The sequence below is a fragment of the Lepidochelys olivacea genome, assembly GCF_965140295.1.
Source record: "Lepidochelys olivacea isolate rLepOli2 genome assembly, chromosome: 10".
Taxonomy (NCBI): domain Eukaryota; kingdom Metazoa; phylum Chordata; order Testudines; family Cheloniidae; genus Lepidochelys; species Lepidochelys olivacea.
This window is the reverse complement of record NC_140420.1, coordinates 12777866-13062950: the sequence shown is the minus strand read 5'-3', so window position 1 is coordinate 13062950 and position 285085 is coordinate 12777866. Positions and strand designations below refer to the sequence as shown.

Below are 285085 nucleotides of genomic sequence, written 5' to 3'. Positions count from 1 at the left end.
ATAAAGGAGTGGGGCGATGCCCTACTTTAACATATCCCTTCTCACATTCTCCTAGTAATGCCCTCAGAGCGTAAGTTACACTAACAGACTCCATTAGACTGGGAGGCGAGGGTGTGTAAGTTACACATCAGTAAGTGGGCCTGAGCCTAAGGGAGTCCAGGCTAATATCAATTTAGCTGCAGATGGGGTGGGAAGAAGATGCGCATTACACCAAATAGAAACCATCAGACACAGAGACTGTGAACCAGGCCGACAAGACTGAATGGCCCCTCGGTGCAGGAGGAGAAGTGGGTTTGGAGGAGAAGGGGATAGTGAGGGGTACAGAACTCCATTCCAATCAAACACAAGCTGCAAGGTCCCAGAGTGGAAGGAATAAATAAGGAGCAAGGCAGCAGCTGAGCCATACTATGTAGCTCCCCAGAGGCAGGTGCCAGATTAAAAAAACGAGGCATGGGCTGAACAGCCCTGTCAGTCCTGGTAAACAGAAGGAATAGAGGGAAGCAATGGAAATGTCCTCTGGCTCTCAGTTACACTGACACCCCTCTGCATGGCTCTGACAAGGACCTGAATGTGAGTGTCACTGTGACCTTACTGTAACTGAGCATCCAGGCCTAGGAAAACCCTGGCAAACACAAGGGCAACTTGAGTAAAGGAGGGGAAAGGAACAGAATGATAAAAGAAAGAAGCAGACAAGTGCAGAAGAGGAAAGGGGAGAGCAAAAGGGGATGTGGGGAGTAGTGCCCAGTGTAAGAGCATCCAGTCCTGTCCCAGCATCTTGTCTGCCTGAGCAAATGAAGGCAAAGGCTGGAGATTGGCAACAAAATTCAGAACACAGTTCAACCTCTGTATCAATCTCAGTTTTTGTGTTTCATTTCAGTTTTTCCAAAAGGTCCCATTTCATAGACTGTTGTCATTTTTCCACTAGAAAAATAGCCCAATTCTCCTATGAAAACAAGCCCATTTTCACTCAGAACAATCCTCTTCAGAAACAAAATTTCCTGACTTTGGAAGTTTTCCTTTGGACAGGAAAAATCACTTTGTCTTGCCAATATGAAGAATTTGAAATTGTGCATGTTTTTGACGTCATTTCATGAAACAAATGGAGAGCTTTATTCTGTATCTGTTTACAACCAGTTTTACAATCAGCATAATTCTACTGACTCTTGCGTGAGCTCAGAATCAAGACTTATGGGGATGATTTTCAAAATCTGTCTAAGGGTTTAGGAGCACACATCCTGCTGACTTTCAATGGAACTTGCATGCCAAAGTGGTGAACATTTTAATGTGAAATTTCTCAGAATGGTCATCTTGTTTTGCCCAGCTCCATCAATGATTAAAATCCGAGCAAGGAAGGACCCAAGAAAGGAACACAAGAAGCAAAAAGTGACCCAATTGCCCATGCTGCGAGGCTGGAGCAGAAAAGGGGGTCCAAGTGATGACACAATAGACGGATAATGGCTAACAGGCAGGAAGGCAATAACAGCCAGAGAGGAGGTGCTGAATATAAAATCTATAAAGAATAAGAGGAGCAGAGGATTCCAAATTCCAGCCTAAAATTGCAGTAACCAGTCATCTACGTATTAATAATAATGAACAGTAAAGCATTAACAGGAACGGAGAAGCATTTGTATGAGCGACAACCTCCACTGAATAGAAAATGGGAAAAAGTAGCCCCCAGGAAACAACCATGGTATAATCAAGCTTCACTCCCTAAAGTTGAGATGCTGTATAATCAAGCTTCGCTCCCTAAAGTTGTCTATCTACCCCCTTCTCTGCTCCAGAGATGTGGGTAGATAGACAAGCACTAGTTCTGCTCAGGCTAGCATGCTAAAAACAGCCGCGTGGCCACAGTGGCATGGGTTGGGTCTTGGGCTAGCCGCCCGAGTATCTAACCAGGAGGTCAGGCAGGACTGTGCTGCCACTGCCATATTGCTATTTTTAGTGCACTCACTCAAGCAGAGCTAGCGCCTGTCTGTCTACCCATGCTGGGAAGCGTACTCCCAGCTGCTGTGTAGATCTATCCAATGGCTTTAGCTATACAGTGGGGGCTGACCAGCCTGGACATGAAGGTCTCCTGGTGATTTTAGCCAGAAGAGGGAATGCAGGATTTCTTCGCTGGCCCAACCCTAAACTTCTTTCTCTCACTGAAGTTCATGGTCATTTTGCCCAAGTGTGGGAATTCAGGATTGATTCCCTAAAGTTCAAGGCAGCTGTGAGCTAAGCCTGGGTGTGTCATGGCAGCTACATTTCCCTCCACAGTCATTATCCTACCAGTACCTCACCTTTGAGTTTACCGGAGTGTGCCCCATGTTATGCAAACCCAACTCCTGTGTTTCTTTATCCTCCTCCTAGACAGCAGGAAGAACAATTGCTGAACCGCACAGTTGCTTGGGTAGTCCCTTTACCCCACAGTGTATACCAATCAAGGGAGTCTATATAAGGCAGAAGGAAATGACCCTATAGGTTTAGCTACAATAGCAGTTTGGAGGGTGCTGAGAGATGGAATATTCTGTCTTGTTATGAGAGGTGCAGGTGTGAAGTTTGCCACCAGCTCGGAAGGGCTGAGATGACCTAGCAACCAGTTGAGGTAACTAAAGCCTTAGTGTCACCCCTAATCTATCTGACTAAGGAATTTACAGGGCCCCATCACTGTAGTATCTGAGCACCTCATAGTCTTTAATGTATTTATCTGCACAGCACTCCTGTGAGGTACGGAAGTGCTGTTATCCCCTTAGCATCAGAACAATCAGTTTCTCTGCCTTGTAAGCAACAGCTGAGGAGGTTCTTGTGGCCAGTGGTGGGTAAAGATCCTTATGTTCAGTGCAGCTCAACCCAAAAGCCTGGATGCTGATCTGGGCTATCCACAGGTCTTGGATCTGAAAACCTGGACTGGAAATCTCACAAGAACAGCTTTAGATGGCCGCTTCCAATAGTGCCGGAAACACCAAGAGAATGAAGGCATTTTGGCATTGCTGGTTCTGGTCTGAGAAAGAACTTGCCAGTGAATAAGTTGAAAAATAATGGGGTGAGGGAGAAGAGGGAAACCACCTTTGCCCCTACTTCCTCCCTGAGAGGTTCTGTTTGACTTCAGTATGAGTCTGGGGCAGTGGCATGCTGGAAGGGGAAAGTGCTAATTTTTCCAACCCACTTCATCCACTGCCACTCATGACTTTGACCAGCAGGGAGATTATTGCTATTATAATTTGTATTGCCACAGCACCTGGGCACCCAGGTTCCAGACCAGGGTCCCATTGTGCTAGGCTCAGTACAAACATGAGGACATACAGTCAGAGTTAAGGGGATGCTACTGGCCTGCATGACACTCATAGTGGTCTCCAGCCAACACAGGAAGACCTTCAAGTTTGTCAGAGCAGAAGTGGGCGAGCCACCCCATCCACCTTCTGCAGAAGCCAATGGAGTCCCAAGGCCAAATCCTCTATGAACCGGATTTCTTGAGCTGGGGATTCCCCTGATGTGCCAGAGTGTGCAGCTGATGGAGTGTTGGCACAGCTGTCTCCTCTTTGACCTCCCTACAGCCCCCATATAGGGAGTGTTTCAGGGGCCCGGCCAGAGTGCTCCTGCGCTCCAGCAATCCGCAGCCGGCAGATGGCCCCAAGGAGCCACTATCAATGGACATGCCTCACAAATGCATACAGATGAGCACCTGCCTAAGGATTTCCTCTCAAAAATTAGTCACATGAGCCAGTCCTCAACCGAGCACATTATAGTGTGTCAGACATCCACTGGACTCTACAAACTACCCCCTTTCTAAGACGGATGGCTAGCAGGTGGGGAAATGTACAGCATCCTGTTTCATGAAGGATCTGTAAAAGGCCCAGTCCTGCTCCCATCGAAGCCAACAGCCAAACTCCCATTGCCTTGCAGAGATGCAAAAGGAGGCACCAGACCATCTCTCATTCCCATACCCTAACCATCCAAACTTGGCGCCTGAATGGAGATAGAGAAAAACAAAGGGAAAGAATAGGGGGGAAATTAATTCCAGGCGCTTGAGTGGGTTCCCTGCTCAGTCTCAGTTCGGAGCAGGTACACATAATAACAACTTTTTAATAATAATTTAATTTATAATGGGGCCCCCTACCAAGGCACTCAAAGCGCTATGCAAACAATTAAAATATGCTTACAATAAATAAACAACAATAATTAAAACATAATAAAACAGACAATATGAGAGCCAAGCCATATGCTAAACAGGAAAACAAAGCAGCATCTTTGGAGGAGAGGGATTCTCACACAATTCATCTTCCAAATCTCCTGTTGATGTTAGATTGAAATTCTCCCGTGAAGCTGTTTCTACATCTGCAAAGATTTTGGCAGCATCACAGTCATTTTAAAAAAATGGATTTTACACTGCCATAAATTAACCAGGGTTTCGCGAGGATGCAATAATCTAAGATTCACTTTAATCAGAATAAATTTCTGTCTGGAGCAATGGTGTCAGGCTTGTGTCATCAGCTCTGACTTGGGGAAAACACACATCGTTAGTTTTGGTTTTACATTGTGCAATGTGCCTAATGAGCAAAACTTGAAGCACAAGTGCCAAATTTGAAAGAAAAAATTAAAAAGCAGAGAGGGCCAAATTCAGCCTGGGTGTATGTCCCTTGGAGTCAATGGACTGACAGCAAAGATTGGCTTGACTCAGTTTGCACAACACTGAACCAAAAAATTCTTCCCCTGGAGCAAACTAAATTCCAACTCACCAGCCCCCCCATCATAGGCAAAAGCCATAGTGAAATGATGGGCCTTTCATGGAGTGCTAATGGTTAACAGAGCCAGGCTCGTCAGAGCGAGGTGGAAGTGAAATCCAGGCTAGAGGACCCTCTTCTGAGAAAGTCTGGCTACCAGCCCCCAGAGTGTTAAACCTAGGCTCTCTTCGCTGGAGTCCCCTAGCTAATATCAACTGTTGTGGCAGCACATGAAGGGAAAATCAGCCTCTCGAACTCAAATCAGACAAGACTTTCTCCATATTAGTAAAAACATGTTTGTTGTAAAACCAAGCCAGGTACTTTTGCTACCCAGGGACCACGGGACCATTTTCCTTGGTCTGACACACCTGAGTCTGATCTCCCAGGTTTTGCTTTGAGCTTCAGGTTCAATCAGAGCCAAAAAGTCCAAGGAAACTTCAGTTGAAAGTATGTGGCTTTGACACAAATCCTTAATCTGGCCTGAGTTCACTCAGAACTAGGCCTGGGATTTTTCACCTGGCCTAAGTTTCCTATTTGTAATGAAAGACAATACGAGGTGAGATCTATGCAGTCTGGGGCTTTGTTGCCAACATCTGGCACATAACAGCTCTTCACGTCTGCTTCCATTTTCGACTTCCAGGAGGCTCTCATTCAAGAATGGAACAAGCCAAGAATATCTGCATTCAGAACTACCTCAAGAAGAGCTTAAACCTTAGCTCCAAGTGTCCGTTGTAAAGCCCTCTCCCAGTACTTACAGGCAGAGAACTGATTCCAAGGAGGGGATGGTGCTATCTACTTGAGCACAGAATCCCAAATTACCACATTTGGGCATTGGGTTTCCTCCCCCACCCCATCTTGGATATAAAACAGCAACTCAGAATTTCCACTTTGCACAAAAGTTCCACCACCGTCTCTAGTGAGATTCCTCCCTTTATTTTTTCCTGCCCAAGAGGAATTCCTCTCGGACATCAGCATTGTGAGTTATTTTTCCAACTGTTCCATATGTCTCTGCAACATGGTACTTTCTTTAATCAGCGTTCCTGTAGCTGCACTGAGCCTTTCCACTCCTGGAGAGCAGTAGCTATGGAAAGTTTAACCTTCTCCTCCATAGATGTGAATGTGAGTTCCAAATCCTTGGTCTGTTGCATGTATACAGTAGGTCTATGTTTTCCTCCAGGAGCCTTAATAGCCTGCAATAATGTTTTCAGAGTAATTGAAGAGCCGCTGTCTCCCAGCGGAATTTCTTCTTATTTTGCTCAGTGGTTGAGGTGTATTCAGACTCAGGAAAGCACCTCTTGGCCTTCAGCTCTGCCTCACCTTGCGCCACTCAGAGCTAAGAGGAAAATAATCCCACCCCATTTTACGGCTGCCCTTCCCAAAAGCTTCCCTTTGCTTCCTTTCCACCAGCATGGCACATGGGTTGGAAAAGCAATTATGCAATGGACAGAACAAGCTTTGTGTCAAGCAACATCACATCACCAGTCCTTCCCCCAGAAGAGAAGAAAGGAATTGCGACAGGGTGGCCACAGATCTTCACAGAGATGGAATTAAACCAGAAGTTATCCCCAAGTAATCCTCTTCCCACATAATGAGAAACCTCCCCTGGTCATCATGATAGCAGCATTTGCTATCCCCCCAACAAGGGAGGAAATGACCCCTACATGAAACCACTCTGACACCAAATCCTACACTCTAAAATAAGGTCAGAGGAAGGACGATCCAGTGGTTATGATGCTGGCTTGAGACTCAGAGGATCTACCTTCAATCCCTTGCTCTACTCACAGGCTTCCTGTGTGACCTCAAGCAAGCCACTTCATCTCTCTGTACTGCCATTCTCCATGGGGCTAACAACATCACCAACTTCCCCAGTGTTCTGAGGGTAAATACGTTAAAGATTGTAAGGTGCTCAAACATTACACTGATGGGGCCATATAAGCATGTATATAGCCTTTCTTCCCAGGTTCTCTTGACATCCCAAATGGGACTTTTAGCCCAAGTTTGGGAAGACTCATGGTTCTTACTGTGGAAAAATTTCATCAAATGAGAAAAAAAAAAAAACCCCTGGTAGAGATGGCAAAATCTGGCTGTGAGTAAAATTACAAAACTCTGTCAAATGCACCTGACATTCCATGAGCAAATGGTTAGGTTTGGAAAGTTCTTCTGGAGTCAGGATCACCAGTCCTTCCTCTCCAAGTTGCAGTGACTGGGGTCATCATGTGTGGGACAGTCCATTAGCCAGACAGGATGGTGGCTGTAATGTCACAGGACCATCTTCTAGAAATCACAGCCAGAGAGCTTCCGGCAGTGTACTTGAAAAAAGGGGTGATGCCAACACAGTGAGGGAATTTTTTCCAACTCCCAGTGAGCCAGACTCCTGAGATCGACTCACAATGGTGTCACCAGCTCCTCTTCACGGAAGTAAAACCCCAGGAGGTGTTGGAAGTGTAAACAACACCTCTCTGTGCACTGGCATCTCTGCAATCAGCCCTCAGTTGCCCAAGAAAAGTGCTAGAATCCCAGCTGGTTAGAGACATTCAGAACCAGGCTGAACAAAGCACTCATGAGCAGCCCATCGGGAACACTCCGCATTGGGTGGGGCACAGATACATGTCTTATCCATGAGCTACTTTCTATGGGTCAGTTGCTTCCAGCTTTCGCACTCCATTCACAGGCAAAACAGGAAAGCGCCCCACAGATTCTACAAACTGCCTTGTTCACCAATCTCTGCTTCCAAGCCACTCTCCCTCCCTCCTCTCCCACTGGACTGCAGTAGCCTCAGTTTCTTAGGGAAGCAAATTGAACCCAACCACCTACACTAGCGGTCAAGGCCAGTGGCTGTCTGTCAACTTTTGGACGTTCTACCTCACTACCTCAGCTAGTGACAGGATGCAGGAGGCATCTCAGATGTTCTGAAACCTTGTCGGTTGCTTGGGGTGCAAGTGAGAAAAGGGGAAGATGCAGCAGGAGCAAGGAGAGGTGCTGGAAGCAACAGCTGCAGAACCTATTCACGCCTGGTAATATAAACGGGAAGCTAAAGGTGGTAGAATTTATTTTATGACAAATCCTAAAGGGAAATTATGCAAAGTAATAAAATAAAGAAGAATTATAAATGAGGAAGAGGAATGAGTGGAAATCGTGAATGACTTATGGGAAGGAGAGAAGGTGCAAGAGGAGAACTGAAGCAGAAGTACTGAGTTAAAAGGATAAGTCTCAGAAATTGGCTGGTGGACCAAAGAGAACTGATGGGCGGGGGGACTCTAGCCTGGGCACTAGCAAATAAGACACCCCACTAGGTCTGCTGGGTGATAGGCGCACAGGTTTGTTTGGTGAAGTTAGTAAACACTGTCACATAAGACTTCAAACTACCAAGGGGTGTGGGGCGGATGCTCTGTTCTTTTCTTGGTGGCGAGTGGCCAGAGATTTTGGGACACGTTTCCTCCTTCTTTGGCCCATAAATTCCCATCAAAGCAAGCATGAGCACTGGAACAAAAGGCCCGAGCTCCTGAACCCCCAATGGACAGTGCTTCCTGAGGAGTCAGTCCCAAAACAGCCAGGGGCAGCCTCTCTGCCTGCCCCTTACATCACCCTTCCAGCCCCCACCTGGATCCTACCCATTGCCTATTCCTGATAATGAGACCATTTCACAACTCCCATCTGTGCCTTGCAAAGCACTTTAAAAGCCGTTCTGTCCCCGGCGTAAATGCTTTTCGTCTCTGCTCCAGGGAATGCTTTAAAGAGCCTATGACCACAGAAGAACAATTTCAGTACTGCTCATAAAGTTTATCCAGAGAGAGTGAGAAAGAACAGGGCTGCTCTCGGTTTTGTTTCTGGAGAATCCTTCAGAGAGTTCATTAGCCTCAGGTGCAGGTGCAAGAGAAAGAGGAAGAGGGAAGCCCCTTGTTTAAGCCAGGGACTCTCGCAGGGTGCAGCCGATGGCAGAAGAAGCTGGTCCCAGGCCCACGGCCCCAGCTGTCAGTCTGAGCGATGAATTACATGCTATAAGAAGGTGTTGACAGGAGCAGCTGGACATCAGAGAGTGATGAAAAGAGAACAAAATTCATTCGGAGTTCAGACAGACTGGCTCGTTAGGGGCAGGGGAAGCAGAGGCCAGAGCAGGAGCACTGCTCCACCTTCTGGACAACAGGGGAGGAAGCATCTCCCAACTACTACAGAAATCCCTTCACTTCCATCCGCTGAGGTCAGTTTCTCCGACTCAGATCCTGGGTCTGAAGAGGAGCTCTGTGTAAGCTCAAAAGCTTGTCTTTCACATCAACAGAATTCAGTGCAATAAAAGATATTACCTCTCAGATCCTGGATGTTACTTCTGTGAGGAGTAAGGTCCTTCCTAAGACGCTCAGAGGTCTGAGAAGTTAAAGATGGAACAGATGTATCATACCACACTTCATTCTTTCCCCTGCATGAGGCAAGGCAGAATTGTTATCCTTCATCCAGTCTAGCCTTGTCCTAAGCCATGGACAGGAGTTAAATTCTAGATATCTCCAAAACAAATCCAATTAAAGGGTTTTTTATCCCTCTTAGTTAAGGATGTAACTTGCAGAAATGAGAGAAATTGGGGAAATATAATTTTGATTCAAAACAATTAGCTCCGTTTTAATGCAAACTAAATGATGTGCTAAAGAGGAATTGTTTCACATCTGCTTTACATATGTACAGCAAGTGAACATGAAAAACATACAGCTAATAATTAACTGGCTTGACAATGTCCTTGTGCTGTTGAATACACTAACTGTCCCCTTATATTTAATGTATGGAGAAGTTTGGGAGCAAAGAAGTCCCATCTGAGATTACTCCTAAAACTGAAAATAACAAAAAAGAGATTTTTTTAAAGCCAAGCTACTTCTTGGCATTCAGTGAAGTTGGCAGGGAGAAAAAAGTACTAAAATTTCTCCCTCCTCTACCATCCCTCCCTCTCTCCCCCCTACTTCTTCTTTCTGCCTCTGGAAAATATAAAGCCAAATTCAGAGAAAATTTCATTGAGGTTATTCAAAGAGTTTTCATGGAGTATTTACACAAGTGCTGTTCAAACAGCCTTTGTCTGTACATCCCTTGAAATCTGCACCCAATCTTTTCAGATTCAAAGCAACTCGCTCATGAGAGACAAAGGGGCAATGCTGACATGGCCCTCCCTGGAAAGTAAATTAGCGATTTCGGACTAAACGCAGGGGGGTTTCAGGATCACAGGTTTCCTTTCAGGCGCTCACATAAATACCAGCCTGGAGCCAGGCAGAGGAGCCAGGCAAGCTTTCTAGCTGTACCTCCGACCCCTCTGAGTGCAGCAGCACTGCCCCCATTCACAACCATAGAAGAAACACCACTGCCTCCTAGCTGGAGCAGGGGAAACACAGTTCATGCCACAGTTGCTAAAGGAATATTACTTAATAACCCTAGATCCTAATAAGTGGCAGAATCCTAAATCACATGCAGCAATGGTATCGCCACTCAGCCCCAATGCACTGACTCCTGTGAGTCCTAACAACAGGATAATAGCACCAGCGTCTAAATCAGAACAGTCAGAAGCAGGGCTCTCAAAGCAGACAGAGCGCAGTGCTGCCCGCTAACCAAGGGGAGTGATCACAGCAATGTCCTAACGCACCAGAGTAACAGCACTGACCCCTACAGTGCAAACTCTCATCTCACCCACATCTTCTGAGGGGCCGGGCTTTGCCCTTTACAGAAAGTAGGGGCAATTAAATATCTCCCCCTAATATCCTTCCTGTGGAGGAGGAGGAGGAGAGGCTATAAGGACCTTGGTAACATTCCCTCCGTTGATATACAATTTTCTCCCACTGGCAACCACCAGCATATTGAAAATGGACATCATGTCCCTATGTGGTACTTGACAGGAGATGCACCACTCATTTAATTAGTAAAAAGCTTTGGACACATCAACAAAACCAAGGTGGGGAAGGCCCTACCTGTCAGACATTAACTTAGGGGAGCTTTTGCCATTCATTGTGGATGATGCTTTCGGATACACAAGACATGTTTCTTCTTCAGGAGCCATTCTCTGTTGGACAGCTCCCCTCAGTGATGCTGAGCATAGCAAAAGGAACATCCACTGCTAGGCAAAGCAGGCTGGACCCTTGCATTCAGGCCTGTTTATTACAGACCCTATGGAAGTAGGACAGCAGAGGTGGGCAGCTTTCTCTTGTCTCTATGTTTGTCTCAATGTACTGAGCTTCCAGCCTAGAAGAGGGGATGGCTCACGACAGTTCACGTCACATTCTGTGTGGCAAAGAGCTGTGAATGGAGAGGGACTTTATTCGCAGCGATGGGGCTACGGTACATCAGAGAACAGTTCATTTGCACCTTTCTAACCAATGTCAAACTTCAGTGACATACCAGGGCTTTCTGGTATCCTCATCAAAATGTTTATATTGTAGACAAACAGATGTCCATCACCCAACTTTTGTGACTCTCCTAAACTCCTAGTGATAGAATACTATACTGAGAAAGCTTCCACAAGAGTCCCCTCTAATGTCTGTTTGAACGAGTATTCTCCCAGCATTTTCAAATGCATGGACAATTCCCCTTGGAGTGATCACAGGAAATACATGAATTGTCAGACTGGGTCAGACCAGTGGCCCATCCAGTCCAGTAGCCTGTTTCTGACAGTGGCCACCAGATGCTTGAGAAGACAGTACAAGAAACTCTTCAGCAGGCAGCTGTGGGGTAACTCCCACTGCGGAAAAGTTTTCCTCTTAACCTGCAATAGTCAGAGGTTGGCTAAACCCTAAAGCATGACGGTTTATATCCCTTTCAAAATGCTTGGGAGGTTCATTGGTTCTTTTTAAGTAGCCTGTGGCAATGAGTTCCATAAGCTAACTGGGCAATAGGTGAACAAGTGTTTTCTTTTATCGGCTTTGAATTTGCCACTTTTCAGTTTCCTTCTGATGGGTTTGTCATGGATCATTTAAATTTCTCTGCTTAGAGGAGTGACTTCATCTCCAGGAGTTAGTGGAAAGAGAGTCTACTATGAGGCTGCCTTGTTCCTCTTTGAGTCCCACAATCTTGGAGTCTTATTGAATTATCTCCTTTAATTCTGCTGGAGTGATTTTGTTTGTAAGTCACCTTTAGTGCAGAAGGAGTAGCCTCCCCTAGTGAGAAGATTAAAATCCCCTTACTTGGTATTCATGTGTTATTTAATGATATTTTTTCCATTATGTATTTATTTTAAAGTTGCTTGCACTGAATATAGAGTTTATGTTTTTAATATTTATTGTAGATTCCAGTTTGTTTTTCTAATTGGAATGAATTAAAAAGACAGTGGAATTTTTTAATGGGTGTTTTTATACATAGGCATTCAAAAAACCACAGCCTCATCATTTGAATTGCACAGGATAGTGGCAAGCAAGCAGCATTTTCACCACAGGGTGTATAGGAATTGCTGTCAAAGACAACCCTACCTGCAACTCATGTTCCAGGCTGTCTCTTGAAGCACCCCTATAATCTCCTTGGTAATGACTTACCATCCAGGCTACGCTGAAAACTCCTCTTCCTTCATACAAAGCTACCCTTCATCCCAGGGACAGTTGAAATGTCTCCGTTCCACTCTGCATAGATATCAAAGCAGCCAAAGCCACAGATTGCAGTAATACTTTACCCACCCAACAGACAACAGTGACCTGCCATCTTGCAGTGAATTTGGTTCTCTGCAGAACGCTCTCCCTACGGAGTGCTGTGCTTCAACCCTTGTCCAGAGACAGCTGCAATGCTGGAGCTGTGGTGGTTGGGTGGGGTGGGGGTAAATAGGGAATGATGCCCTACGCTTACTTCTCATTGCTGCTGGCTGGAAAAACGAGACTGTTAGGAGGGGAAGAATGTGATGAAAAGGTTCCAGTGTGGCATCAATTTTTGAAGGAGGCATTCCATCACTCTCGGCCCACCTGCTGTTTCTGATCCACTCACTGGACACTCTGAGGATGTGGTTCTAAATCCTCACCCCTAGACTTCGATCCTGTGGTCCCACAGAGTACCGCCCACTCCTCAGGATCCTTCATGTGAGGGGCTCCAGATAATGCCAAGGGGGCTGAAACAATACATTAGATCAGTGGCTTTCAACCTTTTTTCATTTACAGGCCCCCCAAAAATTTCCAAATGGAGGTGCTGATTCCTTTGGAAATCTTAGACGTAGTCTGCAAACCCCAGATTGAAAACCACTGATGCATGCAGGGCTTAATTTGTGCTGGGACTTGCTGGGGCTGAGTTCTCAGCTTGGCAGTTCATAGCCCCAGCACCTCTGGGCTCACTCTCCGGCTGCCCAGCTCTGAAGGCAGCGCCGCTGCCAGCAGCAGCGCCGAAGTAAGGGCGGCAATACACCATACCATGCCATCCTTACTTCGGCGCTGCTGCTGGCAGCAGCACTGCCTTCAGAGCTGGGTGCCCGGCCAGCAGCCGCCGCTCTCTGGCCACCCTGCCAGAGCTTAATTTGTGCCGGGGCTTGCTCGGGCTGAGCCCTGGCACCTCTTTCTTTACAAATTAAGCACTGGATATATGGTAACAACAACATTCCATGGACCCCTTAGACACAGTCTGCAGACCCCAGGGATCTGCAGACCACGGCTGGAAAACGATTCCATTAGAAACACGGACATTACTGCTGAGATAAAGAGAGGAATGGAAGGGAGTGACGAAAGGAGGAGGTGGACTGGATAGAGTGTGTGAGAGAGCTGGAAGAAGCAGAAGGGGAAGGAGAGACAGGAGGAAAGAGGTGGAAAGAAGAAAGTAAAACACGGAGATGGAGAAGAGAGTGATTCAGAGGGGAAGAGGGAGAGGGGAGGGGGCAGGAGAGAGCGAGCAAGGAGTCAAATGAGAGAGTTGGAGGGGAACGAATTACAGAGCGAAGTGGGAGAGAGCAAACAGGTAAGTGGGACAGTGAGCCGGAAGAGGAACAGAAGGATACAAAGGTGGCAGTGGGTGAGCTGGATGGGGGAAGCCAGATGGCAAAAGAGGAGAAAAGGCCAGCAGGGAAGGAGAAAAAGACAAAGGGAGAGAGAAAGAGAAGATTTTGCCAAACTCTGCTGCAGCACCCCCTGAAGCACTGGGATGCATTTAACAGGGGGCTGGAGGAATCTTCATTCATCAGGAATTCAATTAAGTGGAATAGTCATTATTAATTTTATGGGAATTATTTGTACGGGGGAGGCTGGAGTGCGGAAAGGAATCCAGGAACCATTTCTTCTGTCAACGCCCCAGGTCAGGTAGGCTCAGGCAGCGCGATCTCACCAGTTGAGATATTAATGAGATGCCTCTAGGTGCAAATGATAGTTTAATAGGTGTTACTTAACGGGAGTGCCCCTCATCCACACACGCCAGCCTGCACAGCTCCCGAAGAATTGGTCACCTTGTTAGAATAAGTAATTAGAATGTAGGAACACTTGCTTTGACACTTTAATAAAGTGTCAGTCGTCAGCAATTTAGTATTTAATAAAAATAAAATTAAACATTTATTACTTTTTTACAGCATTGTATTTAAAATATATATTATGCAAATTTTCAGGATTTAAAATGAACTTCTCGGTAGGACTGTGGTCCCGAAAATGGGCCCTATGAGTTATTTTTGTTTTGTTTAGCTGAGTGGGGAGGGATTTGGCTTTGAATTACAAGAGAGACAGAGAATAGGGGTGGTGGGGCTATTGGATTATGGGCTTCTGTGGGGGTCTTGAAGAGGTTCCCTCCTCCATCTCCTTAGCATTCCTTGCATTTTTCCTGGGCTCCGAGCATGGTTTTGAGCAACCCCCCCTGGTACCCTGACAGTGCATATGGGCTAGGCCCATTGACAAGATGTGCATGCCATCCAGTGCAATCATCTAGGAAGGCACCATGCAGCTGAAGGAAGGGGAACTCCCTCAAACACTGAGAAGAAATAAGAAACCTAGGACCAGCACCAAAGCTGCAACACCATAGGGCTGCAGGCCTGGCAGGATGACAAGAGTGTGTTCCACCCAAGCCTTTTGCCCTGCATTGAACCAGCTGCTAATTTAGGTGCAGGTGAGGTGATGTGCTCCTGAAACCGTGCCTATGTAGGTGAAGTGCTCAGAAGCAGAGGGAAAAGATGGGAGGGGACAGAGGACCCGAGATGTGGAAAGAGTGTGGCAGGGAACTGGATACAGATGGGACTGCACTGGGTGAGAGTAAGGAGTCACAGAGCGTGCTGAGCTCAGGTGGAATTGCCGCACTGAGGAGACCGATGGGTTGAGTGCTTGGGGCGGGGGGCGGGCAGTGGGCTCAAATGGGATCATGCTAGTGACCCTGGGCAGAAGTCAAGGGAACTGGGGACCAGATCCAAAGCCCACTGAAGTCACTGGGAGTCTTTCGATCAACCTCAGTAGACCATGGAGCAGGCCCTAAGCATTCATACACAGTGGGCACAGGCAGGATGTTTATTCTTTTCTCAGCTCTCCACCTATCCATAACACGCGCAACACCAAGGTTACTGTGTGGCTCCAAAAAGCCCCAATAACATGATGCCCCTGGCACCAAACTGCAGTTGCCTCCCCGGGGAGGCTCCCAGTGAGGCAGGTGAGAGATGGGAACTGGCCCCCAACAGTTCTGAATAGGTCTTTGTGGCCCAGCTGGATGACCAGTGAGTCCTGTCTCAGCCTGCCTTTCCCATGCCATGAGAGTGGGAAGGACACCAGCAGGGTTCTCCCCCAAGTGCTGCCCAAGTACTCTGAACTGCAATGAGGGGAAATGGGGTCATGCGAACTCCTGAGCTCAGCCTCCTCCCCACCCCCACATGCCCTGCTGCCCCCCTCCCTCGGCCCAGAGCAGAGAGCCCAGCCAGTGCAGGGGAAAGGGGCAGCTTTGAAACAAGTGAAATTCATGCTCAGATCACCCTGACTTTCTTCCACTGGCCCTTATCTCAGCTGAAACAGGACAGGGGAAATAGCAGATGCTGGAAAGGAACAGGCAAGGCAAACCACCCTCTCCCCTGCCTGTCCCCCTCCAGCTGCTGAAACAAAGAGCAGGGAAGTCAGACCCTGCCCACACCCCCTCCACGCCAACAAAGGCAAGCGGCCGCTCCTGGCAGTGGCCTTGTGGGGGTGGGTGTGTGTGTGTGTGAGAGAGAGAGAGAGAGAGCCATCATCTCTGTATCGAACAAGCCTGGAAAGAAGAGCCTAAGTCCCGCTCCACTCCCACATGTGCCACCTCCCCCCCCCCCGCCCCCCGGACACACAGATAAGTGGCCTGGGCCAGTTCTGCAGGGGCCCAGCAAACACACTGCCTATATTGTGAAAAACAAGATTCGGCAAGTGAGAAAGAACAGGAGGTGCAGGAACTCCCTCTGGTTTAGGTGCCTTGGCAACATAGGGGAGGGACATTCCCTGGATATCAGCCCTACTAACAAGGGACTCCTGTCTTGGAGACTAATGAGGTCATCAACGGAAACCTAGGCAACAATTATTTAAATCTAAGCTCAACTCCTCCTGCCGGTGTGGGGCGGGGGGGTTAGGGAAGAGCCTTGGTGACATCTCCCCTATAGATGCTCCCGTGGAGTCTGTTGGAGGGGCAGAGGAGAATGTCTCAAGTCAGGGAACACCAAATCCTTCCAGAGAGGCAGGCAAATGCCAATGACTAACTGAATGGAAACTCCTGGGGTCAGGATCCCACGGAAATCAGTTTCCACAGCCCTTCGCACCCACAACCTTGCTGATAAAGATAATAAATAACATGTCAGTGATACATGCTGATGAGCAAACAGATCTTCCAAGCCAAAGACAAGGGTCCGATAGGAATTGTCATACTGAGTAAGACCAGGGGTCATCTGGTCTTGTATCCTTGTGTGTTAGATCCCTTTCCGCTATGCTTCATCCATCCTCGCTCATTAGACTACAAGCTCTTTGGAAGAGTTGTCCATGTTTGGACACTGCCTAGCATAATGGAGTCAAGCTAGCACTTTGAAAGTAGCCGGGTGGATGTCACAGCTTGGCCTCTCAAGCCCATGGGTCAGGTGGGCTTGTGAGCTTGAGCTCCAGCCCAAACCACAACGTCCACATGGCTATTTTCACAGCCCTCGCTCAAGCCCTGGTAGCAGGAGTCTGTCTAGCTGGACTGGGAGGTTGGTTCTCAGCTGTGATGTAGACATACCTTATTTGATTTGTGGCAGAGCTGAGAACAGAAGCCAGGTCTCCCAAGTCCCAGGCTAGTGCTCTAACCACTGCACCATCCTTCCTTTCTGTGCTTGACTCCATCCTTGACTTCAGTGGGAGTTTTGTACAAAATCTGTGCTTGTAGAATTCACCAACCCAACTGGTAAGGACCAACTTTTTCATAAGACACTGACATCTGATACAATCTATAATAATACTTTCCAGTTGTAGAGCTCTTTTCATACAAGGGGATCAAAGCATTTTGGAAGCATAAATTAATTAAGCCAAACAATCCCCTTCCCCACCCTGCAACAACAAAGGCAAGGTGGGTATAACAACATTGGCCCGGAATTGATGCACTGACTCAGACTTGATGCACCCAAGGTCACACAGCAAACCAGTGACAGGGCCAGGCGCAGAATCCAAGTGCCTCAGCTCCCAGGGTCCTGTTGTAATCTTTAGAAACAACAATGCCTTCCTTTGACAATTACCCCTTTCTGTGTCTCTGTGCGCGCTTCTGCAGTCAAACGCTGGAAGTGGGCAACACCCCATCTAAGCCGTGTTCCTGCTTAAACATTTCCCAAGTTCTGAGGAGAGAAAATGTCCCCTCGGTCTGAGCTCTCAGGATGGTCCAGACGGGCTCTAAACATAGAGCTGGTTTCTGAGTCAGAGGATGCTGCTGACTGGCCAGAGAAGCCCTACGTTGAAAGAAGCTCTAGGCAAAACCCAAAGGGCCTGCGGATCAGGCCGAGAAGCATTATAAATAGAACACGTATAGGGACATGGGAGCCGAGCAAAGCTCCAATGAGAGACCCGGAGATGTCATTTGCATTTCCGGGCATGAGCTACGAGGTTACCAGGGCTGCAGTGGGAGCTGCGTTTGACTGAGATCCAGAGGTTTTGTTTATATTGCCCACCATCGGTGAGTTGGGGTCAGCGGTCAGGGCTTGACACTAGGCTCCAGGGTCGGGCTTGGGGGGAGGTTCCCTTAATGGTAGAGAGCGAAAGTGCCGTGCACTTGAAAAGGCTGCCACACTGTGGCTGTGCGAGGTCTGACAGCAGCACTGGCAGATCCCCTGGGAAAACCTCTCCCTGGTGTTTCTTTCACAACATTTTCCTCTCCTGGATTCTTCAGCATCCTTGTTAGACCATATTGGCGTCTGCTTTTTGCGGGGAAAGGGTAAGCAGGCTTCATCTGCCTTCTCACTTCTCTGCTCCCCCCTAGAGTGACCTGGTGTCCTAGGACGCTCTCTCTATTCACAGCCATCAGCACGTTTAATTCTGAGTTCTCAGGACATGGTTGGTAGGAAAGGACTGGTGGAAGGGATCCTGCACTTTCTGCCCCATCAACAGCAGTGCATGGCGCAATCTACAGTGGGGGCAAAACTTGCAGTGATCCCAGCACCAGCCAAACGAGGCTGCAGAGAGCCCTGCAGCTGTCGCACAATTGCCTCTGCAGCACCTGCAACAATTGCCAGCACCAGCCACAACCACAGCATCTCAGCACCAGCTGCAGTCACAGCAACAATAGACACAACCGGCACGACTGTGACAACTCCCCAAGCACCACCACTGACAAACGGCTGAAAAACCCACACGTAGAACCACAGAACCAGCAGCAAGCATCTGCAATACCTTCACTTATATCAGCAAGAGAAACACTCCCAGCCCTGCAACAACAAACCCACCACTGACTAGAGCTCTGTACGCTAAGACCCATATCCAGATGTGATTCTGGCCCGTAACCCCAATACAAATATGAACTACACTGAGTGTGTTTGGATCATGAGTCATTCCTCTCTCCCCTGCCACCAGCTTAACTTGGGAATGGTACGAGGCCCGCTGCTATTCAGTAGTTTTATCAATGACCTGGCAGTAAATACAAAATCACTTCTGATTGGTGATGTGATAAATAATGCTGAGAACAGGGCAGCCCCGTAGAGTGATCCAGATCGTGTGGTAACCTGGCCTGTTTCAACCAAAATGTGTTTTGGTGCAGCCAAATGTACGGTCATGCATGCAGCAACATGGGATGCAGGCCAGACCTACAGAATGCGGGATTGTATCCTAGAAAGCAGTGACGCTGAAAAGGTTTAGGGGTCAGAGTGGACAAGCAATGGAACCTAAGCTTCCAGTGCAATGCTGGGGCAAAACGGGCGAATGGATGTATAAACAGGAGTAGTGAGAAGGAGCAGGGCGGTGATTTTACTTTGTACACAGCATTGGTGAGCCCAGCACTGGAATGCTGCATACAGTTCTGGCGTCCACGTTTTTAAAAAAAGATGCTGAAAAATTGGAGAGGGTGCAGAAAAGAATTCCCAAAAATGATTTGAACACTGGAGCAAATGCCCGACAGTGAGCTGCTGAAAAAGCTCAATCTGATTTGCTTATTAAAAAGAAAATTGAGAAGTCACTTGATGCCAGTGTATAAGTGCCTTCCCTTCATGGGGAGAAAACATCAGGTCCTACAGCACCCTTTAATGTAGTGGAGAAAGACAGAGCTGGATACTGGAAGTCAAAGCCAGGCACATTGAATTTAGAAATGAGTCACAATTTTTTGTTTAACAGTCAGGGTGATTAACCATTGGAGCCAACTACCAAGGGAAGTGGTGGATTCTCCATCTCTTGATGTCTTCAGTTCCAGTTTGGATGCCTTTCTGGAAGAGCTGCTTTAGCTAAACACAAGTGACTGGGTTCAGTACCTAGGTGACAGGGTAAAATTCTGTGTCCTCTGTTACACAGGTCAGACTAGATGATCTAATGGTCCCGTGTGGTCTTAAGAATCTAGAAATCTATTAACTTAAATAGCCTCTCAAATAAATAATAAAATAAAAACTCCAGTGGCTACAGGTCAGCAATAAACTCTTCCTTCGTTTCTCCTCACACAGGCTATATCTACACCATAAGCTGGGGGTGTCATTCCCAGCTCTCACAGACAGATCTAGTGGCTAAACATCGTAGTTTAGCTGCAGCAGCATGGGCAGCCTTGAGCGGTAACTAGGTTAGCCCTGCGGAGTGCAAACCCACCAGACATATGTACACAAAATGGCTAGCCCGCTGCTCATCACAGCCCACGCGACCACAGCGACACTATTTTTAGCCTGCTAGCTTGATGATTGCTCGTACAAATCTGCCTTTGGGAGCTTGGGAATGACAGCCCCAGCTTATAGAGCAAACATACCGAAAGGCAGAGTTAGGTTGGTTGCTGCCATTCCATCATTCTTCAGGCAGACCATTGAAGGTGGGATGTTCATTCTGCACAAGACCACTCAGAATGGCCATAAAACACATACTGGAAAAAATGCCCCCTTAGAGGGACTTGTGTTCCCCCTCATTGTGCTGTTTGCTGTATCACTGGGTCCTTATGGCCAAAGGCTACCTTCTGAGCCTCTGAATTAAAGAGGAGAAAGCCTTCTCTTGGAGACCTGGAATGTCCTTTTCCCACAGCTGACATGACACCATCCAGCTTCCCACCTCACTCTGCCAATCTCTGGGCCACTTCCAGGGTGCTATAGCACTTACTCAGTATCAACTAACTTCATTGAGGCCTGCTGAAATACTGAACGCTATTGGGCTTTCCTTCAAACACAGACGAGGGAATGGAGGGCCCAGTGATGAGAGCACTCGCCAGGGAATCAGGAGACTGAGGTTCAATTCCTTACTTCCCCGATGGGCTTCCTGAATGGTCTTGGGCAAGTCACTTAGGCTCAGATCTTCAAAGCTATTTTGGCACTCCCATTGATTCTGGACCTTAGGGTATGTCTACACAATGATGTAAGCCCAGGGTTCAAACTCAGGCTCAAACCTAACCTCCCTTCCATCTACATACAAATTATACTGCCCCAGGGCTTGGACCTAGGGTCCCAGGACCCCACAAGGGTGGAGGTGCTGAGGCGAAGTCAAGCCAGGACCCAGGGTGCAAGTCTTATTGCTTTGCAGTGTACACGCAGTCCTGCTAGACCCATTGTCTGGGAGTCCCTGAGCCAAAAGCATTCCACAATCCCACGGGCTGACTTTCTTTGTCCTCTGGACAATCAAGTGTGGACAGTCAAGTTTCCCCACACTGCACCACAAACAAAGGGCTAGAGCGGCCACATTTTGGGAGGGCGCTAGGAAGACTGGGATATAGTTGGTTGGACTCAGACCCATATAATGCAGAGTAAATGCTGGAGCCCCAAGTTGGGACCCAGAGATCATCCATTCCTAACCTGGGGTTACAAATGAGTGTAGATGCTCCAGTCCTAGCTTAACAAACCCAGGGTCTGCAAACTTGAGTCCTACTAACCCTGGGCTTACATTGCAATGTAGATGTACCCTTAGCCTCTCTCTGCCTTAGTTCCCCATCTGCAAAATGGGATCATAGCACTGCCATACCTCACAGGGGAGCTCTGGGGGTAAATACATTAGAGACTGTGAGGTGCTCAGATACTATAGTAGTGGGCCCATATAAGTATAAGAGATAGATACATTTGTAATCAGATGGAAGGTACTGTGAGGTCTCCATGCACCCCCTTGTCTTCCAGCAGTTCAGCTTCCCTGTGTGGAGCTATCTGAAAGCATCACATAGGTGCTGGAACAAGGGGTCCTGGCTTGAAGTGATTTCCATCATACACAGGGTTTACGGTTTGGTTCAATGGCTCTCAGCATCCCCCACTCTACAAATTGTTCCAGTACCCCTGAAGCATCAGCTAAGATATAACTATGGAAGACGGCGTTAAGTGACACTAGCGTGAAGTAGAGGCATTGTGGGATATTGTATAATGTGTAGCCAATTGCTCAAGTACATTTGTGGTATAATATTAAAGATGTTCAAGAGACCAAATAACCAAGCTTAGCCAGAGTCACTAATTAGAGACACAGCAGTACTGTGCAGAAAGAAAAGAGTTAATATTTTACCAGTCCCCTAGGAAGCTTGTTTCTCATGCCGTTGACCATCCACAGAAAGTATGCTTCAAAACACCCCCACCCACTGCCAACTACCAATATTAATATCATAGCTGTTTACAAGCTAACCGCACTCAATACGTCACCCCAGGCTAAAATTTATCAATCAGCTTTTTACCTTCATTTTCAGGTACCATGATGTACCTTTCCGTATCTCTGGTTTGGATACTACATTCCAAACCAGTAAAGATACCTCCTAATGTGGGGCTGGACACAGAACAAAATGTATCTTGTCTTTGACCGGTTTCATATATTCCCAGTGCCAAAGCTGACTTCATCTTTGCAGGATGCTTTGGGATATACATCTTGACATGAGTGAACAGCATTGTGGGAAAGACCTAATATAATTTGATGAACATAACTGCCCAGGTGCTGGGTATAATACAATATTATAGTGGCATGCACTATGCTTATGTGTTGGCTAACAAGGGCCTGTTTAAGGAAATGGTCATTTTACCACAGGAGTTTAGCACAGGAGGGTAGAAGCACTGAGGATTCACAAGAACGGCAGGTAGATGAACACGTGTTCAGGCCCTAACCCTGTACACCTACAGGAGGCATTATTTCAAAGAGGAGCTTTGAGCCAGAACAGCTCAGTAGCTGCCCACTCTTGATTCGCAACACAACACGGCATCATTTGTCACTGAGAAAAGCATCCGCTTCTTGAATTGGTAATGCAGGCAGCCTTAGCACCAGTGGCTTCACAAGCAAATTTAGACACTTGCCTCACCAGCAAAAATTGCTGCAAATGCCTCTAGTCTTGTTTACATCTGCTGTGGGATCCTGTTAAATTCAGAACAAACCCTGTCAACGCTGACGTGGTCGCAATCAATAGAAAGAAAGCAGTTGGCAAAAAGAAATAGTGCTATTTTGCTACTGAAAGTTTTAACATTTTTCTTTTTTTCTTTTCTTTTTGAACACGCTGCCACCTCTTTTCATCCTTACACCGGGGCACTGCAAATGTAAAACTGTAAATTGCAAGACTGTGCAAATACCACTAGTATCATTTGCATGAAAATTGGTTGCAGAGAGCAATTAGCACTTCATTAATAATCAATGAAGTGGCAATTTACACATTGCCCAAAAGCAAATTGTAAATTCAATTTGGTCTATAATTGAGAATTTTGGTGCTTGGCAGAGATGGCTGCTCCAGCAAAGACTTGCGCAGCAGAGTTTATGAGTCAAGTCTCCAGTGAAGTCAGGTTCCTCAGTAATCTAAACACAGCTTCCTCTCAGCCTAAACTGGGACCCTGTCCACAAATGAAATGAAGCTCTCAGATGCAAATTCGTCTCTGTACCCAGGGAAAACACTTGTGAATTTCATTGTCTCTAAATATTCACCTCCTCTGCACAAACACATTGATTACTGTCAGGCAACATTATTATTATTAATACGGCAGTGGTACTAGGATCTTTCCAAACCCAGAGGAAGCCTCTGTCTCGGCCCCGAAGAGCTCACATTCCAGTAGTAGCCATGGCACAAATGAGAGCTACAACAATAGCTGGGGAGACTAGACTGAGGTCTGGAGGAGGGGTAACAAGGAAGAGAAGTGGTCATTTGGGCACTGCAGCAGACATAAAGACACTCCATCTATTTTGTGCCGTCTACAGCGTATCAGTTAATGTCCAGATGCCGCAAATACCCTTCCTTTACTTCTGATTTCTTTGCCTTGTGAGCATTCCTGACTCCTTTTCTCTTTGAATTTGAGCTGGTTCTTTCCTTAGGCAAAGCTCTGTCACCAAAAGAAAGTCGCTTTTATTTTCTCCCAGCGTTCTCCCTTAGGATGGATTGTGGCATCTGATAAACAGGTGCAGAAGAGGCCATGAACCCTCCAATGATTTTGTCCTCCATTTAATGCACACTGCAAGTCCTGCTTTGTGAAATGTGTCACTTTCCCATCTGAAGCCTAATGTTGTCTAATGAAACGCTACTTGGATCTTGTGGATCTTATGAAATGCTGGGTGACCACGTAATAGGGGCATTTTCCGTAATAATTTTATATTATGATTACAATGGCACCTTCCATCTTGGCAATGGATGTAAAGTGCATTGGTCCCCCTTCATGTTGCTGGTGAGCTGGAGAAGCATTTTTATCTTTATTGTACAGATGTAGAAAGTTGGGCAAAGGGAGGACTTGCCCCAGCCCACACAGGAAATCTCTGGCAGAGCTGGGAATAGAGCACCCGTCTCCCAGGGCTCAGCTCCATGTCTTATGCTTGAGAACGTCCTTCTCCCCAATCAGGATCAGCACTCCATTGTTCTAGGAACTGGAGATACCCTCTGCAAGGCACATGCCCTTCTGCCAAATTGCTCACCGTCAAAGGCCTTGACTTTACAATTGGATCTGGATAGGGGGACCTGATGCCCATGTAGAATCCCATTGAAGTCCATGGAGCGAGAGGTTCTGATTGCAGGACCAGAGCTCAAATGCATTTGCCAATGTGGCTCAGTTACCCTCAGTGAGTAAGTGCTGCTGTGAGGTTTGGAGTGCACTCTGAAGGAAGCTCCTTTGCACGTCCGGGGGGAGGGAGGACAGCTCTGTGATCAGTTTCCATCTGAAGTGGATGTTATTAGTTGGTGTAATTAGATCCCTGACATGGGATGTACACGACTTCTCAGCTTTCACCCAGCAACGTCTCTGCACCCTTCTTCCCGCCTGCTCAATCCACCTTTACCAAGAGATTGAATTTACAATGGACTTGAACACATTTAAATCCATTTATTGCAAAATTACTTTTCGATAATTACATCACAGCACTGACTGTGTTGCATAATGAAATTAGCATGAGAGAAATTAGAAAGAATATAAAATTATAAGAAATATTGAAATACCTCTTTCCCCATCTATCTTAGCACAGTCATAGCTTAACTAGAAAACGAGCACTGCTCCTGGATGGGATTTGAATGCATCAAGTGTAATTTTATAATGTCTTTTGTATAAATTAATTATAATGGTTATTGCTGCTTTACATTATTAGATTGAAATTTGCCTCCACTTCAGCGCATTGAAAGCAAGCAGCACCCATTTTTCTCCACAACGTCCTGAAAGTTCTCGTGGCAAGGAGCCATTCTTAGCGCTTAGAAACCACCAATGTGTGTTCAGGTGAAAGGTCTGGATTAACACTGGCCTGCCCCTGGGCCCCAATCCCATAATCAGAGCCACAGGAGCAGACTCTTGTGCTTGTGTGCAGACCCATCCACTTCAATGGGGTACCAAGCCAGTGCAAAGGCCTTGCCGCATGGATTCAGTTGTAGGACTGGGGCCTTTCTGAGGAACATGTCACTGAATGGTGTTGCCGGCAATAGAGTAGCTCTGGGGGGTTTAACCGTCACACAAGCTTCAAATCCTAAACCCATAATTTTTGCACCCCCAATCAATCATAGACACAAAACTGCAGGCAAAAAATCAATGGCCGACAAATGATATAACAGAGGAGTCTAACTACCTGCAGGCGCAATCAAATGGTTAAGCATCTATGTGTTATTGTTTGTGCCAGTAACTGATTACTGCCAAATTTGTTTGCAGGCACAAAATTGGAAGCTAAAAAGAGGCCCCTTTGAAAACGGTGCCATTTAAAAGTACTTTAGATGCAATGGTGAGGGAAGCTCTGGTGAGGAGAAAGAGAGATTTTGTTTCTGTAAGTTTTTATGTCGATGGTTTTACATGCACAGTTTGTTTTATAACTATGTTGTTACCGGCGCAAACTGCATTTGTAAATAGCAGGAGAGTACTTAGGCAGTTGTGGTGGTGTACAAATCACAGTTTTTGCATATACAAAAACTTAGACACAGAGTTCCAATTTTGCTGCTGCTTACTCCTTGCTAGGAATTCTAATACTCAGTTTGTGATGTTATTTCCACATTGAAGTCATCCAGAAACTAAAAGGTTAATGCATTATGGACTGTAGCACATGACTCAAACGTACTGACATGTGCCTGCCATGCTCCTAGTGGTTAGAAGAGCCCGCTCAGAGATGAAACTTTGTATCAGCTGTTCTATCCTTTACCTGTAAAACCAAAGTAAGCCTAAATCGGGGTGTGCCTATAGCCCAGTTTGAGAATCTTTTGGGAAACTTTTCATGGTAATCAGCCTATATTTTCCTTTACTTGATTTCAGCCATTATTCCTAATTATACCCCAGAGGTCCCTTAATTTTGTATGGAAAAATCAAGGATGAGAAATGAAAAATATATGCAAATTATTGGTTGAATTGCTTCTAAATGGAATAGAATGTAAAACCTTTCACCTGAGGTGTCAGCAAGTCTTCAAGCAGAGCTGGTTAACATTTTTCAAATTTCAAAATTTCAATGAAATTTCAAAATAAAAAGCAATCGGGGAAACATTTCCATGAAATTTTCACAAAACGTCTTCCTTGGTGCTTCTGGGGCGGAGGGGGGCGTCTTTTTGTTCTGTGTTTGTACAGCACCTGGCACAATGGAGTCCCGGTCCGTGACCAGAGCGCCTAGATGTTGCCACAATAAATAATAATAAATTTGGATTTAAAAGGTTTGAAATTTAAAATTTTGAAAAAACAGGGGGAAAAACTGATTCCCCCCCACCCCCCGAATTTCTCCCCTTTTCCCCCTGACCAGTTCTGTCTTCATATTTATGGCACCAAGGTTCCTCCTGAAACTTTAGGTCTTTCTACAACAGAAGGGAGGGAAGCAAATGCATGGGTGAGAAAACCTCCCCACACGCCTTTCTGAATCACCCACAGCGTACGTCCTGTCGTAGTTGTAACAGCTTCCAACGGAAAACAGCAGCTTCCTGTAATGATTCCAAGGGACCCCATGTCTTACAGACTCTCCCAGGAGACGTAACAGAGAGGGAAGATAAAAGCCTTCTGCGCTGTATCATCAACCCCCAAAATTCACAGATCACAGCCTCGTTCATGAGCTGACACTGTTTTGGTTGAGAGAGAGCTCTATGTCAGCCCCTGGGAAACGGGATCACCGTATTTTCCAGTAAACATCATAGGGTGACTGCCGGGAATATAGGACAATCCAATGAAAAATACAGGACCAAATCTATATCTGAGGGACAGTGCCCTGCACATAGTTGTGTGTGTTGTCCACAATCACAATTTGTATCCAATGGATAACCCCTTTGTGTGACTGCTGCTGAAGGCTTTGGGAGAAAGTGTGTCCTGTATTGACTTCATATGGGATGTGGGCAATACAGCAGCAAATAAGGGCCATCCCGTGGACTAGGAGTTAGGTGGGCATGATGTTCACTAACACACAACAAACAAGGAGTCCGGTGGCACCTTAAAGACTAACAGATTTATTTGAGCATAAGCTTTCGTGGGTAAAAACCTCACTTCTTCAGATGCATGGAGTGAAAGTTACAGATGCAGACATAAATATACTGACACATGAAGAGAAGGGAGTTACCTCACAAGTGGAGAACCAGTGCTGACAGGGCCAATTCGATCAGGGTGGATATAGCCCACTCCCAACAGTAGATGAGGTGGTGTCAATTGCAGGAAAGGCAAAGCTGCTTCTGTAATGAGCTAGCCCTTTTGATACCAGGAACTGGCTTGCTGCCTTGTTCCTAAACTGTGTCGGGGAGATCTCAGGGACCGGTGCCAGTCCAGAGACTGGTTGTTGAGAAACACTGCACTAATGTACTCTATTACAGGCCTGTGGAATTAGCCCCACATGCAGGCCCAAGCAAACTTCTCAACTGAGCAACATGCTCTCAAAGCCAGGAATTTCACAACACCGTCTTTTTGTTAAGTTTTCAGGTTCCAAAAACAAGCCACCCCCAGATCTGGACTAAGAAGAAAATAGTGAAGCCATTAACAATGAAGTACACCAAGCAAACCCAGCTCTGAACACCGAATGGCCTTTTTGGATGAATGCTAACAACATTAATCTAGGCCTTAGATTTCCCTGACTTCTCACTGCTGTTTAACCCTGTTCCTGTAATAACAGTGAGACAGATTTGCCAGTCAAGAAGATTGGAGCCCCCAAACCTCAGTTGGGGCTGGAGCCAGAAGCCCAGCAGTTTATGGAGCATAATAGAAAAAAAAGTTAATAAATCTAAACAGCACCTAATTTATTGATGAAGTAAGAAAGACCATTTAATGTGGAAAACATAAGCAAGATCAATAGGAGAGAACACAAATAAGTGAAGCTATTGACACATAAGTATTTTAAGCCTAATTGCAGGCATATGCACTTTCTAAGGGTATCTCACCTTCTAATAGCACCCAAGAGACTATGGGGTTAATTGATGCAGCTGTTTACTCCCGGCTCACGTGATCTGAATTGGAATTCCCTGGAGGATGTTATTAAACTAAAGTGTTTAATGAAGTGCTAAAGAGCGGAGTTTCTAATATTCTTCCTTTGAATAAAACTGAATAAAAAAGAACAAACTTCTCTTTCTGGGATGGAAATTTCAGTTTAGTATTAGGCTAAGCTGTCCCAACCCTCATGGTGGGGTGAGGCCGGCTGAGGGGTGCTCAAAGTGAAAGATCAGTTTAAATTTTTTATTGCGGTGAGGATTTGGTGAAACTCTCATATTGCTATTCTCAGGAAATTTCTCCTCCTCCCCCTCCACTTGAACATAGCTAGTCGGGAGGTAGAATCCTCTTCCGGAGCATCCGGGTAATTCACTCTCCATGTTTATTCAGTCCCAAGGTCCTTCAGACACTGTCCCTCCATCCCTGACCCACAGGAGCAATCCTCTCCCAGAGCAAATTCAACTTCCAAGCCCATTTGACTGTGTGGCCCCTCCAAACTGATTTACCACACACACACACACACAACATTATTACTCTTTAGTGAACATTCTCTTTGGGAGTGAAAAGGGGATTTGATCCTCACCTTCCTTCTCCAAAGAAAGAGAAAAGAAGGAGAGAGTGGAAAGTTGGATGGAAGACAGCAGCTGGGATAAAAATCAAGGGGCTGAAATGGTGTCAGCTGGAAGAGATACATAATTATTTCAGACTAACCTACACTCAACAGTGAATTAAATCACCTTTTCATACGCAACTAACAAAGGTATTGCATGTTAGATAAACTTCCAGCTGTATTAAGAGACACTGAGCCAGATGCTTCTCTCAGTCTCACTGGTGCAAATCTGGAGCAACTCCTCTGAAACATCAAACAACCTAGCCTGTGAGTTCAGTGGATTTACACCAGTGTTACAGAAACAGGAATCTGGCCCAATCTTCTTAAACCTCTCAAGCCAAATTCTCTTCCTTTACTCCAGTGTAAATCTACACTAACACCATCAGCTTCAATGGGGTTACTCTGTTATAACTGAGAGCAGAATTTGGGCCTTGCTCTTTTGTCGCTCCCATAAAAAGAAAACAATGAAAATATTTACTGGAGGAAAGTTGACAGGAAATGGGGAAAGGGGAAGCCTAAAGACTAGGAGAATTTCTGATGCCACAGGCCACATAAATATTGCTGCAAAACAAGCACCCAGTTTTTCATTTCATTTGAATTTTTTCCCAGATAACACTTCCCATATTCCCACCAGTCCTACTTAAACACGCGGTGGCAGGGCAGAGTCCATGAGGCTAACCAGCGTGCAAACACCGTTTGAGTACAGCCAGGTTCATGCTGTGTTTAAGTCTGATTTAACTCATTTGTAAGGCCTTGGATACCCTAAAGAGAGCCACTAGCTTCTTTACCCTGTGATACCTCACTATTGGTTAACTCCCTCCAACACCGATGATATACAGGCCACATCCACCTATCCCAATGGCGCAGAGCTCAGTTTATTGCCCCTCCCCTCTATACCCGGCACACAGAGAGTTCCCTTTCACCGTGTGACGGCCCCGATTTGGTATAGGAGGCGGAAGCAGCTACCACTTGGACACAACCCAGGAGACTGGAACAAACAGACCTTCACTGCAGCCTCTGAGCTCACACGGCCTGCACCCCAGCCAGGTCAGGGATTTATTTGACTGCCTGGTCCGTGCCACTGCTGGCTCTCTTAAAGGCAACAGCCAAGACGGTCAAAACTGGAAGCCTACAGTCAGACTCCTGAGACCAGATTTAAACACCGGCCTGATTCTGAACAGTGCTGAGCGCTCTCTCAATCCTACCGACCTTTGAAAATCAGACAGCTGCCCAAATATGGACGTAGGAGTCGGACTTTAGGCTCCAAGGATTGAAAACCTTGGCCACAGCATCCTTGCTGGACAGGCACATACCAATCTTATCCTGCCCCATATGCAGTGCTCACAGTCATCTCCCTCCCAATCTCTGGAGCATGGAGGTCTTGCCTCTCCTGTCATCTCCCCACCGCACCATCCCACCCTTCCAATATTGTAAGAGTGCTCACCTTCCTAGTCCTTGTCACATCCTCAGCCCTTGCTCTGCTATCCTCCCCCCACACCTGCTCTGTATATTGAGCTTTGACTTCTCACATTCCCACTTTCAGTCCCCCACACCTAATATCATGAGCATGGAGCTTCCAATTGCCCCCTTTCCTGATTCCCCATTCTACAAGCGGAGCTCTCCGGTCCCCGGTTTCCATTCAGCAGCCCTATACTATGAACAAGGAAATGCTGGCCTGCAGTCCTTTGTGTGGAGGGACCCCGATAGGAAATTGCTTGCTCTGTTTGGATTTTGCATTCTGAAAAGGGCAAATGGACGATGAATCTGATGAGGCCATGGGATTTCCCTGGAGCCGGAGGGTCTGTCAGGGTTCAGCAATCAGGCAATGAGCTGATTTTTACATCAGATGCTTAGAAAATGAGAACAAAAGCACTGCCCTCCAACTTTAACCATGGAATCAGATTCTGTCCAGGGCTGCTCTGAAATTACCTCTGTCTCCAGAGCGAGCTCTTCTGCCACAACTTGAGAAATGCTTTAAAAAAAAAATCAGTGATCTTAGGAATCAGTGTAGACACATCAGGTCAGTCACCACAAGCAAAAATCCCCTGTTTTCTCCATTCTAATTCTACCCCTGCCAGGAGGGCTTTGTCCCTTTTTAGAGCCTTCATGCTATTAAGTGCCCAGAACATGCTTCCTCAAAATAAAGATACTCTCCATCAAAGCAAATAAAACATCTGTATTGAATTCATTAGATGGGGTTTAGGAAGACTGGTCTGTCCCCTGTATCTATCCCCCGTGTGACAGAGCATGTGGATGGGAAGGGAGGGCGTATTTTCTTCCTGTTATTTAGGGATAATCTGTGACACACGCCCACACACATGCTCCTCTTAAAGCTGAACCCCATTACGATCATTCCAAGGGATGCTGATGGCGGATCATATTGCTGCTGACTCTGTCCCAGACCCGGGCTGGCTTGAGAGCAAGGCAGCAGAACTGGGAGCAAGACACAAGACGGCAATACCAAGCAGTGGATGGGAGACCTTTTTGAAAATCCAAATTAAATAACAAGAGAATGATAGGTATTGGGGGGTCTGCCTCCTGAGGGCTCTGAGCCTCTGCTGACATTCGCGGGAGCTGCGTTTATGCAGCACCTCTCAGGAGTGGGCCTCTGAGATGGAAATGTTTTATTAGCCTGCGTAGGTCATCCTCCTGCCTGTGCAGAGAGAGGGGCCGATGGTATTTCCTAGTTCTTTTGTAACCCGCTGGTGAATGTGGGTTGCTGATCTTCAGAGGGGCTACGTTGGTATAGCTCCCACTGCACGAGGATTAATTCAGGTTGTAGCAGCTCATGGTTTTAGCTCAGGAAGTCCCTGGTTCAATCCCCCACATGTCAGCAGTCATCATGCTTTGTCCAGTCTTGTTTTAAATAGCCCAAACACTGGAGCTTCCACCACTTCCCCTGAATGACCAGGCCTCAGTCCAATAGATCCCATAGTCCTGATAATCAATCTGAACTTCCATGTCTAGCCTTCCTGCTTCCCCCACCCTTCTTGTGCCACCTTCAAGAATGTCTCTCTTTTTCTGGTGTTTGAATGTATAGCTGGTTATGTCCCTGCTTAGCAACCCCTTTCCTCAGAAATCTCTCCTCTGGCTCCCTAACAGCGGCCCTGACTCAGGGAAGCAGCACTTAATGCATAGGGTTCGTTTTAAGCATGTGCTTGTGTCCCTTTGACCTCTGTCTGGAGTCAGGTTGGTTGCTCTTCTCTACCCACTTTGTCTCCACCCTCGAACTCCATCCCATTTGACTCCATATTTCTAATACTGAGCTGTCTAGCACAGCCACAGCCAGATACAGAGGCACCATTATTTCCCTGCCCCCCCATGGAATTGATATCTCGGCAGATGCAGCCCCAGATTGCATTGCCCATGTTTGTGTTGGAAACTCGCGCCCAACTGGCTCATTCCTCTCACTGTCCTCACACGCGGTCTGGAATACTTGCTGCTAGATGTATTCACTGCCAGGGTTCCCTGCTGAAAACAGTTAGCTAGTCCTGCTCACATTTCTTACCGTCCTTTGCATTATTTCTCTGTCCCCAACTCCTCCCCATTTACTACCACCTGTGAATTTTATTGACAAGACATTTTCCTTCTTTTGCGGATCAATAACAAGGAGGTGAAATCCCACTGGGCCCAACACTGATTTATGCCTCGAGTCTTATCCTGTGCCTCTCGCTGTAATATCTGTGCTCCTCCAGCAGCTACAAAACCCCACTGCCAACTCAGTGCATGGTCACTGCTCATTACCCTTCATTCATGACCCAGCCACCGGACTACTAGGCCAGGTCACATCTTACTCCAGACATTTATTTTCCAGTGTAGTTACAACTAAAATCAAACTCACCAACAAGCGATGTAGCATAGAACTAAGCAGCCTCAGTCAACCGGGGATCTGTAATCAGGGTGTCAACTTGCAATTGGAAAGGGGAATCTAGTAAGGCATTCCAGGCAATCTGTCTGCTGAAAGCACCAAGCGTCGTTATTACAAAAAATGATACCAATGAGACAAAAAAAAGTTACGGCCAAAAGCAGTGCCACAGAAAAATGAGGAGACAAGATTAGAAAATTAACTATCGAATATGAAGTCTTGATGTGCATTCATTGAAGAATATTTATTGGCCTGGTGTGTCTTGTTTGCCTTCATAACAAATATCATATTTTTAAATAACTGAAGTCTGTCTTGCTCTCACACCCTCCCTCTGTCTCGCTAGCTCTGTCTCTGCCTCTCTCATAGCAACTCTGACAAACCATGCGATTCTGATGGAAAATTCATTAGTTGTCTTTTTTTTTTCTCCCATTTTCCCAGTCAGCTTCGCGCCTGATCTGTCAGCCTCTTCCATCCTGATTATCTGGAGACGCCAATTTCAAAGAGACATCTTAATAGTGATGTCAACGAATTAATTAGATGTGTTAATGAGCTAAAAGCAACCCAAATTAAATTAATGCAGTAATAAGCACAGACAGCAAAATTAGCTCCAATTTCTGTAAATGATTCTGAACTGTACACAACATCTCATCCTGCTAGAACATCACCATCCCCCAAAGCTAATCAAAAACTCCAGTGCAATTAACTGCTTAATTACAAAACACACACACAGCTCATAGATCCAGCAGCAGGAGGGGTGTGCTCTGCTACCAGAGCAAGAGAGAGAATTCTCTGAAACAAACAACACAAACCTTCCCCTGCAGTCCTTCAGGAGGGGCTGCTCCCCCTCCTCCAATACAGGGGGTGGGGAGACAGCAGGGTATGGAAAGGAGCCTGAACTGAGTAAGGCAGATACATAGGCAGCTCCTTCTCTTCTCATCCTCTAAGCCAGGCTTTCCTAGTCTCATGCTGCTCCATAGCTGTTCAGTCCACAAGGAGCCCTCTTGCTGGATGGAACCAACTGTGGCAATAACCTGTGCAGCCAGGTGTACATCTACCTGAATCTCCTCCTGGAGGACGGGCCGGTCCCTGCAGCACCCACCTTGCTGGAGAACAGCATCCAGGGCTCAGGTTGTTTATGGTTTGTGTCAGAATCTTGAGTTCCAACTAAAAGCCTAATTGTCCAGCACTGCTGATTTCCCAAGGGAGGGGTAGGGGGGTGGGGAGCTGCTAATAGCTTTGCAGAGCAGCTCAGGTATCTGATTAGCTCTCATTGTAGCCAGAGAGGGAGAGGGAGAGACAGCCAGGGAAAGGAAAGGAACAGAGTAGTGATGGACACAGAGAAAGAGAAGGGGAGAATGGTGGCAAAAAGCCAGGGGGAATGAAAATAACCAGAAGAAAGCGATGGAGAGAGACATGAAGAGGGATAAGGAGGAGAGGGAGAATGAAAGGAAAAAAGGGGGAGGGATGAAAGGTTTACACTCAAAGAGGCATATGTGTTTTGCCAGTGCCATGTGGACGCCAGTCTGGAATGGGTACACCTGTCGAAACCCCACTCAGTTCTGGCCAGTTCATTAGCCTGCTTCCCCTCCCAGTCCCCACACTGCTGGAATGCCTTGGTGATGGCACGATAAGCAAGTAGCCTTCTTATCAAAGAATGACAGTATTGATTTGGAGGTTGTAGTCATTAGCCCATTTAGTAAATGAGGAATATTTGAGATAAAGAGGAGGGTAGAAATTCACTGTGACAAACAGAATCTGTGTTGGGGTTTGAGTTTTCTTACCTTTTATTGCAATTAGTTCAGTCTGTTAATAAGCAAAGGATATTTTTAGTTAATTTCAGTTCCAGTTAATTGATTCAAAAGGGAAACCCAGCAACTGAGTTAATTGATCCATGCATCTTGCACAGTAACAGCGAGGTACTCCCTTGGCAACTGTCATCGCTGGGACTCATAAAGGGAAGATATAAACATTGGATGGGGGCCCCATAAAACCGCTGCTGGGGATTATGAAGAGACAAAGCATTGGGGTTTGGATTCCACACACTTGATCGCCAAAACTGAACCTTGGAGAACTGCTGCTCCATCACTTAGCTACAATAAATCCTGTACACGGAATATCATCGAGTCGTCTATTATTTCTGCAGATCTGGTGTCAGTACTATCTCTACAGATCCGTATGCTTGTACTCTATCTGTACATTGTAGTGTATGTATTAGCTCTATAAATCTATGCCTGTTGAATGCTTAGATCTCAGTGTCTCAACACGGATGGTCTTTCCTTTTTCTCATTAGTGAAAAACGTATTTCCTCCTTTTCTGCCTTGCTGTTTTCTATATCAGTCGTTTTCAACCTTTTTTCATTTGCAACCCCCCAAAATTTTTTGAATGAGGTGCTGACCCCTTTGGAAATCTTAGACATAGTCTGCGGACCCCTAGGGGGCCATGGACCACAGGTTGAACACCACTGTTCTACATGGTTTGTGAATGGGCATGTGTGCGCAAACACACAGTCACATGTGTAGCCAACGACATGTGCAAACACACTCTCCCACTGGGGAGGCAGCAATTTTAGAAGCCAGGATGCTGGGCATTATGAACTTTTGTGAGACCATGACCCAGTGGAAACTTCACTTGAGCTGTATTTTGATTGGTGCCACTCTGCATGTAACACTGTACTAAATTTCTCCGTGGGTCTGTGGCTTCCTGAAAAACCAACGCACGTGTGAACAGATCACAAAGTAAGCCATTTCCACTGAGGATAATGAACTCTGGAGGACACTGTCAACTTTTTTTTAAAGTGACTAATTTAAAAGTCCGACGTTCTGGGAGAGGGCTCTTGAAGTAGATATTTTTTTTTATCCCTTTACAAATGTGAGAAGGACTTTTCTGTTCCACTGCTGGGTCTGTAAAGGTGTTTTGGACCAGCTCAAGACCACCACTGGACTTGTTCTGGCTAACCTTCCCTCCCCATTGTTAATATACACACACCTAGCAGCAGCCTCTTCCGTTTCAGCTTTGCTGCTGCTGCTGTCCTTGGTAAACACCCTCTTGCAGAGCAGTGCATGGGTGATGCAAATAACCGTCTACTGACCAGTGACGCTGACTAGAGACAAAATGCTATCTAATGCACAAAAATATTTTTGATTTAATGTCTTTCAGTGACCGTGACTGTAACTACAGTCGGTCCAGCATTTTCCATGATTCAGTACTTCAAGTTGACAGCACCCCTTTAATGCAAATAAATACATAGGAAGGCTTTTAGAGTTGTATTCAGAATTCCCAGCATTGATGCTCCTACAGCCATAGTGTACCTGTGTTTGACAGCGGTTTGCTCCAATTTCAAATGTAATAGAATGCTCTGCACACTCTTAAATCCAGGCAAAGAGACCACATCTTCTTAGAAACTTCTGATTGACTGCACCCACAGTTCTTCAGCCACAAGCCCCTGAATCTGCCATTGCAAATTACCCTTGTATGATCCAATCGATAGTTAGGTTCCTAGCTATCTGATTAGTATGTGCTTGGTGCACACTGAATGTGCATATTGATAAACTGGGTTAAAGCCCAGTGCAAATCTGGCTGCTGATGTTGTAGGTACTTTCCCCTAACGGGATCCAAGAGCTCATTTCCAATCACCATTCTGAAAAACTTGGTGCTACATCACTAATACAAATTCTCATAATTCACTGTTTAGAGACCAATGATGCTTTTCTGAACAATTTCTTTCGGTACTCAGATGAACTCACAACCTCCAGATCATTCAAAGGGCAAACCTCTGGTGTGTATCAGCTAGAACTATCAAACATGGAAGGAATGTAATCCATAAATGGGATCCCATTGCGATGGGTACTGTGTGACACAGAGTAAAACATGGCCCATGCTCTGAGGAACTTGCGATCTGATTTGAAACAAGAGCAGCTAGTGATCATGACAACCAACAGAAAGAGGCGGTGAGGTAGAAAGAGAAGGATTACCAAAGATAACCAAAATAGCATCACTCAGTTATACAGACAAGCTGTGCAGAATGGTATGGTTCAAAGTCATTGAAGGTTTTGTTAAAAAATAAATGTCTCCAACTGCTGCATCACCTGGCTGACTTCTTGTAGGCCTCACAGCAGAACCAGGAAGAAGGACGCTTAGGGCACTTGCCTTGGACTCAGGAAACCACGGTTCAATTCCCTGCTCTGCCACAGACCTCTTGTGTGACCTGGGCAAGTCACTTAGCCCTTTGTGCCTCAGTTCCCCATCTGTAAAATGAGGATACTAGAACTGTCCTACCTTCCAGGGGGCTTGTAAGGATAAATATGGTAAAAGTTGTGGGGCACTCACATACCAGGATAATAGGGACCTTCTAAATACCTTGGATAGACAGAAAAGGGTCTTGAGGTGGGAAATGGTTTTGTGGATTAATTCAGGGATGATGCTCCATGCATGAGGAGCACTGTGGAAGAAGCAGACGTTCAAGGCTGCCACCATTGGTTGAGGAAAGGAAGTGGAGGAGGTGATGTGATAAGAAACAAAGGTGGATACAGAAAGGCAGAGTTCTGCCCTGAGTAGCGGGGCTCAGGTTACAGGCCGCTTTGGCCCCACTGGGCTTGGGTTTTGCCCCCCCAGGCAGAGGGGCTTCAGTGAGCTCAGGCTTTGGTTCCCCCTCCTGGGGTCATATAGTTCTTTTTGTTGTCAGAAGGGGGTCATGGTGTAATGAAGTTTGAGAACCCATGCTTTAAACAATCAGTTTCTAGGAAATTTCTGTTTTACCCTTTGCTATGTCTTGCTTTACATAGGCCCTCTTCCCAAACCATGAAGCTGTCAGGGAAATTTGTGCTGCTTGGAATGGTATGAGGCAGATTCCCACACACATGTGAAGGCTGTTACATACCTCCTGAAATACAGAGCAGTGTGCCACTTACTAACTTCTTTTGCACTATTTCAATTTGTCTTCAAGACTATGGAAAGAAGCTCGTGAGCTCCTGTATTTCCTTTTGGTGCAGAAAACTAACATTGTTCTAAAGTGGCATATAATTGAACATACTTAAAAGACTTTTCGATTGAACAGTCACATCTGTACGCTTGGAAACCATCGCCCTTGCTTTTATTTTAACGATACTAGTTAAAATGGAATAAAAACAACAACTTACTTTCATGTGGATTTTAAACAGATTATTTCAACCTACAGAGGCTAGATACGAGGTAGACTGGAGCTAGAGAGAGGGAGAGAGCTTTACAACTGTGGTATAACTAAGGGCCTATTTAAAATTAGATTTTTCAAAAATCGCCACACTTAGGCCCTGATTCCACAAAGCATTTAAACATGTGTTTAAAGTGAAGCACATGTTCAAATGCTTTACTGAATTGGGGTCTTAGCATGAAACTCACAACATTAGAAGTATTTAGTTCTTTTGATGCATTTTCCCTCTCCACTCCTTTTTTCTAAGAGGACAACATGACACTTTGCCCATGTGGGAAATCAACAAAAGCCAAATTTTGTTAGATGCAGAGCACCTTCAACTCCAGTTGACTTCAATGGGCTGTGAGAGCATTCAGCATCCAGTGGGATCAGGCCCTAGTAGCTTTACTAGCCATCAATGCTAGACATGTTACCAGCAATCAAGACCCATTGCTGGTACTAATCTGATCACTGGAGGTTGGTAATGTTTCTAGTGGCACATGCTAGACCCATTGCTTGCATCTAGCATTGGACGTCCTGGGAAAAAGTTGAAGGGGAAAAGCAGAGTGCACTTAAATAATACCACAAGTTGCCCACATTTTAAAACACTGGCCCTCGATTCTGTTGCATATTTTTCAGTTATTTACGATGGTTTGGGCAGGTCTTTGTGATCTATAATGAAATACAGACAAAGCACTTTTGAAACTAATATATCTAATATAAGGAGATAATTGTGTGTGTTGAAACAAACCCACCTATTTCCTGATATACAGGATTTACAAACACAATTCCCATGAAAGCTAATGAGAAATACACATATAAATCTCTACACATCGAGAAGAAAATACACCCCACAAGTGCATTTCTTGAGGTTGTATTATCAATCTGCCATCTGGTTTTATTTATTCATGATTCCTCATTCTAGTACAATAATATTAAATAAAACTTTGGCTTATTAATATTTTTTAAATTAATATACATTTTAACTGGAATTTATTAACTTCCCCTTGGTTTGCCCTTTACCTGTTTCACCGTTCTCTCACTACGTTATACCAAGCTCACATGCATCTCACTATGGTTCACTCTTCAGGTCTTGGTTTCTGCTCAGTGTGCCTGGGGAGGCACCATCTTGCTCTTCCAAGTGCCATGGAAGCCAGCATTTGTAAGATCCCTTTAACCAAACTGAAAATTAGTTCAAACCAATCCACTCACAGGCTAGTTTTATTTATCCCAGAGCCGTCCAGGCTGCCATGCGACTGCTCCAGTTCTCCAGAACTGTCCCAAGAAGGAGGAGCTGGGACATCTATAGCTGTTGTAAGGGACCCACCATCTCCTTCTACATCCTGTACATGCAGATACGTCACCTATCCCCTATAACCACTAGGAGGATCATTACATCCTCCAGGATGGTCAATCTTTACCATGCCGTGACCCCGTTTTTCCACACCAGCGCCCTCTGAGACCTCTCTCCCATCTAGCTAGGATCTAGCTGGTAGCTCCCATACACCCAGTTAGCAATATGGGAATAGCAGGATGGTTGCTACCTCTGACACCTGTTCACAACCTGCCTGGAGTCACAACCCACAGGCTGAGCGCTTCTGATGCAGACCGGTGGTGTCAAAAATCTTTTTGGTCATAAAGGGTATGTCTATATAGGCCGCAGCAGCGAACCTCCTGGCCTGGGTCAGCAGACTCAGGCTCACAAGGCTCATACTACTGCTCTCCATACTGCTGTGTAGACAGTGTTTTGAAGTTGTGGCTTGGGCTGGAGTTCAAGCTATGAAACCCTTCCCTCTCCGTAGGCTTCAGAGCCAGAGCTCCAGCCAGATCTGCAAGTCTATGCAGCTATTTTCAGCATGGCATCGCGAGCCCCACAAGCCCAAGTCTTTCAACCTGGGGGTGGGAGGGAGGCGCCCCAGTGCTGCAGATTGGGTAAAGATTTTTGACACCACTGGTCAAAACCCAAAGAGGGACCCTGCCCTTTATAAGGGAGCCTGCCCTTCCAAATCTCCCAGGTTTGATTCTTCTCTTCATTATATCGCCTGCTTTAAAATAGCACTTCCAGTATCAGCTGACTGAAATAAGAGAAGGCCATAATCTGAAGACCTTGCTCAGTTTTCACTCACTCCTTTCTCCGTCAAAATTCCCATTGACTTCAATGGGTATTTTGCCTGAAAAAGGACTTTAAGACTTTGTCCAGAGTCTTCTACAGGTCCAACCCTTATAAAAAGTACTGTCCTTCTACAGTATTGATCCATAATTGTACACAAAAAGCAATATTTTTGGGGTATTACTGTAGAGTTCTGCAGTATTTTCTATAGGGTATTTGTCTCACATCCACAGTAATCTTTCTTTTTCCTCCATTTCTATTGAATGCTGTTTTGATCTTCTGCATATCCCTCCTGAGTTTATATTCCTTCTTCTTTGTGTTCAGTTCTCTGATCGTGGCTTCTCTGTCATGTCATGTGATTCATATTCTTAACGTGCAGAGTAGCAACCTGTCACATGCATAACCTCTTTGCACCAAAAATGATCTTTGATCTATGTAAACTCCAAATGATGCCGGAATGCTTGATATTAATATTTTTTGTTTGTATGTCAATGTTCTCTAGAATCTAATTAAGCAATGTTTTGAGAGCATTATAGATGTTTGAACAACTTGGCAGAGCAGACAATAAGAGCTATTGACCTGCGAAAATAAATTGTGCTTGCAAATTCTAAGAATTCACACGTCCACACTTCTTTATGCTAATTCTTCTGAAAATACACATTCAAAACAAGGCTTTATTTTGTAATCATCTTGGAAGGCTTAATTGAGTATCTTTTTATTCTCTTTACTTTTAGACACAGACACGGAAGGACAAAATAGAAGCACTGACGTGGCTAAAAGAAATGACAAAATAAAACAAAGAGCAGATCTACCCCAGCATTAGCAGCAGAATTATTCAATCACTTTGACCCTGTTATGACTGAATAGGTTAAATTGGCTTTGAATGATGTAAAGATTGACAGGGTATAGGTCATCCTCATACAGCTACTTACCCTAATTTGACTTTAGTAATCTAAACGGAGGTGTCAGATTGGAGTGATGTCGAGATATATATATATGCTGATGCCAGGTCTGCTGTGGGAAGGTAAGGAATTAATGGTCTACCACACGCCAGTTACAAGAATGAAGTCACTGCAGTCGCCTGCTCTAGCCTGGTAGAAATGGGAGGATAAGTGCTTAACACTTTTTAAGAGGATCCGCATGCCCACAATGGGAGTTGAGGGTGCTTAGTTGCTCTATGGATGCTCTGAGCCTGTTTGCTGAACTGGGCCCTCCAGGATTATAGAACAAACAAAGGAAGCTAAGCATCAGGGGAAACCAACGAAAGGTTAGATGGACTAGAAGAAAGAGTATAACGTACGAGGGTCACAGAGCTGTCACCAGATGTGGAGTATTCACATCAGCACTGCCCATCCATTAACTACTCAGGCTAATGTTCTGTACCCAGCGCTTGACCCACTGGGGCATCAGGAGCATTGCTAATGAAGGTAAGACAATCAGTTCATATTTCGGAATATATCTCATCAACCTGGCATTTGGCCCCTAAGGAGCATCAGCCCCCAGCTGAGTACTGTCACTGATTTGTTGAGACAGAATTATTGCGTGAACTCTTGTACGTTCTGCCTTTCTCCAGTCCTTCCCACCAGAGCCACTTGCTGGTCAATGGCCACATGTCCAAAGGGGAAGGGGTATCAAGTGCAGGATAGCGCAGGGAGCTTAGTTAGGTCCAAGCTTAATATTTAACATCTTCATTAGTGGTCTGGAAGAGAGGGAAGCAGCACAGTGAGGGACTCGGCAGGTGATCTGAAATGGGGTGGAGTTGTACACAGCACTGAGGACAGAGTAATAACTCCAAGAGACCTGGAGGAGTCAGAAATATGGGCAAAAACCAATCATTGAGGAATGGTTCAAAAATATGGGAGGTTGTGGTTATGGGAAAATTAACACACTAATTACCTATTCAGCAAAATAGAGAGAGGACAGATAGATACTTAGGTATTTTATTACCTTTTATTCAATACTCCGAGAAAGTCCAATTACCTGGGGGGAAAAGCACACCTGTCCAATTTTTTTGAATATTAACATTTGCTAGACATACCTAATCTGTTAAATATGTGTACATCAAGAGGTCACTCAATTTAATGAAATCACTAGAAACCACATAGGTGTAAAAATGCTCGCTCTGGAATGTGGTAACACCCTGCAAAATAGAAAGATCTGATGACTGTATTCCTGTAGAATGTCTTTTTTGAACAAAAGATAACTGTTGTCATGATTGTTTTCTATCTGATATTTACATGGCAAGGGTTTGTACACTTGTTAAAACTTCCTAAATAAAAAAAATAGAAGAGAAAGAACGAACGAACGAACGAACAGTTCGGAAAAACACAAAATTTGGAGATAAATCATCCAAACATGCCAGTGTGATTCTGGTATGCATCACCCACGTATTACTGCAGGCTGCACTAGACCGTCTACCATCTCTTGGAATATTGAATGCTACACCAGACAAAGCACTAGTATCCGTGAAATAAAGAACAATCCCGCATTGATAGGGAAGGACTAGATGACCTGGTAGGACTTACCTATCTCTAACATCTATGATCCATAGGTAGCCTTACCCCATCCCTTGCCTGAATGCTCCCTGTTCTCTAAAAATGGGAAACCCACCGCTCAAAGCAGCACAGCACAGATCCCTGGGGCTGAAGACAAGCTGAAGATGATGACCATCAGCTGATTGGATTGCCTTCCCAGAGGAATCTACACTGGTTCCTGCCAGGCTGATCGACTGTGAGTGATTGATTGCAATCGATTTCTTGGGGGCAGACACAGATGCTGGACCAGGGGTGTTGCTGTGTTAGCATTTAGTTTTAGGGAGGACAGATTAGGAGCAAATTTTTCTAGCCTGGGTTTGACGCCCGCTGTCGTTGGCCAGGCCTGAGCAGATGGAAGGAAGATTTTTGTATCCCAAAATGGTTTTACTGTGGCCCTTTGCATTAACAATTAACATTTCAAGTGAAACAACACACCGATGATCACATCCTGCCTTTCCTTAAAAGGGTGCATGAGACCCCCCAAAGCACAACCGATGCAGTTCTGCATAGCGGAGAAAGGGGGACAGGCCATGGGAAGCCCACGGCCTGGGGTGCTCTGCACTTTTCCACAGGGCCACCTTCTGACTGCCATCGGGGAAACGTTTGCAGAAAAGCTAGAGAGCAGCAAACTCTGTCGATCCACTAGCCAAATTCTCTGGGTCATAGCAGGCCGTGGCCCTACTTCATTCCGAAGGAGAGTAGCTGAGTTGTTCCGCTACACCCTAGCTCCAAACTGGGGAAGAATATTCCATCCCCCACCTGCACAGGTTCCTGACACAGGGCTAGTTGCTGTCCAAGCTGTGTTAGCGAATACTGTCCTGCAATGTTGGGAGCAGACACCTCCGACTACCCAAAATGAATTGCCGAAGTAATGCATGTCATACGCCTTGTGAGTACAACCACTTCCTTGACGGTTCTGCAGCCTGCGCGACCACCACCAACACAGCCTGACCTCTCCTTACTAAAGAGCTGTCCTCATGGCCTACGGATCGTTCTGGCTGCTCTAGCTGATTTGGCTCAGTTGCATGGAGGAAAGGTAGTCACTTGTGCATGTGGTGGACAAGAAGATTCCACGCAGCACTGAAATTTCCATAATAAAGTGTTTTAAACATCCCACAGAGGGATGTTTGTAGTTTAGCCTTGCCCTGACCCACAGTAGTACTGGCTCCCCAGTGGTTCTCAACCGGGAGTTTGCGTACTCCTGGGGGTACGCAGAGGTCTTCCGGGGGTACATCAACTCATCTAGTTATTTGCCTAGTTTCACAACAGGCTACATAAAAAACTCTAGCGAAGTCAGTACACACTTAAATATACAGACAATGCCTTGTTTATACTGCTCTATGTACTATACGCTGAAATGTAAGTACAATATTTATATTCCAACTGATTTATTTTATGGTTATATGGTAAAAATGAGAAAGTGCGCAATATTTCAGTAATAGTGTGGCTGTGACTTTTGTATTTTTATGTCCGATTTTGTAAGCAAGTAGTTTTTAAGTGAGGTGAAAATTGGGGGTACACAAGAGAACTCAGCCTCCTGAAAGGGGTACAGTCGTTTGGAAAGGCTGAGAGCCACTGCTTTCGGAAACAGCACAGTGCCATCTGTTGGCTGTCTCTCCTCCTTATCCAATGGAGCGAAACTTTCCTCAGGAGAAAGCTCTGGAAAGCAGATAAAGGCCAAGGAGAAGTGCTGCCTTTGCCCTGCAATTTCCGACCCTCCCTTTTCCAGATGACATGCGATGGGAATGTCCTTTCCTTACGCTGGCATTTCCCATTCAGTTGGCTTTCCCTAAGGACATGAATATGGGAGTCCAGCTTCCCTATCTCTTTCTGTGGCTCCATTACCTCACTTTGGGTTGATTCCGGCCCACTTTCGCATAGTTAATGTTTGGTTGTGCCTAGGGAATGTGGGTTTTGTGTGCAGAGCTTGATGTAGTGTTTGGCAGCCGGGCAATTTCAGTAAAGTCGGAATCATAAACAGTAAGGTAGCATTGTCTAGTGGGCTCCTAAATTCTAACAATCCCTTCTTTACCACTCGGTGTGTGATCTGGGGCAACTCATTTCTCTTCTCTGCACCTCAGTTTCTCCAACTGTCAGAAGCACAGTGATACTTCCCATTCCCACAGGGCTCGAGTGTAGCTGGATGATGCTTGTTCTCTTCTAACAATCTTTTTAAGACATGCATGTGGCCCAGACAATGAGCATTCCTACTCTGAAGGGCTGGGCAACCTTGCTTTGTTGCTGTGTTTCACCCAAAAGTGACTGCTTTTAAGTTGTGCACAGTCTTCTCTCTGTGCATTGTTTGCATATCAGTTGAAGTGCTCTGGGATATTTCAGGATGAAAGGCTCTCTATAAATGTAGAGTGTATCACTGCTCAAGCGGGTTCCAAAATGCTATGTATTTTCTGTGTAAAATTTGTAACGGAATGAAGCATTTTTATTTCATTTGAAAATTTGTGGGTCATGTTGTGGTTTTCTTTTGATTCTTCAATAAAATAGAAACCAAAAGAAAAGTGTTTCCCCACCCCCAACCCCTTGCATCACCCATTCCCCTTCATTTTTCCCACTGGAAAAAGCAAAGGAAAAGGGATTTTTAAAAATGAGCGGAAAATTTCAGATTTTGATGAAAAAATTGGAAAATTTCAACCAAACTGAATATTTTTGTTTTGGTGAAAAAGCCACTTTTCATTAATATAACCTTCCAACTACAAAAATTTCAATCAGCTTTACAGGAGCTAATCCTAAAAGGATGATTGTGAGACTCCAAAGAGGTCGATTTGCATAGGAGTTGCAGGGGCTCAGTACAGCCTGGGGACAGCCAGAAATTCCCAAGTTCTAATCCCACTCTGGCAGACTCCTCTCTGTCTCAACTTCCCCATCTGCAAAAGGAGGATAATGTTGAAGTAAAAAGAAAACGGTACAGAGTTTAAGCATAGAAGTTTCCGGTTATCAGGGAATAAGGTACAGATTATCAAGGGGTGTGAAATTCGGTTTAGGAACAGGTGGCGTAAGGAATACATAATCTGCAATCTCCCTGATTGGGGGTAAAAGTTTAATGGGTCAGAGTACAGACATTGAGATATGGGGGTATGATGTCCATATAATGGCTATGTTCAGGTGTGGAGGATAATGAGTGGATACGATGATGAGGATGGATCTACCCTCATTTGGTGGGATTTAACGTTCAGTGGGTTTATGGTTCCAGTTCATATGGTCCAATGGAAAAAGTCTCTCAGTCCCTTTCCCATAGTGGGTGCACGATGTCGTTCCGGCTCACACCTCCTGGTACTGTCGGTGGCCGGTGATGTGTTCGATGTAGATGTCCCTGGACCATCAAATGGTGTCCGAGACCATGAGGCGCCGCATGAGCCGTGCGTAGCGTCGACCGATCCCACAGGTCCACAGCACACGCCCGTTGCAGGGGTCCCAAGCGCCCAGGGCTCCGACAATCAGGGCGTCCATCTGCACCTTGTAGCCCTTCGCTCTCAGGGTGTTGGCCGGGGGGGAGGGCGTATTTTTCCAGCTTACGAGCTCAGGCTTCGCAGAAGGCCAGGGTCCTGTTCTCGAAGGAGACCATGATGTCGATGAGGATGATCTTTTTCTGGGCCTCGTCAGTGACTACCACGTCAGGTCGCAGCGGGCTGTCGGTACCGGGGATGGCGCAGTTCACAGTGACCTCCCCCAGGCGCGGTGCGATGGCTTTCACCAGGCAGTTCTGGATGGTGTTGTGGCGCAACTGCCAGGCTCTGGAGTGGGGCTTGCAGCTGCACAGGACGTGGGGCAGGGTCTCGTTGGAGTAGCCGCACTCCCTGCAACGCTTGTCTCGGTTCCCATGGCGGACGGCTCCATTGAGCGGGATGCAGTTGAGCCGGGCACGGTGGATGAACCGCCGGTCAGCGAAACGGGTGAAGCCGCCGCCGGCGAGGAAGTGGTTGCTGGCGTCCCACTTGCTGGTCAATTCGAAGGCTTTACCCTGGTCTGGTTTATGCTTCAGGGTTTCCATGTCCAGTGAATGGATGGCTGCCTTCAGGGTCCTCTCCAGCATGCCCCTGGCGCTCGGGGTGACGATGGTGTTGTCGTCGGACCTGATCTGCGGCACCAGGACTCCCAGCTCCTGGCACTCCTCGCACCACTCCCAGCAGCAGCTGACGTGCTTCCCCAGGCGACGCGTGGCATTGAGAGCGCGGGACCACAGTGAAGCGATGTCGCGCCCGTCCCATCCGAATTCGCCATCCAGGGAAACGCTCAGGAAGCTGGCAGTATCTTGGTTGGAGGGGGCTCTTCCAATCCGCTTCTTTGTTGCGTCATGGAGGGCGTTTGCTGCGATGTTTCTTACCATGGCGTCGGGACATGTCAGCAGGCAGAAGGCGTGGGATAGTACAGTACTTACTTACCCACCCCCATCACAGGGGAGGATGTTAATTAGTTAATGGCTGCAAATGGGCTTTGAAGTAGCAAAGTGCTCTATAAATGCTACATATTATTGTTATTACACCAAAGCAAGAAATGAGAGGAGACAGGGATACAGTTCAAATGAAGCTCTCTCTTTACTGATAAAATAGAGCGTCTTGAGCAGGAGGGCACTGGATTCTTAAGAAGTTTACACAGTTTCCAGGGATAGAAACAATTACCACCTAGAGCAGTAGCACTTGCTGAATTACAATTAATTGAAATTTATACAAAAATAGAAAACCAGCTACATTTTATTTTCTGTGGTCTGACGTTGAGAGTGCTGGAGAGATCCAGAATAACATTTATAGACCAGACCCTACTCATCCTAACCCCGCTTAATCCAAAACCTCAATGTTCCAAAATTGGGTTGCATCATATGTTCCCCCATGTGTGTCACTTGCACACGGATGTTCTGTGCTGTTCTCTTTGGATAGCTTGAATTCTTTTCCACTCACAAAGAAACAGCAATGAGCTGTTTAATATAAAGAGGCTGTGAGTTTTGACCTAGAAACCTTAGTGTCGCTCATATTCTGTGGCTAAGGATGACTCTGGTTTGACTTCACAGGGACATTCCAAACCATCTCAGCAGGCTTCATCTGGATTGTATCCATCACACAATCTTACCTAGGGCCTCATCCTGTTTTCCAAAGGTTTCACTGAAACCAGTAAAAAGAAAAGGAGTACTTGTGGCACCTTAGAGACTAACAAATTTATCTGAGCATAAGCTTTCGTGAGCTATAGCTCACTTCATCGGATGCATTCAGTGGAAAATACAGTGGGGAGATTTATATACATAGAGAACATGAAACAATGGGTGTTACCATACGCATTGTAACAAGAGAGTGATCACTTAATGTGAGCTATTACCAGCAGGACAGCGGGAGGGGGACGGGGTGGGGGCGGAAACCTTTTGTAGTTATAATCATGGTGGGCCATTTCCAGCAGTTGACAAGAACGTCTGAGGAACAGTCGGGGGTGGAGGGGAGCAATAAACATGGGGAAATAGTTTTACTTTGGGTAACGACCCATCCACTCCCAGTCTCTATTCAAGCCTAAGTTAATTGTATCCAGTTTGCAAATTAATTCCAGTTCAGCAGTCTCTCATTGGAGTCTGTTTTTGAAGTTTTTTTATTGAAGAATTGCAACTTTTGGGTCTGTAATCGAGTGACCAAAGAGATTGAAGTGTTCTCCAACTGGTTTTTGAATGTTATAATTCTTGACGTCTGATTTGTGTCCATTTATTCTTTTACATAGAGACTGTCCAGTTTGACCAATGTACATGGCAGAGGGGCATTGCTGGCACATGATGGCATATATCACATTGGTAGATGTACAGGTGAATGAGACTCTGATAGTTTGGCTGATGTGATTAGGCCCTATGATGGTGTCCCCTGAATAGATATGTGGACACAGTTGGCAATGGACTTTGTTGCAAGGATAGGTTCCTGGGTTAGTGGTTCTGTTGTGTGGTGTGTGGTTGCTGGTGAGTATTTGCTTCAGGTTGGGGGGCTGTCTGTAAGCAAAGACTGGCCTGTCTCCCAAGATCTGTGAGAGTAATGGGTCGTCCTTCAGGATAGGTTGTAGATCCTTGATAATGCGTTGGAGAGGTTTTAGTTGGGGGCTGAAGGTGATGGCTAGTGGCGTTCTGTTATTTTCTTTGTTGGGCCTGTCCTGTAGTAGGTGACTTCTGGGTACTCTTCTGGCTCTGTCAATCTGTTTCTTCACTTCAGCAGGTGGGTATTGTAGTTTTAAGAATGCTTGATAGAGATCTTGTAGGTGTTTGTCTCTGTCTGAGGGGTTGGAGCAAATGCGGTTGTATCATAGAGCTTGGCTATAGACAATGGATCGTGTGGTGTGGTCTGGATGAAAGCTGGAGGCATGTAGGTAGGAATAGCGGTCAGTAGGTTTCCGGTATAGGGTGGCGTTTATGTGACCATCGCTTATTAGCACCATAGTGTCCAGGAAGTGAATCTCTTGTGTGGACTGGTCCAGGCTGAGGTTGATGGTGGGATGGAAATTGTTGAAATCATGGTGGAATTCCTCAAGGGCTTCTTTTCCATGGGTCCAGATGATGAAGATGTCATCAATGTAGCGCAAGTAGAGTAGGGGCATTAGGGGACGAGAGCTGAGGAAGCGTTGTTCTAAGTCAGCCATAAAAATGTTGGCATACTGTGGAGCCATGCGGGTACCCATAGCAGTGCCGCTGATTTGAAGGTATACGTTGTCCCCAAATGTGAAATAGTTGTGGGTGAGGACAAAGTCACAAAGTTCAGCCACCAGGTTTGCCGTGACATTATCGGGGATACTGTTCCTGACGGCTTGTAGTCCATCTTTTTGTGGAATGTTGGTGTAGAGGGCTTCTACATCCATAGTGGCCAGGATGGTGTTTTCAGGAAGATCACCGATGGATTGTAGTTTTAGTAGTGATAGACTGCAGGATCAGGGATATATAATGCAATATAGGCCAGATACTGAGGCGTGGGTGAACCCTTTTGAAAAAAAAAATAGAGTGGTTTTAGTTGTCAATCATCCTTCACACGGAACTCTTCCAAGGAACAAAAAGTTCACCTAACTTTCTTAAAACGTAGATTTCATTTTCATGCCCATATGACCTTTCTGGCTGCATGTGGAAGTAGTAGGGGGCGGCTCTAAAATACCAAGAGGCAAGCTATTCTTGTGGCATTCTGGCCTGGAGACTGGAAGTAACGGAAATCTTTTTCTCTTAAGATTCCTCGATCAGTTTTATAGACCAAAGTTCAGAGATGCATCCAAATTTTTTGAGTGCTTATCTGACCTGAATCTCTGTTGCTGCCCAGAAGTTCAGGTTATTATAACTACAGAGATGGCACTGGTGTCTAGTAGTTAAAGCTGGGATCTGGGAATCAGGAAACCTTCCTTTTTATCCTCACTCTGAAACTGACTCCCCGAGTGACCGTGAGCAAGTTACTTAATCTTTTTGTGCCTCAGTTTTCTCTTCTGTAAGATGCAGTTAACACTTACTTACCTTTGTAAGTGCTTTGAGATCCTCAGATGACAAGATCTCTAGAAGCCATTATTAGTAATAATGATTATTATTATTATTCTTTTTGTAACTAAACCAGCAATAAAAATAATTTTTCAGAGAAACAAAGTACCCTGTCTCTCAATGACAGATTATGGTGATGGAAAAATTATTCACAATATGAATCTGTTTCCAGTCTATTTCATTTCAATAAATTATAGCACTGAACACTTTCACTTATATTTTTACCAAAAAGGAGCCCGCACATATATTCTCCCATAAACTGGGCTTGCATTTTTTGACTCTTTTGTAGCCTCTCCTGGTTATTACTTTAAACCCTTTCGCATTTCCAGATTATCTCCAAAATTAAACATATGTCCACTTTCTGTGTGCAAACTGAGTAGTTAGACACACAGTCACCCCATTTGCAGGCCCAAATTGGTGTACGTGCACAATTTCAGTGTGCAACAGGCTGTGTCAATAATGCCCTTGAATTCTGCAATGCACAATCATTTGCTTGCCCAGTCAAAACTGGGCCATATCCTTTGAAGTGAAGAGCAACTCTCTTGCAAGGTAATTAGCATTTCACAAGATCAAGTCTGTAATTTGCATGCACAAATTGGATTTATGTGCACAGATAAGGTCATTAGACTTTGTATTTTGCCTGCACAAATTCCTTTTGGACCTGCAAAATGTGTTAGTTGTGTACATCTCATCTTTTAAAGGATGACTCAGCTGGTGTAAATCAGCATTGCTCCACTAAGGCTGGTGGAGCTAAGGATCTGGCCCTAAACATTTAGGTTATTTGATGGCAAGCATTCCTAGGGAACCGAATCTGTGTTTCTCTTGATCAGTTTTGTAGGGCTCCATTGCACGGCATTAACACAGCATCATTGCACTGCTGAGCAGAGAGCCGGATTTGTACTTTTAAAAAATAAATAATAAACAAATATGGAAATTGGTTGCTGCTCCCCAATTTGTTTGTGTCCCTCTTCCCCATTTCATGGTGAAAACTAGGAGCCCTTATGGGACAATTCCTACAGTATCACCGCAGCCTGTCCTTGGAGCTTGACATCTGATCACAGAGGAGTGGTTCTATTCTCCACTACAGCTGATGCAAATGTGTGCTAAGCATTTTCTTGTGGAGGGTAAAATACAGGAATCCCTTCACACCCAGGAGCTGTGCAATTGCTCTCAGGTACACACCCACTTACACATACACACACACACACACACACACACTCTTTCCTATGGTCCTTCCTTTCCCCGCTCTTTCCTCTGGCTTTCCGTAGCTCCCATCTCTCCCACACCTCCCTCTCAACCTACTCTCCCTCTGCTAGGTCCCTTTGCTCACCAGCCTCTCCTATCAGCAATGGTCACCGGTCCCTCCATCTCTTTCTTCTCTTCACTGTTGTTTATCCATTAAATTCACTCCAGATGGGGCTGAGATTTTCCTCTTTCCTTCAAGTCAGGGCCACAAGAGCCGTGTGTGAATTCTACCCGTCGACAGGTGCAGGGCAGAGTGGAGCATATGCCATTGGTTTGGCAGGGCTTGCTGCAGAGCTAGCTTCTGTTAGTGTCTCCCAGGGCAGCACTCAGCTGGGACCTGGCACTGCTCAGAAACACCATCTGGCATTGGCAGGCCGGCACCATGGAACCATTACCCAAACAGGCAGCTAGGCAGACGGGAGCACCTCGCAGCTCAGCGCTGAAACTGCATACAGCAGCCCCCACAGGGCCCCTCTTAGCAGTATAATGTGGGTTTTCCCTACACTCAGAAGATGCTGCAACGCCGACAGGTTTACTTGGGCTGAGAGCCAAAGGAGAGGTTCCTTGCCAGGGCTCCAGTAACTCAGGGCTTTGATGGCAGCTGCAACAGTAGCCACTGGAGTGAGTGGATGTTGACCCCAGTTGTCTGACCAGGGTATTATATAGCAGTGCTTCATTCCAGTGTCTGCTGCTCATTTACAGGACAGCACATCTCCCTAGGTTCCTCTGCAACCCTTCCGCATTCCCTGGTGTGACGTCTGCTCAGACATTGGGACAGTTTCATAGGAGATGGAATCCCAAGGCCACGGGGACAAATGTGGATGCTTGTCTGGATACCACCCTCTAGAGCAGCGGTTCTCAAACTTCATTGCACCGCGACCCCCTTCTGACAACAAAAATGACTACACTACCCCAGGAGTGGGGACCGAAGCCTGAGCTTGCTGCTCTGGGTTGCGTGATCCAAAGCTCAAGCCCCAACCGCCCCAGGGGGACTTGGGCTTCAGCTTTGTCCCCAGGTGGCGGGAATCAGGCTTCAGCTTCAGACCTGGGCCCCAGCAAGTCTAATGCCAGCCCTGGTGACCCCCTTAAAACAGGGTTGTGACCCACTTTGGGGTCCCAACCCACAGTTTGAGAACCCCTGCTTTAGAGGGAGAGACTCCTGGGTCATGTGTCCTTAGCTGCTGACAACCTTCATTAGCAGGAGGAGATGGGTCCAGGACTGTAGCGTAAAAGGTTAAAACAAAGGCAGAGCTGGGCCCCTGAGCCTGATTCCTAAGCCAACGGATTTCAGGCAATAGGAAGGGGCCAAATTCAAACCCTGATTTATTGAGAGCAAAATAATAATCACGCACTCGGTAAGATCTCCCTTGGGCAACACCCAGCCATCCTCCTGCCCCGCGGGGCCACGCTCCCCTGAGTTCAGCTCTCTGCAGTACTCTCCGAAGCACGCTCCTGAGAGGAATGGGAATTCCTCATCCGAAACAGGACACTCTGCCTTCCTGTCGGAGCCCTGTTTATCCGGGACAATGGATCCCACAACAAGCCGTTCCTTACACGAATGGCCAAGACGTGGCCCTGCTCTGGAAGTGTGCAAAGGCTGCTGGGATGGCCCCCCAAAAAACCTGCACCCCTTCATTCATCACCCTGAGTCTTCTCTTCTCTAACACCCTCCGCCCACATTTCACTATATTACAGATAACTGGGGGGAAAATAGCCGGCATTGTTTTCATTTCCCGTTTTTCACTGCCATTCTGACCGCTTGTTGACCTCTGCCTTGCCTTCTCTGCCGTGTTAGTGGAATTCAGAGCCTGTGCAGTGCCATGGGGCATGGTCCGGTACGGGACCCACCTTGGAGCTAAGTTTGCCTGAGACAAGGCCTGGCTTTTACCAGGGACTTCCAATTGCTTGCATTTTATGCGGCCTTTTATTCAATTCAGGTATATGGCTCCTCTGAATGCATCACTGCTGCAGTTTTATTGGACTTAACCCTCCCCTTCTCAGGGCTAGTGCCACATCAAATGCAATGCGCCCATTGCCTGGGTGTCTGGATTAACCTGCGGGGCAAAAGCTGGGTGTATTCATCCTGCAGACTTATCGCAAGTGTGTGCCTCAAACGTGACCACTCAGATTCTAGGGACAGCACCAGCATCAGTAGGACATTCTCCCTACCTGAGTGTTTGGGTCTTGCAGCTAACGCCAGTACATTTGGGATTGGTCTTCCTGATCTCTGCATTTGCACTCTAAAAAAACCCTTCTAAAAAAACTCAGATATTCCTTCATCTCCCTTCTCCTTTATGAGATGTTCCCCTCCCAACACCCCCTTTGATTTGTTCTCAAAATACGCCATTTGTTCTCAAAATACGCCAAATCTCAAAATACGCAGACCATTGGGAAGGACTAGAAAGACCCATTGTTCCATATAATGTATCTTTCAGATCCTTTTAGATATGGGTTTGGCCTGTACAACTTGAACTAGATTTTTGTAAGGGGCCGTTGTTGGATAACACAGAAAGGCAGGAGGTACCCAGCCCACCACCCAATTTCTTAAAAAAAATAACCTGTTTTAATTGAGTTTTAGAAACGTAAAGGAAAAGTGTCTTGATTGTGTTGCTGGCAGCACTCGGCAAGCTTACCCGGGGAGTTCTTCTTGTGAGTGTGTCTCCCCTCCCACATGCATCTGACACTTAGCTTTTGAAAGCTGCTTGGAGCAATTGCCTTGCTGAAATGTGACATCATTTGTCACATACAGCAATGGAGACCGTCCAACATGAGAAAGTACAATAGCTCTCTCCAGAAATGGGCCCGACTCACCAACATGTTGCCTTCAGTAGAACAGTGAGTTCTTACCTTGTGTCAGCTAAGATGTGGTCACAAACAAGAGGTCAAACCCCAATGAAGACACAATAGTTTGTAGCATTAACATGAGTTATCAGTTCCAGGGAAACCCTGGGCTCTCCCCCGCCCCCACAGCCTTTACCTTGACCTACGAGCTCAGTGATTTTCAACCTGGGGGTCCACAGACTATATCTAAGATTTTGAAAGGGGTCTGCATCTCCATTAGAAATTTTTTAGGGGCTCCACAAATGAAAAAAGGTTGAAGACCACTGAGCTAGCTCATGTGACAACTACAAACTGCCTTGTCTTCACTAGGATTTGATGTGCTGTTAGCTACCATGCATTCGCAAACACAAGGGAAGAACACACCTTCTTTCCTAGGGTGAACACAGCCAAAGTTTGAAGCTGGAATTGGATCCAAGTCTGAACAGCCCCTCTAATCAAGGGTATTTGGATCCAGGGTTTGGGTTCAGCTCAGGTGAGAGAAAGGCCGGGGCTGAGAAGTTCAGATATGGAACTGGATACACATTTCCTAACATTAGAGAATGTTCAGATCTCATGCTCGGATCCACCCCTTGTTCTCTCTCCTCCTGCTTTCCCACCAGAGCTGCAGACCTTTGTCAAAGATTCATACCACACGAGACCTGTACCAGACAACCTACTGTGTCAGGAGGACATTTAAAACCTTCTATGATCCCGTCTAATGGCAAAGGAACTAAACCTCTGCTGCGATATCTCTAACACCTTTCAGAAGATAATGTAATAGCCTTGGTAGTTACATCCAGCTGACAATAAAAGCACTTGCAGTGCAGAATGATATATATCGCATTGGAAACTTAGTAGGAAATGAGTTTTTAGGGTTTCCCATTTTGCTATGGTCTTCACACATACCAGTTCACAGAGGTTTGACAATCTGATAATCCCACAGATTAATATCAATAGCCTTGAACGGGACTCCAAGACTGCACCTTTCGTTTCACATTGCACTCGCCTCCTCACTGAGTTTTCCTCACAGTCTAAACTGTGCTAACCTTTAGCAGAAGCCAAACAACAGCTCTGCACGTCTTTATACGGGGTCTTTGTTCTTTCCTAGAGGCTCCCCTGGCCGTACCCTGAGTTTCAGTTCATGTTCACTGGGTTATTGGGTTGCAGTTGGTCCATTTGCCTCAAACTCCCCCGCAGCCCAGAGAATAGGTTAACTGAGCACTTGTCTATTGCACTCAGTTCCTGGATGCCTGCTAGCTGTATAGGATGGTTTAGTGCCAGAGCCCAGATGGACACACAATCCCACACCACTCTGCAAAAATCTCATTCCTCTTTTAGCTATTGGCTTCCCCCGGCCCCTGCACACTGACCTTCCCTTTCTCATGTGTAGAGCATTCCCTTCGCCTGAGAGTTACCCATCCAAGTCTAGCCCTCTTGTGGCTGGCTCTGAGGAACAGGGGCACGGGGATTGGGCCAATGGTGGTCAACAGAAGCAACAGAAAAGTTTGTATAGAGACTCCAGTTAAAAATGAGAGAGTGATGAGATGAAGTAGGGCAGAAGGGGCAGGGAAGATGGGAAACAAGAAGAGGAGGACAATGGGGGGAAGTGGAGATGGCACAAGTGGCTCTGAAACACCGACGGAGTTTGGAAATGGACGGCAGTGGCAGCTGGCAGTGATTTCATAAAGGTCTGAGAAAACCCACGCTGGCGAGGTCTGTAATGCATCACTCTCCATCTCAGGGTGATAACCCCTCCCTCCATTTGGCCTCTGTGATAGCACCAACAAACTGAGAAGCTCATGAAGTTATTCCAGTCTCCTACCAGGCAGCCCAGAGTGAGCTTTAAAAGGTTATGTAACCTGATGGTCAGGGTGTGTGTGGTACATACCCCTCTTGGTGACTGATTCACAGAGGATCCACCTCGAGAGCCTGGCTCATTAGTTCAAGCTGTAGAGACTTGTCCTTTTTAGCACCGCAGGTCCCTTGTGCAATCACCAGTGCTGGCCAACATGGTGACTGTCACAACGCCAGCCTCAGTCGTTTTCGTGAAGAACTAGGTTATGTCTACACTTAAAAAAGCTCGCTTCAGTGTAGACACCCACTACAGAGATGGGAGGGGTTCTCCCACTACTGTGGGTAATCCACCTCCTTGAGAGGAGGTAGGGAAGTTGACAGAAGAATTCTTCCATCGACCTAGCGCTAACACTGAGAGTTAGGTCGGTCTAGCTACGTCTTGGGGGGGGGAAGGGTTTCACACCCCTGGAAGACATGGCTTATGCCAATGTAAGTTCTCAGGCCTGGTCTATACTAAAAAGCAAGGTTGAAAAATCTACACCCCCGAGTGATGTAGTTAAGCCAACCTAACACCCGGTGTAGACAGAGCTAGGTCGATGGAAGAGCTACCACCTCTTGGGGAGGTGGGTTACCTACACCAATGAGAGAACCCCTCCCGTTGGCATAGGGAGTGTCTACGCCGACGCTCTACAGCAGCACAGCTATGCCACTGTAGCATTTCAAGAGTAGACAAGCCCTCAGTATATACCAGCCCTTAGATTTCCTCCACGTCCAACCCATGTCCAACCCACGTCCGCCATGTCCAACCCAAATGGGCTCCAGCCGCAGGCTAACTCACAGCCAAGTAGCTGGACAGCACTACAAACAGCCGCTGCAGGTGACTCTTGTGCCTGGCAGGGGAGCAAAAAGCACCCAAAGCACTTGATCCCTCAGGACCGTGAAACCTGCCATCTTAAATACTAGTCACATTCACTTCTCATGAAATTGTAGAACAGTAAGAAGAGCATTTTAAATGACATTGCATAGGGTCTATTTCCTTTTAGTATGAGCAAATCCTGGTCTCAGTTACACCAGGATCCATCCAGAGAAAGTGTACATCCAATGGAGTTACTCTAGATTTACACAAGTGTAACTAAGATCAGAATCTGGTTTATTCCTCATGGGATGTTTTTGTCTAACTAAAGTATTCTATTTGTTCTTTGCCAAATCCTGCAATCCATACTTAGTCAAAACCTTAAATTCTAAGTAACAATCTAAGTACAACTGCTTTGAGCAGGGGATTGGACTAGATGACCTCCTGAGGTCTCTTCCAACCCTAAAATTCTATGATTCTATTAAAACAAAACCTTATTTCTAATATTTAGACTTGGCAGAATTCAATTTTCATTTTTTTATAATTCCAACTGATAATATTGATGTTTATTTTTAAGCATTTTTTAAATTTTTACTGATTTACATTTTCACAGTTGTGGAAATCATGGAAGGGGATTAGACAATAATTATTTAATGACAGGAGCGGTTGAGATTCAAAAAGTTATAGCTTTGTGACTGTTAAAACACAAATTGTCAACATCGCATGTCAAAATATACAAAGTAAATATCCTTAAATCGAATTTTAGTAAGTTCTCAAGCAGCACTTTTCTTACTTTAACTTTCTGTAAATTTAGATTATCATCACTGGAAATATTTTTTCATTAATTTGGGAGCGTGCGGTGAAATTGATGTTTATTGACATTTACCAATAAAAATCTAATCCTTCAAGCCTACTTATATTGCAGTAGCATCTAGGAAACCCAAGCCTATTGTGCAAGGCACTAGACAAACACAGAACAAAAGATAGTCCTTGATCTGAAGATCTTAAAATCTAAGTAACAATCTAAGTACAACTGCGGTTTAGCACTTGATGATGTGAATATTTCACTATGGCTAAATGACTGTTATTGGGTTGCTAGCTGTATCTAATGTATCTATCAAATATTCCATCGCATACATAGTACTGTGTATTATATAACCATGTGCCTTCAGTTATTTTGCATGCATCACACATGCACAGAGACATAGAATCATAGAAATGTAGGGCTAGAAGGGACTCAAGAGGTCATCAAATCCAGCCCCCTGCACTAAGGTAGGACCAAGTAGACTTAGACCATCCCTGACAGGTGCTTGTCCAACCTATTCTTACAAGTCTCCAATGATGGGGATTCCACAAGCTCCCTTAGAGGCCCATTTCACAGCTTAATTACCCTCACAGGCAGAAGGTTTTTCCTAACATCTAACCAAAATCTCCCTTTCTGCAGATTAAGCCCATCACGTCTCGTCCTACTTTCAGCGGACATGGAGAACAACTGATCCCAGTCCTAACAGCCCTTAACCTATATGAAGACTGTTACCAGATCTCCCGTCATTCTTCTTTTCTCAAGACTGCACACACTCAGATTTTGTAACCTTTCCGCAGAGGTCAGGTTTTCTAAATCCCGTATCATTTTTGTTGCTCTCTTCTGGACTCTCTCCAATTTCTCCACGTTTCCTAAAATGTGGCACCCAGAACTGTACACAGTACTCCAGCAGAGGCCTCACCAGCACAGAGTAGAGCAGGACAATTACCTCCCATGTCTTACATAAAACACTCCTGTTAATACACCCCAGAATGATATTAACCTTTTTTGCAACTGTATCACATTGTTGACTCATTCAATTTGTGACCCACTATAACTCCCAGATCCTTTTTCTGCAGGCCTACCACCTAGCCAATTATTCCCCAGTTTGTAGGCGTGCATTTGATTTTTTTCTTCCTAAGTGAAGTACTTAACCCTAAACTAAGTCCAAGCTCTTTAACACACAGGCCTCTATAATAATATACAGCAAGACACCTACGCAATACATCTCACCTGAGATAAAACTATCAAAAAGAGAAAAAAGAATCACAGATGCTCCACACGCGTATAGAAAGAAAGAAAGAAAGAAAGAAAGACCCCCCCACGCACACACACCTAGTGAGAGCTGTTTGCACTACCGTTTTTTAAATCTTTTGTGAGCTTTGAACGAGACCCAGTTTTCTCTGATAACCAGAATCCTGAAGCCAGTCTCTCTGATAAATATTTATCATGCCTGGCTCTCTAATACTTCAGATTAACCTCCATTCTTCCAACAAATATGTCCTGACCAATGCTCTGCCTGACATCCACATAGCCCCCTCCAGCCTCCTTCTCCATATCCCCTGGGGAATACGTTTCCATTAGCTTCAGAGGGAATTTCCGCTCCTCAATCAGAACCGGATTTCTCCCATGCCATGTAAATAATTTAGAAGCACAAGCATGCTTGTGTGCAGCCCAGATCCAGTGCCAGGAATCTTGGGAAAAGGGCCCAACAATATTGTACCAGTCCAAAGTAATTAAAGTGCATCATTACATATAAATTTGTAATTAAACACTTTAACGTAATCATCCCACACAGCACGATTCCTGATGAATTAATTAAAAGAACTCCAGAAATTAATGTTTTACTTGTCACTATTGTTGTGCTAGCCTTAGCCATCTCCCTGAATATTCCTGCAGCGTGTTGTGAAGTAATTATATAATTACTGGGGAATGGAAAGGCCCAGAGTCCCAACAGAGGAGAAATGGAAACAAAGTGGAAATAACACACTGCAAAAGGAAGAGGCAGATCAGGTCACCGGGCTGGAGAAAAAGCACCCCCTTTGCCTAAGAAAATGGGGATAGGGAAGGAGGACGGGCCCTGACCTAGCAGACCCTATTTTCCCAGGGCTCGAAGAATAGGGGTTCCCTCAGCTATGTGAGAGGTGCTCAGCTGTGTGTGCAGGTACTGTTCACCTGGGTGCAGGGGTGTTGATTGGATACTCTTCCCTACTGTGTCTGTTGGCGTTTGTGTAGTGTGCTTTGCATTTCTGTAGGGCTCGGGGTACACTACAGGGTGTACTCTGCATTTCCGTAGGGTATGGGCATTTGTGCACATGCAGGGTTCTGGTGTGTTGCTAAGCGCTGTACTGACTGCAGTTGTCCTGTGTATTATTATTTTTACTACCATAGCCCCAGTCAAGATCAGGGCCCTGCCATGCTCAGCCCTGTACATTCACACGCTGAAAAGCAGTCCCTTCCTAAAGACTTTACAATCTAAATAGACAAGACAGATAAATGGTGGGAGAGGAAAGGCAGGCACAGAGAGGGGAAATGACTTGACCAAGGTCATCCAGCAGGTCAGTAGCAGAGCTGGGAATAGCCTCTAGGTGTCTTGAGTGCCAGTCCTGTGGCCTATCCATGCTGCCTCTGAATACACACAGTCTGAAGAATGCCCTGCATGGCTGGATAGTCCTTATTTATGGTTCCAAACACAGAGAATAAAATGACAGGTTTCAGAGTAGCAGCCGTGTTAGTCTGTATTCGCAAAAAGAAAAGGAGGACTTGTGGCACCTTAGAGACTAACCAATTTATTAGAGCATAAGCTTTCGTGAGCTACAGCTCACTTCCTCAGATGCATATCTCATATGCATCTGAGGAAGTGAGCTGTAGCTCACGAAAGCTTATGCTCTAATAAATTGGTTAGTCTCTAAGGTGCCACAAGTCCTCCTTTTCTCTTTAGAGAATAAAATGTGTCTCTTCAGCCTAAAGTGACTTTCGAAACAAACTCCATGAGGGAGCCCAGTATGTGCATCTCCTCTGTCAACGGCTGCAGAAGCTCAGAGAACAAAACAACTGCCAACCTCTGCAGACAGGAGGAGTCTGCTCCAATACCTTTTACCGCTGTTCATGTGTGTGTTGCTTTCATCCCTGTTTGTGCAGTTGCCGTGTTGCATGTGTACTGACCGCAGTGGTGGTGCGATTCATGTCCTGACTGCTAGGGATGGGCTCCTGGAGCAGGGGAAGCAGCAGGGAAGTATCTTCTCCCTGTGCTCTGGAGACAGTTCCTGCAGGGCAGGCTCCTCTCTGCCAGCCCAAACTCACACTGATCTGCTCTGGCAGAAGCCAACATGGCCCGGTCACAAGTCTGGGTTTCTACCCAAACCAGGCACTGGGATCTCGTCATTCAATCGCAGCTCAGTTTCAATACTAGTAGTAACACGGATAAACTCAGGGAATGAACACTGTTCAGTAACCCAGATCTTTATCCCCACGCCCAGCCCGTTGGTGCTCGGGGGGGTCAGCACTCAGGAGCCACTTTTATTGACCACTATTACCCATTTGGCTGCAACATGGCAAGCCAGGAGCCCTGGGACCCTGGAGGCTAACGGGCTTACCGCAGCGGTGAAGTGGTTAAGGCTGAATTCAGATGGAATTCTCAGACGCAGCAGAATCCGCTGGGCGCTCAGGACTATTTGGTGGAATCCAAATGGGAGATTTCCTAAAAGGACTGAACCAACAGTTCTAACTTTCTGTCACACTTAATTGCAAAGAAAATCCCCTCCTTCCTTCCCTGCACTGCTCTTCCCCTGGTCTCTCCCAGAACATGGCACCTATCAGTATGCATGTGAGGCTGGGCTGCACAGCTGACTCTTGTAGGTCACTCTGAGGCACACGAGGAACTCTGGGCAAGTTCTGGCAGGGCCCAGCTCGGGGAAGCTGGTGGAAGGGAGCCACATTAATTATTCCTCAGTGGGGTTCCCCTTGTTTTATTATTTTCAGCACCGCCCAGACATGCAGCTTCACATCCTTCTACATTGCCACCTGAGCTTCTCCATGCAATGGAGACTGTTTGCAGACTGCTAAGCAGCTCTTGGCATGGGTCTCATGTTTATTGTGTCTGGATCCAAAGGAGAGACATGCAGCCAGTAAAGAACCAACTCCTCCTGTCACCTGCCCCTGTTCTCCTCCCCCTTTCCAAATCGCTAGCAGGACAGGTAACAAATCTAGCTCACCAGTAGGACAGAGTATGGACATCTCAGAGCAAACACTGGCTGGGTCGCCACTTGGCAACAACATACTGGCCACTGTGCCAACTCCTTAAACAGCCATGTTGCATCCACCATACCAAAAGTGCAGCCCCTCCGGTATCTCTGCAAGGCAGCAAGTATGCTGGTAAAACTTTCCCAAAACGCGAAGTGTGCACCCTATAGAAGTTCCTGCTGCTCCCCACTAGCCTCACTGCTCCTGGGTTACTCCATGCATCTGAAAATGTTCATCCTCTTGGATCTTCCTCCCTGGTCTCTCTGAGAAATGGAAGGACTCTAGGTTTTTAGCGTGTTTAGCCCTGGTTTAATTTTAATAGAAATTTCTCCAAGCCAAGAATATTGCTCTGCCCTGGGTATATGCCAGGTCTGGCACTTGCCACACTATGGAAAAATCTAACTGGAAATCTGTCCTTATTGTAGTTAACAATTGGTAAACGTTAAAAGACTTTGTTCAGAAAAAGCATAAGGGATACCCAGTAAAGTGATATGACTAAATCAAGAAGCAAGGAGAGCCTTCATTGAATTTCCAGGAATCTCGATAACTCTTTTCTCATTAATTTACTGTCCCGCACATTTCTGTGCCTCCAGTCTCCAGTTGAAACACCATGATGAGGCTGTTCCCCCAGGAATCCATTGTCATCATTTTGCCATTGATTTCAGTGGAGGCAGGCTTTCCCCACTGGTATTTCTAGCTTAGCCAGACACAAGAAAGATCAGAAATCCCATGAGAAAACCTGTTCTCACGGAACTCCCAGCACAGTTTTGCAGACCAAAGACCAGGAGGTTCAGCTAGTTACGTAAGCAGCCAGACTTGATCACGCTGCCAGTTGGTTCCCTGAATTCAAATTCAAACCCTTGGCAGTTACCGGAGCAAGTCCTGGATCCTGTCCCAAAGAGAGACAGTCACCCCACAACAGGGTCTCACAGCTGTTATCCTGGAGCACCCCAATGGCCAGCCAGCCCCACCCCTCCTGGGTCTGCACAGGGATCTGGGCCATAGGGACGGTGAGGGGCTTCATCCCTGGGACCCTCACCCAGCTCACACAGCCCCTCAGCATCTGAGGCTGCACCACTTAGGGCCTGACAACCGTTCTCTCTGTCCCAGGATCTCGCCACCCCAGGAATGTCTTCATTGAACACCACCTTCCACTCCCACTGGGGGTTCGAGGGTCCTGACCCCAGGAAACTCCACACAGACATATAGGTTGGGACCAGGAGTGGGAGCGTGTCCACCTCCCCCGCTCATCCGGCTGACGGAGTCTATGACCTTAGGACCCAGCAAGGGAGCTAGACACCGGGGCTTTTCCGCAGGGTCCCCCTCGTTCAAATCTCCAGCCTGCTCAAAAGGCAGTGAGGTGGGCATCCACATCCCCCACCCCTTAACCAGGGGCAGCAATTTAGTCTCGAGGTTCCCTGCGGAACTGGCACCCCGGGGTCTATCCCCACTCACCCTGGGAGGTCCCCTATGCCTCTCCACTCCACCATTGCCAGTTCATGCTGCTGCTGCTTCTGCAGCTTTTTCTCGGGTTCTCGCTGTCTCTAACAGTCCTCTTGCTCTCTCAGACTCAGCTCCAATCCCGTCCGTCTCCGATCCTCCGATGGGGAACCCGATCGTGAAGACCCTCATCTGATCGGGGACAGGAGTCTTGGGGATGCCTGGCTACCACTCCAGCTGCTCCCAGATCCTGCTATAGCCCCATTTGGGGTCAGGAATCTGTTCCTTAGAGCGGTCATCCTCCTCCAGCTGCTCGATTAACTGTGCTTTGGTGAACTTTCCAATGCTCAACAATTTCTTTCTGCACAGGATTACAATGTCCTTCTTAAGGAGACGGTGACAGGCCATCACTCCGCTCTTCCCAAGTTGTTGTGGGCTCACAGGACTGTGTGCTCTCAGCTCCCCACGGTTTCCAGGGAGAACCCCTAGTGTGCCAGCCCTTCTCGAGGTCACCACCTCTTTGCCAGGGTCGAGCTGCAGACTCCTCCGCCCCTTGGACTGCTCGCTGCAATCCCCAGGGGAACCCTGTTACTGCAAAAGTCCTTCTCTCGCCCAGGGCCAAGCTGCAGGCTCCTCTGCCCCTGAAACTGCTCACCGCAGTCCCCAGGGGACCCCATTACTGCACAGTCCTTCTTGCTGGTCACGCACTCCCAGGGTTTAACCGCCACCCCGAAACCGCTCCTCTCTGAGCCTTCAGCACACCTGGTCCTCGTCAATCCCCCTTCGTTTTACTGCTCCCCCGTCACTTACTGCAGGAAGTGCCATCCATGGGGTGCAGTACATCCCACCGCTACCACCAGTTGTCACGGAGTCCCTGGGCGGTGCCCTGGAACTGTTCCCCATGAAGCCAGTCAGGACGCTGGGGCAGTCGCCTTTCTGTGAGCAGCCTGTCTGCAGGACACACAGCTCACACAGCTTCCACCTTCCTGGGTCTGACCTCGGAGCATTCAGCATCCTCTGCCCCTCCGTGCGCTTCCCACAGCGAGTCCGCTCAGGCGGGGCTCCTGGGGAAGCCAGAGGGTCCTGCACCCCAACTTCGCAGTCAGACGTGACTCTCAACCAGCCAGTAAAACAGAGGTTTATTAGATGACAGGAACATGGTCTAACACAGAGCTTGCAGGTGCAGAGAACAGGACCCCTCAGCTGGGTCCATTTTGGGGGGCAGTGAGCCAGACAACCACGTCTGCACTTCACTCCATGTCCCAGCCAGCCCCAACATCCAAGTATTTGTTTACATCACTCATGAAAAGTTATACAGAGGGTTGGTTGTGGAAAGCAAATATATCAATGAGTGAAGATTGTCCCTCAGTAATTGAGAATTTAGGGTAGGTTGTCCATTTAGAAAATACAATCCATGAGGAAAGTATTTCAGTTACTTTCCTGACTGTGCTTCTCATCGGCACTCCAGCTCATCCTTCCTGGTATTGCCGATGTCCAGTGATGTATTCTATGTAGATGTCCCTCGACCACCTGATGGTGACCGACACCATGAGTTGCCACATCAGCCGAGCGCAGCGCTGGCCAATTCCGTGTTCTCTAAACACTCGCTCGTTACTGGGGTCCCATGCTCCCAGGGCTCTGATGATCAGCATGAGCTGTTTACGTGGATGAAGTCAACGGTCCAAATTGTTCTCTGGGATATACCTGCACTGAAGTTGGCTTCAGCAAAGTTACACCAGTTGTACTCCAGGTGTTGAGAGCAGAATCTGACTTAATAGTACAACACATTGTTTTCTTAAATTTAAACTAATTTACACTGTACATACATACGCTGTATATCTATCTATCTATATATCTTGTGGAAAGAGAGCTACCAAATGCTCATGGCTGAAATGAAACACCAATGTAGTGTTGACCCAACAAATGTAGCAGTAACCACGCTTCAGGAAAGGCGAAGGAAGCTGCTTCACTCAAAGCAGATACGCTCACAGTGGGACACTCTGGGTAATCCATTGAGCCATGCTGGGTATGCTACGGGTTTGAAGAAAGCCAGCTGTGCAATACAGTGCAGCAGCACAAGTGCAAGAATAGAGAATGCCAAAAGAACAGGATGATGGGCATCGAATAAAACCAGATTACACCTGTACATTGCCTCTTGCTACAAGCTAGCTTCAACCCTGGCATAAACTCCATTGATTTCATATGCTTACTCATGTGTGTGTATTTCTCTGTATATTCATCTGCATCAAAAAATATACATTTCAGGTATATACACAGACACACATATACACACTGAGTCCCCCTCTACTGGTATAATCACACACATAATGGAACTCCATTGACTGCAGGAAGAAATTTGACCCTACCCATCTTTGTATGATTTTTAATGCTGTTGGCCTTTTAATGCATGTGTAGGCCCATGTTTTTATTTGATTAGATGCAGAACACCGTACAGTCAGCTATGTGTGTGTGATTATCCAGGTACAGGAGAGAATTCACAAGTAGGTACAAAACTCTCTGTGTGTAAGCAAAGAGGCATACACAGGTGTACTCACAAAAACAATGTTTTGGCGGGATGTGAATACACACAGAAACACACAAAGTGTGTGGGAGAGAATGGACAGGAGTGAATGCACACAAGAGGTGAAAGGGAGCATGCAAACAAATACACAAGTGTGTATTTGCAGGTGAATATATACAATTATACACAGAAGTTTGTGTGTGGATACTGGCATGTGTGTATACACATGAATATATACACTGCGTGAAATCCTGATCCTATTTAAGTCAAATGGGACTTTTGCCATAGACTTCAACAGGGCCAGGATTTCACCCAGTATGTCCAAGTCCAGGGGCCCAGTCCTGCTCCCTGTGAAACAAATGACAAAACTCCCATTAAATTCAGAAACTGTCTGGGGCCTTGTATGTTATAAGGAATAGCCAGTATGGATTTGTCAAGAACACATCATGCCAAAACATCCCAGGGTTACTGGGTTGGTGGATGGAGGGAAGCAGTAGATGTGATATATCTTGATTTTAATAAGGCTTTTGACAGTTCTGCATGACATTCTCATAAGCAAACTATGGAAATGTGGTCTAAATGAAATTACTGTAAGGTGGGTGCACAACTGGTTGAAAGATTATTCTCAAAGAGTTGTTATCAATGGTTCACTGTCAAACTGTGTATCTGTATTTGGGATCCCAAAGGGGTCATTCCTGCGTCCAGTACTATTCAATATTGTCATTAATTACTTGGATAACAGAGTGAAGAATATGCTTATAAAATCTGCAGACACCAAGATGGAATGGGTTAGAGGATAGGATTAGAATTGAAAATGACCTGGATAACTGGAAAATTGATCTGAAATCAACAAGAAGAAATATGATGAAGACAAGTGCAAAGTATTTCACTTAGGAAGGAAAAGTCAAATGCACAGCTACAAAATGGGGAATAACTGGCTAGGCAGTAGTACTGCTGAACAGGATCTGTGGGTTATAGCGGATCACAAATTGAATAGGAGTCGACAATGTTATGCAGCTGTGAGAAAGGCTAACATCACTCTGGGGTGTATTAACAGGATGCCATATGTGTAACCCTTCTGCCCGTCAGAGTTGGCAGCAACAAGGGCCGGGTTCAATATCTAGGGGATCCATTCCAATAACACAATGCCAACCGGCTCGAGCCCCCACCCAGTGACCTGGGACAAATATATACCACCCCCGCTGGGCGCCTCCAAGGGGCAATACTTCCCCTCTCGCAAGCACATAGTCTGAGTGTAGCAAAAAGCCTTTTAATAACAGAGAGAAACAATGTGGCATTATGTTGGGGAAACACCACCAACAGGACTCATAACACAACCCATGAGCAAAAAACCCACCCCAAGCAAATTGGGGCATGCCCCTTTCCCTTTGGTTCTTGAGTCCGGCAACCCCAAAGTCCCAAAAGTCTCTGTCCCTGGTCAGGGCAGCCCCAGAGTTCGAAAGTTTATCTGTGGAGCTTTACCTCCCAACCTGGGTGGAGATGGGACGGGGGTAAGAGGCACCTTACGTGATCTGAAGCTGACCGCCCCACAGCTCCATAGGCCTCCGCTCCACTCCACTCGCCGCCCCACGAACTCCTTCGCTCAGCTCCGCGGCCCACAAGTAGCTCCCGCCATCCCACAAACTGCTCCACATCCCGCCAGCAGCTCCCGCCGTCCTACGCACTGCTCCACCAGCCTGTCCACAAGGCACTCCAGCTGTCCCGCAAACTGCTCCACACTATATCTCCAGGCTCCCCCACTACTTAACACAACACTCAGTGATTTCAGCTCTTCGGTGAATTCAGCTTGTAGTAGGGGAGCCCCAGTGCTGGTGCACTATGAGCCCAAAGTGAGCTCAGCAGCCTGTAACTAGACTCCTAATGGAATCAAAATTAGCTCTGAGATTCCACAGTGGAGAGAGGAGGACATGCAATTAGCATGTAAGGCCCTCACCAAGGGGCCCATGCCACCAAGTATTAATACTTGTCCCCATCCTCTCTCCATTCACAGAGTTTTAAAACCCATGACCCTTGCCTAGCGAGTGCTACTTAGTTGATGGTGAGTCCCTCCATCATAACAAAAGGCCAAGTACAGTTCCAAGCACAGTTCCCATAATCAGCGTAATAACAATTTATTCTTCCTGCCCCAATAACAGAGACACTGGGGATCCCACAGCAGCCAAAGTGACCATTTGGGCAGGTATGGCCTCATTCTAGGCGGGGTGGATGTGCCTATGCAAATGAGATCGGCAAAATGAAGTTCTTTTCCACAACTTCCCAAACCTCACCACCAGATGTCGGGGTGGAGCTCATCCTGACACTGCTTACATATGTAAGACATGGGAGGTGATTGTCCCACTCTACTCTGCACTGGTGAGACCTCAGCTGGAGTCCTGTGTCCAATTCTGGGAAAGATGTGGTTAAACTGGAGAGAGTCCAGAGGAGAGCCACAAAAATTGATAAAAGGTTTAGAAAACCTGACCTGTGATGACAAGTTACAAAAACTGGACATGTTTAGTCTGGAGAAAAGAAGACTAAGGGGGGAACCTATAACAGTCTTCAAATATGTTAATGGAAGTTAGAAAGAGGATGTTGATCAATTGTTCTCCATGCCCACTGAAGGAGGGACAAGAAGTAATGGGCTTAAACTGCAGCAAGGGACTTTGGGTTAGATATTAGGAAAATCTTTCTAACTATGAGGGTAGTTAAGCTCTGGAATGGGCTTCCAAGGGAGGTACAGGACTTCCTATCACTGAAGCTTTATAAGAACAAGTTGGACAAACACCTGTCAGGGATGGTCTAGGTGTACTTGGTTCTGCAACAGTACAGGGGGCTGAACTAGGTGACCTCTCAAGGTCCCTTCCCTCCCTACATTTCTAGGAGTCTATGTGGAACTCCAGAGCTCTGCCACAGATTTCCTGTGACTTCCTTGGGCAAGTCATTTAATCTCGGCCTCCTTTCTCCATGTGTAAAAAGGGGATAATACTACCTCCCTACCTCACAGGGGTGCCAGGAAAATGAATACATGAAAAGATTGTGAAGTGATCGGATGCTATAATAATGGAGCCCAGATAGCCAGACAGATGTTTGCTTAGGTCATGGATATGCACAGGTATGCACACAGGTTTGCATCTGGGTATGTGTTTGTTTATGTGTAAATAAGTACACCCACGGGTGCATATGAATATGTCTGGGTGCGGGTGTTTGTTATGCAAGTATGCATGGGTGTTTGATTGTGAACACTGGTATGTGTTTGCAAGGAGATGTGTTTGGGTTTGAGTACACAACAGTTCCCCAGAAAGCAGCTGTTTGGATGGAAGTGAGTTTCTGCAGGAATCCACCCCAGTGGCTGTGTGCCCAGGTGAGCGCTATGCTTGTATGCCTGCAACCCTGCCCGTATTTGAGGTTTTTGCCCTGTTTGCCAGAAGCACTTCCCATGGGAGCCACATCCCCTTGGAAGGGCGGGGAGAGCTGCTTCCAGGCCTGAACCCTGCTGTGTTGTCACACAAGGCACAGCTGAGCTGAGGGCCTAGGACACTGCTTGCACTCCAGAGCTGGGCTGCGTCTCCCCCTCCCTGCCACATGCACACCGCCTGTGAGATAAACCTTGGAACGGGTCTGAACCACAGAGACAGGGGGCCTTTCCTCACCCTTCCCCACTCCCAGTGGAACAATTTACCTTACGGAGCAGGTCCAAGATATTAATTAAGATAAATCTACCTCAATTTTGAGATTCTCTTATCATGTAATTTATCAAAATTATGTTAATTATTTCTGTAGGGCAGCAAAATTATTACCTCTTCCGTGTCTGATTTGTATTAATATTCATAATTTAATAATTCAGCATCCAAGCCATCTGGTTTGGGGAGCCACACTCCTTCCCCTCCCTCTGCCAGAGCCAAAATAGTCCATCCTCGCCGAGTCAAGAGCAACCCCAATGGCTCTGAATCAAAAATATGGCACTGGCTCCCCCCGCAGCTACCCTCGACTTTCGCCATGTAACTGCCCCTTCCCTTCCCTCCCCCTCTTCAAGTGCTGTCAGAAGGGCGTGCTCTTCACCTGCAAAGAGGAAGTGGCCCCTTTCCCTGGCGCTTGGCTGCGCCACCGTCACACGCATTCATCTCAGCCCGGCAGGTGAGCACAGCTGAATTGACATTTTCCACACTTTGTGATTTTTACACTGTAATTTGACATAATTAATGCCTACATTACTGCTGATAATTTAGCTAGTTAATTAAACTCGGAGGAGATAATTAAGGAGAGGCTACTGCTTGGACTGCTAATTGTTTTTGTCATTATTTTAGGGGCCTGACAGCTGCTGGCTGAGTCATCCTCTTTTGTCAGCTGACAGGTCAGGTGACTGTGGCGTCTCCGAGCAGAGGGCTCAGGGCCATAGGCGAGCGTCTCGAGGTTGTTAACGGAATCGACGGATCTACCTGCCTGCATCTGGAGCCGAGCCAACTCCAGCCTGACGCCTCATACATGCATAAGCAGCTAAGCCAGCCGCTCAGCGCTTTGTGCACAGATGGTAGGTAAATACCATCCGAACCGGACCCAGGATTTCTCCCTAGCCAGGTGACATCCGTAGAACGAGTCCCTCGGTTCTCAGCTGAAACGCAGCCGGACAAAGTGCAGCATGCATTTTCTTTTAACCAGAGAACAACTGCCTCGGTGAGCAAGGCCAGGAAGATCAATGGGGGGCACAGCAACGGGGGGCACAGCAAAGCAGAGAGGCCAGGGAGTATTATTTGTGTTGCAGTGGCGCCTAAAAGCTCCAGCCCCATTGTGCTAAGCTCTGTACAAACATATCATCAAAAGACTGTCTCTTCCCGGAGGGCAGCAGCTCTGGGTTCCTCCGAGCCCACTGCCATTCTGCACAAAGCAGAGAGACAGAGGCCCGGTAGTCTCTTCTACATATTCTCTATAGCAAGCAGTAAACCCAGCGACCTCTGGAGCTATCACTGTGCTAGGGAGCCAAGGCGGAGGAGAAGCGAAGACTGCAGCGAGATGCAGGAGCCAGTCAGCTCTTTACTGGCCTCTGGGTTCTCCATTAAGCCAGAGGGCCGGAGCATGGAGCTGGCGTTTTCCAGTGGCTGCTTTAATATGCCGTTCCTAAAAGACCAATATCTTGGAAGCACGTTGATCGCCATGCATAAGAGTGAAGCACATTTGTGTGCAATCTGTCTGCTCTCGTGGGATGTGAAGGCAGCACACACAGAGGGCCAGCTCTATCTAGCTGACAGAGAGCTCAGAGACACCTCACACTCCACAACAGCCCCCACATGGCCTGGATGCCTCTTCCCAGCAGTACTTGTGGCACCTTAGAGACTAACCAATTTATTTGAGCATAAGCTTTCGTGAGCTACAGCTCACTTCATCGGATGCATCTGATGAAGTGAGCTGTAGCTCACGAAAGCTTATGCTCAAATAAATTGGTTAGTCTCTAAGGTGCCACAAGTCCTCCTTTTCTTTTTGCGAATACAGACTAACACGGCTGTTACTCTGAAACCTTCCCAGCAGTGCCAGGGCTCTGAGGTAGCCGCTGTCTGGCAGCCTTAAAGGGACACAATAGTCAATTTATTAAGGGTGGAAATTTGATTTAACCCATGCATACCCTTGGATTTGAAAACGAGCCTGACCGGGAATTTCCTCTCCCTCTTTCTCCCTTAAGTTGGGCAGCTTTATGTTTTTGCTTGAACCAGCTTCATGTTTAATATAGATCAGAACAGAATTACCTGGGTTGCAGCAGGTGAAAACGAGCGCATGAAGTGGAAGCAAGCCCAGGTGATTACCAAAGAGATTGACATACAGAGGAGGGTGCTGCTCTGGAGCAAGATGACAAAGCGTTTGGCCCTGCTTGAGCTAATGGAGCCCTCCAACAGTCAGCAGATTCTTGCACCCTCAGCACTGACCACATGGATCCCTTTGCCTATCACCAGATCCCAAGAACTTTGTAATAAAGGCTTCAGCAAAAAGGAATCCCCCTCCCCCTAAATACCTAGCTACCCATGAAAGAAGCAGTGACTAACCTCAGTCAATGCACAGCCGACCAAAAACCCATATTGCTTAATGCCCAGGGCTTTACAAAGAGGAGGGCTTGTAAAGGGATCACTCACTGAATCAAAAAAACCATCTACTCACTAGACTGCAGGCTGGGAACTTGCTGCTTTAACTGCCTCAAAACTGAGAAGTTGGGGAAAGGGGAGAACTCCCACTAACTACACAGGAAGTAATGGAGGGATGGAGCGTTGATCCAACCCATAGAGCTTTGAGTGACCCAGTTAACCCCTTGGTGACCTCTTTACTACAGAGGACTTGCTTTGCAGGTGAATTGGGCCCTTGCTAAGCGCCAATGTGGGTGGAAGTCACCTGATGTGAGACTTACCAACTAATTTGCAACACTGTTGAACTTGTCCAATGGCTGCTGGAAGGTGAAATAAGATCTGCTGCTGGCAGTGGAAGGACGAGCCAAGCAGGAAGTGCGTGAGGGCCTTGGGAACACCTGGGGAGGCTACTAAACAACCCCCTCTGGGGGAGGGAGCATGCCACCCACCACACCCTCTCTCAGATCCCTTTTGCTGCAGGAGGAAACATAGGCCAGCAGCCACCTCCCAGTGCAGACATTCTCTACCAGCAGGGAAATGAGTCAATAGCAGCCTGACCCTGTGGCCAGAGCTGACGGTGTCTAAAGGGCATTGCTGCTGAGGGGAGGGAAGGAATGGGCTGCCAGCAGCCACCCACAACAAGCTCTGCTAGTGGGATGCCAGCAGCCATTTGCCTTCCTCCACACACACGCACACAGAGGCTCCCAGGGCCCGGAGAGTAGGTAGGGCCACCAAGGTGCTCTCCTTCACAGCCTGCCGGGGCACAGCCTGCCGGGGCACAGCCTGCCGACCAATGGCCAGCAAGACATGTGTAAGCAGTGTCAGGATGAGCTCCACCCTGACATCTGGTGGTGAGGTGTGGCAAGTTGTGGAAAAGAACTTCAGGGGCAGATCTCATTTGCATAGGCACACCCACCACGCCTAGAATGAGACCATAGCTGCCCAAATGGTCACTTTGGCCGCTGTGGGATCCCCAGTGTCTCTGTTATTGGGGCAGGAAGAATAAATTGTTATTACCCTGATTATGGGAACTGTGCTTGGAACTGTACGTGGCCTTTTGTTACGATGGAGGGATTCACCATCATCTAAGTAGCACTCGCTAGGCAAGGGTCATGGGTTCCAAAACTGTGTGAATGGAGAGAGGCTGGGGACAAGTATTAATACTTGGTGGCATGGGCCCCTTGGTGAGGGCCTTACATGCTGATTGTACTTCCTCCTCTCTCCACTGTGGAATATCAGAGCTAATTTTGATTTCATTAGAAGTCTAGTTATAGGCTGCTGAGCTCACTTTGGGCTGACAGTGCACCAGCACTGGGGCTCCCCTACTATAAGCTGAATTCACCTAAGAGCTGAAATCACTGAGTGTTGTGTTAAGTAGTGGGGGAGCCTGAAGATATATTGTGGAGCAGTTTGCGGGACGGCTGGTGAAGCAGTTCGACGCGGAGCAGTGTGTGGATGGCAGGAGCTGCTTGTGGGCCGTGGAGCTGAGTGAAGGAGTTCGTGGGGCGGCTGGCGGAGCGGAGCGCAGCTGAGCGAAGGAGTTCGTGGGGCGGCTGGTGGAGCGGAGCGCAGCTGAGCGAAGGAGTTCGTGGGGCGGCTGGTGGAGCGGAGTGCAGCTGCGCGAAGGAGTTTTGTGGGGCGGCTGGCGGAGCGGAGCGCCGCTATGGAGCTATGGGGCGGTCAGCTTCAGATCACGTAAGGTGCCTCTTACCCCCGTCCCATTTCCACCCAGGTTGGGAGGTAAAGCTCCGCCGATAAACTTTCGAACTCTGGGGCTGCCCTGACCAGGGACAGAGACTTTTGGGGCATTGGACTTTTGGGGTTGCTGGACTCAAGAACCAAAGGGAAAAGGGCATGCCCCAATTTGCCTGGGGTGGGGTTGTTTTTGCTCATGGGTTGTGTTATGAATCCGGTTGGTGGTGTTTCCCCAACATAATGCCACATTGTTTCTCTCTGTTATTAAAAGACTTTTGCTACACTCAGACTATGTGCTTGCGAGAGGGGAAGTATTGCCTCTTGGAGGCGCCCAGCGGGGGTGGTATATATTTGTCCCAGGTCACTGGGTGGGGGCTCGAGCCGGTTTGCATTGTGTTATTGGAATGGAACCCCTAGATATTGAACCCGGCCCTTGTTGCTGCCAACTCTGACGGGCAGAAGGGTTACATTTTTGGGGGCTCGTCCGGGATCGCCTGGGTCAGTACCCCTCGCAAGCACCTGTTGAGTGATCCACTACATTGGGAAACAATTTATATATTTTTTTTGTTTGTGCTTATATTTTGAGGAAATTACTGTTTGTATAATGGCTAATATGTCAGGTTTGTTGGGCCCTGGCTCAGCAGCTTCTAGCTCGGAGGTTGCAGCCTCGGCTGATGATTGGACAAAAGCTCTGGGGCAAATATTGGAAAAGGTTGTGCTGCCCCATGCTGAGTCAGACTCTTGTCGTAAGTTAAGATTATTTGCTGGGGAGGAGGAGTTTGAACCCTGGTTAGAGCATACCACTGAAATGCTGCAAGAGTGGGCCGTACCAGATGCAGAAAAGCGAAGATGCCTTATAGAGAGCCTTGGCGGCCCAGCATTAGATGTGATTCGCACCCTGAAGCTCATTGACCCTGGGGTCAGTGTGAAGGACTGCCTAGAGGCCCTTGAACACAACTTTGGGAGCGTAGAGGGCCCTGAAGACAGCTACTGTAAGTTCCTTAATTCCCGACAACAAAAGGGCGAGAAGGCTTCAGCCTACATACAGAGACTGGAGAGACTGCTTCAGAGAGCTGTCATGAGGGGAGCAGTGACTGCTGAGCAGATGGATCAGACCAGACTGGCTCAAATTGTAAGAGGAACTCAGTATCAGAACCCGATTCTACTTCATCTCCGGCTAAGAGAACGACGGGAACATCCCCCAAGTTACTCCCAGCTGATAAAAGAGGTCCGAGAGGAGGAAGAAAGGCAGGCTGCCAGTGAGTTTTGGGAAGCCCAAACATCGGAGCCAGCCAGCACAACACCACTGCAAATGGCCAGTGTACTGATGGTGAGCACCAGAGAGGAACTTGCCCAACAAATGCAGGTCCTGACGGAACGGATAGCTGAGCTGCAAAGTACCGTTGACCGAGTTAAGACTTCTAGGAATAAGAAGCCTCAAACTGTGGCGATTGAGAAGCCCGCACTTAGAGCCACCATCCCCCCCAGGCGAAGGGGGAAAGGTCAATTCTTCTGCTACCGATGTGGTCAGGATGGACACAGTGCTGCCAAGTGCCGTAATGAAGAAAACCCCTCCTTAGTGTATGGAAAGCTGAGGATCAGTTGGGAGAGATCCGGTAGCTGCCAGAGGGTCTGCAGGATTTGAAGATTCCCCCAGAAAAGACTTTCCAGCTGGGATCCCTGCAGGACTGATAGGGCCTCGAGCAGAGGTCATGGTGAGGATCGAAGGGGTGGAGTGTAAAGCAGTGCTTGACACTGGATCTCAAGTGACTATTATATTTCAGTCATTCTACCAACAGATGCTTAGGCACCTGCCTATACAGCCACTGACTGGCCTTGGCCTATGTGGCCTCAGCATGGATGAATACCCCTATCAAGGGTATGTCATAGTGCACCTGGAATTCCCAGAGGAGGTTGCTGGGGTAAGAGAAGAGGTAGACACAGCTGCCTTAATATGCCCTGACCCTAAAGGGACTTCTGATGTGTCTGTGCTGATAGGGACCAACTCCAGTCTCTTCAAGGTACTCGCGGATTACTGCAGAAGGCGGGCTGGAGACCAGTACCTGAATACCCTGATGATCCATACGCTTTGTGCTGAAGCCTATAGGAAAATTGAGAGCGCTAAAAGGGACACATCTGAGCTACCGCTTGGGGCACTGAAGTACGCGGGCACAACCCCCTTAGTAGTGCCTGCAAGGACGGAGCAAGAAGTGCTTGTCATGAGTACCTGTCTGAAAGGCAGTAAAGGGACGTTAGCAATGATAGAGCAGCCGATGGGAGGAGAGCTCCCTGAAGGAGTGCTGGTCCCCAGTGGAGTCATAACCCTACCTGCTGAAGCCCAGGAAAGGGTGACTATACTGATTGCTAATGAAACGAGTCGTGATATTTTTGTGAAGCAAGGACAAAAGATAGCAGACCTCTTTGAGCCTGAGTCGATTGTAAAACCCCAGTATGAAACTCCAGTTCCGGCAATAGACCCAGCAAAGTTTGACTTTGGAGATTCACCAGTGTCCGAGGACTGGAAAGATCGCCTGAGGAAGAAACTTTGTGAAAGATCCAAGGTGTTCTCACTGCATGAGTGGGATGTGGGATGTGCAAAAGGAGTAGAGCACAATATCAGACTACATGACTCTCGACCTTTCAGGGAGAGATCTAGGAAGATTGCTCTCTCTGAGATGGAAGATGTGCGACATCATCTTCAGGAGCTGGCTGCGAATGGCATCATTACAGAGTCCCGCAGCCCATACGCCTCACCCATTGTGGTAGTCCGCAAAAAGAATGGGAAAATCCGGATGTGTATTGACTACCGCACCCTAAACAGCCGTACGGTGGTCGACCAGTACACTATGCCTCGAGTGCAAGACGCCTTAGACTGTTTGCTGGGAAGCCAGTGGTTCTCTGTGTTGGATCTTCGAAGTGGATACTACCAGATCCCTCTGGGAGAAGAAGATAAGGAGAAGACAGCCTTCATCTGCCCATTAGGGTTTTATCAGTTCGAACGCATGCCCCAAGGGATTTCTGGAGCACCTGCCACTTTTCAACGTCTCATGGAGAAAGTTGTGGGAGACATGAATTTACTGCAAGTGTTAGTTTATTTGGATGACCTGATTGTGTTTGGAAGAACCTTAGAGGAGCATGAAGAAAGACTTCTTAAAGTGCTTGATAGGTTGGAGGATTATGGTCTGAAGCTTTCAATTGACAAATGCCAGTTCTGCAGAACCTCAGTGAAGTATGTGGGTCACATCGTGTCCCAAGAGGGTGTGAGTACTGATCCTGATAAAATAGAAGCACTCACTACATGGCCACGTCCAAGTAACTACAGAGAACTCAAGACCTTCCTTGGATTTAGTGGCTACTACCGCAGATTTGTGAAAAACTATGCTACGATTGTAAAGCCTCTGAATGATCTTACCAGGGGACATCAGTCCAGCAAGAACAAATCTAAGTCCAAGAATAAGGGGAGGTCCCCAAAGCCTCCTGTGCAGAGACACAATGGCCCCTTTGCACCATTTGGGCCACGGTGGGATGAGAGATGTGAAAGGGCTTTTCAAGAAATCATTACTTGCCTAACTCATGCTCCAGTCCTAGTTTTTGCTGACCCAAGCAAACCATTTATCCTGCATACTGATGCCAGTTTGGAGGGTCTGGGAGCAGTCCTGTACCAGGAAGTGGAAGGCAAATGTAAACCTGTAGCCTTTGCCAGCCGAGGATTGTCTGATAGTGAAACTCGCTATCCCACCCACAAGCTGGAGTTTTTGGCCTTGAAATGGGCCATCACTGAGAAATTTCGAGACTACTTGTATGGTGCTCAGTTCCAGGTGTGGACAGACAACAATCCACTGACTTATGTGTTAACAAGTGCTAAGCTGGATGCTACAGGGCAGAGATGGGTGGCCGCCTTGGCTAGCTATGAGTTCAGCATTCAGTACCGATCAGGGAGAAGCAATGTAGATGCAGATGCATTGTCCAGGCGTCCGCAGGCTCCAGAAGTTGCTGTGATACCCACAGATGGAGTGAGAGCTATTTGCAGTGTGAGTCGCCGAGAGCCAGAGGCCCGTGAAGACTTTCAGGGATGTGTTGCAGAAGCTTTGGGCCTGCCCCCTGAATGCATGCCTTCTGCTTCGGTGAACTATATTGCATTAGACCAATCTCCTTTGCCCATGCTCAATGCGGCTGACTGGCAAGAAGCCCAGCGGCAAGATATTGACATTCGTGATACACTACTTGCCAAAAGGGAGGGGCGAAGCCCAACTGCGGTTGTCCCACCTAACCCGGAGGGTAAACTACTATTGAGAGAATGGACCAAACTAAAACTGATTCAGGGAGTGCTACACCGAATGACCACTGACCCTTTACAAAAACAACGAGCACAACTAGTACTGCCAAAAAAGTACAGAGCCCTGGCCATGAGGGCCCTGCATGATGACTTTGGGCATTTAGGGATGGAGAGGACCCTGGAACTTATTCGTAGTAGGTTCTATTGGCCCCGAATGGCTGAAGATGTTCGCAGGAAATGTGAGACTTGCGCTCGATGTGTTCAAAGGAAAACTCTGCCCACGAGGGCTGCATATCTCAAGAACATCACCAGCAACAAACCTTTGGAGTTGGTATGCATTGATTTCTTGTCTGTAGAGGTAGACAAGAGGAATGTTGGAAACATTCTAGTAGTGACTGACCATTTTACACGGTATGCACAAGCATATCCCACACGTGATCAGAGGGCCACCACCGTTGCTCGAGTATTGTGGGACAAATATTTCTCAGTCTATGGATTCCCGGCTCGGATACACTCTGATCAGGGGCGGGATTTTGAGAGTCACCTTCTGAAGGAGGTGCTGAAGATAGCAGGAATTAAAAAGTCTAGGACAACGCCTTATCACCCCCAAGGTGATCCTCAGCCAGAGAGGTTCAATCGAACCCTATTAGATATGTTGGGAACTTTGCGACCAGAGCAGAAGGCAACCTGGAGCCAGCATGTCGCATTTCTGGTGCATGCCTACAATGCCACAAAGAACGATGCTACGGGAGTCACCCCATATCTCTTGATGTTTGGGCGAGAACCAAGATTACCCATAGACTTGTGCTTTGGTGTATCAGAGGATGGAGATAGCTATGAAACTCATCAGCAATATGTATCCCGACTAAGAGAAAAGCTGCGGGATGCTTATCGCTTAGCTACCGCTGCGGCTCGGAAGAACGCAGACCGCAACAAACATCGATATGATGCTAGAGTGCGTTCGCAGGAGCTCCAGCCGGGGGACAGAGTCTTGCTGCGAAATTTGGGTATTGCTGGCAAACACAAGATAGCTGACAGATGGAAGGCAATACCTTACCTGGTGATGGAAAAGCTGGGAGATCTGCCGGTCTACAAGATCAAACCTGAAGACGGTCCAGGGCAAATAAAGACGGTGCATAGAAACCTTTTGCTCCCTGTGGGGGAATTGGTAAGCACCCCTTGTGAGATGGGCCACGGCAGGGCCGCCGGGCAGAACAGAGGTGCTAGACCAAAGCCGCCATCCAACACAGACAGTGGGCCCCCTGCAGCTAACTTACCCCTATTCTGCACATCTGAGAGTGAGTCTGAGGAGGAAGACACAACCCTGGTGTATCCTGGGATGGAGACAAGATTTCAGTCTCGATCAGCTGAACCAAACGAGAGTTTTCCCTCTTCCGCCCTAAACCCAATGGCGGAACTATTTAGGCCCCTTTCTGATACCCCGGTGCTGCTGATGAGACCCCCCTGTGATGACACACACAGGTTATTGGACAATGGGGACAGACAGGTAGAGGATGTCCTGGGCACCTTGGACCCTCCAGCGTTAGAACTAGGAGTGCAGGGGCCTACGCCAGTAGCCGAGGGACCCTCCAGGGAAGCCTCTCCATCCGTCACTCAAGAGGATGTTCCCCTTACTTCGGCAACAGAGATTCTCAATAGACGAGACAGGGTGATAAGACCAGTGAAACGGTTAACTTATGATGCACCTGGGGTGACTAGTGAGGAGCCAATACATTTAGCACACAGGCTTGTGGAAGCTAAAGTGGGCTTCCTGAGGCCCTTTGGAGGAAACCAATGAGTTGGTATAAAGGGAGTGTGATTTGTCGGGACGACAAAGTCTTGGCTGGGGGGAGGATGTAAGCAGTGTCAGGATGAGCTCCACCCTGACATCTGGTGGTGAGGTGTGGCAAGTTGTGGAAAAGAACTTCAGGGGCAGATCTCATTTGCATAGGCACACCCACCACGCCTAGAATGAGACCATAGCTGCCCAAATGGTCACTTTGGCCGCTGTGGGATCCCCAGTGTCTCTGTTATTGGGGCAGGAAGAATAAATTGTTATTACCCTGATTATGGGAACTGTGCTTGGAACTGTACGTGGCCTTTTGTTACGATGGAGGGATTCACCATCATCTAAGTAGCACTCGCTAGGCAAGGGTCATGGGTTCCAAAACTGTGTGAATGGAGAGAGGCTGGGGACAAGTATTAATACTTGGTGGCATGGGCCCCTTGGTGAGGGCCTTACATGCTGATTGTACTTCCTCCTCTCTCCACTGTGGAATATCAGAGCTAATTTTGATTTCATTAGAAGTCTAGTTATAGGCTGCTGAGCTCACTTTGGGCTGACAGTGCACCAGCACTGGGGCTCCCCTACTATAAGCTGAATTCACCTAAGAGCTGAAATCACTGAGTGTTGTGTTAAGTAGTGGGGGAGCCTGAAGATATATTGTGGAGCAGTTTGCGGGACGGCTGGTGAAGCAGTTCGACGCGGAGCAGTGTGTGGATGGCAGGAGCTGCTTGTGGGCCGTGGAGCTGAGTGAAGGAGTTCGTGGGGCGGCTGGCGGAGCGGAGCGCAGCTGAGCGAAGGAGTTCGTGGGGCGGCTGGTGGAGCGGAGCGCAGCTGAGCGAAGGAGTTCGTGGGGCGGCTGGTGGAGCGGAGTGCAGCTGCGCGAAGGAGTTTTGTGGGGCGGCTGGCGGAGCGGAGCGCCGCTATGGAGCTATGGGGCGGTCAGCTTCAGATCACGTAAGGTGCCTCTTACCCCCGTCCCATTTCCACCCAGGTTGGGAGGTAAAGCTCCGCCGATAAACTTTCGAACTCTGGGGCTGCCCTGACCAGGGACAGAGACTTTTGGGGCATTGGACTTTTGGGGTTGCTGGACTCAAGAACCAAAGGGAAAAGGGCATGCCCCAATTTGCCTGGGGTGGGGTTGTTTTTGCTCATGGGTTGTGTTATGAATCCGGTTGGTGGTGTTTCCCCAACATAATGCCACATTGTTTCTCTCTGTTATTAAAAGACTTTTGCTACACTCAGACTATGTGCTTGCGAGAGGGGAAGTATTGCCTCTTGGAGGCGCCCAGCGGGGGTGGTATATATTTGTCCCAGGTCACTGGGTGGGGGCTCGAGCCGGTTTGCATTGTGTTATTGGAATGGAACCCCTAGATATTGAACCCGGCCCTTGTTGCTGCCAACTCTGACGGGCAGAAGGGTTACACATGTATAGCAACGCCCTGGCCTGCGATGGAGGTTGGGCTCACTTTATCCCAGCCCCAACAAGTCTGACCTGGCTGTGATAATACACAGGATATAGGACTCAAGTCACATTAGCACTAGAGATTGGCAAAGCACCCAAACTCTTCCCTGCAGACCCAGCTGTTGAGCGGTTTGGTGCAAGGAGGCTCCATTCACTTCTGGGTTTCTTTAGTTGTATAAATCTCTCTCTCTCTCGTGCGCACACATACTGTTTCCCCCGGCTCTGCCCAAATCTGGAAGAGGAAGAGTCAAAACAAAGCATGAAAGACTAGCCGCCCCCTTCCTTTCTTCCTGGTCTCTGCTCCTCCTTCTAATCAAGCAGGCACCTTGTTCTCCCAGGCCCCTTCCTCTCCTCCTCCAAGTCACTTCTCAAATTACTCGTCTCTGGGAATGCCTTCAACTTGCATCAAAGTAGTGTGAGCAAATCAGTTACAATATTTATCAAAATTCACAATATGAACTACAGCATCTTCTAGACAAGCGTTAAACTCATCTGCACAGGCTCTTGGTTTCCGTTGCTGCTCACTGGACTGGATGCTGCCTATTTAGATGGTAAGGTCTTTGGGGCAAGGAACGTGGGCCCAGTTCTGATCTCAGACAGGTAGAAATCAGGAGTGACTGTATTGAAGACAATAGAGTTACACGGGTACAAGAGAGTTCAGAATCAAGCCCCTTGTTTTTATGCTTGCCTAGGCCCTCTCTGGTGCTTTATTGATAATAAGGAGGATTATACCTGGAGGCACGTACAAGATGATCATTAAATTATTTAAGATACACCTTAGTGAATGGCAGGTTCTCAGAGTGCCAGCACACACCAGCGTCAGAGATCCCTCTGCTCAGCACAAGACCTGGGAGCAGTGAGGCTGTATGCCACAGCCCAAAGGCTGCTCTAACTGACACTGCCCGGGGAATTGCTGGAGCACAGTGCATTCCAGTCACATCCCTCCCTCACCTTCCACTGTGTCGCAGTTGGGGGGGCAGGGATTGGGGTGTGGATTTAGAACCAGCTGTGCCCACTCTGTGCCAACTGGAGATTTCCCCATGTTGGGGCCTTGGGGCAATGCTTAGTTGCCCACCTAGATCTGATGGTGCAGAGGGCCCAGAAGGGGGCCTAGGATCTGGCCCAGTACTTTTAATGTTAATAATCCAAGTCCCTTGACAATCAGCAGCCCTCCTTGCTACTTATAACCTAGCCACTTTGAGCACCGCCTGAGCTTTGGTTCCACACTCTGCCCCCGCTGAACGCCAGAGCTGTGTGCTTGGCCCTCAGTGCTGGAGCCCTGCTTGACATCTCAATTGGAAGATTAGGAGGAAGACTGGTCACTTCCCAACTCTGTTGAATTCCATTCAAATAATTTGATTAATCGTCTCATCCCCACTCTGGGCAATTGGTAGCCTCAAAAATCAAAGCTTTGGCTTCAAACGCTGAAAAACCATGAAGTTACTATAAAGGCTCAGCCAAGCATGGACCAGGCACTAAAGCAGAAGCCTGGAATCTAGAGGCTGTTTGCCGGAGAGCCTCAATAGTCTTTATAAATACCTGTAAAGCCAGCAGCCAAAACATACCAGACATGTAAAAAATTGCACAGGGGCTGTTTTCCTTCTCTAGCTGTTTGGAGTGGATTTTTTCTTTTCCTGCATTTCTATTTATCACAACTGAAAAAAACAAAGTATGCAAAAGTGGGTTTATATTTTTACTTTGCACAAAGCCATTGCAACCTTCCCAAAGATTGTAAGGATCACAGAGTAGTGCCCTTTTCATCCAAGCATCTCAAAGTGCTTTGCAAGCATTGGTCCCAATACTTCAGACACACACTTCGTCTGACACGAGTTAGTCCCATTGATTTCAATTAAACACACACGTAACTAGCTGCAGGAGCGCAGCCATTGGTTGAAGGTGTTTAGCCCCACAGTAACTGAGCACCTGAGAGAGTCCTCTAATGTTCCCAGTGCTCGTGATTTTATTGCGAATGGCACAATGGCTGATGTTTTTCTTAAAGTGCCTGGAGTCATGGGATTTACATGGGAACCTCAGCTTTCATTAAAAAACTGTTTCTAACCTTCGTGGTTGCAGAGAAATGCCTGAAGACGTGAACCCTAAAGTCTCAGGAACCAAAAGGAAAATAAAAAGAACCCCTAATTTATTATTTTTTAAATTCTTATGATTTTTAAGCCAATTTCATGATTTGGGGGCCGGGCTTAGGATTTTTTTAACACTTGAGGCTGGCAATATTGTCTATCAAATATGCCCTTAAGGATAACGCTCTGAGGTTAACAACTGTTATCTCCATTTTAGAGACATTTCAACTGAGGAACAGAAAGTGACTTGCCCCAGGTCACACCATAAATCAGTAGCAGTGCAAAGAATTAATCCCATGTGTCACAATTTCCACTCCTTTGCTCTGCCTCCTAAACAACAGTGCCTAGCAAAGTGTGTGGGAAGAGTCCTTCAGGGATGACACCAGGGATCAAAGATATGTGGCTTCTTTTGAATGAGGGGGTTTTCCACAGTGCAATCACATTTATTGGTAATATCCCGGTGCACAATTCACCAGTAGGAGAAGCAAATGGGATATCATTATTATTATTATTTGAATTATGGCAGCTTCTAGAGGCCCCACAATCTTAAATTAGAGAGAGCTCCCACCCCCAAACACCCACAATCTAAATAGACAATACAGAGGAAGGAAGGATCATCATCCCCATTGTATAGATAGGGACCTGAGGCACAGAGAGATTAAATGATTTGCCAAGAGTCACACAGGTGGACTGTAGCAGAGGCAGACTGACCTCAGCTCTGCAAATTCCCCATCCAGTGCTGTACCCACACAGCCATAATCTCTTGGTGCTAAAAGGTACTTGGCCAAGCACTTGAGTGGGTTTTTTTAACGGTAACATTTGAGAACTAGCCGTTCTGCTTCAAAAAGCAGTTCCACGAGATTGGCATGGGAGGGATGGGTGGGCAGGGGCAACATGTGGAGCTATTGTTACTCAGTCACCCCATATCCCAGGCAATCACTTTACTGAGGAAAGAGGTGTGTTTCAAACTCCCAGAACAGCACATCCTCCCAAAGATCTGAGAAGGGCCCGGGCCAAGATCTGATCATGCCCAGTGGTGCTTCCTTGGTTAGATGAGAGACGCTGGCATTCCCACCCTGTTCCAAAAGGCAGCCAGTACACACCGAGTAGGGTCACAATTCAGCACCCCTTCCTGGGGATTGGTTGGGTTAACATGAGCCCCAGCCTTCTCCCAACGACTGACCGTCCTCAAGGTTCTTCCCCCTTAGCACGGCTCAGTCCCATACCCTCGCTGCCTCATACACCTCCCTTCTAACTGTCATTAAGGCCTTCCTTCAGGGTGGAGTTAATGAACCACACCTGCCACCAGGAGACAGCAGGAGCCAAGTAGCCAACCCTTCCCAGCAGGATTCCGACATCCACCAACCTGGTGGATCAGCAGAAGTGGGTATGGAACGTATGAGGAGAGATGAATAAGACTGGGACTTTTCAGCTTGGAAAAGAGACGGCTAACGGGAGATATGATTGAGGTCTGTAAAATCATGACTGGTGTAGAGAAAGTAGATAAGGAAGTGTTGTTTACTACTTCTCAGAACACAAGAACTAGGGGTCATTAAATGAAATTAATAGGCAGCAGGTTTAAAACAAATAAATTGAAGTATTTCTTCACACAACGCACAGTCAACCTGTGGAACTCTTTGCCAGAGGATGTTGTGAAGGCCAAGACTATAACAGGGTTCAAAAGAGAACTAGATAAGTTTGTGGAGGATAGCTCCACCAGTGGCTATTAGCCAGGATGGGCAGCGATGGTGTCCATAGCCTCTGTTCGCCAGAAACTGGGAATGAGCGACAGGGGATGGATCACTTGATGATTACCTGTTCTGTTCATCCCCTCTGGGGCACCTGGCACTGGCCACTGTCAGAAGACAGGATACTGGGCTAGATGGACCTTTGGTCTGACCCAGTAGGGCCATTCTTATGTAAGTGCCCTGCTGAGTAAGGCGATAGTTCGGAGAAAGAGTTTCCCTTTAAATGAGAATAGATTTCACAGTCCCTCTCCCTTCTCTGCAAGCACAATGCCTGCTGGGACATGGGGGGGGCAGTTTTGTGGAGCCCCTTATTCAAATACTACCATCGCTGAGACAGCTTCCTTTCCAGTGGAGGCAGATCTGCCTTCTTGCACTTAGAGAATCCCCCCCAGGATAGGAGCACAGCACAGGGGGTAGCAGTGCTGCTCTAGGGAGGCCAAGCCTGGCGGGCGGGGCTCAGGGGCAGTTATGCCCTCTACTGCACGAAGCACAGAGATGCCTCTCCAGAGAGCTGCTTTCTGTTCCCAGCTCTGCCCTGGACCCACCCTATGACTTTCAGTACAGCATACGACCACTCTGTGCCTCAGTTTCCTCTTCTGTAAGCAAGGGGCCTCTGTAAAGTGCTTGGTGAGCTAAGGATGAAAGCATACTCCAGAGAAACAGTACATATTAGCAGCATGATTAACACAGAAGGAACACTGGTAGAGTCTCCAGCCATTCTTCACCCTCCCCTCAGCCCCCAATCTCTCCCAGTTATACTAATATCTCACTTCATTCCTTCCAACATCTTCATCCCAGCAGAGGCTGCAAAAGCCCTGCCTCCCCTGACCCCCTCCTCCTCCAACATTCACACAGACACAGAAGAGAAGGCCCCGAGCGCTGAAAGGGAAGGAGACGAAAAAGGAAGAGCATTAGGTGGAATGAGAGATAGCGAGAGCACAGCCATATCAGACGACTCCAGGCAAGATAACATGATAAATAATCAATCAATCCGTGCAAAATCCTTAAGTGCTTGATGTATCCTCCTGCAAATTGAATCACTTCTCCTACCAGGAAGTTCTCTCTTGTAAATAAATGAGAGCAGAAATGGCCCATATTGAAAAATAATGTTGTTAAAACCACTGATTAAGTTTTACACAAGCATATGAGAGCAAACTAAAAGGTTTTAGCTTTTTAATTTAAGAAATGAGGAATATGATATAATTTCAATTTGTGATGAGATAAGATGTTCTTGATATTGTGGCTTCAATTGGATTACATCCTAATGTACTTTTATAAAGTGTCAGGCTAGCTGCAGATTAAGGTATGTGTGTAATATTCTTTATTAACAATTTAATGGACTTGCATTCACTCTATCTGTCTTAATCAGTGTTTCCAGTCCACCTGGGAGATCTAGTTAGTGCAGAACCTGAAACGCCGACCTGATAAAAGAAGAACTCAATGATCTGTCAGTGTCAAAAACAAGAGGGAACCACTGATAAAAGAGTGTGGAGACCTATCTTTCTGCTCTTGTCAGCACAGCCAGTTCAAAAACTTCGCAATAGAACTTCTTGGAGCCACCCAAGGAGATCCAAAGCCAGGCTGTCATAGTGCCACTCCGTGATGTGATGAAAGGCCTGAAGGCCAAGGCCTTTGTGAACTACAAGGGACTCCCCAGCCAAGACTTTTCCAGTGCTAGAATATTACAGGGCCCCATGACAGCAACAGGAATCCCATGTCCAACTTTCTCGTCAGGAATTGCTAGCATTGCAGAGACTAGTAGGTAGTAAGTGGACTTCAAATCCGGATACTCTCTAGGGTTTTTTGTCTGCAGGGACTCTGCAGCTGGGTTCTCTCAAGGCTTCTAGCATTTCAGGGAAGGAGGGTGATCAGAAGATATGTGTTTTATTGCTAAAAGTATAGCCAATTGCACGACTAGTCTTGTGGTTCAATATTAAAAACGTTCAAGACACCAGATAACCCAGCTTAGCCAAGTTTATTGTCTTAAGACAAAGCTGTACAATACAGAAAGGAAAGAGTTAATACCATACAAAAGGGAAGTGGTTCGCTCTCTTTTGCCGTGCCAGTTCACCTTCCAGAGAAGGTGTGCTTTGAAATACACCCCCAAAATTACCTATATTTATATCAGAGCTGTTTACAAGCGAAAAACACTCTGTACATCACCCACGACTAAAATTTACCAGTCTTTTACCTTAGTTTTCTGGTACCATGGTGTACCTTTCCGTATCTCTGGTTTGGATACTACATTCCAAACCAGTTACCTGTGAAAGGTACCTCCCAGCCTGTACCAGGACACTGAACCAATGTCCTCCCCATCTTTTCTCTGTCTTTGCTATTTGAATTACAAACTCTTCAGAGCAGGGTCTGCCTGTGTTTGTACAGCGCCTGGCACCCTGGGGCCTGCAGGGGCTACAGCACTAATAATAATGGAGGGCTATCTCCAGCAGGACTTTGGTACCACTGCTAAAGAGTTAAAAAGTTAAAAAGAACAGGGACTTCCATTCTGAGTCTAGGCCACCTGCACTAACTCCTCATCTCTTCCTCTGTGAGGTACATAGGTTAGGGTAATAAGGCCTCCCAAAGTGTTAATGATCAGCAATGGGACAGCGAGGCTGTATCACTACCTAGCTAGCCAAAGGCACCTCGCGCCCTGGTTCTCAGTACCAGTAGTATCAATGGGATAGTCTCTACCCACACAGCCCCATCTTGTTCCCATATTAACAGGGTGCAGGTCCATTACTAAGCATAGGAAACAGGAATGTTCGCAGGGAGAGGGAGCTGTAGAGAACCAGGGTTTAAAGAACACGCTCAGAGAGTTACAAAGCTGGCCATAAACAAGAGAAAGAGGCAGATAAAACCACAGGCTTATCGTAGCCTTTTCAAAGGGATGTGTGTGCCTGTCAAAACCCCTGCATCCCCTCTAGGCCAAGATGGGCCATACCCCCAGCTGTCATATCCCTTTGTCCCGCAGCCTTCCTATTCCCAGGCCCGCTGCCTGTGGTGTGGATACCCTCCTGCTTCCAAGGTCATCACCACCACTGGAGAGAACATCAACCCTCCAAGCTTTTCTATAGCCGCCCCTAACGCTGCTCTCCACCAGTCACCTGGGGCAGCCCCATTTCCCCATGTCCTTACCAAGTTACTATACCCACACCTATCCCTTACCTCCTGCTCACCAGGCACCCAGGGAGGCCGGCTGTTATCTCCACTCCCTCACGTCTTTCTGGAACCTTCCGTAGCCCTCAGCTCAGCAAAGCACGTGAGCAAATGTTTAAGTGCAATTGAAACCAATAGAACTTAGACGCATGCTTCAGTGTTTTGCTGAATAGGGATTAGAGTGACCAGACAGCAAATGTGAAAAATCGGGACGGGGTGGGGGTGGAGGGTAATAGGAGCCTATATAAGAAAAAGACCCCAAAATTGGGACTCTCCCTATAAAATTGGGACATCTGGACACTCTAATAGGGACAGACAGCAGAACGGGGCCTATTAGCCATGCTGTGTATGTGTGACCCCCATCCCGCTCTAAGTTCTGGGTAGAACTCTCCTCTCCTGCATTCCCTTCCGCAATTAGGAGTGGGGTAGAAGATGAACCTCTGTTTGCCCTCTGCCCGGTTGGAGGTGTTTTCATGTTGCAAGGTCAGGGGAGAGGTGGGTGTCTATTTCACACACACCTTCCCCCAGCACCCTTTCGAAACCACCCCCCTCCCTCCCTTTCACAGTCTTCCCAACTACTGCTGCCGTGGTGGCATGCATGCACACAATGTGTCGATGCAAGAAGCCATGAGCCAGCAGCCTTGTAAATTTTGTGCAGCCAGGCGGGAAAAAATATCCTCCTTAAATCCCCCTGCGACGCGCATTCCCTGCCACACTACATTTCTGTGAGGGAAGCATCAGTTGGTCGTAGCTGCAGGTGCTCCTGCACGGGGGAGGAGCGCAAAAATGAAGTTGTTTGCGGCTTTTGATTCCATCCCTGGAATTATTTACAGCTGCAGGCAATATTAAACTATGTAGAGCAAGTGTCCTCATTTACATGCTAATTCATTTATACCCTCTGGATTGATTTCTCCAATTCATTTGCAGCCCACTAACTCTTCTGATATGAATTATATTATCACCTCCAGAATGGCAGTGGGGAAAGTGACTGTAGGAAGCCACCCCAGCCCTTCTGATCCCAGATGGCCCTGGCTGTTCAGATGCCACATGGCCAACCACAGCTTTGGCTACTAGCTGGTAGCACCCTCCTCTGAGAAAGGAAAACCACTGTGGCTGCTCAGAGAGTAAATACACCCAAATCTAAACACACACACCAGGGGAAGTCATAAAACACACAGGACTCACCAACTGGTGGACCTAGGGTTGGTCTCTTCAACAGAGACCGTTTCATGACTCTGAACAGGAGAAGGAGCTAACTAATTTCACAGAGCGATCTTGAGGTTGACCCACAGTCACTGACAGCAGAAATTCTGGAGGAGTGAGAAATGGAACTAATTCTAACCTTCCCAAGGATCTTTTGCCCTGGGCTGGGCTTTTAGGGCCTGCTGGACATAACATGCTCAGTCCATCACCCTTATGGTGAGAGAAGGAAAGAGAAGTTTGCTGCTGAGTGCTGGCTGATGGAAAGAAAGTGATAGAGCCAGTGAAGGGGAGGGAGGAAATCAGACAGAGGAGAGAAATCAGCCCTATATTAGTCTGTAGAAGGGAGAAAATGGCAGGCCTTTTCCTCTATCACAGTCATTGATAGATGCACATTAAAAGGCTCAGGCCCCTTGGACCAATATGAAATTCGTATTCAGAGATGAGGTTCTGAGGGAGCCCAGAGACAGTTTAAGTTAATAGACAAGGTTCCACTTTGGGACCATTTAGTTAATTCTTTTTAGAATATATTTGCTTTAGGAACAATGGTACAACAAACAATATGTTAGATAACATTTCCAGGTTGGTGTCCTGTTGGTTGAGTGTGTTGCCCCTGGCTCTGAACATAAGGCATCAACATTTCTTCCCACTATTGGACCCAGCAGTGATCAGCCAGGGTTTTGAGATACGGAAGTGGTGACAGGATGGTTTGCTGGGTAAAATACCCTCTTCCTGTCTCTTTGTACTAACTGCATTCAGTAACTACTACTTTGTGATCAAGAATACGTCCAGTCATGTAGAAGGTAGAATTTCACCTGGTTTTTATGTCTTGAATGAGCTGTTGAGGGGGACACCTCTGCTCATATCATTCTGGAAAGTGCTTCACTAGTTCATAAGCACTGGTTAAAATGCCTGCAAACCCTGATTCCAGTAGCCGACAGAGTCAGCAGTTGGTGGTCATCGTTAAGAAGAAGGTGTGAAGACAATGGACAAATTGCAATTATTTTGGCTGTCTGAACAGTTCTTTCCGACTGTGCCCATGAGAATCATTCTGTATTGGAATGAAGACTAGTGGGCATGGAGACCAAACAAGGAGGTGGCTATAAATGCAGCCGAATAGGGAATGAATAGACAGACAAGGGCACACACATACACATAAGGATTTTGTATTTTAAAGACTACACGAACCCTTTTTTCTGGGGCATCACTCTCTTTTGTTGCAGTAATCCAACCATCTCTATCTTACTATTTAAGCGAATGACATTTTTCACTATGAAACTGGATAGTCAGTGCTGTTGGGATCAAACCCTAAATGTCTGGGCGGTCTTGATACTTTCCCAAGGACTATTTCTGACCCAGACTCCTCAACAAAATGGAAGTTACAGAAAATAAAACATAAATTGAAAAATCTCTCCCACCACAATAGAGATGGCAGCTCATCACTCCCAGTTACACTTCTAGAGACCATTAACTTGGGAGGGCAGAGACACAGTTTTCCTTGGTAGCCTTTATTTACCACTATTGTCTGACTCATGCCCCTGCCTGTCTCAGAGGAGTGTTTGAAAGACAAGCTCTAGCCCCACCTCTCTGATCCTTTGGGGTGGGAGGAAATTGTCCTAACTGGAACAATAGACTGTCCCTTCTTAATGCTACTTTAAAGCTCCTTAGCCAGGAAAATTGATAATTCAGTCAAGTACAGTTTCTTTAAACTTCATCATTTAGCTCTTGAAACTGGGCTATTGAATTCATATAGTTCTTTGATCAAAACCAGTTAATTAAGTTATTCCCTTGATATGACTCTTATCATTTTAGCTCCAGACCTACATCACACTTACGCAAGTCACATATTGGCTTTGATATGCATTCCGTAAGCTTCCCAGACTATAATCACTGAGTTTCTATAGATTCACAACTAGCCTACCCGGTTTCACCTATCACATGTCAAGGGCTATTACTTGTAGATACTTAACATGTTAAAGAACCATTCTGAGAACCCAATGTATGCCTTCTGTGACATCACTGAAGTAAACAGATTTACATCTGGGGTGAAATTGGCCCAAGGCTTCTTCCATCAGAGTTTATCTTTAGTAACCCTTGTGGTTAAAAAACCATCATGTTTTTTAAATATTACCTGCTATACTGAATCATTTTATAAAGAACATGGAAAGGAGGCTAAATATTTATATCTCCCCAACACTTTCACGCCTGAATGTCACAACTTTATTGCGCCAAGACCGACTGGTGCCTCCCGAATATTGGGAGTGCAGTATAACTATTATAGGAAAAGAGGGCAAAGCTAAAGCTGAGCTGTAAAATGAAAGTTGAGTCAAGAACAAAGATACGTGCTGTAGGCGCCACTCTGAGGGGTATTCAGCACATTTGTTTTATTATTTTGCCCTCCCCTTGTGAAATTCTCCTGGCACTGCCTGGTTCTTTACAAATATTCCTGATGCATCATTCTGGGACAGCACGGATACCAAAAGCCCTTGTTCTGGGAGGTCGTTGGTATCTGTGTTGTCCCAGAATGATGCACCAGGAGTATTGGCAGCAAATGGGAAGGCACCATGAGGATTTCAGCAAGTGGCTGGGAAAGAATGTTTCAAAAAGTTAGTTACAGACTCTCTGTGCTAACTGCTCCCCACCCCACATCCCAGCCTGATGAGTTCGGGGCATTTAGAGATTCAGTCTGTGCTTAACCCTGCTTTCATTTCTTATTCACCAAACAAAAAACCAACACCATGGACATAATGAGAATAAGCGTGAAGCAGTAACAGTGCCTTGTCTCACAGAAGGATACCCTTGAGATCCACAAAAAGAAAAGGAGTACTTGTGGCACCTTAGAGACTAACCAATTTATTTGAGCATGAGCTTTCGTGAGCTACAGCTCACTTCATCGGATGCATACTGTGGAAACTATAGAAGACATTATATACACAGAGACCATGAAACAATACCTCCTCCCACCCCACTCTTCTGCTGGTAATAGCTCATCTAAAGTGATCATCAAGTTGGGCCATTTCCAGCACAAATCCAGGTTTTCTCACCCTCCGCCCCCCCCCCCCACACACACACACAAACTCACTCTCCTGCTGGTGATAGCCCATCCAAAGTGACCACTCTCTTTAAAATGTGTATGATAATCAAGGTGGGCCATTTCCAGCACAAATCCAGGTTTTCTCACCCCCCCCCTCCAAAAACCACACACACAAACTCACTCTCTTGCTGGTAATAGCTCATCCAAAGCAACCACTCTCCCTACAATTTTACCCCACCCCCACCCCCATACACACAGACTCACTCTCCTGCTGGTAATAGCTCATCCAAAGTGACCACTCTCCCTACAATGTGCATGATAATCAAGGTGGGCCATTTCCAGCACAAATCCAGGTTTTCTCACCCACCCCCCCAAACTCACTCTCCTGCTGGCAAAAACTCATCCTTCAGGATAGGTTGTAGATCCTTAATCATGCGTTGGAGGGGTTTTAGTTGGGGGCTGAAGGTGACGGCTAGTGGCGTTCTGTTATTTTCTTTGTTAGGCCTGTCCTGTAGTAGGTGACTTCTGGGAACTCTTCTGGCTCTATCAAGCTGTTTCTTCACTTCCGCAGGTGGGTATTGTAGTTGTAAGAATGCTTGATAGAGGTCTTGTAGGTGTTTGTCTCTGTCTGAGGGGTTGGAGCAAATGCGGTTGTATCGCAGAGCTTGGCTGTAGACGATGGATCGTGTGGTGTGGTCAGGGTGAAAGCTGGAGGCATGTAGGTGGGAATAGCGGTCAGTAGGTTTCCGGTATAGGGTGGTGTTTATGTGACCATTGTTTATTAGCACTGTAGTGTCCAGGAAGTGGATCTCTTGTGTGGACTGGACCAGGCTGAGGTTGATGGTGGGATGGAAATTGTTGAAATCATGGTGGAATTCCTCAAGGGCTTCTTTTCCATGGGTCCAGATGATGAAGATGTCATCAATATAGCGCAAGTAGAGTAGGGGCGTTAGGGGACGAGAGCTGAGGAAGCGTTGTTCTAAGTCAGCCATAAAAATGTTGGCATACTGTGGGGCCATGCGGGTACCCATAGCAGTGCCGCTGATTTGAAGGTATACATTGTCCCCAAATGTGAAATAGTTATGGGTAAGGAGCTATAAGTATTGAAATATAAATGCCTAGTAGATGATTGTCCGGATGCTTACCTCAGAATTGCTTCTTCACATAGGTCATTTTAAATAACCATGGGGGAACATCAAGAGCTTGATAATTTGGTTCAGCTAACCACCTGGAAATACAGATGCTGCTCTGAACTATGCTGTCCTCTTGGGTCTAAGAACCTGGGTTGGAAACCTCACGAGAACAAGAGAAGTTTTTTTGTGATATTTTGGCACTTTGGGGCATGGGAGACCAGAGGTGTCTGTAACTATCACTCCATCTCCCTTCACCTTTAGACACACTGATTAAGCACTTTACAGCAGTTCCCCACCTCCAGCTCCACCCTAAATCCTCTCCAACCTGGCTTCTGCCACTGAAATCTCTCACTAAGGTTCTCCAGTGGCCTCTTTTAATTAATCTCAGGGCCTGTGCTCCAAAGCCTCACCTCATCCTCCTCTGTCTCAACACTGCCTTTGGCACCATTGCTTTCTCTCTCCTGCTTGACAACTTGTCCTCCCTTGGCCTTTGTAATACTGCTTGCTCCTTGTTCTCCTACTTCTCTGGCCAGACCACCAGTGTCCCCTTTTGGCAGGTCCTCTTCCTCCCCATTTCCATGGGGATCCCACAAGCTCTGTTTCAGGTCTCTACACCCTTTTTCTGGAGGATGTCATCCACTCACATTACTTCAGCAGCTCTCTTTATGCTGGTGATGCGCAAACCTATCACCCTCCAATCAAATCCACATCTCAACCTGCCCCTCTGATGTCTCCTCCTGAGTTTCTCACCATCGAATTGAAATGGCTAAACCTGAGCTCCTAATCTTTCTCCCACGCTCATCCCACTCCTATCTTCGCCCTACTGTCATCCAGGTCTTGTAACCTGGGCGGTCATCTTTGTCTCTTCCCTCCCCCTCATCCGGACTCTTGTTTCTTCCCATGCAACATCACTAAGGTCTGATTTTGTGTGTCCATCTCTCATCCAGACCCTCATCATCTCCCCTCTTGATGTCTGCAACCTCTCCTTGCTGTCCATATAAAATGCAGCTGGCCAAGGTCCTAGCCCATTGATGCAAACATGTCACCCCTTCTCCAGCTCTTCTTTCTCTACTGCACCAAGTAGAACCTTCTTGTTTTCAAGTTCAAACTTCAAGGCCTTGTATAACTCTGCCCCAGACCCATGCAGCTGATCTAGTTCCTTGGCGCTTCAGCCCCTGGTCTCAGCTACACACTGCTAGCCTCGACCCCCCATTCATCTGCTTCACCCACTACCAGCTCTGTGCCTTCTTCACCATTGGTCCCTATGTGTGGATCACCCTGCCTGGTCTGATTCCCAGAGCCTCTCCCCTTGCCTCTTTCTCCCTCCTGAAGGTCCTCTTCTTCCACAAAGCCCACCACAAACCTGATGCTTAGTGGTCTTCTCATTCATTCTCCATTCATCTCCCAAATGAGATCTGAGCTCCATTTCTCTCCTGTCCTGTGCTCCAATGAGTTTGTCAGCTCCTAGGCCAGGGATCCATGAAAGGCGATTCAACCAGCCACCTCTCCTGAGCTCCTTCCCTATGCCTTCTGACCCTGTTTCCCAGCCCACGGTGATTGGTTAAGAACGTCTCCGTAGCGAGGGTTTCATCTGCACCAGGTTGCAGGTTCCATGGAGCAGGGACCTTTCCTTTAGTGTGTTATAAAGCACTGGCAGTGTCGAGACAGAGGAGGAGGAGGAGAAATAGGCATTTGGGCTCAGCTCCTCAAAATGTATTTAGGTGCCTAACTCCTGTAGGAGCCTAATTACCTTTGCGCATCTGAGCCTTGGGGCTTAGATGATAAAGAAAGAGGGAAACGCAGCCCCAGCTTTGCAGCAGGCCCCTTTCCTCAGGCCTCCTTCAGCTCACCGACTCAGCCTTTCCCTGCTCACCCCCCTCGCACCCCAGCTGCCCCCATCGAACCCCAAAGGGCAGCTATAGTGAAAAATGTAAAACCGCATCCCTTTGCTCTTCATAGACCAGCACCTCCTCCCCGTGATGGGTGATAATTTGCAAGGCGCTTATTCCGACCACCACTCCCCTCCCCGTGATGGGTGCCAGACCCACACCACAGTCCTGCTCTCATCTCCTAAGGAAAAATGGTTTAATTTGTCACAGACCAATTATAGCTTCTCATTTGTCCCTCAATGACTCCTGGTGGCTAGCGTCGAGGACAAAGGGTCCCTCTGTGGGGAGATTACGCATGGCTATTAACAAAAGGAAAAGCATCCACTGTCTCACCTTGCTGGGGCTGCTGTCTCCAAAGAGCCAGGAAAAGGAAAGGCTTGCTGACTGACAGCTGGAGGGAGGGCTCCCAAAATCCCTCCTCTCACCTGGAAGAATAGCCAGGACAAACTTGGTATTAAAATAATATTCATGCCTGGCAGATAAAGTCCCGGCTAGAAGGAGCCCCAACATGACTGTCAATAACCTTCCCTCGGTCGTTTGCTACCAGGCATGCTGTGACACTGTGCGTGATCCCAGTCTGGGGGCCTGTGTAGGTTAGGGGAGCTTGCCACGTAGGGTGTGACATGGACAGAGAGTAGATGTGGGGGGGTTTCATGGGTGAGTTTCACCAAACTGGGAGTGGGGGGGGGGCGGGCACCTGGCATTAGTACCAGAGCTACCCCTTTAATTCAGTCCCGTTCTCCTGAGGCCTGTGCCAGGCCCCTAAGAAAATTCCACCTTCCCATAGAGAGGATGGTTGGGGTGATTCCCCTGGCAAAGAGCCCTTGGTAGAGTCAGTCTCCCTGATACCAGAATATTCCTGAAGAGCAATGGCCTGGCATTTAGAATGGACCCAGCTCTCAGGTCCCGATCCCCCATCACAGGAACATCGCACTCCCCCCTCCTTACACTTGGTGCTGGACTCTGGGTTTAGCCTTCAGGACCAAAGTGCTCCTGGCCAACAACACGCTCAAAAGTGAAGCTGGTTTCTCCAGTGATTCGGTGTCCCTACTTGCTGATGGTGAAGAGAAAGCAAGTGTGTGTGAATGGAGATGAGTCCCTCATCCTTCACATGGCTTTCTGGGAGAGATCGCACCCCAGATCTAAGGGGGACGGGAGAAGGGCTGGTGTATTGCTCAGGCCCCGTGTATGTGAGATTCTTCCCCCATGTTGATCCCAGTTGTGTAACAGGCCCCTGCCACCAACATAAAAAGAGAGGAGATCTCCCTGTTGAGGTCCTGCCTCTGCTGGGTAACAGCAAGATAAACTGGAGTGCTCTGCTTCTCCATCTCAAGCTGATTCAGGGTGCAAGACAGCAGCCAGCGGGCTCCCTCCTTCCATGTGGCTTTGATCCCAGATCTTCACTGGAAGAACAGGGGGAAGATGAAAGTCAATTTCCCTTTGTGCTCATGGCGAATAATTCAGAGAATTCCCCTTGTTTACTCTGAACCGTTAATGATCCGTCAAAAATTACCTCTGAGATTGTAATTAAAGAAACCTGCCGGGAGGGGTGGGGGAGAGGAGACAGACTGTAGGGAAGTGAGGGCTCCATCTCTAAGTCCTGATTGGCTAGAATGGGCTGTCAGCCCCACACCTCCCCTCCAGAATTCCTGTCCTGAGCCTACTGGAGTCATACACCCAGTGCAGGGCCCAGCAAATAAGGGGTGCAGAACAGCACTGCCGGTGTTCCCCTTTACATCTAGCTACAGGAAAACGAGCTGCTGCACCCTGGTTACATGTGAATCAAGATGGCAACACACCTCAGCAGGAGCCCACAGGAAACGAGTTCAAATCAGCTCCTGAAATAGCCGCAAAACTTCCAAAAAAAAATTAACCTTTCCCCTCCCCCATCCCCGTCATGGGCTCTGGGAGGAAATGGACGTGTACGTGTCCGCACACATTCTCTCTCTCTGAAGTATTTCAGACTGCCTCTCCCTTATAAGCCAATGTCTGAGCTCAGAGCTCTGTGCTTGGTGGTAGGTATCATAGACACTAAGTGGAACAGAGTTTGCAGGAAGTTTCTCCTCACCCTTCTAGTGATTCACAAGAGAGAACTAAAGGGTAACTTGCTTTGCAGCAGATGATAGGAGGGGATGTTGGGTTACATCATCATTTAGGGGGTGAGAGCTGTGGGCAGGGAGTCGCGGGAGGGTAGAAATTCCCCTCCCCTACCTTGCACCAGCAGTCCTGAGGTCGTATCCTGCTCACTTTATTCCCACGCACAGTTCTATTGCAGACAGTAGAACCGCTCCCATCAGACAGGCCCACAGGGTTCACCCCCGGGATTTTCTCAGCATAAGCTTCTAACTGGAATAAAGCTGTGTCCTTTTTTCACCTTTGCCTGTTGTTTGATTTTCCTGGGGCTGGAGCTCAGCCCTTGGTTAATCAGAGCAGGGGACCTGCTAAGCCCTGAACTCAGGCCCTGCAAGGTAGGAAGAGGAATCACTCTAGCTCTCCTGTTTTTAAAATGTAAAACTGCAGGAGTGTGTGTTAGCAGGGCCTGGCCAGTCACCGCTGGGGATGATACACAGCTAGATTGCATGAGTCTGTTTTAATGCGGCCTGCCCTAGCTGAATCACTACTTCAAACACAGGCAAAGTTTCCCCACTCACCTTTGGCCGATGTAAAGTTAGTTGTAGAGCAGCAGAAGCGTGCCTGATTCTGGCCGGACCCGACAAGGGCCCTGGCTCTGTACTGCACACAAATGAGGGCCCTGCTCCCGCGGCATTGTGGAGCTCCAGGAGGCCGTGCAGGGGCTTGAAGGTAAAAATATGCAAGGGAGTCTGCAGGATCAGCCCACGGGCTGGTACCTGGGTCTCCCCCACTGTTCTCTGAAACCACGCATCGTAGCTCTCACAAGATGCAGATAGGTCAGGCAGTGCCACGGGCAGCCGTACTCACGCCCTGCCTATTCCCCCACCCCTTTGTTATCGAAACGAAGGCTCCAGCATCTACGGTCGGGAAAGCGAAGAACATCTGTGCCCAGTGGAAGAGCTGCTCACACCCAGTGGGGTTCTTGCTGCAGGATTTCTACAGTGGTCATAGCACTTATGGACCATTTCACCGTCCCGTCCTTTATCCAGTCACCGGGGTGCCACTGAGCACAATGTAGATTGCTCTGTGGTGCTGGGGACAGGACGACCGTGTTTTTGTCCCCCAAGCAAACCCACCGCAGGTGCCGAACGGCAGAATTCATCACCGCAGGCTAGTACCCACCACTGCAGGGGCCACATGGCTAGGAACGCCGGCACCAATCTCACAAGCAACACGCTGGAACGAGATCCAGGTCCTCCAGAGGTGAGAGCGCAGCCTGTGCTGGCATCAGATTTAGGAGCCGAAACGAAATCCCTACGGCTGGAGATCAGTCGTGTCCATCAGGTGGGATTTGTAAGGGGAAGAAGGGCCTGGGGTAACATTAGCAGCGAGTTACAGCTTAGCCAGCCGAACGCCCCGGCTGTTGCCCCATCACTAGCCCCAGAGTAGAACGGACACGTGCCAGCAGCCCGTCCTACAGGAACTAGCTTTGGGACCAGCTGTTTGATGACCTGGAATTCCATGCAGCCAGTCTTTTCACCTGCTTCTGTAACTGCCACTGGGGTAAAGGCAGGGGTCTGTATGTCCCTCCTGCCATACCATGCTTCAGAGAAACATAGACAGGATGGCCCATTGGTGCCTGCCCTATTCAGCCGAGCCCTGGAGCATCCAGCTAGGTATGTGGTGTAGATAGAGTAGGACCATTGCTAGAATACTGGGTGCTGGAGACTGAATCCGGCATGGCAGATCACATCCGGAATCCGGCCTCTGCTCTGGTACAGTATCCAGTCCAGGCAGCTTCGGGCAGGGGAGTGAAAGGGCACTGCCTGCAGAGGCCAGAGTGAGAGACTCCATGATTCTGGAGAGAAGCCATGTGCACAGGGAGGGTGCGGGGGATCCTGGACACACCACAATACTCTGACCTAAACACAAAGAACTCTCCAGAGTGTTGAGGAAACTGAGGCAGGGAAACACGTACGGGTGTGTTTAATATTTTGACTAGATCTATGTATTTCTGGCAATTGGTAAAGTGTAACTGTGCTTACAATCCTGTGCAATGTCACTCGGTTTGCTTCACTCTCACATTCCCCTCAAGAGGTGGCCTGTAAGCACAGAATGCTCACATGGCTATGGGGGGAACTTGGGGGGTCAACACTCATCCCACGGGCTAGGGAGTTGGACCACAGGGTGTCAGTACTCAGGATGGGGTGCTAGACAAAGGATCTACTGAGAAACCCCAAGCCAGGGCCCGTGCCTGGATCCTGTCGAGAGCCTGCAAATTTAAAGCACCCAAGGTGGGCCCCAAACACAAGCGCCTGGAGAGAGTCCACCCAGGGGGAGGCCAACCTGGGCTGTCTGTGACCGAACGTATAACAAACCGATGTAGGAACAGCAGCTGTATCCTCCCCATAATATTGTAAATAGCGAAACAGGGACACTACACCACTGAGTCTGGGCAAAGCTGGAGCCTTGCCACACAAAATGCCAATGTTGTATATTGGGCATAAAGTGGAACAACTTCATCTGTAATGCAGATGTTTATGGTCGCTCCGGTCTACACACTACTGGAGCCTTATGCTTTTTGGACATGTCGCAAGAAGGCCACCAGACATTCCAGCGAATGCCATTCTCCAGGTGGCTTGTAATATCCAGGATAAAATTCCACCCAGCGAGGGGTGGAGGTGGCCCCCCCTATTACATGGGTTCAGGAAGTCTGTTCCAACGTTGGACTCTTGGGCCATCAATCCCCTGCGGCTGTGCAGGAACAGACCAAATGGCGAACGCTCACTACTGCTGACAGTTTGCCTAAGCATTGAAACAGCAGCATTACCCTTTTGTTTAATGACCCAGGAGAGCAGGGGTCCTACGGTAGCTGCCTTATGCCTCCATTCTCCTCCTTGGGCAGGGCTCCCCAGCTCAACTACTGTCCGTTTTCAACATGGTAGAAGATTAACAGCGACCGAGCAATTAAGGTTTGTGCTGAAGCAGGCAGGGAATTTCCAAGGGCACGGGCCTGAAGGAGGCAGTTGCCCAAGTCCCACTGAAAGCCAGCTAGATGAGGAACTCCTTCGAAAATCCCAGCCTGACACATTTATAAATTTTCTGGAGAAGGGGGGGCGTGAGCCGTAAAATGGCAATGCTTGCAGAACCCCCAAAATTCTGTAGGTTAGTCATGGCCAGAAAGGAGGACAAGGGCCTTTGAAGGGATTCTGCACATGTGCCCTCTCCCCTTCCCAGAGGGCAGGTAAGGGTTTGGGGTTCTTATACTAGTGCCCCAGGCAAGCCCCTTTATGGGCTGTAGCGGGACAGAGGATTTTTGAATTTAATTGATGATTTGCAGAGGGCAAAAGCTGACCAGGAGCTATAGCTCAGTAGGAGTGGAGCAGGTAAGTCCATGCCAGCAGCTGGGGTATTTCTATCCTCCAGCATAGCTAGGTGTGAATGAAACCTTCTCTCTTTCACCAACAGAAGCCCGTCCAATAAAAGATATTACCTCTCCTACCTTCTCTCTCTCTAACTCTCCTTTCTGGGGCTTGCACAGGCCTCAGCCCTACAAAGACTTAGGCAGATGCTTAATTTTATGCGGTGAGCCTACTTGGAACCATTAAACACTGGTACTATTCACCCTTGTAAAGTACGTGCCTAGTTCTTTGCCAGGTCAGAGCCACAGGCTGTACCGTGGAGCACAGGATCTGGATAGTGGGACAAAAGTCACAGCTGGGGGCAAGCTGTTGGAATTCTTGTGCCTTACTGTGCTCCTAGGGCTGTCTCCTAACCCAGCACCAGCCTTCCATCCTATTATTGAAGGAGTATTCACACAAGCAACTTTCATTCTCCAGGAAAGAGAATTACGGCACTTTTCTAGGTGAACCCTTCAAGCCCCTGCGGTTAGCAGGAGATAAAATGAATCGCTTCTGTGGAAACACAGGCTACAGGGCAAGATACATGGTTAGAAATGGACCTACAGGGTTGCATTTACCAGATCTGCTTCGTTTGATGTAACCATCATTTGGCTACTGTGGTTACAACAGACATAATACATCTCTGGCCAAACAAGTTGGATCCAATTTTGCCTCATGCTCCATCAGCCAAAGCACCAGCTACAGTCTGGTTTCCCAGAGCTTGGCTTTGGGGATAATGGGAGAAGTAGCAAGAAAGCAGGTGCAGCTTTCAGTCTAGGGGTGGAGAAGAGGGAGACGGGGACTTGTAAATCAAGTCAGTGAGGAATGAAGGCTACAGAGATGTGCTCACCCCCGATTATGAAAGAGCAGCAAAACACGCTCCAGCCCTGACGAGAGGAGTGAGTTACTATAAAGGCTGCGTTGGGCGATGTACAATTTCACTAAGTGGACTGGCTGATTCCTGAAGAGCAAAGGTCTCACAGGCAATACCTTCTCGCCCACTTGTTCCTAAGATCAGCGTGAATTTCAGACCATCGCTTTAGTTTCATGTGCATCAAAACAGCTCTTCTCCACCCCCTCCCGTTTCAAGTTACCCTAGTGCCTATGAAAGGTGCTAGGAGGAGGGAACCCTCTCTGCACAAAAGAGAGGCAAGGGCTAGCTTTCCCTTCTCGATCCCCCGCCAGCACACTGTACCCCCATCCCGGGAGGAGGGCCAAGTTCAATCATCACAGGCTGTCCAGTCCTGGCTGATACGGACGTAGTCCCATGTCCCGCAGCTCCACCACACTCACATCACAGGGCTCCAGGTTTTCCTCTAAAATTTTATTATTTATTGAATAGAAACGTACGCAAATATAAAGTGAATCCCCAAATGCCGGCGCTGACTATACAGATACAGCGCTCACTGTACAGGAAAAGCATTAGTACTTCCTGAGCAAATCAGCTGTTCACCGCCCTGGGCAAAGCAACCTGGTCAGAGGACCAGACTGCCACCTGGTGGAGATGGAGAACGTTACGCCACCATGCTTCGAGGCACAGGTATCAAGCCGCAGACTTCCATCCTGAGAGCGTGGCAGTGACCACCTTCCAATGAGAAAGTCTCTCTTTGATGCAGGAGCAGAGCATCCTAAGGAGATCCATTGTGATGGAGCAGGGGAATAAACGCAGGGAGATTCCAAGTGCTATTGGGGATCAAATTAAGATTTGTAATCCCTCCTCCCCGTCTTCCTCCACGGTGCCCAGCGCCCTGAGTGACAGAGCTGTAGGCCGGGTGTGTATGCATGTCGGATCAGACGCATGGCTACAGTCCTTTCCTGTATGTGCAGAGAGGAGGGGTGAGGAGAGAGGCCTTCACTTGAGACTCCTTCAGCTCAGCAAAGACCTCCCTCCTCGGCTGCCTTCTCCATCCCAGCCTGACTGCAGCAGACTCGGACCCCGGGGAGCAGCTGGCTCACCATTAAAAGAGCCTCAGCAGACAACTGTTTACCCCACTAAGAGAATGTGGCTGGGGGAGGGGTGGGCGGCTCACCCCCATCGTGCACATGGGCTCCTGAGTTACCAGCTCATTGCAAGAGGTTCTGCTGCCACCTTCAGAGTGATGGGCCATAGGCAGCGAGAGCTCCACTTTCCAGCCCAGTCTCCAGGATAGCAAGCACAGTCCTGCCCCTTCCTGCGGAGGGCAGCAAGGAATGTCACGTCATGGAGATGCCTGGCCCAGACAGACAAGCACCCTGGGGTTTGGAAAGCCGAAGTGCTGCTGAATGTCCTGCAGCAGCCTCTCTCCTCAGAGCCCAGCGAGGGCCTTCCCGTCCCTAACCTTCTCCCCATGCGAGCCAGGTCCCCAGCTCTGTGCCCGCCCTCCCTTCCTAGTCTGTTCATGCTGGGGCCTGCAGCTCCTGATGCTGAGAGGTCCTCCGTCCCTGGTGGCCCATGGCGACTCCTGGCTCCGCAGGGCAGGTCTGCACTGCAATAAGACACCCATGGCTGGCCCGTGGCAGCTGACTCGGGATTGCAGGGCTATAAAATTGCAGTGTTGACATTTAGGCTCTGGGACCCTCCCCCATCATGGGGTTTCAGAGCCTGGGCGCCAGCCCAAGCCTGAACATCTACACTGGAGTTTTATAGCCCATGAGCCCGCGTCAGCTGACACGGGCCAACGACAGGTGTTTTACTGCAATGTAGACACCCTTCTAGCTTCCAAATGTTCGTGGAGCAAACGTACGCTGGAAGGGAGGGTGCGGAACAGCTCCCCCCTCACATGCCCATTCAGTGGCAGGGGGTGGTCAGGGGGCATCAGAACTAGTGTGACCAGAGAGCCAGCGAGCTAGCAGCCAGGGAGAAAATCAGCTCTACTCAGCGGAGTGGGAGCCAGGCCAGTGCTGGGTCAATGCAAGGCACAGCGCAGAATTCAAGCAAGAGTTCCCAAGTCCCAGTCTCCTGGCAGAGGCTGCAGCTCTCACTCAGCTGGGTGGGTAACACCTCGAGCCCCTTCTAGGAGGAGAGGGGAATCACACTGCCCCAGCAGTCCTCATGCCCTGAATCCCCTTCTCTCAGGGCAGAGGAGCACTGTCTGACTCCAGAGAAGCAGCGCTGGGGAGGGACCATCTTCTGGATGCCATGGCGCTCCACATTGCCATGCAGGGAACTTCACTGCTGTGCTTTCTTCTTGCTTTTCTGCTTCCATATTTTGGACCAGCGGAACTTGCTTTTCCTCTTGTTGGGCTCCTGGCTCTCTGGAGATGCATCTGCGGGAAAAGAGAGAGCACAGAGCATGAGGTCCTGGTCCTTACTGAAGCACAGAGCTGGTCAGTTACAACAGAGAGCGCCCTTACCCAGCTTCCGGAGCATGTCTGCCAGCATCTGATCCTCCTCTAGCTCTCTGGGAAGGAAGAGGACTGTGTTAGAGACGGGTACCAGGAATGCAGTGAGCCAGTACCCCGCGCTCCCAGCGGGACAGGGAAAACTCCAGAGCAAGCCACTGAGGGCTGCTCCTCTGCTCTGCCACTGTAGGCCAGGGGTGAACCCCCAGATGAGTGCCCTCTCCATTGCTTGCCCTCGCGTGCCCCCGAGGGTGTGCTCTACATTGCCACCCCACCTGACAGGGGGAGACACCCTTGTAGGCAGCAGCAAGCAGACAGAAACGGGCAGTTCTGTAATTGCCCAGGTCCCAGTGTGTCTGCGAGCTCTGGGTGGCAGAGGAAGCTGGTAACACTCCCGAGGGCCCCTTGGCCAAGCAGAGAGCAGACAGGGCCTCCAGTCTGCATGTGGAGCGCAGCAGGAGACATGGCTGCAAAGGAGTGCACACGGAAATATTAAAGCCAGCAAGACAAGCACCAGATTAACCTCTCGGCCCTTCCCCTGTGCAGGAGAGGGGGGTGCTCCAGGCAGAGAGCCATGCAGCAAGCCAGCACTTCACAGCCAACCACCAGCCACAGGGGAGTGGGTAGGTGGCAGGGCCTACACAAAGCAGCTTCTCCACGCAGAGCGGGGCTCCCGTCAGCTCCAGCGTCTGCCCATAACCCAGCCTCCATCAGGCACCTGCTCGAGGGGTGCTCAGAAAGCTCATGGGAGATGCTCTTCCTCTATCCTCCCCCAGAACAGCCCTTTCCCCCTGTCCCCCAGAAGATTCGGTTTCCTTCCCACTCTACCGCGGTGCTGCTTGAAACCATCCTGAACTTGCCAGAGCAAAAACATCTGGCTACAGCATTTTAACCTGTCGCTCTAAAGTTCCAGGGAAAGCCCCCGCTGCTCCCAGCCAGCTGCCGGTTGGGGCCGGAGGTCAGGGTGTTTGAAACCCCCGCTCCCCTGAAAAATCTTCTCCCTGCCCCCTCCGCAGCCCAGAGATGGAGGTGCCCCAGTTATTAACACCCACCACCAGCAGCCCTGCGAATCTGCACCAGCACAAAGGGTTCAGGATCCTGCAGCTCCCAGTCAGGTGCTGGGGGGGGAGGGGCAGGGCGGGGAATGCGAGCGTGGCCGGGGGGCTAGATCATCCAGACTCAGCACATTCTGGGGCGGAGGTCTCTGTAGAGGAGACTCGTGGGCCCGTTGTCCTATTGGTGAGGTGTCAGTGGCATAAATTACAGATCAAGGCGAGACAACTGAGTGAGAGTTACAGGGTCTGGCTCCACCAAGGGCTCCTGGGGAGGCCAGGCCGCAAGCTAAGAGGAGCCCCTAGAATCCCAAGCTTTGCCAAGGGAGACATGGGGGCTGTTCTCAATAGAGATGGGCACAAATCAAAACCACAAACCCAGCCCCCACCCCCCAGCTCTGGGATCATCCAGCTCCCAAGCTAAACTTTACAGCGTGATCCATGCTCTTGGCTCATACAGTAAATGGAGGGTTCCCAGGCTCATGCCCTGGAGAAGGTTTCCCAACTTCTCAGCTCCCTATCCCATCCCCCCAATCCTTCCATGGCGCACTGCTCCTGTCTCTCCCTTTCCTCCATCCCTCGCTACCGACAGCTTCCGTTCTGTTCACTGCCCCATTCCTTTCCCCTCCTGCGCCACACTGGGAAGGGACATGGCAGAGGGGGAACTACGCAGCCTCAAACCTGACACTTTCTAACCTTCAGATCCTATTTGTCCTGGAACGAGGAGCGGTGGGATACAAGCAGCCTCTGTCTTGCCTTCCCCTCTCCCCACTGCCCTGGGGTCCTGTACCTGAGTCTGTCCTCATCCAGACATTCCACGATATTGTTTCTGTCATTGACGGTGTTCAAGTAGGAGTCCAGCAGCTCCTTCTCCCGCTTCTTCTCCATGTAGGTCTTCTGCTCCTCTGTGCAACACAAGGGGAAATCGGTCTCAGCCATGCTACTCGGGCTCGGTCCACGGAGCCAGTGCTACGTTACTTGCATGCTTGTTGTGCCAGACACCCGGCCTCTGTGCTATAAGCAAGACACAGGCCTACCTACAAAAGCAATAGGTTCCTCACAAACCCCCTGGTCCCCTCCCCCAGAGGCACTGCTCTCCCCCCTGGGCTGGGTTACATGGAGGGGAGGTCAGGAGGCCCTGACAGCCTTGCTCATCTTCATTAATTAGCCTCTTACAGTTTGTATGGCAACTTCCGCCTTTTTTATATATATATATTTTCTTACTATATGTTCCATTCTATGCATCCGATGAAGTGGGCTGCAGCCCACAAAAGTCTGTGCGCTAATAGAAGTGTTAGTCTCTAAGGTGCCACAAATCCTCCTGTTCTTTCTGCAGAGTAGAATCCCAGCAAGATGCAGAGACAAGGGCTGGCACAGAGCTGCTCACGTGGGGGATGGCAGCCTTGCTGGGACTGCCTCGCTTACCTGGTTTGTCCATTAGGCGCCTCAGCTCGCTCTCGATATTCCACTGCTTCTCCTCCAGCTTCTGCTGTTTCGATCTGCAAGATCCCAGAGAGGCAATAGGTGATTCTCCTGCCTCACCCCGAAGCAGGACTCTCACACGCGGCTTTGGAGCTGGAGGCTGCTCTCCAAACTATCCGGCAGGACTCAGGAGAGGACCCAGCCAGGGCGAGGGGGCTCCTGGGCTGTCCCACGGCACACAGATAAGCGCTCTCTCTCCTAACACCCAGACATGGGGCTGGGGGGGGGCCCCCATCAACCCACCCCACCTGTGAGCGAGCTCTGCCTCACAGCACCCCAGTATAGTACGGATTGCTTCTACTGTACTGATGCCCCATCAGCTAGTACCCCCAGCTGCTGGCAGATATACAAGAGATTCCTTCAAGCCTTCCTTGTCTCTCCCCGTCCCCCAATAAGTCCCATTCTCCAGCCCCCAACACTGCAGGGGTCAGCTCACTGTCTATGGGCAGGGCAGACTGCCCAGCTTTCTGGTTGTACTCACTTGTACATCAGCTCTGACTCCAGTCTCAGCAGCAGCTGTTTCTCGTGGATCAGTTTGAACCAATCCACCATGAGAGCATCCTCTGAATCATCTGCAGATGAGACAAACAGTACGTCCACTCCCAATGCACTGACTACAAGAGTCATCAGTGACCATCCACCTAGGACAGCTCCAGATAACCTACGCTAGTCACAAGTAGCCTCAGATAGTTGGTTATGTATTGTTCCCATCACAGATTGCTCCTGTTACTCAAGCTATAGACAGTGAGCGTCACGGGCAGATGCAAGTAAACTGGCCAAGGACTCTCCTCATAGGCTGCTCACTTCACCTTCCATGCAATCTGCCCCTCTGTGCCAACCTGAACAAGCTTATCAAGTATTCTGACAACAGGGATGGCCCTGGGCAAAGTCCATGACAGACAGTCCAATCTGGATTCCCTAAGACAGGTCAGGAGCAGCCTTTCAGTTCCTGAACTTCACTAACCTTCGGTCACTTGGCAATAGAGCAGCAAGTTCCTGGAACAGCGTGCCAGGAAATGGACAGAGCCAGTTGGAATTTCTTCATCCCAGGGTTTTATCAGGCCTTACATTTAAGCCATCTCAAGGGTCCTACACACTGCTTGAGCTACTAGGATCAAAGCCACCAGCCCAAATGCATCTGTAGATAGGACACTGACCATGGGACTCTAGACTCATCCCTCCCAACTCTAGCTGAGATGGTCTCTCTGGCCTCCCTTACCTCCCTCACAGTCACGCAGATGCTTCTCCATATCAACTCCCTTGAGCTCCAGCTCATCCAGCTGCTTTTCGATCTTTCGCACCTTCTCCTGGATTTCTTCCTCAGGGATGTAGTCTTCTTGGAGCTGAGGGACAAAGTCACAGGAGGCTAGAAACTAATACTACCTGCTTCCCGCATGCCACCCATCAGCCTGGGTGGAGCAGGGAAACAACAAAAGGAGACAGGCTGGAATGGACCATCTCCCCCTGGGACCACATCCTGGAGGCACCAAAGTCAGAGAAGATGTGGAGCTGGTAATTGGCAACACAATGGGCCATGCTAAGAAGTCACATAGATCAGCACGGCACAGCCATCACCAGCAGTAGCATCTACCAGTCATGATGCAGCCCCTTCACCTCATCTATAACCCAGCCGGTGCAAGAAGACCTCAGCCGTAAGATCAGCAGTGAAAAGGAGGGGGCCCCAGACTGAACTGAACCATAAAGGCAGTCTCTGGGGAAGGATCATTATGATAGCCTTGTTTTGCCACTCCACCATACCTTGGTCGGGGATGCCACTTCATCGCTCACAAGGCTCTGGAAGATTTTTGGAGCTGGCGGTTTAACTAGAAATTAAAAAAAACACAAACACACACACACGATATCACCTCTGTAGAGCAGCCACTAGGTGATTAGATAGTCAGAGAGAGACAAGGTAGGTGAGATCATACCTTTTATTGACAGGTTTCAGAGTAACAGCCGTGTTAGTCTGTATTCGCAAAAAGAAAAGGAGGACTTGTGGCACCTTAGAGACTAACCAATTTATTTAAGCATGAGCTTTCGTGAGATGAAGTGAGCTGTAGCTCACGAAAGCTCATGCTCAAATAAATCGGTTAGTCTCTAAGGTGCCACAAGTACTCCTTTTCTTTTTACCTTTTATTGGACTCACTTCTGTCTGCCCAGTAAAAGATATTAACTCACCTACCTTGCGTCTCTTATCCTGGGACCAACACAGCTATAGCAATGCTGCAGACAGCTACAGAGGATCCGAGACAGGAGCAGATCCAGTTCCATCCAACAGAGGGCAGCAACGACACACACACACTTCAGCCAGCACAGTGCAACAAGCCGCTTCTTGCTACTGTCCATACCCTACTGGGATCGGCCGTTTCCCTACGCTGGGATCCACGAGCCCTGTACTAATTCCCTGCTCTCAGTCCGTCAAATCATCGTACGCTGCAGCACACTCCCTCGGTAGCCAGTAGACACCCAGTCCTCTAGAGCTAAACCTGACGTGGTTCTAAAGGGGCCCAGGACAGCCCTGGACCGGAGTGGGGGGTTATAAAAGCCCTGCACTGGAATGAATGCCAAGCTCGGTTCTGAGCAAAACCGAAACAAATTTTCCCTCCGCCTTGTATAGTTCCCAGAATATTTATAGTGACAAAGAATTAACAAAGGGCTGGTCAGAAATATTGGACTCTCGCCGTGCAAGTGTCACTGTACCCATCTTACTGGCCTTTAGCAAAGAAAGCAAAGCTCGGATCAGTGCACTCACAAGGAAGGTGCAGCAGAGACCAGGATGGGACAGATGGCCCAGTGGTTAGGGCATTAACCTGGTCATCAGGAGACCTGGGTTCAATTTGTTGCATGACCTCGGATTAGTCATTGGAGTGTGTTTACACAGCAAGACACCAAGCCTGGATTTACAGACTTGGGCCCTCTCCCTCCCTCCACTCAACCACTCTCCTCCCTGGGCTCAGAGCCTAGGCACCAGCCAGGGCCTGAACATCGACAGAGCGATTTGTAGCACAAGCCCAAGTCTGTAGACCTGGCTCTGACACTCCTCCCCCATGGGAGTGGCGGGGGGTTTGCATGGAACACGAGACCAGGAGGCATGGACGCCTTAGAAATGCGGGTGCTGCTTAAAATCCAGCCGAGAGAAGACAGCTACCAAAACACCCGCCCGTCCGCAGGGAATTGAATCGCACGCACTGTTCTGTGGCTGGTGTATGAGACTAGCACTCCTAGCTATTGTCACAGTCAGCACAATGGAGTAGGAAAGGGTGCCCCGTACTGCTGGGAGCTCACTGATCGCTTGCTAGCCCATTCCCTACACCATCGGCAGGGACAGTTTTGACTTGCCACGTCTCCCCCTGCAAGTTCCAGGAAAGGGCGTTAGTCATCCAAATTTGTTTGTGATTGATTAGTTGCCGTCTTGCCGGCTCCGGCCTCACACGCTGTGGTGCTGGGGGACATCTAAACACCTAACCAGACAGCGCATGCACAAGCGGGTGGAAAGACAGAGCGACCTATAAAAAAACCTCCTGCCCACGAGCGGGGGAGGAGTGCGAGATTGGCAAATGCACAAGGAGACTGACAGAAGAGACCCACTAAAATAGCCTGGGGGGCCCCCGAAGAGCAGTCACAGAGCCCGTTACTGGAGCCCCAAACACACAGGCCTGAGACCACAAGCTAGGGTGGAGCTCGAGGGCAGCTCTCAGCCCAGCCCGACCCTCAGTGGCGTGGGTTTCCTGGTTCTACTGCTTCTTCGGAGTCAGGGGGGAAGGAGGCGGTAACTGACCCTCTGCTGTCTCTGCACTACTGCTCACTCTGGAGCAGCATTCTGACACGGCCTTGCGTCAGGTGGTTTTCCCTTCTGGGCCCGGCCCCGTGCGCTGCCTGGCACTCACCCCTTTATGAAGGTTCCTTCTGTGGGGAATGTCCTGCCGTGGGCAGCCTGCCAGTGGCGCTCCACAAATGAGGTGACCTAGCTTAGCGAGAAAAACATCTCCCAAGCAGCCCCCTTGGTGCAGCCTTTGCAGCGCCTCCCATTAGGGAGGAGAGCCCCACAAAATCACCTCTGCCTACGGGCTTGGAGCCAGAGCAGCCAGTGCATGCAGCAGGTCACAGGAAGACACAGCATCCCATTAGCTTGGCTATCTAATAGTACTGTACATGCTGGAGGCAAAACTTCCACCCCAGGATCCCAAAGCACATTCATTCAGGGTCACAGTCTGACTGTGATGCAAGGTTTATGTCCATGTTACAGACAGGGAGACTGAGGCAGAGGCAAGCTAAATGACTGCCCACAGAGATCAGAGTAACAGCCGTGTTAGTCTGTATTCGCAAAAAGAAAAGGAGTACTTGTGGCACCTTAGAGACTAACCAATTTATTTGAGCATGAGCTTTCGTGAGCTACAGCTCACTGCATCGGATGCATACCGTGGAAACTGCAGCAGACTTTATATACACACAGAGAATATGAAACAATACCTCCTCCCACCCCACTGTCCTGCTGGTAATAGCTTATCTAAAGTGATCATCAAGTTGGGCCATTTCCAGCACAAATCCAGGTTTTCTCACCCTCCACCCCCCCACACAAATTCACTCTCCTGCTGGTGATAGCCCATCCAAAGTGACAACTCTCTACACAATGTGCATGATAATCAAGTTGGGCCATTTCCTGCACAAATCCAGGTTCTCTCACCCCCATACACACACAAACTCACTCTCCTGCTGGTAATAGCTCATCCAAACTGACCACTCTCCAAGTTTAAATCCAAGTTAAACCAGAACATCTGGGGGGGGGGGTAGGAAAAAACAAGGGGAAACAGGCTACCTTGCATAATGACTTAGCCACTCCCAGTCTCTATTTAAGCCTAAATTAATAGTATCCAATTTGCAAATGAATTCCAATTCAGCAGTTTCTCGCTGGAGTCTGGATTTGAAGTTTTTTTGTTTTAAGATAGCGACCTTCATGTCTGTGATTGCGTGACCAGAGAGATTGAAGTGTTCTCCGACTGGTTTATGAATGTTATAATTCTTGACATCTGATTTGTGTCCATTTATTCTTTTATGTAGAGACTGTCCAGTTTGACCAATGTAAATGGCAGAGGGGCAGTATTGTTTCATATTCTCTGTGTGTATATAAAGTCTGCTGCAGTTTCCACGGTATGCATCCGATGAAGTGAGCTGTAGCTCACGAAAGCTCATGCTCAAATAAATTGGTTAGTCGCTAAGGTGCCACAAGTACTCCTTTTCTTTTTGCCCACAGAGAGTTAGTGGCAACGCTGGAAACAGAACCCAGGTATTCTGACTCTTAGCCCTGTGTTCTAATCATAAGAGAAAACATTACCTGCAACAAAGGAGAGAGTGTTATCTAGTATCAACCACAGAATGGAGACCTAGAATACTGGGATAGACAGACACGATTAACGAAGGGGTAATAAAGTTAGCATTTGTGACCAGTCAGCTCTCTGTACCAAGCGATTTGGAAGCTCTAAAGGGACTCTCTATCTAGCCTCTAGAAAGGAGGTTTGAACCTCTTCCCTAATTCATAGCTCAGGACCATGCGAAAGGAGCGCGGCAGGTAGTGGTACAGGAAAATGCCATCTGCCTTTTTGAAAGGACAATACAGAAACTGGCTGGAGCAGAGGCCTGTAGATTGGCCTATGCAATGCCATCTCGGAGACTGGTCAGTATGCTATTGAAAGGCAGCTATTCATCATCGGAGTCTCTAAGCTCCGAAGGCCATCTCCTGGAGAAGCAGCATGACCAGTTCAGGTTATTGGGCTCAATGGGAGGGCTTTAATGGCCTGTGATGTGCAGGTCAGACTAGATGATCTGGTGGTCCTTTCTGGCTTTAACCTCTGCGTCTGAAATGCATCATGTTGGGAAGTGGGAGTAGTGGCCACCAAGGTGTGTCTAGACATGAAAGCTGAAACAGGTGAGCCCGTGTACACTGGACAAAAATAGTATGTTAAACAGGTGCTAGCGGACATATGTTAAAAGCCTAATGAAGACAGGGCAGTTGTAGTTTTAATGCATGATAGCTAGCGAGGTCAATCCTTGAACCGGGGTTTCTCTCAACCAGCTACCACAGGCTAAAAGATTCGAACACGTTAGCTAGCTTGTGTTCCCTAACACATTAGAGAGACGGCTTTTTTCCTAGCGAAGACAAGGCTATGGAGGCAGGCTTGACAGCAGAGAGCTCTGGACACAGCAGGGAATTAGTATCTCACTTGCAAGCACTGCTGACAGGCTGCCCAGAGGAGAAAACGGCTTTCTTGAGAAGGACTCTTACCTGGAGCAGAAACCCGCTTTGACTGGCTTGACTCCTTCTCCTTGGCAGGGACAGGAGGCTCTCCCCATTTTCGCCAGTCATTGAGAAGATCCTTGTCAGGGATCAGTTTCTTCTTTTGAGGCAGCGCAGCAGACAGAACTAAATTAAAAAGCACAGACCCGGTTTGGGTGTGAAATGCACCAGGCTTCAACCCTCCCCCCAGCAAAATGAGCCAGTCCCTGTCAATCCCCATCTCTAACCTCCAACTAAACCCTACTGGTAATCCCCTCCTCTGCTCTTAGCTCTAATGCCATCCCAGATCAACAGCAGTACTGGATACACTCTTCACAATCTGAAGAGCTACAGACCCCTGAACTACCCTCCATCTAGTTTCCATGATACATACAGTTCTACAATAGAACTTTTCTCCCCAACAGCTAGATCCCCACAAAGCAGCGTCGGGCTCCTCTGCTGTGCACACCCAGTGTTTGATTCGGAATAACGGTAGATGTAATAATGTCCCAGATGCTGCGCTGATGGGCACGTCAACAACCACATCTTCAATTGCAATCAAGACAAACCCACAGCATCACTGGCCGCAAGCGTTCCATCTTCTACCCCACCCCAGCACACGCTTCAAAAAAAGCCAGGACACATTTGAACACCCGCCCCCAACTAAGAAGTCAGATCCCTTGGCATGTGCAAAGGGTGGAGATGGAGACGGCAACTAATCAATCACAAATTCGGATGACTAACACCCTTTCCTGGAACTTGCAGGGGGAGACATGGCAAGTCAAAACTGTCCCTGCCGATGGTGTAGGGAATGGGCTAGCAAGCGATCAGTGAGCTCCCAGCAGTACGGGGCACCCTTTCCTACTCCATTGTGCTGACTGTGACGACAGCTAGGAGTGCTAGTCTCATACACCAGCCACAGAACAGTGCGTGCGATTCAATTCCCTGCGGACGGGCGGGTGTTTTGGTAGCTGTCTTCTCTCCCCGGGTGGACTTTAAGCAGCACCCACATTTCTAAGGCGTCCATGCCTCCTGGTCTCATGTGTTCCATGCATTCCTCCATTTTTTCAGTCCCAGGGACAGCAAGATGGGGAAGGGGAGAAAAAAGTAACAGTGCAGCAGGGCAAAAGAAAGGGATGGATCCTGGCTCTTGAGGATTGAAGGGTAAATCCCAGGACCACTGGGAGGGTCTCCTTCAGAGCACTAGAGGGTTTACTGTAAACTGCTGCCAGGCCCCAGCTCCTTGCACTATTGTCTCTCACCAGCGCCATGGCTGCAGATAGTCAGGGCATTACAACCCCGGACGCTAGGGCCAACATGGAAGTGATTCCAAAGCAAAGGACATAACCCCCACGGAAACGGATTAAAACCCACCATCCACAGCAAAGATGCACCAGAGCATGAAAGAAGCCATGGGACCATGAAGGGAGGACGACAGTGGCCAAGTGGCCTCATCTTCCCATGCACACAATTATACAACTAAACAGTAGCCAAAACCTTGCCTCCCACCCAGCTAGGAGCAAGAGAGATTACATGAAGACTGGCTCCTCTTCCTCAGTTGAGGCTGATCCTGCCAAGTGAAGATTGGGAGACAGCCTGGGGTGGAGGAGGGGAAGCCAAGGACTGAATTCTCCCCTTGTATTTCTGGTATCCCACACTCTGGCTGTGTCTCCCAACCCATCATGCCACTGCCCTGGATGGCTGGAGAAAAGGTTGGCAAAGCTCCCTCCGTACTATGTTTATAACCCATCTTACCAGTGTCCTTATTTGTTGGCGTGGCAATGGATGAAGGTGATTTCTCCTTCCCCTGTGCTGGGCTCAGGGCTATGTTGTTCGTCACCTTGGAGCTGTCCACAGGTTTCTTAGGAACACCCTGATTGGAGTCTCTGCAAGGGAGAAAGATACAACTTAGAAAGTCGTATATCTGCTGGGCTTCGGTCTTCAGCAAAGCTCCTGACTCCACCGTCTGTGATCTTCCAACAGAAACAGGGCCCAGGTCCCTCAAAGCAGTAAGACGGAAGATTCACCCATTCCAGGTGCAGTGAGCTGGAAGGAGATCTCCTTCCCCTCAGCCCTGCCCATAAAAGCAAAAGCCAAGCAGCTCTTCTCACTAATTCCCTCACTCTGTCACAGTAAGGAGTTAAAAACAGAAGAGTTTAATGCCAGAGTTCGGGTCCCTCACGCATGCAGGCTTCTGACTGCACAGTGGAGCTAAGACATTCCCACACTCTCATACGCTCACCACTGAAAACCGATGGCTCTGGGACACTCACTTGTTGGCCACTGGCTTCAATATGGATCGCCAGGAGGCTGGGTTCTCAGACTTATCTTCATTGGCATTCACTCCTCCTATTGGAAGAGAAACAGCAAGTAAAGAAACCTACAATTGACCCAACCAGCTGATCTGCTACAATCCAGATCCCTCCCTTTGCAGACCCAGAATAAGGGAATTCCAAGCTCCTTGTGGATCTTAGGTCATGATAACCCCTGAGCTGGCTACTTCGATTAAATGAGCCCAGGACAAGACCACACAATTGGAGAATAAATTGGTGCTCTTGTTCCTACTGCATTCTACGCCAGCTGCCCATGCCCCACAGGTGAGAAATAACCTGTACAACATATATAGCACCTAGGATCCCAAAGCACTTCAAAACCTATACAGAAACTTCTTTATTCATGCAGAAATGCAGCCACACAGGAGATTAACTCGGGCAGCTGTTTAACAGTCTACAGTAATGCAAAACTGACCACTTAAAGCAGGATGTGAAAAATATGGTATCTCACTTGAAACTTCAGGAGAAACTATATGTAGGTGGCATATAATTACTCAGGACAAGGCTCAAAATACAGGTAACTCTTCCAAAGAGAGACATACAATCATAAGGGGTCAGGATATCAATTTTATGTTTCATCCAGAGTACGACACCTGCAGCAGAACTGGGCTTAAGACACCATGCTGAGTTGCTGGTTCAATACTGACTTGGAGGACCGAGTGCCACCTTCTAGACCGCAAAATCACCACAAGGGTTCCTGGGAGGTCTCCTGTGCTCAACTAACTTGTGAGATCTCACAAAATCACAAGCCAGTGTAGTAGGACAGCTAGGACACTTCAAACCCCAAGACACCCCAAGACAGGGGTGGAGGGATAGCTCAATGGTTTGAGCATTAGCCTGCTAAACCCAGAGTTGTGAGTTCAATCCTTGAGGGGGCCATTTAGGGATCTGGGGCAAAAATTGGGGATTGGTCCTGCTTTGAGCAGGGGGTTGGACTAGATGACCTCCTGAGGTCCCTTCCAACCCTGATATTCTATTACATGACTCCTCAATGAGTGAGACTGCTCCACAGGCTTGCCCCGGAGGGACACCACAGATACTGTTCTCCTGGGGCAGATGGATCCATGTTGTGCTAGCTGTCCCAGAGCTCAGACAGCTGAGTGTGCGTTGGTGACGGGTACAGATGAAAGCGCCAGGCTTGGTGGTCCACTTCTTGTCTCGATCTCAGAGAGCAGAGCCCAGGAGCCACACTTCTGGTAAGAGGGGAAATTCACAACATGTGTAACACCATAACCTAGCCCCCAGAACCACGTAACAAGTCGCTCTCACCTCTGGTGTCCTTCCAGTCAGGCTTACGCCCTGTGTCGGCAGGTCTGAGGGTGGCCGGGCCCTTCTCTCCATTCTGCGTGGCGGCCCAAACTCCCACCTTGTTTCCTGGACTTTTGGATGAAGGTTCAATGACCGCATGCTCTGTTTTTTTTGTATGGCCTGGTTTGTTGGCCTGTATTTTGTGATCAGGACTCTGCCTGGGGGAGACAGTGGGAGAAAAGCTGCCAAAGCAAACAGGAAGAGTCTTGTGAGCCTTTACAGAGAAAGTCATCTTTACTGGCCTCCATTCCAAAGATCCGTCTCCCATGTGCCCCGCACAGTCGATGAAAGGGAGAATGGAAAGAGACCTGCTCTAGCTACTCCCATGGTTTCTCCCAGCCTCCCCTCCCTCACAGGAATAGATGATTGAAAGACAGAGGTTCTTACCTGCTGGGCAGCGGGGAACCACTGGAACGGACCCCTCCTGGCCTGTCTGCAGTGGCATTTGATCCAGGAAGAGCCAGCGTGAGATGTTGACGTGCTTTATCCTTCTCAGTGCCGCCTGAGTTTGCCCCAGAAAAGCGTATGCCAGAGGTGCTTTTACTAGCTGCCTGAGAGGGAAGGGGAGGAAGGCCTCCATCTTTAGTAGCCGGCGATTTGGCAGTCAAAGACTCTGAAGTACCCGCACTGGACTCGAAGAACTTCTTTCGGGCTTGCTGCGTTTTTGCTCCTGATGCTGTCCAAGAAGGTGAAGTGGTACCTTCATGGCAATCTGATTTATTCCCAGCTGACGAGGACCATGGAGCATTTAGGCTTTTGGGACCAGAGCTAGAACGGCTGCCAGCAGGTGACCTGGATGGCATGGTGGAGCTGGGGGAATCGGAGGTGGAACTGGTGCCTTTGTTTAACTGACTTGATTTCACCAATACCTTTTGAGGATCTCCTGAGGTCATGGTAGGTTTGTTCTCTATGCTACGTGGTCCGGAATTCCAGAGACTGGTTGGCTGTTGGTGGCTGGTACAGATGTAAGTACCAGGTTCGGTCCCGGTTTTGTAGGCCCCAGACTGTAGAGTGTTGGAACACTGTTTGCACCTATGGACAGTCGCAAAAAAAAACCTCCAAACTATTAGGAAACGTTCTCCAGAGAATTGGGTGCCACCGAGATGAACTCAGCAGCCAACTGCAGGGGAGACATGGACACACAGGACTGGGAAGGGCCATCAGTGCAAGGAGCTCCACGTAAAAGCCAGACTGCTACCAAAGGGAGCAGTGTGAGTGCCATGCTGCCCCCATATGCCACGCTGCAATACACACCCATAAACACCAATAAGAGTGACCCACTCAGATCACCACCTGTCAGAGGTACAGATGACAGTGAGCCAGTGCAATGGGCTTCCCCTGGACATGGATGGTTTTACCACATCAGTGTCATAACCTAGGCCCCAAGAGGAGGCTGCCAGTAACATCTGAACAAGGAGCAGTGTACGTTCCCTAATGCTGCAAGTCAGGCATACCCCACCAAGCCGGCTCTGAAGAGCCTTTCTATTGTCCAAGAAGCAGCCATCCTAGTCTCCAGAAGTTCACTGTAGGTGAAACACAGCAAGTCGCTGAGGTTAACAGGCAGCTGGGCAAAGGGAAGAACTACACAGCAGCTGTGGGAGGCTCTCTGTCCAGAAAGAGGCCAGGCTGACCCTTCACTGGGCGTGGACCCTGCCTCCCCGCCCCTGGAACTCTACCTGAAGCAGTTCCTATGATAGAGCTTCCCATCGACCAAGTGTCGCTGAACCAGGTGCACGTGATTCCCACAGATGGCACAGCTGCTGCTACGAAGATTACCACTGTCTACCAGGATCCTCTTCTGGGGAGAGAGAAAACAGCAGCAGCGACAGCCATCAGCCCAGTACGAAGCTGAAAACATGCCAGGCAGTCTTGTCTAAACTGGACCATTCAACAGCAGCAAGCAAATAGGAAAAAAGTTATCTACAGGGGGGACTGAATGGCTCAGGAGCCCGGCAATGGGACAAGGAGCCTTTTAGCACAAGGTCCCTGGAACAAATCCAGCCCTGGTTGACAGCAGCCAGAAGCCACTGCCATCAGAACGCTATCTGGTGGCAAATCTAAAACGATATAAGTGGTCCCAGTTAAGTTCCTAGAGGTGCTAATACCATTTAACAAACCCACCACCACAACCAGGACTAATCAGGATCCTTGCTGACAATCTCACCAGCAACACCAAGGACCGGGTGCACCGTGGAGAACTTGGTTATTGCCATGTTTTGCTTCTTTTGTTAAAAGATAAGAGGAGGTGGATTCTCGCTCTCTTTGGTGTTATAAATCTCTGTCACTAGCACACCTGTTGCAATGCTGCACATGATTAGGGTCTATACCACCACATTCTAGTGCTTGGCATCATTGTGGCAAGCCTCTAGATACCCCACCAAGTTTGCTCTTGTATAGACGGTAGCATTTGTCACTACCCTGGACTCTCGGTACAAATTAACGTATTAGGACATACAGCATTACCCTAAGGGCAAAAACACATCAGTGTTGAGAGATTTTATGCTCCCCCTTCTTGCCACCAGGCAGCACACACCCCTCCCTGGGCTAATCCAGGTCAACTAAGTCTGGCGTCGATCCCAAATGGGGAGAGAGTCAGCAGCAGGGCTGAATTTAATCACCAGCACAAAGAGCATCTAACTCAGGGTACAGAGCCTGGATCTATCAGTTGGGTGGCATAGCCACTAGACAAGCAAGGAGAGTCCCAAGTCCAATTGCCATCTGATTGAACATGAGCTTGTTGGTAACCATGCAGATGCCCTCTCACCAGTGGTAAGTAGGGCCTCCAGGTTTAATCCCATAATGGGAGAGTTGGTGGATCATAAACAGTGGGTCAGGACTCAATCCCCAGCTGGCTGAGGCCTTCTAGCCTGTCATGAGTGTCTCCAACGCCTACCAGCCGGTTCAGAGTAGGAGAATCCTGTTTTCTTACCGATGTCACTGGAGGATTTTCCTTTGGCAGATCCTGCCCTGGACGTGCTGGGTTTATCTTGGCTGCAGCTGGTGGAGATGCTGGTGAACTTACAGGAGTCAGCTTGATAGGTTCCGAAATGGCCTTTTTCCCAGGTGGCTCCTCGCTCGATTCAAAAGTGGGACGCTTGATTCCAGACAGGCCTCCAACTGGCATAAAGGACAAGGAGCATAAGCCAGAAACATAGGCCTGGAAGTGATCTGTATTACAGTAATGTCTGAAGGTCCCCAGCAGGCCCCACTAGGTACTATATAAACACAGGGAAACCTGGGCTTCTCCATAAGCTTGCACCTGAATTTGGGGCAAGATGCAACAAGTGAGTTAACAGAGGAGAAGGAGGTGCATCCGGCAGTGGTAGCTGCTGATCCCTCTCCATCTTGGAAGCGGCTGGGACTTTCTTAAAGGGCCATTTCTCTTGGGAAATTTGATGGAGGGAATGTAAAAAACACCTCTCCCCCAGGCTGGGCAAGTTAGTGGCCTTCAGCATGTCTATCTTGGGTGCTTATAGAACCCCCATTACCAAAATATGTGAGTGCCTCATAATCTTTAATGCATTTCCCCTGTGAGGTAAGGCAGTGCTGTTATCCCCATTGTACAGATGGGGAACTGAGGCCCAGACAGGCTGAGTGACCTGCCCATGGTCACACAGGAAGTCTGTGGCAGAGCAGAGACTTGAACCGGGGTCTCACAAGTGCTAGGGTAGGCCCCTAATCACTAGTCCAGCCTTCCTCCTAAAGTCAGTAGGCTTTTCCATGACAGCGTGACCAGAACTGGGAGGCACCATGGGAGCCACTAAGCAGAAACAAACAGGATTTAATACTCAAAGACTTGGGATGCATTCGCTAGATACGAGAGCGATTTCCTCTCTCTCTTCCTTGTTTGGGGGTGGGAAGGACTCCCTAAGGTTGCAATAAGCAGGGAGGGGAAAAGAGAACGGCCAAATGCCCCCAGAACTCCAATCAGGAACAGGGAACAACTGCAGGACAGCCCCCGGGAGGGGCAGGGCTAAGTTAGCTTTCCAGTTTGGTTATGACAAAGCCTGACTCCAAGTGGTAGGGCTGCTCAGCCATTTAGGCCATCCTGCAAGTGTGTTCTTTTCCCTCCACACCCCCACCCCTTTTTGAACCATATAGTTCTTCACGCTCTCTGTGGGACACAGCAAAGAATTATTCTAGCTGCAATTTTGGTTTTAAAGCCAAGTGAAGGAATAGCCATCTGAAAAAAAGATTCCCGAGAGAGCTGTAAATACGCCACGAGAGAGGGAGAGCGATTCATGGAGCAGTATGAAAGTGGCGTCCTGCAGAGGAGACTTCGGCAAGCTATCCAAACAAATAGCAAGTGCAATTTCACCGCAGGGACCAGCAGGGCCACAGTGAAAGGTCTAGATTCAAACTTCCCACTCCCAGAACCCAGTGCAAGCAAAGGGAACTTCAGTCCTGCTCTAATGTCAGTGCACAGCCTCAGTACATATTAGCCATTCCCTGGTCTCAGGATTGCAAAGAATGACTGGCGTCAGTGAGGAATATGCAATAAACAAGACACAGAAGTCAAGGGGTCACTGCCGCTGGACTTCAGAGTCTGCTGTGTGTCAGAGGGCACATTCCTCGCACGCCTGTGGGTTTGGACACACACACTTACCCCAATGTTCTCAGCGCAACTGAAACATTTTGTAGGACGCTGGAGGGTACAGAAATGTGATGTGTTTAATGATGTGGTAGGCGAGTTCCCCTGGGGGTGAAAGGAGAGACCCCAACCTGGCACAAAGCCCACCGTGCTGCACAAGCACTCTGGCTGGCGTTCACTTTTTGACATGGATTTAAAAACACGAGACAAAGAACGAAGTGGAGGGTGGAGAGAACATTCAGCTATTTGAAAAAAACCTGGTTTCATAATCCAGATCCACATTCTCCAGCTGGAGCTCTACCTTCCTAGCCATTCACACCCCAAATGTCACCTCTCCAAAATGTCCTTTGGAGAACCCATGAGTTTGGCTTCTCGTATTATTTCATTTGTAATAGTTCAAAGCCAGATACAAACCAGATCTATCATAATGTGCATGTAAATCCCGATGGATGGTAGTTAACATACACTCGGTTATGTGAGAATAATATTCTCTGAAGCCCTTAGGCCAAGTCTACGCTTAAAAGTTTTACTGTGGAACTATGTCAGCTAGGGATGTGATTTTTTACTGACGTAGCTAAATTGGCCAACGCCCTAGTGTAGATGCAATTATGCCGGTATAACCATGCTTACATGGGGATAGCCTATACACTCAGCTCCCACAGGAGCTTTTTGCCTAGGCGTGTCAACACTAAATTTCAGTCTCCAAGTTTCACATAAGCCCGTTTCCTGGGTGCCTGGGGAAGGTGGGGTGCATGCACACAGGAGATTTTAACAGCTATCTGATTTGCTTAAATGTTGACTGCTTCCTCACTGCAGACTGGTGGGCCTGGGTGGGAGGACCAGGTGGAATTCCATCCTGAGCAGGGTGCCTGGCACACCAGGGGATGGGCTACTTACTTGGTGACCGTCCATGGAAATAGTTATAATACTGGGAGACGTAGGTGAGGATGCTCAGCCTGTCTGGCACCCTCAGAGCCACCATATCCTCAGCATCCAGCAAGGCAGGAATGCCCAGCTGTTCTTCAGCCACTCGAAATGCCTGCAGTGGGAACAGAAGGAACAGGGTCTGTGCTAGCCCAATGACCGAAGCTGTCAGCCATCCATTAGGAGAAAGGTAAGGAAACACTGTAGCACACAGGCCCCTATTCCTCCCCGGGGGAACAGCTGGGCTAGTTCAGCTCCTACATCATACAGCTGTTATGGGAACTCTGACAGTCACGACTTCCAGCCACAAGATTGGGAAATTCAGGCTGACAGCCCAAAATCCAGCCAGACAGGCTGGTCCCAGCTCATTCCACTGGAACTCAGCCGGGTTTCTCCTGCTCTTCCTTGGGACTGTTTCGCTCTCTGTATACGTGTATGTGCCTATTTGCAGATAGAGAGGTTGCAGCCCCACTGAGCCGGATGTTATGGGTCTGGACCTAGAGGCTTGGCTTGCAGGTTTCAGGCCCGTTCTTAATGCTCCCATTAGTGGGGTTTTGGTAGGTAGTGATACTTGGGTCTTGTCTACATTGCAAGCTAGTGCACAGCAAGCCTGCGTGTTGTAGATTCACACCCTGGCTTACCATGCACTAACTCGCCACATCAACAAGCCCTTGGTGTTTATACACCGCTTTTCACTCCAAAACCTTTACAAACATTAAGCTTCACAATCCCCCCCGTGAGGTGAACGTCGTTCCCTATATGACCAACAGGCAAGCTACAGCAGTAAAAATGAAGCCACTTGGCTAAGGCCGCAGACGGATCAGAGGCAAAAGTAGAATCAAAGACTTTCTGGCTCCCAAGCCTCTGCTCAAATCATGCATTTCTAATTCGGATTAACAACTTCGGGGCTGCCTAACATACCAGGTACCTGGGGCAAAAATTGCTCACCGGTGCTGCCCGGTGTACTAGTGCTAGGGGGACAGAAGGTAAAGAAATACAGAGCGACTTTCTTCCAACACTGAACAAGAGACTTCATTGGACCCAGGAAAAGAGCAATATCCCTGCAGCTACTCTGTCTCTCTCTGCTTCCCCGCAGAGCTTTGGCCAAGGCCCTTCTCCATCCCTCCTTCCTGGCTTAGAGAGAGAGAGCTCAAATACCCTCTCTGTTGGAACATCCCCTTCATAATGCCAATGAGAGATCAGCATTTCAAAGAGCCAGACACAGGGCTACAGCCGAAACAATGGATGAAAGTCTTAAAGACAGAGTCTAACTCTACGAGAGCCCTTCCTGTCTGGCACAGTAATATAATGGATCTGACCTACAAGCCAGCTGTCCCTGTTTAGGAGAGACAAACGACTTTTTTAACGAGCCAACTGCCCTATTTTTCATTGGGTCTTTCCAAAAACTCTTTAACTGGATGGTCAGAACACAGGCTTACCGCCAAGTAGTTATGGCGGCGTCAATTGTCCCAGGACGCACTGACACGGACAGGCCGTGCGATTGGTGCGTCTACACTGCTGGTACACGCTCGTGCCGGGAAACAAAAAGATGCTGGTGGGGGACACACCTGTGTTTGTTGGTACTGGATCAGCTCAGAGCAGTACAAAAAGATACATAAAGACAGCTGTACTTCACGGAGATAGAGCCTAAGAGGGGAAAAGGGCCTTCTGCTGAATCAGTGTGGTTAGTGCCTGCAGCACGGAGGGGTTCCTTGGCCCTCTCCCTTCCTAATACGGAGATCTAACAAGATCACAACCCACGGTGAGTTGCCACTATTCCAACTAACAGCCTGGGAAATGAGGGGCTTAATAATAATATTTATATAGCACTTTTCACCAGTCGATCTCAAAGTGCTTTACAGAGGAAAGAAGTGTCATTTTAGAGATGGGGAAACTGAGGCCCAGAAGTGACTTGCCCAAGGTCACCCAGCAGGCCAGCGGCAGAGCCAGGAATAGGTCTCCTGATTACCAGTCTAGTGTGCGCTCTCTCTCTCAATTAGACCGCACTGCCTCCTAGTAGTAGTGAAGGAAAATGAACAAACATCTTCCCCTTATTTACATATTTCACTTCCAGTAACGAAAAACAGCCTAACAGATCATTTTTGGCATCTGGTAAAAGCCACATTCTTCCTCGCCTCAAGACCTTGTATGGAGAGTTTCAGACTGGAACAGATTTTTCCAGTTGTATAATAAAGCCCCCCGAAAAGAAGCCTATGAGCAGCGAGGCAGCAGCAGGATCTGAACAATAGCAGAGGAAACAGCTGTGAGAGAAGTTAGTCCCATACGTGTCCCAAGACAGTCACAAGCTCAAGGAGAGCCAGTCTGGTGGTGGAGAGAGGCACGGGTTGCCCACCCGCTCTGTGTCTTATTAGCACAGGGACACGTTACCTTATAGCAACAGGAGAAGGAGGGAGGAGAGACTGAAAAAATAAAGGACATGAAGACGGAAGAGACCAAGAAATGGAGAAAGACACAGAGGGGGAGACAGACATGGGAGAGAAGAGACAATATGGACCCGGTGAGCGTACAGACATTTTCATTAATAAAACCAGCTGAGGCAGCCTGAACAGTTCATTTCACAGAGAGAAAGAAAAGAAAGAAAGAAAACAGCCAAGTTCCTCTGTGGAAGGGAAGCCCTCAGCCATGCACAGGAAGCTAACAACCTCCAGAACTTCAGAGCATCCTTGCTGAGCATCTGTAAACGCAGCTTGATGTGAATACTAAATGGGGAGGAGCGACTTCATCAGCCTGGCACTGCTATAAGCCGGTGGCTGGTACCCAGGAAAGCCTGCTATGGTAGTGCACAGCACCCACACAGAAACAAGAGAATTACCTGACTTCCCCTTCAGGACATGTCCTAACGTACAGGAGTGGAGACAGAGAGGAACAGAGCGTGAAGGTCTGATGGAGGGAGAAACAGGACGCGAAAGGTTGAGATGGTGGAATCGAAAGACTCAGACATGACTTCCAACCCCACATGAGCCCAGAGTTTTAAGGAGAGGACTCTCCATCTCAGGCACAATGCTGCTGCTAAGTCATAATTGAAACACCCTTACTAATTCCTCCGCCCCATGCCGCCACGCTCCCCCATGATCCTCAGCCTCTCTCACTCACACACACATTGCTTGTCCCCTGCCCAGCAGCTCACATTACACTTGGATGTGGGGGAAACCTGGGGCAAAGGCGGGCAAGGACATCAGGGGACAGTTCCCGGGGGAGCAGGATCAGATACACACGGTGTGGGGCCAGTGACTCAAACTGGACCACCACCTCTGCTGTCCTGGCTGCAGGGCCATGCGTCACCCGAAAAGGAGGTAGCTGTTTGGACTCGGAAGAGAACAAGAGACGTGTTTGTTCACATCCCAGCCTCACTCCAAGCGGCAGTGAAGCGAGCATGGGCCAGTGCCCGCCCTGAAGGGAACAGCAGCTGTATCTGCGGCCCATCTTTTATGGGGGAAGGCAGGAAAAATTCCTTTCTTCAAGGACTCATCCCACGCTTGGCTTTTGGAGCTAGCGCAGGGAGTGGGCGGGTGACCTGAGCTCTATTCCTTTATGGAGGAAGGAGGGAAAGCGCAGCCCCAGCCTGACCAGTTCCCAAGCTGGAGTAGCAAATCCAGCAGGGACAAAGGCTCTAGAACTGCCCCACCTTCTCTCAGCACATAACTCTGCAGGGAGAGAGGTGGGGGGACCCCCTTACCCTCTCTTGCCTCAAGCTACCTACCAAGTCCCCCTCTGATCTCTTGGGAGCAGCACACAGCCAGTACATTAATGCACCTCCTCCCCGGGGATTTCTCCCTCCTTCGACCCCCAGCCCTTCTGCCCCAGTCTCTGTGGTCTCCCAGCTTGGGCAGGCAGAGGGGAAGGGGGGACTTTCTGACTCCCAGCAAGGGAGTCCACGGCCACGCCTGCCCGACAGACACACCAGGGGCAATGGGGAAACATGGGCTCGCTCCTTCATTACACAGAGCACACCACCCCCAAAGCCTGGCCGAGACGGCTGTGCAGGGAGCTCCAAAGAGGACAGGAACAGGAGCCATCCTACCAGTACCTTTACTGAAGAGCCTGTGGCAGAGGAGAGCTCAGCCATCCCCTTAACTCTCTGCTCCCATACCCCAGCCCACTCTCCATTGCAGAGTACCTCCTGCAACTCCTCCTCCAAAGGCCCCACAGTAGCATGGCTAGTCTCCACTTGAAGCCTGAGCACTGGCTGGGTTACCAGAGAGACGTCCTACACGCCCTGGGGCAGCGCTCCCAGCCCTGGCTGCCCAAGGCACAGAGCACATCCTTAAAACCTGCTGATTCGGGGAGCAGCAACACATGCTGCCATTCCACCACCAGCCGGGCCCCTCTCTCTCTCTAGCAGTCAAGCGTCTGCCTCCTCTACTCCTTGCAGTGGCATCTATCAGCACTTCACATGCAGAGAGCTGCACGCCCCACGGCCCTTCCAAAGTGCCTTTCCTCGCTGCTTGCTCCATAAAAGAGCTGCCCCGCACTGAGAAGCCGGTGAGGATGGAGAATCCGCAGGCCGTTCCATTGCACAAGCTGCCCCGCTTTTCATGGCGAGCTGGCAGAGCACTCAGTGCTGGGAGATGACAAAGCCCCTGTCTGGGGATCCCTGTCTCAACAGAGGTGACAGGGCACAGGCAGTTAAGAAAGCTGAACGGCCTTACGGTGCTTTACCATAGCCGGGGAAGTTGGAAAATGTTTGCTAGAGTCGCCAGAGCAGAGGCACGTAGAATAAGCCGGCGGGTCTGAGTGTGTCATAAACACGCTCCGTTCCCTGAGTTACTAGCGGTTAACTGTGATCTGCTCCAGGCATGGGCGAGTAGCAGAGCACCATGCAGAGACCACCATGCCACAGGGGAACTGGGGCTGCCCTGGGCACAGCACACCGTGGTTAACAGCAGAAAGCAGAACTGCAAATCCCACTTACCAGAGAGTTGTTCTCATAAACGTTTTCCTTACTCAGGACGTTGAAGTCTCTGAAACACGGAAGAGGAGAAAGAGTTTAGCTGGGCGTCGGTAATCCAGAGCACGCCCCTTCCATTCCAGCTCCCCGAGACCCTCGCAGCCTGGCTCTTTTGGAAGAGAGTGGCAGCTTCCTTCCTGCTTTGGCTGCCACCAGACATACCCCAGCAATTCCATCGGAGGCCAGGTCTACACTACAGACTTATATCGGTGTAACCCCATGGCTCAGGGGTGTGAAAAATCCACACCCCTGAGCAATGTAGTAATACCAACCTAACCCCTAGCGCTACGCTGGCGGGAGCGCTTCTCCCATCCACATAGCTACAGCCTCTCGGGGAGGTGGATTAACTACGCCGACGGGAGTAGCATCTTCACTAAAGACGAGCCCAGAGGCCCCTGTTGGTAAAGGCACTCCAGTATCTCCTGCGGACAAAGGTGTGGGCTCAGCACGGGAGACCCTACCAGCACAGCTGGGACTTCCCTGCCATCTGCGACTGGAGCACCGTTTCGGCTCCCTGTCTTCCAGGGCTGGCCATGCTGGCCACCCCACCCTCAGAGTGGGCTATGCCACGCCAGCCAAACATCGTGTACAGATTCACGGCTTCTGCAGTGCGGGAGAGGTAAAGGCTTTTACCTGCTGCCTTCATGAAACACTTGCTCCTTCCCCACACCCCCAAGGATCACTGCTGCCAGGCAGGACACACCTCTCGTATTTGTATCATCATCGCTGCTCCCTGAGGCACAGCATTCCCCTAATGGTCACATGCAGATCCCTGTGCCAGACCCAGAACTACCAGACCCTCAGAGACTTCCAGCATCAGAAGAGCCTTGGCTCCGGTCCTCTCTTCCTCCAGCAGCCTTGGCAGCAGGAGTCATCCCCCTCCTCCAGGAAAGCTGTGAATATCATGCACTTCTATGATACATTCACCTCCTGTGAGCTCATGGAGCAGCAGGTCCAAGTTCTGGATTCAGATCCTGTCTCTTCCCCGACCCCGTTCTCTGCTGTTACATGCTCTACCAGACTTGGGCCTGAGCAAGAAATATTTTCACCTGCTGTACAACATGCAGATTAAGAAAGCAGAAATCATTTTAGAAATCGAGTTTGCTTTCTATCAACGATCAAGCTACAGCTGAAAGATAGAGCTGTTGCTCTTCTCAACCTGGACAGTGGCTAGCCAGAGCCATTTTTATTACTACTCAGTTTCTCTCCAGTTATCACCATGCTACAGTTTTGGGGCTGAAAACATGCAGCAGAATGTTTATAGCATGAAGGGGAACTTCTCATTAATTACAAGAGAAAGAATTATTCATGTGACATTTTGCAAAAAATGTAGGCCAAAAACTTGGGTTTTCTTACGTTCTCAAACAGCCTTCCCTTAATACACACCAATTCACCCCACAAACTCACGCAACCGTTTCTATTTAAAGGGAATAAAGGACAACTATATGAAAAATCCAGGATAAAGCTGCCACACACAGTTCTATTTATAGCACAAATGCATGAGTTTATATCACACACAGGATCATTTGCATGACTGCTACTGAAAATATGGGACAAAGTGTGTCCTTTATATACTTAATACAAGACACGAACATTAGGCAAATAAGGGATGTCCCTTAAAATACGTGAAGGACAATCCCCTGCTCCAAACTTACAGTGAAATTTGTCCTTCAATAACAGAGGGGTTTGAAAAACACCAGTTGCCGACTTCAGATTTCAAACAGATCAGAGTGGGCTGTCTTTTAAATAATTTCCTTTCATCCAAGGCACAAACCGCCACCTCTTCTCTATTTCTTTCATCTGGATCCAGGGTCCCACCTTCCAAGCAGAACTGAGAGTTCACCCCCAGGAACTGGTGAGCCAGGCAGATGGAGAATGAGCTTGGGTTTGATGTCAAAATCCCACTTCTGAACTCCCCCAAGAAGTGCATAAAGACAAGGAGCAAGCCAGAATCCTCCACCCGCCAGGCTGGAGTAAGACTTGCCAAACCATCCCATTCATTCCTTGTCCCAGTGGGCTCCTGGGTGGGGATTTTCCTTCCTTACAATAGTGGCTTAAAAGGAGTATTTTATTTATTATTCTGCTCTATTAAGGAAGCAGACTGTATCACTGAGACAACAATTAAAATCATCCCGCTTCACCTCAGACAAACCATATGGGTCCCTCCTGCCCCCAGCCCAGGGAGCCAGTCAGTTACAAGCCCTTCTCTCGCTCCCGCATCCCCACGCGAGAGCTTGGATCACGCCAGTCGGTACAACTAACACCCAAAATGCCAATGAAAACAACAAGCAGCTCTGTGCCAATGGATAGCAGCATGCACAGCCAACTCTCCCCTCACTGCAGGCTGTTTTCTGCTCACACCCCCAGGAACTGCAAAGATAAATGTAAGATGAACATCAAAATCTGCTAGACTGTGGAATAATCTGCCAAAGGGACTCCTCGCTTGAGTCATTCAAAGCCAGGCTAGACAAAGCATTTAAGAATATACTGTAGGGGAAAACCCCAGCATGGGCAGGAGTTGGAGAAGATAACCTAGCAATTGTTTTACATCTCCAGCTTCTCTGATTTTAAGGAAGCTTGACATAGTGCTGAGGAGAGAGAGAGCAGCAGCTCAAGGAAGGTGTCCTCTCACAGCAAGTCCAATTAGACTGCACAGAGCAATGGAAAGCACCACAGAGCCAGGGCAAGCCCAGGCTTTGCTCTGTATCTTTCAACCTGCCAAAGCACAGATGTGGGAAATACAAAAAAAAATAAATCTCCGTGCCAGAGGTTTAAAATAATGCCAGATTCATTGATTTGGCATCAGTCACATTCCCCGTCACCTCCATGTCACAAGGCTGCATTTCTGAATTCCATTTACACCAGTGAAAGTGGAGACAACATCAAGGCCATGTGGGATGGAGCCTGGAGGTAAGAATTTGGGTTTCTCTCTGCTGAAGGATAATTGAAAAATCCGCTTGCAGTTCTCACTGAAGAGAATGTACACAGCCAGGCTGTTTGGCGATTGTTCCACATAGAGAGCCTCACTAAAAGGCACCTCTCCTCTTCATGCCATGTACCCCAAGCACTGTTTCTCTCATTGGCTAGTCATCTTAATGGCTAGTTTTATTAACAAGATTACATCAGATTTTTCCCTAGGGAGTTGATCTAGCTAATGCTCTTTCTAGTCTGTAGTATCAGTTGCTCTCTGGATCAATTTATCTATAATCTTACAGGAACAACATGAATACAAAGGGAGAACTAAACCGGACCACAAGATTTCTCCACTGAGAAGGCAAAGGAGAACTCAGTTCATTGGGAAGCGAAGAGATGCATTTACCAGACCCTGGTGGAAGGCTCGGGGCAGTGGGGAAGAATGGAGTTTGTTCGCTCAGGAAAGTACAATTTTAAGCCCCTGAACAAAGTTTTCATTCAGCTGGCTGAGATGGCCCCGCTCCCAAGGAGCTACTCCAGCCCTATCATCTCCAGCTTGCAGCGTTTGTCATGATCCCTCCTTAGCACATGTGTTTCCATAGGGAAGATCCTGTCTGCTCCTGCAAGCCAGTCATAGGATGCAACAGCACAATGGGATTCTGCAGCTGCTCACCTTGTGACTGAGAACAGGAAGCAACCCAAAGGCTGCCTGTGGAGAAAGGTCCAGACAATGCCCCGGGTCTCTACATGGGGTTCCCTGGGAACAGTGAAACCTTCCCAGTTCAAAGGATCCCTTGCAAGTAGTAAAGGCCCTATGACAGCAGAGGAGAAACCTGACCTGTTCCTGCACAAACGGGACTGTCTCTTGGCAGCCAGCTCTTCCACGCAGGACATGCTTGTGCTGGCTACAGCAAGGGCAGTGGAGCCCTAGGTTTCTGCCCATGCACACACACACACCCCCTACACACACACACACTCCTTCGATCAGCCACCAAGCTACTGGCAAACCAGCTCAAAGGCCATGGAGAATCAGCTACAGATAAAAAGACATGGGTGAAGCTCAACAAGTCTTACTTTGCTTAGGGCTCTGTGCGGCCTTGGCAATAGCCCTAAGCAATGGCACCTAAAATGCAAAGCCCAACCTGAACAGTGCTGAACTACAATCCATGCTCATCCTTTAGTTTGCTATGTAGAGGGACAAGTATGGATGAGGTAATATCTTTTACTGGAGCCGCCCAGAGAAACGGCTTCTGGGAGGACAGAGTCTGTTAGCCTCTCTAATCTAGTGGCTCCAGGAATGCTTTGGTTTGTTGATTTTCCAGGTAACAAGGAAGACAAGCAAATTGTATGACTCTGCACTTATATGCAAATTCGCTGCCGCAGTCTGATTGGGCTCCCCTTGCCCAATCCACTCCATTCCTGTCTGCCTCCTAGACTTGCTGTCCCCTATGGAGCAAACTCGCCTGGCTGCTCTCATTCCAGCTAGCTGATAACAACCATGCTAAGGTCTCCTGGAGAATAAGAGCAGACAGATACTGTTCACGGCTCACCAGTTCCAGCCATCCAATTCTACGCAGCCTGCAGCCTGCCAGGGGATTCCATACCCCCTCTAAATTCTCATATGCTGACCTTTTAACAGTTAAAAGAACAGGAGTACTTGTGGCACCTTAGAGACTAACAAATTTATTTGAGCATAAGCTTTCGTGAGCTACAGTTAGTTAGCAACCCGAGAAAGAATATCACCAATGGGCAGCAGGGAAGAGGGAAGGAAAGACGACAGAGCTTAATCAAAACCTTTCCACCAAAACGTCCCTAAAACATCTGGAATTAATACCAGAGAGCACGAATGACAGAGCACAGTTTCTCTGCTTTTCCAGACTCACTTATCAGTACAGACTCAAAACCCACTAACAGGACTAGCAACATATCACACCCCCAGCTGATGCCAAGGTGAGAACACTGCAGAGTTCACATCTTGGATCCTGCAGCTGGGAAGCTTCACCTTCTTCTGACAAGAATAAATTAATGCTCTGTATTCATTTCCCACTCAACATGGGCACAAACCTGCCTGGAGCGGTGCATGGACTGTGTATACAGGACGTTAAGAAATCTTAATCTATTGGAGTGAAAGGGGAATTTAATTCCAAATTCATTCAGTCCTGGGTTTCTTTCCTAACAAAGTCCAACATGCCCTAGTCTCCTAGAGCACGTGGGGAATGCAGTTCTAGTTGTATGCAGGTTGCCCAGTGCACAGAGCATAGAACCTCTTGCCATTGCTGCCTGACCTCAGCTAAATTTGGAAGAAGTAATCTTTCCCTTCACATGTTTTCTGGCAGGAAACAGGAAGAGGGAAAAGACGTTATATCAGCCTCCCCACCGACCTATGGACTGCAAACCCCAGAACAGAAAACCGCAATGTTGTTAAAGCTTTGCTGACTGCCTGAAGTCTCCTGCTACTCCCCATGCCTCCCGGAGGAAGAAACACCCTCTCCATAGCATACCCCCGGAGCTAAAATGTCATCTGTGTAAGCCAAGAGAAGAAAACATGTTGCAAAACAATCTCTGCAGATTTACAGATCAACATTCAATCCGTGATTTATAGACACGAATTAGCTCTGTTGCAAGGTTACCAAGCTCACAGATTTGCAGGAATTTAAAAAAAAAATCCAAGCTTCTGGAGCTTCCCATGGCCTCCTGCAACTTCCGACACCAAGCGTGTAAAGGTATCACCTCCACCCAGCAGCACCTTCACCTGCCAGTCGTACACCAGCTGCTTTGTTGTGTGACTCTGCTATTGTTAATATGAACAGGGAGACCAGTCCCAAAGGCCTTGTCATAATTTCACCTGCACTTGTCTGTCTGAGCACGGCTGCACCTGAAATGCTCTGCGGCAGAATTAAACCAAAAAAAAAACAGGGAGCAATCACAACAAGTGTTTGCAGCTTTAGTGAACAGAGAGATTTATTTAAAGTGTGTCTATCCCCTGCTTTAAACATGCAGCTGAAGCATTATTTGTACCCCCTGGACTGGCCAACAGGGAATTTCCCTGGAGCTCAGGTAGCCAATCCCCTGCCCAAGCGTCCATGTTTGATACGGTGTGACACCCATTCAATACAAGGCCAGCTAGGACGTGGCTAGGTCCTTTCTGAGTGTCCGGAAGCCACATAACCTGCTGCCACAGGCATTTACCATGTCACTGACTCTGGATTAAAGGCAGGCAGGGGAACATTTAGAGTCCTGCAGAGAACCTCCAAGACAGTAAACATGGTGAGGTGGCAAGAAGTAAACAGAGCAAGGCAATGGCACCTGATCAAATAATGGAGGAAAAACTAGTTTCAGAAAAAGAAAAGGAGGACTTGTGGCACCTTAGAGACTAACCAATTTATCTGAGCATAAGCTTTCGTGAGCTACAGCTCACTTCATCGGATGCATGTTTCAAAAAGGTTTCAGAGTAACAGCCGTGTTAGTCTGTATTCGCAAAAAGAAAAGGAGTACTTGTGGCACCTTAGAGACTAACCAATTTATCTGAGCATGAGCTTTCGAAGCTCATGCTCAAATAAATTGGTTAGTCTCTAAGGTGCCACAAGTACTCCTTTTCTTTATGTTTCAGAAAGACTGCCATGGACTGGGTGGCTGCTCCTGCCGGTCAAACAAGTAATTCATTCGCTGGTGACAGCCTCTTTAAAGCACAGAAGCAAAGTTCAAAGAAACCCACAGTCACAGGAGAGAGGTGAGCGGGGATGGACGGCCACTTCCTTAGGTTAAAGCAAGAAGTGAGACACCTGTAAGAGAGGCTTCCCCACAGAAAACTGAACAGACCACATAGGACAGCCTAGGCAGGAGGGCACAGTCCAAGGAATCGGAGAAGAGCCCCAAGAATAGAAGAGACAATCTAATTCCTTGCCAGATTGACATGGCCTACCACAGGGGACCCAAGTACTCCCATCAATGTGACAGAGAAATTCTCTCCCTGCCCCCCGGCTTTGTTCTCACACTTCTTGTGTTACTAGCCTTCAAGCTAAAATCACACAGTAAAAAGAACCCAGAACGCAACTTCAGGGGCAGCACTCAGCCCTTCCTTTCATAATGCAGCTGTTGAGTCAGACACCACCAGCAGTGGAAAAAGAAGGCAAGACCTAAACCCTATGGGACAGCGGTGTAACAGGCTGAGCAGCCTGGCCTCCTGGAGATGCCCTTAGTGCATAATGAAGTCACTGGGAGTTGAGGGCTCCCATTCCCTCACAGGATTGGGCTCTAAATCGGCAAACAAGCAATTGGTGACAAGCAGGCAGCTACTGAGCTCTGTCTGTGAGCTGTCGAAGAGCTCTTCTGAAAGCAGCCACTCACTCTGTGTTTCCATGGAAGAGGCCATGGGATGGGGGACGGAGAAGAGGCAGTCAGTGGAAGGAGTAGTTTCCTTCCAGCATGGCTCCTTTCAGCTCCCCAGCATGGAATCCTGCCTGGAAATTCCCAGGGTTTTTGTTGTTGTTGTTGCTATAAACTAGCATTTATTGGCCAGCTAATAACTGATGAAATTGGCATTTGGCACAGCATGGAAAGTGGAGCCTAAACAAACATTAATTGCAAAGAAGCAAACATCTCCCAACTGGCGTTTAAACTTGTTTAGCAACAGAAGGGACATATTTTAACTGTTTACAGCTCAGCCCCAGCCTTTCGCCACTCGCTGAGGAGAAGAAAGGAGTGTGAACGGGGAGAAACGAGCCATTGGCTCGGAGGTTTTCTGCTTTCACGACAGCACAACTATTTCAGTGCCAAAGCAGAACACCATCTAACCAGGGCTGGAAGGTTTGTAGCATTGTAGACCAGACTAGGTGGGGGAGGGGATCTCTTTTATTGGACAGACTTCTGTTGGTGAGAGAGACCAGCTTCAGGTCTGAAGAAGAGCTCTGTGTAAGCTCGAAAGCTTGTCTCCCTCACCAACAGAAGTTGGCCCAATAAAAGATATCACCTCACTCACCTTGTCTCCCTCATAGCCTGGGACCAACAGGGCACACAGCTTGAGCGTTCTATTATGCCAATGCAGCTAGCCCCCAGTCAGCAAGCCCCCAGCCACACAGGCCCCCCAAACACAAGGTCATGGCCCTGCAGCAGGCCCAACTGGACAAGACCAGGCGCTGCCCTTAACTGGACACAAACTCCTGCGCTAGGCAAATCAGACACCTGGACTGAGCTAAAATAGCTGCTAGCACCTCAAGGAGCTGAAAGAGATGGCACTCAGGACAGCGCTCCCACCCCATAAAGGCCACAGTGCTCAAGGGCCGCCCGAGTCACAGTTAATGCTTTGGGACACTACACTCTGACTCTTCCCCCATTACCATGGTCCTCGAAACCCAGACTCACATGCCAACCCAATCTCCCTTGCCCCCGTGCAATAGGGCAGGACAGAGAATTAACTCACAACCCAATTTCTTCCAGCAGCCCAGGTGGCACTCAGGTGGGTACTATGCACTGAAGTTCCATGGGAAAGACCATGATACCTAGCACAGAAAGACATGCCTGCCGCTCCCTGTCCAACACTCCAGCCAGCCAACCAACCCTCCCGTCCCCGTGCTACAGAAGAGAGATCCAGTACTGAGTGCTGAGAAACATAATTGTGCATGGCTATTAAGTCATTCAGTGCATGGACCTGCCAGGATTTTCTGTGGGGCATTTTTCCAGTCAAGTTTTAAATGACTCTTAAATTTAAAGGAGGGAGCAAGCATAGCTCAGTGGTTTGAGCATTGACCTGCTAAGCCCAGGCTTGTGAGTTCAATCCTTGAGGGGGTCATTTAGGGATCTGGGGCAAAAATTGGGGATTGGTCCTGCTTTGAGCAGGGGGTTGGACTAGATGACCTCCTGAGGTCCCTTCCAACCCTGATATTCTAAGATGAGCAACCATTTTTATAACCTCAGTTCCATGACTCCTCAGTGTTTCTGGCATAAATAATTTACAAGTGAGAGGACACCAGATTTCCATGGGAGGGAGACAGAATTTGGATCGAATGCAGGAGAACTCCTAAGGCAAGATACTAGAAGGAACCAACTCAGAGGAGAAGGGGCACCTGAAGCTCCCTGTTACTCACATGAGGTCTGGTTTGTGCCGATGAAGAATGGCACAGAATGCCAGGCCGTCCCGGAAAGAGGTGGTCATGTTGGTGATGCTGACATCCCGGTAGCCTTCACACTGCTGCTTGCACCACAGCTGCAAGTTTTTGATGGCTGCCATTCTGGATAGCGGGGCAGTCAGAGACAGGGGTTAGGCAAGTACAGGAGAGGCAAGCCAGATCCCTGCTGCGATGCTCCCAGTGGAAAATCTGACATCCAGAGCAGCACTTCGCGACGCCAGGAACTGAAGAGCCCCAAACTCCACCAGCTTGGTTCTGTGATAGACCCAGACCCTTCACCTGCTGCAAAGTGCTTTTGCTACCAACCTCCCAGGCCGCTTCTGCGGGCAAGAAAAGGTATGCTGCAACCAGCCCCCCCCACTGCTGGCACAAGTCCTCCCCCGTCGCTGCTGGGGATGAGTGCAGGCAAGGCTAGTTCCTGCCCCTTTCACGTCACTGCGGGGGGGGGGGGGTGTGCAGGAGATGCTGGTGCAAGACCCTCCCACAGACACTGCTGGGGGGGGGGGTGCAGGCGATGCTGGTGCAAGACCCCCCGTCACTGCTGGGGGGTGCCGATGAAGCTGGCCTCAGCCCGGCTGTGTCTAGCGGAGGGAGCCCGCGGCAGCCCCGGAGCGTGTCAGGAGCTTCCCGACTCCCAGCCCCGGACGCGGGGAGCCGCCGCCGAGTCCCGCTCGCCGCCCAAGGCGCAGCTTGTCCTGCGGCCCCGCTCCGGCGCCCTACCCCGCCGGCGGGTCCCGGCTGCAGCCTGCTGGGTGTGCGGGAAGGAGCCGAGCCGCGGCCGGATCTGTGGGGAAGAGGCGGGGAGAGCGCAGGGGAGGAGCGGGGGGAGGGATCAGGGCGCCCCCTCGGCCGGGAGAGAGGCCCCTTCTCTGGGGCAGGGGGCCGGCCCCACTCCGCCGAGCAGGGTCGCGGGGCACGCAGCAGCGCCGGGGGGGAGCTCCAGCCCAGCGCCCCCGGCCGTGTGCCCGGCAGAAGCGCCGAGCGGGCGGGGCGGGAGAAGCCCCAGTGCCCCGACCTGGCCCCCCCGCAGAAGTGGCTGCGGGGGGGGGGGGCAAACAGGGGCAGTGCCCCGGGAAGGGTTTGAAAGGAGCAGAACGGGGGCAGGAGCTCCTGGAAGGGCCCCCCACTTGCTCTAGCCCAGGGCCCCAGGAAACCTTGATCCACCTGTGCAGGCCAAGCCCTGCCAGGGAGCGGGGGTGCTGCTCTCTGGCTCTGCTCGTTCGCTGCCCTGGTTGACGCCCAGAGAGCGCTGGGTGCAGGCCCTAGCCCAAGCCAGGTGGAGACCATGGAGCTGCAGAACCAGCCCCCCGGGGCCTAGGTGAACCGACCTAGGCAGGGGAAGGTGCTTTCCTCTGGCTCATAACCGTGGGCGAGGCAAGATCAGGGAGATAGCTCACCAGATCCTGGAGCTAGCACAGCTGTTGAGCTGGGCTTTTTCTAGCCTGATTTGGGGCAAGTGTAGAACTATCCTCTGGAGCCGCATTAACAGGACTCAGGCAGATTTCCACACATGTATCCCTGCTCTCTTCCCTCATGCGTGAGCGCAGAGGACATCTCTGCCGTAAAGCTGCGCAGGGCAATTGTGCAACTAGACAGAGATGTGGGGAAAGATTCAGATGGTGGGTCAGAATCATTAAATGAGTCTTCTCTTTGTCCTGTCCTCAGGCTGCTTCCCACCACGTCCCTGCACATGTGATTGCCAGAAAAGTAGTGCTCAAGCAGCTAGCATCACAGGAGATGCTCCAGCTTTTTGAAGCTTTCTGCCACCGTCACAGGTATGTAGCCTCACTTGATTATCCTGTCTCCAACTCTGGTGCAGAGCTGATGAAGGCAATGCCATATAGCTGATGTGCACCAGGTGGTAGATCGACTAGGGGGAGCCAGAGCATATGGGCGATAGGGTCATTCTCTACTCGTTTGCCATAATTGAACGCTTGTCTGGTTGGATGACAATGTTAGGGGTTTAAAGGTGGCAAGACAAGTTAGATGAGTGAAAAAATCTTGAAGCCAGTTTCCACATCTGTCCCCTGTTCATACAATAATCCATCTGCCCATACATTTATGCATCCCCTACCTGCTGATTTTTCAGCAGAGTGACGCCTGTTCACTCCATGCGTGTTTCCAACGAAAAGGCATGTCACAGTTCCAATGCACATGCACACCCTGAGCAGCCCCACTGTAGAAACTCGACTGGTGTGCATCAGAAAGGAGCCTCAACCAATGCGGCAAATCTGAACACTTTGGCTCAAACTTAAACTTTGCGCCAGCCTCTCTCTAGTGTATGTGTATCATTGCCTTAGCACGCTGAAATCCATGTACGTTTGCTGTTGCCGCGGTAGTGTGGCGAGTTCAACAGGTAGAGGCAGCCTGCATTTCTAGTTAAAGAGCAAGCACTCTCTTCCAAACACTACCTGCGCCTCCCGGCTGCCTGGTCAGCCTGCAAAACCCTAGTAAACTGGAAGCTGCTGGCGGCACTGGGTGATGCAGGATCAGGGTAGAAAATTTAGGGAAGAGGATGTAGCAAACAGAAGCAATTTATATCAGAGCTGGGAAGCTACTGCTTCCACTGCACAATACAATTGGGTTTAGGGGGTAGGGTCTAGAATAGAGAGGGAGGGAAGCTGATAGAATGCTGTAAAAACATGCCATGATAAACAGCTCTAGGGTCCATTCATTGTTACCCTGCCCTTTGTGTTGTCATTTTTGCCAGTGCAGAGTGGATGTAAAGTGACGACTTCTGTCTCCTTTGCACTGGTGTAAATAAAGAGTACTCAAGGCTCAGCACAACAGCGAATTGAGCCTGGAGGTCTCAAACCAGCCACCTGAATGAGGCATATGCCAGACAGCAGCTCCAGCCCCATATTAAGGACCATTGCGTCTCTCATGCTGCCCCACAACTGAATGAGCAGAGCCTTCTCTGCTAACACAGAGCCTAGATCAGGCAGAAGTGTGTGGGGACAGCAGCCAGAGTGGGCTTGCTGCTTCCCAGACACAGCTGCACACGAGTGCAACTGACAGCAAATCTGCACCCAGAAGAGAAGGAGCTGTTGGATGTAGGAACATAAAGGCTAGCGCCTGAAAGAGAATTTTACAAGGGGTAGTTGCATCTGAATTTAGGCCATTTTTTACACTCAGTCAGCAGTTAGTGACTTGATCCCCCTTCCCAAAGGTACGGAGTTCCCAAAGTCCCAGTTTTGGCTCCACTATGATCCACAAAACTCCCTCCATCCCCATCAGTACCTAAACTCTCTTGGCACCTAAGTTTTCAGGGTAAAAGTTCCCTAGGTTTCTGCCTTTGGGCATGCACACTACTGCCTCCCTCTAGGCATCCAAATGCCTAACTCCTGCCCCAGCCCTAGAGTGATTCACAAACTGGGGGAAGACAAGCATTTGGCTGCCTATGTCACATGTGGGACCCAATCGGCTGGATGTGCTCAGAGGCCACCTACCTGATCGGGTCCCGTTCAAACGCAGGTCCGAGGAGGAAGAGGAAGTGGTGGTGCCACCCTATAACTGTTAGCCCCAACCACTGGACTACAGAGCTATTCTCTCTCAGTGCATCTTCCACTGAAATACTTACATCACTGGGCCAGAGAGAGAGAATGGCTCTACAGCCCAATGGTTGGGGGACACACCTGCTCCAATCCCTCCTTCAGTATAGAGCCATGCGAACAGCTTCAAGAGGAGAGTCTGAGGGACCCTCCTACATTAGAATAGCCCCTGGCTCAGTGGTTAGAGCACCCTCTTGAGACAGGGCAGATCCCTGTTCAAATCCTCTCTCCTCCTCGGGCTAAGGGGGGAATTGAACCCAGGTCTCACAAATCCCAGGACCTTGCTCTATAACCAGTGGGCTAAAAAGTTATAACACTTCCTACTCCATCCATTTTATGTGGCACGAGGCAGGTGCCTAAATCATTCCCACAAGAAATGCCTTAGGAGCTTGACTCTAGCAGACAAGTTCCTGTTTGTGGAGCTCCAAGCAGAGAGAGGCACCTCCCTGCAGTCCAGACTTCGGCACCTAGGTGAGAGGACAGGGCTTAGTACATTCCACTGCATTGGCATCTTCCATTAGCTAGTTTAGGCATCTCCCTGCATAGCATGCTGGCTTCGGTGGTTAGGCACCTATCTCTCCTACTGCAGCGTAGAGATGCCTAGGCACCTAATTCAGGTTTTGTGGAGCACTATGGTGTTCCTATGATTTTCTATATGCGTAAAAGTTAGGCACAATACTACTTGGCATTGCAATACCTAAGTCCCCCTTTGTGAATCTGGGCCTTGGTCAGACGCCTTCAGCTGAGCCTCTGCCCCAGTGTGTTACACCAGGGGTACGTAGGAGGAAGGGATGGTGATCGTTAGCATCAATTAACATTATCAACTTAAAAGAAACAGCTGGAAAAGCAAGGAACTCACAAGAAATGTATTTGTATAGTTGACAAAGCAGCAAAGGACACAAAATAATGCTTTCGTCTAAGAGCTGCCTATAAATTAGGTATAAAGAATTAATACAGCCAATATAATATATTAATGGCATTTCTATGACATGATATGGATAATATATATTAATATATAAATACCTTACAAATAATTCACAGTGTGTTTCCATTTCATCAACAATCACCAGCCAACGTATTTACTTTATGGGAAGGATTATACATTTCATTATAAACGGCTTGCTGGGCATGTCAGCAACTTTTACATCTCCATTCACTTTATTATTAATGGCTTCCTGAACAGTAACAGCACAAAGATGCACACAATGCAGTATCAATATTTGATGTGGCATCTATAGTCTCCCATTTATCATTTATAACAGGCTACAAAAACATTATAAAACATTTATTCCACGTTTATAGATCATTTTATACTAAAACAAAGTTGTGTTATAAATACATTATTAATCCTGTGTGCCATTTATAGGAATCCCTTGTAATAAGGCCTGAGCATATGTTGCTCTACAACTAAAACAATCAATAGACTGTTGGGGCTGATTGGAAATATTGCACCCTCTGAGCCAGCTTTCTAGTGCTGCGTGGCTTCGGCAAAGGAGCAGAAGGTAAACATCTGTTTCTGCTCAGGTTATGCTAGAAATGAATCAACCCTTGATAAGGTCAGTCAGAAGAAATGCAGCATAAAACCAGAATTGTTTCACCCCATTGGACAGGTGTGTGGCAAACAAAGGTGCGGTTTCTGGGCAAATGTTAACAGAAACTTCCATGGCAGAGAATTCTGGCCCAGTTAGATCTAGATTATCCAAACCAGTTCTTAACCTCCATTTTCTTGCAAACCTGCGAAAGGCAATGGTCACATTACTGTGGACATTAGGGCATCATACTCAGTCCTCTTCAGGGAGTTTGGGAAGTGCAGGTTCTGCCGTACCGAGGAGGAGGGAGGCGACAGATGTAAAAAGTTCACTTGTGGGATTTCTTTTTTTTAATTCAGTGAAAACAGGGTTTTGTGGAGGTGAGCATTCCCCTGCAGTGTTTGCTGCCCAGCTATTGCAGCATTGGGAATGTGAAAATGAATTTAGCCCTGCAACCCCAGGGCCAGTAGAGCCCAAACATCTACCCAGCAATTATATAGCCCTGCAGCCCAAGTCAGCATACGCAGGTCAACTGCAGATCTTTAACTTCAGTGTAGACATCGCCTTCATCACCTAGTCTAACCTCCTCTATCACACAGACCCTTAAATCTCACCCAGTTACCCATCAAGAGATGGAAAATCCACCACTTCCCTTGGTAGTTGGTTCTAGGCAGTGTGGACTGAGCAAAATTCAGGTTGGAGACACTCACTGGTACACAATAGGCATTGGGTTCCTATTACATGGTAAAGGTGATAGCAATGACATATGAGAGATAGTAAGCTCATACCCTATTATTACTAATGATTCAATAATATTGTGTACAAGCGACAAGTACTTTGCTGTGGGCCTCATTTGTCTCCATGTGCTCTTTTGGTCTAAGTTCCATTTTCCTGTATTTGATGCCAGACCTTTGTAAATGTTGTTTGTCCCTGCTATGAAAGTCCAGGGGTGCCTGACTTCTCCAATGCGATGGAGTTCATTCCACAAAAGCACAACAAACACCTGCCGAGATTCTTTCCTAACACATGCCCATAAACAGTTTGGAGGACTTGGAAACATTGCTGGCTAGTGCAGCCGCAGTAGCCAGCCACAGCACAAAGCTATATATCTGCTGTCACTATTGACCAAAAATGCTTCACTTTTAACTCATCATCTTCTTAGTCCTAAATAACAGCACGATCTGGCAACCATGTGCCCAGCATACCCTGAATGTCCATGACTGCTACGGACATCAGTTCCAGGCACATCAGTTCCAGACTGTCTGCTGTCACTCCTTAAACTCATCCCAGTTTCCATACACTTTATCCCAGGGCTGCCTACTCTCCTGATTTTATAATTCATCTTGCAATATTTGGTGCTTTTGTAAAAGCCCTAGCTCTAGAATCCTGTGATTACCTGAGAACCTCAGCTTTCATTATAAAACGTACGTTTCTAGTCCTCTTTGTTGTGGACGAAACCTTGGAAGTGTGACCTGAGTGCATCCTAAAGGCACAAAACCACAAGGCTATGATTTTGGGAGGGTCCTGATTCTTTATTTTTGAACATTCTGGGTTAGCAATACTGATATCTTGATATATCTCAAGACCTTTGGACCCAGGGTGAAAATTACAATTTGCTGACATGTGTAAGAGGAAGTTATCTCAAGGACAGGAAAATCTTATCCTACCCATGTTGCAAAATTACTTGGCATTTAACAAGTCTTTGTCTTCTCTCAGTTGGCTTATATATATATGGCTGTTATTTCTCCCAAGACTAGCAGGGGCATGTTTTTCTTATGCTTTCAAAATTAATGACTTATTTTAGATTAAGGAATCAAAACAGGAAGGAAGAGAGTGTGTGCGTCTCCTCTGTAACATAATAAATCATCTGCGCCTTACCAAAAGGCGGCCAGGCTGATTCCTCAGATATTTAAAAGGCCCGGGTCAGAAAAAACAAAGAACAATTTCATAGCTCCGCATGCCACTTCAAAATGCTTTCAAACCAATCACTCATGATTGAGGCCAGTTTGCGGTTTTACCTGTGAAGTACCTGGAGAAAAATATAAAATTCAAGTTCAAACATGACTTCACATTGAAGGAAGCTGAAAGTGAAATAAGATACACCCAGAGGATCCACTTGTGTCAACCTGCAAATCCCTACGCTGGGTGCATTGGGGACGCTTCTCAAGAGGAAATACATCCCCCAACCTTGGAGTAAGGAATCTTGAGCATCAGGAGCAAGTGACGCTGTTATCCCGGTGCGTAAAGTGATTTCCCGTCAAAATAAATAAATAAAAGTATTTCACATGTGGGGGTGGGTCTCTGATCCTCACACCCCCAGAGCTCCCTCTGCCCCTCATGGTGAATGGGCCTGTCTCCACTCCTCTAATACCATTGCCTCTTCCCATGGCTTCAAGAGACTTCAACTGTTGCAGTGAGGTCAGGGACGAGACAGTCACCCATTCCAATTCTCTGGGATAGGAGAGTCCTAAAGTATCAGGTGTCCTGCAAATGAGGTAAGCAGGACATTAAAAGGGCCCAGAAATTTATGGTGGGGTTGCCACAGGATTATGCTGAGTCATGACTCAATGCAACAAGTTTGACAATTTATTTTAAAAGGTGACAAGCCCAGACCAAAGGTATTAGGGTCCCTCTCCGACGGATCAGACAAATACACAGTGATCTCTGCACCGTCAAACAGAAAGAACACTCCAGTTACGTGAGGATTCAGAGATCTTACCTCTGCGTATCGCTGAAACAGAAAATGAAAATTGAGTTTTCAAACCAGAACATGTTAGGTTGGGTGTGGTACCCTCTCCTTGTCATGGATCACCATGGGAACATGCCCCTCCCAGTTTTACTCTTTCCTTCAAACTGGTTTGCCACTGCCATCCTTTGATTTTTTCACCTGTTATTAGTGAAGCAGAGAGTAAAGGCTGGTGAACTGAGCTGATAATGTTTGTCAGTGATTAGATAGCACTTTCCCTCTTCAAGCCATGCTACAGACATTAACAAATTAACCCTCACAGGCCCAGGCCATGTGGGTAAATGAGTGTTATCCTTGCTTTACATACTGGAAAAAGAACTATGGCTACACTAGAGAGCTTACAGCGGCCAATTAATTAATCTGCCCCCACCGAGCAGCAGCAGCTATCCCCGCAGGAGAAGCCCTCCTGCAGACGTAGTGCTGTCCAAACCAGCGCTTAGGTCAGTGTAACTTATGTCGCTCAGGAGGGTGGCTTATTCACACCCCTGAGCGATGTAAGTTATACCGACATAACTGGTAGTGTAGACATAGCACAAGTTAATGGACACAGCATTTCCGGTTATGGCTTATTAGAACAATCTATAATCCACCAACCCCCCTTTTGTCCTGTGACTGCAGAGGTATTAGCAGGCCACTTGCTCTTGAATGGTCCCTTAGATAATGTGCTAACTACTTATGCTAAACAATCTGTTTCACCCTGCATTTAGCTGTGATGGTAGCTGTACCTTTCCCAGAAGAGCTCTGTACGGCTCAAAAGCTTGTCTAAGTTGGTCAAATAAAAGATATGACCTCACCCTCCTTGTCTCTCTCGCAGCACGTCAGCAGCAGAGCCATCGGTAGACATCAGGATTTCCTGGTCTCCAGTCTGTGGCTGCCTAGGAGACCATCATGTAACTGGCATAATACCAGCTTTAGCCATTTTCTCCCCACGTTCTTTTCTCTACAAACCTCCAAGTTGGAAGCCAAAGTATGAAATGAATTATTTCTAAACCAAACACTGTGCCAGCAGCACAGTGCCGGGAAGAGCGGACTGGCAACCTCTAGAAGAACTGGGAAAACTCACCTCTTTACAAATACCGCGTGCCCCTGATGCATTCATCTAGCGGCATTGACACCAGCTTTAGAATGAATTATCCATTTTGCTTTTCCAGCTGGAAGGCGAATGGAGCTGTGGCAATACTGGGAACTCTGCGTTGTGGAAATAGAGCGGGGAAGGAAAATGAGCCAAGTGCAGAGATATTCAAGTTAAATTTCATTTACTGGTATTCGATTGTCAACTCTTCAAGGCAGGAACTGCCATCATCTTGGGTCCTGTCCAATGCCAAGCATGATTTTAGAGAGACAAGGTGGGTGAGGTAATATCTTTTATTGGACAAGCTCCTGTTGGTGAAAGAGAGAAGCTTTCGAGATCCATAGAGCTCTTCTTCAGGCCTTCTTCAGCTCCATGGAGCTCAAAAGCTTGTCTCTTCCAACAGAAGTTTGGTTCAATAAAAGATTTCATCTCCCCTACCTTGTTTCTCCCTTATCCTGGGACCAACACGGCTACAACAACACTGCAAACAAGCATGATTTTGACATTTTTATTCAGATTTAAATATCCAGGCATCATCTAGGTTACTAATGAAAAATACATCAAATCAAAACATCAGCAAATCCAAGCCAAAAATAGCCAGACCACAGAATCACAGTGAAATGATGATTAATCATATATTCATGCTTGTTTAAGGCCAGAAGGGCCTGTTACAATCCTCCAGTCTGACCTCCTGCCAGGTCATAAGATATCACCAAGTGGTTCCTGCATCCAGCCCATAACTCTGTTAAGCTAGAGTCTATCGTTTAGAAAGACAAGTATAACAGAAAGCCCTGGAGTTGAGGTCCACTCGAAAAGCCTTTTTCTATTGACCTCTTTAATAGATGGATAAATCCCCACCATACCCAATTAGCAAGAGATCAGATCCAGTACCTTGTATCAACCCTAGCTCTAAACTACAATCCAGAAATTTCTAGGGAAGTCCTGTCTTTCCTGGCAGGGAAAAGCACAAGGGACATCTATCAACTTATCTGGCCGCATTATCTCTGAGCACCCTGTAAGGTATTTATCCTCAGGACCCCCTGGTGAGGTGGGGAAATGCTATTATCTCCATTGTACAGATGGAGAACAGAGGCACAGATACACTTAGGCCTAGATCCTCAGTGGTATCTAGGGCACCTCAGTGGGAGCTATACACCTAAGGATCTGAGCCTCAGGCCTAGGGTAGTCAGGAGTCTGGTCAAAAGGGGACCTGACGGGGTCCAATTAGATCTACTGACCAGACACCCAAAGTCCAGTTACTGCAGGCAGGGAGGCATCAAGTCATCACCCACGCCAGCCCCTACTCAGCCAGGGCCACCTTCTACCTGCGTCGGGCAGGTGCAGCTCCCAGCCCTGGCTTCGCAGGCAAGTCCCTCCTGACATGGGCAGAGGTGGGGGAGAAAGGGGAAGAGTAAAAGCAATTGGAGCAGGGGAAAAGAGGAGCGAATGGGGGCAGGGCCTCAGGGCAGGGGTGAGAATAGGGTGACCAGACAGCAAGTGTGAAAAATCAGGACACGGGATAGGGAGGGGGTAATAGGCACCTATATAAGACAAAGCCCAGAATATTGGGGCCATCCCTATAAAATTGGGACACCTAGTCACCCCAGGCGGGAAGGAGAGGTTCTGGCACTTCTGCTGGAGTGTCCCGATTTTAAATATTACAAAGTTGGCAAACCCTACTCAGGCCTTGTCTTCACTATGAAAGAAAGGCATGTTCATAACCCAAGGTAAAATCCTGGATACCTAAGCACCTAAATACCTTTGAAAATCAGGCCCCCAGCCTTTACATTAACCAGCTAACTCATGTGGAAATTACCAACTTCCTGGTCTTCACTAAGTGCTCACCTCAAGTTAGAGAAGGCCCAGTGTCACATGGGAGAAAGGCTGTGGTGGAGCAGTAGCCTGAATGCCATTGCCCCAAGTCCTAGGCTAGTGCCCGAATACTTTCTCTTGGTCTCAAAAAAGGAAAAATGACATTTTACCAACATGTGCCATGAACCAGACAGTTCCTTTGGAAGTGGAAGGCAAAGAGTCCTCGCACTGAGAGCGGAAATTCACATAGCTCAGGACACGTCTACACTTAAAATGCTGCATCGGCACCGCTGTACGGATGCAGCTGTAGCACTTAAAGACGACGCTCTAAGCCGACGGGAGAGCGCTTTCCCCATCAGCACAGTTAATCCACCACCCCGAGAGCTTCTCTGCCGACAGAGCTGCCTACGCGGAGGTTCAGTCAGTATAACGATGTCACTCAGGGGGTGGATTTTTCACACCCCTGAGCGATGTAGTTATACCAATAAAGGTCTGTAGTGTAGACCAGACCTCTGTGTGCCCTACCCGATCTCAACCCTGTTCTGCGGATGGCATCGTTAGAGGTTTATCTCCCCTTTAAAGGCATTTCCAATAAACCCTGGAGAGCAAAATCATGATTGCTTTAGATGTTAAAACTATTGATGTAAAAAAAGGGCAATTTTATTACTTTTATGAAATGTTTTTCATTATTTGCATAATTGTCAAATGCTAATAAGACAATTAGCAATTATTATAACATAATAATGAGCCAGCAATAACTGGCCTATTGTATTTTAATGAAATTCTTAATTGTTGCTGGGGGGTCCAGAGGTTCTTTTGTCCAATCTCTTTTTCCATTAGAGACGCTGTTCACATGAACAAGGCGAGGAATAAGGGGAAACGAGAGCAGCTACTGTGAAGAGGCAGAAGGGAGTTCTTATAAAGAGGTAATTTTTATTTAAAATGGAGAAAATGAAACCTTTGGACTTAGCAGCTTTAGGATCAAGTTAACCCCTCCCCTACCCCAAAATCCATCTTCATGTTTTGACTTTCAAAAGGCATCATCCTAGGAAAACATTGCTGTCAGGTGACGCAGGTTGAAAACATATCGAGGGGGGCGGACTCAGGATGGTTCATGGGCCTAATGCTGGCAAAAGTATTTACAATGGTAGCCAACCGTGAATAGATGTCATTCTCTGTGCCAGCCAAGCTGCCTTGAGCTTAGATATCACCACACTAGGCTATGGCAGGTGGTGAACAGACCTGTGGGAGTAGTTCTCTCTCTATATATATGGGGCATATAGGAAGTGAAAGAGGGGCTCTCTCATCCCCTTTCTGCGCACACAGAAAAAGGTCTTTTTTTCCCTTAGTTAGAGTTAGAATGAAAATGTTGGTACCTTTAAACATGAAATCCCAGTTTCCTGGCTATTACCAGTACCAGGTGTAATTTACGTGGAGGGTACAAAGGAGAGCAGCCTTTACTTTCCACTTCATCACATGGCATCTGTAGCACTGATAGCACTGTGATCAGGCAAAGGGAAAGTCACCTTTGTCCTAGTTCCCCTCTCAGAAGTATGCTTCAGAGACAGCTGCGCTCTGAATCACGAAGACACAGACACAGCTCCTGAGTTAGTCATTCCCCATCCACGGTTCCCCTACAGCTCATTCTCTGCAGCCCCCAGTGTGTATCAACAAGTTTTGGTACCTCTGGAAACTAGTCCCTTAAGCTGCCACTCCTAGGCTAAAGTCCACTTCCAGTGAAGAGACACACCCCAAATACGCACTTCAGAGAGTGAGCACAAGAGATACCCCTTGCCAGATACATATGCTAAGAAAGTCGCACAAACAGCAAACACCCACGTACACAAGTCACCCCAACATACACAGTGCTGAGAATGACACAGCACACAACACGTATACTCTACAAAACATACAATATCAGTATTGCCAACCCCAAGGGTTAAAAAACTAAGAGTCAAGCTCCCCCCCATCCCCAAAAGAGAGAATTCTTAAATAAATAAATAATTTTGAGGTTTGTTGTGCTTATCTCTTGGTGTTTGAGCCTTTAGGGGTTGTGTTTTCAAGGTTTTCTCCACAGGCTAGAGATTTAATTTTTTTTAAAAAATAAAAGCTGAGAATCTCATGTAATAACATGACTCCAGGAGATGGGACTTTAAGAAAAGCAAGTATCATATGACTTGCAATCAAATCGCAGGAGCTGGCAACACTTCTCCTATAATCCCATGACCGTAGGAGCTGGAGCTTTAGGAAAAATAGCAAATATCATGAGATTTGCAATAAAATCATGAGAGTTGGCAACACTACAAAATGTAACATCTCCACACACCCCAGGTACTGTATACCCTTCTCCTGTGCCTACAGAGCTTTCTATGGAACAAGCTAGTATGGGAAAGAGAATGACTCAGAGCGCAGCTTTCAAAGGAGCCTCAGCCCCATCTCTACTTTTGTACATCATCACCGACATGAACATTTTGGTTGTGTATTAGCTGTCACACACACACACACACACAAGCAGCAGAATTTCCATTTGTAAAACCCCTTCTGTGCTGGATGAGTATGCACAGGTGGGATTTGCCTGCCCTTGCCCTCACACATGCAAGTGACTGCCTGGGCACAAAGGGAGGTCAGAATTTGAATATTTGGCCAACGGACAACTAATCAGACGGAAACACCATTCAAACGATCGGGGTCGGTCCTGAAACAATGGAGTCGATGGGATTGCCCCTGCAGTTGTACAGCAGCAAACGTAGCTGGCGTGAGTGTGAAGAAGCAAATGCATCAGAACAGCCACATAGCAGCACTGGGAATCCGAGGGCAGGAAGAGATGGGGGAAGTAAGATGAGATGTCAACAAAAGGACTGAAGCTGAAGCAGTGGTTCCTATTATTTATTAGCTGTATGGAGATAGTGCCCCACCAGGACCCCTCTGTGCTAGGCACTGTACAAACACACAACCAAGAGACAGCCCCTGCCCTGCCGATTGTCGGAGAGCAGCCTTTTGACTGGGAAGAGATTCATACAGGCAGGGCCATCTTAGCAGCAAAATCTGGCGTGAATCTTTTCCCCAGCACACAGATTCCCCTGAAAGGAGGCCCTGAATGGAGACGCTTGCTCATATGCTTACATGTGTGTGCCGGCCTGCAAACATATGAGTACTTGCATGCTGACAGACACTCCCCTATACATGGGCACACGGGCATTTACATGTGCACAGGTAATGAGCTCTGTTATCATTCAGCCATCTGGCTCTTGGGCACTGAATGCCACTCATACAGCATGTGTATCCTGCAAGTAGCGTTACAGGCTGCTCTGTTGTCATTGCTCAGCTCAAAACTTTCCTTTCTCCCATCAGCTCTGCCTTTGGAAACGTATTTCTTCACTTCTGCGCGCTGGGCAACTTGCGACAGGAACACATGATTCTTAGCCCACGTCTGACTCATATTCCTGGCCTAGTGTCTTTGCTCTCTGATCAGTGGGGGACAGAGAGGGAGTTTCCACAATACACCGTGTGACTCTAGAACAGTTCTATGAACCAGTTTATTTTCTAGGACTTATTTGATCATCATCCAACAGGAAGAAAAAGCAAATCACTTTAAAGGCAGCAGCATCTCTAATAATCCAACACTTCTGCTCCGCATCTGACACCAGAAAGCTGGTGGTAGAGACCATGAACAGGGAAGAGTGCCAGCTTATTGAGTCTGGTTGAGCAATGTATTGTGCTTCCTCTTTCATCTCTTTTCATCTTACTTTACTTCTCATGCCCCTTTCCATTCATCACAGGATCATGAGCTTCTAGGGGACGGAACGGTCTCCGGTCCCCACAGCCAATGCAGAATTGGCCCTCAGAGTACAGTCTGTCTCCTCTGTCCGTGGCTATGCTGGAGCATTTTGACCAGACTGATGGGAAAGAATCGATGGGAACAAAGGGGCTCACCTTCCCCCCCGCCCACTAGCCCTATGCTAGGACCAATGACATTGGCTCAGCCAGACTGCAGAGAAGTCAGACTTTTGTTTCCCTTCCTCATCCTCAGAAGCTGCTTCAGATACTCACCGCAGCCCTTTACAGACAGTGGGAGGACTGGAAGGACAGATGCTATGCCTCTGTCAAGCAGCTAGCTCTGGTTAATACCAACCCCCCACCTCACGACACTCCTCTGCAATCTCCCGCACATCAGCACCTCACAGCGTTTGACTAGAAACAAACGTCCAGCTGCTGGTGAATTTAGAGGAATCATGGTCTCCCCCAGCACACACAGCTCAGGCACCTTCTAAGGAGCTGTAACACCTGGCAGAACCTCAAGGCCCTCTAGTGGTCGTGGGAGGTATAGAGGGGAGGGAATAGCCAGGAAGCCACAAGGCACCGAGTTGAACAATGGAAAGGGACCCTAGCTCTAGGGTGACCAGATAGCAAGTGTGAAAAATCGGGACACTTTTTTTCCAGGGGGAGGGATAGTTGCATATATAAGACAAAGCTCCTAATAATGGGACAGGCCTGACAATATCAGGATATCTGGTCACCCTACCTGGCTCTGGACAGCAGGTGAGAACTCCACATGGTCCCAAGAGCCATACTACAGTGTGAAGAGCAGGAGTCTGCCTGCTTCATACTTCTCCCATTCTATTGCCTAAGGGCTCCAAGGCCCCAGCTAAGCATCCAACAGTGTGCCAACCATCCAGGATTGCCTTGGACTCTCCAGGAATTATTCTTTAATTAAAGATTATGTCATGTGATGAAACCTCCAAGAATACATCCAATCAAAATTGGCAACCCTACCAAACACAGGCTCATTGGATCAGAGCCTATGACAAAAGTAGCTTAATTTGAAGAAGACAACCCAGAGTAGAGAGGTGACATCCCCCTGCTAACGATGCGCTAATGCATGTGTTCTAGTGAAGGGATCCTGAGAAATAAGCCTGGAGAAGGGGATGGATCTGTCCCTGGTCAAATATGGAAGGATTTTAACCAGGGTATCTTAGACCCAAAGTCTCTGCACATGCTGTTGTCCCAGTTGAGTGCAGGTGCTGGGAAGTGTAATGCAGATGCCAATCAGAGAGAAAGGAGTTCAGGCAACAGCTACCAAACAGGGAGGCACCAAGGGTGATCAGAGATGGACAAGGCTGGACAACAGCCCTCAGTGGGCTTGGGAAGCCCCTATAATGCCTCTGATGCTCCCTGCTCCATTCATGGTGACTATAGCCCCCTGAAGAAATGGATACGGTCTTTGTTTGGGAGCAAAGGTCCAAGGCCCAGAGGTTGGAGAGGTACGGGAAGGGGGACTGATGTCAGGATCAGTTTCAGGCACTATCCATGTATGCCCAGAGCTCTGCTGGGTCTGGTTCTGAGTCAGGCTGCTCTTGAGCTGCAGTGGGGGTCAATTACAGCCTCATACTCTTGTGCCTTGACCCACAAGCTGGGGGTGCTGCAGGAGCAAATTTCCTCTGGCTGTGGCCGCCCCGGTGGCCTCAGCTCCCCTGCACAGGGGAGGTCCAGGAGGAGGCTGCCCTTTGGGGCCAGTGCTTGGCCAGTGATCTGAGTGTCCTTCCAGTGTTCCAACTCTAGAGCTCTTACTTGAACCTTCGATTTCCTGGGGGGCTTGGGGCTTCTTGTGTCCTGAGGCAGACAAGTCTCTAGTGAGAGCTCGGTCCAGAGCTCGTCCCTGCAGTTTCAGTTGCCTCCTCAGCTTCGCCCTGCGGTTCTGGAACCAAACCTAGGGAAACCCAAAGGAAAACAGGCATTAACTAACCATCTTTTTGCCTGCTGCACTCTCACGTGCTGCTGGCAAACTGGAAAGCATGGGGTTTATAAAGCATCCATCCTGCATCTGTCTCCCCAGGTTCCTCTGGGGGAGCTGTAGCTCCAGGAATCCAGACAGAGATGGTTATACAAGTGAAGGTTTTAAACCAAAACAGAAATTTCAGGTCATGTCACATAACAGGGAAAAATCTCATTGCAGAAGTGTCCCTCTAACGCGCGTAATGCTCACAGCAGATTTCTGAGCTGTCCGCCAGTTCTAGAAGGAGAATCCTAATCCCCTTTACCCCCTCCACCAAGGAACTGGACACTTTCACACGGGCTCCCTGTGCGCCACTCCCTCCTTCACGACCTGGGGCTGCAGAGAAACCGGGGGACATGAGCAGCTCTCTTACTCTGAGCCTGACAATGGGTCTCAAGCCTCATTTCCCCACCCCAGACCCTCCAGAAATGGGAGGGATCCATCACCCTTGTTCTCCAGAGACATGGTAAACAGTGGCCCAGCTCAGATCAAGGCAGCTGTCAAAGCCGAGGTGAAGAGAGGGGAAACACAGGAGAGAGAGCAGGGGCCATGCTGGGTAGATCCCACAAACACACACTTTCCCCACCATGCAGCTGGGCAACATCCCCACTTCAACCATTTCCCAACCCTGAGAGGAGACAGATCCTTACTCTAGCTCTCCCCCATGACCTGTGGCTGCAGAGTTACTACTGCCAGAGCCAACAGGCAGGCAGAGCTGAGCCCAACGTCTAAAGGTTCCCTCCCACCTCTTACCTTCCCTGGTCCGAGGTGGGTTCCTCGGGCACCAGTGCCAATGGGGCTGGAACATCGACAGGGCTGGGAATAAGCACAGCGAAGATCAGAGCAAACAGGAAGTGACAGAGCCTCCTGCAGCAAAGTCCTAGCCCCCTGCCCAGCAACCCGAGAGGCTGGGTTCAATGAGCTGCCCTCCCAGCCAGGAGGTCGGGGAGAGAAGTTCATTTTAAGCTCTGCAGACAAGGGCAAGATGCTATCAAACACTAGCCTGGAGCACAGTACCCCGTGAGCATCCGGTACCTGAACCCTGGCCTCTATCAGGTCTAGCCGGAGGGCTAGGGCCTCCCTCATGAAGACGTCAGGGTAGCGCGTGGTCTCAAAGGCTGATTCCAGCTCCTCCAGCTGCCAGCTGCTGTAATTGGCTCGGGCTCGTCTCTGCTTCTGCGGGCGAGCTTCCTCTGGAGAAAAGCCACAGCGACTCCAAATGAGCTAGTACCACTCACCAGACCAGCTTAGGGGCACAAAGCGTGGGCGGTACACTTCACTGGGCACCATGCTAGCCCTGCCCCCTCCACTGGGCACTGTCCATCCCTCTTCACCACCAGCCCCTGATGCAGAATTAGCTCCGGGCTCTCCCCGGCACAGCCTATCCCCTTACCCAGGGCCTTTGTCTCTCATCATCGCGACAGAGACCTTTCAATCAACCACGTGAGGAGAGGAGACCCCTCAAGAGACTTGCTGTTCAATTTATTGTAAGTCTAAAAAGCCTTCCACTCCTCAGTGTCTAGATTTCATTCAGCTGATTTTGTCTGGGCTATTTCACGTAGTGTCTGAGCGCTTCACGATCTCGAACGTATTTAGGATGGGATGGGTGGCCCTGAGGTTCTCATCGGTTTAGCGGTAGTGCCCTGGAACCCCAGCCAGGGACCAAGACCCACCGTGCTAGGGGCTGCACAAACATGGAACAAAGAGATGGCCTGCTTGCACTTGGGAGGGTGTTACAGGATAGCTGGTTCCCATGGATACACGGAGCCCAGCTGGACCAGAACAGATGCACCCAATCCAGCCAATTAAAGAGGCTAAGCTACACCTGGGCCTATCACGGGCTGCTTGTGGCAGCTGGATTGAGACAGGCTGCGCCTTGGGGAAGGAAAGCCACACCAGAGTGGAGCTAACTCCTGTGGTGGGTCCCCAGAGCAAGGGGTCAGGGGCTCATGGAAGCAGCCCTGGGGCTGTTGCTCCAGCAAAACTCAGACTGGGAAACTGCCAGGAGCAAGACAGCCTGAAGCCTGAGGCTAAGGAATGAGTTAAAAGGCTGTTTTCTGGTTGTTCGCTAACCTCTGTTAAGGAAATAACCCCACTTGTAAAGCCTGGGCATGGCAGCGTGTGTTCTGGGGCTGGCCTGAAGGGCTGGCCCGGGGGAAGATGGGCACCTAACACCACCAGTGAGCACAGCCGGTTCCTGGGGCCAGTGACATCTTCATCCCACATACGATGCAGAGTGGAGAAATCTTTTAAGGCAGGGTGGGGTTTATTTGGGGGGGTTATTAGCACTATTTTTTGTATCCTTCCACTTAGTACCCGGGGTCCAGCTAGGTAAGGTCTAGAGCAGGTAGGTAAGGTCTAGGTAAGGTCTAGAGCAGGGCGGGCAAACTTTTTGGCCTGAGGGCCACGTCGGGTTTCCGAAATTGTATGGAGGGCCGGTTAGGGGAGGCTGTGCCTCCCCAAACAGCCAGGCATGGCCTGGCTCCTGCCCCCATTCCCTGTCCCCTGATGGCCCCCCTGGGAGCCCCCGCCACCAGATCCAACCCCTCCTCTCATTCCTGACCACTCCCCCCCCCGGACCCCTGCCCCATCCAACCACCCCTTCTCCCTGACCTCCCCCAGAATCCCTGCCCTGACTGCCCCCCGCCACCCCATCCAACCCCCCCTCTCCTTCCTGACTGCCTCCCCGGGACCCTTGCCCCCATTCAACCCCCTTGTTCCCTGCCCTCTGACCGCCCCAACCCCTAGCCATGCCCCCTGACCACTGCCCCAAACTCCCTGCCCCCTTACCGCGCTGCCTGGAGCACCGGGGCAGGCAGCCGCACTACCCAGCTGGAGCCAGCCACGCCACCGCGCAGCACCGAGCACCGGCTCAGGCCGCGGCTCTGCAGCTGTGCTGCAGCTCAGAGCATGGCGCCGGCAAGGGAGGGGCCGGGGGCGAGTCTCCGGGGCCAGGAGCTCGGGGGCCGGGCAGGAGAGTCCTGCGGGCCGGATATGGCCCGGAGGCCGTAGTTTTCCCACCTCTGATCTAGAGGGAGGGGATAACAACAAACCAACACATTTTAGAAGTCTCTAAACTGAACTCTTCTCCTACACAATCGCATCACAACGATTTTAAATTCCGGTATCTCGGGACCTTCCAGGGGCTCAAAGCAAGGACTGTGTGTCTTGCTGGAAACTGGGGAATTTACCCATCCCCTGGGGTCCCTTCGTCTAGCTTACCTGAGAAGTCCCCCAGCTCCCCCAAACCTGCGTCTTGGCTTGCCAGCAGCAGTGCTTGTTTGCAGGGCTCCGGAGGGCTGCAGGGCTGGAAGAGCTGGTAGCTGAAAAGGGGAGCTGGGAGGAAGAGGCTGCAGACAGGAGCGGATGTGAGCTGGGCTGAGAAAGCAGGGCCGTAGAAGCGAGATGCAGCCGGGAGCGAGGACACCATGTATTCTGAGCCGAACATCCTCCAACTAGGGACACGAGCAGAGCTGCTGCACCTGGGTGGAAAGGAGACAGGTGGAGGATTCCTACTCTTCTGACCCGTGAGAATCCCACTCATCCACCGGAGGGGAAGGGAAATGTGAAAGAGCCTTGCCCATTGAGGAGACCTGACTCCAGTTATGCTGCAGTCCAGATTAACCAGGGAGACATTGTTCCAGTAGCCAGATGCTGCAGAGAAAGGAGTGAGAAGCCCCAAACAAAGATACTCTGGAATGACTTGCTCATGGGAAATGTATCTTCCTGACCTCCATCAGCTAGTGGTGGGTCATGCTCTGAAGCAGGAGGGGTTCTCTTTTGTTGGGGGGGTTTGGATAATGGGGAGAGCTGGCTTAGAAGCCTGAAGACCACAGGGTTTCTTACTCCTGAAGGAGACTTCAGAGCCTGCTGTCTGCTTTCCCACTCCCCCAAGGGAGCACACCAGCCACCTTCAACAAGGCCAGAGGGTTGAGCAGGATTACTGCACTCAAAACTCGAATGAAGGATTGACATTGCAGCATATGGCTCATACTGATGTCCTGGTGAGCTGGCTGGCTCTGCCGGGGAAGCCATAGCTGGCCCTTGAAGTTGGGACAACCAGACTTCAAAGGCTGATGGTCACATGCAACCACAATGATCCAGACCTCGCTCACCTGAAACTCCTGTGGAGGGAGCATAATCCTGTTCAGCTCATGGCTGCCAGAGAATCATGACTGCACTACACCCTGCTTGTTTGTCGGCTCAGAGGCAACATCAGAATAGACTCCCGATACTGCAATATTCAGGGCCCAGCCAAAGCCAGTACATGTGGAATATTAAAGGTGAAGAGAGATCTCTTCAGCCTCAAAGCACTTCTGGGGTCAATTCAAGGTTTCTAGCAGGGAGAGACAGACAGGCCGGTTCTCTCTCCAAACCACCTTGCCCATCCCTAAAGAAAACCATGCCAAATTTTTGTTTTGTTACTTACATAGCACCTACAGCTGGCTAGATGACTCCAAATAGTCACTCAGTAGTTTACACTGTGACCACAAAGGAGCCCAAACTCCACCCTCCAGCAAACCCCACTGACATGAAATTCGGAGAGGATAAATTACCAGTGCGATTTTGGTAATTTGGGGGGGAGGGGAAGAGAAAGAGGGGGGAAGAGAAAGACAAATGAGTTCGTCTGCACAGGCAGGGGAAAGGAAATGCCCCTCCCCAAAGCAAATTTCACCCCTTCACTCCTCAGCATTAAGTGTACATTGATATTCCTGAACATTTACCATGCTGAGGAGAGTAAAGTCCCACTCCAGAACCAACAGGATCCCCTCTTCCCTTAGCACTGCACTGAACACCCCCTTTTTGAGAGGCTATGTCAGCCCCAAAGGAGGGAACAGCCATTAGGAACATGGCAATTTTGACACAATTTGCACCAGACTCTGCTCCAGAGGAGTCCGAAGTCACAGAAGCTGTAGAGGAAGATGAATTTCAATGGGCAAAACACTAGAAATGCCCCCCCACCTCACCCCCACTCTCAGAGCACCTTTTCCCCACCGAAATCCTCCCCATCTTACCTGCACAGAGTGATTCAGAGATCTGCAGAGCTGGCTAAGTCTTGGACAGGTGAGTTCAGGTGTACTGGAGGATTTGAGCTGTCTCTGTTAATCCAGGTATGTCCAGGAACAAAGTGGAGATTGGTCCCCACCCTGCTATCTTTCCCCCCAAAAAACTAAATCTGAGGTTCCAATTAAATTACTGTGGTGGTCGGGGAGGGATCTCTGCTGACCCAGTCATGTCCAGTGAAACCGAGAGCTGGTCTGGACTTTCCCAGGTGTGTCCATGTAGGAGGCAAACTGCAGACAGTCTCTGATCACCCACTTGTCTCCAGCAGGTGTGAAATAAAGAAACTTCTTACCTGAAGCCTCTTTTCCAAGGCCCTCCTTTCCCCTCCCCTATTCAGACACTAAATTAACTTCTTCACTTCAAAGAAACTCTTCAATCAATTAGAGGGGAGCGTGAGCCGGGATTGAATTTCCAAGTAAATATTCCCACTAATGGCTCCCTAGCAGTGACCCAGAAAAGCTGTCTGCAAGAGGAGTTCACAGAGTTCTCTCTAAACAGGAGACAGGAAGAACTGCCACCAAGATTTCAGCTGAGCCAAATGAGACATCTGAAGCTATCTCCACTTTACATGGTATCATGTTCACTGTGGAGGGAGAGCCCCAAGCTTTCCAGTCAAGAACAGATTCTCCTGCAGCTCTCCTGTCTCCATCGCTGTCTCTCCATTTGCACAGATTACTCTAAATTTCTCTGTTGGGAACACGGAGCAAGGGAATGAAATCCCACAAAGCCAGGATATTCTGCCTTCCAGAATTACCCCAGGCCTAAGATTACTGGGCATTTCTCCTACTGTTTATTTCCAGCTGGATTTTGCACAGCTTCTCCAACAGCTACGGTATTAATTTTGCTCTTGTGGATTTGCAGGAAGAATTAAAAAAGTAACTAATGACAGTGTGTCCAGCAAGAACAAACTGTTAGTGACTAGAAATGAAGACAAGAGACAGCGGAGACCAGAGCTCATTGGAGCAGGGGGAGAAGAAACTCAGAAGTATGAATAGAGGACTGAGAGCATGGTTGGCTAGAGGAAGCAGAATCTGAGAACAGAGGCCACTGGATTACAGAGGCAAAGGCCTGGGAGCAGTTAGAGGCCAGGGCGTGGGTGCAGCTACAGCCCCCGAGGTGTTTGTGACTAGAGATGGGAGACCAAAAAGCAGCAAGCAACAGAGAACGTGGTTTAGGCTGGCGAGGGCCTAAGAGCTAGATGCAGCCCAAGTCTATGGAGCAGACACATCTGGAGACAAAGGAATGGGAATGTGACCAGGAAAACAAAGCCTGTGGAAACGTGCCTCAAAATGCTGGGATGGCTACAGCAGGAATACAGTGTCTTGAGCCTGAGGAACTTGGTCTTTGCACTATTTGGGTAGTGCAGCTTAAATTCTTGAGGTCTCCAAGATTAAATGTGCCAGCACCTTAGGGAGCACACGAGAGCCTTGCAGGCTGTCTGGTATCAATCTTCACACTGCTACAATGACATGCCATAGCTACCCGGACTTCTGAGGCTCCCAGAATTCTAGAGAGGGCTGGGTCCAGGAGCCAGCAGTTCAGGTTTGATTGATCATCATACAAAGAATTACCCCTCCCTTTTATGGCGAGGGCTGTTGTCAGTGAAAGATGAGACTCTGTAGTGACTCAGGCTTACTTCTCTCAGCTGGCTCCGCTGGGCTAGTGATTCCCTCCAGAACTGAACACGGGGCTCAGAGCCAGCAAGCAGCTTGCGAGCCTTTCCCCAGAAAGTCCCCTAGTCACGGGGAGGCACAAGGGTTTGTCTCTTGTAGCTTTCCCTTTCCGAACTACCACGCCACCCCACCTCCCTTCAGGGTCCCTTCCTGCCAGCCTTTGAAAGTGGTTGGGTCACATCCCTGGAGCTCGGAGAGTGCCCTCTCGCTGGGTCGGAGTTTGAACTGTAACCACATCCCAAGTGGCACCTAGCTGAGAGCAACTAATTCAATTACTTCCATTTACCAAATTGATGCCTCCCCTCCCCAGCATGGACACCCCACTGCTGACAGACGGATGGCCTCTCTCTGTCCTGCTAACTCCAGGCCACCTAAGAGCAGTACAAGATAGTGCCTGTTTAGAGCACTTTCCTCCTCCCCCCACTTCAGCTCAGTTGCCAAGGAACGAATGACAGCCCTCAGCTGACCAAAGGAAGCTGGTCACATGCCCACTCTGAGCACAGCTGCAGGCTTCAAACATGCTAGGTGCTAAACAGCCAGGGAACAATTGATCCACCCCATCCAACTAGAGGAAATGCGTGTGGTGGCCTGAGGTGTAGACACAAGTCAGGTTGTTATGCAAGAGCTCTCGATTACAGAGATCTCCCCCTCCCCATCTCTTGGCCCATTCCCCCGTTGTTCACCCCACTTGGCTCCCCCACAACTCCCACTGTATTCAGAGCAACATCTGTTTTCCCAGACACCATAGGCACATGGTGGTGCTATCAGCCTCCCAGTAGGTCTAAACAACCCACTTCTGGCCATGGGGTGATTTTAATGTTGTACCACATACAGGATTGGGGAGGGGAGTGAAGGTTGGATACCATTCCTGGCCTAATTAGCCCATAGAATAGTCTCCCAAGGGAAGCAGTGGGAGCTTCCTCATCTGGGACGTTTCCAAGCAGTTAGAGAATGAACTTGGGCATGTTCTGTAACAAAGGATCTTGCAGCAGCAGGAGGAGGAGGGGCCAGGTGACCTAATGGATTGTTGCCATTTCCCATGGCTCGGAGGTGGAGAACTTTGAGATTTCACTGATAAAATCAGAACAATGGACAATTTCTTTTTCCCTTCCATGGGCAAAGCCCAGAAGCCAGTGCAGCCTGGAGAAGGGAGGAGAGATTATCCTCCTGAGCTGTAACAGCGCTTCAATGCAGGAAATAATACTATATTCTCTGCAGCCGCTAGGTCAGGCCGCTGGACTGATTGCAGTTTAGCTCCTTGTTCCCCTTCAGGAGCCTCCTCTCTACTAGGACATGTGCCTTCTTCAGGCAGGAGGGGATCCCAGCTCTAGCAGAAACACACCCTGAATGCAGAAGCGCAGAGCTCAGAAGGCAAAGCAAAGAACACCAAAGAGCAGAAAGTAACCTCCTCCCAAAGTGGTGGCCCTGAATGACATAGACACAAGTGGGTGGAAGAGACAAGCTTTCGAGCTTTGGTCTCTTCCACCAACAGAAGATATAACCTCACCCAGCTGGTCTCCTCTCATGTCGTGGGACCACTATGGCTCCAACCACACTGCAATGGATGTAAGTGCTGAGCACGCACCATATTGCAACACCCTAACTCCGCACGGGTACTTTCAGTCAGCTGAAAGCACGGGGAAGCTGCAGAGAAAGCTCTGCTTTGAAGCCAGTAAATCTTTATAGCTTGAGGGATCACACTCCACTCACTGGGCCTTGGAACCGGCTGGAGGGCAGTAACTGGGGCACAGGCTTGTACGAATGGCCAGCCACCAGCAGAGTCTGAACTACCGCTGTCCAGGGCAATGCCTGAATGATTAGCCCTTGATTTTGTTTGGATCCTATTGTGGGCACTGACGTCTCATTCTGAAGCTGCAGTGGGAGTGAACGATCGAATAAAAACTACGGTTAGTTTTCTCGAGAGAGAAATCATCACTGTCATGGGAAGCCTTCGCTGCCGTGGCCTGCTGTTTGCAGGAGGATATGTAACCCCGCCATTGCTGCAACAATGAAGGAGCGATACCTGGTCTCCTGGAGAAGGAATTTGCCTTTCTTTGAAAGGGGACAGGCTGAAAGCTGAGCTGGGCAACAGGGAGTCCTGCTAATCGGGGAGGCTTTAGAAACACTGAACAGAGGGAGCAGGAATGGGGGGAAAGGGAACAGAGGGTAAGACAGTTGTGGGGGTGGAGGGGGGATACAGCAGGAAGGAGGCCATGGCAGACTGGAAAGGACAGAGCTAGGAGATATGGGTGGGGAAGAGGGAAGAAAAGGAGCAGAGGAAGGAGAGAGAGAGAGAGAGAGAGATGGGGGGTGCTGCAGGACAGGACTGAGATGGATGAGCAGAGCTAGGGCAGAACTAGACGTGCTAGGTGTGCTATAGGACTAGAGGAAAAGTTGAGGGGCAGAGAATTTGCACCCTACTTTCCCTGCCACCCTGGCTGTAGCCCATCACACCACAGCTCTAAGAGGCTTTAAAAGAGAGGAGAGGGACAGAGCCAGCCTCAGCTGTGCCTGCCTCAGAGTTTACCATCAAACCTGCTGCTGTTTCCATGTCAGTTTCTCTCACAGCCTCCTTCCTAAGGCTACATCTACACATAAATCACTACAGCAGCGCTTCAGTGCAGACACTCCAGTGACTAGAGGGCTTCTCCATCGCTGTCGCTAGGTCAATGGAAGAATTCTTCCATCAACCTAGCACTGTCTACACTGGGGGGGAGGGGGGGAGGGTAGAATTTACTGGACACCATTAAATTAGACTTGAATAAAGACTGGGAGTGGATGTGTCATTACACAAAGTAAAACTATTTCCCCATGTTTATTTTTCCCCCCTACTGTTCCTCACATGTTCTTGTCAACTGCTAGAAACGGCCCACCTTGATTATCACTACAAAAGGTTTTTTTTTCCTCTCTTGCTGGTAATAGCTCACCTTACCTGATCACTCTTGTTACAGTGTGTATAGTAACACCCATTGTTTCATGTTCTCGGTGTATATAAAATCCCCCTACTGTATTTTCCACTGCATGCATTTGATGAAGTGAGCTGTAGCTCATGAAAGCTTATGCTCAAATAAATTTGTTAGTCTCTAAGGTGCCACAAGTACTCCTTTTCTTTTTGCGGATGCAGACTAACACGGCTGCTACTCTGAAAGAAAAAGTGAGACTTGAAAAGACCAGGAGACAATCAGAAAACATCCACTGTATCGGATGCTTAACATGTTTGCAGCATTGACAACCTCAGAGGTGAGACAGGCACCCTTGAAGGCAAGACAACAAATAGGAGATAATGATGGGAAGCCCGACAATAACCATCAAATGATAACAGCAGAAAACCCCAAGATTAACACCACGTAAGGACTAATGATTGCAGGATGACATTGCAAAATGCATGGACTCAAATGGGAATTTACAACTATAAAGCTGGGGTGTTTTGCCATGGAACTCTGGGTTCAGTCCTGCAAAGCCTTGGAGCATCGGATCACAATTGACAGAGCCCAGCTCCTCACTCGTGCTCAATCTAACTGGCCGTTAGATTCCCTCAAGCTACAACAGACTGGTAACTTTAAACAACAACTGGCAGGAGTGTGTGTGTGTGTGAGCACGTGCGTGTGTGACTGAAAAGCATATGCTAACTGTTGTATTTTCAATAAATGTGGTGTATTTGCCTTTGCCCCCGAAAAGATCCCGTGTGTTTCGTATGAGCATAACATCCTCACTTCCTCCATATCCATATATTGTTTCATACACGCTCTCATTGTTCTTACTTATAGCCTTCCCCTCTTCTAGAATCAAACCTACGTGTTTCTGCCAGGAAGTTCTCGAAATTCCTCACTTTCTCACTCCATATCTTTCAGACAGGTAAATCTTATTTTTGATGTTCATTATTCATTCTTTCCATATGTTCAAACCATCTTAACTTTCCAATTATTATCCTGTTTGCAATTTAATTTTAACATTTATATTATCTTCTTATCCTAACATTAATTAATGTTCTATTAATCAATGTTCTCCAGCACATATTTCTCAATAAAAGCATTCCCACTGCATTTATTTGGGTTTCATCCTAATATCACAAACTAAGTATATACCTGTGGTAATGGAATTTATATTAATTATTTTTATGCCTAATTTACAGATGGCAAAGCGAGGCCCAATTGACATATTTATCAAGCAGAGACATCTGGTTGCTGAACACGCAATTCTGAATCAGATGACGCCAATGTAAATGAAACCGAAGTATTGTCAACAAAAAGAATTCATACTAGCTTTACTCAGAAATAGACGCCTCATACATTCAGTTCAGTTTTGTAGCCACAAATGATGATGGACTGCCAAAACCGCAGTGTGTTCTTTGTGGTGATGTGTTGGCTAACGACGCAATGAAGCCGTCAAAGCTCAAGAGGCATTTAAATACAAAACAATGAAATTAGTTCAAAGCCGAAAGAGTTCTTCAAAAGAAAGCATGTTGATTTAAAAGGCCATCAGAAACAGATCTTTGAAGTGTCACACATAAATACTTGTGCTTTGCGAGCTTCTTATAAAGTAGCGCTTTGCGTTGCTAAGGCTAAAAAGCCATACACAACTGGTGAGACACTAGCGATAGGTGGTACTAAAGATGTTTGCATGGAAATGGTGGACGAGCCGGTGGCAAAGAAAGTGGCTCAGGTGCCACTTTCAAATGACACTATAGCTCGACGAATTCAAGATCTGGCTGACTAGCGATAGGTGGTACTAAAGATGTTTGCATGGAAATGGTGGACGAGCCGGTGGCAAAGAAAGTGGCTCAGGTGCCACTTTCAAATGACACTATAGCTCGACGAATTCACGATCTGGCTGACGATCTGGAAGATCAGCTCATAGGCTAGATTAAATTAGCAAAGTACTTTTCTTTGCAGCTTGATGAATGTACAGATGTTGCTAATACAGCAATTCTGATGGTGTATGTGCGCTTTGAACATGAGGGTGATTTGAAGGAAGACTTTTTGTTTTCTGCTTCACTACCAACAAAAACAACTAGTTCTGAAGTGTTCAAGAGTGTGAGCGACTACATCGTTAACAAACATGGGTTGGATTTCAAGTTTTGTGTAGGCGTATGTTCTGATGGCACTGCCGTGATGACAGGACAGCATTCTGGAGTCGTTACCCAGATTAAGGCACTTGCACCCGAATGCACGTCGACACACTGCTTCCTTCACCGAGAAAGTCTTGCAACAAAAAAAACACGTCAACAGAACTAAACAGTGTGCTCAGCGAGGTCATAAAAATTGTGAACCATGTAAAGGCGAATGCTTTAAATTCAAGACTATTCGCTGCATTATGTGATGATATGGGAGCTGATCATAAACAGCTCCTATTGCATGCCGATGTACGTTGGTTATCGAGGGGAAAAGTCCTGTCAAGAGTATTTGAGCTCCGAAACGAGCTTGCCGAGTTTCTTCATGACAAAAACCAATTGGTCACAATTGTTCCGAGATGTGGACTGGATAGCCTAGTTGGCTTATTTGGCTGATATCTTTGCCATCTTTAACAATCTCCATGCAGGGAAGGATGGCTTCATGTCTTACAATGGCAGACAAGATCGACAGACAGAAACGAAAGCTAAAAGCATGGAAGAGTCGAGTGTCAAGAGATCGTTATGACATGTTTCACAACTTAGCGACAATCATCGCCGATGCAGGTGAAGACCTTGATGTTACATCTCTACGAAATATCATCAGTGAACACGACAAATTTGGCAGAATATTTTGAGTTTTACTTTCCAGCAGAAGAAGATCCATGGAAGACTGGATGGATCTGAAATCCGTTTATTCCACTGAAAGATGACTTAACGGTCACTATGGAGGATAAATTGTTGGAGCTGGCTGCTGGCTAAAGATTGAAGATGAGTTTCGAAACTACAACATCACTTGCTTCCTTTTGGATAAAAGTGAAAGCAGAATATCCTGAGCTTACTGAAATTGCTCTGAAAACTCTTCTCCCATTTCCTTCAACGTACCTCTGCGAGACTGGCTTCTCAACCATGAGTGTTATTAAGACAAAGTACAGGAATAGTATGGATAGTCATTCTCCATTGCATGTGGCAATGTCCTCAGTTAAACCACGACTGGATAAACTGACAAAGAAGCAGGCTCACCTTTCACATTAGTAAAGGCTAAGGTTTTAACATGCCTATTATTATGTTAATACATTTTTTTATAATATCTTTATTAGGAGACTTTGCTGGTTTGATTTTTAAATATTTTTATTTGTATTGTAATATTGTATTATTTGTTTACAAAATAAACAAAATTAAAATGTCTGCCAACTTTTATTGTATTCATTATATTGTTTCCGATATAAATTAATATTACTACGAATGTTCAAATAATATTTTCTTGGATCATAAACGAATAATATTCATTTTATAGTACCCGCACAGACGCATAGCCTTTCAGTCTGTCTTCAAAGTATTTAAATGGGAACATCTCCACATGTACGCCACACTCCCATTCCAATTAATACAGTGAAGAATGTTAGTTTTTCTGATCTGATGTGCTACGTGCCTATGCGAAAATGATAATAATGTGGTACAAATATGGTACCAGTCCCTGGCAAATATGGTACCGGTTCCTGGCACATTGGGGGAAAAAAACTGCCAGTCCGCCACATCAGAGAGTTTGAGAAGCACTGCTCTAGGGGACAGTGAGAAAGTGCTCTCTCCCCCTGCTTAATGGCTACACTAGACTGTCTCTTCCCACTAACCTGCAAAAGCAAAAAGGCCTGCAGGCTTTTATAGGATTTCTGCCAGCTGCAAGCAAGGAGCTTATGGGACCACATACTGAGACCCTTGTTCTGGAGCAGATACACAACCAAGCCTAGGTACACAAGCAAACTGGAGTGCAGCCGAGGTATGGGCTGCTTAGCCCAGAGTGACTGCATGAAGGACGGGGCTGGTGTCCTGAAATCACAGGCATGGATGCAAGGACCAGAAACCACAGGATGGAAAGGGGGCTGGGGGAGAATGTGCAGTGAGAGACCTGCAGGGAAGACGGGAGAAGGCTCTCTCAACACAGAGTCTCGCTCCTCAAATAGGAAAGACACATGGAATGTCTGGACCTGCATCCCCTTTTCCCACCATTGCCCTTTGGTCCTGACTGACCACGTCCTCTCAAATCCACCTGGAAATCCTATGGGCACATGCAATCCTAGCTACTCAGGCTGGTGAGTGGGCGAATCCTGTCCCCGGGAGATCCTGAACCCAGGAGGGCCATGCTTGTGTGTCAGTGAGGGAGCGGGAACTGTGTGTTTCCCCAGGGCGCCCTGGGGCTAATGCAAGAATTGAGCTCCAGCCCCAAGGCAGAGCAATAACTGAGCAGCAGCAGCTCTCTCCAGTGCTTGGAGGCAGGAGAGTGATGCTCTTGCCCCTTCTTCTACCTTCTGCTGGTGTGGGAGGAGACTAGAGACCTGCACCTTAGTTCCAGTCCCTGCTATGATCCCCAGGGAAGCAGTCGGGGGGAGGCTGAAGTGTTTCTTGGCCCTTCCCCTTTGGGCGCTAGTCCAGTTGGTCACAGAGACAGGTATCCCCCTCCCTGCTGCCAATGCACATCAGTTCTGATCTGAAGCACCCAGCTCTGCCAGTCTGGACCTCCAGCCCTACTACTGCTCCTAAAGTCCAATAAGCTTCACCCCCTACTATTCCAGTCCGGGGTCTCTCCTTGGGACACTGCCAGTTCTGCAAAGCATTTGCAATGGCAGAGACTAAAACAAGACCACCGCCCTCCTTAGGCTTTTACAATGGTTCCACAGTTAAACCCAGACCCCAGATCAGGTGGAAGTTTAATGCATTAATTCATTGCAGCAGGGAGCCCTTGGAAAGATCCTTATCCACTTCCATATCAGATCCAGCGTGGGGCTCTTCTCGATGGGTCCCCGGGTAACAGATAGTCATAGCTCTTGGAGACAGGGTAGCATTCCCAGTTGTGTTTTCTCAGACTGTCTGTAACTGGATCCCCCTGCACCAGGCTGTCTGCATTCAGTCCCGGATCATTTACAGAGTAAAGCTGAAACATCCCTTCAAAAAGCGACTGAGCTGAGAGGGAGGAGGGAGCCCAATCACTCAGGCATCAGACTTCAAAGCAGGAAACACAGTCAGCAAGGGGCGCTCACCTCCAGCAGCGGTTGGCCAGAGCAGCTCAACCCGATGGAAAAGAGCCAAGGCAGCATGAGGCAAAGCAGGCAGGTGAGCAGGACACACACAATATCCAGCAACTTCTCCCCTGTCAGGAGGCAGCTGGTTTGCTCAGAATCTGGGCCAGTTAAAAGCCTCCTAGTCACCTGTTAACCAGCAGTTTACACGTCACTGATACCACAGCACCCAGCGACAGGCTGAACACGACAGATGACCGGATACCAAACACTCCTGCTTTCCCGGGGCAAGCAATTCAGCTTGGATTGCCTCTCACGAGACAGGTTCAGAAGGATTTATCTACTGAACAAACGTATGGTTCAGACGCAGTTTCTGCAGAAGCGTTCATGTGTACAGACCTGGGATATAGCAGGTAAAATGTTAGTGGTCTATAAGTCACTGAGCGTCTCTCCCTAGCCCTGCGTGTCTGGTGGCTGCCCCACTTGGGAGGGGAGTTCCCTTCTGGAGCTCAGACACTTCTCTCCAGGCTGACAGCACTCAGGAGGCAGCAAACTCAGCCCACGGGCTTTCAAGGGAGCCGTCCAATCCTGTGGCAGTGCCTCCATAAAAGCTCAGTGCCACAGAGCAGAGGCTCGAGGAAGCTGGTTTGGCACCTGTGCCTCTCTCTAGCGTTTTTGCTCAGAAGAGACCCTCAGCCCAAGGCAGACGAACCACGGTGGTGATTCCACTGTGGCCATCCTGGGCTCCTCCAGTAACTACCTATCCACCCCATTTCCAACAAACGGAACCATTGATAAACCTCTCCCCTCACTTCTCTACCAAGGGAGCTTTTAGATCACTCTCCCCAAAGCAGAGGGCTTTACAAGGCCTGCAGTGGATAGCGCTGTCAGTTTAGCTCAGCTCTGCTACTCCCTCTTGGAGGAGGGGAGGAGAGAACCAGCTCAGCCGGACAGAGATGAAACACAGTTATAAACAAGCACTGATTAAAAGGCGGGCCAGTGTCATTGCATCAGTAACGCCGTCGCTAACCATTTTAGAACTGTCACTTCTCCCGTCCCAGATACGAGGGGTTGGGCTGCAGGCCCATCATCCCTGCATTCCACTCCAGCGGTAACATACTCCCCGCCTCGAGCTGTCTTGGCACTTCAAGGTGCCTCACCTTCAAACCTCTCGCACAAAAGCCCCCAAATTAAAAGCACCGGGAACTCAACCTGAACATTAATACTGGCATGCATTAGTGATCCTATTAGTCCCCAGCCGCAGCAGCCGCACTGCATTCCCAGCCTCAACGACAGATCGCAGCTGGAACATCTAACTCAGTATTCTCATAGGCTCCAGTATTTATAATGTGTCCATCACCGTAGGATCTAGGCATGGGAGGGGTTGATTCAATGGAATGCACAGAAGGCAGCAAGTCATAAGTGATGCCTCTTATTCAGTGAGATAAAGACGAACTCCAGCTAGGCTAGAGGGGCTGCCGCTGTCCTGCCAGATCAAGTGACTGCACCATTCACATCCTGGCCACCCACGTTTCCTCTCACACTCCCTCCACCTCTGAACTAACTTGCCGGTCTCGAAAGGGAACAGTTCAAAGCCAGGCACATGCAATGCAGCTGCCCCCCACTGCACTCTACCAGCAATCTTGTTTGTCCACACACCCATCTCTGCCAATGAACCCAGAGTGTGGCCAGGAAATACCTTCTGCTATTCCAGACTGGGACACCTGCAACATGGCTGTTTGCCAAACACACCTGGGAGACCCCTTGTTTCATGAACAGAGGCAAATTAGCAAATGCAACCAACAACATGGTGTTTGTTTTCGCCCATTTCAATGTTTAATTCATTTGAACAAAGACTTTGAGATCCAACTCTGCATTTGGGATTTTCAATGAACCCTTTCTGCAGGGGGGTTCAGGAGCGGGGTACAAGCTGACCCAGTGCTCGGCCAGTGTATTTCTTACTAACCTCCTCTCCCTCTTGCTGTCACCGTCCCCAGACATTCCCACTCCACCTGACACAAACCACTCTGCAATGGCTCCTCAAATCCTGCCCTGCAGCCTCCTGGCTATTCCTGACCTATACCACTGGGGGAGACACCTGCTTAGTGTGATGAACTGTGAAGAGGTTTTAATGATGCTCAATAAAGGGACTAAGTTCAGAATAGCCAACAGATTTCATCTGTAACCTTTCAGATGCGAACCCAGGGCATTAATCCCACTGTCACTGAGACCCTCAGGAAAAAAACATACTATTTTATTGACTTGATCTTCAGCTTGTTTCTTCACTTAATTTATTTCTAGTTAACTGTTACAGCCCCTTCATTGGTTGTAAAGCAGAGGCTCTGGAAAACAGGAGTACATTGCATCATGAATTGATGGCTCTAATCTCTTTATTTAAAAGCCCAGGTAAGAGACTGATGGGCTGTGGTTAGAGTTGTCTGGGGTTTTAGATACCTCCCCCGGCTTTAGCCTTCTCTTAGTGGGTTCCCCTCCCCTGTGAACTCCAGCCAGTGAAGAGAATTGGGTGAGAGACACCAAAGGTGCCTCACATTTTCCCCAGGGCACATGAAAAGATGCCAGACTAACAGCAGTGGAGAGCGGAGTCTTCTACTTATCCTCAGAACAGGTAGAGAAAAGGCAGGGGCAGTACAGGCTTCCCCACTGCGGCCTCAGCTCTGACAGAGGGAGAGTAGTTTAGGCGATGTCTACACCCGAAAAAAGTGCTCTTAACTCTGGTTAGCTAACTTGGGTTAAGAACACACTGTTTTGTGCAGTGTAGACGCACCCTGAGGTCTTGGCTTCTCTGCTGAGAATACTAACAAACGAGCCAACTGCGTGGTGCATCCTTGTCAATGAGGAACATACTTCTCCCACCAGCGCATTTCATTGCCCAACAGCAACCAGGGCGCAATGACCATCTCTACCACCTGCAGACCTAGAGGTGAAAGGAGCCATACCTTAGTCATTACTGATTACACTGCGTTAAGCCAAACTGCATTGACACCATTCCTGGGATATGGCAAGAGACCAAGGGGAAGGAAATAGGACCGCCAGCATATTAAGCAGAGACTAAGAAGATGTGCTTAATTGTAAGGGGAGGGGGGAAGCTACTAGTCTCTGCTCCTCCCACACTCCTGTGGTCATGGGTATCCACGCTGAAGGACCAACCCACACGGCCAGCCCTCCCACCTGGAGATAAGGAGTCTGCCTGCAGGGATACTGGTGCACTAAGTAAATGGCCAAGGGAAAATGGTTGTCGGATAATCAAAGATGCTTTCTGTGTATACTCGGCTGCCATGGAGGGGTTTCTGTGGGCGTAGCAAGGCACCCTTTGTTGACATACAAAAATAGTAATGAACAGCAATCCCTAATGTGGCAGCTCTGGCTGCCACGGCCCAAGCACGGAAGGTCAATCTGGCAGAGGCTGGGCCCACCTCCATATCCTCCAGAATGGTTTTCTGCTTGTGCAGCAGAAGGAACAAACAAACGCTGCTGGCAAAGGGGAAGAGTCCACTTTGGCTGTAGAGGGCTGCAACTAGGTTTTCTGTAAAAGTCCCGTCTTGCGGAACAGCCGTCCAAAGGAAAGATGGAGAGAGAGCCTAGAGAGGGACTCGGAGAAGGACCGAGCCTAACGCAGAAAAGCAGTAATGCCGGCAGGGAGCCTAATAGGAACTAGAAGAGTTTTAATTTAAAAAGGAGTCACAAACAGTAACACTGAGTCTCTTGCTCTGTACAGATTTCTGTGTTCCCTCCAACATGCAAAGGACAATCCAGAGGTCACAAGCTTACAGAGCCCCCTGGCAACTCTCCCTTCCCCTACCCCAAATGCCATGGTCTCCTGGATGTGAGGTGGTGATTGAAGTCATAGCCACTGCCCAACAGGAAGTGGTAAATACCATCCAAGATCCCAAGGATGTGGTCCCTTGTAATACACCATGCTTAGAAGCCCCTTTGCTCCCACCGAAGTGATGTCCTAAGTAGGATCTATCCCTGTATTCCTTCAGTCAGACCCCAGGCATGAGCTCTCCTTCTGCTTAGGCTGGCCTTCCACGATCACTCTCGCTTGTCCCCCCCAGCCCACAGGCTGGAATACAAAGTGCTTCCTCACAGCGATTCAAGTCAACTGGACAAATCAGTTCCTGGGGCATCGATGTTCACATCATGGCTTCCATATGCAGAACCTTCAAGGCCTCTGAAATCTGCGAGCTGGTGTCTATTTGTCCATACATCCCAACCAGAAAGGCCCTGTGCAATAACACTGCTGCATGCTCTGCGAAGGGGAAAAGAGAAGGTTAAGAGAACTGGTCTAACCAGTCCTGACTTGCCAGTAACAATCATACGGCACAGAGGAAGTGCTAGGACTAGTCCCAGCAAGAGAAAACACCAGTGCAGCGGAACTAAGTTTTAAACTTTCCAGATGGGGAAAGGCAGTAACTACACACCATCACGCCCAGGCATACAATTAACACTCCAGACAAGTATCTGATGAATACAAAGCTCCTTAACTCAAAGAGGAAAATTGCTACATGATCAGAACTGTTAGAGAGAAGCCAATGCTGGCAACATGGGGAGTCCCCGCAATAAATTCCTTCCGTGGCGTTCAGAGTGAAGCTGCCACTGGGCAGGCCAGGAAATAGCACCGAACCAAGCACCAACATCTAGCGAGAACTTCCCAGGAAATTCCAGTTTCCAATACAGACACAAATAAATCCGACACTGAAAGCAGTTGAAGGAGATTCTCTGGAAAAATCAGTTTCCAGCCTTTCACGGCTGAGTGTGCAGCAGCAAACGCAGAAGCCTAGACCTACCTTGGCAGAGAAGGGTGTATTCAGGAAGGTTTCTCAGCGCTGTCTGCACCACCTCAAAGTCTCGGCTGCCAAGGCAGTACATGAAAGTGGGGAGGAAATCAGCAGCAATGCTGGGAACAAAACATAGCACCGTCTTAGCATCCCCACTCTTAGCATCAAGGGAGCAAGAAAGAGTCAGAGCCGTACATAGGACAATACAGGGCACATGGCTGACAGAGGAGGAAGTGACTCAGGAGAAGCCTGACATTCATGGATATCTCCATTTCTCACCTGGGGTTGTTCTGAATTGAGCGCAGAGCCAGGCTGAAGGCCAGATTCCGGCAGGACTCTTCTGAAGAGCTCATCAATCTTTGCAGGTTAGTCTGAGAGGAGACAAGGCTGATCAGCAAGAGATCCCATGGCGACACTGAGAACAAGCACTTCAGGCTCACATTACCACCTGTGCGGCACTGCTCCAGCCCGCTAACCATCTATCCAGCAAGTTAATGCTGAGCCAGGGTCACATGCAGGGGATTTCTATCTGTAAGAAGGATCAGCCAGTTGTGAATGCTTTAAGCATCCAGAGGGGTTTTTCTCTTGCTCTAAACAGGACAATTGGATCTACATCCATTTCCCTGGTCCCTCACGAAGTTTTTCCTGCAGAACTGTTCCCCTTTCTCTCTAGACTGATATTACGGGGTGACAGGGACCCAGCGTAATGGAGAGAAGGAGAGGGGAAGTGTGTGTGCGTGTGTGTGAGAGAGCACACGTGTATAAATGGCTTAGTGCACACACTCATGTAGCAGTTGAAGGCCTAAACTAACTGAGAAGGTAATTCCTCACAACTGGCCTACCCACAGACACCATGATAATGACCTGATAAAGCAGAGGGAAAACACCACCTGAATAAACTGTGCAAGGTAGACTCTGCTGCAAGGAATCCCCCATCACAGCAAGTGAATTTCCAAAGGCCACTTCTGGGCTACATATACTCACAGCAAAAAAGGAGAGAATTTCTGGTCTCCGTCTGGACATCTCATCAACATCACTCAGCACCTCCAGGATATCTGGGGGGAAAGTCACAGATGGAAAAGGGTAAACCTTCCTTTCAACATAGCGGAGTCCGCAAAGCTCCAAAAGGAACACTTGTCTCAAAACACAAGAGTCCTCTGCTGAGCTATAAAGTCTTAACCTGGCATGCAAAGCTAAAAGACAGAGATGATGCTTCAAAGAGGACCTTAGAAGGATGCTCTGTACTATGGATCAACACCTCCAGAACTGCCCCAGCAGAGGCCGCATTAGCTGCTAGCATTGCTGTCTGTGGCAAGTTTCAGTTCTGGATCAATTTCAGTTGTAGCAGAGATTGATCTTTATATAAGGCCTCATACCGCAACATCATGACAAGCAAATCTGCAAACCATGCACACGTAGGGATCCTGTTCCCTATTTCTGAGTTGGGCAGCAGTGGGCTAACCCCACACAGTAATGTCCCAGATCAGGATAGTGAAGAATACTGGATGTAAATGATATTAAAAGAACCTTAGAGAAGCAAACTGTAGCTCCCTAGGATACTATGCTAACAGCCTGAACTTCTGTGGAGAGCACAAGGGGATTTTTGATAACCTAAAATGGGGAGCCGGAACTTTAAATGTTATATCTCATCCAAAAAGACGGCACTTCCAGCAACACAGCACCCCAAATGCTGTGCTGGGACACTGGTTCAGTACTGACCCTTAGCAAAGTACCACTCAGCGAATCAACCACATCACTTCCCAGAGCACCTAAATTGTCCTGGGAGGTCTCCCATCCAAACACAGAACAGATTCAACCTTGTTTAGCTCATGAGATGCATACTGGCTTTAGGAGATTTGCAGCTTCTCTTACAGGGACTGCATGGTTTAGAAGACTATAGGCTATGGTTTCAATTCTAGATGAACTTGTCTGGCTGCTGGTGGCGTCCCTGCACAGGGCTCATGGCTGCAAACCAGCTTCTCCTGTCCCAGCCAAATACTAGTTGAGCTGATTTTTGTCTATATGCTTCCTGTAGTTCTGGTCTAACATTCTCGGGAAGTGTGGCTAGGAGCAGCTACCATGTTCCAGCCAAGAGGAGGTGGGTAGAGTGATTCCTGTCTGTAAAGTCTATGAGGTGCTCTGGGAAAGCGGTCTCCACTTACCCTCCACAGTCTGGCCCCTGGAGAGTCTCTTCATGTATGGGGCCATTTCCGCTGGAGTGAGGGGAGTGAAGAGGGACACACTGACCAGGGGCAGAGAGCCGGCGGCTGCTTCATCTAGGACAGAGAGAAATAGTTAACTCCCAGGCATGCTCTGCACATTTAAAATGAAGGTGAATCTGGCATTCCCAGTCAATGGATTACATCACTGTCTACTGTCCCCTTACCAGGGCATCTGCTCAGAGAGGAAAGGGAGAGGTAACTATCCTTAGCCCCTGTAACACCCACAGCATTTCCTAAGGGACAATCCTATCAGAAGTCAGGATGATGTCTATGAGTAGGGAAGGAGCAGATGTATCCTTAGGAGATCTTCCTGAAGGGCTAGCCTGAAGACAAGCAGAGGAGAGCAGACTCCCTAGCAATATATACCTTTGGTGCTGCTATTCCACTGCATTGGGAAGCTCCGAGAGTTATAACAAGTGAGAAGTCAGTATTTACCCCTTCCCAGGCACTGGTTTCACTACTGCTGACCAGTTCCTCACAGGAATGTCTATGAGGACACAACCTTCACCCTCAGTTCCTTTCCTTCCCCCCTTCACTGTCCTATTAGAGCTGGGAGTGCAGAGCTCAGACTGAAGTCCACATAGAAGCAACAGAACTCCAAAACATAGCACAGGGGTGGGGATCATTGATCTAGCCCAAAGAGTTACACACACTCACCATCCTTTTCTTCTTCAGAGCCTCTGTCCAAGACACCACTCTTACTGGGCAAGCTTAGCCCAGCCAGGAGAGATTTCAGCATCACTAGGTCACTGTTATCTGATGACAGGTCACTATGGTGAAAGAAAAGGCATCTCTGGCATAAACCAGCAACAATCAGCTCAACATCCGGGAGTGAAAAGGAACAAGCTGAGGGTACATGTATGAATGTGAACGTGTGGGGAAGAGGAACAAAGATTAGTTTCAGTCACTGTGGGAGAAGGTGAATAAAGGGTAGAGAAGGAGGAATCAAGTAATGGACAAAGAGGCGTCAACAGACGAGACAGAAAACAGACAGTAGCCAGAACTGCTGAAGCAGCATGGCAACTCCAGCTCCCTCCCTCTAGGGGGGGCCAAAATATATTGTCCCATGTACTTGCAGATGGGACCCTGTATCCACTAGTCTGGGGGAGAACTCTGCTGCTGCCTGCCTGGTAATATGCAGTGTCCTATGTGTGCGCGTTAGGAAACCTAGGTTCTATTCCTGGAGTCTCTGTGAGCTGCAGCCAGTCTCTTAACCGTCCTGTACCTCATTTTCCCATCTGTAAAAGGGACACTATTGCTCATGTACCTTTTAAAAGCACATGGAAATCTCTAGGGAAAAGCACTGTAATAAAAGCTCAATAGTAACTTTGCTCTTGTTGTTTCCTATCTGGTTAGGAGACTGTGACTCCAGCAATTTATTTATTTTTAAGGTGGACAGCAATCCCAACAGATGGCCCTTTGCCTGTGCATCAGCAAAAACTACTGAATTTGCTGGCAGCCAAGTAATGCCAGGTAGATGGGCAATCACAGCGGGGGGGCACCATAGCAATGGGAGTAAGGTCAGAATAGAACACTTACTGGAGCGGGTCAGAATGTTTCTGCAGGAAAGACACAGCAGCCTGGGCATTGCACGTGATGTATTTGTGAATGAACTGGACGAATTTGGTAATGAAGGCAGCCAGATGACGTGAGGACTTCCTGTAATTCTGGAGGGATGGAGGGAGACCACACTTAACCGAAACCACTAACACCCAGGGGAAGCCTGAAAGTCCACGCGTCCTTCCCCTCCCCGTTTGTGCACATGTATTCGTACAAGCGCACACAGTATACACACATGTAAAGTGTGACACACAGCACCCTGAGATGGTCAGATACCAACTTCTCCCCCTAGTAGTTGGCTGGCTGTATGCAGTCTGTAAAGGGTAATGTTCTCCTACCAGTAGCAGGCGAATGAAGGAGAGAAGACAGTCCCATAGCGCCCCCTGGTGCTCACTCTGGAACACCTGTGGCTGAAGCAGCTCCAGGATCCCCAGGACATGGATGAAGAAAGTCAGGTGGTTCTGTTGCCGAAACTCCTGGAAATTGAGATGTACCCGCCCATGAAGCAGAGCTGCGATCATTGGCAAGTGTCTGAAATGCAAAAGTAAAGCATTAAATTCCAAAGCCCTTCCAGAGCAACTGTGTAACAGAATCAACTCTAAGATATTCAGCTCATCCCTCTCCTCAGCCTCTGCAAGATTTCATGCTCTGATCCCTATGTCCACGACCAGACAAATTCCCCTTCCCACCACATTTCTCTTCTTCGCTGCCCACCTCCAAAAGACTCCTCTGCTAGCAGAGGCATCACCTCATCAGGAGAGACAGCCAGCAAACGGCTTGAGTGGGTCTGCTGCTCATAGCATTTCTTTTATACACAGGAGTATGCTCCAGTGCTATAATCAGGTTTGCAGTGGGAATGTCGTTCTCGTTCTGGGGTGAGTGTTAATACTGACACAGAGGTCCAGCTGAAAAGGCTCCAGCCACTGGCCTGGTGAAGAGAAGGGCGAGAAGGGCAGTACCTAAGCAGAAGGATGGGGTGAGCCACAGCTAGCTTCCTGCATGCCATGTTGGCATCCCACACACGGCTCTCAGCTGACTTGGAATCGCTGGCTTCTGCGAGGAGGGTGATGAATCTGTGAACCAGGGCATCAAGCTAGAAAGAATCATAGTTGATAAAACAAAGTTCAATGGCTTGAAGCTGGAGGAGCAAGTCTTCAGCCTATCGGTGGGGTTCCAAGTTTCCTTTTAAGTAGGGAGAGGGTTAAAAAAATTGTATTTGATTTTCAGGTAAGCCATCAACCTTCCAACTAGCAAGGGATCTACAGTCCCAAGTCCCTCATTTTTCCCATCTGTGAAAGCAGGAGCTGAACATTACTGCTTCTCATATAATAACAAGGTGCCTAACATAACCTGGGAGAATGCAGGCGTGTTAATTAAGCCTTTATATCACACAGGAAAATACCTGCAGTCTTTATATTGCCGGGGTTTAGACAAGGACAAAATGTTAAAAGTCCAGTGTGTTCTGGAGTTAAGGGAAGCAAAAGATGGGAGCTCCACATGGGATCAAGATGAAGAAGGTTACAGTCCAAGGCAGTGTGTTTGTTCTTTTTGCAACCTGCCTATCAACTCAGCTCTCATGCTCATCACATGGATTTAAAGAACAGAGAAGCATACTCTGTTGCCTCTATGTCCCTTTACTCCTTACTTTGCAGGTACTGCTGTCTGCAGCCCCTTCCCTGGTCAGCAGTGTCTCAGGCATGGGCACAAGGAGCTCCGGCAGCTGCAGGTAGAGCTGCAGAAGAAGGTCCTGGCAGCGTTTTCCCACTGAGCTGAAAGAGAAAGGAGATGACAATGCACGGTTACATTCGTAGGCCAAGGAGAAAGTGTCTGATGCAGATCAGAGGCCTTAATATCCACACTCCGCTCCTCCCCAGCTGCACATCCTAAACAGCTAGAGGCAAATAACTACAACCACCGCCGTACTGCTGACTTAATAGCACTTCACTCTGAGATAGCCTCCTTAGAGCTGCCTGCTTTTCAGAGCAGTTCCACGGAGCTTTCCAGTGAGACTGCCTCTGATTCTCTAGCAGAAAGCACTGCAATTGCAAAGCTGCCACTGGGCATATGGCAACCAGTAAGTCCCTCTTAAAGTCCCAGAAAGCAGAGTTTCTGCACAACATCAGTGTTAAAAATGCAAATCCTACCATCAAAGAGTGAATCCCTCATTTAAAAAGTAATGAAAGTAAAAAGTGATTATACAAAATGGCCCATTCTGACTCAGCACACCTGCTCTCCACATGGCTGAGTCACATCCTGCATCAGCAAGGGGACAGTCCAGATAACCTAGAAAGTCTTTTCCAGCTCTACCATAGATGAGTCCAGGATTTAGATTGGCTTGATTTACTGACATATACGTGCTCTCTTTCTGTTAGCACTGCAGAGCCCATATAGCTATAGAGAGCAGGCTGGGCTCGATTCCGCCTTCAGCACAATCATCAAAAGAGTCAGCTCAGTTCCAGCTGCAGAATGGATTACCAGTGATGATTTCACAGATAGAGAAAACATCACTTGACTTCCAGTTCTGGGGAGGTGGGAGGGTGGATGCAGGGCTGGCAGCTAGAAACACACTTTTTGAGTTGTAAAATGGAGCAATTCGATCTTGAATTACAGAAAAGACACATACAGATAACCAGAGTATCACATTCAGAGTCAAACTGTTTCTAAGCTGACACGAAGGTAACATACTGGGCAGTTTCTAGATGCATTCTGAAATGCAGCGATCCTAGCAAAGCAGCCTTGGCAAGCCTCATTTGGGTCACGTGGCTGCCCAAATAGCCACCTAAGTAACTGCTGAGTGTGATGGACTCAAGGTTTGTTCGTTTCTGCATCCTCACCTGCTGCCCCACTGCTGGATACAGCCCGTCAGATACTCTGTTACTTTTTTAATACTCTCTAGGTCTCCATGACAACAGCTGAGCAACAGGGGTAACCGTGATTGGATGAGCGTGCAGGAGGCTTCCTCTGTATTCTGGCTTCTGGTTTCGGACTCAGCCAAGATCAGCTCAACCAAACTGATCAACTCTGATGCCTTTAACTGGAGCACGAACTCCTCTCGACGTTTCTGTAACGGCACAAACACTCTCAAGGTGAAGCCAGGGGCAAGGGCTGGCCAATAACCTTAGTCACACACTCTCAAACAGGAAGATAATCCTTTACATGACAAAAACTCCCTTTGTACCTCGCTTAAAAATTGCACCATGCCCAGGAATGGGAAACCAGGCAAAATATAATCCCTCTCCCTTCCCCCCCCCCCAAAAATGAGGGGCTTTGCACCTCCCTTCTCTACCCCAATTTTTCACAATGCATCGACTTCCATCCCTTGGCATCTGGCTAGAAAGAAACTGACAATTCATCCACTACACAAACTTGGACAAAGAGCTCCCCACTGGGGGTAGCTTGCACTTCCCAACCCAAAGGGGGGAATTATTCTTTCACTCCATCTGTACTTGCCTACCGGACAGTTAGTTCTGCAAAGATGTAGCTACGTGGCTACATTTTCACTATAACTCTTAACAGTCTCTGCAAGAGCTACAACCAGACGCTTGTTTTGTTGCAGTGAAAGTTTTACATCTGGGAAAATGTACATTTATTTGTATCAGTTCTGAACCAAAACTGTGAATCACCATCTCCATGTGCAACTGTAGCACAAGAGATTACAAACGTGCTGGGGTGCTGGCAGCAAATCTGCTATTATACACCAGGGTCCCCCAAGACATCATGGAAAACCAGGCCAGTGTGAAAAGCACATCCCCTTCTCCCATCCTGAGAGGGACTATGAAGGATTTAAACCACTACCTGAGGAGTTCTCTGGTCCCTTCCCTGCCAGATCCGAGGGATGTGAATACAGGCCCACAAGAAATCTAAGGATGCAGTCGGGTCAAACCTGCCAGAAGACAGAAAAATTTCAATGGGTTCAACAGCAAGTTTGAGATTCAACAGCAAGTTTGAGATTAGAGACACCATAGCCCTGAGTCGATAGAGTCTACAAATCACTAGAGCTTTGGAAGAAGGGAATGTCTGCAAATATAATATTGGTATCTGAAAGACTCACCTTTGCTCCCGGTTTTTGCAAAGCAGAATCCTGATGCACTGGTGCAATGTTGTCCAGCTGGACTGGTGAGTTAGGAGAGCCAACAGATATGGGCGAAAAGAGGGCACCTGAGACCCAGAATAACCTTTAGTCTGGAGAGAACAGGGAGAGATGGAAGTCTGAATCCATTTTAGGACACTTAGGTAGAGGGGGTAGGAGTAGCAGAGGAGGGCTCAGATACACTTAGAACAGAGGATACAGATTGTGCATGGAACATGAAAAATTGAGGACATAGGATTAGAGCAGCAGTGAAGCCTAACAATTAGAGCAAGTGATCAGAACCCAAGACTGATGAGTTCCAGTCTTGACTCTGACCCTGCATGTTCCTGGGCAAGTAGCCCTCTCCAAACCTCTGTTTGCCCATCTGTAAAATGGTGAGAAAACCTAGCCGCAGATCTGCTGTGGACTAAGTAACTGATAGCTGTACAGTGCTGAGAGAGCCTGGGAGAAGGGGGCTACAGAAATGCCAAGATTCCAGGATGGCAGTGACATGGAGTGCAAAATCCCACCCGGAGAAGAATTCACTTCAGGCCCTCTTTAGAGACAGACTGTGCTGCTCTGGAATTGGCATCACTGTGTATAGCAGTGGTCTCCAACCTTTTTATGCCCAAGATCACTTTTTGAATTTAAGGGCAACTCAAGATCTACCCCGCCCCTAAGAGAGATCCTCTAGGATTGACCAGTCGATCGTGATTAACTGGTTGGTGACCACTGGTGTAGAACGTGCTCTTATCGATGGAGCAGAACAGACCCCTTCTCCCACTAGCTAGTACAGTGGAACAGACTGAGGGATTCAGACTTGAAGGCTGCAGCTCAAGAAAGGGGCTTCAATTTAAGATTCATTCCTGGCTGAGAGATTCGTACCGTGTTCCAGGAGAACAGCAACTTTTGCTGGAGGTCTGGGCAGCTGCTGATTACTTCAGGGTCCAGCATCTCCAGCCAGTCATTGAGAAGGCCCGAGGAGGGCCCTAGACGAGCAGCTTCAGCACTAAGAGCACAGCACAAATATCAGGAAAGGTGCCACAAAACCAGACAGAGTCACCAGTACCAACCACCCCGAGACTCACCTGCTGCTATCCAACTCCTTCTTCACAGGTGTCTCCTCTTTCTCCTGGAGCAGCAGAGAGCTCACCACAGCAATTGGTCTCATGGCAGGGAACCTGGCTGTGGTCTCAATGGTAACCGAGAAGAGGACAGTCAGAAGCTCCTCCATGTAAGGAGACTGTGTTTCAATCAGACCTTGAAGGACTAACAGAGGGAGAAAGAGACTTCTCTCAGAGGCTTTGGGAGTCAGTGTGAAGTTGGTGAGCCAGATGATTGCATCTTTCATGAAGCCGGTTAGTACTGCACTCCCTTACAGTGAATCTCAGTGAGAGACAGGGCAGTCTTGGAACTTTCTACAGAAGTTATGGATACTCTACTATTCACTAGGGAAGCAGAACCCAGCATTATGCGCTGTTTCTCAGTTCCTGTCCCTGTCCCAAGCAGCTTATAAACCAATATGACAGAATGCAACAAAAGGAGGTAGAATGAGACAGGAGCAACCTTCCAGTAGGTCAGAACCCTTGATCCAGGAGAGCAAAAGCAGTCTCCCCAGCTCTACACTCCAACTAAGCAGTGGAGCAAGCATGCACATCTCTGTTCTGTCCCCAATACCAATGGCAGTTCCAGAAGGCAGGGCAGAAGGATAGCCATACCTTTGCTGATGAGTTCTGGCTCCACATTACACTTCTCTCCAGATTTCAGGGTTGCCATGATGGCTCGTACAGTGGAGCTGATCACATCAGGGTCACGACGGAATGCCAGTGCTTCTGCCAGGTGCAGGAACCCACCTCGAACTGCAGGGAATCACAGCATCAGTACCACTAAGCCACACCAGGGTCCTCCTTTAATCATTCCGCCAGCCTTGCTGTGGCTTCTTTCATACAAACACTTCACATGACTCCTCTTTCTAAGAGCTTAACATCTGAAACCTGCACACACTAGCACTTTCGTGCCCATCAAAAAACCCCAACAGAGTGCTGGGGCCGGAGTCACAAGCATCTATGGCTAGAAGACCCTATGGTCAACCCAAAGGCAGTTAAGTCCAAACCTCAAGCTTGTACTTTTGGCTGTGCTCTCCAGATCCCCCGGCCTTGGAACTCTGGCTAGATGATGGACAGCAAAACAAACAACGGCATGGAACTGTTTCACCTTGCAGTCTCTTGCCAGTGTTAAATCAAGGACAACTACATTCACATCATCAACTCTGATATCCACAGTCCTGAGATTTCCCACAATCCCACTTGCCTGCTCTCTAAGAGGCCATCAGCTGATGGGCCTTCATTGCAAATTATCCTAATGATTAATCATTTTGGCTGCCTCCTGTCCCTATTAATGTCACTCGAACAACATGTGGACATGAGCACAACCTAATCTCCCCCTTTCTTTTTTACTCTTGGGCATTTCTATATAGCTCTCCACATGCTGAAACGATGACAACCCTCTCCATTTCATTCTCAGAAAGGGGGTGGAAAAACAGCCACATTAGACTCAGCATCAGGTTCTGATTTTGACCCTTCTCTGCCCCACTTTGTCCATTCCGAGATGCACACTCTGCTTAATGCCTCTTACCATCACTGATCCTATGCCTTGAAGAGTACTGCACAGCAAAGGACTTGAGCTGAGCACGCAGAGGACCATCTTCCACAGCAGGATTCTCCAGCCATTGCAGCATCTGCATGAGGACTTTAAAGAAGAGCGAGGAGAAGGCGGTGTCTTGGGGTACGCAGCGCTGGGGAGAGAATACCAAAAGTTACAGGTGTAAAGCTAGGGAAGGTGCAGCTGGGAGTCCTGGTGGTGGGGATTGTTTGTACGAAGATGACAAGGCGATAACGCCCGCAGCATGCATGGGCACATACAGCAGACAGGCTACCTGGAACCCCAGCTCACTGAATGTCAACTCTGTGACCTGCATCTCCCCATGCACATCTGGAAAGACTCACTTGCAAGGATACAGAACAACTACATAGATCTAGTTCAATGCCTTCCTTCACTAATACAGTATATCTCCTAAGGTAAATCTCTCCCTGCTCTGAAGGCTATTCTAGGGTGTTCCTGTACTGCAGTTACTAGTCCCCAAGAGCAAGGCTGCCAGTGCTACAGGCTGCTGGTTTTTTCAGAGGTCTGAGCTTAACTGCTCCCTTCCCCTCTGCCCCCAGTTCCATGCTAGACAAGAGCCCACTCCCACATGGCTCACCTGGTACTGGCACAGCTGACGCAGCAGTGGGCAGGAGATAAAGTGGTTTCGGTGCATGGCCATCACCAGAGCCCCGCTATGTGGAGAGTTCATCAATGCTGCCACTGCCTGGAGAAGACGCACTGAAATCCCTGTCACCTGTGTGTTCCCTTGGCGGATGCGAGCCAATTCCTGACCCAGTGCCTGCTGTAACGCCAGGGAGATGGGGCGCGGGTTCGAATTCTGCCACCGGGGATCCGGGTTCAGTGGGAACAGCTGACAGAAAATTGAAAGACGGCAAGCTTGTACGAGAACAAACAAACAAAAGGACCATCTGCACGATAACAGCCACTGCTTCAGGGAATTGGTTTACATAGGGTTGTTCCTTGACATGGAGACGTGGCTCTGACCGTGTACACTAGAGGGGACCTAACAGTACCTGCTTTCCAAATACTTTAGTGACCTAGGGAGGAACAGGCAAAGCAGTGTCTTATAGATCAAATAAGACTACTGATACTAATATCCTGCATTTACACAGCAACTATTGTCCTAGGATCCACAAGCACTTCATAAATATTACCAAATTAAGCCTCAGAGGTAGAGCCACACAGATAGGGAAACTGAGGCACAGCAGTTAAGTGACTTGCCCACAAAACTACTAACAGTGGCAGAACTAGGTCTCAACCTCATGCTCTAACCATGAGATCTTTCCATCAGTAATTCCATTATCTTTAAAATAGCATGGCCTCCACAACCAAAGACTTATAACTCCCTCCTTCCAAGCACTGTGAAAGCAAGAGGCCAGAGTTCATCAAACCAGGCTTAGAATGTAGGCGTTGGGTCTGGAAAAGGCACTGCAGCTGTTGGGCCCGGGGATACAGAAGGGAGTAGCTGCAGACAAACCTATTCTCTAAATAACAGATGCAGTAGCAATACCTGAAGAAACATGCCCGCCAGGTCATCCTCAGGACCCAGGACCCGGATTTGAGTCAACGCCCGGATCCTACTCTGTCCTTGTGGGGTCTCAGGACTAGTTTTGGGCTTTGGAGTGTCAGCACCATCTGCAGAGAGATTAAAGGAACACTGTCATAGGCAAGCGTCACCAATTGGGGCCCAAATGAAGAGATGTGCCCCAGTTTTATAGACCCCAAACTGGTAGAAAGGTAAACAGCAGCCTTTTCTCCTTAGACCAAACATGAGGAGCTAAACAACATGGAGAAAAGAACAAGGATAGAATTTGTTGTAATAAAATCCTCCAGAGAAACCAGAATTCCTCTCCTAGTCCAGGAGTGGAGATAGGGAAGTTCTAGCTGGGGGTGGTGTCCATTGGTGGAGAAGTTTGTATGAAGGGGACTGATCTCCTTTTTCAGCCTGGGAGACACCTGAAGGACAACAAAGCAACCCACACTTCAGAAAGACAGACTGGAGCTGGGCCTCACAAAGGCTGAGGTGGAGTATTGGTCAGTTCTTTGTTGTGAGAGTGATTAGTGTATGTTGCGTAATACCTCGGCATGCTGGCAGGGAAGTGGTGAGCAGAGAGTGGAAGGTCTGCCCCCCCGTAGCTCCTCTCTCATGCTGAACCTCCACAAGATGAGCCATGTAATCTGAAAAAGGACAAAATATGAAGTTGGATACAAATGCTGCCATGTGCACAGCTCCCATTCTGCAGGGAATTTACACACCCCTCCGCATTCCAAGTAAGCAGAGAAACCCCAGCAAGAACAAACCCTGTTTCACAGACAGCCAGAAATCACCCACAAACAATCCCAAATTTCTCACAAGCTAAGCTAGAAAATGCTACACCCTTGAGAAATACACTCCAAGCCTACTCAGACAGGTCCCTGTGGACAGCCATGGCTGCTAAGGTGGCCTTGACAGAGGTCAGGCTGAGCTATCTTGGAACCTACAAGGAAGCTGCAAAATGATTCGAGCTAACAAAGGAGGATTTAAACAGCAGGTCCAGAAAGAGACAGATTCCTAGACAGCCTAATCTTAAGATCTTACTCTTGTCCATGATGTTCTGCTCCAGCGTCTGTGGGTCGTGAGACACTGCCTGATCCAGGTACTGCAGGAGTTTACTCATACTGGAGACTGGGATCCCAAAGGACTGAACAAAGAGAAGCAGTTGCTGCGGTTCCAGATCCTGCAATGCTGAAACACGCAGACATGGCCAGTCAGAATCCTCAGGTTTCTGAGTCACTCACACATAGGAGCAGGATATGTTCGTGAGCAGGTCCATGTGGTTTTGGACACGCCATCAATGACACCTTTACTAGCAGGGCTGCACAGGACCTAAGCCAACACTGACAGCTGCTTATGGGTTTCTCTTTGCCCTGTACAGACTCTGCACATATTTTCCTTCTTATTGCATCCTCCAGTTAATTCACTCCAGGGTTAATTTGATCCTCCATTTAATTTGATCAAAACCTCAGGAACCAAATCATCTGTATTAAAAATAACTGCCACCCTCTCTGTTGATGGCCGCGGGCAGGAATTATTGAATAATTCAATCACTGGCAAGAGAGAGCTGTCATTTAATTAGTAAGGAAGGGACAAAACCTCTGAATGCAAAGAACAGACAGCAGTGAAGAGCCACGTGATGCTAAAAGATGCAGCTATCCGTTATATTATTCAGGCACTGCTACTGCCATTGTAGGCACTGTCGTGTGCTATGCAAGCTGTGATATGCACTCACCCTAGTGGTCAGATGTATGTTTTCTGCAGCTTAATTTAGTCAAAGGAATACAAATGGATCTGGTTTAAGTAAAAGGAAGGTCCTCTAATTCCACAGCCCTTGCTCCCTTTAAAATAAATGGTAAGGCTCAATAGTCAAGCTGGCAGTACAATCCTAATAAGACTTTAGAGGCCGAACAGTTCCCCGGCCTGGTGCAAATGCCAAAACCACAGCCAGTGCAAGACAGGCATGGACAGAGCTCAACGGTAAGCAGAAAGAACAGCCTGCATTGTGCCAGGGGGTTTGATATTGGAGTCGAGAGCTGCCTAGAGAAGGCTCCTCCCACCCCCCTCGATTGAATGCTGCTGTTTATTCACCTTCCACTTGGATTGAACTGCAGGAGCCTGATGCTAGTCGGCAGTCCTTAAATGCTTTATACTAGTCCCCATGTACCAGTGCACCCCTCCCCCCAGAAAAGAAAGGGATTGAAGGTAGACAACACAGAGTAGTATATAAGGAGTAAGTGAAGAGTTTACACCAGTGGTTCTCAATCTATTTACCACTGTGGGCCACATATGCAGCTCTCTCTGGGTTATGTGGGCTGCATCCACACAATATATATACTACCTGTATGGCCCTGAGGATATCACATGGGCCGCCGCTGTGTGCTGACTGGCCTGCACGTGGTCTGGGGGCTGAGAACCACTGGTCTACACACACGTCCCCGCTTGGACTAGCCCAAAGTCCCTAAGTCTCTGTTGGAGGGCAATGGAAGCCCTTTAGCAAACAGCCTAGTGAAGCAAGGCAAGAGGCCTGTGCTTGGAACCTCTCTGCTGCAAAGAAAGAAATCCAAATCTGCTAACAGACAGACACTCCCCTCTATCCCTCCACTCATCTACAGCACCTATGGGATAAAGACGGCTGAGACCTCAAAGGAGCTGGGCTAATTTTTCAATGCAGCATTTCCATATCTTTCATTGGCTTTGGCAACCCAACCCCCAGCACGTGTCCCTTGGGCCCCACTCACCTGCATCCACTAGGCGAGGGACCTCGGAGCGGATCATGCGCAGCTTCAGCCAGTCAGGAAGCAGCAGGGCCTCCTCTGAAGTGTCAACAAGAAAGGCAGTGGGGAGGGGCTTCTTCTCTGGGAACCAAATGTCCAGCAAGGCGCAAAAGTCACCTTCCCCTGCTTACCAGAACAGTTACAAAAGTTATTCCACATGCACATTATACACACTGATATACCCCACCCTTCTCAGTATAAACGAGGTCACTTCCTTGTTAAGAGGCCGCGAACCACCATTCTGCTTCAGCAACAAAAGACAAGCTTAAATTGGATAAGAGGAATGTGAGCCATATGCCAAATGGTCTGACTCTCACGCTACACTGGGGGAGAGAATTCCCATCAGTAACTTTAAAATTGGATGCTGCCAATAAAAACAATGTTCAAACATAACCCACTGAACCGAACAATGGATTTGAAATGTTCCCAACAGCTCCTAGGATATTTTGGGTTACTTGCTGAGCAGAGACTAAGTGCTTAAATCAAATAGAGAAAAAAGTAAAACGTACGTTTCTTTATAACCTTAAGAGGCTCGCAACACATGCAGCAAAACAAGAATTTGTAAGCCCTGCATTCCCTGCCCCATACATATCCGCTGGTTGCACATTACCAACCTTGAGGTGGTCCCAGCGTCAACAGAATGACCATCGCATGGACCACAAGAATGTGCATAGTGGCTGTTTCCCCACTACTCCAGCGAAGGAACACCTGATCCTGGGACTCAGACTATAGGAGGGGAAAGAAAATAAGTAACCATGAAAGAGAGTACAGAAATAGGAATGCTAGGAGAGATAGAGAGACGCAGACAGCCGGAGGGAAGAGAAGGACTCAAAGAAGATTGAGGGAGATGCTTACCCAGCTGTACACCTCCTCCCCTTCCTTGCTCTGGCGCATGCGCTTAACGTAGCAAGAGAAGATGGAGAGCAGAGCAACCAGCACTGCTTCTGACTCAGCACAGTATGAGAGTTTCGAGAAGAGATGAGACATGATGGTGGAGCGTTCCACTATGAGCCTGGCCACATCCTGCAGGGAGAAAACACCTGTGAAAATCTTCACACAGGCACTCCTGCTTCACTCCCTAGCCCTCTCCAGCTTTGATTGTGGGAAAAGCTATTTGCCCACCTGGTCCTGCCCTGGATCAGTCCACTGGTCCATCTTGCTACATAAGGGCCACGGGGACGTTATGGATGGAACTGCAATCTTTGGGAGGTGGGCAACACTGGAGCAGGTGTAGCACAAATCATCTTCCTTACTTAACAACTGCCCCCTCTGTTATGGCATATCCAGATTTCCATACACCTATAGCACAGGGAGTGTTACCAGGTTTAAGTCAGATGGAAGGTTTGTCGTGGTTGTTAGAAGACTCAGAGATCCCATGATTTTTGTTATATTTTAACAATCGTAACTTAAGACACTGGGCATGCGCGCGCACAGAGCCTGGAGACCAGCCCACATGACTCCCAGGAGGCAAAGAACGATTCAATAGATTCTCCATAAGACCTACGTCCCTATCACTGGGAGATCACCAGGGCAGCACAGAACCCGCACAAAAGGCAAGAAAGTGCTGGCAAGGTACCCTTTAAAATCTGTGAACAATGAAAGACGCCAAGTACCCAAGATGGCCCAAAGGATATTTTAAAAAATTCAGAACTCCTCTTTGTTTACTACAAAATGTGCCTGACTTGTCATGTTGTTATGCCTCACTCCCAATTTCCCAACATTTATCATATACCTAGGTATTAATGGCAAACACTCTCCAGCTGGGTCCAGAGACTGCACTCTCTATCAGGGTTGGGATTTTTTATTTTTTTTAAACCTATCTATAGTCTCAAATTCACCATACTCCTGCGAATGGCTATCCACCTCCCAAATCAGAAAGTCACATGTAGTCTGACTTCCAATGTGAGACACTTGAAAGAAACAAGACACCCCCGCGTGTGACTTGTAAACTCATTAACAGGTGGTTAGTTTGTACAGCAAGTCTCTGGCTCAGTTACGAGCCTGTGGTCGTTACAGCGCAGAGAGGTGTGAGATACAGTGTTTCCATGTGATCACTCAATCCCTTCTCTTACCAGAGAGAGGTCATTGTGCTGCCCCTGATCCTCTATGGGGGCGTGCTGGGATAGGTACACCAAATAAGCACTGATGGTCTGAGGATCGGTCTCCATGTGGATGGCCTGGAACAAGAGGTTTTCCAGTTAGTGATCATTAGACAAGAGCAACAAGCAGTAGCAAATTAGGGAACATCCCTTATCCCAATATATACACACATCCCTTTGGTTCAGTTTAGCATCAATAGGGCAGAGGACACTCTGCCTTCGGAGCAGGCCACTCCTATCCCTGCCCCACCTCCCCAACACCTCCAGTTGCTCCCAGTCACCTTTACCTGTTGCAAGGCAATAGATGTAGTTGCCCTAACACTGTCAAACAACGGCAGCCTCGGCAGGTCTCTTAGCAGCCATTGGTATCCCTGCAGGAGCTCAGAGTCACCAGAATCTTCCTCCATAGGGTGCTCTTTTTCCTCTCTATCACGCAATCCCCCTTCCGACAGCACCAAGGACAGACCCTGCAGGGAGATGTACAATGGACAAAGCCCATGTATATAAAACAACAGCTGGGTGAGCATTTTCATACTGTACCATAAACCAAGAACCCCAAAATGAAAACAGAGCTTCAAATTCCATCCACTAACAACCTGAAGGTGATGTGTATGCATCACAGGAAGAAACATGGACTCTGGGTCACTGGAACTGGCCATTTGTGTTTTAGCAGCAACCAAAAGAACTCTCTACTTAACAGTTACCCTGGGAGAGGTTTCAGACTACTGTACCCAATCACAACAATCAACACAGAACATGGGAGGAGAGCACGTCTCTACTGTCCTCATGGTACCAAGTATGTTCAGAGAAGTCTGCAGTCAACAGCAGTTTCCCCATTTACATTCTATTGGGAGTACCCCAAGGACAACTGATGTTGATTTCCCCAAGAGCCCCAGGATCTGCAGTCTGGATTCTGCACGCATAGGATCTGCATCTTAATCCCAGCTTAAGTGAACATACTCAAAAGGACATAAAAAGAAAAACCAGCTGCTGAACAGAGGTGGTGTTTTAACAGCAAACAGCAACAATCAACTTGGTACATTTAGGGAGATCTTGAGGTAGGCTACCCAGCAAGGGTGGCCTCCAATACATATTTACTATATTGTACCTGGACAATCTGCTTGCTTGGAAGGACAGGACTCTGCAGCCCTGTCTGAACAAAGCACCAGAGTCATTTGTGACATCCACGAAACAGGAGAGAAGAGTTCAAATGGACAAATGAGGATGGAGCAAGGTTCTTGCCTTTAGCTCAAGGGCAGCATGCAGAAAATAAGGAACAACAGCTCCATTCAAAAGCCCCTCCATGCCCAAGTGCTGTCTGAACCACGTAAGTGAGAGACTCTGCCCATCATCCCTGGAAAACCCAAACCAGTTACTGTCTGTTCTTCTTACCTTCATGGCCAACACTCGGGAGGCCACCTGAGAGGAACTGAGGCGCCGCAAGAAGTAGTCCAACACCTCACAAGTGGTCTGCTCATCAGCTCTGGGGCCCAGGAGCAAGTCCTGCAGGCGCCCAAGCAGCTGTCTCTGCTTCTGCTGTCTCTGGAAAGAGAAGGTATCCATCCAATGAGATCATATCAGAACCAGGCCACTCAAATACCTGAAGCAACCAACCCAGGAGGTCACTTACCTGACGTTTCTTGGCACGCTGCTCTTTACTTTCTCCCTCCTCCTCTTCCTCGCCTGAGGCAGATTCATCAGCAGCATCATGCAGCAGGAACTCACAAAGACATTGCACTGGAAGAACATCCAAGGAGCCCTCACTGGACTGAACCAGGTCTGCTAGCCATGGCATTGATTGGGACGAGGCCTAGGGAACACGACAGATACAATGAAGGGCTGGAAAATCCAGGCGTTCCTGCACGTTTACCATTGCACTGACTGGTAAGCATCTCCCATTAGTTCTCAAGCAGCAGAAGGCAACCCCCACACTCCAGGGGAGAGAAATAAGCCACTTTTCCTTGCATTTGATTCATCTCCTGCTTTCTATCCCTGCAGATCCCATAAACCCAGGCTTCAGGCCCCTGCATTACTGAGATACCTTCCTGCAACATGCTTGCTCCCATGCTTCCTCAAAGCTCCAGAGAAGCCAGTTCCAGTCTCCCAGATCCTCAGGAAACCCACCTGCCTCTGAATGATGTTGAGGAGAAAGTCTGGGTGGCGGCTGCGGCACAGGAGATGTCCTAAGCGGAGAGACTGATTTAGGCTTTTCACCTGCTCCAGGACATGTGGCGGAGGTCTGCGTGGGGGGCCCCTGCCAGAGAAACAAAGAGGCCTTACACACAGCTAATCCCACCCTCACAAAGAGACAGACACACACTCGGTCATCAGTGCATAAAAGCCACACATGTGACAGAAGGGGTAGGAAGCAGTCCAAATGGAGAGGGCACATTGTATTTGCCCTACACAGCCACCGAATCCTTTTTTTCCTTGGCCAGTCACCACTACTCTACCATAGCCCACCTGAAAGCCTCTGCCTGGAGCTCTCTGCCTCCAAGTGAGATCTTCAGCCTTGTTTCTTCCTGTCTGAGGATGCCACTACAAGGGTGGGAACTCCCTGATTGTACCAGAGTGGAGAAGACTACTCACTGGGGGTCCAGACTGGTGAGCTGGGACAGCAAGAGGCTGCTGCTCTCTGTAATAGTCTGCTTTGTAGATGCAGCAGCCAGATGACCCTCAAATGCAAGAATTTCCTGCTTTTCCCGCTGGGATATTTGGAGCTCACGATTAATCATCTCTGTGCGGGTCTCCTCATCCGTCAGAGTGCAGGGGGGATAGGAGTAATTACTGGGAAGAAGAGGCACAAAAATTATTTGACCTTCTGTGCTATAAATTCTGTGCTGAGCAAAGAGTCAAAATGCCACAATGTTCTTGGTTCAGTCAGACAGCATGAAAACACTAATGGGCCTTCCAAATGTGGATGAAAAGCCACGCCCTTTCCAACAAGCCATGTCCCATGCATCCCTTCCTTTCACAGAGCCTGGCTTCACTGCCGATCTGTGACAGCTAAGGGAGAGGTCCTCGCTCTTTCTAGGCTCAGCCCAGCTGCTGTCCAGCAGGTTTCACTTCCGTAAGCTTTGTGCCAAACCTCATCTCCCCCTACCCCTCAGACAGAGAAAGGAAGAAGCCGTCAGGTGCAAACGTGGTTCAGAAATCCGTTCTCTTCAGGAGTGGGATGAAACTAAAAGAGCTAAACACCACTCACTTAGTCATGACCATTTCCATGAGCATCTTTAGTGTGGGATACTCCTCCCAGGCAGCCAACCCTGCAACCCAGAAGAAAAGGGCAGTCAGGGGATTAGACACCCAGTCAGGATATTTGTGTGTGCACAGAGCATACCACACTCCCTTCCCATCCCCGCAGAGTGCAAGCACTCGTTCCCTCACACATACAAACAGAACAGGCACTCACAACTAATCCCCCTGCTCACACTATGCTCCACTTACCATGTGATCCAAATTCCTTTTAGACCCCGAACCCACAGAGCTCTGCTTACGCAGCGCATATGCATCAATGTGGAGTCATGCAACAACAAAACCTAGCCATCCTCATGTGCATCTACAGCTGAGACAGCAGGAGTCAGCAGAGCTCTCTCCTGTGACACATCCCAGCTGTGCTGGTGCTCAGAGAAGTGCTCATAACTCACCAATGTTTTCAGGGTTGAATGCGGCCACTACCAGAAGGAGAGGCCAAGCCTTCCAGTAGAGGGTAGAGATGGCTAGATTTGGAGGCTGATACCTGAAAAAGCCATTGACAGAACCAAGTTATTTGTATTCAGAGTTGCCTGTTCTAATCACTAGACCAGCGGTTCTCAACTTATTACACATTGTGGGCCGCAATGTGTTACCTGGGCCGCAGGGGCCGGCAGCCCTGACACCGACCCTGCTGGGTGGCAGGGCAGCCAGGAATCTGGTGTACCCCTGCACGTGGGTGGGCCTTTAGCACATAACTGAGCTGGGCCACAGTTGTGCTAATTGGGCCACATGCGGCCCACGGGTTGAGAACCACTGCACTAGACACATTGCTTCTCTGCTTAGCTTTTTGCATTCAGCATTGTCAGAGTCCTGCAGGTATATCAGGTGAATACCCTGCTCAAGTGAGTGAGCACAGAGACCTGGAAGGATCAGCAGCAAATACCCACACCGGCATAAATTTCAGAGCTTCTCCACAGGGAAATTCCGACCAAGTCCAGTCACTGGGAATCAGCTGCAGGGTACAGAGCCCACCCACTGCTCCCCAGAAATTCCCACCAGAGCAAGACATTATTACAAGTTTACTCTAGGGAAGGGTTCAAGTACTCTCAGAAACAAGGTGAACATGGGCTAGAACTTTGCAACTCCGAGTTTTGCATCTACAAGCCTCACCCTGGGGGCAGCTGGATGTTCTCCGGATGATGGTAAGTACACAGATTTAAGACTGCATCGATCAGCTGGATTCTCTCCACCCTCAGAACCTCTACATCTAAAGTGGGAAGAGAACGAACAGGTTATAGACATGGGTACTTGGCTGATGTTTGCTTAAGAACTATGCTAATAAGCTGTACTGAAAGGCTAACCTCAGATGAGTCTACTGTCACAGGCTTTGATTGTATCATATGGGTTTGGGAACAATCAAGATGTTTATGGAGAAATCAGGATCAGGAGCAACTTTAAGTAAATATATATTGAGTTTTTCAGCTAAAGATGGGTTTTAAGTTCTTTGATTAGGGAAAACATTTTTCAAACTTAACAAGCACTACACTATTTACTTCTACGGAACAGGTTTAGAAAAAAAATTAGCAGTAAATCCATTCAGTAGTTTAGGAGTTCAGAGAAATGAAAAATGCCCTTTTTCAGTCCAAGTCTGCTGTCTAACCTTTCTGGGCCCCTCTAACTTACAACTGTTTCAACACGTGAAATGATGCAGCATTTAGAGCATTAATACTTTGTGACAGATTCACCAATGAAAATGTGGTCAAACAATAAAGTCTAGTTTTTTCACCTTTTAGACTTTTGTGTTTACTGCCCAATCTCCAGCATATGCTATGTGCTTTAGAGACATGCTTTGGCACCACCCTGAATTCTCCCCCAGACACATTTACAAACACTCAACACATACAGCTCAAATCATATGGTTATATTCATCTGAGTGACAGCCACACTGACAGAGTTCTTAAGTACATCTGGTTGGCCAGGTGATTTGTGAAGGTGATCTGTCACAAGTCAATATTGAATATGAGCTGTAAGGCCAAAAGAATACTTTAGTAAATCACCTTGACTATTTTTTTTTTTAGGGCTTAGAATATTTTTAATTGACTTTTGTGCTCTACATAACAGTTAAATTACTGGCTGTAAAAACATTAGTTTTCTCTGGGTAATAACAATCGCACTACTTAGCCCATACACAGCCAGTAATTAGCAAATAATAACCCACTGTGCAGGGGTGTTTAGCTCCATTTTGCAGACAGAGAATAGTGCAGGGAGGTGAGTGACTTGCCCAGAGACAGAGAGAGAGCCAGTGGCAGAAAGTTCCTGGCTCCTAGTCGTGTGCTTCAACAACTAGATCAAAACGCTCTTCCCAAGTCTAATGCAGATGCACTTACTACCTGCTCCAACCATTCTGAGGTAGATCAGGGGAGCAGTGGTACACGTGCACTGCAGACTCTCTCAGACCCACATGGAGGGGGGATAGGAAGGTGACAGGCTGCCCACTCTCAATAGGGCGGGAATTGCTACGTCACCAAACCATTTTTGCACAGCATTCCTACCGTCTGCTTGCACAGCTGCCGCCCGCTTCACCAAGTGGTCAGCAAGCTCCATGGCATCAGCAGGGCCGAGGGGAGACCGTGACAAACCAATGACAAGGATCCGCATGAGCGTGTCTTCAAGGATAGGCACCTCAGAGCAGAGGCGCAGGAAGAAGCTGGGAATGAGAAATAAAGAGAAGGCAGTGACCCACTGTCCAAAGAAAGGGGAACCTTTCCTGATCGCAGCCTGGGGCTGGGCTCGTATTGCTTGGACGTGGAACCAGTGCCCACAACCCCTAGCTTAGTCACATATGAGAACAAGCCCCCTTCCAGAACACGGCTTAGTTTGCCCCCTGCAATTGAACTTTACAGACTTAGGCAGGCAGGCTTCAGATCCCCAGCACCACACGCAATGCAAGGCCATTCTCTCTGCAGTCACAGCACCAACTGGTGTGGGGATGGGGGGAGGAGGAAAAGGGACAGGTGGAGACTGGAGAAACCCCATCTTCTGAAAATTCCGACAGGGACAAGGAGACCTCTGCTCTGCTGATGTTTTCAAAGACAGGAGATATAAAACATCCTTATGGAGAGCTTAGTTAAGCACCATAAATGTCTGATTTCTCCTCTCCTTACTTCCACAGCTCTCCCCATGGAAACCCAATCGCAAATGAGGTGCATGTACTTACTTGCGGTCACTCTCAGGGGGCCAGTTGTCCCATTTGTAGTAGGTCTCTGGCTGCTCTGTGAACAGCACCTTGTGAAGACTACAGAGAGAGACAATAATAAATTCTCAACTTTCGTTGAAACCCAGTGTATCTTTCCCCGGTGTGTGAATTGAGAGGTGGTGGATGGAGAGCCGTAGAGACTGGAGCGCAATACAATCCACAGAAGAATATATCATACAGGTGAGCTTCCCCACACTGCTAACTTGTCCCAACTCTGACCCAGAAGGACTCCCTCCTCAGGCAAGAGGAAAGTTCTGCCAAGACTAACCAGGGGAACAGTTAGTACCAATTGCAATGGCGATGGGTGGTGCGATATGCAGTACTTCCAAGGAGACCCCAATAGCCATTAGGTGGGAACAGATTTCAGTTATTAACGACTTCAGCTGATCTTTTGGTCCCATTACAAATGCCTCAAACCATCTAATCCTCTGTAGTATACTCTTGCCTCCAAGGGCAGAAAGTCTCGGAGACAGAGCTCTATCTAGTCTCCACTCTGTACAAGAGCTTCCCTATCTAGGGACCTTTCCCTCCATTATCAGATCAGATCAAAACACAGGTCCAAAGGGGCTGTTTCCTTGACAGCATAATTGGAATGGAAATACTGTTGAAATACTATCAGAAGCCTTTAGCGTTAAAGTTTGTACAGAAGTGCACGTGAAATCCCGAAGGGAAAGCAAATCCATCTCCCTACCACTAGGCAGAGCATTCCTGCTGCTTGGCAGCTGTGGGGGAGACACTCCAGTTGTCTCTACATAGCATGTTTAGTAGAGTCAGTAATGTGACTGGGGGGGTTTCCAGAGCAGGTTTGCTAGGAACCGCTCCATTCAACTGAACCTCATACCAGTGCACGTAGTCCTTCGGAGCCAGTTTGCTGATAGATGGAACCACTGTGTGGAGCCACCAGACAGCATCTCGCTGGATGGCAGCAATCTGGTTCTGGAAGGAACGCAGCACCTCCAAGTCTGAAACAGACATACACTCAGGTCAGGAACTATGCACGTATTTCACAGCCCCCTGGGAAGCTGGGGTGTGACTGTTATGAACAGCCATCTCACAAGCAGATAGCTCCAAGGAATCAGCAGTGAATTACCTGGAGAGGCCCAGCACACGAGACCAGCTAACCATCAGCACCCACCACTATTATAGCACACACATTTGGTAGCGGAGGGGGCTTTCTGGTACCACCCTTGGGAACTAGAATAAACCCGGGGACATTTTAGCAGAAATGCAAGGCTAAGACAAGGACATGCACAGGCAGCAGCTTTCCTGTTAGCCCAGATAGTTGGCTCTCAAGTAGTTTATAATGTTCACAGCTGCTCCATCATACAAAAGCCAGATTTCTGAACTGTTCCCACCACGCCAACTCAGTCCCCCTTTTCTCCTCCTAGTACATGTCTCCCAGCCACTGTTTTCTATGGCTATTACAAGCACCTCTGCTCTGAGTGATTCCCAGGGTTGACTGTGCATCCAGCTGGTAGATTTACTAAGATGTGGCCCTTCATACCCCAACTCCACCAGCCAGAATTCTCGGGGTCCTCTCCTACCCCCAGCCTCACTACTCCCAGCTGCAATGTTCCCCCGATGCCACTTCTGGATGTTCTCTACCCCACATGTCCGATGTTCAAAGGAATACAGGCTAGGAGGCTTACTCTTTTTCTCTCCTTTGTCCCATGCAATCCCAGCCTCCTTCACCTGAGCCGTGATGCCGAGCATCATGGAGACAGCCAGCAGGTCAGTTATGTGGATGACAAACCGCTCCTAAAAACAGATCACTACGGTTGATATCCCAGCTGCATCTGGAGGATGAGTGTCCATCATCCAAAGGTGCACCCGCTGCCAGAGATGCCTGTAAAATCATGCAGGGTGGAGAGGCAACGCAGGGGTGCCAGTGAGGGGATATTGGGCCAGGAAACAGGAAGGAGGGTTCATAAGTCCAAGCAGCGTGGATAGGAAAGAGGGACTGGAATGTGGCCACTAAACTGCAAGAAGCAGTAGCCAAGCCATACATACAAGGAGGAAAGGGGATGACGCATGTCCACCTGAGCAATATCATGGGGGAAATAAGCAAGAGAAGACAGCAGGTAAGCCACGTAGAATTGAAGGGAGAGCAAGAGAGCACTGCATGGAGGGGTCAAACTATTAGAGAAGGGAGAATGCCACAGAGTCCCTCAGAACACTAGCTGGAGTGCTGGGATGAGAAGCAGAGGTGGTATGACAAGACGAGGTGGTACCTTGAATTCCATGTCTGTATACTGGGCCTCCTTCCGCTCCTGCATGAGCCCCAAGCAGAAAGCCTGGAAGTTGATCTCATGTTTCGTCTGTTTGATGATCTCTCGCAGCAGCGCCCGCGAGGCCCGCAGGTAATCATCCTTATTAGTCAGCAAATCCTGGAACACCATCGCCAGGAACTGAGGCCCCAAAAGAGAAGCCCTTTAGCACCCAATATCCAGGACCAACATCCATGGACAGAGACTAGACACACTGAGTCCCTGCTGGTGTTATCAGCGCACCAGGGCCTGAATGAATTCACTGGGGAGCTCTACTGGGAGAGCCACAGTCAGGGAGGTTTCTCCTGAAGATGACAGCACTGTTAATTACAAAGACACATACCCAAAGTGTTCGGGAATCTGACACTGCCCGTGCACATTTGTTTCAGACAAACACTGTACACAGATTTCCAAACCAAAGGAAATACCCACGCAATTGGGGAGACTCCATTAAAATAAAGATCCAGTTCAGCCACTCTCCCCCTCAGGTACGTACTGATCACACACGCAACACCTGCAAGGCTCCTGTCCCTACCTTTGGTGCTAGCTCGGAGCTGTGCTGTAGCACTGTGTAGAGAATCTGCATGTTGTTGGGGTTTCTTGCATTTGAAAGTTCATTGAAAATCACAAACTTGACCATGGTACCCAGGTTGTCCCTGTGAGCATTCAGCAGCTCTCTGCAAGGGGAATCCAGAGTTAGCAGAGCATCCCATGGACCGGGGATTTCTTACTATGGGGCATACAGTTCTAGTCTCTCAACTCACATAACAAACACAGTGTGACAAGAAGGGAAGACACCGCGTCCTCCAGCAGAGAGAAAGGACTGTCTGCCAATCAATCACTCAGTGACACTCAGAATCAACATGCCCTCAAGAAGGGATTTTAAGAGACTGCATTCAACCAGACCTCCCTTCCAGTTCTTTAAACAGAAGCTGGCTCCCTTTGCAAACATTGTACTGCACTCAGACTGTCACACGCTCCTATTAACTTGCTTACCTGACACACAACATGTAGTGGTTGAGAAGGACTTTGGGTTTGAGACGGATTTTGATCAGGTTGGAAATGACTTCCATGTCCTCAGACCCATGTGTGTTGCAGTTCATACAGACTGACATTAGCAAGTCCTGGGCTGGTCTGGTCAGCTATACAATAAGACCAGAAAGAGTCAACAACCAACCGCTATCACACACAAAGTCAGAAATTCCTGGTCCTACTGGCCTGGCCTCCAGACTAGATACAGTGTAATTACAGCCTTGATTGTCAGGAGAAAATACCACCAACACTCTTACCTTTGGGTTCTGCAACCACATCTCAAGCCTCTGAACAGCCATCAGCCGGACCTCTTTATAGCCACAAGTAGCCGTCAGCAGTCGAAGGAGGTTTCTGGAGACGTTATCCATTGGCTGCCGCCGGTTGAGCTGGTCCCGTAGCATATCCAAGACATATTCTTCCACACTCTCCGCGAGGTCTTCGTATCTGAGGCACAATAATCCCACATTTGCTCAGGTCCAGACTTTTCCTTTACCTAGTATCTGCTGAAACACCTCCTGCACATAACCAAGACCTGGAGAGCAAGGGCCACTCAACAGCACGGACAACAGAACACTCTGGTATCCAGGAGTCGGCACAAACCAATCCAACGTCACTGGGCAGTATCTGGGGGAGACCGTGTCTTTAGGGTGTGCCACAGGAGAGCTGGTTGGGAGATGTTCCCAGCTATCAGCTTTGCGAGAGTGGTTTCTGGATTAGGAGTCTGCACAGAGAGCTGCAATGCCAAAAGGCTCTGTGATTGGGGAGGGAAGGGGCACTGTACCTGGGCATAAGCTGTCCCTCCTGCTCTGGACTCATCTTCTCCTCTGCAATCAGCAACTCACTCTGGCTATCTTCCTCCTCTGCCATGGCGGGGTGGGGGCTACTCCCTACAGACAGATCAACACACAATCATGAATGGACATAACAACGCCTCAGCAACACCCCTAGCACTCCTAGACCATTCACTAGCACGGAGAGATTCCGCTCCAAGTAGCTCCCTCCAACAGCCTCTTCCCCAGAAGTCCTCTTACCAGCGCCTCTGCACTGGTGTTCAGCCACACCTTGTCACTGCTTTCCCCACAATCTTCTAGGTGGATCTTCCAGTGTGTTGCAGTACTTAGAGGAGCTCTCAAATCCCATCCATTTCCTTCCCAAAAGTGACCTTCGGCCCTGGTAGTCCTTGCATCCCTCAAGGGGAGGAGTGGGCACTAGAGAGCAATGAGAGGTGCCCCATCTCACCAAATAGAAGCATGCTGCCCAATCCACATAAGCCCTAACTGGGATCTCCTCTGATGAGCTGTTACTAGACTATCAGGCTAAAAATATCTCTAGGCTCTTCTCGACCACCTCCTTACCTGCACTAAGGTCACCTCCACTGCGGCCAACTTCCCCATGCAACAGCATGCTCTTCGGGGGCATCTTTGTACTGAAGGCTGTCTGGATGTTATCCACAAACGTCTTGCAGTGAGGGCTGTCCACCCAGATGCGCTCTCCAAGCGAGTCCTCAATGTAAACCTGCCAGGGGCAAGAAGCAGAATATAAATGGGAGCAATGCTGACATTTATCCATCTTCAGTACTTACGTGGCCCGATCACCGAGATATGTGCATGCCTCACAATCTTTCACGTATTTATCCTCCCCACAGCCTTGTGACATAGGGCAGGGCTATTATCCCTGTTGCACGATGGGGAACTGAGGCCCAAAACACTCACCCGAGGTCACACAGGAAACTCGTGCGGGGGCAGGGAATTGAATCCAGGTTTCCCAAACCACAGGCTAGTATCCTAACCACTGGCAAATCCTTCTTCCCCTAAACTGTGGGTCTCCCCGCTTTCATAGCTAGATGACATCAAAATATTTAAGTCAGCTACTGCTGCTGACCTAACAGACCTGGCTCTGTAGCTCTAGCAGCAAGAATTTTGTGCTTTTAGACCCAGAGATCATGGGTTCAAGCCCCACGGACAAACCAGCCAGGAACACCACTGCACAAGGATGCGCAATCAGGGGAGGCAGCATATCTCAGAAGGGAGAATAGGAAGGCTAGAGAGAGGCAGGGGAGGAGCAGCGTCGCAATGTTGAATGAAAACCTAGCTGCAGACCTTTGTTTGAGAAACATGGACTTCATCCTTCACAATCTTCCAACGCAGCCACCGGTCCTGTTGCATATCTGCCCCCACCTCAGACAGTGACCTCCTTTTTTCCATTTCCCCACAGCAATGACCCACTCTCCCCTCTACAGCATCACAGGGTAGCAGCAGCAAGCCCTCTGCTCCTCTCCAATGTCACCCTGCCCTCCCCTACGTGGTGACAAGCACAATGACATTGGCCCCGCCCACCATGGCATCACCCAGTGGGAGTGCTCTCCCCTCAGCTACCATGTACCTTGACAAAGATCTCTGGCCAGTTCTCGTCCTCCTCGTAAGCCGCCATAAGAAGGTTACAGGCCAAGACGGACACCAGGCTGTTCCCTTTGGCTTTGAAGTTGATGGAGGCATCTCGCCGGAGGAGGCTACACAGTGCCTGGAAGATGTCAGACAAGAATCAATCCCTCGAAAGATGAAAACAAGGGAACACCTGTGGGTGACACTACAATGTTCCATAATATTTGGGAGTTGTATAGTCAAAACCTGAAGAGAACCTTAGGCCACTGCCTCTGTATTAGTCAGTGACTACTACTCCTGCAGTAAACTAAGTGGGGGGAGGTGTGACACCCTGGCAACCCCTTATTCACCACTGTCCTACAATTAGGCTATGTTTAGTACAAAGTATGCCTTGTTAGATATCATTCTAAAAGTCTTGATCTGGTAGACATTAATGTCTTGTTGAATTTATGTGAAGTTATGAAGTTTGGCTATGTATGTGCTACTGAAATATGTTGCGAGGTTGAGAACACCCACAAGCAGCCTTTCAGGTAGACCAATAGGAAGTTCAAACAATGTTAATGGCTTATTGAGGAAATGCACACAAGCACAAGGATTACCCCAGGAACTGCGTACCATACAAACCTCTCAGAGATAGCACTACACAACGGGAACTGTTTGACCCAGGTCACAGCAAAAGTGCTTTCCAGCAAATTGGAAGAAGATAGAAAAGGGGGAAATGACATCATGACTGCACCTCACTCTCCCTACAATAACACACCTGAAAGTATCGGAGGAAAAGGACTGAACTGCAGGGTGAAGTGCTGGTCCCAGGCTAAAGGGATTTCTAGCCTGTGTATGGAAACTTGGTGGACTGCTTGTATCATCAGCCAGGGTGAGATATTACTGATTCAGACCCTATCTAATACTATAGACTTATTTTGAGTTTTGTTTTATTTCTTATGGTAATCTACTTTGATCTGTTTGCTCTCATTTATTATCACTTAACACTTATTATCCTTCTGTAGTTAATAAATCTATTTTATATGTTACTTAAAACATTGTGTGTTGTTTGAAGGAGGATAAATCTCAGCTCATGAACGAGAGTCGGGGCATGTCCACTTTCCTTTGCAGAAGTGGCGGACTGAGTTATAAATTCATACTGGTTGGGTTTTGACCAGGGCAGGATGGTATAGCTCTGGGGTCTTAGGCTGGGGAACTGTGAGTATTTTGGCTGTAGCCTCTCTACTGTGGGTTCATGAGTGGCTGGCCAGAGCATTCATGAACACAGAGGGGTGTGGTCCCTGCCTGTGGAGGTTGGTGTGAGTGCAAACTTGGAGGGCTTTGCAGCTTGTCACGATGTCACAGTTCAAGAGGGAACCTAGATTGGTGAGACAGAGGGCTCAGCTGTACCTCAGTTCTAGGTGGCAGATCCTAGACACAGTAAAGAGCTGAGAGAAGGAACACACAGAGCAACCCATCACACAGTTCACAGTTACAGTTGTATTCATTCAGCCCAATTCTTGGCACCAGGGCAAATGTCACTGTGCTAAGAGGCTGCAGTGCCAATCCAGGGGAGCCCACTGTGTTCAGAAGTTGTCAGCACAGTGAGGTAACATCACATCACACTCGTTAATCAAAACGAACACAGCTCTCACCTCAATAACCCCCTCGGTGGCAAATATATTGGGTTTGATTTTTGCCAGATACATCAGACTCAAGTACAATGTGGGATCAGGCTTGGCTCTGTTCATTTTCAGTTGCTTCGCAGCTCCACACAGCACCCCCTCAATGCGGTCATCATTGCCCTCTGCCTCAGCTGCTTCAATCTCATCCACCAGCACCGTGGGGACAACTGCAATCACAGACAAACAGCTGTCAATACTGATCCTCATGCAGCAAAGACATGTCCTGGGAGACTTGAACAGAGTGGAATGGTGCCCTGGTCACTTTTTTCCACCCATGCAAGCTCTGCTGAAGACTCCTGTTCCCTTTTGCTTGTATTCCTTGATCTCTCTCGCTTTGTCTCTCTTTCTGCTAGAATTTAACCCCATTATTGTATCGAACACCACGGAGCAGAAAGACCTTCTGCAAAAAGACATGCAACATACAAGCCCCCAGAGCTTTCATTAAAGTACACAACTGCCCCCTCAACACATTAGTTACACAACAAAGAGCTATAACATGGGGTCAATGACTTCCCAAGGAGAGACCTTTCAAGTGCCGGTATTGGACATCCACCTGAAGTGAAAAACTAGATGGAGCAGTAAGTATAAAAAGAGAGAGGGGAAAGAAGCAGGGCCAAAAGCAAAACACTATGCCCAGACGGGGGAAGGATGAGAGAGAGTTCAGGAGAGGGAATCCCACCCGGCACTACAATGTCAGGGCGGGAAGCCTGCAGAGAAAGTGTGCCTGCTTTGCACTGAACACAGGAAGATGTTAGTGTTACACTCCCCATGAGCCTTATGCCAACAGTGGCATCACTGGGGAAGCACATGGAATTCCCCAAGCACCAGCATACAGACCCCAGCGAAAAGGCTTCTCAGCTCAAGTGCTGAGTAGAAGAGCAGGACATGACTATACCCCCTCTCTCACAATCACACAACTCCCGAGCAGAAACCAGAATGTTGCTTTACCTTCAATTGGAATCACAGACGGTTCCTTTATTGAGGGTGAAATGGCCCGTTTCTCAGCCACTGCAGCCTCTGCCAGACGTCCTAGGGCACTCAGGGGAGGCGTGGAGCAGAGTTTGGGGCGTTTGGTCAATCCCGTCAGGCTGGATGCACTAGATAAAGCAGCGGACCCCTCCCGTTTACGCTCAGAGGGCAATCCAGCTGGGGCTGGCTTAAGCAGTGTGACAGCAGCTTTAGAGTCATTGGCCTGGCCTTTTGACCCCAAGGCAATAAAATCTCCTGGTGGCGGATGAGCTACAAAAGGAAAACAGAGATGAGACCACAAAGTCAGAAGTCCCCATCCCCTCCCTTGAGCCACAAACCCACCCAGTGCCCTGGGCACCCCAGGCCTCAGGACAAAGCAATGCAGAGACAAAGCCACGGCAGATTTCACTGGAGGCTGGCACCAGGGGCAGGGCTCACAAGCAGCTGCCAGCCCTACTGGGAGGCCTGGAGTTTAGGCATCAACAGCCCCACTGAGCCACCTAGCTGGGCTCGAGGCACTATAAGAGCCTCCCCTTCTCCTTCCTAAGCTAGCGGCCAGTGGCCCCGCTCAACCCAGGCTGCCGTGATGAGACCCACCACGCTAGGGCCCCACGGCTCCTCCAGGAGCAAGGCCTGGCCGACCCCTCTGCTGATAGAGACTGGGACTCACCCGAGGGCTTGGGCACCGCGCTGGGACGGCGAACCGTGGCCGGCTTCGGGCGATTCATGCCGCCGGGGCCTCCGCGCCGCAGCGTCACCTGCAGGGTCTGGGAGTGGAGACAGGGGATGGGCGAAGGGCGAGGCTATGGCTGATACAACCGCCCCGCCCCGGTAACCCAGCCCCCTTCCCCCCCCCCCCCCCCCGGTAACCCCGGCCCCTCCCCCCGCGACTCACCCAGCCCCCCAGTAACCCCCTCCATCCCAGCCCCCGCCCTGGTAACCCCAGCCCCTCCCCCCGCTACTCCCCCGGTCCCTCCCCCCGCTACTCACCCAGCCCCCCCCGTAACCCCCTCCATCCCCGCCCCCGCCCCGGTAACCCCAGCCCCTCCCCCTGCTACTACCCCGGTCCCTCCCCCCGCTACTCACTCAGCCCCCCGTAACCCCCTCCATCCCCGCCCCGGTAACCCCAGCCCCTCCCCCCGCGACTCCCCCGGCCCCTCCCCCCGCGACTCACCCAGCCCCCCAGTAACCGCCTCCATCCCAGCCCCCGCCCCGGTAACCCCAGCCCCTCCCCCTGCTACTCACCCGGTCCCTCCCCCCGCTAGTCACCCAGCCCCCCGTAACCCCCTCCATCCCCGCCCCCGCCCCGGTAACCCCAGCCCCTCCCCCCGCTACTCACCCAGCCCCTCCCCCCGCGACTCCCCCGGCCCCTCCCCCCGCGACTCACCCAGCCCCCCAGTAACCGCCTCCATCCCAGCCCCCGCCCCCGTAACCCCAGCCCCTCCCCCTGCTACTACCCCGGTCCCTCCCCCCGCGACTCACCCAGCCCCCCCGTAACTCCCTCCATCCCCGCCCCCGGTAACCCCAGCCCCTCCCCCCGCTACTCCCCCGGCCCCCCAGTAACTCCCTCCATCCCCGCCCCCGCCCCGGTAACCCCAGCCCCTCCCCCCACTACTCCCGCGGCCCCTCACCCAGCCCCTCCCCTCGCCATTCATCCCCCCACCTAACCCCGGTATTCACCGACCCCGCCCCCAGCCCCGCGCTGCTCCCAGGAGGGGGGGAGGGCACCTGGGTTGCACCCACCTGCCGCTCAAAGCCGGGCCCGTTTACACCGGAACCGGAAACGGCTACTGTCGCCCTGGGATTGACCCGGAACCAAAACTGAGACTGCCCCTGTCCGACGACTCGATGGCTCCGGAGGGGCTCGGCGCCACCTGGCGGCGTGACGGGGGAACCGTCCCCGCGCGTCGCCACCGAGCGTCCCGCCGCGGGAACTGCCTCCGCAGCCACGCACCGTCCCCGCACCCGTCACACACGAGGGCTGCCCGCAGGTGACGCCCCCTGGTGGCCCGAGGCGTGACCTACACCCCGCCTCGCCGCCAGCCCAGGGCAGCGGGGGAACTGCACCCACCCGCCAGCTCCGCAGCGCCACCTGGTGGGCAACAGGAGGCACCGCCCCTCTCGCTGCACGGCCCCCGGCGGCTGGACGGGGGGAACCTCCCTGGGCACCCACCTGAGACTGGGCAGGACAGCGGCCGGGGCCAGGGAGCCCATGCATGGCCCAGCACCGGCCGCACTGTGACCGGAGCCACCGCCCACCTCCTGTCATAGTAGCTGCAGGACAGCGCGGGGGCCCCGGTGTACAGGGGGCCCCCGGTGTACAGGGGGGCTCAGCTGGCGGAGGGTAGGAGGGGTCTGGGGTGTAATGCCCAGCTCTGGCAGACCTCCAGGTGCCAGCATGCTAAACATAGCAGGGTGACAGGGGCGGGGGCTTGGGCTCGCCCCCCGACTGCAATCCCCTCCAAGATCCTGGGGAACGTACTCAGGTGGCTATTCAGGCTGCCCTGGCCCCGTGGGCTGGCACGAGCAGTGCTCTCACGGGTACATCTGCCCCCACGAGGAATCACGCCTCTCAGCTGCAGACGTACCCTGAATGACTTACCCAGGATCACTCAGGGACCGTGTGACAGCAGGGAAGTGAACCCACAGCCTGGCCTCGGACCAGCCTTTCCCTGCTGCACTGGGGCTGGCAGGGGAGCTTGCTAGGGTGCATTGCACAGTACTGCTGAATGAATCTGCACAATCCGGGCTTCTCCCGTCATTTCCCCTGCTCCGATCTGGGCACATATTGCACAGGGCAGAGTCTGTTACATGCAGCCTCAGACCAGGGCGGCTTCATTATTATTGGAATCAAGGTTGTACCAAGACCCCCATCAAGGATCAGGGCCCCCTTGTGCTGGCACCAGGCGGACCTGCACTAGAGACAGCCCTGTCCCAGGGGATGCACCGGCTGCATCATGACAACACACAACAGGCAGAGGGGACACACCAAAGGGGGCGGGGGGGAAGTCACGGTCATGGGATGGACGCAGCCAGGCCCACATGGGGCACAGCAGACAGGTAGGGTGTGCAGTGAATGCCAGGACAGACTCACCCTGCCCCAGAAACAACAGCCAGACAGCAGCCACCTCTACTTGTCTTTATTCATCCCGGACAGAGCGGCACCAGGAGCGTTCAGGGGCCTTTCCCTAACTTCTCCCAGCACTGCCACCCGTGTCACAGCCAGACCCGGCGTGGGGCGGCTCTCAGCTTCCTTCTGAAAATCCCACCACTGTTGCTAGCGCTGAGGCTGCTCCCGCAGTGCCATGGGAGCCTGGTGGGCCGCCATGGAGCCCCTGTGTACGCAGTGCTTCCCTCCCTCCCCCCCGGGTGCTGCAGTACTGTCCGTAATGCAGGGACATCTGGCTGGAGGAAGGTCAGCGCTGACGTGGCCTGCCGGTTGGGCAGTATAGTACACCCCCCACCCCAGCGCGCTGATGCCCTCTGGGATGCACCGTGCCAGCAGGTTGTGAAAGCCGGGTCACAGGAGACGTCGCTGTGCTGCTGGTGTCAGGAGACAGGCGAACAGAACGGCTGACCAGAGCCTCTCACCAGGCCCCAGAGCCACAGTCCTGGGCATGGGACAGCCGAGTCTTTAAACACAAACCCTGCGTCAAGGGCCAAGGCAGAGAGCATCTTCGGCAGAGCTCGGGAGCGTCAGCAGGGCAGAGTTTTGGCTCTCACTGCCCTGCAGGAGCAGTCCCCTGGGGACAGGGAGAGCCAGGAAAGGCAGGCTGAGCTCGGGCACAAAGCAGCTGTGGAATCCAGTCTGTGTCCAAACCGATGTGGGCAGGAGGCAGCCCTGAACAGGGACCCGGAGCCAGCCAGCAGTGGCACAGAGCGGCACCCCACAGCCAGGGCCTTGGCGTGCGCATGGATGCCCAGAAACTCCTCCCTATCCCCACCCCCGCACAGAGACACATGGACGGACGGAGAAACCTCCAGAGCCCAGCTCCAGGCGCGTGCGGCAGTCACAGCCAGCGGATGGAGAATCCCTGGCTGAGGTTGAGGTTGAGGTCGCTCACCGTGAGAACCTGCAGTACACGGAGAAACGCAAGCTCAAAGTGGGACATGGGGGCCCATGCAGCACACAGCGCCGGGCTGGGTGCACCCCCCCCCAATCACAGCTGGAGCACGCGCCACGCTGCCCTGTGATGTAACAGCTGATGGTTTGGGGCTGGGGGGGGGGGGGGCAGAGCAGACGGGTGCTAAGGGGCAGAGCAGGGCAATGGGCTAGAACAACCTTCAGCATCTGCACCTGCCCACTCAGTGAGCACTTCCAAGTGCTGTGCAAACAATGAGCTGAGCTCACAGCTCCGCTGGAGAGGGGCCCATGCAACTAGCCCCCTGGGGCACGAGGCACAGCGAGCCCGGCAGCGCTGGGAATGGAACCCAGGCATCCTGACTCCCACTGCCCTGCTCTAACCCCTAACAGCCCTTCCCCGCTCCCAGTTCCCCCGCTCGGCGCACAAGCCCAGTCCAGAGCAGGGAGCAGCACCATGTGCTCTGGGTAACTCCCAGACCGGGGTCTCGGAGGGCAGGGCCAGTGGGGTGAGGCCAGCTGCCAATGGGCAACAGAGGAGGAAGCTGAAGTGCCTGTCCTTCTGCACGTCAGGACTGCAGAACAGAAATGTGCCCCTGTCAGAGCCAGAGCAGAGTGTGCGGCTGGAGGAAGGAGCCCGTCATCCCTGGGTGGGGGAGGGCACGTGGGGGGCTGATGGGGAAGGAGCCCGTCATCCCTGGGTGGGGGAGGGCACGTGGGGGGCTGATGGGGAAGGAGCCAGTCATCGCTGGGCAGGGGGAGGGCACGCGGGGCGCTGACAGGAGAAGGAGGCGAGTGTCGCTGGGCAGGGGAGGGACATACCAGGCGCTGGCGGGGGCTGAGTTACCTGGTTCTCCAGGTAGGAGAAGGGATTCTCTTTGCCGTTGACGGTGACCCTGCTGGGCTCGTCCCGGACCCCATAGACACTCAGCACATCCACAGTGATGTAGGTGGCTTCCACGTTGGCGTGAAGGACAGTGGAGGTGAAGATGTTCTAGGCGAGATGCCGAGAGGTGGGGCCTGCTGTCGTCCAGACTAAGTGGACGTCGGTAGCCACGGCTACAGCACCTGTACCCACACCTGAGGACAGCCCCCGCCCTCCACTGCTCCTGTTGGCCACGCCCTGGCTATCACACAGTCACCTCCCCTCCCCACCGCCCACGTGTGCAATTCGGGCTGCTCTGCTTCCCAGCCCCTCGGGCACTGAGACAAGCACACTGAGCCCAGCGCTGTCCAGCAGAGGGCACTGGTCACAAGCCCCAATCTCAGCTCCCCCAGCTGGCCAGGTCCAGAGACCCGAGTCCAGAGACCACAGCCCCATTCAGGCAGGAGGATGCTGTACCATCTGCACCCCCACAATGGGCCAGGTGGCTCCAGCTGCCTGGGGCCAGAGCAAGCCTGTGGCTCTGGAAAGTCTGGGTGGGGGGTAGCGCATTCCACCCCCGAGCTGGGGTCCCCTACCTGTGTGACGTTGAACACCAGGTAGGAGTAGTCACCCCTCTCGAAGGTGTCCAGGCTCTCCCCGTCATCCCAGAAGAGGTCCCCCCAGGCGCTGGCATTCTGGGACAGGGCTGCGATCAGGTGCAGGGAGTTCCCGCTGCTCACCCAGGTGGTGCTCCCAGGTTTCTGGGGTTCAAGAGAGCAACTGCTGAGACCAGGCACTCCACTGAGGGGGCCCCCCCTAGTTCTCCAGGTGTAGAGGACCGGGCACGGGGCAGGCCATGGCAGTGAATACGCCACAGAGTGGAGACAATGGCCCAGACAGCACGGATCCTGCCCCCGCCCTCCCACCAGTTTGTGCCAAGGGAGGCATCTCAGGAAAGCTCCTGACCCTGACCCCTGAGGAGCGTCACGTTCTCGGCTGCAGCACGGAGACCAGCCCTGTAAGGGCAGCCTCCTGGTGCGGCAGACAGTCCCGCGCGTCCCGGGCAGGGTGAGCGACTCTCCTGACATGCCCTGGAGCCGGGCAGCAGGCAGCCAGACGCAGGGATCTGGAGCATGGGACGAGGGTTATTCCTGTGCCCTGGGGTGGTGCTCCAGATGCAGCAGGGGGAGCAGCCTCACCTGGGTGGGGAGAATGGTGCCCTCCCAGATGTGCAGGTTGATGTGGTCCAGCGGAGCAGCCATCTTCAGGCTCTCCCCACTGCTGTTCACAGAGGAGCCCTGCAGAGGCAGTGAGAGACACACAGAGTGTAGGCAGCAGGGTGGGCAAGAGGGAGTGGCTGTCTGTCCACGGGTCTGGAGACCACCCCCTCCCCGAGGCCACAAGCACCAGCCAGGCCCATATCCACCATACATAGGGGGCAGGGGGAGAGCAGGCCACGGGCACTGGCCCTGGGACTCATACACTGCACAGGCCACGGACACTGGCGCATCTCACACCCACCACACACAGGGCACGGGGAGCACAGGGCATGGGCATCAATCCGGGGGAGCACAGACATGGGCATGCAGAGCAGGGGGCATGCAGACCATGGGCACCAGCCCGGGGCTCATACACACACAGGGCTGGGGGAGTGCAGAGGTGGAAGCAAGGGTGCAGAGCCGCACGGGGCGGGAGGAGAGCAGAGGCAGGTGCACAGATGTGCATGGGGCACAGGGAGCGCAGAGACGCACGGGGCAGAGGCAGGTGCACAGAGACGCACGGGGCAGAGGGAGCGCACAGGCGGGAGCACAGACGCACACAGGGCAGGAGGACACGCTCAGAAACGAGGCAGTGGCCATAACCCTTTCCTGCAGTCTCTGATGGTGGCAGTGGTGCCCACCGGCTGGTCTGCAGGTGACTGTCTGGGAAGGACCTTCTCCGACCCTCCGATTCCTGCTCTCCTCAAGACCAAGCCCAGGGGACAGGACAGGAGGCTGTTGCGAGCTCCCATCCCAGGGAAGAGCAGATCGACAGGCAGGGCAGGTCAGAGGTGCACTGGCCACTCCTGCCCCGCTCCCTCCCCATCCCCTCTGGCACAGGGACCCACGCCTGCTCTGATTTCTGATGCAGTCGGCACCCCGGTTGCTTTCACAGGCTGCAGGGCTCTGTCAGATGAGGGGCCCTTTGCAGCCAGGGTCTCCATAGCCCTTGGGTAGGGAAATGCACAAATCCATTGTCCCGCCTCCCAGCATGCACTGCTCCTTACCGTGTAGTAATCGTACCACACCCCTCTGGGGAAGTAGCCAATCACAGAGTCCACTCCGGGCTCCAGCACAGGTGTCACCAACAGGCTCCGCCCCCACAGAAACTGCTTGTCAACTGAGTACGTGATCACGTCCTGCGGAAACCTACAGCAGGAAGAGGGCGCCTCGGAGCTGACCTGCTGATGCCACTGACCTCTGGGCCCTGCAGCCTGAACGAGGCCAGTGCCCCTGAACCTCAGCACCAACAGGGGGTAGCAACTGCCTGTATTAGCGGCACCACAGTCTGTGATTTCATGCCTGCTTGTAGATCCATGGCATCAGCTTTCATGGATCCTGCCTGTGGGTAAGAAGGGCTGGGGCCAGGCCCACCCACAGAAAGGAGTGGAGGGGCCCCATGGGTCAGAGAGTGCCTGCCAGGGGAAGGGAGGGGGGCTGTGTTCACCTGGGGGAAGGGAGGGAGGCAGGCATGCCCACCAGGGGTCAGGAGGCCATGCCCCGCTGTGGGTCGCCCGTGGGGCAGGAAACCATCCAGAGCGGTCAGAGGAGTTTCTTACTCGAAGAACAAGGGTCGAGCGACGGTGTGGCCCTGCAGGTGTGCCCGGTGGAAGAGCGTGTAGAGGAAGGGCAGCAGGGCGTAGCGCGTCAGCAGCACCTCCTTCATGGCCGTCCGCACCACTGAGCCGAACGCCACCGGATCCTGGGCCTGGGCAGGCCAGACAACCAGAGTATCAACAGGCAGGACAGACGGACAAACGGGCTCTACCAGGAGTCTGTCCCAGGGAGCTGCAGAGAACGGACGACCAACACCCCTTGACCGCTCCCAGCAGCAACCATCCCCCTGTCCCCAACTAGCAGCGACCTCTCCCTACTGCTCTGGGCCCTTCCCCCATTCGAATGCAGCTCTCTGAGGATGGCATCAGCCCTAGAGCCCCCATGGGTGCTGCGGTCCCTTGGGAGGGAGCCTCCCGGTTACCTTTTCATTCTGGGTGTTGTGGTTTCGGGCGAAGGGGTAGAAGGCTCCGAGCTGCATCCAGCGGGTGCATAGCTCCTCCGAGGTGGTGCCGGAGAACCCACAGATGTCTGCCCCAACCAGCGGGATCCCAAAGAGATTGAAGCTCAGCACCCCTGCAAACACAGAGGCATGGAGTCCAGAAGCAGCCAGGGACATCTGGAGAGGATCTCCCCGATCCTCCTCGGGACAACACTCAGACCGATGCGCTGTGCTGTTCCCTTGTACAGACTGCGACACGTACATGGCTGGGAACATGCCTGGGGGCGGTTACCTCTCACCCACCGCAGGACCAAACAGCTGCCACGATGCCTGCGAGCTGGCAGCCGGCTCCCATCGCAGCCAGTCCTGGAGCTGGGAGCAGACTCCAGACCCTCGGCTGCCCTCCCAGAAGGTAACAGCGAAAGGCCCCATCTCAATTACAGGCCAGCGATAAGGTGTAATTCCCCATGGCTGTTTAATGGAGGAGCCGCTGCCTAGCACGTGGGAAGGGAGGAGCCAGCACGACCAGGGAAGATGCAGGCCAGTCTCTGGGGGCGATTCTGTCCCCAGCGGGTGAAGGCTGGTGTCTGAGAGGCCTGCCTGTTGTCAGGAGAGCCGCTCACCTGGGACTGACCAGTACATGTCTTTCCACTTGCTCCTGTTGTCACCGAGCCAGTGTCCCGAGTACCTGCCCTGGCTGGGGAAGGTGGAGCGAGAAATCACAAGTGGGCGCTTCCCTCGGATCTGGATCAAGGCGCTGAAAGACAAGGTGGAGACTTGGGTACCGGGAACAGACGGGGGCAACTGTGAGACTCAAAACAAGGGTACAGCCAGTGCAGTGACTCAGGGCAGCAGCCAGCCCCTGCTCCACACCCAGTGCGACTCTGAGACCCAGCCTGGCAAGGCGAGGAAACCGCCGGGAGGAACCAGCCGCCCCAGCCTCACCAATGGGAGCTGCATGAAAACCATGAGGAGGACACAGGTCTAGGGCAGTCCCAGGATTTCCCTTGTGTAGCCCCAAACTCCATGAACCGGAGAGGTGGGGGTACTCTCCCCTTCACCAGCGCCTGAGGCTTCGGACTCTGTTAAACTCCCGCCCCTGGGCTGTGAATGCAGCGTGGGGGGCCAGAGCATTTCACCCCCAGCTCAGGGGCTCAAACCCCAGCCTGGAGCCAATGCGTTGGGAACAGACCAGCCTCCTGTGGGCGGGATGCCTCACGCTGGTGTCTCGGACACAGTTCTGTGGAGCCGTTCGTTGATGCAGGGCTTGAGCCTGCTCACTGGAGTCGACGGGCCGACACACACGCTGGCCATTACCTAGCTGTGGCTTTGGCTTCCATCAGCCCGTAGAGGTTGTGGAGGTTGTAGTGCACGGAGGCGCTCTGCTTCGCCGAGGCGCACACGGTCTTTGCAGAGAGGGAGCTGCCCAGCACAGCTAATGGGGAGGGAGAGAGGCTGTGAGAAGAAGCTCTGTGCAGCACGGCAGCCAGCAAACACCTGCACCCAGACACAGGTACCTGCGCCTCACACGCTATTCAGTAGCCTCTGGGCCAGCTCTCCAGGCTGCTCGTACGGCACCAAGGGGCTAGGTGCTGGCCAGCAGCAGCCAGTCAGGAACCCCGCAGCAGCATAAAGCCGGCAGAGCTGGTAACGGTTCGTGGGCCAGCTGTCCCCCTGTGCGGGCATATCAATGGTTAGGTTCCTTAGTCAACACTTCAGGGCTAAAACTGGTCATGCAGGTGTCTGAATACACGGTTAGGTACCTGTGTTTGAAACCTGAGCCCATGTGCACAACCCCGAGTGCTGGGAATGCCGTGCTACAGGCATGTCAGAGAACAGACAGCACACACACATATACACACTTACACACCTGCACACCTATACAGAGGCTAAAACCTATGGGCCACATGAAGCCATGGTGTCGGTAGGCCCAGCTCCCAACGGAAGTTACACCTGCTTGCACCAGCACAGCCTGTCTTTTATTTCCCTTCTTACCGGGCATGTAGGGAGGGTTATCGAGTTTCCCTGGGGAACAGCCATCCACCGACCCGTCCTTGAAGTCGGATGGTTCATTCATGTCCTAGACAGAGAAAGTCAAGTTGAAATTTCATTCATAGGGTTTTGGTGATTATCAACTGGGAGCTGACCTCTTCTCAGAGACCAGACGCTGCTCACCTACACCCCTACGGGACCAGCCATGTGGCCAAAGCAACAAGGACCCAATGGGACCTCTCCACGGCTGTCCTTGCTTCTTGAGCCATTCAGAGCTGGAGTCCTAATCCACCCCTGGACTTGGGAAGCCAACTGCATCGTTGGTCCCGACCTGTTAAAACTCCTGCATGTTCAGTACCTGGAACAACGTGCAGCCTGGCGCCCTTTTATCCAGCGCAGTGAAAGCGTACACTGGACACGCACTACATGTGCCTCTCAGTGTATATGTGCCTTCAGGGACACAGAGCTCGTCAAGGACAAGGAAACTGGAAAAACAGGAGCTCAGAGAGGTACAAATGCTTCAGGGATAAGTGAGACATGCACTATGCTGGTGGGAGCATGGGGAAGTAGCTTGGAGAGCCCCTGCCTTTGTAGCTCAGACCCAACAGAGGTAAGGAGGAACTTACGATCCAAAGCCCATCAAAGGGGACACGAGCATGGAAACGGTTCAGATTCTCCAGCCACCACTGGTAAGTGTCCGGGTTGGAGAAGTCAGGGAAAGCAGTGAAGCCAGGCCACACCTATGGAAAGGCCAGCAAATAACACTTTCTGTGAACCTCTCATCGGCCAGCTGCACCAAGGAACAGAGCGCGTTCAGGGAATCACAGCCTATTGTACACCTGCAAAGATGGCAGTCCAGCCACCCTCCACCTGTTAACACACCACTGACCTTCCTATCTGCCACTGGTGGCTGGAGCTTGAGACTTAGCCTGGTCCACTTTTGAAATTTCACCTTCTCCCCTGTGGAGAAGGTGGAATTTAAAATGCAGATGGTGAACGGGCAGCTTTTTGCTGCTGAAAAGCCCATTTGATTTTTCAAGTTCTGCTTGAATATTCTAAGGTGCCAGTAGTAACAATGGGACCAATGGTTTTTTAAATATGGGGCCTGATTCTTCCCTGCCTTGCACCCTGTGTAATTGTTTACACATGTGCAGAGCAAGCACAAACTAGGTGTAAAGTACCACCATACTCTGAGTGAGTGAAGAGTCTGGATTTCACAGCACTTTACACCCCCAGGGAATCAGGCCCATAATTTTTAGCTTAACGATCATCTGTTTTTCTCCAGTGCCTTTCAAACTTTCTTAAAGTACTTGAGAGAGAAAGAGAGGTACGCAGTAGGAGCCCACAATTTATAAGCCTGAGATGAGCTGGATGAGAAGTCACAATGGACTGTAGGTAATAAATGGAGCAACTCCACAGATTTGCTCACCAGGGGCAATATTTCATCATTCCAGAAATAGGGAGAAATGTAGAGAATCAGACTGACAGTTTAGGGCCACACAACAGATTCTGACTTCACTTGTGTTCATGTGACTCCACTGATTTCCAAGAGGTCACCCTGGAGTCATATGGGGGTGAGATCATAATCCAGCTCAGTATTTTCCCCACACGGCCTATTCAGCTCTCTTTACAGTGATGTCAATGGGAACTACACTTAAGAGAACAAGGAGAGCTTCAGGCTCAGAGCAGACAGTACGGAAAGGTCACTGGACCATTATTTTTATTATTTTCCCCTTAACAACACTAGGGGTGAAATCTTGGTCTCACTGAAGCCAATGGCAAAACTCCCATAGACTTCTGTGGAGTCAGGATTTCACCCGAGTTGCACCCCTCTTACCTGTCCAATCAGCGTTTGCCCCTGAGTAGTATTTATGAATATGCCACGTCTCAAGCCTTCATCGTAAGGCCAATAAGAGCCAGGAGGATTAGTGCTGCTGATCCCAGGATCCTGGAAACATATGGACAGAAGGTTACACTCTCCCTGCAGTGTCCCTGAAGCCTCACCAATACACCCCGGTGTAACTCAGAGAACAAATGACTCATCCTGAGAGCCCTGGCCCACCATATTAAGGTTGACGAAAGCTCACATGTTACTGCCAAATTGACCAAGAGGAACAGAAACTTGCTGCAGCATTTCCACTTGTGAGAAAGAATGTTGTATAAAGTGTCACTTCTCCAAGGATCAAGGGTTGGGTTATAGATAGATTTTTTTGTTGTTGGCGGGGCAGGGAGGGAGGAAACGAGGGGGAAGGCCCCAAAAGTCCAAGGACAGGAAGCATCATCTCACAGCAATGCTGAGTATATGGCCAATGGAACAACAATTAGTGGAATCACTCTGTTAGACCAGGGGTTCTCAACCTTTTCCATTCCAGGACCCCCAGTTCCATCAAGCTGGGGTTTAGCTGGAACCTGCCTCCCATTTACCAGTATAAGAGGGGCAGGGAGGTGATGACCGGGTCACAACCCCAAGGTTGAGAACCCATGAATCAGACTGATTGACAGATAACTGCATCAGTGTCTCCTTGTGTGATTGAGACATTGGGAGGTTTACACACAGAGCAGACAGGAAGGCAGCGGGATAACACTGGACCTGTCGCTAGAGCTCCCCTGCAGAAAAGGGGGAAATTCCAAAGGTCGTGCTTACGGATTCCAGTGGGGGTCCTAGCCACTCCTCCCAAGCAGAGGCCTGTGTGAGGCCAAGAGAGGGACAAGGGTGTGTGTGTTAAAAAGAAGGTCACAAAAGTACCTGATGCTCTTTCAGGCTATTGCTCAAAGCCAAGCATCATACTTGCTCAGAGGGTAAGGCATATGCTAAAAAACAAAGGGCTAGATCCTCAGCTGGTGTAAATCAGCATAGCTCTGTTGGCATCAGCACCAGCTAAGGCTCTGTGCCAAAATGTTTATCATTGAAATAGACAGAAGCAACTCTTATTGTGGGGAGCCTGACACCCCATGGAGCAGCGAGTAGCTCCTGCTCTTGTTTGTATTTGCGAGGTGAACACAGAATGCATCCGATGAAGTGAACTGTAGCTCACAAAAGCTCATGCTCAAATAAATTTGTTAGTTTCTAAGGTGCCACAAGTCCTCCTTTTCTTTTTGTGGATACAGACTAACTGGGCTGCTACTCTGAAACATCTCACATGCAGACTCTGGCTGCATCTGCCTGAAGTTTTAGAAATGAAAACAACCCCAGTGTATAATTGAGGAAGAAGGTCAGAGAAGTCAGTATACCAGGATGATGACGTAGTACTGGCCATGCTTGTGAAGGTCTTCCACCAACTGCGGGAGGGTGTCAAACTTCATGGGGTCAAAAGTGAAGTCCCGGTACCCTTCCATGTAATCAATATCATTCCACTGAGCATCCTGCAAAGAAGAGATGCAGAATTGCATGGTGTGGAAATGCTTCTGTGGAGCTGCCTAGCCTCCCCTGGACAGCAGGTATTTATTTTACCTGTGGTATCTGATAATTCCTCATGGCTTTCACAATCTGCCAGGTTTCATTGCTTGTCCCATAGCCCCAGCGGCACAGATGGAACCCCAGCCCCCAGAATGGTGGCATGGCAGGGAAACCTGGAACAACACAATTGGAATGGAGACAATGACGAGCTTGGCAACCCTGATGGAGGCGGTAATGACTAGGGCAATTCTGAATGAGAGGGAGGCTCTGGTGGAGATGAGGAAGAGGCAACATCCCTGGTGGCGGAGAACATCACGATGAATCTGGTGAGACAGGTGCTAATGTCTAAATGTGACAGCAATGGCAGTGGATGGAGATGATGGGCATGTCTAAGCATACAAAGGAATGGTTATTCAACAGGCTGTCTTGGAGGTGAGATGCACAGGGAATGGCTGGGGTATTGATATTTACCTATCACCTGCTGGTACTGCTGGATGACCATGTTGGGATCAGGACCCAAGAAGATGTAAAAATCCAGAACTCCCCCAATGGTTCTCCAGGTCAAGGCAGGAGCTGGTTGCAGAGCCACCTCTTTGGAAAGTGACAGAATAGAGACAATGAAACAGTGGTCCAATGGCTAAAGCATGAAATGGGGTCAGAAGTCCAGACTCGAATCATGACTCTTCCACAGACAAATGTGACCATAGGCAAAAATATACGTCTATAGCCCCGTCTCTCAATTCCCCATCTGTAAAGTGGGAGTAATAGCACCTCTGTATTGCACCGGGGGCTCTGAAGGCTTAAAGGCTGCAGCGTGACTTGGTATCACTGTATTTCAGGAGCAACAGATGTGCAAAGGATTATTACAAAATCTGTTTTCTAGACCTGAAAGGTGTGGCGCTCTCACCATTTCCATTCCAGAACTAAGCCCAACAGTGCTTTCTGTCTCGATAGCATAGAACCCATTCCAGAGCTCACACAACTGAATGATAAATTAAGAGTTGAATGTGAGAGCGATTGTCTGTCGGACTGGGGGCTTTGCTGGAAAGGGTGCACTGTATATGTAAACTCTCACACCTCCGATACAGCTGGCGTGTTTTCACAGCACTTCCCTGCCCAGTTATTCTTGGGAGTTCTGTTGCAATAAAACATACACAGGTGGAACGAACATGGCACTGGTGTGAGGAGCCCCATAACATCAGGGTCCCAGGTGGCACGAACAGGTCACTGGTGTAAAGAACCTCACAGTGTCCGTGCCCTTGCTGACATTGGCCTGGCGTGACCATCAGGAAGCTCACCCTGCTGGAGTCCTGGCTGGTACCAATATGCCATCGGTGAGCGGATGCTTACAGTTCTGGAGTCCCAGCTGGCATGGACAGGCTGCTGCTTTATAGCAGCTCTCTGTGGAAGCCACAGCTGGCATCAGCAGGGTACCACTGTGAGAAAAGCAGCCAGCAGATTTATATCCCTGCCTGCACCAGAAGTCGCACTCTCCACGTAGTTAAAGGGCAGATATATTAGAGGAGAACACGGCTGGACCAGGGGCATGAGAGAAGCTGGCTTTTCAGACTACAGTTCAGCAGCTGCCTGTGTGGTTAAACCGCTCGACAGTTGCTAAAGAGCCTAAGTTTAGCCAGGAAACAGATGTCTGGCTCAATAAAGGGGCATGAAACCACCTCTTTCTCTTTTACTGCTCCTCTTTGCCCCAAGTTCCTGAATTGCCACCTCAGGTCAGCCCTCCCAACCTGGCCAGCTCCAGCTCCCAAAGCCAGCAGGTCCCTTTTCTAATGATAGGAATAGCACCAATATCTATGAGATGCCACCGTCAGGGCCTGCAGGCTGGTAAAGCAGGGGGCTTCCCTCATCAGGCCCTGAATGCCTGCTCCACCCCAATGTAGCATAAGAAAGCACGTACCCATTGCATTGCTATTCAGGAGGAAAACACCATGAGCAGCTCCCCCTTCCTCCATCAGCAGGTAAAATGGGTGAGCTCCATAGAGGTTGTATGACTCCTGCAAAACAGAAGTTGTCTGATAAGAAACTTGTTTTCAATATGTCAGGGTCACCCAAAGGAAGGCAGAATGGATAACAAGGGAGGTGTCTTAGGAAGGAGAGTTATGAGCCATGGGGAGCAGTTGACAGATGCCTTCTGGACCCTTTTGGCTCAGCGTGATTTAGACCTTGGCTAGGCATGTCAGTTCTGGTCACCAATATGTAGGAGAGTCGTGATCAGCCTGGAGAGAAAGGGGCAATGGGCACCCAGAATCATTGCAGAGTTTGCATCTGAAGGCCAAAGGGGCTTGGGGTATTTCAGCAGAGAAAAGCAAAAAAAAAAAACCAAAACGGAAGCTACTGTAACAGAAGGGATCAGTGATGGAGTGGGACAGGATGAGCTACAAAGGGCCTTCTAGAAGGCATCATAAAGCAAGGGAATTATGCATAAGTAGGGCTGCCAGGCACAACGACCATACTTCTCTCACAGTGGCAAAGATACAAATGGCTGCCATGTGAGCCCATGGCAACAGATTAAATAAATCCATGTACAGGACACAGTCATCTTTAAACAGAGCTAGAGGGGAGTGAAGGACACAAACGTAAAACGGGGCGCGAGAAACCCAAAGGGAAAAGATGTTTCCTTCCTATGTGACCCAAGTTTGCTGTGTCTCAGCTCCATCCCTAATGGCCCGTGTCCCACACCAAAAGGAACTCTGCTCAGCTGAGGAGTCTCTATTAACACAGACCCCAGACTAAGCTGGTGAGGTGATTCAAGAGTCCTCTGCTGCTGAGTGGAGAAGTCGCCTTTGAACCTGGTCGCCTTTGACCCAGCATGACCTTCCCGTAACCCTTCAAGTTAACCACAGAGAGGAAGGGGGGAAGCCCTCTGGATGTTAAAAGACTTAGCAGACACATTCTTAGCCTGCCCACATCTCACTGTTACTCGGGGTCTAAAACACGCATCAGAGCTGTGTCTTCCTCAGAAATTCACCCAGCTTTGCTGAAGGAGTTGCCAGTAGTCAGACTCCACCCATCAAACTCCCGAGGGAACTGGGAAGCAGTAAAACCTCTGTGCACCATAGTGGCACAGAGCCATTCCCAGAAGAGGGGTGTTATCTGCTCTAGAGGGGAGAGGACGGGCTGCCAAACCAGCACAGGAGGGGACTTGCTACACCAAAACACAGAGGGGTCATGTGTCTGCTCAGAAGTAACCTGATGCCGGGTTCTGAGCTGGGCTATGGAAGGAAGCAAACACAGTTCTTGTATGTAAGGCAGCTGTGCAGGTTGGGCCTGTTCCCCTGAGGGGAACCTTTGATGGGCAACAGCGGAGTTGAAATAGCAAGACTCTGGCCCTGCACGTATCACCGAGGGGACCATAGTACCATGGGAGGGACATCCCGGGCCCACAGCGTCAGGGTGGTCCAGTTCAGGCTGTGCAGGAAGCTGCTCCGATGCTCCCCGAGGCCGTAGAGGAATTTTGAAGGGAGGACGGTCGAAATCTGGAGAAACTGGTCAGCGAAGATCAAGGGAGCCACGGTTGTGTTTAACCTGGACGAGTGGCGGGAGGGGAGTGAGAGAAGATACAAAAAGTGGGCAAGAAGCAGGGTGAGGGACAGAGCAGGAGCAAGAGAGGACAAATATCATTAAAACAATGTCAGCCTGCTCCTCTGCTGCTGCGAATAGCAATCACGGCACCTTCCCTCCAGGATCTCAAACTACTGCACAAACTAGGTACCTTCTACCCCTGGCGCACAGACTCCTAAATTCTGTTACAAATCCCATGGCTCAGCAATTTGAGTGAACTCTCATAACCCAGCCAAATGCAGAGCCAGGACACAACCTGGCCCAAAGGTCAGCATGACTCAGTCTGATCCAGAGATTAGGTTTCAAGTCAAGGTGCGAAAGTCTCCTCGGAGATTATATTTAAGTCTCTAAGCTACAGAAACAACACAGGAGTGAGGTTTCCTGATTGTCTAACCACCAGCAAACTACTCCGAAGAGGACCGGTTTAGCAAATACACAAAGTTTTAAGCAACAGTAAAATAAGGAAAAGGTGGTGCATTTGAGGTGGAGAGCAAAGCAAAGAGCTCTTCTCTAACATGCCCCGTCCTGCTAGAACTGGCCACATGCTTAAGGCTGTGGACAGGTCACAGAATGGATCTGTACATACTTACACCAGGACGGCATTTGGCCCTTCCCCTGGCAAATCCAGTGTGTGTGCGTGTGCGAGAAAAGAGCCAGATTTACAGCCCTCACACTGATTTCTTCCCCAGAGTATCTGGCCTCAGTCCAAACTTGCACCCCACAGGCCATCTGGTGTGCAGCGTAAAAACAATCCCACTTAGCACTTACACAATGCTTTACATTTGGAAGGCACCGGACAATCACTAAGTCATTAATACATTATGCAAACAAGCACTTTGTAAATGCAGAAGGACAAACTCTTCTCTCCGTGCCAAGCCACATCATGACCACATTGACCAAGTTCCCAGAGTCAGCCCTGCATTCTTTCTACCCAGACCCAGGAAGTGATGTGCTCCTCTCTAGGTTCTTATGCGGTGCCCATCCCCATGGTGTCTGAAACCTCGGTTCTTGAGGAAGGAGGAAGAGGGAGATCAGCTGTCTCCCCCAGCCTAGAGGGCATGCTGACACAGCAAAGCTCATGTTCTTCCCACCCAAACACAGGTGAATAAACCAAGCAGGTGGCGGACTTGGTCTTAGGAGAGGAGAGAGACAGTTCCTTCCCCCCTCCTAGCCTCAGCTCTGTGGTGCCCCCACAGGTGGAGCTAACGGGTGGGGTCAGCTGCTGAAGTTGGAGAGAGAGAAGAGGAGGGGGAACTCTTACAGCACAGTGCCAGAGGCTCTGCGCCTCAGCAGCAGGCCAAAAGGCTCCTTGGAGAACTCCAGGCTGTATATGGGATTCTCTGCTCTCTTCATTGCCTGAGGAACCTCCAGGGGGACTTCGAATCGAGGGCTTGTGGAATCCGTGATCTATAAAAGGGGGAAAACATGCCTTACAAACAGCGAAGCAGGAGGCAAAGGAGTGTTTAATTGGCTCAGAGGGGCAACCTGACAGCAAGCTAAACTCAGCAAGAAGACAGCAACAGCTAGTGCCAGGGGGTACAGCTGCCATGTCTGGCTTGACCCTAGACTAAGACATGAGATGGGTTCTATTGCTGGCCAGGGGCTGGTGTCAGCCTGCAGAGACCAGGGGATTTAGTTAGCCGGACTGAGAGGCCCTACCTGGGACCCTTCTAGGCATGGAGGCCTTGAAGGGAAGGGACACACACACCAGAGAAGGCAACTCACCTTGATGTGTAACCGAGTATCTGTTTCAAACTCCACGCTCAGCTTCAGCCTCTCAATGTCTCTGGGATAATAGGCCTTCACCTTCCTCCTCAGCAAACCCACCATTCCCAGCTCAGTCTGGTTCAGGCTCTCCAGGGTGTAGCTGGGGAAGTCAGGGGGGTAAAAGCACCAGGGCACTCCACTCCTGCTCCCCAAAGGCTGGTCACGTTCAATAAAGCAGCACCCCCTGCTCTCACAGAGCTCTTTCGTCACCACCACATTCCTCTCAGGGTAGCAGTCAAAGCGGAGAGGCTCAGGAACAATGCTGCATTTCTCTAGGGGTGTCTGTCCACAGTGGCCCCCAGATGCCTGTCTGAGCACCCACATGGTGACTCCACTCAGCAGGCCAGCTACCATCAGCAGCAGGCCAACACCCAACCACCAAGTGGACAACTTCCAAAGGTAGGGCGGCTTCCCATCAATGCTCTCTTCTTCAGCATAGGATTCTGTAGGCTGGGGGATGTCTGTTGCCAGCTTTTGGTAGGACTTCATCTTCCATGTGCTAAAATGAGGGAGGGAATAAAGCACCAAATGAAGGAAGTGGCAGAGAAAATCCTACCCTACTGATGAGGAGATTCTTCCACAGGAGAATAATCATCATGAAGAATAAGTGATATCAGACCATACCATAGCCCCGAGGTTGAATTTCCCTGCCTTGTCTTGCTGCCTGCTCACTGTTTTTCATAATAACTTTAGAGCAACATACAATCCCTGCAGCTCTGGTCATTGGTCCCTTTGCCGTAATACTTGCATTGTGCGGAACATACAGAATAACTCTTGACTCTGGAGATGGGTTTGAAGGTGGAAAACAGGACCCTGCCCTACTCGATCTGCTGCTCAGTGCTTTGCCTAATGTAAGTCCTGCACAGGATTCACAGGGTTGGGAGAATCTACCAAGAGCCCTCCCGTACACATTGTACAAGGAACAGCTGCTGTTTAAGCCTGCATTCTCACTGAGCACCTAGAGAAACAAAGAGCACTACCAGCAGAGGTAGCTAGCCTCCTGCACAAGCTGACAGACCAAAGCCAGGGAAGTGGTGGGACACACACACACAAGCCTTTCTAAGGATGTTGCAGTTGCTACTCCAGTGAGTGCTCTCCAGAGGTATTCCAGCTATTTCTGAGTTTAGGGAGCGATAATGTTTCCAGGGTCTGTTATATGGGCTGAGCCCTTCTCCACCCACCCTACCACAGCTGTGGCTTTCTGAGATCCTTGTGAGGTGCTGAGCACACTCAGCTCTCATTGAAAACAATTGGCATTGAAGATCTCCAGCCCCCTGGAGTACTGGACTTTACATTGTAAAATCTTTGGGGCAGGAACGTGCCTTAGCCTCCATCCCATTATAAATGACTAAAGAACTATTTTGGAAATCTCACATACAAACATCTTCTCTGGGGCCTCCTTGCAAACAAAGAGCCTTGCTGAGCTGCCACTGCAGGAAAGGGAGAGATCTCCCAACACCTTAAACTACAGCCATTATTTCTCTAAAACATAGATTTGCACATATACTAATTCAAACGCTTTTCACACCAAATCTGCATTCTGCAGGCAAAACAAAAGCACAGAGAAATTACTTTTCTTGATGTACAATTAAATATTTTATTTAATATATACACTGCAGTAGCACCAAGATGCCTCAATCATGTCGGGCCCCATTGTGCTAGATGCTATACAGCCATATAATAAAAGACAATCCCTGCCCCATACAGCCAAGCAGCTTTATTTAATGCATATTCCCCAAGACACTCAGGACCACCTTGTCTATTGACTCCATTAATACAGCCATATGCTGATGCAAAACTCTGCAGCTGTGTGTGCAGATATTTGCATGAACAAACTGGTTGCGAAAATGCAGTAACCTGATCCATGCACCAAATGCCCCTGGGCGCAGGGGTTCACAGGTGCAAACGGACTTGGCCTGCCACCTCAGTGGAGGCTGGTGGAACACAGGACCCCAAATTGTTATTTGAACGGATCGCTATGAACAGTTGGTATTAAAAATCCCCCCTGCCAATGCACTGGGCCACCATTTCTCTCTCTGGAAATCCCTGCTGAACATACTTAGCTATTTTGCTCTCCCCTGCCTCTGATCCGGTGAGAGCTAAGAAGCTTACATACACCTGTCTCCTCTTGACATTGTGGTTTCAGGAAGACAGTGAGGTCTCCCAGCTTGCAGCACTTTGTGCCTGCTGTACCATAAACCTCCTAAAAGAAGCCCCGCACATGGGCTCTACCACTTCAGTCTATTAGCAGCGCAAGCATCCTAACTTCCTGTACATTTCTTGAGTACCTAAGAAAGTTAGATTATTTCTACCTGAATGCCTTTTGTTTATATTCAAAGTTCTAATAAAGCCATATTCCTATCAATTATGTCATACCAAAGTTTATTAGGAGCTTTTCTCTTCTCTGAGTTCAGTGGGAGTTTCTAGAAAGGATTTCAAAGCCCACTACAAAAATGGATAGGCATTATTATCCACATTTCACAGATGCACAGAGAAGTTGTGGCTTAGAATCATAGAATCATAGAATATCAGGGTTGGAAGGGACCCCTGAAGGTCATCTAGTCCAACCCCCTGCTTGAAGCAGGACCAATTCCCAGTTAAATCATCCCAGCCAGGGCTTTGTCAAGCCTGACCTTAAAAACCTCTAAGGAAGGAGATTCTACCACCTCCCTAGGTAACGCATTCCAGTGTTTCACCACCCTCTTAGTGAAAAAGAGTTTCCTAATATCCAATCTAAACCTCCCCCACTGCAACTTGAGACCATTACTCCTCATTCTGTCATCTGCTACCATTGAGAACAGTCTAGAGCCATCCTCTTTGGAACCCCCTTTCAGGTAGTTGAAAGCAGCTATCAAATTCCCCCTCATTCTTCTTTTCTGTAGACTAAACAATCCCAGTTCCCTCAGCCTCTCCTCATAACTCATGTGTTCCAGACCCCTAATCATTTTTGTTGCCCTTCGCTGGACTCTCTCCAATTTATCCACATCCTTCTTGTAGTGTGGGGCCCAAAACTGGACACAGTACTCCAGATGAGGCCTCACCAATGTCGAATAGAGGGGAACGATCACGTCCCTCGATCTGCTCGCTATGCCCCTACTTATACATCCCAAAATGCCATTGGCCTTCTTGGCAACAAGGGCACACTGCTGACTCATATCCAGCTTCTCGTCCACTGTCACCCCTAGGTCCTTTTCCGCAGAACTGCTGCCTAGCCATTCGGTCCCTAGTCTGTAGCGGTGCATTGGATTCTTCCGTCCTAAGTGCAGGACCCTGCACTTATCCTTATTGAACCTCATCAGATTTCTTTTGGCCCAATCCTCCAATTTGTCTAGGTCCTTCTGTATCCTATCCCTCCCCTCCAGCGTATCTACCACTCCTCCCAGTTTAGTATCATCCGCAAATTTGCTGAGAGTGCAATCCACACCAAGGCTTGGCTTGCCCAAGGCCACATAGTGAGTGACAATACCAGGAATAGAATCCAGGTTTCCTGACTCCTAGTCCAACATCTTATCCATAGGACCCTGCTGCCTCCCCTATATAAATAAGATAGACAGATATAGACTGACAGTATATACCCCTGTGTCCACACCCCACACACTACTGGTAATCATCTTTGTGAGGTTTCATTTAAAAACTCATAATTTGCAGGTCATTATTGTCTTGAAAATTGGGTGTGGCAACATTGTATGTGAAGTTATGAGATGCCACTGTATGTTGTTATTAACACATGTTCCAAACTGAGGTTGCAAAAAGAGCTGACTCAAACAAAGGAATGTGTGCATTGCTTAATCTGCATTTAACCAGTAAACACAGTCATCAAACTGGTGAGGAAAAAGCAACAGGGAACATCCTTCTCTATAGACTCTATCTCCTCAATCTCAGCTGGAAATGGCTTTCAAGAGGGGGACTGACACTACAAAAAGGAGGGATAAACACTCCAAGACACCCCCCGTCCCTGCTTATTGCATTCATGACACCAGAAGCAACGAAGGAAGCATTTGTTGGATTGGAAAAGGGATTCTGACCTAAGGAGTTTGCTCAGTAAAACTGTTGAAAGCATGCGATGAGAAAACTTTGCTTTGAATTTAACATAGTTTGTTAAGTTAAACACTAGTAGAATTTTTATCTTTATTTTGTAACCATTTCTGGCTTTTATGCCTCATTACTTGTACTCACTTAAAATCTCTCTTTGTAGTTAATAAACGTGTTTTATTGTTTTATCTAATCCAGTGTGTTTAAATGGAAGTGTCTGGGAAACTCCATTTAGGGTGGAAAATTATGTGTATATTATTTCTAGTAAAGCAATAACGGACTATAACCAAGGCTGGTAAGAGCCAAGGTGTGGCTGGCTGAAGCTCACACCCAGACATAGCTGGGACTGACTTGCATACTGGAGGTTGTTTGTGAGAAATCCAGGCTGGAGGCTACAGCAGCAAAGCATTGTAAAGGGTCCCAGGTTAGAGGGCAGGGATGACACAGCTTCTCATTAGTCTGGATTGTACCTTGATATGTCACATAGACATATATAGCTACATTATGTATTAGCTACAGATGTACATACTACAGATGGGCCAGATCCAAACTTCCCTGAAGTGTGGGTGCATTCAGATCCAGATTTCTGCCTGGGACTCCTTTCCAATACACATGTACATATGCTCGCTTGCTGAAATCAAGTACATCATTTTACATTCTCCACCAAGGCTCTTCTTCTCTGCTACATTCAATGTAGAATACAGATTGAAGAGCTTCTTTCTGTTCATTAACAAAAGCCATCAGAGTCTAGAGATTACTATGAAAATGCAGAAGCCCTTCAGATTAACTGTGGATTTCCCTGTGCAATATGAATATCAGAACAAACAAGCCATAAAGTAGGGGCTGCTGTGAATTGGTCACTTCACCTTGGTGTGGAATTTCAGGTTTAAAGCCATCTGTAGACTGGCCCCAACAAGGAGAATCCTCTGCTGGACAGCTGAGCAGGTGGAAGGCTGCTTTGTGCCACTGCACTAATACAAAGTAGCCTTAGCAGAGCTGAAGATCTGGTCCTACGCCTTGAACTGTGCTACTTATTACTGTGTTCAGAGATGAATCTCAAACCATGCTGGACAACCATTTTCTGACATGGCTGTAGCTAGCCAAACCCATGCTACAAGCTACTTTTCTCTACATAGAGGCTAATTCTCCACTGCCATGTATCTTATGTAGCCATTTACACCTGTGTAAAGTGAGCGGAAAATGCTTCTCTTCTGATAAATGGCTGCACAGGAGTAAATGGCTACACAAGGTGCAAGACAGTGGAGAGTCAGGCTCATAGGGACAAAGCCTGACCTATGAGTGTCAAAGTGCCTAATAGTCAGTAGATTCAACTCCTTGAGGATACCACTCAAGTAAGAGGATCCTCAGGTGATGGAGAACTACCACAGTGGCTCCTACGGCATCCTGCCTCCTAGCTGCTGACCTGGAGGGTGTGATTGGGGAAACCAGGGTATGCCTAGGGCATCCATGTGGGCCAACATTCCCTATCTGCCAGAATGCCCCCACAGGACTCTGGAAGTCAGCCTAATTTAGATCAGCCATGCTGTGGCTGGGAATAACCCAATGCTCAATGGCCCCATAATGGGGGAGCACAAAGATGACTAAAAAATTGCCTTTGAACCCTCAGCTTGAGCTGTATGTATGCTCTTTAGGCACACTCCAGGCCTTGGACCATGGTCCGTAGCATGGTAGTTAGTCTATTGCAGTTTTTGAACACGCTTTGTAAACTTGTGAGGTTTGACGGCAAGCAGCACTGATCCTGTCTTAGGCAGTAGCTTTATTTTAGCAGTACTAGAGCTTTAGCCAGCCTAGCTAAGTCAGTTCAAAAAGGATGTGATTCTTAAAGTCCTGGGATACCCAGGAGAGGAAAAGAGGAGAAGCTGAGAATCAGCTCCCTGATTTTCTGCCTCAGCAAAGCTTAGAGCAGCCTAGGGATGCTGTAACTTGTACTACCTGACTACAGGTCCACAGGGACCACATATCAGCAGGGGGACAGTCAATGCACTGTGATAGCCATTTCCCCACCCTGCTCTCAATATGTCTCCTAAAATAGGGCTATGAGGAGGGGAGGTGTAGGAGCTGGGTATGCTGGCTCTGCACCTGCTGGAGACTCCCCTTATCCCAGAGGAATCCCCAACAGAAAACTTGCAGGTGGTTTCTGCTCCTTTGCACCGCTTGGGTAGTGCAAAGGGAGTGGCACAAGGCAATGAGTCTAGCTTAAAATATTAATTGTAGCCTCTTGATCTTTTTTTTTAAATAATATGTTTGGCCCGCAGGTTGAAAAGGATTAATATCACTGGCTTAGACAGACAGTTTCAAACATACGAGACCAAGTGCAGAGACAGATTGAAAGTCTGATTTTAAAACACTCAGCCTTTCATACGCTCTAGTTCAGGGGTTCTCATCCTTTTTTGTTCTAAGCCCCCCCCCCCCCCCCGACATACAATAAAAACTCCATGGCCCACCTGTGCCAGCCACAACGATTGCTTTTCTGCATACAGAAGCCAGGGCCAGTGTTAAGGGATAGCAAGCAAGGCAGTTGCCTGGAGCCCCATGCCACAGGGCCCCCCACAAAGCTACATTGCTCAAGCTTCAGCTTCAGTCCTGAGTGGCGGGGATGAGGGCCCCAGGCTTCAGTCCCAGGTAGTGGAGCTTCTACTTTCTGCCCTGGGCCACAGTGAGTCTAATTCTGGCCCTGCTTGGTGGACCCCCTGAAACCTGCTCGCAGCCCCCTAGGGAGCCCCGGACCCCTGGTTGAGAACCACTGTTCTAGCTAACAGTCCATGATATTTCATCATCATAGTCTAAAACTAAGTAGATGTATTGCTATTGAGGTCTCAAAGGTTGAGCACATTGTTGATATTGGATTCAGTTAGGGCAGTGTTGCCAAATCTCAGGATTTTATTGAGCTGCAGCCTTAAAGCTCTCGCTCCTTAAGTCATTGACTACATGAGACTCTCGCTTCTTTAAAATGAAAGCTGTTTCTAGCCCTCATGGTTATGGAGAAAAACTTAACATGAATCCTAACAGCTCAAAAAGCAGAAGACAAATCAAAAGAACCCAACATTTATTATATATTAAAAATCTCATGATTTTTGAGACTTGATTTATAAGTTTTTGAACACTAGGGATTGGCAATATTGATGACATGGTTATAGGATAACTGGATGAACCCTGCTGGCCACCACTGTCATTTCAGAGTCTCTTGACTCCAGCAAATAAAGAAAACAATCTATTGTAAAATTTCACCCCTTTCTATTATTGCTGTCCCAGATTGTATCTTGTCTCTCTCTGCTGCTGTAGTTGCTCATAAAAGGAGGGGACTTAAAATTTTATAAGCACTATACAGAGATCTCCTTTTCTCTTACTAGACTCCAGTCTGATATATAGCTAAGCTTGGCAGAATTCAATTTTTTTTAAATATAATTTCAACTGATAATATCAATATCTATTTTTAAGCATTTTAAAATCTTTTTATTGGCTTAATTTTCACAGTAGCACAAAATTGTGGGTTTCATGCTTTTTATTTCAAGTTTTATCAATTTAAATTTTCCCAGTTGTGGGAAATTCGGGTGGGGTCAGACAATTATCTAATGACAGTAAGCACTGAAATTCAAAAAGTTAAAGCTTTATAATTATTAAAACACAAATTGTCAACATCACATGTCAAACTATATAAAGTAAATAGCCTTAAATCAAATGCTAAGTTCTCAAGCAACATTTTTCTTCCTTTGCCTATCTGTACATTTCAATTACTTGTGGAAACTTTTTTGTCCGTGTGCTTGTACCATGATATCGATGGTTACTAACACTAGCTGATAAAAAATATAATCCTTCCAAGCTTAAATATAGTGTTATATGGTAACTGGACACTTGTATTCTCCTCTTGTGGACTTTAGTATTGCATAAAAGTCACACTTGAAACTCAAGGAGGAAGTACTTTGAAATCCATGTGACTGAGAAAAAAATTGAAACTGAAAGCCATTTTCTCCTCCATTGCCAAAAATATAAGGAACAAGGATACATCACAAGATCTCAGAAATAATATGAGAAACTTCTATTAAAAAGCAAGGAAGAAAAATTGCTTAATTCTAGAAGATGTGAAAGAGATTGTTATTATTTGACTAGGTGCTTGGTGCTGTACAATACACAACAATAAAGACAGTCTGTTCCCTCTGGACCTTACAGTCTAAAAAACATACACAGATGACAAATGGCACTGGAGAGCCCAGATGAGAATAAATTTAAAGGAAACCCCCTTCTCCATATTGAAGGTAAACTCACTTATTAGTTTCAGAGTAGCAGCCGTGTTAGTCTGTATTCGCAAAAAGAAAAGGAGTACTTGTGGCACCTTAGAGACTAACCAATTTATTTGAGCATAAGCTTTCGTGAGCTACAGCTCACTTCCTCAGATGCATCCAGTGGATGCATCCGATGAAGTGAGCTGTAGCTCAGGAAAGCTTATGCTCAAATAAATGTGTTAGTCTCTAAGGTGCCACAAGTCCTCCTTTTCTTTTCACTTATTAGTATTGCGGAAGAAGAGATGGTGAAAACAGCTTCACAACACATGACAATCAGCCACTACTTTAGAAATGAACAGTGCTCCTAAATATTCTACAGAAGCCCAACACGGCTGTGCAGCTGCATCCTAGATTCTTGAAATGGTAGCCTCCCTTTGGCACCACTTACCTACCTTGCCGTGCCCGTACAGCTATCTTGAACTCAGCCCCCCTGGGCTGCCAAAGGGGATGATGATCAGCACTCTAAACATTGCATCTGAAATGTCCCACGCTCCCTGAGGTCTGAAAGAAGTTAGGCAGAGCAGGCACCCTGCAGTTTACTGCGTGGGGGGCTTTTCAGGCAAGACCTTGTATGCCCGAGTTCTGCCAGGACGTTAGGGGGTCTAGGGCATTTTTTTTTTTTTTTTTTTTTTGGTACAGGACAGAGTTTGAAGCAAATTGCTTGTCTCTGGCCACCCTGCGAAGCTGCTACCCGCCGCCCCCCCGCCCCAGAGGTGGCTGCAGCTCCGCAGGGCGGGGCGTGCAGGGTTAGGGACGTTCCTCATGGGGGCGAGCAACACAGGACAGATGTTGGGCTGTCTCACACCACACTCGTCTGCCCCACCCACACTACCACGGGAAGGATGCCCCGCCCCACTCTCCTGCCTCCACTGCCCCTCCCACCCCCACCCCCCTTGTACCAACTGCACTTCCGCATCCTCCTGCCCCCCCTCCCACTGCCGGGCCCCGGGCCCCTCCTGCCCGGCCCCTCCCCCACCCTCCGACCCCTTCCCTCTGCGCTCTCCCGCCCCGCCTGTCTCCACTCCGGCTCCTCCCCCTGCCGTATCCGCGCTCCATGAATGAACGCGGTGGGCGCGGCCAGACGACGCGCACCGACGAGGGGGCGTGGCCAGATGACGCGAGGCGTGAGGCGCGATCCCGGAAGCGGCCCGGCCCCTGGTTGGTCGGCTCCGGGGCGGGGGGGCCCCGCGCTTGTTGTTGTTCCCGGGACTCGCACACACAGGGAGGGCGGCTGAGAAGCGCGTCCCCGCCACCATTCCCCCGCGCCGCGCGCGTCCCCGCCTCCACCGCCACCTCCCCCCCCCGGGCGCTCCTGACAGGCCCAGGTAAGACGCAGCCCCCGGGGTGCGGCCGTCGGGTCCGGCTCGGCTCGGCTCGGCTCGGCGGGGTGGGGCAGGGTCCGGCCCGCGCGGAGCCCTCGAGCCGGGCAAGGAGCGGCCGGGCACTTTGTAGCAGGAGCTGGAAATTCGCTGAGTCATCATCGCGTGGGACACGTGGTGTCTGTCCACCCCGTTCCGGGCCGAGCCGAGCCGGGCCGGGCCGAACCGGACCGTGGTGCCGCGTCCGGCTCCGCGCCGGGGGCGGCGGCGGCTCTCACACACGTGGCTGCCCCGGACGGGGGCCCCACCACGCGCTCGGCGCGGGCGGGGGCGCTGCGGGGTGGGGGGCGCACTGCCATGGGGCGCGCCGGCTGCGAGGGGAGGGGCAGGAGCCGGGGTGGCTCTGACCAGAGGGCAGTGGGGCTCCGGGTGGGGTGTGAGAAGTGGGGGCCGGCCGGCTTGGCATTGGGGGGAGGGGCTGGGTGCATGGAGTGTGGCACGAGGGCGAGAAGCGGGATCTGGGCCATTAGTGAGGCTTGGTGAGGGGTCGCGGATGCTGCCCCCTTCTCCCGGGGATAGGAGGGGAGACGAGAAGGAGCTGGATGACAGTAGGGAGGGTACCAGGAGCATTTGAGGGGCAATCATGGCTCATAGACTGCAGGTGGCACAAGGGTCTTGGGGAGAAGAGTGCAGAAGTATATGGGATTAGCACTCTCCTGGTGGGACTATGTCAATGGGGCATTGGAGCAGGAAATCTGAGCAGAGAGGAGAGGTGAATGGAATGGATCAGAAAGATTGGGAGGGTCTTAGGATCAGAGTTTCCGGCAAGATGAAAAGTGGAGTCTGAAATGGTCTTTTAACTAAGGAAGGGGTGCCTGGCCAAAGGGGCATTGGGACAGGAGACTTTAACTAGGCCAGAGACCCCAATCCCCCGCCTATCCTCTCCAGTCTGGAATAGGGGAGAGAGAGCGCCTGGGCAGGCATGAAGGAGAGTAGAGAGGGATGGTAGTTGGGAGTGAGGCTATGTCTACATGGCACTTTGGGCATTAAAACTTTTGTCGCCTAGGGGTGTGAAAAGCACCGGTGTGGACAAACCGATTTGTCAGTGGGAGAGCGTCTCCCGCCGACTAAACTACCACCCCTCGTTGGAGGTGGTTTTATTTTGTCCTCAGGAGAGCTCTCTCCTGGCAACAAAGAACAGCTTCACTGCGTACCTTACAACGGCGCGCCATTGTAAGGTGCGCAGTGTAGACATAGCTGGAGTGAACACAAAGCCTGAAGGGAGTTAATGTTTGGGCTGGAAGGATTGCATCCACTAGAACAGGCTGTAGTGTTAGCAAGCTGTATGATTCAGCAAAGCAACTTTTCAGTTAAATCCTTCTGAATTTAGATAGTGCTGCTGGCGTAACGGCTCCAAGTTGTGATGCTTTTTCTGAATTTAGCATTTGTGCATAGCTCATCTCTGAATGATTTTATTCTGTCCCCTTAAAGAACCCATGCAGCCGCATCATCAAGCATTCGAATGACATGCAAAGGAATCTCTATGCATGCATGTTGGTGGCACACAGGAAGTACCTGAGGAAGGGCAACTGCTAGAATTCAGATGCTCCTGTGAACCCTACTACTACTACATTAAAGGAAACTGCACATCCCTAGATACTTTTGTAATTCTTTGCATTGTGTTAACCATGACAAATGAACACACCTTCATGTGACCTCTTGGGGTGTTGAAACCCTGTGTAAGGCACATGTTGCGTAATCACCTGCTCCACATGGCCACCCATGAGACTGAAAGAGCCTCCTGGTTTAGACATGGTTGTAGTAACATAAGATGCCTTGCATTTTGAATCAGAAATGGCCAGCAGTCCTCGCTACGGACAACTGGCATGTTTTCTATCACTGGGAAGGCCAAAAGCTTAAGCTAGTGGAGGAGGGGACTCTGTACCCACATTGTAGTGGTGGTTCTCATTAGCTTGTGCCATAGGACAAGTGTACAGATTGTCTAATTTTGAATGGTTCTTGAACACGGTTCTAGCAAAGCAGTGCCCTCTGAATCGGAGTTCTAAATATGACTGACTTTGAAATGTAAAGAGAGCATTGAGAATTCTGGGTAAAATCAGTATGGGTCCACAGTTCCGAGTGGAGCAAGGAGGATCTGGAAACACTGATAAGCAGGCATCCCTACTACTGGCAGTTTGCATCTCGGTGGTCTTTATCCTCCCTACAAAATACATTAGTTTGCTTAGAAAAGAGGTTTTTCTGGGCTAACAGTAATATTCTGTGCTGATGTGAGAAATGCAGGTTTGGTTTCCTGGTCCACTCTTTTCCTAGACTGGCTGAGAATGGGGATTCCGAGGATGCAAAATGTTCCCCTCCTGAGCGGAAGGAGATGCTTATTAACAAACCCCACAATCCTTTAGATACATAGAGTTGCACGTAGTCTCATGTCTGGCCTTTGGCCTGATGAATATGACTCTGAGGAGGGCTACACCTGGAAAGGGGAAACATCTGAAAATGGTCTCCAGCAGTTCAGAGACCACACCCTTGATGAAGAGTGAGCGGGGAGGGGGACTTTAACATTCAGAGCATCTGCTCTGCGGTAGATTTGCCTGGTGACTGTGCAGGATACATCTGATCACTTTGGATTTTTAGACAGAGATGGTAAGGGCGGGGAAACCTTATTCCTCTATCTTCTTCAGACAGGGAAGGAGATGGCACAAGCTAGAGAAACATCCCTGCTGAGGGGACAAAGGAGGGGGGGAAGGGAGGTGTTCTGAACCTTAAAAACATGATTTAGTCAACTTTAGAGAGATCTGTTGCTGCTGCCAAGGGCCATTTCCTCTATCTCCCTCCCCCCATTCCTCTGTGTGTTGCTTAGTGGAGAAGGGGCCCTGTTCTATGGATCCCAGCAGAAAACAGGCCAGGAGATCTCAAATTGGGAACAAACCCCTTTGGGCAAAGGGGCTTTACAGAAAATGGAAAGGGCTCCATTAATTGTCTTGACCTGTTTGCCCTCTGGGTAGCTCCTCACTAGAGCAAAGCTGGGTCTGCGAAGAAGAACAGAGAGGTAGTGAGCAAATGCTCCTGTCCCACACAGTGGGAAAACTGCATCCCTTTTTGTGGGATTTTGGGCCCTATGTCTTTGGAAAAGGTGCAGCCCTGCTCCCAACACCAGCCCAGCCGGTATGTTCCATTATGCTGCTGCCATGGTTTAGTATTTAATTTATTTACCTTGCTGCTTTCGCACTGATGGAGTCGTGCTTGTCGCCTGCTCTCTTTCTCTCCCCTTCCGTGTGTAAACTAATGCAGAGACGCCTGCCTCCTCTTGTCTCTTCCTAAAGATGATGGACACTTTTATTATCCAATGACAGTGCATAGTCTGGGCAGGGCTGAGGGGGAGGGAGAATTAACCCTGTGTGTACCTAAAGAGATTCTGCCCACTGTATTTTCCACTGAATGCATCCGATGAAGTGAGCTACAGCTCACGAAAGCTTATGCTCAAATAAAATTGTTAGTCTCTAAGGTGCCACAAGTACTCCTTTTCTTCAGAGAGAATGTGGAGGATAATTATTAATGAGGATATGGTTACAGAGTGCAGGGGCTGTGCTGGATCCAGTTAGCAGGACCCTTGGCAAAATTTGTCAGGGCTTTGCTCTCACACTTTGGCTTAATTGTGCTAAATGTTCTTTGAAACGTTAGGGTTAATGCAGACCCCACCGCAAAAGTGCAGCATCTAAAAAATATGGAAGCAGAAATCCGCAAACTCTGTTTCTAGTGTCTGAGGGCTGTGCACTTTGCAAGTTTCCCCTAATTCTGTGCCTTAGCCTCCATTGTTTTTGCAACAGATTGGCAGACTTAGACATTACAAAATGTATGTCTTTATTGAATTAACTGTAAACGATTGGTTCAGTCTACATTGTCAGTCAGTGTTCAGGTGCTCTATTGAAAACGTGTAACTATATTGGAAGTTTGAGAACTGAAGGTGGGACGCCTGGGGCTTTTGGTGGCTGAAATGGCATGGTGTGCAGTTTTGTTTTGATTTTTATCCCACAAACATACCTGTACTTTGAGTATTTCGTAGCTAGATGCCTGCTAAAACAGTGCTAACTCTCTGTTATCAAGAAATCCCAAGCTCAGGACCCTATTGAGATGAATAAGCCTCTCGCTTTTTGCTGAGCGATTGTTTCAGGCTGTCTAAAGCCTCAGGCAGGTAATACTGCATTGGTTCATGTTTGGAAGATGTTCTTGTGACTGTAAAGCCTGGAAACTCTCCTTAATGAAAGCCATGATCCTGCTGCTCAGTTCTGAAGCAAGAGGTAGATCTGCAGCAAATTCCACTGGCTTGCAACATATGGGACACTGCATAACAGTACTGTTATCTCTCCTCCTTGCTAACTATCACTATATAGGCTGAGAAAGATGTGATAGAATAGTTGGAGCATAGGATGACAGAGCCATAAATTCATAAATCCTAATCCCAGTTCTGCCATTAAATCCCACTGTGGCTGTGAACAAATCACTTCACTGTGCTGGGCCTCAGTTTCAGTGTCTGTAAAATGGAATATTTATTTGCCTCTGGAGCTGGTGTGAGATTTAACTGATATTAGTAGAACATTATTTATCACTATATTTTATAAATGCACATGAAATCAGAGCTCTGTACCCTCTTTATATCAGAAGCTGTCTGCAATACATCTGACCTCAGTAGCTCCCAGTCTCCCCTCCCTGAAACTCCAGGGTCTCTGTAATGTGACACACAGGCACGCTCTCATGATACCCTGAATCCTCTGCTCTGTAACCACAAGGGCTCTGCAGCATCTGACTCAGTTGTTTACTAAACCACTGAAGACTGTCTGATCCCTGTCCAGGCTTCCCCAGAGAGAGCCTCAGAGTCCTGTCCTGACAGCAGTCTGATTCAGTCTGAAGGTTTCTGAATCTGTTCTTTGCTTCTGGATGCTGGTTCTGATCCATAAGCAAAATGGAAAGCTGGTTAGCTGGGTGAGTGTTCTTGTGTAGCTTCTCTCTAGAACAGTAAACACAGTGACTCACCCCTCCTGTGTGTCTTCTGTCCATTCACGTAGAAGTTATTGCCTCATGTATGCTTGCTCTCTGTGTGATTCACATCATCCGTGTATCCTTCTCCCCTTCTCTGTTACAGATGAATGACAAGTGTCAGTCTGCCTCTCAGTGTGTGTGAGGATTGATAGAGCAGGAGGAGGACTTGTGAATGATGGAGGGAAAGCTACTCTCTGCATTCCACACTGCAGTGTCTTGGAAATCTATGCTATGTCTCCAGGGGACGGAAGCACAGGGCTTAGGGTTTAAGCATCTGTCATTCCCTCACCTGTCAGACCTGATGTCCTCCTTGGTGGATGTGTCATGTGGCCAGCTTTGTAGGCATGGTTAACTGACGTGACCATCTTGCAGGTACGGCATGTGGAGGTATGACGGTAGGGATTGGGTAAGTGTGCTTTTCACTGGATGAGAACAGTTGTCAAATTGAAATGCTCTGCAGGGGCCAGGAATAGCGTGGCTATTCAGCTTCTCACAGCAGCAGCCAGGGCAGTCTGTCTGGCCTCTGGCATAAGGGCAGGCTGTTGGCTATGGATTACTCATTCATGGTGACTAGCCACACTCCAGCTCCAAGTAGCCAGCCTTTTAAATCTTAAAAGAGACTTACAGGCAGAAGCAGGAAGAGCCAAGAGTTGAAAATAGCTTGTGGATAAACGGAAAGTTTGGGTAAGTCACAGAACAATTTCATTGGAAATGATCTAGCTGGATTTCAGTATGGCTGGACAGGGTGTATTCCTAGCATAATCTTCTGTGCTTAATTGAGACTATTGATGATTAATTGTCAAATAAAATTGAGAATTCCTTCCTGCTTAAACTGTACGCCTCTGTCTGCTCCTTAGGAGGGGAAAAGTTGTTGCAGGTTTGGGGTGAGGGTCATATAGTCTCATATTACTGTACGTGCTGCTTCATGTGTGAATGGAAGCTAAAGAACTGTGGTGCTTCCTACTGGATAATTTATGTCCTTGTCAATGCTCCCTTTTGTACTAAAATGAGTTTTAACATCCAAGGCTATGTATGAACTACAAACAAGTGCATCCATGGCTGCTGTTAGCTACACAGTGACTGCTGGTATCTAACCCCATCCTTTGAAAAGTGCTTTGGAGCACTGGAGTGTGAAAAGTGCTATTCAGACCAAATTCTGATCTCATTTGCTGTGTTCTTCTCACACAGCAGTGCTGCCCCACCTCATCCTACTAGTAAGGGTTGTCTTGGTTGAGTGGGTGGGGAAGAGGAGAGCCCCAAAGGAAAATAGTGGGTATTGCAGTGTGTACCAAACTGAAACCATCAAATGTGTGATCCTGGGCTGAATAAGAAGAGCACTTCAAGCTCTCATGAGGATCCTGTAAGTCAGATCAGAGCCATCTGGGGGTCAACTGCAAGGGTGTTGACAGAAGTGGGGCTGGATTTCCAATTAAGCACAGTAGGCACGTGCCTAGGGGCGCAGGCATTCTAGGTGCAACTTACCTCTCTAAAACTGTGTGCAAGATGAAGGTCAGCTGTGGGTGGGGGTGCTGAAGATGCTGTGCCCTAGGAGCACATAAGGTGTAAATCCGGCCCTGGACAGAAGTGCTGTGGGATAACCTTATAATAAAAACACTAGCACTGTGGTTCTTTGTATACTTCCAATAAAAACACTTGTTTTAAATATAAATGAGAAACACAACCTTATAGAAACACTTGTCCCTTTACCAAGGGCATAATAATACTTAGTACATATTTATATATCACTCAGAAATGTGCCATGCGGCTTACAGAATAAAAGTTGTAACGGTCCCTGCTCCGAAAAGCTTGAAGTCTAACTTGAGATAGGAGGCTGCAAATGCAGTTAACAAGGAATAGGGAAAGAAAATGTTTATTGTAATAAGATCACACATTTATATAGAGCCTTGCAGACACCCCTATAAGGTATGTGCACTGGACACCATTAAAAATTGAATGTTTGCAGCACTGTGTGTACCTTTTTACTAACGGGTTTTCTGGGTTTTTTTTCAGTCTGTGTACAGGAAATGCCACATACTATAGTGTATTTAACCACTTGTAGATGATAAATAGCCATAAACAGCACCAACTTTGTAAGTATTCCCCACCCACCCCCGCTATACAGATGGGGAAATTGAGTCAGAAGTTAAGTAACTTGCTCGAGGCCTAAGAGTGCATAATTGTCTGTCAGGGTTACAACCTAATTCATGGTACTAAGTCTTGTTCAGACCACACCACGTGATGATCACCGGCATAAAATAAATTTATCGTGGGATATTCAGTCACTCGAGTGATCCTGGTGCTTTTAACAGTACTATATTAAACTCTCAAGTAGGAGTCTGTTCTCAAATAGCAGTGGACCTTGACTCCAATGTCTGTGTTTGAACCAGTATTTGAGAATTGATGCTTATGCAAGAACCAAATTCCTGTGTGGGGTCGTCTTCCAGATGCTGATTTTTGCTTATTATTTACAGGTAATCTAATGACTGCCACCTATAACACTTGTAACAACCTGGGCCCTTGTTAAATTGTTGTGTGCACTAGAGCGCCTGGTCTGGTACCAAACATGGAGGAGTCTAGGACCTTCCTCTGAGCAGTGTGGAATGTAAATAGAGATCCCTTCAGCAGACATCCAGCACAAAGCAACAGGTGACCAGAAGGGGGGTTCATCACACAGAGACGCAGGAGGCTTTTAAAAATAAGCAGAGTTACTTTGGGTGGCAGACTACCCCCAACAGTGATCCCCGGGGAAGTCTCCACCCTCAGCACTTGCTTTCCACAATATTCCACATTTCTTCCCCTCTCTGAGCAGCCAGTGGAGTGTTCAGTTTTTCCATCGACTGGTGTAGAAAGTGCTTTGAAGACTCACTGGGTGAGGATCAAAAGCCTTTTTGTGTAATCGGTGGGTGTGACCGAGTCATGTTCTGCCCCCTCCCCCCTTCCTTTCTTGACTTCCCTTTTCCGTTTTCATTGGGCCAGGTGCCGGGTGTGCCCCTTTCCTTGCAGGGATTGGGGGGTTGCGGAGGGAAGGAAGGAAGGGTTTCTGGGTCTGTGGGAATGTGAGCTCTAGCTCTCCAACTCTGTAAACAGCTGGTGACTCACTGCATAGCTATGGCACCAAGTGACTGCCAGGCCTGAGGCTGTGTGTGCGCGCGCAGGCGAAGAGAAGGGGGTGCAGTGTGTTTTCTTTATACATGGGCAACTCGCTGCTCCTTTTACTCCTTAGGGCCATTTGGCCAGGTCTGGGAGCCCTTCCTTCTTCCTGTCTGTGCTTATGATGTGTGTTTGTGTCTCTGGCTTGAGCAGGAGCATGCTCCTGCTAGGCGTAGTTAGTGAATACCAACTGTGACTGGGAAGTGAGGGAGAGGAGAACTGCAAAGGGGGAGAAGTGATGTCTGGACAGATGTCTGCGTGTGAGAGAGAAGACTCAACCCTCCCTCAGGCTTCTTAGTTGTGCTGCAAGTTTTGTATTTCACATAGAAGAGAGGTCAGACTCCAGCTTCACACCCATCCCTTTTCCCCCTCAGTAAGTGGTGAGGTGCCCTCCCAGGTGGGTTTGTGCTACTCAGTCCATGATGAATAATGACCGTTTGTCCAGGGCATTTTTAGTGGGCTTTGCTGAGTCTGCTCCTGCTGCCGGGGAGGAGGTGAGAGTAGCTGGCACTGCTGTGAGGATGGGGTGTAATACGACACAATGCACCACCCTGTGTGGTGCCGCACAAAAGACACTGCGTACCAGTCGCTTTAAGTGGCCCATTCATCATGAAGCGTCTCTCGCTGGTCTGGCTCGTGTACTGCGTGATAGGAGGCAGTCGGGTGGGGGCGAGACATGCAGATGGAGAGATACTATCTCTGTCTCAGGCTGACAAAGAGATGAGGTGCTTTATTGAAAACATTCTGCAATCCAGGGAAATGGTTTTACTTTGTGATTTTGTTCTTTGTCTTTCCTCTCCCTCAATTGTGTGCATGTCACATGATGAAGTATCTTGACTGGTACAATTCAAGCAAAAGCAGCCTGAACTGAGACAGCCTCCTTTACCCGCACAACTCCCTGTCACCTCCTGCACCCCACTTTCATATGCCCTTGGACCTCCCACCTCCAGGGTTGTTTGCAGATATGAATGAGTTTGTTTACTCTCTGACGACCTCATGATGTCTTTTCACAGACATGACCTGAAGTCATCATTGCTTTTGGGCTTCTCTGTTTCCATGGTTACTGGCTCAGGGTTGGCTACTTTCCCAAGGTCACCATGGCAACTATCAGAAGGGAATCATGCTTGGGATGCTTTGGCTGTATTTTTCATCAATGATTAGAATGTGTGACACGATGCAGACGTGGAAATGGGATGGGGAGGGGGGCAGAACTCCCGCCAGACAGTCTGTGTGTTCTGTACACCCAGCACCACTGCAGCCTTTGAAATCCACTCCAGCTGCTCCTTGGGAGGGACAGACTCTGTGTCAGAGCTGGAGCCCTCGCACCCTCCCCAGCTTGTGTAGCCAAGATGCTGGGGAAAGTATAGGCAGATGCTGTGATGTCACAGCTGCAGTGCCCTCTTCTGTGGTAGGTACATCACGAACAATCACTCTGGCAATGTCATCTCTCCAACTTGGTGGGTGTGAAGGTTCTGGAACAAGGTCCCCCTGGATGGATTCTCTAAAGCCCTGATTGAAGGGGAGAAGTTAGCAGCGAAGGTGAGAGTGAAGGGCAGCTTCTCAGCAGAGGACATTCTTTGTCAATGGATACTCCTCTAGGAATATCAGACAGGTGACTTCTCGCAGCCTTAGGGTGAGACATGAAGCAACAGTCCTGATCTACCAGGAGGCACAGAAACTCGCCCCGTGTCTTAATAATCGGTTTTGCCTGCTTTTTTAAAAGTGATATATTTGCGGTGTCTGGGGCTAAGGGTTAGTAATGGAATACCTTTCTTCCCCAGGCTGCTGGTTCAAAGCCAATCCAGGTCAGTAATGACCAAAATGGGAGGGGAGCGGTGGCGGCGGCGTTCCTGTCTGGTGGCTTTTTCGTGTCTTTTGTGAAATGAGTTGATAGTCTTAGTCCAGTCCCTAACGGCTGGATCTGTATATCTCAAAATCCTCCACAGGGCAGATGAAGAACTGACCGGCTCATGGAGACTGAACTCCCCTCTAGCCCTTAGAGGTGAGATAGCACATTGCCACAGTAGTGTATGGTAGCCAGCACAATTGCTACTTGAGGATGGAATCCAGTATTCATCTACTTCCTCGCACTTTTTCTAAGCAAAAATATTACCAAGAATTTAAAACAAGCCCCATTTAACTTCAAAAAACCAAAACAAGCTGTATTTACATGTGGCACTTGCTGGCAATACAAAGAAGACCCTCCCATACGTGGCTGGAGGAAGACACTCCTCTCTGAATCCTTCTGGTGGTCCTAAAGGTTGATGGGTCACTATGTCTTGAATGTTGGGTCTGTTTCCTTCCCTATTCCCTTTGAAAATCCTGTTGTTGTTTTTTCCAGTTGCAATTTCTGACCAGTTCTGTCCAGGAGACCGTGCCCAGGTTATGACGACTAATCCCAAACCGAACAAGGCATTAAAGGTAAGGCTGTGGTGGGAGCCTGGCTGAGATGATTCTGGGTAAATGGGATGGGGTCAAGGAGCCATGCCGATAGTGTCAAAAGCCATTTATTCTCTGTGGGGTTCTGCTTGCAAACTAGTGTGTCAGAATGCTTCTTTGGTATCAGCCGGGAAGCACTTGGGAAGAAAGGATAGAGGGGCACTGATGATATAATGGGGGGCGAGGGGGGAAGACAAGAGTCTCCGGGATTGCGCATAGACCAGAGTGTCTGTGTTTGTATTAAGGAGACACGTCTAACCAGGCGGGGGTTGAGGTGTATTGACAGCATCGCAAAACGTATGGTCTGCGGGTGTGAGAGACTGCTGCTACTAGGGGCCCATGCACCTTGATAAGGAAGCTGCAGATTTGCAGAGGTCTTACCTATAGATCTGAGTAGGCAGTGAACTCCTCATAGACACACTTGCCTCATGGCTTCGATGGCACATTTGCTGATGAGCCTGTTAGAAATCCCTTCTAGTGTCTTGAGTCTCTCTTCCAGGTGCCCTGCATTCTCTGTAGACGTTCTTTTTACCCCTTTAAAGTTCTGCAAATAACTATGGATAAAAAACAAACAAATAACCTCTTAAAGGTTGAGAGAGGGAGAGTTTCTCTGTCTGCCTCATCTAACCTCCCTGTACCGTGGCCCAGTAAATGGGCCTGCAGCCTTACCACTTCAGGATGTGGTCTTATGAGCTAAATAGGGTTGGGTTTGGATAGTATGTGGATGGGAGACCTTCAGAAAAGAAATGCACAAGGTGCAGGAGGTGGCGGTGTTTGTTTTGGGTCAGTACTGACCCAATGCCTCAGCATAATCCTGCAAGGCAGTGTGCTGCTGGAGATAAGATGAAAAGCTATGGTCCTGACCCCTTGCGATAAAGATCCTGTGGCACGTTTCAGCTCAAACAATTTTACTCCAGTCTCCCTAAAAGTCTCCTTGTAGTTTTATCTGGATAAGAAATCCATTGCTGTATCCCCCTGCAAATGGCTGTGTAATGTTCTAGATATTTTCTGCCAACTCCCATCACAGTGGTTTGTACGCCCTGAAGATACTATGCTAAAATATCTGCCATGTGCCACTGAGTGGTGGCTGCATTTCAGTGGTATGAATAGCCTGTAAAGTGCTTTGGGATCATTCTGTCTGGAGAGGTGCTATACGAATATAGTTACATTACTGCAGGGTAGCATAGTTGCTTTCTTGCTTTAGCCAGGATGGCTGCTTAATACCTGGCCAGGTTGCTTGCTGTTGACTGTTATCTCTGTGAAATTGATGCTTGTAGGTAAAGGAGGAGTCGGGAGAGAACGCCCCAGCGCTGAGTGACGATGAACTCGTGTCAATGTCCGTCCGGGAGCTGAACCAGCACCTGAGGGGTCTCACGAAAGAAGAGGTCATCCGCCTGAAGCAGCGGAGGCGCACGCTCAAGAACCGGGGCTATGCTGCCAGCTGCCGCATCAAGCGTGTGACACAGAAGGAGGAGCTGGAGAGGCAGCGGGTTGAGCTGCAGCAAGAGGTGGAGAAGCTGGCCCGAGAAAACAGCAGCATGAAGCTAGAGCTGGACGCCCTGCGCTCCAAGTACGAGGCGTTGCAGACCTTTGCTCGTACCGTTGCACGGGGGCCTATTACCCCGACCAAAGTCGCCACCACTAGTGTCATCACCATTGTGAAATCAGCTGAAATCTCATCCAGTTCTGTGCCATTTTCAGCAGCATCCTAGTGCCCTAGATGGGGGAACTAGCAGCCTTTCGGAGGGATGCGGAAAGGGCTCTTATGCACCGTTCCAGAGTCCTTGGTCACTTCAAGAATTGGCATTTTAACAATTCCTTCTCTTTCAAAAGTGCAAAAAAAAGAAAAAAAATCTACAAAGGGAATGTAACTGGCTGCTCCTCCGTGAACTTAGTGGTTCCAGGAAACTCTTGTGGCTGGGATTTGAGCTCTGTACCTAGTTTGAGCTTTCTCTTCCTCCTCTCCCTGCCTCCCCAACCCTCTTTAAGCTGTGGGCAGCTTCTCAATTGGGAGAAGATACTGGAGGAGCCTTCGTCGTCTTCGTGAATGATGTTCAAGAGCCAGCTAACAGATGGACTGTCGAAATCATGTGAGGTGAATGTATAGAGAAGAGTTTCCTTCAGTGGCATCCAACTCCTATTAAGAAGTTACCTCACCCCACCACCACCTTCATCTGTCATAGCAGCGGCAGAGAAATAAACTCTGAAGCAGAGTGCATTCTGCCATGCACTGCGGGGAGGAGAGGAGGGTTGGTTATACAGAGGGGTAATATGTTTGGGTCAGACCACACCAGTTAGGAAAAACCTTCCTGTCTTCAGCCCATACTGGTTACCAGTTTACATGTTTTAATGCACCCCATACCTGTGTGGCCTATAAAGCTAAATTGCAGCCTCCCTTATACAAAGCCAAGTCTACCAAGAGCTCCTTCCCCAGGATGTGCCTGTAAATTGGGTATATTTATGCAGTTTATTTCTTCCAGATGATCCACAGGTTTGTAATAGTGGCATATTCAGGGTTCCTTGACCCTCAAAGGAGGAAGGCACAGTAAAATTTAAGAAGGGAGGTATGTTGAGGGGCATAGAGAGAAATACTAAAGTATTGCTGGACTGAGGCAGAGTAGGTTGCCGTGTGGGGGAAGTTGTTCTTCTGGAAATCAGCCCTGTGGAAAGGTGTTTCCGTAGAGCATGCTAGAAAGATGTGTTAAAAACACTGAAGTAATGAGAGGGCCAATAGTACATGTGTAAGAAGATCAAAGCCAGCAGAGACTCCTGGATGACCGAGGTAGTGGTGGTTAAAGCCTTTGCCTGTTAGAACAGTAACCATCCCAACCTCAGGGGCCATGTACACTAGTCTTTGCCAACAAGAGATGGGGTATGGGATGCTGGGTGGAAGCTGAAAAGAAGAAAGATTCTTAACCCGATCTCAGTCATTAAAGCTGGGTTCCAAAGAGTAGAAAAACCTATAGTGTTGGGAGGGTTGAGAGAACCTGTCTGAAGACAACCCTGAAACTCAACGTTTCTTGGGGGTGTGAATTATCCCGGGAGATGCATGGAGGGCAGGATTAGAATCAGTGGCTTTTGGGGGATAGTAAAATTGGGGTCGAGAAGTAGGGCTTATGGTTCTGAAGGACAGTTGGGAAGAGGTGGATCAGCAGTGGGCAGAAAAGAGGAAGCCAAAGGGAGAAGAGTCCACTCTTCTTTAACAGGACTGAAAAGACATTCTAAGTTTCTAGGTCAGATTGTAAATAACTATGTTCATGTTTGTGTGTTTGAAGTAGGAAAGAAAAGGGATTGCCTGGTGTTCCAGAGTAGGTCAAAGATTTGTGGGCTGTCAGATGCCTGTTCTAAAGCAGGTGAGAAGAGGTTGAGACTCCTGAAGTTTAAGGTGACTGGAGGAGATGGCTGATGTTCATATTCAGAAGAGTTTGGTAGATTCGTGTTCCAGAGTAAGGTACAAAGGAGAAGATGGAGAAAAATGATTGGTGTTCTAGTTTAACTGAAAAGGATAAAGGAAGATGCTTGTATCATTGAAGAGGACAGAAAATTAGCATCCTAGACCAGTGTAGGATACCGTTTGTGAAGTCATCTTGTGTCTTGAATAGCAAGAAGAATGCACAAGTTTAGTGAAGCTCTGTCTTTCTTCTAAAGACAAACACAAGTTGTTGTTGGCTCACTTTTATCCAGTTACTGGGAATCTCTGGGTTTCCCAAGAAGGTACTTAAGTCAAGTAGTTGGAGAGGCAGAACCTGATTCTCATTCAGTCCTAAACATCTACACTGATGACTTTACTGAGCCATAGAATGTGTAAGAGTAATGCTTCCTTGATGGCTTTTACCCCACCAGATTAATCTCCTCCTGGAGGAGGCAAACAGGAAGTTACCAACAAATATAGTTTGGATGGTATTTAGCTCCTCCACTTCCTTACCACCTCCTAACAGGCAGATTGATGTCCTGATACCAGTTATTGGCTCCCCCAGCAGAAGCTGAGGAAGAGAAGAGAAGACCCTTTTCATGTTCTGTAACTCAAAAGTATTTGGAAACCTTCCCAGATCTTTAAGGTGCCACCATTAATACAGGCAATGTTTAGATTCCTAGCACTGTTGGGATTTGAAAAGAGAAAAACAGAAAAATATCCGGTGGACTTGGAAATGACTGAATGTTCCCCATTTCTATAATAGCTCTATGAAAGTCTTGACATTCCTGAACAGATAAGACCACCACCCCACTACCACCCGGGGCATCCGTCACTGCACCAAGGAAATGAGATCGAGACAGGAGTGTAATGGGGAATTTATACGTAATTCTGTGGGGTTCTCTTGCTGTTGGAATGAGATGAGGACTAGATCTGAGTTCTTTGCTAGTACTTCCATTGTGGCTGAGCATTTTCCAGTTCTCAGAAGTGTGCCAAAGGCTTGTCCAAGTGATTGCTGATTTAGTGCTAGTAGGCGCGTAGTCTCTGATCACTCAATCAAGAATGAGACCTGGGTGTTATTAAAGCTGATACCATAACCATGGTAGGTAATCCATATTGGATATCCATAAGGACCACGTGGAAATATTTAAAAAGAGAAATAAATATATATATATATAAATATATTATATACATTTTATCATACAGATTTTTCGTAATTTTTTTTCCAAGTTTGATACTGTAAATCTTTACTAAAAGAAATTGCCAGTCCAGGGCTCCTTGGGTGGTGATTTGGGGGGACAGGAGGCATGCTGGCTAACTTCAACAGGTGGGTCAGAATTGCAAGGTAACCTAGAGGGAGTAACAATCTGAAAGCTGCTCACCACATTGGAGAGACAACTCCTTCTCCCTTCTTCCTCTGGGGTTTGTTTCTGTTCCGTCCTGCACTTGCAAGTCTGATGCCCAGGGCAAAAGCCACATGAGGGGAATTGGGCCAATGGTTGCAGAATCAGTAGGAGAGCCCTGTTGAAAAGGAGTGCTTATTTCTCTTCAACCCTCCTTCCACTTCCTGCTTGTCTCTCCTTATTGCAGTAACTAGGGCTCCTTTCTTGCCCCTCTTATCTTGTCACACCACCACTAGAGGGAAGCAACGAGCCTTAATTTCATGAGGATTAGGTTCCAGTTCTGAACCCAGGCCCAGAATTTTCCTCCGATACCCACCTGTGCATAGGAACCACAGTATGAAGGTGGGGACATTAGAAGCAGCCAGTGTTATGTCCCCAACCCACAGTTGGGGCGTTGTGGGATGTTTACATTGGGCAATAACAGGTCCTTCTTATCAGGGGCTTTTCTGTGCTCCTGTACGTGCATTTGTTGTGCTCCTGACTGGGAATAGTTTCCCACTAGAGAAGCGTCGGAGCCCTTTGAAGCAAGTTAGCGTCTCTGCTCTTGCCCAGCTATATCTTCTGCCTGAGGAAACAACATTTAATGAGCAAAAGGGTTGTGCGTTTTGTAATGCCACATCTTTCTGGGACAGGTGAGGGAAGGCAGCAGGCAAAATGAATAATGGCTGGGAGGGGGCGAGGGAGTGGGAGTGGCAAGGTTTATGCACTGCTGGGATAGTGGGACATTCAAGCTACAGTGCGACTCAAAGCCTGAGGAGGAGGCATTTTTTCTCTTTCAGATCATTTAAACTTTGTCATGATTTCATTTAAAGAAAAAAAACTTTTGTAATGTGGGTTTGTTTTCCTTTGTCATCTGTACTTCAGTCTGCTGGGGTGTTTCTGTAGATGGTGGGTCTTTTGCTTTCTTTTTTTTTTTAAATGGTAGATCTTCTGTTAAGTTTATCACCAACTCATTCTATCCTCTGTGGTTATTCAGTAATTTCATTTCAATATTTATTTTGCTGCTTTTTTTATTATAAAATAAATTATTGATATACCAAGTAATGTGGATTCCTGTTTGTAAGGCGTGTAGCCCTGTGTATGTGTCCACCACGGTCTCTTGACAGCCACAACGTAATTTATTGCTGTAAATTTAGCTGCAGTGACTGGTTTTTTGTACCTTTCCAATAAAGCATTTTCTGGTTTCAGAGTTGTGCTGGTGTATGGTCAGCATTTTGGAGCCTGAATTAATCTTCAGTAGAGCACTTTCCTTAACCTAATCTTTTATTTCAGCCTGTACGTTATATAGCTTGCTGGGGCCTGCTATTAAAAAAAAAACAAAAAACAATCCTTGCCTTTAAAAGCCAGGCTGGGCATGTGCCAGTGTTACTCTGCTAAGACCTGGTGAGGAGTTGTAGGAGACCCAGGTTTCTTGACCATGTAGCAACAAACTATTTACCCCAGTGCTAAGCTGCTGATTTGTCAACTCACCTCATCTCAAAGCCATGATTTAGGTGCTTCAGGGAGCTAGCGTGTACTCCACTCCCTTCATAACCAGCTTCCCCACTGACAATTTTTGGTGCCCTAGTCATTTTGAAGTGGCATCTGGTTCAGCATGTTCCCTGGCCCGCTTGCTTCAACTTTCATGATTCATCTGGAATTGACTCTGTGTGTGTGTGTTCGTTCCTCTGCACCAAGCTGCACTTTTTGCATACTCACAGTGGTCTCTAGCCATGCAGTCTCTACCTATAGTCAACAGGCATTGTTTGTACTTTGATGGGAAGAAGCCCCCCAGGAACCAGCATGTGCTACCACTGCAATAGGTTGTATTCTTCTTTCTCAGTCAACAGGGACCCAGTTAAAGTGCTGCCAGTACGTTAGCTGCTCTGCAAGACGGCTCCTATCCTGGAGAGCTCGCACCATAGAACGGGTTTTCCTCAAACGTGTGTCCCCACCTTCCCTGTCTGTCTGTGACTACCTAAGGGCAGCACTTGCACCTGGGGAAAATATTTGATAGTTTAAACCTTCAATACGATGCCGGGGGGTGGGGGGGTTTGCTTTCTTTTCCCCTTTCCCATCTGTTTCTCCAAACAGCTGGTACCCTAAGCACTAGCTGCCATAGGTCACAGACCACATTTTAGGAACTGCAGTTACAGAAAACAGGGTGATTGAGGGGGTCCCTTTTAATCCCTTAGTTCATTATTTGTAGGTAGCCTTCGGAGGGAGTTGAATGGAGGTTAGGCACGTGTTTAATAGACCAGGGCATTAATTAAAAAGGGGAGTTAAGGCAGACTTGATCAGAGGAGTACTAAAGCTGCATAGGAGCTTTAGGCCAGGATAAGCAGGTTAAACATGCTAGTGGATAAAGACACTTCAGTGGGGTGGCTGAGACACACGTGATGTGGCCTGAACGAGGAAGGCTTAGTTTTTGGTAAGACCCGATAGGAGCACTAGAGGAGTCAGAGTGGCTGGGGTGGTTGATGTAGAAGTAGATTCTCCCCCCACCCCCAAACTCCTCTTCTTCTGACCCAGCTGTTATGTTGTGAAGACAGGGACTAGATTCAGTGACCGTTCAGTGTAGGAGGAGGATGCAAGCCTGAGCGGATGGCTGCAACATTGAAGGAGTTAACTTCAGATGACCTAACTTGCCCCTGGAGTACCAGTCAGAAGTTCAGCTCCTGCAAAAGATAGACTAGTCCCTTCCCCTGAGAATTGCAGGGAAACTGCTACAACCTGCAGGAGAGAAGCTTCAGTAGAACAGGGATGGAAGGTAGCTGCCCTGCTCTGTAGGGACCACGCTGGCTTTTAGAGGAGTATAGCTCTCTCTCTGCCCCACTGTGGTAGTCCAATCATACAAAGCCACACCCAACTCTAAGCTTAAACTCCCTTAATTCTCTTGGTTTTGCTCTGTTTGTACAGTGCCTAGCACATAGTAGTGCTAGGCATGGACCAGGAGCGTGGCATGCTACCACAATCCTATATCCCTTCCCTAAAGAGCGTACAATCTAAATAGTGGGTATTCACCCACGAAAGCTTATGCTCCAATACGTCTGTTAGTCTATAAGGTGCCACAGGACACTCTGCCACTTTTACAGATCCAAACTAACACCGCTACCCCTCTGATACTTGACGCCATGCAAGGCACTGCATTTAGCCTTATGGACTGGAAATCCATCAACCTCATGAAGAAACTTGCACAAGTACAGACAGATACCATCTTCCTTTCCAAAGGCAAATGGATGGACATCATACCAAACGGACTGAAGGTGAAAAATCCATTGCTATCTACATACTGCACAGATCACAGTGAGAGATTATGTCACACGCTATCCAAGAAACTGAGGAACCACCTGATCAGCATCCTATACAGAAAACAGGAAATCATCAAAAAAGAGCTCTCCAACCTGGAAACTCATAAATAACCAACCTTCCATACAAACGGACTTTACTAAAATAAGACAGGAGATCTACATTACACACTTCCTCTCTACAAAGGAAAAGACTGTAAGCTGTCTAAAATCCTACTTGCCACATGGGGCCACAATAGTGGTACCCCTAACTCATCCAGCAATATCGTCAATCTATCCAGCTACACACTCAGCCCGGCAGAAGAGTCTGTCCTATCTTGCAAAAAGAAAAGGAGGACTTGTGGCACCTTAGAGACAAACACATTTATTTGAGCATAAGCTTTCGTGAGTACGAAAGCTTATGCTCAAATAAATGTGTTAGTCTCTAAGGGGCCACAAGTCCTCCTTTTCTTTTTGCAAATACAAACTAACACGGCTGCTACTCTGAAACCTGTCCTATCTTGGGGACTCTTTCTGCCCTGCCACCCCCACCAGCATGATACAGTTCTGCGGTGATCTGGAAGCCTTTTTCCGCCATCTCTGGCTCAAAGAATACTTTCAGAATAACACTGAACAGCACACTGATACACCGATACCACCCCCACCAACAGCACAAGAAGAACAACTCCACATGGACGACTCCTGAGGGTCAAAATGACAGTCTGGACCTATACGTAGGATGCTTCCGCCGACGTGCACAGGCAGAAATTGTGGAAAAACAACATCGCTTGCCTCATAACCTAAGTCGTGCAGAATGCAATGCCATCCACAGCCTCAGAAACAACCCTGACATTATAATCAAAGAGGCTGATGAAAGGAGGTGCTGTTGTCATCATGAACAGGTCTGACTACCAAAAGGAGGCCGCCAGACAACTCTCCAATACCAAATTCTACAGGCCACTTTCCTCAGATCCCACTGAGGAATGCACTAAGAAACTGCACCATCTACTCAGGACACGCCCTACACTAACACAGGAACAAATCAACATACCCTTAGAGCCCCGACCGGGGTTATTCTGTCTACTACCCAAGATCCACAAACCCAGAAATCCTGAACACCCCATCATCTCGGGCATTGGCACTCTCATTGAAGGACTGTCCAGATATGTAGACTCTACTCAGATCCTTCGCCACCAGCACTCCCAGCTATCTCCGTGACACCACTGATTCCCTGAGAAAACTACAATGCATTGGTGATCTTCCAGAAAACACCATCCTAGCCACCATGGATGTCGAGACTCTCTACACAAACATCCCACACACAGATGGAATACTAGCTGTCAGGAACAGTATCCCTGATGATGCCACGGCACAACTGGTTGCTGAGTTCTGTGACTTTATCCTCACACACAATTATTTCAAACTTGGTGACAATATATACCTCCAGATCAGTGGCACCGCTATGGGTACCCGCATGGCCCCACAATATGCCAACATTTTTATGGCTGACCTGGAACGACGCTTCCTCAGCTCTCGTCCATTCACGCCCCTTCTCTACCTACGCTACACTGATGACATCTGGGCCCATGGGAAGGAAACCCTGGAAGAATTCCACCACGATTTCAGTAGCTTCCACCCCACCATCAACCTCAGCCTGGACCAATCTACACGGGGGGTCCACTTCCTAGACACCATGGTGCAAATAAGTGACGGTCACATTAACACCACCCTATACCGAAAACCCACCGACCACTATGCCTACCTTCATGCCTCCAGCTTCCATCCCAGACACACCACACGATCCATTGTCTACAGCCAAACACTGAGGTACAACCGCATTTGCTCCAACCCCTCAGACAGAGACCAACACCGACAAGATCTTCACCAAGCATTCTCAAAACTGATACACACAAGGAAATGAGGAAACAGATCAGCAGAGCCAGATGTGTACCCAGAAGCCTCCTGCTGCAAGACAAGCCCAAGAAAGAAACCAACAGAACTCCACTGGCCATCACAACAGTCCTCAGCTAAAACCTCTCCAACGCATCATCAGTGATCTACAACCCATCCTGGACAAAGATCCCTCACTTTCACAGGCCTTGGGAGGCAGGCCAGTCCTCCCCCACAGACAACCCGCCAACCTGAAGCATATTCTCACCAGCAACTACACACCACTCCATAGTAACTAACTCAGGAACCAATCCATGCAACAAACCTCGATGCCAACTCTACCCACATATCTACACCAGCGACACCATCACAGGACCTAATGAGATCAGTCACACCATCACTGGTTCATTCACCTGCACGTCCACCAATGTAATATACGCCATCATATGCCAGCAATGCCCCTCTGCTATGTACATCGGCCAAACTGGACAGTCCCTATGTAAAAAGGATAAATGGACACAAATCAGACATTAGGAATGGCAATATACAAAAACCTGTAGCAGATTTAAAGGTAGCCACCCTGCAGCAAAAAAACTTCAGGACCAGACTTCAAAGAGAAACTGCTGAGCTTCAGTTCATTTGCAAATCTGACCCCATCAGCTCAGGATTAAACAAAGACTGTGACTGGCTCGCCAAGGACAAAAGCAGTTTCTCCTCCCTTGGTGTTCACACCTCAGCTGCTAGAAGCGGCCCTCATCCTCCCTGATTGAACTAACCTCGTTATCCCGAGCCTGATTCTTGCTTGCATATTTATACCTGCCTCTGGAAATTTCCACTACATGCCTCCGACGAAGTGGGTATTCACCCACGAAAGCTTATGCTCCAATACGTCTGTTAGTCTATAAGGTGCCACAGGACTCTTTGCTGCTTTTATTAATCTAAACAGAGAAGGTGAGACAATAGAGGGAGCCAGGAACAGGGGAGAGCATAAGGGACTACCCCATCTCAGAGAGCATAAGGGAGCTGTAACCACACTTCTCATTATGCGCCTCGGGGGGTCCACTACCAAAACTGTGATGTATAAAGTGATAGGCAAATACCCCCTAGGACTTGAAAACGGGGGTAGCTCTTAACAAGGTCCGCTGTAGAGAATATCCACACACGGCTCTGGGTTGTAGATCCCTAGCCCTGGTGGGTAAAACACCAGTGGACTGAGCTGTAGTCCACCCCTTCTTTTGGAAGGGGCAGTAAAGGTACCCCAAAAGTTAGGAAGAAACAAGTCTTGCAGCTCTGGTAGTCATTGTCTGCAACAAGGTGCCCTCCCTGGAACCTGCCTCTGGCTTTCTCCAGTCACCAAGACACAGTGGCCAAGCCTGGGGTTCAGCTCTAGATTCATCTAGGGCAGGGGTGGCCAACCTGTGGCTCCGGAGCCACATGCGGCTCTTCAGAAGTTCATTTGCGGCTCCCTTGTGTAGGCACCGACTCCGGGGCTGGAGCTGCAGGTGCCAGCTTTCCAATGCGCCGGGGGGCGCTCGCTGCGCAACCCCTGGCTCTGCCACAGGCCCTGCCCCCACCCCACTCCTTCCCGCCCCCTCCCCTAGAGCCTGCCGTGCCCTCGCTCCTCCCCCTCCCCCTCCGAGCCTCCTGCACACCAGGAAACAGCCGATCCAGAGGTGTGGGGAGGGAGGGGGAGGTGCTCCTCAGCGGGGCTGCCAGTGGGCGGGAGGCAGGGGGAGCGGATGGGGGGCTGCTGACGTATTACTGGGGCTCTTTGGCCATGTACATTGGTAAATTCTGGCTCTCTCTCAGGCTCAGGTTGGCCACCCCGGGAGAGGGGTTGTTTATTGGCCTAAGAGCCTGGGACTCATCTGCGAGGAGAGGCAGCATTCTGTTTAAGGTGTTTCCTAGGTCTTTGTTCTCCATACATGTTCACCACTCTTTCAACATTGAAATTAGGTCACCCTAATGAAAGAGCAGCAAAGAGTTCAGACCGACCCCAATCATTGTATGCAGTGGGTCATGCCTGCTGTTTAGGGGCACAGCAGCCACGAGCATTCAGCCTTACACACAGGGCTGCTGGAGGCCGATGGCGCACTCTTGACTTTGGTGGTACATCAGAGCGCGTTCTTTGAGAACAAGAGCTGGCCTACACCTAATACATGAGGGCTTGGCCACGCGAGACCATTGTCATGGTCTGTAGCAGGGACTTGCACCGGCTGCCAATAGAGATGACTGCCCTGGAGTTCAGACTCCATGCAGGGATGTAAGTTTATATTCTTGTGCAAGTCTTTATCCTAGCACAGTAGGCAAGTGCTTTACCAGCTGAGCTATAGTCACTTTTGCTACCTGTCCGCACCCCAGTGGTTGAAGCAACCAACCTCTGTCCCAGATCTGACATAATTACCCCCCAGCCAGCTGGGGTAGGGAAGGCCAATGTGTTCCGCTCAAGGGACTTCTTTGCTCATGTTGCTTCTTTGATGCCTGTGCTGTAAAACCGAGCAGCTTTGTCAGTATCCGCACAGGGCACCTCGTCATGCCTGGCAGCTGCTCTCGCCACGGAGCTGGAGCTAGCCCTAGACAGGCAGGAGAATGCTCCCACCCCTCCCAAGACTAGATTTGCTGCATGCAGGAGTCCTACATAAGACTCTAGCTATACCTCCCAGCAGGCAGCCTGCAGGAAGCCGCTTCTCCAGCTGAGGAGGCAGAAGCGGTGCTGGAGATAATCGGAGGGAGCCGCCAGACTGTCTCAGCTACACGCTGCTATCACAGTATTGCTATCACAGGCTTTCAGCGAGACGGGGAAGCTTCTCTGATCAACTCTGTTTACTACTGTCCGATCACTGCTGCCGAACGCTGCTCAGCCCAGTTTGAGGTTGGGTGTAACCTCTCTGACAACTCCAGAGCACAAGAAAGGAGGTAGAAGGGATGCAGAGGAGAGCACTGTGTTCTTCCAGCCTGGAAGAGGTGATGTGAAAGCCAGCGAGATGGGAGGACTCCCCATCAGAGCCAGGGCATCATGATACATTTTGTCCACGCAGGCATTCCTAGTGCCCCAGTTGCCATAGTGTCTAGAGGCCAATGCGATGCTTCTGAATTTATGAGCGTCAGTGTTGGATGGCAGAGAGCTGCTGGATCACATCAGAGACCCTCCCCGCCAGATGGGTAACAAGGCTTTGCCAAATGAAGCGCTCACTGGAGTGGTAATAGAAACATCCATTTATTAGGAAAAACAAGAACCTTATAAATAGTAAAATGCAGGATTGTTAAGTTACAATTTCCACTTCTCAGGCTCAAGGGATCTCAGAGCTGGGGAAATGTCAAGATTTTTTTTTTAAAAAGGGTCCACTTCTAAACCGAACCATAAGCGTTAACTGTACATTTATTACATGGCAGCAATTTGAGGCACTAGAGGTCCTTTTAAGACACACACAAACTGTCCCCTTCCCCCCCATGAAGTAAGACAAAGCGATGCCAACACCAAATGAGTTTCCAGCAGTCATTCTGGTAGGAGAGTGGGAGTATAGACTGAAATTAGTACGGTTGTCTTCAAAGATCTAAAATACAGGTCTGGTGGGATGTTATAGGAAGGTTCACAGAATGAGGTGTGCTATCTGCTGCTGTTCAGCAGAGGGGAATTAATCCAGCTGATCCCATGTTAGGACATTTGTCTCCCACAAATGGCATTGTGCAGGTCAACAGCAAGAGGACACAGGCCTATTTATATTTCACTCCACAACTATCCTAGAACAGAGCCACTCTGTCATTTAGGTTCCCACCTCTGTTCACAGAGAGGACATGGCCTCTTTTATAAAGGTGCCCATGTGACCCTAACAATAGATTGGTATGTGATCAGTGTAACCCCAGTAGGGCAGATCTGGGCAGGGGTTTGCACGCACACTTCCCACAGATGGGTCTGTGGTATTTAATTTTTGTAAATAGTTCTGGTTCTCTCCAGTCTCGATGAAGCCAAGTGTAGGCATTAAAATAAAGCTATTTCTTAAATTTAAGGAGGGGAGCTTAATAGCAAATGTTTTCAAGAAGTATCATTTCCAGTAAGTGAATTCCTAACCCTGCCAGTCACAGTTGTGACAGTTCAATTCCCTGAAAAGCAATTTAATACACCCATTGGAATCCATTTCATTTTTGATCCACTCCAAGTGGATCATAGTCCTTTTAAGACACAAATAAAGAGGTTTCCCCCTCCCAGAAGCAGGACAGGTGGCAGCCGTTGAATTTCATTTTAGCCTCTTCCTTGGGGATTATTAAATTTTAGGCAGGTAGGTACCAGAAAATAGCTCATTCATTCTCCCTCCCTCCCTTTCCTACAAGACTCCTGAGATTCCCCCAAGTTTTAACCAAAATAAACTTTGGTAACTTTCAAAATGTCAGAGCAGGAGGAGATGTGCAGCTGACTTCCCAGTCTGCTCTTCTCCCCGGGGGCTTGAGAGCCGTTAGTCTTTTTACTTAGGCCAAGAGTCACTAGAGCAGAGTCATGGTACGCAGAGCAGTTCTCTTCCCCACCTTGCCCTTGTTCATCGGTGAGAGGACGAGCTGGACTCCAGCCTCCATCTTGCAGCACTCGTAGGAACTCTCAGGAGTCCTGGTTGCTTCCTGTCACATCATTCCCACAGCACCGATACAGATGCTTGTCGTGCGTCAGAACACGGGCAGTGGGGCAGGTTGGTGGACAGGAACCACTGAACGACAAAAGTACAGGGGCCTAATGGGAATAGAGAAGAACCAAATCTCCAACATCAGCAGGGACAGGACAGCAGAAGTCAAGCACAGTTCAGCATCCTACCCCTCTCTGGTTCTTGCTTCTTTCCTTCCAAAACAGCAGCTGGTCTTGGCTTCTCTGGTCGAGATCTGTTGCTCTCTTTTGGCTCCAGTCAGATTGCAGGGACAATGCGGTTTTAAACATTGCCCGGGCCGCTGTCCTCTCAGCTCTCACCTACAGGTCATCGTCTGAGAGCATCAGCACTCTCTTCTCAATGGTTTTGCTTCTTTTCCTATTTTGCCCATCAGCTTGGGGTGCCGTGTGCCCAATCTGCCCAGGAGCTTTTGTCTCCGCCTCCTGCATGGACTGCTGAGTGTATTGCTGGTATGTGGGGGAGAAGTTGTGGATAGCATCCTGGACAATGTCCTGCGGGCTCATTGTCTCCTTCAGCCCGCTAGAGATGCTCTGCATTGGGGCCACGTTTGCTGAAAGCAGAGAGACTTGTTATGAGTGATCCACTTTTAAAAGGAAGTGCCTCGCTAGGCAAGGGAGATGGGAGGGCAGGAGGGACCAGACATAGAGGTCCTGAGCCTAGCGATGTAATAAAACCTCTGGCCAACAGGAAATGAGTCCCAACGTGCAGCAATCAAAGCACACTGGACACGTTTGATTTTTGAGTGGTTACAGTTTGATATGCCCTCGTAGAATTGGAGATGAGTGAGTGGGTAATGTGCAACAGAAAGGGTTAAATCCATTGCCATCTAAATCCATCCACAGGTGAAAAGTTCTGTGTCATTGTTAAATGGACAACTAGAAATGTGGACCGAGATATCCCTTCTATACTCCAATCCTAGCAAAAAATGAAAGCTTGGTGCTTTTCTTCAAGCCATGAGCATAGAATCATAGAATATCAGGGTTGGAAGGGACCCCAGAAGGTCATCTAGTCCAACCCCCTGCTCGAAGCAGGACCAATTCCCAGTTAAATCATCCCAGCCAGGGCTTTGTCAAGCCTGACCTTAAAAACCTCTAAGGAAGGAGATTCTACCACCTCCCTAGGTAACGCATTCCAGTGTTTCACCACCCTCTCAGTGAAAAAGTTTTTCCTAATATCCAATCTAAACCTCCCCCATTGCAACTTGAGACCATTACTCCTCGTTCTGTCATCTGCTACCATTGAGAACAGTCTAGAGCCATCCTCTTTGGAACCCGCTTTCAGGTAGTTGAAAGCAGCTATCAAATTCCCCCTCATTCTTCTCTTCTGCAGGCTAAACAATCCCAGCTCCCTCAGCCTCTCCTCATAAGTCATGTGTTCTAGACCCCTAATCATTTTTGTTGCCCTTCGCTGGACTCTCTCCAATTTATCCACATCCTTCTTGTAGTGTGGGGCCCAAAATTGGACACAGTACTCCAGATGAGGCCTCACCAATGTCGAATAGAGGGGAACGATCACGTCCCTCGATCTGCTCGCTTTGCCCCTACTTATACATCCCAAAATGCCATTGGCCTTCTTGGCAACAAGGGCACACTGCTGACTCATATCCAGCTTCTCGTCCACTGTCACCCCTAGGTCCTTTTCCGCAGAACTGCTGCCTATGCAAGTACAGCCTATGTGGAAGGTAGCAGGTGGGCAGCATGTAGAGATACAGCACGGTCCAGATACAAAGGGTGAAACACCTCTTCCAACAAAAGGATAAAATCCATCTCCTTGCATGCTGCCCACACCAAGCCAACTGCTCTGACTCTGCTCTTCCCAGAGATCATAGGCAGGTCAATAGCCAGTGACAGAAGAGGATGCTCTGAGCAGAGTAAATCTTTCTCTAAGTTTCCTAGGAAGATAGGAAGCCATCCCTGCAGGATGCCCATCCCACAGCACCATTTAGGTGAAGGGTTTTGTTTGCCATTCCTGGGGGGAGAGGAACAAGAGGCCAAACTAGCCCCTTCCCCATCTCCCCCCCCCCCCTTTTCACTCTCTTGCACATTCGGCCTTTGGAGTTTGTAAAGGACCCAAGGCCACAGAGCACACCAAGGACCAGCCAGATACCTCCCCCTTATAAAGAGTCCAACTCCTTGAAACCACTGCCACCTACACCACAGGACCCCAGGGCACAGAGGCCCTGGACCAGCAGCAAAGGCTGGATGGGAAGTCTTCTGAGGCTATGCTGCTCCTTGAACAGCAATGCCGGTCCTTACTGGAGCAACACAAGGCTTCCCTGTTCCCATGGGCACCCAGTGTAGTAACTGCAACATTCCCATCTCTGGAGACAGAGGCCAGTCATGGGATTTAAAGTGGAGTTTGGGGCTTGGCAGGAGATAGCCCACCAGCTTGGTTGAAATATCCCTTATAAAAAGGGATGCTATTACAGAGAACAACTGTCACCATTATTACAGCAGCACCCAGGGGCCACCCTCCATATCAGGGCTCCATTGTGAGCAGCAGCCATGTCTTCATAACACAAGAGCAGGCAGCCTAATTCAAGGCAAGAAGCCAGGACAACAAGCAGTGGGAGGGAATGGGAGAGGGACTCCATGACACATTTCAAGAGGTCAGCTTCATGCACAACTTGATGAATCTGAATCCTTTTTGACACCGGGTGTTTCCTGACAACATTATCCGTAATATTAACAATCCTCTGTCCCAGCAATCCCTCCTGAGAGGGCTCTTCCCAGCCATTAGCACTGCCTGAAGGCATCATGGGGAAAAGAGCCTAAAGGCAGGATTTAACAGCAGAGAGCCAAGTAGCTTTTAAGGCTCTTTACTGTTCAACTGAGAACAGGATCCCCTCATTGCTTATGTGCCTGGGGCCCCTCGAGTGTAGAGAAGATGGCTTCAGTTACCTGTTGAGTTTTCCTTCTTCTCTCTGTATACCTGGCAGGTAAAGGCATAGCGCAGAGCAATGGCGGCAAATAGCATCTCAATGCAGATTATGAAGTTCTGGTAGCCGGCAGCTACCGTCCCAGCTCCCACCTCCTTCCCATCAATGATTTGGACTTCAGGGATCACCCCACACTTCTCCAGGATGGCCAGCAGCATCCCTGTAAAGAGACGCAGAAAGGGGGTGAGTTCTGGTTCAGGGCGTCCAGTAGATTGTACAGCTACCATGGGTCCTTCTGCTGCCTCCCAACTCATTGGGTGGAGTGATCAGGTGCTGGGAGAGAAGAAGGGCCGTCCTCCTGGAGACCCGAAGCCCTAGGACCCACCTTGCCAGAAGGAGAGGAAGATGATGGCCTTGATGGTGAGGAATTTGAGGACTGGCTCAAAGGGGCGCAGGAGCTCCAGGGTGGCAAAGTAGAAGAGGAAGAGCGCGTACAGGGCCATGCTGACAGAGAAGTTGTAGATGATGGTGATGTAGAGGTATCCACTGTGAATGCTGAAGAGAGGGAGTTACTGAGCTGGGCTGCTGGAACTATGCCCAAATCACAGATCACACTGGCAGGTCGCCAGGAACCTACATGGGACAAGCTGCAGCCACTCCTCATCTGTGACACAGAGGCTACCCGGAGCCTACAGAGAACCAGATCATGAGGGAGTGTTACATACTGGAACCGATTCTCTCCAGCTGCAGCATCTCCTCCACACTTCGGATAAAGGCACCTGCAGCCCTATTGCAAAGGGCTGTGCTTGGCTGGGTCACAAGTAGCATACAGAAACACAGGAAATTGCTACCATGGTGGCTCACTAGGCTAAGGGCTCCTTGGTAGCAGGATGGGAGGTTAAAGGCCCAGAAAGATCTTGGTCCAAAAATTAAAGTGCACAGCTAGAACAAATACAGTGGGTGGAAACCAGCCACAGTCTAGCCCTGGAGTTAAAAGAAGTGTGCGAGAGGCCCAGGTTTGTGTATCTGGATTAACAGCATAAAAATCTTCCCTTGATTCCGAGGCCTCGCCCCCTACTGCACATCTATGGAAGGCAGGCAAAGCCCTCCTCACCTCAGTACACGCCCCCCCACAACCCATGGCCATGGTTACCATCACAGGGCTTAGAGCTCTTGGACATACCATTTCAAGTTCACGCACAGGAAAGGGCAACAGCCCATCTCTCCCCATTCCAAGGCTTGTCTGGGCCCTGTTGCTCCTGGGAGTTAAGATTTCCATAGACTGCAACCCCCTTGAGCATTCGCTGTGCTAGGAAGAGTGCAATGGAAGAGCGGAGAGGGGGTCCCCAGTACAGTACGGTGCTGATCCAGCAGCCCCAAGGAAGAGCATTTAATTTCCCCATATCTGGTTTTCTTGTCCCCACCACTCCCAGAGCAGCCCCCTTTGACAAAGAGTGCCCTGGGGATTTGGGAGGGGGAGGGGAAATGCCTTTGCCTATTCTTAGAGGAGAGGACTGATGCAGCCATCTCAGCCCAGGGGCAATGGGCTGTCCCATCGCCCTCGCATTCTCACTTGAAGTCACCATCGTGGTATTTCCCGAATGCCTGCAGGACAATGGTGAGGATCGCCACCAGGGGCTTCACAATACAGAACTGCAGCGTCGCCTGCAGCAAGAGAGAAAAAGACACCGTGCTATTTCCAGCTCTGTGTTCGAGAGAGATCCCACCACACTCCCACCGGAGGTACTTGCTGTTCTCCCAAGAGCTGCTGGGACCGCAGTACGCACAGTCCCACTCCACCTGACCCCAAGAGAAAGGAACTGAGTGTGTACTGGTCCCCGCCACTCCCAGGATGGAGGGCAAGGAGCTCTGACATTTGGGGAGAAAGAAGAAGAGAGAGATTCCTCCCTCTCTTCAGATAGGGAGCAAACACTTACACCACTAGCAAGGGTGGCCAGTGATATGGAGTGAAATAGACCAGCCCTTAGCAAGTGGCATGTCTGCAGCCACAGTGCACCTTACTGGCTGGATCCCTTCCCCCACATGCATCAGCCTTCCCTGGCATCCCAGTGAAGTGCTCCAACCCAACCAATCATCTCCCCCACCTGCCAGGTCTCTCTGTGGCCTTCCTGTGCCAAGAAATCCAGTCCTATCAACTAAAGCCTGCCCCTCATCAAACCCCCAGGAGCTTCCCCCTGGGCTCATTCATGAGCAGCACAGTAAGGAAGCAGGGCTGTAGCCCCATGGGATTGTCGTGAATAGCAGCAAACCCATTTAGGATACATAACTGATAACTGAAGTTACCCTCCCTCCAGCCTAGGGCAGCACCCGCACAGATATGTGCCAAAACTTGCCTGGTGGTAGGCACCTTGGGTAATCAGTACCAATAGCTAAAGGAGCCTGGGAGGACTAAAACAGGATCTAGGCACCCCAGTGGGAGGGGACCCTGACTCAGCAATGAGTCAAGAGGCAGAGCAGATGACACCAAGCACAGCTGATTGCTGCTGGCTCGGTGCCTAATGGGCTGGGTGCGCTGCCTCACTTTGGACGAAAATTCAAAAACTCAGGTGCAGGAGGGAAGCATGAACGCCTCCAGAAGGCGGCAGCGAAGAACAGCCTTCCCAGAAAGACCCCTACAATTTGATGGACCAGGGCTCTCGTTTAGCCTTAATCTACGTAATATGAGCTAAACAGTCCAGGCCAGAGACCAACCTGCTTGCAGAATCTGAGGAACCCAATGGAATAGGACATTCCTTGCAGACAGCAGGTCCCATAAAGACAACTGGACCTAGAATCAGAACACAATGAGAATTGGTGATGTTGGCCCTAGAGAGAAAGCCAGTGAAGGGGGCCAAAGAACGGGATAGGGACTCTGACTTACGCGATGGGCTTCCCCCGGATCTCAGACATGATGGTGCTCTCCCCTCCCAGGTACTCAAAGCAGAGGCTCAGGAAGCTGTAGATTACAAATGCTGACAAGACAAAGATGGGCATGTGAGCAGTGGATTGACGAGGCAGGGAGGTACTCATGGAAGGGCTACGTACATGCTACACATTAGTATTATTAGCTGCTTTCTGGTAGTTAACCGTGTCCTGCCTTCTGAGAACAAACTCCCCCGTCTCCTCCTGACGATGTAACAATCGCAGTGGGAGAGCTCTGTGGGTGGAGCTTCCTGGACTGGTCTGACCTGTAATCAGCTCATTTCCTTGGCAGCTTGGAGCTAGCTGAATTAAGTTTCATTAACAAACCCAATTTGGTATTTTTCCCCTTTCACCTTCAGACTCTTACTCCAAACAGTATAAAATGCAATGGTGTCAACCAACCAACAACTTAAACTCCAGTGGGCTTAGGGCTCAAAATGACCCAGTGTCACCTACTTCTTGGCTGAGTCCATCCATTTCTCAAGGACTCAAACCTTCATTTTACAAATATTGCATTTCTGCCACAAATGGTTGCATTAAAAAAAAAAAAATTTCCGTCCCGATACAATGTGGATAGACAGTGCTGTGTTCCTGAGCCTGCAGACAAGTTAGAGCTCTGCGAGGTGTGATGGGTCCCTGTTCATAGGCCTTTTTGCTCCCTGGCTGGACTCCCACTGGGCTCTCTCCGCCTGGGATTTGATTTCATTTAGATGCATGCAAATGCTAAAAGATGGTGTCTGTTCATTGACACCGGGTGCCGTTGTATTTAAATCATCATACACAAAACTCCCAAAGCCCGTAAGTCCAGCAGTACCATTTAACATAAACCACTCCCGGTGAGCCAAGCAACTTAAAAACTTCAAACCCCCTCCCCTAGCACAGCCAGCCAGCTAACAAGCACATGCAGCGTGACTGGGTCTCTCAGAGGTTGCAGATGAGAAAGACCCTAGCAGCTCATCTAATCAGGCAGTCAGCTAGCCTGGGAGGGACTGCACGGTATAGTCCTGTTGAAACTGATCACCGAAGAGGGAGGCAGTGCCCTCCCACCCCCAGGCAAACATCTATTAAACTGCTGGAAACACAGACTTTGCTCCTGACATATTCTGAGCGTATTGATTGCATAGCAGGGAGTCTGACCTCTGGGATTTGATGTGAAGGGAGAGGCAGCTGGCAGTATCCACCCTTGGAAAAGGATTGGAAATATTTGCCGTTTGATGAAACTCTGGCACAATCCAGAGACGAAAATTCTGTTCTTCAGAAGTATTTGAGCCACAGGGATAATGGAGCCTATGGCCGTTTTATTCCGTTTTGTACTTAGCCATCTCTGGCAAGGTACTGCTAGCTGCCCCAAGTGGAACTCCAGAGGTAAGTAGTCACCTCAACCCTCCCCTTCAGTTTGGTATGGAATTTTACCAGGGGCTCCCAGGAACCTTCATCTCCCCACCCTGACTCGCAAGAGCCTTCTCCAGTGCATCACTGCAGCTTAGGGGCCCATCTCCATTCAGCACCAGCTTTGGTGACAGGGAGAGGAGTGGGTGTTGATCGTTTCCATTGGTCTCTATGACAACAAACTCAAGAGTTACTATCAGGCAACCTGAAAACTCTCCCTGGGTTCCCTCTTGGACCCTGAAACACTGTGATCTGATTTGTGGGTGGGGCGGAGGGGGAGATGCCAAGTCACGCTGATGTGCCATCTTGCCTAGCTTCCACTAGAGGGGAGAGACAAACAAAACCCTTGTGCCCTCCATCACAGGTTCCTCCTGCACCATTCTCCTCCCAACCTCTACCACAGATGCCACCCCGCCTTGCCCACCTTCATAGCAGTCACGCACAGAGTTGAAGTACACATAAAACTGGTGACTTCCAATGAGGAGGAGGCTGAGCCAGGAGTCAAAGGCGTAGATAGGCACAATGAAGAGGATGCGGATAATATAGCGCTGCTCGTTAGGAATAGTGTAGTTCCTCAGGTGCATGTAGATCTGGGGAAAGGGAGAGACAATCCGGGCAATGTAGTGACATTAGGCCCATAAGAGATACCTGCCGAAGAGAAGCCGAGAAGCAGACGTGGCAACAGGCCATCAGGCCTCTGCTTTGTGGGTGCAGAAAGGAGCGTCCCTATGTGGTTTTCCAGTCTTCATCTCCCTCCTGCCCACTTCTTGCTCCCTGAAACAGATCTACAGTGAGATCTCTTGACGCCTGAATCAGAATCCAACCAGATACCCTGCCAGACTCCACCCGCCACCACATGGTCCTTGCAACCTGCAGGAAGCACAAAACACATGCTGCCAAGACATTATGCAGAGGAAATCAGAGACTAGCATTCCTTCAGGGAGCAAGTGTAAGTGTGGGAGGATTAATCCCATTGGCTAGAGGCACAAAATCTCCACACAAAGTACTGCCCACACCTCAGTCCTACCAGCAAGCACCCTGCTATTCCAGTCCCAGTTCCTCTACAGCTTCGCCAATGCAAACCTGACCTGTCACACAGAATATAGAAGATGAGGGTTGGAGCACATCTCCTACTATTTCAGCTTGGGACTCCTAAGCAGCAATTACCAAGAGTACAAGAACTTTGCTGATCCGGGGGGAAGGAGAATTCCACACCACGAAACAAGTGGGCTGAGATCAAATAACTCATTTCATTTGTGACCCCAATCAATTTTAAATTTGGGTCTGCGGGGTGAAGAGTCAGTGTGTCTACCCCACTGCACCACTTGGCCCAGGAATTAACTGCCATACAAATACTAACGCTGGGCCACATTCTGCTTTCAGCCACACCAGTGTAAATCTGCAGTAATTCTACTGATTTCAGTGGAGTTACTCCAGATTTACACCTACATACCGAGAATTGGGCTCTGGGGACAAATATTTCAGTTAAACCCCCAGAGGACACATGGCCTCAGACAGCAGGTGTCACGTGTTGTTAAGTGGGGAATGGGGACATTAGGAAATCCAGGCTCCCCAGAAAGGAGAATGGAGGACACTCCCTTAACCTCAGAACCGCTGATACTCTAGGAACTGTTACAGCTTCCCTCTGGGGTAGGCACTTCAGATAAACACAGCGAGGAAGGCCATGCAGGCAGCCGCTCAGGGGAGCTGAAGGACAAAGTCTGCTCTACCAAGCTGTTAGGTTTGAAAAGGCTGGACTCATCCCTCCCTGTAACGTGCTGGTCTGAAATTGGCAGAGGCACCTGCTGTAGACACTATAGAAGGTGGGAGGCCATAGCCAGGAGACGGAGATGCTTCGCTGGAAGTAAGGGAAGCAGTTAGAGACAAGGAAATAGTCTGTAACTAGCTCAGGCATGGAGGCATTCAAGAATCCTGAGATTCAGTTGAGGTCCCGAGCAGCTCCCCTTGCCCTACCTCCCCCACCCCCACGTGTGCACACACCCAGGTCCAGGGGAACACCCCTCTCCCTGCAGAGCCCTGCCTTTACCTGGTGGATAGTGAGAATCAGTGCCGACCACACAAAGATTCCGGAGATCACCTGCGCTGCCGAAGTGGTCAGGAAAATTTGCTGGCCATCTTGGGAGTAGTTCTGGAGGGTCCTGAGCAGGGAGTCGTCTTTAGGGGAGAGATGGCTGGAGTCTGTCAGAGGGATGATCCTGGTCTGCAGCGTGCTGCCAGCCATGCTGGTCACGCCTACACCACCCTCGGTGGGAGCGGACATGCTGGTGTGTGTGGTATTGCTCATCTGGCAGAGAGGAGAGAGCAAATGTAAATACAACGAGGAAGGCGGTTAGAGAACAAAGCAGCAGACAGAGAGGGGGGCAATGAGCAAAGGTAGAGCAGTGAGCAGCAGGAGGAGGAGGAATACCAGGAGTCAGTATGAACTGAGCACAGAGGGGCTGGGGGAGCAAGGGGTGGGGAAGCACAAGGACAGGAGAGAGGAAAACAGCAGGGGAAGCACAAAGGGAAATACTCAGCAGAGGGGGCAGATGAATAGATATTTTTATTCCCGACATCCTTTGTCAGATCAAGGTCTCGGCTAACATTAGAACCTTTTCCCAGTAGCCTTCCTCTTGAAGCAGGGATTTACTGAAATGCACAAGAAACTCTGGAAGCCTCTTTCCTGGGCTCTGCCCACAGGAAGGAGTAAATATTGCGCACAAGGCAGTTCCCTGGGTACTTCTAGCCAGACTCTCATGGGCATCATAGGGCTCTTGCAAGAAAACTGGTTCCCATCAGACTGCCAGGCCCATTGCACAGGCCACATAGCCCAAAGAAGCAGTAGCTTTTGGGTTCTTATCCAATAGGGAAGGTCACCCACCATCACTCAAGAGTCTCTTAAAAACCAACAGGTTTCAGAGTAGCAGCCGTGTTAGTCTGTATTCGCAAAAAGAAAAGGAGTACTTGTGGCACCTTAGAGACTAATCAATTTATTTGAGCATAAGCTTTCGTGAGCTACAGCTCACTTCTTCGGATGCATAAAGTGGAAAATACAGTGAGGAGATTTATATACACACAGACCATGAAAAAATACACATTGTAAGGAGAGTGAACACTTAAGATGAGCTATTACCAGCAGGAGAGTGGGGTGCGGGGAGAGAAAACCTTTTGAAGTGATAATCAAGGTGGGCCATTTCCAGCACATTTGCAGGAGTTAACAAGAATGTCTGAGGAACAGTGGGTAGGGGGGAGGGGGAGGAATAAACAAGTATAATACTTAGTATAATGACTCAACCACTCCCAGTCTCTCTTCAAGCCTAAGTTAATTGTATCCAATTTGCAAATTAATTCCAATTCTGTAGTGGCCAGGATGGTGTTTTCAGGAAGATTACCGATGGACTGTAGTTTCCTCAGGAAGTCAGTAGTGTCTCGAAGATAGCTGGGAGTGCTGGTAGCATAGGGCCTGAGGAGGGAGTCTACATAGCCAGACAATCCTGCTGTCAGGGTGCCAATGCCTGAGATGATGGGACACCCAGGATTTCCAGGTTTATGGATCTTGGGTAGCAGATAGAATACGCTACCAGCACTCCCAGCTATCTTCGAGACACCACTGACTTCCTGAGGAAACTACAATCCATCGGTGATCTTCCTGAAAACACCGTCCTGGCCGCTATGGATGTAGAAGCCCTCTACACCAACATTCCACACAAGGATGGACTACAAGCCGTCAGGAACACTATCCCTGATAATGTCACGGCAAACCTGGTGGCTGAACTTTGTGACTTTGTCCTCACCCACAACTATTTCACATTTGGGGACAACATATACCTTCAAATCAGCGGCACTGCTATGGGTACCCACATGGCCCCACGGTATGCCAACATTTTTATATTTTTAGAACAACGCTTCCTCAGCTCTCGTCCCCTAATGCCCCTACTCTACTTGCGCTACATTGATGACATCTTCATCATCTGGACCCATGGAAAAGAAGCCCTTGAGGAATTCCACCATGATTTCAACAATTTCCATCCCACCATCAACCTCAGCCTGGACCAGTCCACACAAGAGATCCACTTCCTGGACACTACAGTGCGAATAAACGATGGTCACATAAACACCACCCTATACCGGAAACCTACTGACCGCTATTCCTACCTACATGCCTCCAGCTTTCACCCAGACCACACCACACCACACGATCCATTGTCTACAGCCAAGCTCTACGATATAACCGCATTTGTTCCAACACTTCAGACAGAGACAAACACCTACAAGATCTCTATCAAGCATTCTTACAACTACAATACCCACCTGCTGAAGTGAGGAAACAGATTGACAGAACCAGAAGAGTACCCAGAAGTCACCTACTACAGGACAGGCCCAACAAAGAAAATGACAGAACGCCACTAGCCATCACCTTCAACCCCCAACTAAAACCTCTCCAACGCATTATCAAGGATCTACAACCTATCCTGAAGGACGACCCATCACTCTCACAAATCTTGGGAGACAGGCCAGTCCTTGCTTACAGACAGCCCCCCAACCTGAAGCAAATACTCACCAGCAACCACACACCACACAACAGAACCACTAACCCAGGAACCTATCCTTGCAACAAAGCCTGTTGCCAACTGTGCCCACATATCTATTCAGAGGACACCATCATAGGGCCTAATCACATCAGCCACACTATCAGAGGCTCGTTCACCTGCACATCTACCAATGTGATATATGCCATCATGTGCCAGCAATGCTCCTCTGCCATGTACATTGGGCAAACTGGACAGTCTCTACGTAAAAGAATAAATGGACACAAATCAGATGTCAAGAATTATAACATTCATGAACCAGTCGGAGAACACTTCAATCTCTCTGGTCACTCGATTTCTGATCTCAAAGTGACTATCCTTCAACAAAAAAACTTCAAAAAACAGACTCCAACGAGAGACTGCTGAATTGGAATTAATTTGCAAATTGGATACAATTAACTTAGGCTTGAAGAGAGACTGGGAGTGGTTGAGTCATTATACTAAGTATTATACTTGTTTATTCCTCTCCCCCCCCCCACTGTTCCTCAGACATTCTTGTTAACTCCTAGAAATGTGCTGGAATGGCCCACCTTGATTATCACTTCAAAAGGTTTTCTCTCCCCGCACCCCACTCTCCTGCTGGTAATAGCTCATCTTAAGTGTTCACTCTCCTTACAATGTGTATTTTTTCATGGTCTGTGTGTATATAAATCTCCTCACTGTATTTTCCACTTTATGCATCCAAAGAAGTGAGCTGTAGCTCATGAAAGCTTATGGTCAAATAAATTGGTTAGTCTCTAAGGTGCCACAAGTCCTCCTTTTCTTTTTAAAAACCAACCAATCACTACATCATCTGCTTCTTCGCTTCTACTGGGGATGATGCCCAAAACCCCACATGAGCTCAGTAGAACCACCTTCAGGAGCGGAGCCTCCTGTACACAGAGTCAGCTTTGTTCCCTGTCTGTCCATCTCTGCTTCATGCACACACTTCCTGGTCTTTCCTCCTACTCTTCCCTGTGCTGTCCTGGTAGGGGCTTGTCACACGTTAGGGAAGGAAAAAAGTCTCTGACCTGCTGCTCAGGGTCCCCTATGATCCATTTCCCTTGCCAGTCAGGCTCAGCGATTTAAGGGAGGGAGCAATGACCGGTCTCAGTCAATCAATAGAACCTCAAACCCTTTTCCACTCAGAGACAGAGGTAGAACCTTGCCGATAAATCATCAAGGCACCAATTGCCCAGGAAGAAATTCCTGCTGACATGCTGTGCACACATCACCATTGCCTTGGGAATGGACTAGCAGCATGAAAGACTTGTGGCTGCCTGAAATTTTGGCTCCCTTCTCCTCGGTGGTCTAGCACCAGGAGTGAACACTGGTGCTACCCTAGAAGCCAGAGGACTGGCACCGCCCATGGCTCCCAGAGCCACAAGCCAAGCAAGAATAAAAGCTACAACCATTTAATGGTAGGATATAAGAACAGGAATCTCTGGCAAATTACCCACCATTTCCCGCAAGATTCTGAGGGCATAGAAGATCAGGGAGCCGACATGGGCTCTCTGTTCAATCTCTGCCCATCTCAGATGGTTTCAAGACAGCAGCCTCAGGGCCAGGTGACACATAAAAAATCCTCAGGGAAAGCAAGGTGGCCTCATTCCACTATGGTTCTAAGACACAAAGGGCACCTTGATTCTGCCCTTGGCTGCAATTCCCATTGTGTCTATGTATCCACGATCAAACTGGAATTCAGGTCTCATTTTTAACACTTAAAATAGCTGTTGTACCTAGCTGTGTGGTCAGTGTACCATGCACCAGCCAATGTCCTCCAACCCAGAGCCAGCTGCATTTCAGTGGGGCTGCATCTCATAGCCCATCAAGCACTTTGGGATGTATGTAAAAATTCTATTTTGCCAACCCTGGAGCATAGCAGAAATCTCTCAAGACTAGAGTCCTGCAACCTAGCTGGGGCATAGCAGCCCTTTAGAAAATCTCCACCACCACCAATCACCACAACAGAGTCAGGTCAGTGTCTGGTAGGGTTCCCCTTCCCAAGCCAGACCTCATAAAGGCAAAGAACAAAGTATTTCCAGAGCAAACAACCGTCAGCATGTTCTAGGCACCACGTCCCCCATGTCTTGGCACAGAGAGGACCGACCTCACAATACACTTCTTTTGATGCACGGCCTCAGACCCAAAGGCCTCCAGACACCCCAGCTGCCATCTTTGGCCTTTCATTTCTTCAGCTAAACTGCTTGTGCAGCACCTTGTATTCCAGGAATCCAAATAGTTTAACAACACTTAGATTTAAAAAGAGTCTTTAACAAGTTTCTCCCATAAATGGATAAACTAATAGATTTCTCCTTTTTCCCCATTAGCTGCATCTCCCTGAAGCTAACCCAGAAGTTTTGTTTGCCAAAACTCCTACAGGCTTGTGGGAGGAAAGATCCGTGTTAGAGGTTGATCCCTGCTATTAATAACTATTTAAATAATGATAAAAGAAAGAATTCTCCACGCAACCTCCTTTTCCACTCCCCGCACAATTCCTACCTTGCAGGAAAGGAAATTCAGATGGTGTCAAGCCAACAGCCACATGCACCAGTGACTAAAAATATCTCTTCCCCCACCATTGACAGGGGAAGGGCTGGGTGAGAAGAGTTTACATGTAAGTGGAGAGGTCCCAATTGCAGGCGGTGTTGCCACTCACGTTGACAAGGGCTCATAGTTCACCCCCAGAACATCTGTACCTGGGAGAGGGAAAGAAGAGAAAGAAAAAGACAGGTGGAGTGAAGGAGAAGATCGAGTTACCAAGCAGTCACCTGACTGCCAGCTTTCTCTGTGTAACAAAAACATTGTTGGATTCACAGCTCATTTCTAGCCCCCAGATTCAAGGGAGAGCAGGGAGCTGTCCTTTGGACAAACTGATACACCAGAGACCCAGCCATATAAACATTAACAGGATGGCACAGATAGCACGGGATTCGTGGAAATGTGGAGGAGGGAGTCAAGATTTTGTTTGGTTTTTAATAGCTATGCCCTTCCTTATTTGCTTTGTGATCAGCCCTGGAACAGCCTGGTACAGTAGCTGTGCGTTAGTGCTTGGACAGCTGGTGGCGGCCAGGCTGGGTCCAACCCCTCCTGCGTCCTCTGGGAAGGAGTGAAGCAGTTTTATGAAGCAATCCAAATGCAGACAATATTCCACCACGGGGTGGGAAAGCCTTAGCACCTAATCTATGAGGCATTGGTATAGCCAGCAGGTTGTGATGACACAGGAAGCAAGAGAGCCATATTACTATCTAGTCCTGTTTCTTCTATCTGCAGTGAGTCAAAGCAGGAGATGCACTGTAGATATCTCGACCCAGAAGACTTGCCCATTAAGGCTGTGATTTATGGACTGTATTGTAGTACCTAGGAGCCCCATTCAAGGGCCAGGACCCCAGCGTGCTAAGCGCGGTACAAATACAGAGCAAGAATGGCAGTCTACACAGATTCTCTCCCCTAAGCAGCTCAGGAACAGCTCCCACCCCTTTATGTGAACACACGTCTGAGACAGGAAGGCCATACGGGATGCAAAACCATTTCACAACCCAACGCCTGCTGGGAATCTGAATGGACAGCCTGAACTCCACCAAGCACGGTCTTGAGAGCTTTGCCAGGCACGTAAGGATGCTAAAAGCAGTCTTGAGACACAGAGAGCTCCTGCTCCACCAGTTGTACTGCTGAGTTTCTGCCTATTTATTTGAAAACTGCACACCGGTCGAGAGTCCCAGGGCAGCTCTATGGCGTTTTGATTTTGGTCACTGAGTCGCACACTCAGAGGGGGGAAAAACCCCTCAACTCTCCAAAACTAAACAGGAAGCCACCTTCACGGCCAACTGACCCTAAGCACTTTGGCCCAGATCCTCAAGGTATTTAGGCTCTACCTTCCATTGAAATCAATGGAAGGTAGGAGTCTAAATACTTTTGAGAATCTGGGCCTCCACCTTCCTGCCTGCTCTCCAAACACTCAGCTTCTTGGATTCTGCTCTTTATTGATCCAGAGCCAACTGAAGTCAGTGGGAGTCTTCCCATTGGCTTTGGCTCAGAGACCTTTCAGGATAATAGACTCCTTCCCAATTGATGATGGGGCACTCATACAGGGCTGTACAAATGCAGAGAGTTCTACAGTTCAATCTGAAGAGCACCATAACACAGAGCACTTGGGTGCGCCTTCCATCATGGCTCATCAGACTCCTAGGGAGGGTGAGAAAAACTTCTGAGGCTTCTTATTAAAAGCCAAGATGACTCACTCTGATAACAAAATTATTCAAGAGAGATGCATCTCCCCAGAAAGCAGGGAAGGAATAGCATCATGAGTGGCCTGGAGAAGAGACAAAACAGAACAAGACACTCTTAAGAAAATAGGAAAGGAAAATGTTGCTGTCAGGCCCCAAGACAACACAACATGCCCTCCCAATCCTCCAAATGCCCAAGAACATTTGGGAGGCAAAGCTGTAGGTATCAGGGCAATTAACACATGGACAAAAAAAAAGCTCTGACTGAAGCGTGCCAAACTCCAGATGTGGTTCTACTCTGAAAAACAACTCTCAAAATGGCCTGGAGGGGCTCCATACTTGTATCTCAATCAAATCTGATCACTTTACAAGAGGAAGGAGGTATTTTTCCAACAGCCAGTATCACAAACTCATCCAAGGCCCAGGCAGTCCAGCTGGGTTATTTCCTGCTCATGAATCACCTCCTTTAACAAACATTATGCAGATCACATCCTGCGCTCACACCTTTGCGACTTCCGCTGCCCCAATTAGTCTTCGTTACAGGTGCATACGTGAAGCATGGCTGCAGAGGAGTAACGGAGCAGAACTGGACCTGTATTATCTGCATCACGGGCAAGAATGGGTGAGAAGGAAAGAACCCAGCCTGCCAGATGTCAAAGTGATCTGGGTAAGACTGTCAGATCTTGGGTTCATTGGGCTGGTAGTGAAGGGATTGGGGGAGGGGAGGTGAAGGAGGCACTTTTCACTCATAAGATGAGAAAAAAAGATTTGGAATCATTGACACGTGACAACAATGGGAACCTCCCCCCCCTTCCATTTTAAGAGATACTTAGAGCAGAATGAAAAGGAGGACTTGTGGCACCTTAGAGACTAACCAATTTATTTGAGCATGAGCTTTCGTGAGCTACAGCTCACTTCATCGGATGCATACTGTGGAAACTGCAGCAGACTTTATATACACACAGAGAATATCCGATGAAGTGAGCTGTAGCTCACGAAAGCTCATGCTCAAATAAATTGGTTAGTCTCTAAGGTGCCACAAGTCCTCCTTTTCTTTTTGCGGATACAGACTAACACGGCTGTTACTCTGAAACCTGTCATTAGAGCAGAATCACACTTTCAGAGGCTCCAGCACCCAGCATCGGTAAAACAATTAAGGCCTACATAAATGCCAGTTTTGTTAGTCTCTAAGGTGCCACAAGTACTCCTTTTCTTTTTATAAATGCCAGTGGCCTTTTCAACCCTTTGGGGTTAGTTTCGGTTATAAGTAAAATGTGTTTGGTCTCATCCTACTAACCATCAGCACACACCCCACAACTGATTTGACACAATTAGCAGACTGCGCCTCAGGACTGACATACCCAAGTGCAAGTGGCAGCTTTTCGTCTGCCCTGGGAGCCTGCACTGAAGCAACCCCCTGGGTGCCTCGCTATCCATTGCTTGGATCAGGGCAAATCTCCAAAGCAGACGGGCCTCTAGTCCCAACTCCATCACCGTAGGCCAGCCCCCATCTTCACCCACTGTGTCAGGTTCTTAGTTCCATTCACTCACTTCCAACTTTTCTTTCCTAACCTGAAGGCCGGACCAGGCCATGGAGCCAAATGGAAGCCACAGGAGGCCCCCTGCCTCAGACGTTTCATCCAACAACCGGCTGAAATGGCAATGTGATATTTAGTGCCACCGGCTGTGGAGCATGAGCTGAGCTCTGTGGAGATAGTAGTATGTGCCCCTGAGGCATCAGGCCAACTCTCCCTTGTATTCAGCCCTCATTGGAGCCTATTGTAGATTCCTGCTCTCCCTCTTTAACAGGAATCGTTTCTCTACCACCCCACAAAGCATACATCACTTCTTGGCCCTTTCTCTATTCTCCCCCCACAAAACTGTTTGGAACTGAACCCCTCTGGCTGCCCTGTTAGGATATGACTCCTCCCTACCCACAACTTGTACCACACAGCTAGAGGCCCAATCAAATGCCTTGGGCAGAAGGTTTAGGCCAAATTGCCTAATCTTAGCAGCTGCACACTGGCACATCAGCTGCTCTCTGGCTTTGATCTTAGCCAGCTGATGGAAAATGTTGTTATCAATAGGTTTTATTAGCTTTCCTAGCCCAGGCTGAAAAGGAGTAGGAGCGACAGTCAGGAATAGCTATGATTACACAGCCTTCAATCCTGCTGAGATTACTGCTGTTGTAGGACTTAATTAACAGTTTATAACAACACTCATTAAAAACAAAAACCTCTGCATAGTGCCGAATTAGAATTCCCAGCTCTGGAATGTAATTAGATACCAGCTGTGCTGGGTAACTGGTCATTTCCAAGCAGCTAAAGACCCATTTGCTTCCAAAACAGAACACAGAACAGCGGGAGAGTTTGGGAAGAGGCGAATTGATACAGCAACTAAGCAACTCATACCCTTGACAGATCATATTAAAGCCCACATCTAATGGAGGCCAGAGCTTAAACATGTCAAGCTATAGGTTTCAGAGCGGTAGCCGCGTTAGTCTGTATCAGCAAAAACAACGAGGAGTCCTTGTGTCACACTGAATCAAAAATTCCTTCAGTGTAAACCACCACTTTATGGAGAGCAGTAGACCATAATACTGCATACCCCAGTGTTCAATCACAACTAATATCACACAGCAGCTAACTCATCCCAGAATAAACAAATCCAAAATACAGATAGCTTCATTTACAGGGGTGACCCAAGGACAGAACTTTCTCTTAATCCTAACGGGGAAGGTCTCCTTGAAGTGTGGTCTAGTATCTTGAACATGGGATTGTGAGCCAGGATTTGTGAGTTCTGTTCCCAGCTCTGCTTCTAACTCACATGGCCTGGATCATCTGTAAGATGATTATAATACAGGTTTCACCTACCTCACCAAGCTGCTGTGAGGCAAAGTTAGGGTTTGAGACCCTCGGAAAGAAAGCACGACATGTTATTCAAAGTCTCCCCATAGATGCCTTCTGGTTCTGATGAGTCAGTGCAACTGAGTTTCAGCTTTGAAATTTCAATCTCTTTTATACTGTACATTAAAATGAAGTCTACATGGAATACAGCTTATCAAGGCAGGATATTACTCATGCCTGCAGCTTGCACCTTAATTGCACCCTTCAGAGTTGGGAAGGATAACAGAACTCCCATCAATAAGCATCGAGCAACTAAGCTGTTCCTTGCTCAAGCAGGCAGTTTTTACAAAGTATCCTACCACTGAATGGAGAAAAACCAGTCCTACTTCCCACAGAACAAAGCAGACACTTTCCACTGATGAAAAAGAACATGCCATTCACCTGCCTCAGTCTTGCTACACTGCAGTCACATGACCTAGAAGGAAGTGCCCTTTAACCTACTACTAGACAAACACCAATGTAAGTGAAGCACTAGATGTGCCCTACCCCAAGCCTATATTTGCTATAGGATAGGATTGGAAAGCTCCTGTCAAGCCAGTCACCAGCAGAAGCACTGATCTTTCCTCTTAGGAGACAGGTCGAGTTAGCTGGGTTTCTATGCTAGTCTCTGCCATCATTTTCAGGGCAGCCCATGACATCTTCATCCCTAAACAGATCTCATGCCTGACTGGTGAATGGCATAAGAATTTAGGGGCTTGTCTTCCCCAAAGTGCTGACTGCAGAGGCAAAGTCATCTCAGCCACAGGGATCATCATCCAAAAGGAAGCCAGCTCTCAGGACTGGGTGCATCATAGAGCTGGGTGGGAACTGCAGGCCAGGCATAGGCATCCCTGACAGATCTGTATGAGGGGCCCTGCAATGGAGCTGTGGAGAAGGTTGCTGCAGATTAGAAGCAAGGGGCATTGGCGGACCTGTGGGAGGGGTCAGCACTGGACATAGGGGCCGGGTGCAGGTCTGGACCCAGGGGCATTGTCGGAGCTGCAGGAGGGGCCAGCACTGGCCACGGGGGATGGCTGCAGGTCCAGACCCAGGGGCATTGGTGGAGCTGCATGCAGCCCTGGTTGAGGAGCTGGAGAGCGCTGCACGTCAGGATGGAAGTTCTCTGCTGCCAGGGTACCTGCTCCCTGCATCCCCCAGGTGGTTAGTTTCCAGGCCCCAGAGGCACCCAGCTCAGGCCAGACTGCACACAGGCCCCCACCCCTCGGCCACAGAGCCAGGGGGTCCACCCCTGCCATGGCCCAACCACTTTCTGGCTGGTCCACACACACCTGAGGGGTCCTCTGTCCCAGCTCAGGACGCTGCTCACTCGGCTTTGGGGCTCAGGGGCCAGGCTGCTAGGGGAGGGCCCCGAGAGAGGAAGAGGAGAGTCAGGCGCTGGTCGGGGGGGACGAAATCTGTGTCCCCCCCTTTCAATAGCGCTCCGCAGCCCCTGCCAGCCTGCACTATCTTGGGGCAGCGCTTCCCCCCACACCCCCATGCGCGCTAGATCCGGGAGGGGGCAAGGGACCCGCCGGCCCAGGGCTCCCCCTGAGCCCGGCCGCCTCCACTTACCCGCCTGAGCCCCAGCGCGCCCGCCCCGCGCCTTGCTCCGGGAACCGATGCTCTTCGGACTCGCCCTGCAGGGTCCCTTGGCACCTGCCACCCCATCCCACTGAGCGCCTCCCTCCCCGGCACCTCCACCTGCCTTCCCCCGGAGACTCCTCCCCCCGGGTCCGGTCACCGCCCTCTCTCCGCCGGCGCAGCTTCTCCTCTTCGTGGCACTTTCGGGGGAGTTCATAGGTCTCTCCTCCAGCTCCGCTCCCACAGTGCCTACAGCCCTCCAGAAACTCCTGTGCCGCGCACAGATCCTGGCCGGGCTCCCGCCTGCCTTGCCCCATACTGAGACAGAGCCCCCCCCCGTTATCGCTACTCGTTCCCCCCTCCTTCGGCGCCCCGCTGATCGTGCCTGGATCCCTTGATAGCAGACAAGGCAGGTTTGATTTCCAGCCTCCATTTAAAGAGTTGCAGAACTTACATTTCACTCTGCCACGCTTCCCTGCTGTTCGATTTCACTCCTGGCTCAGAGCTCCTCCCCTCCAAACACCTAGGCAATCATAATCCCTGCCCTGCCCCACGGATACTACACCCAGCAACCCCTCCCAAGGATGCCCCGTCGTTGTTCCCATGCTCGCCTACCGTATTTTGCAACAGTTGGGGATCTCCTAGTAGATCAGTGCATGATAGCTACCAAATCGCGCCTGGCTCTGGCTACTACCTAGGAAACCACACGGAATGCCACTTGCACAGGGGCCAGCGAATAAACCCAATCTTCACTCTGTAGGCGTGGCAATATGGTTTGGAAAAGTTGTAATTTGTTCAGGGTTTGCAGAAGCACAATTCTTGGCCCTTGCAGGGAATGGTATGACAAGCAGATAGCTTGCCTTGCAGAAAGGGCCAGGGCATTTGCTGTTTATTGGGGCACACACCTGCCTTTGAGTCACAGTGGTGCATAAAGCCCTGATGGATTCTTTCACACCCATCACCTGTCTCCAACTTAAAACCTGTAGGGAAACAGTAAAATACCAGCTTAACTGACTGCCACTTTAAGGACCAGCCAGTTGGCTTCCAGCTTCCCAGTCTGCCTGCAAAGCTCCAGATGTGGTGACAAACAGCATCTTTTAATACCGATGTTAGTTGACCCTTTTAGCTTTTAGGCAATTAGAACTGATACTCTCCAGAATACAGTGGTACTATTTTGTATGGTCATGGTGGGGGTGCAATTCCGGTTCAATTTGCAGGATGTCTTTATTCCCGGAGCTGGTAGTGGCTGTGAGTAAAGTAGGGGCACAGTGTTCAAATGTTCAGTACTGGGAACTGATTTGTATTTTTCAGTGGAAATCCCTAAATCAATACAGAAATAATATTGACAGACTTTAGGGCTTCCAGTCCTCCTTGGTCAGAAGAACAACAGGAAAGAATGAAAGTGGGGAATGTAACATAGGAGGTGGGGGGGACTCTTAGGATTATGACACAGATGCAAACCCCATGGCTCTGAAAAATATAATTCTGAAAAATGCAATTAATTGTATTTCCCTTAAGGGGACACTACAAGCCTGAAGCTTTTAAACTTAACTTAAAATTACACTTCCTGATACACAATCCTTTCAATAGTATGTGCAGATATTTGAAAAAAAAATATTAAAAATGTGTAAGGTTTTTCTACTCCTCTACTGATGTTTATATTTGTAAGGGTCCTTTCAGCCAGGGAGAAACTGACTAGAGCCCCTGTCTTGCAACTGGATCTAGGTAGGTGAGCCCTTGTGCCTGTATGTAGCCCTACTGAAGTCAATGGGGCTTCAAGGCAGACACAAGCATTCACCAGTGAGGATCCAGCTGCAGGATCAGGGCTTGACCTATTCAGTGAAGCTCATCATCAAAAAATAAACAAACTGAAAAAAAGAGACTAATATTTTGGTTTGATAATTTCTTTCAGCGACAGCAATGTTAAGTGTTACCCGTCATTACAGTAGGTACTATATTTCAAAAAAATATCATTTTCAAGTTGATGGTTTCTCTTTAGTGGCAGAAGACAGGGAACCCCACCATGGTATTAACTCACTCACACTGTCAAAACTTACAACTCTTTCTCACGGACCCTAGTCAAGTGTCAAAATTCATCCCTATTTTAAACTGCTTACAATTACCACTGACTTTATTCTGACTCCAAATATTTAATTTAAACTGATCATGGGGAATAAACAGGTAATATTAAGCATTTGCCAATGTGTATTTTTTATTCATTCTACATCACATTTTATACTTTACAGCACAGTGTTTCATTGTTACATCGCTTGAAGCCATTTACTTCTCTGGACACTGCTGCAAAGCCATATGCAGTTTTTCAAATATACATCCCCCACCCAATGCGATGGAAATGAAATTTCATTTTGTGTTGAGAAAAACATTCTAACTTCACTGCTAACTGCATGGGCTCCAAACCCAACAACAGCAGCAAAATCTCCCAATGTTCTACATAGTAGAGAAAATTTAATGAAATCCTCAACAGGATCCAAAACCAGCATAAAGGCATGTTTTGTCCTTTTAAATAAACAGTAGTAGGTCAGTGACCCAGGATCCCTTCCTTGCATCCAGACAGCCCAGCTTCACCACACTTGGCAACTTCGGATCAACTCCTGCAGTGCTTTTATTCCTTCCATGCTCTTGTCCTTCAAAGCTATAGCCAGGAGAACAGGTTTGTTCCCAGCTTCCTGAGACACAAATGTCACCAGGTTTTTAGCACAAACATGGATGAGGGGCTGAAAAGCAAAAAAACACAAGTCCTTCAGTTGAGAGAATCTTCTCACCCTATTCATTCACTATTAATGGAATGCTCCTGGAGTATCTTTTTACTAAGCATGGTTTCAGAGTAACAGCCGTGTTAGTCTGTATTCGCAAAAAGAAAAGAAGTACTTGTGGCACCTTAGAGACTAACCAATTTATTTGAGCATAAGCTTTCGTGAGCTACAGCTCACTTCATCCGATGAATGAGCTGTAGCTCACGAAAGCTTACGCTCAAATAAATTGGTTAGTCTCTAAGGTGCCACAAGTACTCCTTTTCTTTTTACTAAGCATATTAAGGACTTATCTATACTGGGCTGAAACTGGATTTGCTGACAAGTAAATGTAAAGACAGCGAGGTCTTTACATTCACCACATTTGAAATGGTATTTAACAGCCCTTGGTTAAAGCCCCAGAGTGATTTTGATAGAATAATGTAGACTTTTTTTTGAAAAAAGGTGAGGCTAAGGGTATTAGCAGGAGAAAAGGGATACAATTCCCTTTAATTGGGGTTTCTCTAACAAGTATGCCCAATTTGTCCAGATCTTACTTACATCCATCTTGCTACATATATTTATCTGAAGTTTATTTTTGTTTGGTTTTGTTTCAACACTGGTTTGTGGGTTTTGGCAGCATGCATCACCACGAAAGGCTAGGCAGGAAGTACTTCGTTCTCATGTTAATCAAAGTCCTCCTCAAGGTCATTTAGATTAATTAATTAACATACAGTACAAAGGAGCAGATAATGGACATGTATGTAAGACTTGGGGAAATGATTTCTCCCATATGTAACAGGAAAAGCCACTAATTAACATAATGACAGGTTTCAGAGTAGCAGCCGTGTTAGTCTGTATTCGCAAAAAGAAAAGGAGGACTTGTGGCACCTTAGAGGCTAACCAATTTATCTGAGCATGAGCTTTTGTGAGCTACAGCTCACTTCATTGGATGCACAGAGTGAGCTGTAGCTCACAAAAACTTATGCTCAAATAAATTGGTTAGTCTCTAAGATGCCACTAGTACTCCTTTTAATTAACATACGGTAATATCAGAAACTGAATATGCTCTTCTGCTCCATTTTGACAAATGCACATCACACCAAAGCTGCAACCATCCTGTCTACAGGCAGACACAACACGTCCCACATGAAGGAAAGAAAGCCTATTATTGAAGGAAAGGAGTACTAGTGCCACCTTATAGAGACTAACCAATTTATTTGAGCATAAGCTTTCGTGAGCTACAGCTCACTTCATCGGATGCATAATCGTAATCATAATCGTAATGCATCGATGAAGTGAGCTGTAGCTCATGAAAGCTCATGCTCAAATAAATTGGTTAGTCTCTAAGGTGCCACAAATACTCCTTTTTTTTTTGCGGATACAGACTAACATGGCTACTACTCTGAAACATAAAGATGAGCTGCTAAGAGGATCAGGAACCTGTCACATTGTTAAGGGGTTTTTTTGTTTTTTTATCCTGTTTAGGGTTAGCAAGCAACAAAAGACAGTTCTGACTGCACTGCAAAACGAAGTAATCTTGCAGTATGCTGTAACTTTATATTTAGTGCCTGTCTAATTGATGTTTTCCAAAATATATTATTGTTTTCTCTTGTTTCTGTAAAATAGTCAATGAGAACTCATTTTAAGCCAAAATGAATTGGATAATTGACTTATCTAGGGCAACTAGTGGCAAGCACAGTTGGGGAGCAGGTAGAAAGCTGAAGTTGATTATGAGAGGCAAAGGTTTGGAGAAAAAGAAGTGGTGGGATGGAAAACTGACTGGGACAAGCACCTGAGAAAGGCTAGTGAAGGCCATTACACTTGCCCCTGAACCACTGAAGTCAACGGGAGCTGCAAAGCACCACAAGAATAACCAAGCATGAAGTGACAGATCCCATATATGCCTTCAGTGTAGATTCAATTAGACATTTGTTATGTTAAATGCCAGCTGAATGCCCAAGCTTTATTGATGAACCACTCCTCCCTAGTACAGGATTCTTTAATCTTACCACTGCACAACTACACATCAGCCGCTTAGCAGCCTGAGCAGGCTCGAATTTTGAGCTAGTAAGAGATTCACCCTCAATCTTCAGGGCTACATGCTCTGCTTTGTACCTCATCTGTACCCAGCAGCACTTTTGTGGTGAGTGAAGGTTTGCTGATGTCATTGGCTATTGTGCTGGGGTCCACAGAGACGAGCGTTCCCATCTTCCCATACTGCGTCACCACCACAAGAATGGAGTTGGAGAAGGCAGTGCACACCACCTCTGTTGGGACACCCCTCACCACCTCCTCTCTCTGCTTTGAAGTCACAATAGGTTTTGCTGCCATGGCAGAGGTCTTCATTGCTGAGTAAAATAATATATTAGTATTACATATAAAAACATTAACTAAGGGCCACAAAAAGGCTGAACATTTTCATTAAATTTAAAATACCTGTTAAGTTGTTTTAATGATATAAATATGCCCAGAGATGTAAGCAACAGGTGCAGCTGTATATAAATAATCAGGAACATCTGATGCCTGGGTGTATCTGACTCAGAAGTGAATTTTAACTGCCCCTCATTAAAGAGCTACACTTAGGCTACACATACACGTTGCTATTTATAGGTTTTTATGCCATTCATAGTTTGACACTGATTACAACTGTTTTTGTGTCACATACAGCAGATCATATAGTCCTATTAGTCTTGGATCTTGACTCCCAGAGCCGAGGTCTCCTGGTTCCTGGTCCCCACTAGAGCATGGTTTCTCTCAAGCAGTGGCGTAGCCAGCATGGGATATTTGGGTGGGCACCGACTTCTGGTGGGGAGGGCAATTATGGGGAAGGGGAGTCTGGAAAGGCACGAGGGATGGGGGCCCGCCTTCCCTCACCCCCTGCAGCTACACAATGGATGGGCCCTCTGGCCAGGGGCTCCCCAGGGCCCTGGGAATGCACCCAGCTCTGGGAGGAGAGGCTGCTCTCCAGCGCGCACAGCACCCGGCTCCCTTCCAGGTCCCACTGCCCTATGCCCGGCCTGGCTCCCCCAGGCAGTGGGTTACCTTTTCTGAAGATCTCCTCTACCGCTACCGGCCGCCTGCTCGCTTGCCCTCCTCACAGTGGCGGCTTAGCCAGCCACTGGGCCAACCTGGACCCCTGGAAAAATGGGTGCTCCCGTGCCCCCACCCGCTCCGCCCATCCAACGCTCCTGCCAGGGAGCGGGGTGAGCGTGCTGGGGCTTGCCCCGCTCCACCCGACCCCAGCAGGAGTGCCAGGTGGGCAGACCCGAGCACGACCTGCACCCCCAACCCCACTCCCTGGCAGGAGTGCAGGGCAGGTGGGCAGAGCAGGGCAAGCGCTGGGGCCAGCACAGAGCTAGGGGTGGGCCTGAATGCTAAATGAGTGGGCTAAGTGTCTACACCCCTGCTCTCAAAATGGACCAAATCCAAAACCATTTTGCCAAACTTCCCTACCTAAATGTTGCGGCTTGGGACAAAACGGGGCTAGTAGGAAACCCCCCCCCCTTCTTTGGAGCCTGGCGTGCCCAGGCCAGTGAGTCCCGTTTTGCAGCCGTTTTACTTGGACCGAAAATCCCGGGGGATCGCTGGGCTGGTCACTCAGAGCCACCATTCGCCCCGTGTCTCCTCTGTCCTCCTAACACCAGGTGCCCCCCTACGGGCGGCGGCTGGGTCGGGATCACACCACGACTCCAAATCCCGACTGGAGCCAGGCGCAGGCTCGCACCATGATCCCACCCCCAGACTCAGGGCATGGGCAGGGTCCCACACGGTCCTACCCGGCGGCTGGGCCGTGGAGCCCCGGGCAGGGTCGCGCCCGCCATGGGCCCAGCCAGCTCCAGCGCTCGCCCCGGCCCGAGCTCGCCGGCAGCGGCAGCCGCAGCCGCCCCGCCTCCAGGCCCGGGAAACCGGGCGCCATAGTAGGGGCCTGGGCCGTGCCCGGCTGGGAGGCGAGACCAGCCCGGGGCCCGCCCGGGAGAAGGCGGCGACCGAGACCAGGGCCTTCCCGCAGCGGCCTCACCCTGGCAGTTCCGCCGCGTCCTCCCCTGTCCTGCCCCGCGGCTCCCTCGGTCATCGGCCGCCGCGGCTCCCGCCCCGCCCGCTCTCCGCACTGGGCGCCGCCGCTGAGTCACTCTGAGCCCGCCGCATCCGGCCCCTCCGAGCGGGGAGCCGCCCCCACCCCGTGCGGCCCCCCCCTACATCCGGGCCCCTCAGAAACCGAGCGGGGAGCCGCCCCCACCCTGTGCGGCCCCACGGAGCGGGGAGCCCCCCCTACATCCAGGCCCCTCCGAGCGGGGAGCCACCCCCACCCTGTGTGGCCCCACCGAGCGGGGAGCCCCCCCTACATCCAGGCCCCTCAGAGAGGGGAGCCTCCCCTCACCCCGTGCGG

General features: G+C 49.0%; 7 protein-coding genes and 1 long non-coding RNA gene across 23 annotated transcripts; 2 read left to right on the top strand and 6 right to left on the bottom strand.

The window, feature by feature from the left end:
- Positions 1-101842: 101842 nt before the first annotated feature.
- On the bottom strand, positions 101843-136625 carry MICALL2 (MICAL like 2). Of its 2 annotated transcripts, XM_084641645.1 has the most exons (17): positions 135768-136625; positions 126736-126784; positions 121776-121917; positions 119217-119404; positions 117964-118085; positions 116675-117319; positions 116249-116469; positions 114920-114995; positions 114402-114532; positions 112656-112793; positions 108134-108198; positions 107595-107718; positions 106857-106947; positions 106319-106392; positions 105684-105798; positions 103854-103900; positions 101843-103766 (listed from the first exon to the last, which is right to left on the bottom strand). In XM_084641645.1, exons 1-17 carry the CDS (start codon positions 135908-135910, stop codon positions 103669-103671), a joined length of 2469 nt encoding a protein of 822 aa, XP_084497771.1. In that variant the 5' UTR covers positions 135911-136625; the 3' UTR covers positions 101843-103668. The 2 variants fall into 2 exon arrangements, with proteins under 2 accessions (XP_084497771.1, XP_084497772.1); XM_084641646.1 differs by lacking the exon at positions 126736-126784 and having other exon boundaries at positions 135768-135899.
- Positions 136626-136701: 76 nt separating this feature from the next.
- On the top strand, positions 136702-165241 carry LOC311527548. 2 transcript variants are annotated; one of them, XR_014713363.1, is made up of 4 exons: positions 136702-137584; positions 147360-147445; positions 162797-162884; positions 163162-165241. It is a non-coding gene; the product is annotated as an uncharacterized lncRNA (long non-coding RNA). The 2 variants fall into 2 exon arrangements; XR_014713364.1 differs by having other exon boundaries at positions 162154-162884.
- On the bottom strand, positions 148643-162132 carry LOC311527547 (uncharacterized protein). Of its 2 annotated transcripts, none has more exons than XM_084641654.1 (4): positions 157308-162132; positions 155515-156818; positions 153328-153485; positions 148643-152226 (listed from the first exon to the last, which is right to left on the bottom strand). In XM_084641654.1, exons 2-4 carry the CDS (start codon positions 155834-155836, stop codon positions 151903-151905), a joined length of 804 nt encoding a protein of 267 aa, XP_084497780.1. In that variant the 5' UTR covers positions 155837-156818; positions 157308-162132; the 3' UTR covers positions 148643-151902. The 2 variants fall into 2 exon arrangements, with proteins under 2 accessions (XP_084497780.1, XP_084497781.1); XM_084641655.1 differs by having other exon boundaries at positions 155515-155774.
- A 3722-nt stretch (positions 165242-168963) lies between the features above and the next one.
- On the bottom strand, positions 168964-205426 carry INTS1 (integrator complex subunit 1). Of its 2 annotated transcripts, none has more exons than XM_084640860.1 (48): positions 205385-205426; positions 204312-204408; positions 203621-203911; positions 202643-202839; positions 201007-201144; positions 199980-200139; positions 199406-199511; positions 198882-199068; positions 198589-198734; positions 198128-198269; positions 197557-197733; positions 196975-197083; positions 196167-196287; positions 195287-195364; positions 194622-194776; positions 193240-193336; positions 192522-192613; positions 192080-192140; positions 191464-191661; positions 190999-191128; positions 190505-190684; positions 190267-190416; positions 189162-189341; positions 188848-188952; positions 187631-187798; positions 187390-187501; positions 186740-186901; positions 185043-185189; positions 184544-184642; positions 183975-184099; positions 183060-183314; positions 182435-182594; positions 181519-181659; positions 180889-181069; positions 180686-180809; positions 179783-179913; positions 179527-179614; positions 178566-178792; positions 177377-177500; positions 176691-176824; positions 176070-176262; positions 175711-175838; positions 174829-174941; positions 174112-174225; positions 172934-173004; positions 172229-172320; positions 171959-172068; positions 168964-171420 (listed from the first exon to the last, which is right to left on the bottom strand). In XM_084640860.1, the coding sequence occupies exons 2-48, from the start codon at positions 204367-204369 to the stop codon at positions 171305-171307; spliced, it is 6573 nt and encodes a 2190-aa protein (XP_084496986.1). In that variant the 5' UTR covers positions 204370-204408; positions 205385-205426; the 3' UTR covers positions 168964-171304. The 2 variants fall into 2 exon arrangements, with proteins under 2 accessions (XP_084496986.1, XP_084496987.1); XM_084640861.1 differs by having other exon boundaries at positions 186740-186898.
- A 1340-nt stretch (positions 205427-206766) lies between these two features.
- On the bottom strand, positions 206767-235565 carry LOC311527289 (lysosomal alpha-glucosidase-like). Of its 3 annotated transcripts, none has more exons than XM_084641105.1 (20): positions 235461-235565; positions 222536-223076; positions 222072-222217; positions 220609-220774; positions 219147-219243; positions 217703-217822; positions 217286-217404; positions 217066-217197; positions 215672-215782; positions 214461-214574; positions 213838-213922; positions 213160-213277; positions 212466-212599; positions 211825-211976; positions 211406-211554; positions 210854-210995; positions 209787-209885; positions 209184-209348; positions 208570-208716; positions 206767-207714 (listed from the first exon to the last, which is right to left on the bottom strand). In XM_084641105.1, exons 2-20 carry the CDS (start codon positions 223064-223066, stop codon positions 207652-207654), a joined length of 2790 nt encoding a protein of 929 aa, XP_084497231.1. In that variant the 5' UTR covers positions 223067-223076; positions 235461-235565; the 3' UTR covers positions 206767-207651. The 3 variants fall into 3 exon arrangements, with proteins under 3 accessions (XP_084497231.1, XP_084497232.1, XP_084497230.1); XM_084641106.1 differs by lacking the exon at positions 235461-235565 and adding an exon at positions 231303-231527; XM_084641104.1 differs by lacking the exon at positions 235461-235565 and adding an exon at positions 224637-224746.
- Positions 232055-248875, top strand: MAFK (MAF bZIP transcription factor K). 5 transcript variants are annotated; one of them, XM_084641111.1, is made up of 4 exons: positions 232055-232235; positions 242381-242436; positions 242776-242855; positions 244151-248875. In XM_084641111.1, exons 3-4 carry the CDS (start codon positions 242820-242822, stop codon positions 244583-244585), a joined length of 471 nt encoding a protein of 156 aa, XP_084497237.1. In that variant the 5' UTR covers positions 232055-232235; positions 242381-242436; positions 242776-242819; the 3' UTR covers positions 244586-248875. The 5 variants fall into 5 exon arrangements, with proteins under 5 accessions (XP_084497237.1, XP_084497233.1, XP_084497236.1 ...); XM_084641107.1 differs by lacking the exon at positions 242381-242436 and having other exon boundaries at positions 232130-232235; XM_084641110.1 differs by lacking the exons at positions 232055-232235; positions 242381-242436 and adding an exon at positions 239031-240153.
- A 7170-nt stretch (positions 248876-256045) lies between these two features.
- Positions 256046-278613, bottom strand: TMEM184A (transmembrane protein 184A). Of its 5 annotated transcripts, none has more exons than XM_084641643.1 (10): positions 278561-278613; positions 271756-271952; positions 266733-266990; positions 265110-265275; positions 263256-263346; positions 263087-263162; positions 261948-262039; positions 260760-260929; positions 260397-260594; positions 256046-258046 (listed from the first exon to the last, which is right to left on the bottom strand). In XM_084641643.1, the coding sequence occupies exons 3-10, from the start codon at positions 266988-266990 to the stop codon at positions 257796-257798; spliced, it is 1302 nt and encodes a 433-aa protein (XP_084497769.1). In that variant the 5' UTR covers positions 271756-271952; positions 278561-278613; the 3' UTR covers positions 256046-257795. The 5 variants fall into 5 exon arrangements, with proteins under 5 accessions (XP_084497769.1, XP_084497766.1, XP_084497768.1 ...); XM_084641640.1 differs by lacking the exon at positions 278561-278613 and adding an exon at positions 278400-278450; XM_084641642.1 differs by lacking the exon at positions 278561-278613 and adding an exon at positions 277937-278001.
- Positions 278614-280137: 1524 nt separating this feature from the next.
- PSMG3 (proteasome assembly chaperone 3) lies at positions 280138-284875 on the bottom strand. Of its 2 annotated transcripts, none has more exons than XM_084640518.1 (3): positions 284717-284875; positions 282814-283046; positions 280138-280680 (listed from the first exon to the last, which is right to left on the bottom strand). In XM_084640518.1, exons 2-3 carry the CDS (start codon positions 283042-283044, stop codon positions 280528-280530), a joined length of 384 nt encoding a protein of 127 aa, XP_084496644.1. In that variant the 5' UTR covers positions 283045-283046; positions 284717-284875; the 3' UTR covers positions 280138-280527. The 2 variants fall into 2 exon arrangements, with proteins under 2 accessions (XP_084496644.1, XP_084496645.1); XM_084640519.1 differs by lacking the exon at positions 284717-284875 and adding an exon at positions 284475-284614.
- Between the last annotated feature and the right edge of the window lie 210 nt (positions 284876-285085).

Excerpts from the sequence above, each read along its gene's own strand:
- MICALL2 (XM_084641645.1), bottom strand. The coding sequence starts at position 135,910 with ATGGCAGCCATCAAAAACTTGCAGCTGTGGTGCAAGCAGCAGTGTGAA. Across the intron at positions 107,719-108,133 it reads AAGTGGCATCCCCGACCAAG|CTCCAAGAAGACTACATCCC; the intron begins GTATGGTGGAGT and ends TTTGTCCCTCAG. Across the intron at positions 106,393-106,856 it reads GAGTCAGAGCTGATGTACAA|ATCGAAACAGCAGAAGCTGG; the intron begins GTGAGTACAACC and ends GGGATCTTGCAG.
- LOC311527289 (XM_084641105.1), bottom strand. The coding sequence starts at position 223,066 with ATGAAGTCCTACCAAAAGCTGGCAACAGACATCCCCCAGCCTACAGAA. Across the intron at positions 214,575-215,671 it reads GGCAAACGCTGATTGGACAG|GTGTGGCCTGGCTTCACTGC; the intron begins GTAAGAGGGGTG and ends GCCTTTCCATAG. Across the intron at positions 207,715-208,569 it reads TCTCCTACCTGGAGAACCAG|GTTCTCACGGTGAGCGACCT; the intron begins GTAACTCAGCCC and ends CGTGTACTGCAG.
- TMEM184A (XM_084641643.1), bottom strand. The coding sequence starts at position 266,990 with ATGAGCAATACCACACACACCAGCATGTCCGCTCCCACCGAGGGTGGT. Across the intron at positions 263,163-263,255 it reads ATCCGGGGGAAGCCCATCGC|GTCCAGTTGTCTTTATGGGA; the intron begins GTAAGTCAGAGT and ends TTCTGATTCTAG. Across the intron at positions 260,595-260,759 it reads CTTCCTCTCCTTCTGGCAAG|GGATGCTGCTGGCCATCCTG; the intron begins GTGGGTCCTAGG and ends GTCTCTTTACAG.
- INTS1 (XM_084640860.1), bottom strand. The coding sequence starts at position 204,369 with ATGAATCGCCCGAAGCCGGCCACGGTTCGCCGTCCCAGCGCGGTGCCC. Across the intron at positions 197,734-198,127 it reads GCTCCGAGCTAGCACCAAAG|TTCCTGGCGATGGTGTTCCA; the intron begins GTAGGGACAGGA and ends TTGGGGCCTCAG. Across the intron at positions 174,942-175,710 it reads AAACATTCTGACCCGCTCCA|TGACCTGTCATCAGATAACA; the intron begins GTAAGTGTTCTA and ends CTTTCACCATAG.
- LOC311527547 (XM_084641654.1), bottom strand. The coding sequence starts at position 155,836 with ATGAGTGGGATTCTCACGGGTCAGAAGAGTAGGAATCCTCCACCTGTC. Across the intron at positions 153,486-155,514 it reads GGAGCTGGGGGACTTCTCAG|AGGAAGCTCGCCCGCAGAAG; the intron begins GTAAGCTAGACG and ends GCTTTTCTCCAG. Across the intron at positions 152,227-153,327 it reads TGATAGAGGCCAGGGTTCAG|GTTTGGTTCCAGAACCGCAG; the intron begins GTACCGGATGCT and ends GGGTTTCCCTAG.
- MAFK (XM_084641111.1), top strand. The coding sequence starts at position 242,820 with ATGACGACTAATCCCAAACCGAACAAGGCATTAAAG. Across the intron at positions 242,856-244,150 it reads AACCGAACAAGGCATTAAAG|GTAAAGGAGGAGTCGGGAGA; the intron begins GTAAGGCTGTGG and ends TGATGCTTGTAG.
- PSMG3 (XM_084640518.1), bottom strand. The coding sequence starts at position 283,044 with ATGAAGACCTCTGCCATGGCAGCAAAACCTATTGTGACTTCAAAGCAG. Across the intron at positions 280,681-282,813 it reads TGCTGCTGGGTACAGATGAG|CCCCTCATCCATGTTTGTGC; the intron begins GTACAAAGCAGA and ends TTTGCTTTTCAG.